We start from the raw sequence: 288,358 nt of genomic DNA on the forward strand, positions 1-288,358 counted from the left end.
CCCTGATCCTCTCCTTCAATGTTTGCTTCCCTCTCCCTTGTGACCTTCCCTCCCAATCTCTAGATTTACTGACTTCCTTTGAGAACTTTACAATGCAAACATGACTACTTCTCAGGTAATGCATTGGACTTCATGCCATACTTGATTTTCTAACCTTGGGATCTTGAAAAACAATGCCAAGAGGCCAATGCTTGATACCCATGCTTGCCATTGACCCATTTGATAAGTACATACCTTTTGCTGGCACGTCGTTATCACTTTGCTGGTCAGTGTTGTTCCAACACTGAGAGGGGTGGATTGCAGTAGCAGGGTTTTGAAGAACATAACTCCATCATGTTGAAGGAAGAGGAAATGGGGAACAAACCCCACCCCCACACTGTGACACAGCCAAAAGAGATTTTCACATCTAAGTACTTTCAATATCCTGAATATCCCTACATTCAGAAATCTGCATAAGCTATAACAAAACAGCTTAAAAAACAATATTTATTGTGTTCAATTTAACAGTTCCATAAAATTTCTTGATATTTCTTAAAATTTTGAACACGTAACACAGTTGTGGATAGTCAGAGAATTTTCCCCAGGGCTGAAGTGGTTGCCACAAGAGGACGCAGGTTTAAGCTGCTGGGGAGTAGGTACAGAGGAGATGTCAGGGGTAAGTTTTTTACTCAGAGAGTGGTGAGTGCATGGAATGGGCTGCCGGCAACGGTGGTGGAGGCGGATGCAATAAGGTCATTTAAGAGACTTTTGGATAGGTACGTGGAGCTGAGAAAAATAGAGGGCTATGGGTAAGACTAGTAATTTCTAAGGTAGGGACATGTTCAGCACAACTTAGTGGGCCGAAGGGCCTGTATGTGCTTGTAGGTTTTCTATGTTCCTATGTTTCTAATTAACAATAATTAAAACATTTAATTCTTCTCCATTAAATGAATAGATTTGATGTTCTTGCACCAGCTTCAGCAGGCAAATTCCCCAGCGCCCAACCTCGAGGAGTTCCATGTCAGAGACCAAAGGGGAAATTGGTGACAAAAAGCAGCCAGAAATGTTGGGGCTTCTACATCTGTGTAGATACCCCAAGCTTGGTGACATTTTCCTGCAGGTTCCTTCCCAGGTGATGGAAATGACATAACAAAAAGGGGAAAAAAAGCATGTACTACCGTGGCAGATAGTTCAGTGAATCAACAAATATTGTGTACAAAAAGTGACATACCTTCTATAGATACAAGGCTGGTTAGAAGCCAGCCAATGATGTGTATGATTCTTCAGGCTCCAAATGAATTGGTTACATATGGCTTGTCACTGAGTTCATGTGATTATGCCATTTGATTTTCTGCCACCCTAAGAAGTTACATAAATTCAAAATTTGTGGTCTTCAGAGAAACACCAGCATTTGCCACGGACTTTAAAGATGTCTTCAATCACTATGGCGAGAACTTCTCTTTTTCCATTGTCCACTGTTGTTGGATTTCAAACCAAGGGGATGCAGGCATCAAGCAGCCTTTAAAGCTGCAAGCAATGGAGAAACCAGGCCTGTATCGTTTTAAGGGTGAGTGATCACTGTAATAGGCTGTGTTCACAACTCTCTGCAATTTCAATGAGTCTTATATGTTCTATGTTCTATAATGTTAGGTAAGGATTTTGTCTGATAGAGATTGTTGTAAGGTGAGTGATAGAGGCTCATTGAAATTGCAGAGAATTGTGAACACAGCCTATTACTTCAGCCAAACCAGCCTCCCCTCCACTGACACCGTCTACACTTAAGATGTGTCACTACATCCTCAAGTATTGAGCATTACTTCAACCAGCAAACTGACATCTCGCAGCTTCCATACGCCACAGCTATGATAGCATGGTGATCACATCAACCCGACACTTTGTAAGGTCATTAGTAATGCACTTCCCATTCTCTTATTGGAGAAGTTTGCGCACCATCAACAGCAGCGGTCTGTCTGAGTGAGAGGTGATGCAAGAGAGCTGGCCACTATTGGAAATGATGACACAAAGGTACATGGCTGGTCAAAGCAGAGATCAGCATGAACAATGGCCTCCTTGTGCCACCTTCTAATAGACCATTTTCTTTACATCCCATAATTAACTAGATACAACTCAAGGAAACTTCCCACAATCCTAACTATCTACTAATGACCCTACCTCATTATTCCTCTTTTGCACTATAATTTTTTGGTAACTTACAGTAATTTTTATGTCTTGCACTGTACAGCTGCCACAAAACAACACATTTCACGACATCTGTCAGTGATAATAAACCTGATTCCGATTCTGCTTCCCCTTCTTCACAAGAAAACACCTCAACCAAGCCCAGCTGCTGGCCGCTAAGAGAGCTAAGGGGAAGCCATTCTATGACAGTTGCAGAAATCAGCTCAGATACTGGTATTGCAGATGCAGTAGATGCAGCTTAGCTGCAGGATCGTTAAGTGGAAAGTCACTGGGGATGAATGGCATATTGCCACAGTATATGAAATGAACTGAATTGGAATTGAATTGGTCTATTATTGTCACTTGTACTGAGGTATAGTGAAAAACTTGTCTTGCATACCGTTCGTACAGATCAATTCATTACACAGTGCATTGAGGTAGTACAGGGTAAAACAATAACAGAGTGCAGAATAAAGTGTAACAGTTACAGAGGAAGTGCAGTCCAGGTAGACAGTAAGGTACAAGGTCATAATGAGGTAGATTGTGAGGTTAAGAGTCCATCTTATCATACTAGGGAACTGTTATGCCATTCGTCCAGAGTGTGAGGTCTCACACTGGTCCAATTCTTCAGATGAAGGTTTCAATGTGGCACCTTAGAAATGACACGTGATGCACAGACTTGCCTGAAAGTCTGCATTGACTTTTGTAAGGCACAAGCAATCCACCTAAAGGACTTTGCAAGTTGCCTGGAGCCCAGAGCCTCAACTTTAAATGTGTAAATGGTGTCCGGATCCATTTCATGGACCCAACCAACGTGTGCCACCTCATAACTGGTATCTCAGCTTTCCCTGCAGCCCAGGGAGAATACACCTTAACCCATAAGACCATAAGACATTGAAGCAGAATTAGGCCATTCGGCCCATCGAGTCTGCTCTGCCATTTGATCATGGCTGATTTATCTACCCCACTCAGCCCCATTTTCCTGCCTTCTCCCGTAACCTTTGGTGCCCTTACTAATCAAGAACCTATCAACCTCAGCTTTAAATTCACCCAATGACTTGGCCTCCACAGCCATCTGTGGCAATGAATTCCACAGATTCACCACCCTCTGGCTAAAGAAATTCCTCCTCGTCTTTGTTCTAAAGGGACGTCCTTCTATTCTGAGGCTGTGCCCTCTGGTCCTGGACTCTCCCGCTACTGGAAACATCCTCTCCACATCCACTCTATCCAGGCCTTTCAATATTCGGTAGGTTTCAATGAGATCCCCCCTCATCCTTCTAAACTCCAGTGAGTACAGGCCCAGAGCCATCAAACACTCCTCGTACGTTAACCCTTTCATTCCCGGGATCATTCTTGTAAACCTCCTCTGGACCCGCTCCAAAGCCAGCACATCTTTCCTTCACAAAACTGCTCACAATACTCCAAATGTGATCTGTCCAATGCCTTATAAAGACTCAGCATTACATCCTTGCTTTTATATTCGAGTCCTCTCAAAATGAATGCCAACACTGGCCACAAAGCCATCAATTCCGTCATCCAGATCATTAACATAGAACATGAAAAGTAGTGGACCCAACACTGACCTCTGCGGAACACCACTCATCACCGGCAGCCAAGCAGAAAAGGCCCCCTTTATTCCCACTCTTTGCCTTCTGCCAGTCAGCCAATCTTCTATCCATGCTCGTACCTTTCCTGTAATACCACGGGCTTCTGTCTTGTTTAGCAGCCTCATGTGCGGCACCTTGTCGTAGGCCTTCTGAAAATCCAAGTAAACAACATCCACTGACTCTCCTTTGTCTATCCTGCCTGTTACTTCCTCAAAGAATTCCAACAGATTTGTCAGGCATGATTTCCCCTGAAGGAAACCATGCTAACTTTGGCCTATTTTATCATGAGCTTCCAAGTACCCCGAAACCTCATCCTTAATAATGGACTCTAACATCTTACCAACCACTGAAATCAGACTAACCGGCCTATAATATCCTGTCTTTTGCCTCCTTCCCTTCTTAAAGAGTGGAGGGACCTTTGTAATTTGCCAGTCCTCCAGAACCATTCCTGACTCTAGTGATTCTTGAAAGATCACTACCAAGGCCTCCACAATCTCTTCAGCTACCTCTTTCAGAACCATGGAGTGTAGTCCATCCGGTCCAGGTGACTTATCTACCTTCAGACCTTTCAGTTTCCCAAGCACCTTCTCCTTAGTAATAACGACTGCACTCACTTCTGCCCATTGACTCTCTCAAATTTCTGACATGTTGCTGGTGTCTTCCACAGTGAAGACTGATGGAAAATACTTATTCAGTTCACCTGCCATTTCCTTGGTAGTAATGTTGCCATTACTATCTCTCCTACATCATTTCCAGTGGTCCAATGGCCACTTATGCCTCTCTTTTTCTTACTATTTATATATCTGAAAAACTTTTGGTATCCTCGTTATATTATTGGCTAGCTTACCTTCATATTTCATCTTTTCTCCCCTTATTGCTTTCTCAGTTGCCTTCTGTTGTTTTTTTAAAAACTTCCCAATCCTCTAGTTTCCCACTAATTTTGCAATATTGTATGCCCTCTCTTTTGCTCTTTTGCTGTATTTGACTTCCCTTGTCAGCCACATCCAGGTAGTAATGAGGAACAAAGGAATGGCGGACAAACTGAGTAAGTATTTTGCATCAGTCTCACACCAGCTGCCACTGACTAGTGGTGTTCTGCAGGGGTCGATGTTGGGTCCACTACTTATCACTTAATGATCTGGATGATGGAATTGATGGTTTTGTGGCCAAGTTTGCGGATGATACAAAGATAGGTGGAGGGACAGGTAGTGTTGAGGAAGCAGGGAGTCTGCAGAAGGACTTGGACAGGTTGGGAGAGTGGGCAAAGAAATGACAGATGGAATACAGCGTAGGGAAGAGTACGGTCATGCACTTTGGTAGAAGGAATAAAGGGAAAGGCCGCTTTCTAAATGGGGAATGAATTCAGAAGTCAGAGGTGCAAAGGGACTTGGGAGTCCTTGTGCAGGATTCCCGAAAGTTTAACTTGCAGGTTGAGTTGTTAGTAAGGAAGGCAAGTGCAATGTTAGCATTCATTTTGAGAGGACTAGAATATAAAAGCAAGGATGTAATGCTGAGGCTTTATAAAGCGTTGGTCAGACCACATTTGGAGTATTGTGAGCAGTTTTGGGCCCCATATCTAAGGAAGGATGTGCTGGCATTGGAGAGGGTCCAGAGGAGGTTTACAAGAATGATACCGGGAATGAAAGTGTTAACATATGAGGAGTGTTTGATGGTTCTGGGCCTGTACTCGCTGGATTTTAGAAGGAAGAGGGGGAATCTCATTGAAACCTACCGAATATTGGAAGGCCTGGACAGAGTGGACATGGAGAGGATGTTTCCAGTAGCGGGAGAGTCCAGGACCAGAGGGCAGAGCCTCAGAATAAAGGGACGTCCCTTTAGAATACAGATGAGAAGGAATTTCTTTAGCCAGAGGGTGGTGAATCTGTGGAATTCATTGCCACAGACGGCTGTGGAGGACAAGTCATTGGGTATATTTAAATGGAGGTTGATAGGTTCTTGATTAATAAAGGTGTACAGGGAGAAGGCAGGAGAGTGGGGTTGAGAGGGGAAGATAAATCAGCCATGATCGAATGGCAGAGAAGCCTTGATGGGCCGAATGGCCTAATTCTGCTCCGGTGTTTTATGTTCTTATGGTTATGGTCTCCAGCATCATTTTCCAGTGGTCCAATGTCCACTCTTGCCTCTCTTTTACTCTTTATTTATCTGAAAAAACTTTTGGTATCCTTTTATATTATCGGCTAGCTTACTTTCATCTTTTCTCCCCTTGTTGCTTTTTTAGTTGCCTTCTGTTGGTTTTTAAAAGTTTCCCAATCCTCTAGCTTCCCACTAATTTTTGCAATGTTTTTGCTATTTTGCTATTATGCTGTCTTTGACTTCCCTTGTCAGCCACTGTTGCCTCATCCTCCCTTTAGAATGCTTCTTCTTCTTTGGGATGAACTGATCCTGTGTCTTCCGAATTACTCCCAGAAAGTCCTGCCATTGCTGGTCTACCATCATTCCTGCTAGGGTCCTCTTCCTATCAACTTTGGCCAGCTCCTCTCTCATGCCTCTGTAGTTACCTTTACTCATCTGTAACACCGGTACATCCAGTTTTAGCTTCTCCCTTTCAAACTGCAGGGTGAATTCTATCATATTATGATCACTGTCTCCTAAGGGATCCTTTACCTTAATCCTAATCAAATCTGGTTCATTCCACAACACCAAACCCATGAGTGATGGACTGCAAGCCTTGATGCCTGTTATGAAATCTCAACCTACAGTCGTGCAAAGCTGGTGATGCGACAATCTGTCCTCCAACAAACTACTAGGGATTCTTCACAGGGAAACCTGCAGGAGTAGCTCCACAAAGTAAGAAGCCATGTACTTTCATCAGCCTCACAGCAACCATGACCTGATCACTCCATCAGTTGCCTTGCTGCTACCAAACAGACATCCAACCAAAATGGCGCTTTCATGTCCTCCGATATATCTTCCCTGGCTTCTTGTCCTGCTCTCTGAGTCCTCTCGTCCTTTGTCATTTCATGTTGAGGCTCTGGAGCTATGATCGCCAAATCTCCCTTATCAAGGTTGATCATGAGCAACCTCAACATTAGCTTAAGTGTTGCCAATTCCTTAAAACGTTTCCAGATAATAAACAACAGCACCTCTCCATTTAGCACATAATTCCAATTCAATCACCAACAAAACTGCAAATCCAATGATATATTAAAACAGATTTTTTGTAATAATTTCTATTTTGCAATGACATCCCTTTAAGTAGTACAGACGGGCGTTAAGTTCTTCTGCACTGCTGAATGCAACACTTTCCGTTAGCGGTTGACACATGACACATAGTTGGATGATTGTCCTCCAATTTGCCAGGTGGCATCAAATCGACATTGGTTGAGGATTGACGCTACCAACTGTCTACTCAGATGCAAACATAACCGCAAAACTCAGTTTGCGAAGTAGAATAAGCCATGCTACAATTATGCACTCATGATTTGCAAATGAATTATGAGTTAATTGGCACCCATTGGTGCTAAAAGCTGTGTGGCCAAACTTTGCACCTATTGCCTTTTCAGGAATGTTCAGCATCTATTGCCTGAAAATGTTACCTGTGTTGTTCCTCAACTAATTGTTGCCTCATGAGAAGTAAAATTTATATTGCTGTCACCTCACTATGTTTGGTGAAATGTTTTTCTTCTTGGGCCAATTCGGAGTTAGACATAGCAGAATGTCACAGGCTATTTAAGTGATTAGAAACAGGCCAATTTATTTGGAACTGCCCCAATCTAATGAGGCTGACTTTGCTGTAGGCTTGGGAATCCATTCTTGACACTGCAAAGGTATCTGAAATTGGTAACCTCCATTCACGATGGCCACCTTATTCAACATGCCTAGCACTGCTGTTTCCGAATGTTGTTAAACCATCTGAAACATTACTAGAAAGTGAAAAAAAATCTCATAATTACTGTGACACAAGTCATTCCACTTGGATCATGTTCTAAATGCTAAGAAAATGGATTGATAAATTGAAGTGTTTTGAACCAACACTTTCAAAGGAAATACTGCATTTATTTCCTTCACTTCGTAACATGGAAGTTACTAACAACTTGTATTTTGCCAGCAACTTCGGAATGAGTTTTCACCAGAGCATATTGCAGAAGTCTTCATCAAATATACTCAGTATACATGAAGTATTTCTTGTAATAATGTCATTTGACATGTGATAAAGGTTGCAGATATATTTGCATGTCTGTTTAAAATGTAGCGAGCAGGAATATAAATTAATGATTTTTCACTAACCACAAGTTGACGTCATCTATCTGTGGGCATAGGCTACATTTTTCCATTTGATGCTATTTCGTTTAACAATACAAATGAGCTAAACTTAAGGGGTTAAACGTACTTATACAATCCCTTGGCATTACATTAATGACACTGCAACTCGATTTGTATGAAGTTACAGAGCAATTGAGTTAAAAATCATGCAGGGGTTGGCAGCAAGTAACAGACAAATACATGTAGCATGTAAAACCCAGCTTCTAATATTTTCTTTCAATCCAGTGCCAAGGATACCTTAACCTACTTAATACTAGAACACAAAGCAGAATTGATTAAAGCAAGAGACACAGTTTCCTGGCTTTCCTAGAATATTCTTAGTAAAATATGCTAAGATGTTTATTATCATAAATAGTGGAGATATTCTAAAATAAGCTGCAACAGTTGGGAATGTATGAATTTACTGTACATTCATGCTTTCACAACAAATGAAGAATCAATTAATTTTCAGTAATAATTATAATCAAGCTATTTAGCTTACATTGCTGTGGCTAGAAGTTCAAAAGATATAACGTAACCCTTGATAATGCCGAGAGCTCTTAATTTCTATGGTTATTGTGTCAAACACAGATTGACACATTGATCCTAAAATTATATTGGGCTGGCATATTACATGAAATACATTAATTTGCTTCGTTCACCAGCTTTGATAATATAGTGAAGACAAGAATTTCAAAGCAGCACATTAACATATACTTGCTAATAACTCATGATAAAAAGAAATCAAGATAAGTATAGTTCCTTTTGTACATGCCATGCAGGTTCTGAAAATAATAATCCACAAAGATGCATGGGATTTTATGAAAAATATGGTTCATGTAACATGTTTAAATCATGGGTTCTCAACAATGCTCTTACTCTTTGTTTGGGATCTAAATGATTCAAAGCATTTATGTTCCCTTGAAAATTGCTTTAGCAGTTCTGAAGCTTGATCATGAAACCAGGTACAATATAGTGAGAAGGAAAATGCTTGATTGTATACGAAAGAATGGTAGATCCTGAACTAAAAGATAAATCTGGATTTCTTCCATTTTCTTGGATTTTTTTGTCATTTTTATAATAGAATTTATTATAAATAAGTAATAGAGAAAGCAGTGTCTTAATCTGCATTTTATTTCACTCATTAAACTAGAATTGGCAAGAATATAGCAATATAAAATGTGTTACAATTGCAACCTCATAGTAAGTGAAGGCAACATATTTTTAAAAAGATTTATTCAAAAATAAATGAGATTAGCCCCCAAAAATATACACCATATATTATTAAACTACATTGTGTAAAGATAGTGGCAATGGAATTTTGCTTGTATTAATGGTATTACTAAGAGCTACGGAAGACAGAGGATTAAGTTTTAATCACATAGGGCACAATTTTCAGCACATAAACATAAGGTGTGGCACCGTTAACTGGCAGAATTGTGCAGTAATGTCAGTTATTTCCTGAAGGAAGGGAACATGTGAGAATTTAGATTATTTTGTCTAGCAGCTGCTGCCTGTACTGCAAAACTAGCACAGCAGCCGATGACAAGGGCATATGGAACTTGACACCTCTGTTGGCATTGATCCAGAAGTACAGAATTTTTTTCAAGCAAACAGCAATATCCAAAGGTATGTGTTTTATATGTTATGCATATTGTATATTCCTAATAGAACATTATTATAACACAAGCAAACTAGTTATTTAGTAATGACTTACACCTAAGACAATCTATATTTGAGTAAGTATAATACATCCAAAAAATAAATTAAAAATATAGATGATAAGCTATTCAGTATAACAGTAGAATCTGAAGATTAAACCTCAAAATCCACAATTATGAGCTTTGCAAGACAAAAATTTGAAATGCGCAAGATACAATTGTGTCATTTAGCACCTATTTTCATGTAAACAAAGGACTTTGTTAATCATAGGAGTTTTTTCCCCTACTTGTTATCAAAGATATGACCAACCTTTCTCGTATATTTCATTATTGCCATATATGTGGTCATACTCTATGTTACAGGGGTTGAAGCAAAATATCATTTGTTGATACTTGACTGATGCATCAAAATAGAGGGCTTTATAAATGTTACATACCTTTGTATTTTTTGGGCACATGCACGGGGTAAAGCTGTAAGAAAGTATTGGAATTAGTTAAAGATAGTGAAACCATATTAGTTCGAAGTTATCAAGCATATATTGGCAATAATTTTAACAGAGAAATGGATTTTTTGTATGCAGCTGAAGATGAGGACAGTGATCTGAGTCAATATATATTTTGGTTGAAGTGGAATTAGATCCAGAGATAACAGGTCAAGGTCATTTTGCAAAGATAGTTGTCTGTTAATAGTAATATGTTCACATGTGTTCAGTGCTATTTACAATGGGCACAGATCCATGATCCTAGCCCTTCACTGGCTTTGCAGTCTCAGCACCAAAATGTTTAGTACATACATTTTTCTTTTAATTTTCTCATAGGAATTCCTCTTTTTAACCATCCATTTTTAAAGGTGAATTATACAGAAGTAGATTTTCACTCAGCTTGCATTGTCCTCACAGCTGTTCTTTATGCGTAAGTCTGGATGTTGAAATTGATATGAGATCATCATACCTAAGTGCATGGTTACACTCATCTGATTACGTGCACATGCACGTCTACCAAGTCTTACTGCTGAATGGTGAAACAATAAAAACTACCACCAACTTGTTAATCCAAGTCTGCAGACGTTGATTTTAGCAACATTTCCATAATCTGAGCTGAGGTTTCCCAACTGAACATGGAGAAATACTAACTACTAATAGCTTTTCCTCTTACAACTTTGTATGGTGAACTTAACCGATGAAAGATGGAAGTCTGTAATGAAAAGAAAAGGTGGAATATTTGGAGAAATGACATAAGCTATGAAGAAAAATTGTGCAATGAAGAAGATGTCATGGAAAAGAAGAAAGCATGAACCAAACACATGAATCGTACGGTGAAGCTAACTCTGACACATAAGACATAAGATTGTGAAAAAAAGTTGGATTTCCTGCACCCTTGGTGGTAATGACAATTGAAAACTAACAGTATGAAATAATTGGATTATTAGGCTAAAATGAAAATTTATGAGTACAGTGACAACCTCCTGTGAAGAGGCATGATAACTGTGCATCCTTTACGTTACAAAATAAAACTACGTAGGACTTGTCTTCGAAAAAAAGGGATCAATTAAATAGACTGAGTAAAGCATGAATGCAATTTCAGCCTCCTTTGTTGTTATATGGATTGAAACCAAAGCTAAAAGGTAGTTCACTAAATGGTTCAAACAGATTTCAAGTATGTGATTAAGGCATAGTTTACTTTATCATTAATGCCATCTTCAAGATACATTACTTGGCATTTTTAACCCAAGTTTATTCACATTTTTATCCAAATATAGTAACCACTGTTGCTTAGCACCATGCAAAACAAGCTCCTGGAAACCTGGCATTTCAAAGTTGCAGTAAAAATGATTTAAACTCTTTTACATATTGTTATTGAACTAAAACAAATTGTTTTGAACTATTTTGGAAGCTGCTGCATTATACTCTTTAGTTAGAAAAAAGAGCTTGGGGTAATATATCACCTTATTGCATCCTCATGATTTCCCAAAATGCTACATAACCAGTGACTTTACATTGATATGAATCCATGGTTGTCTTGTAAACAAATGCAACTCCCTATCTGGATGCAATAAAATCAATGAACTGTTAAAACATGAAATCCTTTGCTGCCTCTGGATAAAGGGGAAATGTTGGCCAAGAGAAATCACTTCTCCAAATACATTCTCTCTTCTCCCCTTTTCCATCGGGCAGAAGATACAAAAGCCTGAAAGCACGTACCATCAGGCTCAAGGACAGCTTCTATACCGCTGTTGTAAGACTATTGAATGGTTCCCTAGTACAATAACCTGGACTCTTGACCTCATAATCTACCTTGTTATAACTTTGCATCTTATTGTCTGCCTGCACTGCACTTTCTCTGTAATTGTGACACTTTATTCTGCATTCTGCAATTGTTTTCCCTTGTACCACCTCAATGCACTTTTGTAATGAATTGGTCTGTATGAATAGTATACAAGACAAGATTTTTACTGTACCTCAGTACAAGTGACAATAATAAACAAATAATAATCATAATTACTATTGTTATATAAACAGTTTATTTATCAACTTGTACCTGAATTGGCAGTTTTTCATTTAATATACCATCCAGAACATAAACACCCCCAAAGTGCAGCACTCATTTAGTAGCAGCCTACAGTAAGTGTTCAAAACATAATACAGATTGAACCAATAAGTTTTAACTCAGAAGTGATACTATTGTAAAATGAGCCCAGGTGACACCTTTGTGATGTTGGTTATAGTGACAAATTGATGGAATCATTGGATGATACAGAAGGTCTAGAAGCTGTTCTGCCTGTTGTGCTGGCACCATTTCTGTGGTAAAATGATTATTGTTCCAATTCCATGCTCTTTACCCACTATTTCACATAATGCACCCCTCTTCATATTTTTACTACATTTTCAAGTTTTGTCCCAGGTACAACCTTTGAAATTATGTCCTGTACAGCAAATAATAACAGATCACTAAAAATATAATGAAGAAAGCAGTGTTCTTAGTTTCAGTGTGAGGAACAATTGTTCATAATTACTTAAAACAGAAACTCCTTTAGCCAATTTTGCATCTATACTGAAAGCAACTGTCCCTTTAATCCCATTACTTTAAGATAAGATAAGATATTTATTTATTAGTCACATGTACATTGAAAGACAATGTGTCTTTTTATGTTACTCAGAGTGTTCTGGGGGCAGCCCACAAGTGTCACCACTCTTCCAGCACCAACATAGTGTGCCCACAACTTCCTAACTTGCACGTCTTTGGAATGTGGGAGGAAACCGGAGCACCTGGAGGAAACCCACCCAGACCCACGGGGAGAACGTACAAGTAAAAAAAGGTCTTTTGAGAGTCAATTGATGTAGCAGCTGCCAAACCATTGTCAGCAACCATTTCTGTTGCTACATCAAAGATTTCAATCAAGTTAGTTAAGAATAATTTACCTTTAATAAATCCATGCTGATTTTAATTTATTAGCCCACACTTGTCCAAATGCATATTGTCTGTGAAAGTTTCCCCATTAAAATGTTAAGACGGCAGGCCTGTATCTAGGGTTTATTTCTCAACATTTTTTTTAAACAGTTTGAGTCCTTCAGTGCTCAATCATTACCCCACAACCAAGGAAGATTGGGATACTTCAGTGGAAGTGTGGACAATTTTAACCCTTGCTACCTTCACTCAACTTGGATGGATCCTATATGGAGCCATGGACAAGTAAGCTCACAAGAGTTTTCCATTTTCCATTCTTTTTAAGTTCTTAATTGTAAAAAATAATAAACATATTTTATATATTAAACATTCAAAATTTGAATGATATTGGAAAGAGATTTTTTATTCCATATTCTGCTTCAATAAATTTGAAGGTAAATAGATACTTTACAATTTTTATGGGAAAGTAATAGAACCATTTGAGCAGAAAATGGAGAAAGATGGATTGAAAGTATTCACTTTTGGTCACTTCAATTTCTTTGTCCTTATACCTTCTTTTCTCCTTATCTTGGACTAAAACAAGATACATATTCATTCCTAATACTTTGCTTATGTTGATCTCTGTTTGAATATCAGGGAGCATACCTAATTTTCACTAGCCTATGCCGATACAATCAACCGGCCTGTATTGCTTGCACTCAGATAGGCAACGTCACAAGTGTTGGATAATATCTAGGTGACAAGAGTGAGTAAGGAGCAGCAACTGAGGAAGATTCTACCTCTAACAACCTGCATCTATAATTAAGGATAGAGTGACTGAGCACCTTGAAAGTTTTCAGCTGATAGCCAGTATGGATTTCTAAAGGGCAGGTCATGCCTGATGAACCAAATGTGTTTTTTGAAAAGGTGACAAAAAAATGGAATGTCAGGGGAATGTCTTTGAATGTTATTTATAAAAGCTACATAATTGTGCCACATAGATCCAATTTCTTTTCAGTCCAAGGGTGACAATTTGTTTCCAATTTTGATCACGCACACATTTTTAGCATGACTCCTGGTAGTTGGAAAAACTGGTTGGCGTGGTAGCACACTAACATTTGCTTTGTGCGTGTGCACACACTGGAGGTATTCAAATAGTCTGTCGTGTGAAACCTGTGCAGGCGCTTAACTGGTATGGCTGTGAGTGTATGTTAGCCTAGCTATTAAAACATAGAACATAGAACAGTACAGCACAGAACAGGCCCTTCAGCCCACAATGTTGTGCTGACATAGCTAATCCCTCCTACCTACAGAATGCACATATCCCTCTATTTTCCTCTCATTCATGTGCCCATCCAAGCCCCTCTTAAAAGCCCCCAATGAATTTGCCACCACCACCCTATCAGGCAATGCATTCCAGACATCTAACACTCTCTGAGTAAAAAACATACCCCTCACATCTCTTCTGAAACCTACCCCCCTCACCTTAAATGCATTCCCTCTGGTATTGGATCGCTCAATAATGACAAAAAGATATTGCTTGTCCACCCTATCTATGCCCCTCATAATTTTATACACTTCCAACAGATCACCCCTCAGCCTCCACCACTCCAGAGAAGAGCCCAAGTTTGTCCAGGCTCTCCTGATAGCACATGCCCTCTAATCCAGGCAGCATCCTGGTAAACCTCCTCTGCACCCTCTCTAAAGCCTCGACATCCTTCCTGTAGTGAGGTGACCAGAAATGCACGCAATACTCTAAATGCAGCCTATCCAGAGTTCTATAGAGATAAATCATAACTTCTTGACTCCTCTACTCAATACCTCGATTAGTAAAAACAGGCATTCCATAAGCCTCTTTAACCACCCTGTCTACCTGTGTAGCCATTTTCAATGAGCCCTGGACTTGCACCCCAAGGTCTCTCTGCTCTTCAACACTGTTTATTCTGCAGTAAAGGATTCAGCTTTTAACAGCACAAAGCCTTTCCATGAGATCGGAGTGTGATATAACATTCTCCATTTGCCTGAATGAGATGCAAGAGGATTCAAGAAGCTCGGCACCATCTACGACATCACCGGGCACCCCCATCCACCATCACCTGTCTTCCCTCTCTCCAAATCCAATGTACAATGGCTACCATCTACAAAATGCAAACGGTAAGATATCTTTATTAGTCATATGTACATGGATAATGCTATTACAGCACCAGTGACCTGGGTTCAATTCCGGCCACTATCTGTAAGGAGTTTGTATGTTCTCCCCGTGTCTGCATGGGTTTCCTCCGGGTGCTCCGGTTTCCTCCCACATTCCAAAGACATACGGGTTAGGAAGTTGTGGGCATGTTATGTTGGCGCCAGAAGCGTGGCGACGCTTGCGGGCTGCCCCCAGAACACTCTGCGCAAAAGATGCATTTCACTGTGTGTTTCGATGTACATGTGACTAATAAAGATATCTTATCTTAAAAAAATTCACCTTTTACGTAGAGTGTTCTAGGGGCAGCCCGCAAGTGTCGCCACGCTTCCAGCGTCAACATAGCATGCCCACAACTCCAAAGCTGTACGTTTTAGGAACAAGCCAGCAAGGCTCCTTTGACAGCACATGGAAAATCCACAATTTTACAACACAGAAGGGAAGCAATGTCATGGGGACACTCCTGCCTGCTCAGCTCCAAGTCACATACCTTTGTCACGGTAATACATTTGTACGTTTCCCTTTTCACAGCATCAAAATCCTGCACAGCTCCCTAACTAACAAGGCAGTGGGCATAACCTCATCACAAGAACTGCACAGACTCACGAAGGCAGGTCCCAGCCACCTTCTCACATCCCATGAGTGAATTAAAAAATTCCTCTTTCCGCTACAGCTCTCATGTTGTCACTTGACCTTTCCATTTTTCCATCCTGTCACACTGAGATGTCTCTCCCTTCTTAACCACTTTCTCTGCATCTTAAAATCTATTTATCTCTAACATTTCCAGTTTCAGTGTAAGGTTCTTGAATTAAATGACCACTCCGTACAAACGCACATTGCTTTGGCTATTCCGGAGACCTGGAAATAGCAGCACAAGCAGAGGACTTTGCCCAGACTGAGCACAGTATAACAGCTGCACCAGCCAAGCTGACTGACTTCCAAGCTGCTATCAGCTTCAACCAAACCCAAACAAATCAGACATTAGCCTCCTCCACTTGCACAACAGAGAAGCACTAAATATGAACCAGAACAGCATCTATTTCACTCACAGCACAAACTCACTTTACCTTGGAAAAAAAAACTCAGGCCTTCTCATCTCCAAGAGCTACATTGAGAAGATGAGATAAACGTGTGTCCAAGACAATGACATTTGGTAGCTTGCAAATTTAAAGTGGAAGTCACATTCAGCCAAGATTAGAAGTTAATTAAAACTCTTAATATTAGTTAAACTAAAGGAAAAACTTTTCCTGGTCAACGATCCCAATCAGATGAAAGGGGCTCAGCTGCATGGCTGATGTAAAACTAAGGAGTGTTTCACATGTAGCGTTTCACCCGATGTTACTCCAGTGCCAAGTACATTTGCATTGTATACCCACACTAAGCCAGTGTTGCGTACCAGAAGGATTTATTCAAGCAGCTTTGAGTCCAATGGACCAGCTTTGGACTGCATCCTTTACCATGAGTGACAGAAGCCTGGGCAGACTGCCTGTTGAGCAATATTGAGGTCCCTGTCAGTGTGATGGTAGTGGGATTACAAATCCTGTCCTGCTTAAAGAGGACCACCAATGGCAGACGTGGAGGACATCTTCAAGAGGTGGTGCCTCAGGAAGGTGGCATCCATCACTAAGGACCCTCACATCCCCTCTTCTCGTTACTACCATCGGGGAGGAGGTACAGGAGCCTGAAGACCCACACTCAACGATTCAGGAACAGCTTCTTCCCCTCCGCCATCAGATTTCTGAATGGTCCATGAACCCATGAACACTACCTGGTTATTCCTTTTTTTAGCACTCATGATTTATTTTTGTAATTTATAGATATTTCTGCCTTGCACTACACTGCTGCTGCAAAACAACAAATTTCATGTCACATCAGTGAAAACAAACCTGATTCTGATTCTGACTGCCAATCTCCTGCAATCCTAATAATCTGTTCGAGCTGAGATTCTTAGGGTGTGATGTTAGCCTCAAAGTTCCTTTCAACCCCAGTATAACAACCATGATATCCACAATTTTAAATGCTAGAAGCTGCATTACTTACCTTCTAGCTGGCTGCTGCCTGTACAGAGGAGTTCAGCTAGGAGTGATGTATGAAGTTTGGGACCACATATGTTGAAATGAAACACTTCTTTACAGTAAAATATTGGCTCTGGGCCCTGTGCAAAGCTCTGTGCAAGGTAGGAGGTAGACTTCTTCATGCTATGTGACATTTCATGCAGATTTCATACTCGTCTGTCAATGTCTCAAGCATGACCATTCATCTGTAGGCTGCAACATCAAAATCCTCCGGGTGAGATCGCCTTTGCAGGTTTGCTTCTTCTGGGAGCTGGCACATGAGTTATCCTTCCTTCATGCCCTAGCTGTAGAACACTCATGCCTAGTTATTCACCACATGCACAGATGCCACTCCTAACTTATCCTTTACTGTAAACATAATGCCAGTATCTGAGCTGGTGGCTGTATGTCAGATCGAAGAATGGAGTCCAAAATTCTTTGCTCTTTTGATGGCCAGCAGCCAGGTGCTGACTAGGTGTGAGTTATGAAGTCAGAGAGTCATAGAAAGACAGAGCCCGGAAACAGGCCCTTCGGCCCATCGAGTCCGCACCAACAATCAACCATCCATTTACACTAATCCTACATTAATCCCATGTTTTAATTTTCCCCATATTCCCAACTCTCCCCAGATTCTACCCACCTACACACTCAGAGCAATTTACAGATATACAGTGGTCAATTAACCTACCAACCAGCATGACTTTCGGTAGTGGGAGGAGACCAGAGCAGATGGAGGAAACCCATCGAGTCACAGGGAGAACGTGCAAACTCTGTACAGTCAGCACTCGAGGTCCAGACTGAACCTGTGTCTCTGGTGCTGTGAGGCAGTAGCTCTGTAAGCTGCGCCTCTGTGCCACCTACCCCTTGGCTATCCGATCAAGAAAGGCACAGGGTTGTGGTGATAGGATGGGGTAAGAGACAAATGGATGGTTGCATCTTCTGCGTCTTGTAAATCTGAAGATTATGTGAGTCAACAAGGGAGGTAAACAGGCAAGTTGAGTATGAGTACACCAATGACTTCAATGACTCCTTTACCACCACCATGACCTCTTATCCATTAGTCTCCAGCATTCCCTCCTCTGAGATATTGAGCCAATAGGGTCAGACATTCTCCAGTCTATTGGTGATGATTGTACATTACATTGTCCTGCAAGTGAGTGGACAGTGTGTCAGTGAGTATCTGGGTGTGATGTCTGGAAGGATAGAACATAGAACAGTACAGCACTGGACAGGCCATTCGGCCCACAATGTTGTGCTGATCTTGATGCCAATTTATACTGAATGTCCTCCTGTTCATCATCCACATCCCTCCATTTTCTTCATATTCATCTGTGTATGTAAAAGCACCTTAAGCTCCGTCAAGCTTCCTGCTTCCACTACTATCCCTGGTAACCTAATCCAAGTACCCACCACTCTCTGCTTAAAAAACCTGCCCCTCACGTCGCCTTTAAACTTCCCCCTTCTGATGTTAAAGGCACGTCTCTGGTGTCTGACATTTCTACCCTGGGGAAAATATTCCAACTGTCTACCCATATAGTTATGTGGGAGCACGGTAGAGCACATGGGAATTAACCAGTGGTCTTGGCTAATAGCAATTATTGTTAAGTGAATGTGCAGAAGATCTTTATTTGTCACATGTACATCGAAACACACAATGAAATGCATCTTTTTGTGTGGAGTATTCTGGGGGCAGCCTGCAAGTGTCACCACGTTTCCGGTGCCAACATAGCATGCCCACAACTTTCTAACCCGAATGTCTTTGGAATGTGGGAGGAAACTGGAGCACCCGGAGGAAACCTACGCAGACACGGGGAGAACGTACAAACTCCTTACTGACAGGAGCGGGAAATGAACCCGGGTCGCTGGCACTGCAATAGCATTACGGTAACCGCTACACTACCATGCCTGCTTGGGTCAGTTTGTCAGGCTAGTGATGCAACTGCAGAGAAATAGAACTTGTTGATGACGTCAATGATCACACCTGATGTTCTTGAACATTTTGTAGCAGCATTGTATCGATGTTCCACATGCTTCATTCTCAGTGTTGACTTCGGGCTTGGTCACCACCTACAGCCACTTTACTATTGACCTGAGTAGGTTCCTTCTATCCTTCATGTCTTCTCCACCTCATCCACCAAGGCATCAAGAAAATCAGGTTCCCATTCACTGATATATTCTGACATGGCTTCCAACAAACTTCTCAGATTTTGCAATAATTTCCTCCGATGGAATGAGGCAATGAGAACCATCCCTTTAAGAAAAGGAATGATGGTGTAAAACTGTCAGCTAGCCTCAACTGCTGCAAACACTCACAAAATTGTGCCACATGGATACATACTGACACAACAAACAGTCTGTTTAGCGATAACTGCATACTAAAATCACGGTCATTTGATCAGAGTAGGCAACCTGCTTCAGGTTAATTATCTGCAGGTTAATTACAAATTCCAATCCCAGCAGACATTTTCTAACACTAACAAATATCTTAATTGTCAATTTCCAAAAGTCATTTGCTGCAGTTAAGCAAGGTTAAAGCTTCTGGTAATTTAGTATTGGCCCAACTGAGAAAGTACATGGAGAGGAGCAAGGTAATGATCATGGGCATATACATGAAGGAATATGATGTGACTGGAAATATCCTTTGAGATCCATGTTAAGAGCACACCTATTCGCTGTATTTCTCGACAACTTAGATGAGGAGATGGAACACCAGATATTGAAGATCAGTTTCATTGTAAGCAGTGCAGGCAGAAGATCAAATTATGAAATTGATGCAATAAGCAAATAGGAAAACCCCTAGTGAATGAATTTCAAAGTAGTTAAGTATGAAGTCATCTAAATTTGGACTTTAAACGTACAGACATAGTGGACAGTTATAAATGATAGAAGTCTAAAGATATTTAAGATAAGATAACATTTCTTTATTAGTCACATGTACATCGAAACACACAGTGAAATGCATCTTTTGCGTAGAGTGTTCTGGGGGCAGCCTGCAAGTGTCGCCACGCTTCCGGCGCCAACACAGCATGCCCACAACTTCCTAACCTGTACGTCTTTGGAATGTGGGAGGAAACCAGAGCACCCGGAGGAAACCTACGCAGACAGAGGGAGAATGTACAAACTCCTTACAGACAGTGACCGGATTTGAACCCGGGTCACTGGTGCTGTAAAGAGTTACGCTAACTGCTACACTACCGTGCCTGCCCTTAAGGGGTTTATATGAATAAATAATTCAGCTTATTGGAAGAGCACTAGAAAGCAGGAACTTGTGGGCTGCTGATGCTCAATCCAACCTGTGCTTCACGTTTGTCCACCTCATGATCCTTACAGCCACGCTACTCTTTCGCAATCCTGCAGGAAAAGGTCAAATTCCAGCCATGATATCACAGCCATCCGATGAAGGGGCAGGAGTGCGTTCATTAGCAGTGGCTTGGTCTCAGGTGGTGGATCCTGAGACTTTCCCACGAGATCACACTGAGAACTTTTAAACAGTCTTTGCTATCAAATCCCTTTTCAACTCTTTCTAAATGTCTCTGATAACAAGAGATATTTGAAAACAACAGAAATAGGTTTTAAATAATTAAGTAAATTAACATGTATTTATTAATAAGGATGTGGAAGCTTTAGAGAGGGTGCAGAGGAGATTTACCAGGATGCTGCCTGGATTGGAGAGCATGTCTTATGAGGATAGGTTGAGCAAGCTAGGGCTTTTCTCTTTGGAGAGAAGGGGGATGAGAGGTGACTTGATAGAGGTCTACAAGGTGATAAGAGGTATAGATCAAGTGGACAGTCAGAGACTTTTTCCCAGGGTGAAAATGGCGAACACAAGGGGCATAATTTTAAGGTGACTGGACAAAGGTATAAGGGTGATGTCAGGGGTAAGTTTTTTACAGAGAGAGTGGTGGATGCGTGGAACGTGCTGCCGGCAGAGGTTGTGGGGGCAGATACATTAGGGACATTTAAGAGTCTCTTAGATAGCAACGAATGATAGAGAAATGGAGGGTTATGTGGGAGGGAAGGGTTAGATAGATCTTAGAGCAGGATAAAATGTCGGCACAACATTGTGGGCTGAAGGGCCTGTACTGTGCTGTAATGTTCTGTAATTAATAAATTATTTAATACAAGTTTAACTGTTATAAATTAATTAAAAATCTTAATATCATTTAAACTAAAGGAAAAACTATCGAGCTACTTATTATATTTACCTTTTTCTGGTCGGCAACCCCATTCAAATGAAAGGGGCTCAGCTACATGGCTGATATAAAGCTAATGAGCTGGGTGTGCAGTGTCTCCAGCCCCTTAGCTGAGCATGATTGAGCTCTGCTCCTGGAGCCGGTGCTGAAGTGAGAGGAGAGATGTGCCAGAATTCAGGAAAAGGCTGACCTTTGACCTATGTTGGCCAGCCTTTCTCTAACGTATCACAGGCCGAACACAAGCATAATCTAAACCATTGCCTATGGGACTGGAATAAAAATGATTAGGGGTATGCTGCAGCTGTACAAACAGGTTGGATCACCTGGTCAGAAGCAGATATTGGGCTTAAAGGAAATACATTGTATAGTTGACAGAATGACCTCCAGACTTCAAGAGTTAAACTGCAAAGAGAGCTTTCACAAATTAGGTTTGTATTCCTGGAATTTAGCAGTTTGAGAGGTGATTCACTCAAAATGTTCAAGATATACAGGAGAGCTGATAAGATAATTGGAGAGAAGCTTTCCACTTAATAGAAAGTTTGGACTAGGGACATTCTCTGAAAATTCTCCGAAAAAGATTCCCTGAAAAACGTTTAGTACTTTGAAATACTACGAAATATAAAGGTCAACAAATGTTTGGAACCGTCTTCCACAAATGGCAATTGATACCAAGTCAATTATTCTGAAATTAATAGATTTTTGTTAACTGAAGGTATTGAGGGAAATGGTGTAAAGGTCGGTTTCTGGAGCTGGGTCATTGATCAATCATTATCACATCCAATGGAGTGGCAGGCTCAAGTGGCGAAATAGCCTGCTCCCATTCCTTTATTCCTATGTTGTTGCTAGATTGGATTCAGTATAACTGGTGAGAAATCTAGATGAAAAAATCTCAATGACTTGTGAGAAATCTTGATTGGGGTCTTTTGAATTCAATGAAGCTTTACAGCAAACCTCTCCACTCTTCCCCAGTTCTGAGGAAGGGTCCCTGATCCGAAACATGTTTTCTTTCCACAGATGCAGCTTGACCGGCAGAGTTGTTCCAGCTTTTCTGTTTTTGAATCCTGATTCCAGCATCTGTGGTTTTATTTGCTTTCCTACCCTGATGATAGGTTCTGCAGCAAGACTGAACAAGGAAGTGAAGTTGAAAAGGAGAAATATTACCTGAGGTGGGAAAAATTACTGAGAATGAACAGACCATGCCTTGATACATGCCTTTAATGGCGGATCTGTACAAACTGAAAGGCTCTTTCTAGTTCTTGCATTCTTATGTTTTTAATCTGATGATGAATCATGAATGTTCTGATCACTCGCTTGATACCAAATTAAGACTATAATCAACTCTACTGAAGCAGATATTTGAACTCAGCTGTAACACAGAACTTTACCATTTTTATAGCGAGATTACAGCCTGGTTGGTGAACACAGATTAGCATTGAAATTGATTTGACCTTAAGGACTACAGTAAAAAAAATAGGCTAATTGAGTAAAAACAACTGAGCAAATGGTCATTGGTGTTGAAAGTGAAAAAAAACTGTGATTCTGGAGTATTTCTTGTTTACACAGCAGCTTGACTCTGGGCAGCAGGTCATATCCAGGGAAACTGGAGCTGTTTGAAATATCACACAGAGCCCGCAAATGTAGGAATGTGCTTTGTGCTGCCAGGAGTGCCCCACATGTTCTGGATCAGCCAGCGTTCGTGAGGCCTTGATGAATTTCATACATTTCTGAGCATGGTGTTTGGCCCAAGACTGGCGCTGTGAAAAGGGAACAGAACAAGCAGAGTCTACATATTTCACTCCTAGCTCATACAACCACTGTGCAGAATCTAACCGAAACATACTGCAATTTTAAGCACTTGCAAAAATTAAATTAAATCTTGGACATAAGGTCCAGTCTGAATACATTTTTTAACAGTTTTGGTCCTGATATACTTTTCCATATATATATATATATATATATATATATATATATATATATACACACACACACACATGATTTCATCACACTGATCATTTTTTATATGTAGTAACACCAAAGTGGTTACACAATCCTTGCCAACATATTCTCTTTCACCTGACATTCTGGCCTTGTCCACAAATCTGCAAAGGATGTCTTCTACACCACTTAAAACACAATTAATTAACTAACAATTGAATATGTCAGTTATATTGACTGCAGGAAAGGGGGCGGTGTACATGCACCTGTCTACATCAACGGTGCTGAGGTCGAGAGGGTTGAGAGCTTCAAGTTCCTGGGAGTGAACATCACCAATAACCTGTCCTGGTCCAACCACCTAGACACCACAGCCAAGAAAGCTCACTAGCGCCTATACTTCCTCAGGAGGCTAAAGAAATTTGGCATGTCCCCTTTGACACTCACCAATTTTTATCAATGCACCATAGAAAGCATCCTATCTGGATGCATCACGGCTTGGTATGGCAACTGCTCTGCTCAGGACTGCAAGAAACTGCAGAGAGTTGTGGACACAGCCCAGCACATCATGGAAACCAGCCTCCCCTCCAAGGACTCTGTCTCTGTCTCTCACTGTCTTGGTGAAGCAGCCAGCATAATCAAAGACCCCACCCACCCGGGTCATTCTCTCTTCTCTCCTCTCCCATCAGGCAGAAGGTACAGGAGCCTGAGGGCACATACCACCAGGCTCAAGGACAGCTTCTATCCCATGGTGATAAGACTATTGAACGGTTTCCTTATACAATGAGATGGACTGTTGACCTCACAATCTACCTTGTTTGACCTTGCACCTTATTGTCTACATGCATTGCACTTCCGTGTAGCTGTGACACTTTACTCTGTATTCTGTTACTGTTTTTATCCTGTACTACCTCAATGCACTCTGTACTAACTCAATGTATCTGCACAGTGTAATAACTTGACCTGTACAATCGGTATGCAAGACAAGTTTTTCAATGTACCTCGGTACAGTGACAATAATAAACCGATACCAATACCAATTATAATAACTGATGTGAAGTGGCTTCAACTTAATATAAATAAAACCAGTGTACATCACAATTCAGATATAAAGTTATCGATTAGTTAGCTGATGGTCTGACACTAACAGTCTTACAGCCAGCTCTAACTGAAAGTAGTGTGAAGTAATACCTAAACAGCAGGTAAAGTAACTTTAACTTAAATACTTTGTCTTTTTAAGTGAGACAATGAGCAACTGAGACAATGAGCCATTTTGTCAACGTGAACTGTAACTTATAGTGTGCACACTTCTATTGATATATGTGTTCTTCATCATGGTCAGAGAGGGTCAACAGTAAAACTCATGTATATGGGGCCCTCACTAAATGGACTGGTAATAAAAGGTACTATATTGGTATGCATAGTAAATTAATACTGCAGGTAAATAGTAAGCATCATTCAAAGGTTAAATTACTCATTCAGGAAGAGATATGTCCTTGAAAGCTGAGGGGAAAAAAGTCTCAATTAGCAGAGCTTCTGACCACAATTTTTCAATCCTCTTTGGATGTAAAAATCACACCGGAGGAGTGGGTGATTACAAGTGCTGTAAACATCTTCAAATACAGAAGACAGATAAACCTTGAACTGCAGGCCAGCTGGTACAATGTCAGTGGTGGAATAACTCAAAGAGAGCATGATCAAGGGCAACAATGAATGCTGATTTAGGCAAGCATGAGTTAAAAAGAGGTAGCCAGCTCATTTGATAATGACAGATCAATTCTGACTGAGTTAGAGGAGAGATAAGGATTGATGAAGTAATTGGGAGGGCATTGATATTAGTATGATTGATGTGATATATATGGATTTTCAAAATGAATTTGACAAAGTATTGCAGAACATATTTAAAAACAGAAGCACTTGGGATTAAAGAGGTGGTAGTTACTTGGATAAGAGGCAGAGAGCAGTGATGTACTTGACTACGTGGTAGGAGACATAGAGTAGTGATGAATGGATACTTTCCCAACTTTAGACATTTAGGCAGTGGGATCCCCAATTTTGGATCACTACTTTTCTGGTTGTAGATGCATGACTGTAACTTGGATATGGGAAATGTCATTTTGAAAACTGGGAATGATACAAACTTTGGCAACATGAAAAACAGCAACCAGAAAATGGAATGACTTCAAAGAGATCTGGCACATATATGACAGATGCAATTTAAAATGTATAATTGGTCTATCAAGTCTGTGCCAGTTGAAAAATAGACAATCAACCTTACCGTCACCTTCTATCACTTGGCCTGAAGCCCTACAGAGAAGGGTTTTTTGTCTCTGCCGTTGAAGTGAGATCCAGATCGTTCAACCCCCCCCCCCCCCCAAATATATAGGGGTTTTTTTGGCCATCTCTCCTCTAACCTTTCTACCAATGATTTTACGTCTATGGCCAACTGTTTTTTTATCCTACTGTAAAGGGAAATAGGTCCTTCCTCTTTACTCTATCTAGGCCCATCATAATTTTATGCACCTCAATTTTTTCCCCTCACCCTCTTCTGTTCCAAGGAAAACAATCGCAGCCCATTCAACCTTGCCTTAAAGCTAACATTTTCCAGACCTATCAACGTTCTCACCAATTTCCTCTCCAGCACAATCACAATCCTGCAATGTGGTGCTCAGAAGTTTACACACAGTGGTCTAACCAGTGTTTTATGCAGTAATGTTTTATTGTGCTTCAGAAAAATGCATTCTATAAACATTTTTAACATCTAATTAATCTGTCTTGCCATTTTAAAGCAAGTATGAATGTACAGGACAAGATCTGGTTCTTCTGTACCCCTCAGTATCCTCTTGTTTATTGTGCCTTACCTCGTCTTGCGGCACCTTACATAATCTCACACTAGGGACATAGAACATAGAACAGTACAGCACAGGAACAGGCCCTTCGGCCCCATGCCAAACTAATTAATCTAGTAATTAAATGCCTAATTAAACTAATCCCTTCTGCCTACACAATGTCCATACCCCTCCATTCCCTGCACATTTGTGTGCCTGTCTAAGACCCTCTTAATCGCCTCTACCATATATGCCTCCACCACCACCCCTGGCAGCGCACTCCAGGAACTTCTCTGGATTGAATTCTATTTACACCTATTCTGTCCATAAATCAGACCACCCCTATCTTCCTGTAGTTTCCTTGTCATTGTAGGTGGAGCAGAGTCCATGGTCAGAGCAGCCGTTATCTTATTGAATAACAGAGCAGGTTCAACAGGCCAGATGGCCGACTCTTGCTCCTGTTTCTTGTTATCAACTGAATAAACAATGTATGTACCATCTGCATTTCCTCTATGTTTAAATCCAGGTTATTAATATATAATGTAAAAGGGGAGCACAGAGCCCTGTAGAACTCCACTAGTGACAGACTTCCAAACACAGACGCACACATCAACCATTATCCTTTTGTTTCCAGGCACTAAGCCAACTTAGGATCAAATTTGCTGATTTCCCTTTTGTGTCTTTTTCTTTTTTTTGGTTAAGTCGAAATCCACATAGACCACACCAAACACACTGCCCTCATCACCCCTCCATGTTACCTCCTCAACACATTTCAACAAAGTTAGTCAAATATGACCTTTCCTTAACAACTCTGTGCTGACTGCCCTTGATTTAGATGTGCCTTTCTAAAGGAAGATTTAACCTATCACGCTGAATTGATTCCAATAATTTCCCATAACTGAAGTTAAGCGAACAAACCTGCGATTACTCATTTTATCCCTTCCAGGTCAATGTTAGTAGACCTCCAATGGTCAGGCACTATTTCTGTAGCCAGGGAGAATTAAGAAGTGATTGTCAGAGCTTTCACAATTTCCCTCTTTTAGCAGTCTGAGATACAAATTCTGGTGAATTATCAATTTTCAAAGATACTAAACACCTTAATAATTCATTCCTTATTATGTGCATTCTTTCAAATATTTCACCCTCTTTCATGACATGTGGGCATTGCTCTTGTCTTTTGTGAATGCAGCTCAAAGTATTTGTTAAGAATCTACCCACATCCTCTGCCCCAACATTCAGATTCCACTTCTGAAATCTAATAGACCCTATTATTTCCTATGTTATCCTTCCCTCTTTAAATATTTCTGAAACCTCTTTGGATTTTCTTTGATTTTACTTGCCGGTATTTTCTCATGCCCTCTCTTTGTTTTCCTAATTTCCTTCTTAATTCTACCCTGACACTTCTTGTACTGTTCCAGGATTTCTACAATACGTAAGCTTTTGGTGTCTTAAGTCGGCTCACCTCATGAGCCTTGTCATCTGGAGGCTCAGAATCAGGTGGAAGCTTACTGCTCTGAACCAGTAACTTGGCTTCTCGCTCCACAGATGCTGCTTGACCTGCTGAGTATCTGCAGCATTTTCTGTTTTTTTAATTTGAGGTTTCTGTATCTGCAGCTTTATGCTTTTTGGATCTGAATCGATGTTGCGCTGGTTTAAACCCTCCCCAGAACGAGCAAAATTGTCTTCTTGCAGTGCAATAAGTGATTGGATTAAATGATCCATATTGGGAAGAACAATATGGAGAAACTGTTCACCCCAAGTGATAGTATTTTATTTAAGCCAGAATCTACCAGAATGGTAGATAAATATTTGGAAGATCAGAGAATTTCGAGCAATGGAAACAGGCACAGGAGAGAGCTGAAGCTTAGGGCAATTCAGCAATGATCATATTGAAAGGCAAAGCAGGAGTGAAGGACCAAGTGGTTCATACCTGTACCTATTTTCTAATGTTGTTGTTCTCTTTTGATACAAACCTTTGTATCAATAAGGTCAAGTTGATAAGATGAATAAGAAAATGAATGATATACCTTACCTTAACAATAGAAATATATAAACATAAGATCATAAAAAATATTACAAATTACTGGTTAGGGCTGTATAATTCAAGGCCACACAATTGAGAAGAGTGTTCATTATTTGGAGGGATATCAGGATGATACCAAAAATAAGGGGAGATCACATGGAGAAATAAGGGAAGCCGTGATTATTCACATTACAGAAGAGGCCTGTTCATAATTATGAGGGCTTTTAACAGAAGAGGTACAGAATCAGAATCATGTTTATTATCACTGACATATGTGGTGAAATTTGTTGTTTTGCGGCAGCAGGACAGTGCAAGACATAAAAATTACCATAAGTTACAAACATAAATAAATAGTGCAGAAGAGGAATAATGAGGTAGTGTTCATGGGTTCATGGACCATTCAGAAATCTGATGGCTGAAGGGAAGAAGCTGTTCCTGAAATGTTGAGTGTGGGTCTTCAGGCTCCTGTACCTCCTCCCTGATGGTAGTAATGTGAAGAGGTAGTAATGTGATGGAAGTAATGTGAACCCTCTGCAGCCTCTATCGATCCTGCGCATTGGAGCCTCCATACCAGGCTGTGATGCAACCAGTCAGAATGATCTCCACTGTACGTCCATAGAAATTTGCAAGAGTCTTTAGTGACATACCAAATCTTCTCAAACTCCTAATCAAGTAGAGATGTTGTCGTGCCTTCTTCATGATTCCATCAATGTGTTGGGCCCCAAGAGAGATCCTCTGAGATGTTGACACCTAGGAACTTGAAGCTGCTCACCCTTTCCACCACTGACCCCTCAATGAAGACTGGTGTGTGTTCTCCTGACCTGCCCTTCCTGAAGTATTATAACTATCCTCTCTGTTTAGTGTATCAGTAATCAATGATCCTAGATTGCAACCACTGGCTAAAAAAAGAGGGGAAAAAAGGGAGGGATTTATTTGCACAGAATATTTGAAATACAGTGCTAGAATGATACTAACTTGAAATTTTCAACAGACAATAGGATATGAAGAGCACTGATTTGCAGAGCTAGAGGGAGAAAATGGTTGTGGTCCTACATTAGTATAGCTGCAAAAAGTTGGCACAGGGACAAGAGGACACATGATCTACTCCAGTGTGGAGTTTGTATGATTCTAGTATATTTAACATGACTGGTAAGAATTTGCTCACAATGTTTATAAACATAGATCACTTCTGTATGCAACAAAATAAGAAGTAAAAATAAATTAGTTCAGATATGGTCAAGGCAGGAAGGGATATCAATCAAATTCAGTTACTGTCACATAGATCATCAAAGATGCTCCTGAAAATAATCAGTGTCAAAAAGAACAAAGACTTTATTTATAAAGCTTGTCAGCTCATTTCCACATTAAATTATTCGACATTACAATTGTTTTACATGGAATTGAGAAATTAGTCCTCTTATAGCTGTGTCAATTACCTGAATTTCAAGTTAATGTTTTTTTTATTTAATGGAAAATGTGTTAATAAATTATCAGTGAGTATTGCTGTCTAATTTGTTTGGGGATGTGTTATAAATAAAGGCATTTTTCTTTTTGTCACTGATTATCTTCAGAAGCATTTTTTATGATCTGTGTGATGGTTGCTATATTTGTTTAGTACCCCATCGTACCTTGATCTGATTTTCTTTAACATTTTAGTTTGCTGCCTGCAGAATGATCTATCTGGTTTGATAAGTGTTATGGATAGATTTTTGCCAGCTGCAAAGACAGTTCAGCAAACTAGTGGTTAATGCACAATATGGCAATGGGTAGTTGAAAAAACAGATGACAGCCTTCAGTGAACTGTGAGGAAATAAAGTACACAACATGTGATAGAGTCATGACCCTATGTTATTGCACATTTCTGGGCTGAACAGATATGGCTTGTCAGGTAATCTGTCATGCAGTGCAGTACTGAACAGCAATACAAGTCAGCTCAGACAGATTTGAAAATTGCACAAATAGTAGGGTGGAAAGGTATAATTGAAAATGGCAAAAAAACTAAACGGAAGACAGCTGAAATTGCTGCAGTGCCTTATTAAATGCACTGGACTTGGAGACATGGCCTCAGTGTGTTAAATGGTTACAGTCAGTGACTTCACACCAGAAGAAACCAATTAGAATGTCTTTGGGAACTGCATGCAAGATATTAAATCATACATACAGCTGCAAACAAGTTTTGACATCAGTCAAGAGGAAAATTTCAAATCAGTTAACAACACATGATTTGACAATAGCTCGAGTAGTATATCTTATCTGGTTGATTTCAAGGTGAAATAAAATTTCAGTTTTTTTCTGATTTTGCAACTTTTTACTTCTGATGCCAGAATAATGATCGTTGTGTTTGATGGTATTTGCAGTACACAAAAATTAGAAGTGTTACATGTTCTTAAAATTAACATGTAAATTTATCTTCCTTTCTACTGAGTACATGATGACCATGTGATTTCTATTGTAATCTGCAATGTCACTTGTGAAAAATCAATGCACAGTTATCACTTTAAAAGTGAGAGGTGTTCTGTGGCTTTCATATCATTAAAAATGTAATCGAGCCACAGAGAAAATGTCCCATAAGGATTTCATTACCGGACATCCCCATGGCAAATGCATGTAAAAGCCTCCAGACTCACTTCCAGCAAGTGTTAGCTGTGGCAAACCCATTTTTTGAAGACTAAGTGATATCGAGGAGGCTCAATGAATGACCTTGAATTTGCTGAGGCAAAGCCAATTGTTGCTAATAGACCAAAAGATATTCCCTCTGATGTTCAGCTATTGATTATCTATCACTGAGACATATAGGTCCAAGCTTTCCATACTGCAGACTGCTATCGGTGACATGATGCAATAAGAATAGCTACTAGCAACAATATGCTTGAAGTTACTGTGGTAAGTAAAAATCATTAAACCTTAAACTTGTTGAGTTAAGTAGGGTTAAAGATCAAGAAAACCCTCCCAAGGAGACCTGAGCTGATGATTTTGAAATGGCTGAGTTAAAGTAATGCCTGAATGTAACAAAATATCTGAGACAATTAGATAATTTGTCATCATCCAATAGGTTGTGGGAATTCCTCTTAGACCTGGCTAAAATATTTGCTTGACAATCATCATATTCACGCACTCTTGCTGTTGATGTTAGCTTCTTCCTGATTTGTGGCACCCTATTTTGTGTGGTGCCAACACCTAAATATGACAGAGCATAAACTTGTACAGAGATCAAAAGTCAGCCAAATGTCTAAGCTTTGGCTCCTCAACTTCCTGTGCACTGCTGAGCTTGCTCAGGTGTTATAAAACAATCATATCTCTTATTCTGAAGTACATTCTTTGTGTTATTTATTACAGATATATTAATCAAAGGTAGTTTGGACCTGCTGAGAATTCTCTTTCGTTTAAGATTTCCAACAACTTCTGTGTTCTGCGTTTTGATGATCCAGCATGCTGTTCCTTACTTCCTTTCTCTCTACCCACCCTCATTCATCTCCTTCAACTTACACCTTTCCAGACAGATTGGCTATGATTAACTAGATGATACCAGAAGCAATTGTGTCAACTGTACAACCTTGGTCACCACCCTATCACAGACATTCCCTTTGCTCTGTTATTCGCTTCTTTTACCACCCTGCCCCTCAGAAGTAAATAACAGAATAAACTGGCTTGATTTCCTGCTCTTCCACAGATGGATGGTCCTGGGCTATTTAGGGTTCCCCACAGATGCTGCTTGACCTGCTGAGTATCTCCAGTATTTTCTGATTTTATCTTAAATTTCCAGCTTAGTTTTAGTTTTAGTTTAGATCATTTATTGTTGATTTCCTATACTTGAAGGCAAATCACTTTTTAAAAACATCCTCATTGCAAAGCTCCTATAAACATAATTTAGTGGTAAAACCATGAATAAAATCATGAATAAATCACGAGCCAGTGAGGCTAGAAATAGGAGGATCATGCAGCTAAATACGTGGCTAAGGAATTGGTGCAGGAGGGAGGGCTTCATGTTTCTAGACAATTGGGCTTTGTTCCAGGGAAGGTGGGACCTGTTCCGACGGGACAGTTTGCACCTGAACTGGAGGGGGAACTGACATTCCTTGCTAGTGCTGCTCCGGGGGGTTTAAACTAGATTTGCAGGGGGAGGGGAACCAGAGTGTTAGAGCAGATAGTGATGTGGAGGAGGAAAAAGGTCTTGCAAGGGCTGCAGGTATCGACAGAAATCAAAGGTTTGTACATGATAGAAATGTTCTCAAGTGCATCTATGTCAATGCAAGAAGTATTGTAGGTAAAATAGATGAGTTTAGGGCGTGGATTGGCACATGGGATTACGACATTATTGCTATTAGTGAGACTTGGATGCAGGAGGGGCAGGACTGGCAGCTTAATGTCCCGGGGTTCCATTGTTTCAGACGTGATAGAGGGGGAGGGATGAAAGGGGGAGGAGTGGCGTTACTAGTCAGGGAAAATATCACAGCTGTGCGTAGACAGGACATTCGGAGGGCTCGTCTACCGAGGCCATATGGGTGGAGCTGAGGAACAGGAAAGGTGTGGCCCCCCAATAGTCAGAAATAATTGGAGGAACAAATCTGTAGTGAGATAGCAGACCGATGTAAGAAACAGAAAGTTGTAATAGTAAGGGATTTTAACTTTCCACGTATTGACTGGGACTCCCACACTGCGAAAGGGCTGGGTGGCTTGGAATTTGTCAAATGTGTTCAGGAAAGTTTTCTAAATCAATATATAGAGGTACCAACGAGAGAAAATGCAATACTTGATCTCCTATTAGGGAACCAGGTAGGTCAGGTGACAGAAGTATGTGTAGGTGAGCATTTTGTGTCCAGTGACCATATGTCATTAGTTTCAAGTTAATTATGGATAAGGACAGGTCTGGTCCTTGGGTTGAGGTTCTAAATTGGAGAAAGGCCAATTTTGTGGAAATGAGAAAGGATCTAGGAAGAGTGGCTTGGGATAAGTTGTTTTCTGGCAAGGATGTACTCAGTAAGTGGAAGGCCTTCAAAGGTGAAATTTTGAGAGTGCAGAGTTTGCATGTTCCTGCCAGGATTAAAGGCAAAGTTAACAAGCATAATGAACCTTGGTTTTCGAGGGATATTGGCGATCTGGTTAAGAAAAAGAGAGAGGTGTATAACGGGTATAGGCAACTAGGAACAAATGAGGTACTTGAAGAGTATAGAAAAAGTAAGAAAATACTAAAAAAGGAAATTAATAAGACAAAAAGGAGACATGAGGTTGCTTTGGCAGATAATGTGAAGGTAAACCCAAAGGGTTTCTACAAGTATATGAAGAGTAAAAGGATAGTAAGGGACAAAATTGGTCCCCTAGAAGATCAGAGTGGTCATCTATGTGTGGAGCCTCAGGAGATGGAGGAGATCTTAAACAGTTTTTTTGCATCAGTATTTACTCAGGAAACTGGCATAGTGGATATGGAAGGAAGGGAAACAGGCAATAGTGTCATGGAACATATAGAAATTAAAGAGGAGGAGGTGCTTGCTGCTTTACAGCGAATAAAGGTAGATAAATCCCCTGGGCCTGATAAGATATTTCCTCGGACATTGAGAGAAACTAGTATAGAAATTGCAGGGGCCCTGGCAGATATATTTAAAATGTCCTTAGCCATGGGTGCAGTGCCGGAGGGCTGGAGGGTAGCTCATGTAGTTTCGTTGTTTAAAAAAGGATCCAAAAGTAATCCAGGTAATTACAGGCCAGTGAGCCTGACATCAGTAGTGGGTAAATTATTGGAAGGTGTTCTGAGAGATTGGATATACAAGTATTTGTATAGCCAAGGGCTGATTAAGGATAGTCAGCATGGCTTTGTGCATGGTAGATCGTGCTTAACGAATCTTGTAGAGTTTTTTGAGGAGGTTACCAAGAAAGTAGATGAAGGAAAGGCTGTGGATGTTATCTACATGGACTTTAGTAAGGCCTTTGACAAGGTCCCGCATGGACGGTTAGTTCAGAAGGTTCAGTCAATGGGCATCCATGGAAAGGTTGTAAACTGGATTCGAAATTGGCTGTGTGGGGGAAGACAGAGAGTGGTAGTGGATGATTGTTTCTCAGACTGGAGGCCTGTGACTAGTGGTGTGCCTCAGGGATCTGTGCTGGGGCCATTGTTGTTTGTTGTCTATATCAATGATCTGGATGATAATGTGGTAAATTGGATCAGCAAGTTTGCTGATGATACTAAGATTGGAGGCGTAGTGGACAGGGAGGAAAGCTTTCAAAGCTTGCAGAGGCATCTGAACCAACTGGAAGAATGGGCCAGAAAATGGCAGATGGAATTTAATGCAGACAAGTGTGAGGTGTTGCATTTTGGAAGGACAAATCAAGGTAGGACATACACAGTAAATGGTAGGGCACTGAGGAGTGCAGAGGAACAAAGGGATCTGGGAGTTCAGATACATAATTCCCTGAAAGTGGCATCGCAGGTAGACAGGGTTGTAAAGAAGGCTTTTGGTATCCTAGTATTCATAAATCAAAGTATTGAGTATAGGAGTTGAGACGTTATGGTGAGGTTGTAAGACATTGGTGAGGCCAAATTTGGAGTATTGTGTGCAGTTCTGGTCACCTGACTATAGGAAGGATATTTGTAAGATTGAAAGAGTGAAGAGGAGATTTACTAGAATGTTGCTGGTCTCAGAGTTGAGTTACAGGGAAAGATTGAACAGGTTAGGACTTTATTCCTTGGAGCACAGAAGAATGAGGGGAGATTTGATAGAAGTTTACAAAATTATGAGGGGTATAGACAGAGTTAATGCGAGTAGGCTCTTTCCACCTAGATTAGGAGAGATAAGTACGAGAGGACATGGCTTTAGGATGAAAGGGGAAAAATTTAGGGGGAACATTAGGGGGAACTTCTTCATTCAAAGAGTGGTGGGAACGTGGAACGGGCTGCCATCTGATGTGGTAAATGCAGGCTCACTCTTAAGTTTTAAGAATAAATTGGATAGATACATGGACGGGAGAGGTCTAGAGGGTTATGGACTGGGTGCAGGTAAATGGGACTAGCAGAATACCATTTCGGCACAGACTAGAAGGCCGAATAGCCTGTTTTCTGTGCTGTAGTGTTCTATGGTTCTATGGTTCTATGTAACATCATCGCCTACCCTGACACAATTCGCAGAGATTCCCCTTGAATTACAGTTCTATTGGTCTTATAAAGTTATATTTAGTGATCACCGGCTTTCCTTTATTTCAATGCCTGCTTAGTGTTTCCTAAAAATGATTATTCATCGGAAATTGAAAAAATACCAAAAGGATGGCTTTTGATCAATACGCAAAAATAGACCACATGGATAATAACTTTATGGAATAGGCTCTCACTAGATCTGAGCAGAACTATGTTATTTATGGTCTGTCCACTTTAGTAGCAGATAAGATAATACTCAAAAGTTCATAGAAGAGCATAATGAGTCAAGAAATTTGAAAACTTAATCACCTTCTAACCTCAATTTTAACATATTATCCGTGGATTATCAAACCGTAATTATGACCAAAGTTCCTTTCTAATAAATTAAACCAGGCCTGTGTTTGCATTACAAGAGTAAAATGTATTATGTTGCCCATGGATTAAAATTAAAGTAGCTGTTTCCCATTCTGTTATCCCTTCTGTGCACTTCTCTCTATTTTTATTTGTTTGACACTTTTGTCTGTTTCTTTTCATGTGTAATCTTTTGATCTCATTGTAGGATTCATTTCTGATTTTGTTGTTCTCACTATTCTTCAGTCTTTTTGTAAATGTCACTTTCTGCTCCTTCATTAGTAAATTTCACAGAGGATTTTACATTTGTTTTCTTTTTGCCTTGGTCAATTTCAATGTGTGGAGGTAAAATTGGCTCACTTGTGCCTATTTTTTGGGGTATCATCGATATTCCTGGCTCAGTAGGGTCAATGGGTTCCAAAATGGCAATTGCAATGTGTACAACCAGATGTCATGGTAATGCACATTAATCTTCCAGCAGAAGTATACAAAGTAGGCAGACCACAACCTTACAAACTGATTTGACAACAGCACTGCCATTTTGTTAACCTTGCATAGTGCAACACAATATTAATCAACATGAATGTTCCCTGCCTTGTCTCCCATCTTCATAACGTTACTTAGCAGATTATCAGCTATTTACAGGTCACTTTACAGGAGCTAAGCTTCTAATATATGAATGTGATGCATATGGATTTTTGGCAGGGTGTTTTAACAAAGATCCCCCATATTTAGAGTATGCAGAATTAGGGATAATATACTAATACAAACTGAGAATTGGTTATCAGACACAAAGCAAAGAGTAGGAATAAATTCTTCTCAGTTTGGCAGGCAGTGACTAATGGAGTGTCACAGGGATCAGTGTTTGGGTCCTAGCTATTCACAATTTAAAGTCATCAATTCAGCTAAGGGAGCAAAATGACATATTTCCAAGTTTGCTAATGATATATAACTCTATGGGATTTTAAGTATGGAGGAGGATGTAAAGATGCTTCAGGGGCATGTGGACAAACTGAGTGCACAAGAACATGGCAGCTGGAATAGTGCAAAGTTATTCACTTTGATACACTAACCAGTATTTGTTCAGTAGTGAGAAATAGGGTAATGTTGATGTCCAAAGGGACAAAGAACTCCTTGTACACAAGTACTGAAAGCCAATATGCTGGGGAGCAAATGATTATGAAGGGAAATGAGTATGTTTGTCTTTATTACAAGTGGATTTGAGTACTGGAATGAGAGAGTCTTCCTGCATTTATGTAGGGCCTTGGGGAAACAGCACTTTGGAGCACTTTGCAAAGGTTTGGTCTCCTGACTGTGGTATCTAGGAATAACAGTAAATCTTAGAATAAAGGACAGGCCATTTAAGATTGAAATGAAGAGCAATTTTTTGATTCAGAAAGTGGTGAATCCTTGGAATTTTCTACGCCAGAGGGCTGTGAAACTTCTGTCATTGAGTTAATTTAAAATAGAGAATGATAGATTTCTGGATATTAAGAAAATCAAGGGATAAATAGCAATACTGCAGGAAAATAGTATTGAGGTAGAAGATCAGGCACAAACTTAATGAATGGCAAAGCAATCTCAGAGGTACAAATGGCCTACTCTTGCTCTGTTTTTTATGTTTTTATGTTAATATTAATCTCTCTGTGGAAGGAAATTGGTTCTTCCAGTTTACCCAATATCCTCCTCAGTATTTCACAAGCCTATGCTTCGTAAGGATGTCATCAATGAAACTTGCCACTGGCTGCAGCAACAACTACATCCTCAGGGCCAGGCAAAGACTGCATTGCCCATTACAGTAAAGGCGACCATGGGAATGCAGTCTTATGCATCTGGCTCCTTTTAGGCTGGTGCTAGAAATATTAACATCTCACAGTTTGTCTTCCATTGTTGCAAAAGGTTCCTATGGTCTCTGAGTAATAATTTAAATTGTTTTTGTCAGAAAATCAGTTACAGCAAGCATGTGGGCTTCAAAGAATTCTGACTGCCATAGGATGCAGTGAGCAACTGACTGTATGTACATAGCTTTGTATGTGCCTTAAATCCATTCTGCCCACATACTTGAACTGAAAGGGATTTCACTTGCTCAGCATGCTCTTGTTGTGTGATCATGAGCTGCCTCTATGCTATCCTTTAAATGAGAAACAGAGCGACTCTAAGTCTTCATCTTCATATCTGATAAAGCTGCAGTTTTGGGTACATGGAAAGAAACAGGGACAAAGTAAAGTTGTAATGATGTCGGAAGAGAAAGTAAGAAGTGCAAGGTTATACCTTGTGCGTATTTAAATTCAGAAGAGATGAGGAAGACTTGGGATGTGACCAATGTGGATGAGCTATGTGGATAATGTCATAATCAGGGGATTTAGTCTTCGCAGCAGTGACAGCCTCAGCAATGCTTCTTCCCATGATGGGCCACTTCCACTTACATTGGGAAATGCCGACACTTCCCTCAGCTCATGCTGCTTTGGGTCTTCAGCCAATTTCTCTTGCAAAGGACAGGGAAGTGTGTTAGTGAAAATTGTCCAATATATTTGGGTTATAGGATTGAAGAGATGTGTAATGTACAGGATAGGTGAGATGGGTATAAGAGATCAAGTAAAGCTTATAAATGCCTGCGGAATATTACAGTAAAACTCCCATAATCTGGCAGCCTTTGGATTTTGGTAGTGTCGGACTTAAAAAGATTTTCCAGATTATTGGATATTACTCCTTTTAATACAATAACACTCTTTCAGCTTATGTTTTTTAGAGGTTACACAACTTTCCAATGAAGCGGGTGAGTTTAAAAGGGCTACAGGAAACAAAACCTAGTGCAGTTAAAAGGAGCAATTGGAGCAGGAAACTAAAGAGCTGATTGTTGACTTCAGGAAGAGGAAGGAGGCGAACGTGCACCAGTCTACATTGGAGGATCGGCGGTTGAAAGAGTCCACAACTTTACATTCCTGGGCGTTGACATATCAGATGACCTGTCTGGGCCCAGCACATAACTGTAGATGCAATCACAAGGAAGGTCCACCAGCATCTGTACTTTCTTAGGAGGATAAGGAGGTTCAGTTTGTCATCGAACACTCTAACAACACTTATACAGATGTACTGTTGAAAGTAGCCTGACTGGTTGCATCACGGTCTGGTACGCAATTCAAAATGCACAGGAATGTAAGAAGCTGCAGAAAATAGTGGACTCAGCCCAATACATCACGGGCAATATTCCTCCCCACCATCAATGGTATTTACAGGAGGCACTGCCTCAAGAAGGCAAAATCCATCACCAAAGATCCCCACCATCCAGGCCATGCCATCTTCTAGCAGCTACCATCGGGCAGGAGGTACAGAAGCTTGAAGTCCCACACCACTAGGTTCAAGAACAGCTACTTTCTTCAACCATTCGGTTCTTGAACCAACCGACACAACCCTAATCACTACAGTTTAGCAACACTATGACCACTTTGATCACTTTGCACTAAAATAGAATTTGTGTCTTTTTTTGTTCTAATTGTGTTCTTTCTTGAAAAAGCTCCATATAATTTATGTTTTTCTTGTGAATGCTGTTTATATGATGCTATGTGCCTGTGATGCTGCTGCAAGTAAGATTTTCTTTGCATCTGTGCATTCATGTAATTATGCATACAACAAGTAACTCGACTTTCGACCATAACTATAAGACCATAAGACATAGGAACAGAATTAGGCCATTTGGCCCATCGAGTCTTTCCACCATTCGATCGTGACTGATTTATCTTTCCCTCTCAACTCCATTCTCATGCCTTCTCCTTGTAACCTTTGATGCCCCTTACTAATCATGAACCTTTCAACCTCCACTTTAAATATACCCAATGACTTGGCCTCCACAGCCACCTGTAGAAATGAATTCCACAGATTCACCACCCTCTGGCTAAGAAATTCCTCCTCATCTCTATTCTAAAGGGACGTCCTTCTGTTCTGAGGCTGTGCCCTCTGGTCCTAGACCTCACCACTACTGGAAACATCCTCTCCAAGGTCCACTCTATCCAGGCCTTTGACTTTGAGGATGGAGTTTAGACCAATGGGTTTAAAAGGAGAATTTAAATAGGTCCTGGTGAGTTTAAAAGAACATTGAAATAGGGCCCAGGTGGATAGAGGGAATGTTGGAAACAGAAAGAGGTGAGCCAGATGAAAAATCGTTGGGATTTCCAAACAATGGAGAGTGAATGGCTGGAGTTTTAGTGTATTTATTTTGTTATGGTATGTGGGTTTTGCTGGCAAAATTAGCATTTATTACTTATCCATAATTATCCTTCAGAATGTTGTGGTGAGACATTTTCTTGGAACATTGCAGTCCTTCTGGTGAGGGTGGACCAAAGTATTGAGTTCCGTGATTCATGAGTCTCCAAAAAGAAGGAGCCATTGAGGCAAATGGTGTGAGTGCATTTCAGGGGAAACTAGAAGGAGAAGGGATTAAGGGTTATGTTGATTGAATTGGATGGGGAAGTACACAATTTGTATCATACTAATTTGATTAATTGCTTAATTGAGTCATATTACTTGCTCAGAACTTGTTGAATAATTCAGATTGAAATATCGCTTTGTTATAATGCCAGCTAACATATAGCTAACTTTTGTTTTGAAAAATATATCAGTTTTTTCTTTTACTGAATTGACAGTTAATTAATTATCTGCAAAGGTCCATCAGGTAAGATATTTATAATAATGAGTAAGAAAAACATTTTTTTCATGTACATGTACCCAAGTTCATTGTTATTATTGTACAGCAAAAACAGCAGAAGTCCCAATATCAACCCTTGTGGGACTTCATTGCATATTTCCCATCAGTCTGGAAAAACACCTGCTCGCTACAAGTCTCTACTTTCTATTCCCATGAGCCGATTTTGATCAGCTGTGGAAATTTACCCGTTTCCCCCCCCCCCCCCCATGGTATTTTGTTCATTCCAAACCTGAACTAACTTGAAGATTTCCATTTGTTTATTTACTGTCGGTCATGCAATCAATTGTCTTAAATCCACTTGAGGCAGATCACTTTTCAATTCATTGAAATTTGCTCTTTTTTTCAGATGAGATTTTTTACTTTAAATTGGTTCTTATTTGTTTCTCAAACTTATTATAAATAATGTGATGTGTCTCCCAGATTTGGTGCCATGTGCTTCATTTCACTGCCCTGAACATAGCTAGCAATACCTTATATCAAGTGAAGCTCATTGAATTTCTACAGATCTCTCCTGCCTCAGAACTATTTCTAAAATTCCTCAAACCCAAATCACTCCTTCTTCCACTTTTTCTCCAATCACGTATAAACTGACTCTTATTCTACCGTTTGTACACTTATGCTCAGTGGGACATGGTACTGGCAGTAATAATTTTTGTTACTTTAAGTTCTTAATCTTAATAAGTTTAAGTTCTCTTCATTTAAAGTCCCAATTATACCGGACAGACAGTTTATTTGGTTTATTAATGCTGAATAAAATATTATAATACTTTGTAGATGTCAGATATATTAACTCAAGAAAGTCAATCATAGTTCAGCAAGTTAATTATAGTACTCAACCAATAAGTAATGAAGGGACTTTAAAGATATTATTATTCAGGTCCAAAACTGTTATTATATCCTTAGTCATAGAAATTCAAGGCACAGAATGAAGTTAGTTAAAATGGCTTAGTATCTTCTTTTTAAATGAGAACTTTATAAGCCTGAGAGATTGAGACCATAAGACCATAAGACAAAGGAGCAGAAGTCGGCCATTTGGCCCATGGAGTCTGCTCCGCCATTCTATCATGAGCTGATCCATTCTCCCATTTAGTCCCACTTCCCCGCCTTCTCACCATAACCTTTGATGCCCTGGCTACTCAGATACCTATCGATCTCTGCCTTAAATACACCCAATGACTTTGCCTCCACAGCCGCCCGTGGCAACAAATTCCACAGATTCACCACTCTCTGGCTAAAGAAATTTCTCCGCATCTCTGTTCTAAGAAATTTGCCCATTTGACCTGTAAAATTGCCTAAATGATCTTGAAATCCGTTGTTTGCCAACAATCATAAAGTAATTAACTAACATCAAATTCTCAAATTATTTTTGGCGTAGAAACTCTGCAAATTGCCCTGAAATATATATTCTTAAGGAATTACCTTTTTTTTTCCCGAAGTTTCCCACAGCTCTTTTGCCTATTGTTGAATGTAAAATCTTGCATGAAGCAGCGCACTCAGGCCGTACATTAAAATATCATTAGTTTTCTTCAAGAAAAGTTTTGTGGACTTGATCAGCTTCTAGTGCTAAACTTTTAAAACTAGTGCAAAAATTGTGGAAATTTAAGTAGGATTGGATGTAATTTGTACAAGTAAATGTGCAATCTTCTTTGCTGGTTGTGGTAATTTTTGGGCAAGTTGTGAATTAAATGGCATAATCCTCAAAAAAACTCCAGTTTTCAAAGACTTCTATTTAAAAAAATTCCTTGGATATTCATCATGTTGCCAGTGTTTTGTTTATTGTCTATCCTGGTTGTTCTGAAATGGTACTGATATGTCTTCTCCTTGAAATACTACAGTCCATGTGATTATGGTACTTGCTTAATGGTGATAGGAAGGAAGTACTAGTAAAATTGATCCGGTGCTATAAATCAGGATGGTGAGCAGTTGGGAGCAGAAGTTGGTATTTTCATGGCATTGCTGTCTTGTCCTTCATGATGGTAAAAAGCACAGGGTAAGGAAGTGCTGTCATTGTAACCATGGTTAGTTACTGTAGTGCATCCTGTAGATTGCACATAGTTCAGTATGCTGCTCTGGTGATGGAAAGGGTTGATACTGAGCTGGCAGTAGGGGTGTCAGTCAAGCCAACTATCTTGTCTTTAATGGGTGTGCTTTGTAATCTATAATTGTCAGAGTTTGGGCCATTTGAAATTCACGTATTTGGCTGTAAAAAAACAAAAGTAGACTTCTTGCGGCAGAATTCCCACCACAGACTTAGGAGAATCACAGGTGAAAGTATCTATTTAACAGGAAAATAAATTCAATAAGTTGAGCACTGATGTTTCACCAGTAAAATTTAAAATATACTTCAAAATTGTCATCTATAAAAGGCTTTCAGTTGTTGCAAAAGTTTGCTAAGCCATTCATGAAGGCTATATGCAGTTCACTTCCTCTTAAACTGCAAGATATTAATAAAGATCAGGCCTATCTGGTTGTCTTATACTAAATAAACACAAGGTCTCTTGTTCATGATGCAGAGAAGCAGCGTAATCAAAGGCCTGCTTTGCTCTTCGTTACTTCCTGAAAAATAATCTCAATTTCTTCTCCAAAATTATTGAATAAAAGCTGTCACTTGTTCAATATGCAGCCTCAGATTTCTGAAAAAGGACTAATAGAGCATTATAATGAGAGATACTTACTTTGTTGCCATGGTAACTTGGTGAAACATATTTGGTCCATGTTTTAGCTGACAGTGGTGGTCCTCTGGAACTCGACGCTTAGCGACTGGCTGTTTACATACAAGAGGAATGGGAAGGTTGTAGACTTTTGCATGTGTAAAACCATATAAAAAGCTTTTGGTTCCACAAACAATGAAAGCCAATCAATGAAATCAACAAGGTAACTAACCCCCTCATGGTGTAGTTCTCATACCTTTAATACATGAGACATTTAGGTCTCCAGTTAGTTATAATTAATGCAACCTGGTACTTACTTGGCCTTGATTACACTATGCAAATATCTGAATATTAGCAGCAAGTTATAAATAAATGTACTGCTTTTTATTATCGAGAGCCAGACCCCCACTGCTTTAACAATCTCTCTTAACACCTGATCAAACCACTATAAAGATCACTTTGTTAATTTCTTCATAGTAAACTTTCATAAATTGCAACCTATAATTGCCTGCAGCCTAGTGCATTCTCAGCTTGGTTCTTCCAACTTTCATTCTGTTGGAATATTGGAACATACTAATTTAAAAAGCTCATAATGTCTACAAATTGATCTAGGATATTCATCCTCATCTCCTTAGTATTCTATGTTACACATGTCCTTCCACTCTTCTGACGCTGATTTCCTTTGCAGCATCATCTGGAGTAATTGCTTAGAAACAGTCTCATTATTATCTCTTAAGATCTTTCCTGGCCTTTAGTCACCATCTCAACCATTCATTCCTCAATATCTTATTAATTAGATCGTTATTATAACCTCTAGAAGTGTGTTAGTACACATTATTTTAACTGAGTGTGACGTAAAAGTGAAAATTATTGTTGCTAAAATTAGGTCAATTGGATGAATGAAGAATTGGCTAGGTCAAACATTCTATCCACCATAACATAATATTGAAACTGAATACTCACACGTAATTTGATGCAGTTGGTCATTTATATCCGAAAGACTTTTCACAGATCTACAATTGATGGTTTTAATTTCACCAACATTAGAAAATATGGAAGAAAAAATGCTACATAGCACATTCAGTGCAATCCGTCTAGAATGAATTAATTTCCACTATATGGATTATGTTGCCTTAGGGAAAATGAATAAATGCAGGTGAAACTTTCAAGAAGATAAGGCTATATACATTTTTTAGGTAATAGTGAAATTACTGGATATTAATCTAACATTAAATCTAATTTTTTTACCATAGCATTTTTAAAGACATTCATGCTTATCTTTTTAGTTTTCAATTCCATGATCAATCAGACATTCATTGACCAGTCTTCATTGAGAGGTCAGCAGTGGAAAGGGTGAGCAGCTTCAAGTTGCTGGGTGTCAACATCTCAGAGGATCTATCTTGGGCCCAACACATTGATGCAATCACGAAGAAGGCAGGCCAGTGGCTCTAGCTCATTAGGAGTTTGAGGAGATATGGTCTATCAACAAAGACTCTTGCAAATTTCTACAAATGTACAGTGGAGATTATTCTGACTGGTTGCATCACCGCCTGGTATGGAGGCTCCAATGCACAGGATCGAAAGAGGCTGCAGAGGGTTATAGACTCAGTCAGCTCCATCATAAACACAACTCTCCCCAGCACCAAGGACATTTGGAGATGCCTTAAGAAGCCAGCATCCATCATTAAGGACCCTCACCACCTGGGACATGCCCTCTTCTCATTACTATCATCAGGGAGGAGGTACAGGAGCCTGAAGACTCATACTCAATGTTTCAGGAACAGCTTCTTCCCCTCAGCCAACAGATTTCTGAATGGTCCATGTACCCATGAACAGTACCTCGTTATTCCTCTTTTGCACTATTTAGTTTTGTAACTTATAGTAATTTTTATGTCTTTATGTCTTGCACTGTACTGCTGCCACAAAACAACAGATTTCATGACATATGTCACTGATAATAAACCTGATTCTGATGTTTTTCTGAAGGCAGCAACTTCTTTCAGCAGAAGTATTATTTTCCATTCCATAAAAATTCTTAAAATCCCTAGCTTTATGCGCGGCTCACCAGTTGCTTATCTGTGCCTCTATGATCACAACTGAAATTAAGCAACATCCAATCTTATCCATTCTTCTTGAAGAAAGACACTCTTCTAAACCCTCCCATCGGGCAGAACATACAAAAGCCTGATAGGACGTACCGCCAGGTTCAAGGACAGCTTCTATCCTGCTGTTATAAGACTACTGAATGGTCCCCTAGTATGATAAGATGGACTCTTGACCTCACAATCTACCTCATTATGACCTTGCACCTCATTGTCTGCCTTTCTGTAACACTTTATTCTGCATTGCGTTTTTTTTACCTTGTACTATCTCAATGCATTATTGTAATGAACTGATCCGTACAAATGGAATGCAAGACAAGTTTTTCACTGGACCTTGGTGCATGTGACAATAATAAACCAATTTACCAATTTATCTAGTTAGAACTTTTCATGACCTCTTGATATTCCAGAGTACTTCACATACGTCACAGTTAATTATGTATGTATTGGCACTGTTTGCAATGTAGGACATCTTCTGTACTTTAAAATATTGAGTTATTCATCTTCTCAATCTTCTCCCTCTAAAGAAAGACAATTAACATTTGGTTAGTCTGCCATTGCATCTTGTTTAAATAACTGAATATTTTATGTTGTAGTTCACTGAATACCTTCCTGTGCCTACATTTTTGAAAGTAGTGTAGCATGAAATGCAAAGCCTAACCAATCTGTATTCAGCAGCAATGTAAGAATTTAAATAAAATTTATCAAACCATTTCAGGATTTATCCTAGTATTTGATCTCTTGGTGCTAACAGTTTTGCTTTAAGTGGTTGTTTTTCTTGCTTGGCATTCGGTGCTTTGCCAGCGATTGATTTCAATGTGTCAGTACCCTGGCTTCTTAGCTAAGAGCATGGGATTCCTGTAGAAATCAAGTTCAGACTTGGAACACTTGGTGCAACATATAATTTAAATGGATGGTCATCTGACAAAGGGCCAGTCAACAATCTTGGGAGGACTTCCTCATAATTTTCCCCCATTCTCACTTTTCCAACGGTGGGGGGGATTAGAGCAGGGTATGTACTCTCTGCAGACCATGTACTCAGCATGCCCAAACTCAAGGAGCTGTGTCATTTTCATGGCCCAGTTACATCCTCATTCTGCTCTCACTACTATTTGAGATGGGTCTTAAGCTTAGAGACATTCACAGATGAGAACTTCAGATCTGTTGGAAAAGGTTACCCAGAAGACATTCCAGGTGCATTTATTATTTGGGAGATATAAAGAAATTATTCCTTTTCAAAAGGATTATTGCTTTAGATGTTTCAGTCTGACTGTGCTCAAGGGTAATTCTGACAACAGTGTCCTTCGTGCCCCTACAACAGCATCTTTGGTGGCCTTGCTGATAAAGGTAGTTATGGCCATGGAAGGAAGACCATGGATACTCATGACTCCTGATTCATCTCCAGGCAGGTTATCATACATTAAGCCTGCCTCCTTCCAGAAGCCCCAGAAATGCTTCATCATAACTTAGTTCAACATAAAATGTTAATACTACCAGAGTTAGTGACAAAATAATATTTTACCAAAGGTAATTGGTCACATCCAATAATATTCATTTTAGGTTTTTTTCAATGTGTTGACAACCAAGGGTCTGCCAATTTTTGTGACTGAGAATAAAACACAAAGCAAGAAGCTAGGCTTTTACAAAAACAGCATTGTTTACACATTTAAAGTACAAAGGAGACATTGTTGGAGAAAGAGTCTTCAAAATAATTCCACTGTTATTGCTGAAACTTCCGAATGGTAAAGGCAGTGATGAGGTCATTGTGTTTGCACTGGCTTGCCACGAGTACCTCAGGACTGGTAATGGCCACAGTACTTGCCAGGATATTGATGTGAAGTTTACAACAGCATAATTTTAAAATCTGAACCACAGTATGGTCATAGCATTTCCACAGATTATGCGGTTTAATTATAATATCGCATAAAAATGGGATTGTCTACTAACAGACTGGTTCCCAGTGAACACAATATTGAAACAAAAATCTCTTCTTGACTCATGGGTTACTAATACTATCGTCAGTGGAACGAAGACATAGGTGCTACAGTGTCTTTAAACACAGACAGATTCACAAACAGAAACACATGAATAACCTGGATCAAAGTTCCATTTGGTGTGCCCTGGCTTGAGCGGTGAAAACACGACATGATAATTCGCAATATCAGCCATTCATTAGGTGTGAAAACAGTTTGCTGTTACATGTTCCAGGTAACCTTACTTGCTCTCATTTATAAAGGATGCATGTTGTATGGTTAACGATGCAATATTATTGCAGCATTAAAATAAAATATGCAGTGGTGATTTGGAAATACAAATCATTCACAAGTGTAAATACATGGGAAAATCTAAACATGCATCTTTTTCACTTTCTTTCTTATCACGAGTAAAACATTTATCTTTAGTACGTAAAACAGTAAAATTAGATGTGACTTTCGAATTGACATCATAAATAGTATACATTGACATCATGCAAATTTCATGTTTTTGGTACATTTGTATTGTAGTTGAATGTACAGCTTGTCACCTACTTCTTTATAAAATACAATACGAAATCCATGCAGTTCAAACTTTAAAATGCTACTAAACTTACAGTAATGATGATATATTACAATATTTTATTTGATTCTATTTCTACTTGGTTCATGTTGAAGTTATAATTCTGATCCTGGTGTTGAAGAAATGCAGTGTGGATTTTATTTAATTTGAGGCAACAGTTAATAGTCAAAAGACAAAACTTTCTGGTTTTAAAAAAATGGAATATTGTGACAGAAAGGCTTTTTTGTGCAACTAATCCAACTTAGTAAGCAATGTTACTTTCTGTCAACCTACAGATTTGTAATGTATTAGCTACTAAATATAGTCTGCTGCTGCAAGACAGAATAATTTTCAGTTAAAAGTAAAACATTACTTTCTGGCATATGTAAGTAATTTAATTGGCAAAAAAAAAGATTTTTGGATAAGACTTCTGATTTCATTTTTCCATCTGACCCCTGTTCATGCTTACTTGGGCATTAATCCTATTTCTCTTGCCAGAATTGACAAAGGTCTGACTGTTAGTGATACCTTTCAGGGCTAAATTTACCCCAGAGTGACAGAGGCAGGTGGACACAGGGCAACCAGCTACTTGTGCAAAGCATCATGCTACTATAGGTCAACATCGAGAGGGGAAAAAGACGCTGTCTTCAGAGTTGAAACAGATCGAAGCAAGCTCATCCCGAAGAGGGGGGGTTTCTCTTCAAAGCCAGCTGGTCTGGCTTTATCTTTAGGATTTTTTCTTTACCTGCACCGTTTGATCAACCGACCCTGCAGCAGGTGCTGCAGAGCATAGAAAGGGAAGAAAGGCATTGGTGAGTTTTTGAAATTAAAAGTAACAAAAGTGTGATGTTTACGCCCAATTACAGTGTTTATGTGTGCAGTATAACTTTACCTAAGCAGAAAGAAAACTGTAATTGCTACACTTATTCTAATAATTGAACTATTACCAACTTTATGTTTAAAGAAATGCAGCACATGAATAATTGTATTATCGCAAAGTACTAGCTCTTAAACGCTGACGGTGTTGTCTATTGCCATACATGGTGAACAAAGGAGAGTTTGAAATTACAGTTAAAAATACTCCTCAGTAAAACAAGGGAATACAGCATACAGGATAAAATGGGGAATATATATGTTGCTTTAATTCAATGAAATTACATTCATTTGCTAGTTCCATGTAAAATCTTCTTGGAAAAATCAACTTCTATATTGTATGAACCATTATTGGTAATTCTGATTTCTTTTGAGGCATCTGGGTAAATGTCTGTTTAGTAATATTGGTAATGTTGGTAAAGATAAAGGTAGAATTTTACTGTTTATTAAGCCACTTTGATAAAGTATTTGATAAATGTTGATGCTTTATAAAATCAAGATGTATAACACTTGCTGCCACAGATCTTCATCACTTTGTTAACCTGTATCTAAAAGACAAATATTTAATAATATAAATTTCCATTATTGATATTGCAAACATTTAAATTACTCATGTTTCTATCAAATATAATTTTTGCATATGCAAACTTTTTACTTAATAGCTAAACCAGTTATAACAGATACAAAAGAGTAGGTATGCCAAGACATTGATATTAATCTGTTCTGAGTAAATGTAGCAGCTGGTTATAGTGTGCAGATGGTTTAGGCTGTACATTCAAAACTTAATTTATCAAATTACCTTTCTCATTCATTGCTACATAAGAATAATTTTAATAGATTAAATGGAAAAAGTTAAGATATCACTAGTGACAGACTTAAATCAATCGGATTTCCAAAATTCCAAAAACTGGCTGACATAATCTTGACTTTGACATACATAATTTACAGCTGTCCTCTAGGTCATGCTTCTAATGTAGACTGCAGCAACACCCGACTCTGTAGAATTACTGCAAATAAGAAATGGATACTTCATTGAGTTATTTTGCAACCTTGGCTGTTGACTACTGCTATAATTGAAAATTAACGGAAATGTGGTAAGAAAATAAAATTCAAACATAATATTCTAACCTTGATGAGTGTTAAACTCCAAAACCTTCCTTCAAACATAGCCTTTAACATTGCTTTAAAGGTCACTATCTAAGTGGGATAAATAAAGTCCGACAATATGGTGCGTGAGATTGAGACCCCCTTTCAAAAAAAACCTATAGATTTATAGTGGCTTGGATACTTCTCTCCCTTTGTCAATCTGCAACTGTAAATTCACATGAACAATTATCAGCAAACAACTTTGCAAACCTATTTGACTTCTCACACATATATACATTTTCTTTACATGATTACACAATTCAAAATTATCAAATTATAAAATAATGCTGTTTTTCATTTGAGTTTGCTCATGTACCAGAATGGACTACAGGATTGATTCAGGAAGTCTGATTATTTTAATTCTAAAGAAGGTTGGATTTGCTAAATACAATTCCCAAAACATGGTGAAAATCCCTAATATCTAATTAATAAACAATGGATCCAATTTCATTGGCGAAAATCAGTGACCTTGTATATGAGAGGCCAGGCTATTTTGTCCAAATGGAAAAAGGGTGCACTAGTGGAGGACATACCCCAAAATTGTGGTAAAGCTTTCTGAATGTTGTGCAATCTAAATATACTTAATTTACTTAGTCACAGTGGTGGTCGGTATGGTGCATTTGCCAGGGCTCCTGAGGTTTATTTTGTTCAATGGGTGCAAATGCCTGTGCCCATTAATCTCCGTAAGTTTGGTTATGCTTGTGGGCCATTCTATTTTCTTTCATTTCTCCAAGTTTTTGGTCTGCCTTCACCGGCCCTTCTTAATTTGCATCGAAGTCCAGTAGCTTGTCCATTCGATGCACACCAAGACAGGGTCGGTATGTTGTTAGGATGCATGAAAGGTTGTTTATCTATTATATAATAGATAAACGTTACAAAAATAGCAACTATAAAACTATGTATCGTTTCCTTAGGTAAGTTGTTTCATGCCACAGCACTGTTTACAGACAATCCCCTCCCCCCCTTAGTTAATTTCAAGCAAATGTAAAATAAACTCTTACTTGTCCGACAAAAGCTTATTAGCGATAAGAAATGTTTACCGGCTCTAAAAGGCACGTGGGAGAATTGTTTCCCACGCGCTTTTCACATACGTATAATTTAAATGCTGCCATAACCACCCCAATTTAGATACCTACTACTGTATGAAATTGAGGTGCTCAGCATTAGGGAGGGAAATTATCTGCTTTCTTGCCATCCAGGCAAAGATTTTATTTATCGTATTTAAACAAAACTTATGAGCTCATTGCCCATGACCATTTCACCTTGCGTGCTGTGGAAAGGCATTTCATCTATAACAAAATGAATGTGTAAATCGGTTGCATAAAGAGACTGAAAGCAATAATATTTTACAGTACAGTATTTAAAGTGGGTTATCAGATATGATTGATGGCTTTACGCGGGGATCTGTTACCCTATGATCCTCCAGTAAATTGAAGGGAAATGTATTTACTAATAAATGCTTTTAAAATTAACATTACTGCGCAATACCATTCTTTTACAAAGAAAATGTCTAAGAAACTATACCTTAGCAAAGTCATGCACGTCAACGTCTAATTAAAATAGTAAAGCCCATTCAAACAAGCCGGGTGAGTGAGTACACCAGATTTCCACAATTTTATCATTAGTGTTTAATCCAACGACTGGAGGTTTTTTAAAATTGATTTGACCAACAGGAATAATAATCTGGGGGGTCATTGAAATACAAAAACAGAATTTTAATCTTTTCCTATGCCAGCGTCTTTTGGCCGGCACAGCTCTTTTGGAGGGTCTGCTTGCATAAGTTTTTATTGCTGCACAGATATTAAAACTAACAGTTTGTTGCGATTGATTACCGATGACGTGCGGAATGAAATCGCTGCTAATGCCACAACACATTGCAGCGGCGGCCGCCGCTCCTTCCCCTTGCACAACTTCGGGTGATTGACAGGTCCGCGCCGGGGGCTGACAGCTTCAGCCGTGACGTCAACGGAGCGGAGGGAGACTGAATCCGGGCACTGGATTGAAGGGGGGGGGGGGGGGGGTTGAAATTATGCAAACATTAAAAGAACAGTTACCGCGCCGTGCAAAAAGTTTATCCGGTGCAAGTGGGCGAGAAGCGCTTGTAGCTAATATTTTTTAGACTCCATTCCATGCATGCAGAAACCAGCAGACATGTTGCAAGCAGCTCTCCAGCCCCCCCCCTCAAAAGAAGTCAGTTTATATTCAAACCTTTGCAAATGCAAACCACCTGAATTGAGTCTGTAAAGGAACAAAAGCAAAACCCCACAGTTGTTTGGTGACGGTGGCAGATCCCACTCGCCCGGCCCCGGGTTGCCTCACGCAAGCCCGGGAGTGAGTGAGTGAGAGAGAGAGAGAGAGAAACGAGTGCGCGGAGGGTTACCCGCTCCCCTGGGGTGGGGTGGGCGTTTGAGACGGAAACGGGCTTGCGTGAGTGAGTGATGCGGCCGGCGGCGGCGTGTGTGTGTGTGTGTGTGTGTGTGTGTATATATCCGCGCGCGCGCGCGGGCCCGCTCTCCCTCCCGCCTCCCGCGGGCGCGCGCGCTCCCCCGCCCCCGCCTGACGGTGACGTCGAGGGCGGGCTGGACGGAGGCGGGAGCGAGCGAGCGAGCGAGCGCGCGCCCGGCGCGGGCCCCGCCTCCCGCTCGCCGGCGCTGCCGCTCCGCTAAATATAGAAGCAGCTACACACAGACAGGGAGCCTGACTAACCGAGCGGGGCTTTCTCTCTCCTCTCTCTCTCTAACTCACTGCGAAATGGCTCTATCTATAGCCCTCAGCGTGTCCGTCCTTTAAAGTGCTGCATCTTTTTCTTCAGGGAGAAACAATTTAATGTATTACAAATCTCAGTCCTCACAGTCGATTTGCCTTCATCTCCCTGGTCAGTAAAAATAGAAACTTATTCGCTGCAAAAAAAAGAGACACAGTTCAGTTTTTAATGACTAGACTACCTCAGTAATTGTTTAATGCTTCAAGCAAATTACGGCCTGTGGATATAACTGTGGTTTAAATTGTTTTTTTTCCCCCCCCCTTTCCTCCTCCTCCTCCTCCCCCCCCTTTTTAAAAACTTGCGTTGTGCTCACCCGAGGAGGGAATTAAATGTTAATACTCTCTTGTTATTGTTTCAGCCGTGGTTTTGTTTAATCTTTAATGTTCACATGGCCCGTGAACGTGTTGTTGTGGTGCTGAGTGATGACGAGCTGATGTGTTGGTAACATGGTCGATTCTCTGCTCTCCCCTCCGTCCAGGGTGGCGACCAAGTTGGAGCTGTTCAAGTAACTTTAATTCGTTTTTCAAGAAGGGGGGAAAACTGAGGCTTGAGGACGCAGCATCGTCGAGGTTTGTACGGTAAGTGAGTTTTTTTTCTGCTTCTCTTTCTCCCCCTCCCTCCCTCCCCCCCTCCCTCCCCAAATTCTGTACGTTTACTTTTCTGAGGTTGTGTTTTGACATGTGTGTTCTGTGTGAAAGTGCAGAGAGCACTTGGTGACCGAAACGGGGATTGTGTGCAATGTAAAGGGATAATTCACGCTAAGGTTGGGGTGGGTGGGTGGGTGGGTGGGGGGGGGGGGGGGAAGAGTCATTGTTCATTTTTGTTTTAATTTACCGCCTTTATTACTCAGTGCTCTCAGTAATATTTGCAGCAGTGGGATTTCTGTTGGTCGTTTGCAGGGTCCCTGCTAAAACCATTTGAAATAGCACGGGAGATGAAACCTAACATCGTGCATTTAATCATTTAATACTTTTGGCATTGGTAACAGCGGTTACCTTTCACTGAGTAACGACGTTGCATTGGTAGTCATTTGCATCATATCTGACTTTAAATTCCCATCGTTAGTCGTTTAATAGTTTATAGCAATGTGTCAGTGACAGTTCACTTTGGAAGTGAATACCCGATGCTGTGCATACTCTCTCCGCAATCACGGAGTGACTTTTATCCTGTACTTCATCTTATTGCAAAGAGTCATGTTACTTGAATTAGGCTGGATCTGTGGCGAAGGTTGTTTATTTGCGATTTCCTCAACTTTACCAGTCTTTATCTGTAGTGATTTGCACTTCCTGCAGTCCAGGGAAGTTGACGCTGTCCGGGAAAAAGCTGCTTGTTTTAATTTCCAAGTAGCTCTTCGGAATGGCATTCCTGTTGTAAAATGGGCCGTCAGTGCTGGCGCGGTAGGAAATGCTCTGATAGTGGAATGTGCATCGCTGATTTCCAAGTCATACTGCTGCGCAATGTACTGAACCAGTGTCTTGCATCTCACCAACTCGTCATCACGGGGAACCCAAATTTAATTTTTAAACTTTATTTTCAATTTTTAGATTCCTATGTTAACCCCACACCCCTGCCTCTCCATTCATCCCTTGTTTTCCAACTTTCATTCAGATCTGAGTTGTTCTGTAATGCCATCTTTCCATCCATTCAGTTAATCGATGCATTCTTTTATTTGAGATCAAGCCCCATATTTTACACAAATACTATTCCTTTTTATACTTAGTTTCTCTTTAATTCTAAGTGTTTAGAAAATGAACTATATGGATATAGGCACACTTTTTGGTGAACTCAAAGTAGACTGCGTGACAAGTACATGGAAGGATTGGGGTAGAACCAGAAGTGTATTTTACTGGGATAAAATTCGAGTTGTGTTGAATTTGGCAACATTTCCCATCATTTAGTAAGACATTAAAATATAGAAATGCTCCGTTAACAAGATGAATGTCATCCACGTACGGTAGAAGGGGGGTCAGTTTTTGCCGGGGAGTAGATTATGTATCAGACTAATGGCTGGAATAGGTTGCGTTGTTGCTAAACTGCGGTCAGAGAAGGCCATGCTCGACGTTACGTTATCTAAACAAAATATGACAGATCTCGTAATAAGGATATGGAAGCGTTGAATACATATTGTGCTGTATAAATCAAAGTTGCAGTGTGCTATATCAAGTTGAGAAGTGCAAACAAGTTGTTTATCCTGTGGGGGCAATCAATAGTGGCTAATCTGGCGTTAGAGGAGAGTTAATGTTTTCTGTACTGGCTGGTGGTAGAGAGCGTTTTTGGAAAATGCTGAAGACTTGATCCCGCCCCTTTACAAACTGATAATCCATAAAACTGGTTTGGGATTGAGGGAGAATACCGGTCGTGTTATCTCTCCCTCGCTGCAGTTTAGTCGTTTAACAAAATATCTGGTGATTTTTATTGTTCAGATGTTCACCAGTGGAATCCATCGATAAATGTTCGATCAAATAAATGCAAGCATCTTTGAGGCCAGCAGGTTACTCGGGTCGAAAACAGGCACACGGTTGTAGTCAAGTATCAGTCAAATGCACACTTTCCGTTTGGAGAAGACTTGTTTCTCAGAGGAGATTCGAAAGTGAGTGAAATCCAACCATCAGATAGGATACATTTAAATTTCTGGAATACTTTATGGTTGCCACTTGTGATGGATGTAAGCGCCGCCGCCCCACTTTCTTGACAGGTATTGCACACTACTGCAACCAGCTGTCAATATTCCGTTTATTTTCTGTGTTTAGGCATTGTTGAGGTTGCGATGTTTGTAAGATGAAACCTGTTACTTTGTGATGTCTGATGTGTGGTGTTGTTGATTACATCCTGATGCCTTGACCTTGGGGTGTGTGCTCCGTGTTCCTATTTGAAATTGACTCTCTTTGCAGCACAAACACATGGTATTTCGTCTTTTAAGAAGTGTAAGGTATTGCCCCTAGTGATATATATTTAAATTAACTTTTTTTCAACCCTTAACCCTGATAAGAGAATTAATCAGGAAGTGTGTGTTTGTAGGTAGTCTTGAAATATCCTCCGCACATCATTGATAGAGTGAAACGTGGAAGGTCTTTCAAAATGATAGCTGAGCTGTATGTTAATATAGAGCTGATAAGATTTGTTAGAGGACAGATTATTTGTGCAAAGCCAACATTTTGCAAGTACGTATAATTTGACTGGATGAAGCGTGCATTTTATCAGTTCAAATTTGAAGGAAGATTCCTTGGTGCTGATTTTGGTTTAGAAGTTACTTGTATTTCCTGGTATCTCTGTATGAGTTCACAGGTAGGAAGGAGCATCGGTATGCCAACCTGGGAAATGACTACCACGGTTCCCTTTTGCTGGCAATGCTGTCAGATATACTACAGTATGGGGAAGGCATTTGTAGAGTACAATAAACGCAATTTATAAGGGCTTGGCAAAGATATCTTCAAGAATATCTGCCTTTAGATTCATGATACTCCTTTTTAAACATTTTTGGAAGTACTTATTTTGAGTTAAAACTTCTTGCTATTTACTTTCAGATATTTCTGTAAAATAGATGTTTAAAACAGTAACACTTTTATCATTCCAACTATTTATTTTGCACCAATTAGATGTTGTTTGACTCCCTCCTCTCTTTCTTGCTCTTTCCTGCATCTGCACAAGAAAAAAATACTGATGGGTTGACAGTAACGGTGGAATTTGCAAGGTTGCAGAAGAGCCATGCTTGGTTTTAAGAAATGAAATGGAGGTCTTTCAAGACCAAACAAAAATAAGTAGCACACTTCTTCAGCATACAAATGTTGTATGTTATTGGAATTTGTTTTATCAAGAAAATGAATAACCATACAAAATCGGTATGCAAATAGAGATGACCTTTAGATATTAGTACCAGGTTGCATTGTGGACTTTGATACAATATAACATGCAAAGGTATTTTTGTTTTCTCTATGGGAATACTGTGGTGCCAGGTTATGTTAAAATAGTTATTACTTTGACCAGAATCTGTAATAAAAAGTTAAAGCAGACAAGGAAGCCTATATTTTTCACTATTTTTAAGTGGCAGTTTGAGGTATGATACTAATGCTCTTGTACATTTTTTGGTCATTTGAAAGTAATTATGGAGAAATCATGACTTGGGATAGCCCAGCGAACATGATGTAGCATTACATATTGTAAGATACTATTTCCAAGTTGGACATCTAATTATCATTTAAAACTGTTTGATGTTTGTCGGGTAGTTCAGAAAAGAATGTCTAAATCAGATTATAATTTCATAATATCCCATTTTAAAATTTAAATAAACAATTCACCATGGACAATTTAAAGGTTATGTAGTGTTGCATGCTTCATAATTATGCATTGAGCATGAGCTGCTAGATTTAATATTGCAGGAATTATAGCTGCATTACTGATTTTTGTTGAATCAGATTAGATAGTAATCTGAATAATTGCTTATTGCTTCTGTAGGATTAAGTCCTAATCTGCTCTGGCCTAAGGCAAACTTGTAGCATGTGGATATCTGATTAGAGATATACTCATTAGTACATTAATCTTAAAGTCACATAGGCATTTGGACAGTGTAGGGCAAGCTCTCAGTGTGGCCTGTCATCTTCAAGAAATCAGACAGGCTTTCACAGACAATTGATGAAAAACCAGCACTGACAACAAGAGTCTTGTGTATCATACAAAGGAAGGATTAGGCGGTTCACATGTCATCCTGATAGGCTAGAGACCAGAGCTGATTGCTGGGGCATGGCAAGGCACACTCCAGTTTCAATTGATTATCATATGAGGAGACAATATCCCTGCCAGTTGTCCTACTTAAACTGTAATCTAAAACTGCTAAAATCAAATCTCTGCAGTGCCCCCTTTAGTTTATTCCACCTCTTTCTCCGAATTTAGTGATTAATTATCAAGCTAATCATTACATCGTTTTCTCAAGTCATTATTAGTCCTCAGTCTTAATTATTCAAAATCATGAAAAATGAAATTGATATGATGTCAGTGCTGGATACACAATACCGTATAAGATTGTACAAAATCTTGCAAGTGTGTTTATATATTTAAATTTTCTGCAATATTGAGACGTGCTAAGCATGGTTAAAAATATACTTTGATTTGAAATCAAGTTTGAGTTTTTTATGTCAAAGAATGCCAAATGTAATTCGATTAAAGATTTAAGACAGAAACATTATACATGTAGTATAATTCAAGCATCATTTAGAGGAATTCTTTGAAAACGGAATAATGCTGTTTCATTCTGAGTTGAGAGAGCTTTTAAAAAAAAGTATTTTAAACAATAAAACCACACACTGGCTTAAGCAGCTCCTCTATTTGTGCTTGGGGACAAATTTTAATAGTGCAATAAATCAAAATTACTGCAAGAAACATGGCAAAAAAACTCAGTTTAGAAGAACTGGATATTCTGTGAATATACTGTGCATTTAAGTTGTGATAGTTTTTAAATAAATCTTTTAAAAAATTATTTACAACTCCGTGTATAAATTGTGAAACTGTTCCATAGATATGGAATTTTACGCAGTACATTTTAAAATACTCGTGTTTGTTATAACTTGTTCACTTTATAAACAAGACATGTAAAGCTCTCTTAGATTACAATTTATTTTTATTTAAGGTTTTGTTGTGTGGAATTTCTATGTGCCATTTTGCCAGTTGAAATCAAATCTTGGTATTTAGAAAATTATTGCTTGTTGGAGTAGGATATCTAAAGTAGTTTTAGTTTCATGTAAAATCCTCATCAGGGTTTATATAGACAGACAATTCTTGCATAGACCTTTGTGAAAGCTACAATCAACCAGGGATACTTTTTTTCTTAATTTGGTCTTTTCAGTAGTTTATTGCTGAGAATTGATCTGCAGCATTTAATGTAGAGAGGAAAACAAATGATCAATATAACATCAAAGTCACATTTTTATTGGCCTATCATGAACATGTTAATCATAATATTTTACTGATATTTACATGTTTTTTTTCTCGTGTGATGTATAGCATTCCTTTATACAGGTACATTTTAACTTACTTTTTGGCTATACTTTGGATTTTTTTTTGTTCTATTCTTGACTATTCTGGGAGTATTTTTGGGGGGGGGAGTGAAGTCTGGTAATAATCTGATCTTTGCTTTTAGTTTTACTATGTTATTTATAATGTTAATTATTTTAAATTTATTGTATATTGAACTCTGCTTTTAAAAACATTTTTCCAGTATTGAATAAATAGGACGTGTTTGTGACAAGGACAAAAATTTCTGTGATTTCTACACTTGATGGCTGAGCCTCTTAAGGTGAATTACTAGTGTATCTTTCATAAGCTTCCTTTTCTCTTTCCCTTGGGCCTTGTTGAGCATGTCATATTCAGGTGATAGTTGGCAGGAATATATCACCAAGTCTATTAACCCATGGTTGATATTGAAAATAATGCACACAGGCAAGTTTGTCTGAAAACCCAATGTACAAAACTGGCATAATGATCATGGGCATATTTCTGTAGATTTAAAAAATTAAAATAAATTGTACATGCTCTGATTTTTGTGTAACCTCAGTTCAGTGGTGACACATTCATTTGTGAATTGATGGTTAGGAATCCAAGTCCCATGCCAGGATTTGGACATTAAAAACTAGGATAGTGCCTCAATGCAACATTGTGAGGGAGTGCTATACTGTTGGAGGTCGTATCTGCCAGAAGATATGTTAAAGTTCTGGATGCTCTTCAGAAAGTAAAGATCCTGTGGCACTTGTTTGAAGAGCAACTGGCAATTCTCCAAGTGTTCTGCCACTTCCCTATGAACACCATTTGCTATTTTTGGTTCCCATCAAATGGAACTTGATTGCCATGTTTGCCTATCCAACAGAAATGACTATATTTCATAAGATGTACGTTGATTGTGAAAGTAGTTTGGGATGTCCCACCAAGTGAAAGGAAGGATTTTATTGTAGGTTTTCTGTTTCTTCAAGAAAAAAAATTGTGAAGCAAATTTATAGCACTTTTGTTGCTGCTGTGGTTTGGGTACCAGATGGCTAGTTGATAAGATGTCATTGCACTTACAACCAATGATTTTTGATTTTCCTAAAGAGTTTTGCAACATCCTGAGAGTATGAAAAGCTATTACACAAATATGCAAACAACAACAGACTGGGGGTGGGGGGTGAGGAACTCCAGTCCATAACCTTCACACTTAAAATAATTATCACAGCTATTGATAGCTCAGCTAGTTTATCCAAAAAGTAGCAAACCTACTTGGATTTGGTGGTCCAAGATTTGATCCATGCTCTGTGCTGAGTTAGCTGATTTAATCTAGGACAGCAGTTGGAGCACTGAAATTGATCTTGTTCATGGTCTTGGATTAGACAGAATAAAATAAATCGGGATTCTGGTTTTATCAGCATCCAGTCGCACCTGGTAGAAATGTACCTGTGTGGTTGTTAGGTGAGGACATATAAATTACGTTTTGGTTAAAGGACAATACCAAGGGAAAGTAGAATACTACTTTTTTATTCCAATAATTTGACAATTATTACATAATACCAAAGGAATTCATTAAAATGCCCACTGTTGTAGTAATATCTGGAACCATTGTTAGTGCTATGGAAGGACACTAAATATTTCAAACATTGTCATGTGACGTGTATGATATACTGTGACTTTTGTTTGGTGTACTGCAGAGTAGTGTCTAGTTTAGTAACTATTAGTAAAGTTCAAAGTCAATTATTTTTACTTTTAATAAGAAATTATCAGTTAATTTAGTTGTGAGTTATGTGTAAACAAAACTATTTTGACAAATCTGCTTTTGAACTGTTTTTACTTAGATTTAAATGTTAAGATTTACTTTGGAAAATACTAGTTATGTTTGTAATTAAATGGTAGATGTGCAAGTTCAGAATTTTCTTTAAATTTGCATTATAAACCATGCCTTCAGCATTTGATTACAGTTTATTACCTTGCATTGTTTAGACTAAATAACTGGTGTGCATATTATTCCAGTTCATGTTAGATTTAAGGAGTATCATAGTTAAAAGTTTAACCTCACAATGTATAGGTGTGTTTTGGTTTATTTTCTATACTAAATTTTATTGCCATAATGTAGTATTGTACTGTGTACTGATAGAATTTGGAAGTGAGGTCTCATTCCAGACATTAATATTGCTAAACATTGAGCAGAAAATGCATTGCAGACCACATTCTGTAAATGGTATAACAACAGTGTTGAAGCAAACTGTTCCATGGAATCTCACCTGTCCCAATTTTAACAAGTTAAAGTCTTTAATCTTGGAACTGTTACCTAATTCATAGGTATTATACAATGTGCTAGAACTTATAAATTGAGTTGGAGTTCAATATTTAATTTTGTAGATTCCTAATCAACTCAAGGCTATTGAACATCAATAACATAAGTAAAAACCTGGCTCTATTCCAGGTCAAGTTTTTTTTACCTTGGTATTGGATTACATTTATGATAGCCAATTGTACCATTTTAAGAGTCGGTCAGTCCTGAGAATACCTACACTTGACTTTGGCTCTGCTAAATATGCCAAATTTAGATTAGCTCAGCCTTCTAATTTGAGCTGCTTCTTGGATATTAGTTCACATAACTTGACTGTAGTTTTTCAGAGCCAAAAATGCCAGTGCTGTCATCATCCTTTCCTTGTTCTGTTAAGTTTGTAATGACAACGGAAATTTTGATTTCATTGTTTTCCTTCATCTACTGTCTTTTCCATTTATGGCCAAGAGGGCAGGCATGTGACCCAGTCATAAGTCTTTGCCAATTCACCACTTAAACTGGCTGGTAAGAAATATGGGAATGGAATTTGGCAGCTGGCCTCATTCTCTCCCTGTGGAAAAGTCCAGCCTGGGAAAGATTGGAATTTTATCATGTGTAAACTGATGTCTCGATTTGAATGTGTTATCGTTGTGCCTTGCATTAATAACATAATTAAAAGACAAATGATGGCATTGTGGTTATGGTTGTGGACAAATAACGTGGAAGTTTTGGAAGCTGAGCATATTGTTAAATTGATAGAGCACCAGGTTATTGGAAATCAAACCTTTGGAGATTGCTAGATTGTCATAAAAATCCAGTTAATTCATTAATGAGCAGATAATTTGCCACCCATACCCTTTCCAGGTCTGGTGTACACATGAGTTTTTTAATATTCATTTTCAGGGCCTGGGCATTGCTGGGAAATCGAACATTTTTTGCTCAACCCTAATTGCCCTTGAGAACATGATGGTCAGGTGCCACAGTGAACTGCTGTTGTCTTTCTGGCAAGGGTATTCCCATATTGCTGTTGGGCAGGGTATTCATGGATTTAGACCCAATGATAATGAAAGACTGGTAATCAATAGGTGTTTCACAATGCTGTGCAGGCATCGAATCTACCTTTCCGGATGGAATAAATGAGAAAAAGGAACCATCCATAGTTAACTAAGGAAAGCAAGGAAAATACCAAGTCAGAGGTTGGAGCGTACAAAGTAGCAAAGGTTGGCGGTACAAGCAGTGGAACAAAGCTGATAAGGGAGAAAATTGATAGAAAACAGGCAAGTAATATCAAAACTAACTTCAAAATCTTGTGTGATTATATAAAGAGGGCAATGGTAGCTGAGGTAAGCGTAGATCTCTAGAGAGTGAGATGGGGGAATTAACAATGGAAGCAAATAAATGGCAGTTAATTTAAACCAGAACTTTACATCAGTCTACACAATGAATGACTCTTCAAATTGTATCATTTTCAGAGTTTGTCATTCTGAGAATACCTACACTTACTGAAGTGTGAAGTTGTGCACTTCAGTAAGAGGATTCAAAAGGCTGGCTATTATCTAAAACATAACAAATTACCAAGTTTCAAACAGCATGGAAGAACTTGTTTAAAAAAAAATCCCTGTAAGGGACAAGGCATTGGAAAAACTAATGGGACTAAAGGTAGACAAGTCGCCAGGACCGATGGCCTGCACTCGAGTTTTAAAAGAAGTGGTTGCAGAGATGGTGGAGCCATTGGTTGAAGGTTTTCAAAACTCACTGAGTTTGGGGTGTGTACCAGTAGATTGGAAAACCTCAAATACAATTACCTTGTTCAAGAAGAGAGAGAGAGAAAATGCAGGAAACTATAGGCCAGTTAGCTTAATATCTCTTGGCAAAGTGCTAGCGTTTCTAAATGACTATTTTCTTTGATTATAGAAGCTTAATGTAATCAAACCATGCCACTGTGTTTTTCTGAAAGATAAATCATGTTTGACAAATTTGAGATCTATTTTTGATAAGCTTGCAAGATGTAAATTTACTGGAGATGTAACAAGCAGAGTCAATAGAAGGGAACCTGTAGATGTAGTGTGTTTGGATTTCCAGAAGGCATTTGGCAAGCTAATGAGCAATTTATGACACACAACATTGGGGGAAGTTTTAGCATGATTATCAGATAGAAAGAGATTTGGATTAAATGGGTGTTTTTCAGGCTTGAAAGATGTAACTAGTGGAATGCCCCAAGGATGAGCTCTTGGCCCTTAATCATTTACTACTAGCTTGGCCAGTGTGTAATGTATCCAAGTAAGTAGATGAGAGAGAATATTGCAGTGAGGATGTTTGGCATCTGCAACGAGATATACATCAGTTGAGTGAATCAGCAAAAGCTTGGTATATGGGGTATAGTGTGGGGGAAAATCATGCACTTTGGTAAGAGGATTCAAAAGGATGGCTATTATCTAAATGGAGTGTGTTTGCAAATGAGTGACGTACAGAAGGATCTAGGCATTCTTGCACATGAATCACAAAATGTTAGCAGGCAGGTGTAGCAAGTAGTTAGGAAGGCAAATGGCACATTGGCTTTTATTGCAAGGGAGGTGAAGTTTAGAAATAGAGAAGTATTGTTACAATTCTACAGAGTGTTGGAGAGGCTGCGCCTAGAATACTGTGAACGGTTTTTAACCCCTTAAAGAAATGATATGTGGCATTGGACGCAGCCCAGAAGAGATTCACTAGGCTAACTCCTGGGATGACAGGATTGTCCTATAATGAATGGCTGGATCTGTATTCTTTGGTAGTTAAAGGAATGCATGTAATCTTATTGAAACAAATAAGATGCAGAAGGGCTTGACAGGGTAGGTGTTTCCAGTGGGAGAGTATTGAATGATGGAACATAGAGCCACAAGATAAAGGGGCGGTCATTTAAAACTGAAGTGCTTAACAATTTCTTGTAGAGGGAGGTGAATCTCTGAAATTCTTTACCAGAGCATTGTGGAGACTAGATTGGAAGTATTTAAAGAGGAGGTAAATACATTTTTTGAAAGATTGGGGAATTGATGGTTAATTGAACTGGTACAGAAGAAGAGATGAGGCCTGGGGCAGAGTAACCATGCCTGGTAATGGTGGGGCAGGCTTGAGAGGTCAGTTGGCCTACTCCTGCACCTATTTTCTTGTGTAAGTCAGGGTGGTGTGTGATGGGAAGGGAAGCTGCAGGTCATGGTGTTCCCAGGCACCTTCTGCCCTTGGTATTAGAGGCCTTGGGTTTGGGAACTGCTGTTAGAGAAGTCTGATTGTGTAACTGCACTGCATTTAATCTCGTGATAGACTTTGAAGTGGTCCATAGCTAAAGTTATTTAAGAATACTTATCACTATACTTCTGAGCAACTAAGAAATGTTGACAATAGGGAATAAAATATATGGGTGTTTTAAATGCTACCATATTGTAATCTAAAATACTGAGATTATTGTTCATTTCTCTCAGAAATCTCAAATGAGAACACTCTCAAACTACGGTTTGAATATGTATAATTACATGTGAACAACAAGTTGATAGATGACTTGTGATTCTTAAGAAAAGAAATGATGTGGTTCAATTGAAAATCCTCAATGAATAAAAGTATACTATATAGAGCTGGTAAGATCTGTAGCTTTATAAAACAGAATCAAATATCATCAGTGCCAGATAGCATAGTACTATTTATTCTTATTGGGTTTTCAATTGCTTTCTCCATTGAAATGTATGTACATAGATTAGACAGTGTATACAGTGCTGAAAAAGACTGTTCAATATAACCAATTGAGCCTTCTCCAATCATTCCTCTTTTAAATCTGTCAGCATTTCTTCCTCATGTTTCCATCTTGTTTTTTTTTGCTTCAACCACTCCTTGTTCTACATTTTCACCACCCTTTGGGTAAAGGGGTTTGTACTGAATCCCCAGGATGGATTTCCAGGCAACCTTTTTTTTAATTGATGGCCTCTAGACGTGTACTTCTCCACAAGTAGTAATGTTTTCTTTGCCTATGCAACATCAAAACGCTTCATAATTTTAATAACCCCTGTTAGGTCACCCTGCAGCCTTTTTTTTGTGCAAAATGAATAACAAGTCACATGCATGAAGTTATAATACAGTTTGCACAGCCAGTGTTTCAGATAGCAGCATGAGTGGTGATTAGAAATTTGGATCATTTATAATCAATTGAAGAACAAGTATACAAGAATATATATAGGGCTGGATTATGCTGATCCTGGCCCACTGGCAGGATTTGGTGCCTGCCCTCCCAGGCATGGTTTTTCCAGATGTGGAGGGCTGTTCTAGCTGATCCTCCATACCTGAGAGCCATCACACAAAGTGGTGAATAGGCCTTGCATGAAGTACCACTGGCTCCAACCCTGTAACACCCCGACAACTTTGCCTCTGTTAAAAGGTTTTAAACAGACATTTAAAAATTACTTGAACAGATTTTGATTCATTGTGCATTTAAATAAGTAATTTGATTAAAGACATCTTAAGTATTGTTTATTCACTTTTCAGGATCTGGGCATTGTTGGCAATGCCAGCATGTATTGCCTATTCCTGTTTGCCCTTGTAGAGGTGGTGATGAGCCACTGCCTTGAACAGCTGAAGTCTTTCAGGAGAAGTTAGCCCCATGCTGCAGTTGGATAGATGTTCCAGGATCTAAAACCAGAGAGGAAGAAGGATCAGTGATATATTTTCAAACCAGAATGGTGGGTGACCTGCAGGTGGTGGTTCCCTGACCCTGGTCATAAGTTGTTGTTGAAGTAGCCTCTAAGTACATGCATTTTGTAGGTTATGCACACTGCAGCCACTTTGTACTGGTGGTGGAGGGAATGAATATTGAGAGTGGTTGATGGTGTGTCAATCAAATGGATTTGCTTGGTCCTGACTAGTGTCAATACCAACAAATAAATAAATAACGCTATAACAAAATAAGATAATGTAAACCCTTAATCTCTGCTATTTATTGCACAGGGTCAGTGACCCGATTCAAATGATTATTCATGTGCTGCACAGCTTTTCAAATGGGATGAGAGTCAGGATGCAGAGTGCATCTGACCCCTCTTCTAAGCATGTCAATGTAATGCCATAGCATGCAATACTGAATCCAGTAGTGGAACAGGAAGTTTGACATCATGGTAGCTTGTGTCCAACTTGCCTTGGACTTCTGTATTTGATTGAGCAAGTGCAGATGACTGAGAAGTGTTGGTCTAAACGCATTACAGCCGGCAGTTCGCAGCACTGTGGAACTGATGGCTATTGGTCAGCTCGATCTGGCTCATTATCTGTGTGTTTTCAATTTTTTTAAGAACTTGTGTTGACAAAAATGATCTAACTTTCTCATTGGTGAGATAAGCCTGATGATGCTTTTTAAAAAAAAGTACACAAGATTATTGATCTAGGCAAGTAGCATGATGACTAATAATTGTACTGGGCATACCTGCATTGTGTTATATGTTTAGTTACATTATATTTGTCTTGTATATGTCTTTAGTAAAATTTATATGTTTATAAAGTAAAATGCACAATAAGGAATCACTTTTTAAAAAATAATGATTAACTTGTGTTAATTGGCCACTTGATCTACTAACCTAAATTTTTGTATGATATCTGTACTTTCTGTGTGGTACCATCTGGGCTGTAGATATTTCACTCCTTGTTTTGAACAGTATTACTGCACAATTCTAATTTTGTTCCATGCTACAAAGCCACCTTTTTAGGAAAAGGATAAATGTTATTTGGTCAATTTTGAAATATGGATGTTGTTAGCAAAGCTAGAATTTATTGCCTGTTGCTAATTGCTCTTGAGAATATAAGCACAGAATGCTGTTAGGTGGAGTTTCTGGATTTACTCTATTGTAGTGAATGAATATATGTCCAAATGGTGGGAAAAAAACTTACAGATGCTGCAAATCTGAAATAAAAACAGAAAATACTGGAAACACTCAGCTGGTCAGCCAGCATCTATGGGAAGAGAAACAACTAGCATTTCAGGTCGGAGACCCTTCATCAGAATTGATATATTTTCAAATCGGTATGGTGTGCTTGGAATGAAATCTTCAGATCGTGCTACTCCCATGTTGGAGTGGATGAATGTTCAGGGGGCCAATCAACTGGGCTGTTTCATCTGAATTGGTGTTGAGCTACTTGAGTGTTAGACCTGCACTTGTTCAGGCAAGTGAAGAATATGCCATACTACTGACTTCTCTCTTGTAGATTTTGGAAAGGCTTTGGTGTATTTATGTTGCTGATTCAGAGGAGTTTCTCCAGTGTTATGCCCCTGAACTGTGATGGTGGAGGACTTGGCTCTGGTAATGCTATTGAACATCAACGATGGGTGGTTGGACTCTCGTGGAGATGAGTATTGCCTGGCACTTTCACAACATGAATGTTATTCACAACTTATTAGTATGTGCTTGAGTATAATTAAGTCTTTATTTTAGTTTTTGCATGTTCTAATGACACAGGAGGAGGTCATTCACCCCATTGAATCTACACAGGCTCTCAGAGCATTTCTAATTTCCTCTATTTTGGGCATCTGAGAGTGTAGGTTATCCACTCCCCTCCCCGAATTTTCCTACTATCCATCTACACTACGGACAGTATAGTGCAGCCAATTAATCGATCAGCATATCCTTGGGATGTGGGAGAAAATCAAAGCCCTCGTGTGAAGCCCACATAGTCACAAGAAGAACATACAAACTCTGTACAGTCTGCACTCAAGGTCAGGATTGAAGCTTGGTCAAAGGAGCTTTGTGGTAGCTGCAATACCAGGTATGCCACTGGTTGAAATGGATGGGCTATATGAATGGGCAAACATCAGGAAAATGTATTATGAAGTGGGAACATTTGAAATTGCCCATTTTGGTAGAAGTGAAGCCTATTATCTAAATAGCAAGAGAATGCAAAGCTCTGAGATGCAGAGGGATCCAGCTATCCTGATGTGTGGTTTGCAAAAGACTGGTATGCATATATAGCAAGCAATTAGGAAAACTAACTCATTGTTATTATTTATTGCAAGGAAAATTGAATAAAACAAAGTGGGGAAATCTGATAGGAGTGAACATCTGGAATACTGTGTACAGTATTAATCTCTTTATTTAAGGAACAATGAGGAAATTGGAAGCAGCTCGGGAGGTTTAATGGGCTGGTACCTAGAATAGGCAGGTTGTCTGAGAAAAGGCTGGACAGGCTAAGCTGGTTTCTACTGGAGTTCAGAAGTGTGAGAGGATTGATTGAAACAGATGATCCTGGGAGGGTTTAACAGGTGGATGTGGAGAGGATGTCCTCTGGTGGGAGTATCTACAACTAGGGTTCACTTAAAAATAAGAGGGATGAGGCAAAATATTTTGAGGGTCATGAGTCATTGTAACTCTTTTCCTCAGAACAGTAGATGTGGAAGTTTTGAATGTTTTTAAGGCAAAAACAGATTTTTGATAAAGGGATGAGCGTTTGCTACAGATAGGTGGGAATGTGGACTTGATGTTACAATCAGAAGAGCCGTGATCTTATTAAAAGGTGGAGTAGGCATAAGGTGTCAAGTGTCCTACTGGTCCTAACTTGTATGTTTATATATTGGTTTACTATCTACCTAAGTCTTGCTAATTACCCAGCTTGCTTGTGCTACCAAGCTACTTTTGCAGATGTACAATGTAGTTCTCCACCCAGAGTAATTTTGACATTTTCTATATTTCAAAAATGCCAAATGATGTCACAGCAAGCAGAGATAGATGTTTGGCTAAAATGCCCCAAACTTGTAAGACAAAGGTTTATTTGTTGTTAAGTGCCTTCTTTTTGTTTGTATAAAATATATTGACCAATCTTTGAAGACTGAACATTATGCATAATGTTCATGAGTTAAAGCATCATAATCTACTTACTGAATACATTCATAGAACAATTAGTTGAGAAGGAATCTCCCCATCAATCTATTTTCACCTAGAATAAGATCTAATTTATTTTTACTGTAGCTAGAAGTGAACAAATGATCTTCTACAGATCTGAAACATTTCTGAATGATGAAGTTGCTTCTTCCATATCAATAATGATGTAACATTTTAATTTCTGCTAATGGAACTCAAGAATCCAAGAAAATAGGAGCAGGACTAGACCACTTAGCCCCTCAAGTAGCCTCACTACTTAATATGATCATGGCTGATCTGCCCCAGCCTTATCTCCTTTTCTGTGCCAGTTCCACATAGCCTACAATACCAAGTTTTTTTTTAAAAATGTATTTACTTCCTCTTTAAGCACCTCCAGTGTTCTAGCTTCCACAGCACTCTGGGGTAGAGAAAATATCCAGTGTGACAAAGGCTGAGCACATTGATTCACTTAGTTTCGGGTATACCCTGATTTAATGCCAGACTCGCCTCAATGCTAATTTCTGATTTGTTATCAGCATATTTATTGCATACATAGTCTAGCAGTACTGATACAGTTGGAGAATCCAGTAATCATACTTTATCTACAGCTTACACTGTCAACACGGTGTTGACATTTAACCAATCCTTCAGGGAAGTACATTTCCCCAATGCACTTGGGTAGTTGATGCTTCTTATTAATATGAGGATCTTTGGTTTCCTAGGATCAGTGATTTAAGTCATAATAATCCTTTATAATAGCTTGAGTTTAAGTCGGCTTTAAAACTTATGATTGATGTGAAGTTGCAAAGCTATGGTTCTTTCCAAAGTGTTTAGCAAGATTGACTTTCAGCACTAATGAGTACATTTTCTGTCATATATAATGATGGAGCTTTTTCAAGAGATTAACCCTTTCGGGAAATTGGAAACAGTTGAAATGTCCCACCTTCAATTAACAGAATAGTGTTACGGATGAGTTCCTGGAGTTTTAGCAGCCATCTTGTTATTGTAAATGATTCATCAAAGGCTTTTTTTGTACTAAATGTGAGCAACTTATTCACCTTGTATTTTGAATAAGCTTGTTACAAAAATTAATTTGATGACATCTTATTTGTTTCAAATATAAAAACATTGATCCATATTTTCCTGTGCAACCCACCAGTCAAGTTTTGGCTGATGTTATTAGGCCAGAAGAAACCCCATCAAGGAACTGCTCTGTCGTCTATCAAAGTTGTGAAGGTCTTAGTTCGCACTTCTGAACTTAAAAGCTATTATAAAACAGTATCTGCTTATAATACAGAAAGAAACCAATCAGTCCCAGCAGAGCAATCTTATCCCACCTGTCCTTATTTTGCTGTAATCCTACAGCCAAATCTTTCTCATGAATCCATCAACTCCACTTTGCTGCTTATCAACACTAATCTACAGTAGTCAAATCTATTACCATGTTTTGGGATGTGGAAGAAAACCAGAGCACCTGGCAGAAATCCATGCAGTCAAGAGGAGAATGTACAAGTGCCCCATGGGGTCCTGGAGCTGTGAATAATTATTTGCAATTCTAATAACATTTTAAATTGTATAGAAAATATATACATATTATTCCTTGTAGATTTAAGACCATTAAAATTACTGGACTTGGTAGGTAGTGGATCTAGTCCCTGGTTTAACCTGTGCAAGATCCATGAGCAGATCTGCCTGTATAAATGCTGGGCAATCTCGAAGTTTGTTCTCCAGCAGCAGGATTCCATGTGGGATCTAGCACGAGAAAGACTAAATAGATTTGCTATCTGAAAGGATTATTTGGGAATTCTTCATTCTTTTACGCTTATGCTGAAGTTCTGATCTTGCTTATATGTATGCAGGTAAATGCTGACAGTTCACGACAAAACTGACAATTGTTACTAGTAAGAGTTAGTCCACTATAAATGTTTCGTACACTGAAAGAATCTTTAATAAATGATTTGATCCTAAACTTAGAATACATTCTTCTAGATTTTAAAATAATTATTAATGACCTTTTTATGTCAACTTTTCAAGGTCAGTGGAAAATATGTGTGGACTGGTTTGTAGCATAAGTTATGTTACAGGATGAAACCAGAAAATGCTGGAAATGCTCAGCAGGTCAGGCTGCACCCGTGGGAAGAAAAGCAAGCTTGGCGTTTTGGGTCGAAGACCCTCCATTAGAACTTGTTACAGAAGTCTGTCTTGTGAATCTGCTTACTTAGAACTCATCAATAAATTTATTCATGCCATATTTAAAGCAAAACACAAACTGAATTATCAGCCAACAATATCCTTCACACTAAAACAACCATTTGTGAAACCAGTTCATTGATATAAATTAGTAATAAAACTATAATAATAAGATGCTTTCACGTTTTAGTTAGATTTTTTAACCTTCCAGTTAAATATCACTGATTGGAATTTTGAATGCCATTTGTTAAAAATGAGAAAATAAAACACATCGGCTCCTGTTAAAGAGTTTCCATAAGAACTGTGGAAATACTGGCTAGGTTTTTCAGAGAAAGCATGATTACACACATCTCATCAAATGTTGTGGAAAGTGACATCACTGCACTGAATGTCTCCATGTAAGGCAAATCCTGACTTCCTGATTAGGTTTTCGGGCATAGTAAAGCAACCATCAGAGTTAGTATTTATTAAAGAATGAGTGGTAAAATAAAGCAAGTTAGAAATGGCTGTCAATAGTTTTGACTCCTATTATTCAAAGAGCTCACGTTAGAATAAGTTACTTCGGTTTTATCTTACCTAGTTTTCTGTGTGTGTGTTTTTTTTGAGAAGTCTTTTCATAATGAAATGGAAATGTTAAGTTCTGGCAATCATCTTTAGAGATTTACCCTGTAGAGTTTGTTTTGCACACAGTAAATTGATTTAAAATAAAGACAAATATATCTTACAGCATTTTGTCAGTGGAGACTTTTGAGGCTTGGTTCTAACCTGAAAAGGTGTTCTGTATATCATCTTAAACAAGGAATGTTCTATGTAATGATGTTAAGCTTGGGATATTGGTTCTCCTAAGTACTTCTGATCAATATCATCACTTGTACAGGATCATGGAATAAAGCTACCAGTATATTAACAAGCAATTTCTTTTCTTTATTTTTTTAATTCACTTGTCAGTAATTTTCAAAATCTAATTACCTTTAGTTTCAAAGAGAAATTTAAGTTAATACTATAAATTAAATTAGATTGACTTCTGAGCTGTTTTCCATCAGTTATCCTTTATTGGTTTCAATTTATTTCAATGCAAACCACAAGGGTAATACATTCATGATATCATAATAAATTTAGAGATGTCAACAGAATCTCTCTGGGTTCCATATATGCTCATCTCTATTTTGTTCTGGAATATAGCCTGGTTGTTCTTTCGCTATTATTGTCATAAACTATTTCAATGAAATCGTTACACAGAATTGTTTCACGGTGTTTAAAAACAAAAATACAGTAGATATTGTAATTCTTGTTTTGAAGTTAGATTAAACATCATAATCCATAGTAAGGCAGCAAATGTATTGTGTATAACCTGCCATATGATAAAATAAAATGAATGGTGGATAGCTGTAAAAACAAAAATGGCTCTACTCAATTTTGCTTTAATTCGTACGACTCACTTCCTATAAAAATAGAAAAACATGCTTCACTTTCTCAGTGCTTTGAAAATCATTGATCCAATCTCTTAACAATACTTGCTACATGTAGTTTTGTCAGTAAAATTATTCTACTTAACACATCAAAACTTGTCGTGCATTTGGCCTTGGGTCAAAGAATATCTGTATCTTGTTAAAATTAGTATTTGTGTTTAAGAGTCAAAGCAAGCTCTCAGGATCATTGACAGCAATGCTTAAAGCTCTGATTCTTTTTTTTTCCTCTCATTCAAAATAATTTTAATTATTTCTGATGTTAAAACAGTTCACTGTAATTTTTTTTTAGCTTTGTGAAACCATGGCAATAAAACAACTCATCTTGAAGTAAGAAATTGTATTAGCTGTGCTAGTGTGGTTTTGATGTGAATTTGGTCAGTTTTATAGATTTCTTTGAAACTTGTAAACCAAACAGTTGTACATGTGATGTAATAAGGCATTAGAACCAAATGCATTTTCATAAATTCATGCAACATTATCAGTCGATTAAAAGTTGCATAATAGAGGTAGGTTTGAACATGCCAAGGAATTTCTGCTAAAAGTTAAATTTAATAAATATTAACTTTTAGGATGTTAGTAAGATATTAAAATTGTACATATGGAATTCTGTAAGATGGTTTTAGTCCTAATAAAGAACCATTGATATATTAAATATATGAAATGTCTATTGTTCTGAATTTTGTCGTGTAGTCAAGAAATTGGTTGCAGAATTCAATGTTTCTTGTATAATTGCAACATATCAATAGACAGAAAAATAAATTCAACTAAAATGTTTGCATTTTTCTTTGTATAAGACCTGCTCAGCCTAGGAAGGCAAGAAAATATTTCCATTGTCATCTGGCTATTTCCCAGCAGATGTATGCAGTGTGTCGTGCTGTCACTAACAGGACTTATTTTGTGAATAGAATGTGTCAGAAACGGCTGTTCTGTTTGCTCTTTGATGCTTTTAAAAGTGATGACTGGACTTGAGTATGAAGTGGCCTACTTTCAGTAACTTCAGTAATTGTTAACACTTAAAGATCATTTTTCCTTCTCTCCATAACTTGACAAGCAATGCATAAATTTTTCGTTCAAGGAAGTTGAATGCTCAAGGCTGTCATGTTTGCTGTGCCCACCCAACTATTTGCTCTCCCTCCTCTAATCAATGCTAGACAATTCAACTGCCCACTTTATTGTACTTGTGCTTGGGACTTAAAATGTTTAACTATTTTTGATCCATCCAATCTGTTCAACTTTCCTACCCTTAATCTTTATTTTCTGAACAAGACTCAAATGTGTTTGCTTCTCTAAATTCTGGAACAAGCTCAGAAGGTTCCCTCTTTAATCTCTTTAGTGTGTTTCTGCCCTACTTCATTACAATTAACTAGACCAAATTCACAAATTGTCATTGCCTGAGCCTGTGATACATTTTCCTTTCTTGCTCTTGTCAGTCTCCTTCTGCCTTTGAATGTGCCATTCTTCTTGTATTATCTTTCTTCCTTGTTCCTTTTTTTGAGGGGAGGGTGGTGAGGGCATTCATCGTGCAGGCTCCATTCCAAAGTGCAAAGGCAGCTATTTTATCTCGCATAAGAGATTCTATTGCTCAGAATCTCTCGGTGATTTACAAAGATATACCTTTTTGGTTCTTCTCTTTGCTGATCTATGTGGTGCACCTTGGTTATTTGGTCTGCAGACATGAGGTCCCTTTTTATGTTAATGACACTGTAATCTTTAATTCTTCACCACTTCCCTTGTCTCCAATAATTATCTCTGTGCTTTTGGACAGCTTGTGTCCAAATGAGTGGCAACTTAATGGCAAATGAGTCAGATTCCCTCCAGATGAACATCGGGGGGGGGGGAAAAATCAAAACTCTAGCAACTTACTGGATCATCCAAATCTAAATTTTTTTTAAATTTTATTTACAGCATGGTAACAGGCCCTTCTGGCCCAACGAGTCCGTGCCGGCCATTCTTTTTAAACCCAAATTAACCTACCTGTACGTCTTTGGAGTGTGGGAGGAAACCAGAGCTCCTGGAGGAAACCCACACAGACACGGGAGAATGTACAAACTCCTTACAGCGATGGGAATCGAACCTCGATCGCCGGCGCTGTAATAGCATCGTGTTGACTGCTACACTACCGTGCCGTAAATCTACAAAACCTTTTCAGCTTAGAAATGAGCTTGAATCCAACAGCCTATCCATCTATAACGTCACTTTTAACATGGATGTTAAAAAAAAATGCTGGCCTTGCCAGTGATGTCTATATCCCATAAATAAGTGATGCAGAAGAATGAAAACTGATAAATTGTGAAGTCAATGCACGAGCAATGTTGACTTGAACCAGCCACTTAGAGTCATAGAGCAATGCAGCATGGATACAGGCCCTTCGGCCCAACAAGTCCATGCTGACCAGATTCCCACCCAGCTGGTCCCAATTTCCTGCGTTTGGCCCATATCTCTCTAAGCTCTGCCTCTTCATGTGCCCATCCAAGTGCTTCTTAAATTATACTATTGTACCTGCCTCAATTACTTCCTCTTGCAGCTTGTTCCACATACTCACCACCCTCTGTGTGGAAAAAGTTAACCCTCTGGTCTCTTTTAAATCTTTCCCCTCTCACCCTAAATCTATGCCTCGTAATTTTGGACTCCCCTACTCTGGGGGGGGGGGGGGGGTTGGAAAAGGACCTCTTACCATCTTATCTAGGCTCCTCATAATTTTAAATATTTTTGTAAGGTCATCCCTCATTCTCCTGTATTCCAAGGAAATAAAGAGCTGGCTTGGCCAACCTCTCCCTATAACTCGGGTCCTCTAGTCCTGGCAACATCCTCGTAAATCTTCTCTGCACTCTTTTTCCTATTAACCACATATTTCCTACAGCAGCAGGAATGATCCCCCTTTGCACCCCACCACTCTTTCTTCCCCCTCACCACCACCACAAACTGTACTGTTTGCAAGGAATTATCTATTCATAAGAAAACTTGTTTCTATCTGTAAACCTGATCATGCAAACTGAAATCAATAGTGATATATTGGTGAAATAAAGTCTTTTGTTTCCTAAGGTTCAATCAAACCGTATTGCTCCCAGACATAATGATGAACATTCCTGTTGATGTTCAGAGTAAGAGATTGAATAAGTAGAGGAGCTACAGAGCAGAAAAGCTTGTTAAAGGAGAGGAAGAGGGAAAGGCTCAGGAAACTCTGTTCACAGAAGATTTTATGGCAGCAGTTTTCACATGTGCAATGCCTGAGGTCAATTTTTTTTCTGAGGAACTGCTGATTGAGCATGTGACAAATTACAACCATGGACCCTGGCCAGAACCACATTTTTGGTGGCTACAAAAGTCATTGTGGGCATTAATTTCCATGCCTCTTGATCTTTCCAGACTGATTTGGGGAATATTTGTAAGTATTCCAGTTTGCAGCAGATCCACATATTATGGAGATGCTCTTTATGATGCTCATCAATTATGTTGGGTCTGGTGCATGAGAAAGTGAGAGATGATGTTTGCACCATTCAACTTGTAGGATGAAGAGTAACTGGGTAGTACTCTCACTTTCAGTCTTCTCTGAACTATAGGCAGCAATTACTCTTCCAGGGGATGAACCATTAAGCTGATTGTGAAACATGCTAATTTACTGCTTATGGTATGTGTTTTGTAGCATCTTCTGCAAGTGCAAGGGGTAAGTGTGTCAGCAGGTGCTGTGTAACATGTTTTTGTGAGTTCCCTTTCAGGGCTGAATGCCTGGTCATGTGAGATGTGTATATGAGGGTTGAAGTAGTGTTAAGTTTATGAGAATATGAAATTGCAAGCCCTGTTGGTGTGTTCTATTTAGTTGATGGCTAAGATTAGGTGCATTGGGTAGGATTTGACGTGGTGAGTCAGTTATTTGGAGATGCTTTTCGAAGACTCATTCATTGACTTTGACTGTGTATAAGGTGTCGTTGATATTTTTTTTGCTAACCTTTTGAGTTCCTGCGCTTGTCTCTGTTCATTCATGGTGCTCACCAAGCTCCAAATAACTGGAGAAGTTCTTCCACCATTGATTCCAGCCTTTCAGCAGCTTTCCTTCCTGGGGTGCAAGGTGGCTTTCATCACCAGCCAGCCTGTACTGGTGCTAATTTCTCAAGAAATTAAGCATTATGGCTAAATGAGTATGGTTAGTCTTTTCTGATTACTGATATTATGTTAATGAGCCTGCAGCACAAATTCTGTGCATGTCTTGCATCAAACCACATTAGCATAGTTTGGACAGAAGGAGATATTTTGCAGTGCTATCCATTTGGCTCTTTTTGACACTTTTCTTTCTCCACTTTTGCAACCTTTCCAAAGCCCAGCTCTTTCACCAGTTTTTCAGTCACTTTCCAATTCTGTTGTAACTCTTTTGTTTCTTTATCGATCTGGTATTTTTTTTTCTTCCTCCACCTTGTGCACAACACTTTAGAACCATCTTCAATGCCAACAGAAGCAATAAAGCTGTTGAAATATAAAAATGGAGCAAGACTAACAATGGTGTTACTTTGAGAAAATAATTGCTCTTTGTGGATTGGTCAATAAGAATGACTGAATAAAGAGAATGTAGGGAAGTTACTTTCAGGAGCTTTCCCCTCTTTGGTGAGATTGAGAGCTTTCCTACCCAAGACTTTTTAGTTGACTTCATGGTAGAAATTAAGTAGTAACTGATGAAATCAAGTTGATTGCAGTCTAGTTTTTACATCTGTGACCACTTGATATAATAGTTATGTGCTTAACTGCCAATTTCTCTTAATTTCAACCTGGTCAAAATTCAGCTGATTAAGACTACTTGACTGTTTCTATTGTTAGCTTGCTCTGAGCACTGTAAACTTGAAACTGTTTAAAACTCTGCAGTCCATTGCTGACTTGTGTCTTGAAGAAATTCCTGTGAAGGAGCCATACTCATTTATAAATAGCTTTTATTTCAAAGGGTTCAAATTAAAGCTGTAATCACAATTTTGGTTTACATTTTGAGCATGGTATTTGGATCTGTACCTAGCCATCTCCCAGTCATGAAGAAAAAATGCTCACTGTTGTAAAATAAAAGTTTGATTCTGTCAACTATATCATTGAAACATTTTTGGAAATGTGGAAAATGCTCAGTCAGCTCTTGTGAAACTAGTTGTTTTATTCAAATTGCACCATTATCAATTTGGAGGTGAAGGATTTTATCTCAGGTTTAAAAAAAAAGTAAAATGGCTAACTTAAATTCTGTACAAAATTTGGAACATTTTAAGAAAAAAAAGTGTAGGCTTTTATAAAGTTAGTTTAATATTAAAAGCCTGCTTATCAGAAGCATTTGGTCAGGTGTTTGGGCATATCTAGTAATACTGGAGACATGTGAGTTATTAATTTTGTGTTGATGATATTAAAGAAGTCTTATCGCTAGCTATAAACCTTAGTGGTTCTACTTCAGTGTTCGGCAACAGCTGTCCTTGAAAAAGGTTTGTCCTTGAAGTGGTTGTCAAAAGAACAATACCATAAAACAGCCAGAAAAAAATTAGAATACATTCGACATTGCAACATATGCTGCAATTTTATGAAATACGATCAATGTTCTTTAAGTTACTAGCTTTACTAAGTTATATAAAAATAATTTCATGTTGCAATAAGTTCTGCATACTTGTTCAAGCAGCATATTTTCAACAAGGAAAAATTTGATTGAAACTTCAAAACATTTTTATCCGTCGATTGCACGTTCTTTATGTATCATGGCAAATTTGCATCAAATGTATTCAAAGATCACATGAATTGTACTCCTGGCAGAGTAAATGGAAGATACCATAGTACGTTAATGTTCCAATTTTATTTTGAATGTATTTACACTGCAGCCATCTGATACCAACTGTGCATTCATGCATGGAACACTGTTTCCATCTCCTAAATTTTTAATGCCTGGAGTGCATGGTGGGTGTGTCTGTTTTGAGAACACATGAAGCAATTTGGTGTAAGTTTATAAAAATTCCCAGGTGGCTGTTGAGCACATGAGTTGTATTCCATGCTTTGTGAAACTCCAGAGCTGCAAGACAGCCTCAGCCTCAGATTGGGACCATGCTTGAGAGTTTTATTGTTTCATTTTCTGTAATCAGAAAGTGGATAATACAGAAGTAGCAATATAATTGTGCCCTTAATATAAGCCTTGAAAAAAGAACATTGATTCATGATCACTGTATGACGCTATAGCCAAAGTAAATAGGTTATTTTCATGGGACAATCCATAAGAAAACAAAGCATACAATTTTGTCCTTGAACAAGACTATAGTTAAGCCCCAGTTGGATTACAGTGTTTACTTTTCCTCTCCTTACGTGGTGTAGAATATTAAGGCTTTATAAAGGGTGCAGAGCAGGACCATAAGATAAGAAAGAACTCAGTCCAAAGCAGCTTAGTTCCCCAGAGAGGCTCAGAGAACTGGGTTTGTACACTTCTGGAAAAAGTGTAGCCAAATGATCTCAATTAGGTTTATAAAAGTTTGTACTGGGTTCACATGGACCACTTATTTTAACTAGATGGATTAGGGAAAATCAGAATTCATGGTTAAAGATGCAGAATGGAAGAAATTAATTGTACTTTCAGCCAAAACGGTCTTTTCCCAGAGAGTAGAATGTCCTTTTAGCTTAAGGAGTTGGTGCTGATTGAAAAGGAGTTGGAATAGTTTCTATCTGGGGCAGAAATTGGCACTTACGAGCAGCAACCCTTTAATATGAATGAAGATTAATGTTGTCATCAGGACTAATTTTGATTGTATAAAGGAGAGGATTTTTTTCTATAAATAATGTGGGTGCTGTTGGGTTTGCATGCCAGCAGGTGGGAAGTGTGTGAAAATTATGATCATAACCGTATAGGTGGGCTGAATGAACAGTAGGCTTTTTATTTGGTTTGACTGGCCATGTAACCAAAGTTACTCTCAAGAAATATTGGATATAATTAATCTGTTAACCTGTATAACACTGAACCAGAATGAACTGGAAGTTACACTGCACAGCCCTTGTTTTTAGGCAAGAACCTTTTTCTGTACGTGCTTTTGTTAATTTTCTCAAACTTGGAGCAGCCAAACAAGCAATCCTCGTAGTCTTTTGAGGGTTTCCACCAAAAAATTATTAAAAAGTGCTTTTAATTTGGAAAGTGGTGCCTTTTCTAGTTTGTGTTGAAATTGTGCATGTCTGCAGCCACTAATGAACAGCACTCCCTCCCCTGCCATGTCATTATCTCCCCAGCCATTAATGTACTAAATGTGAGGCAGTTCTAATAGATTGACATTCCTCATTTTTGGACCACTGTGCTGCATCCTAGGGTCCAAATAGCACCCATTAAGTTCTGAAGGCATGTCTAATCATATTCTCATGACGTGAAGGACAGTTCCTCCCGGCCTTGCACAACAGCTTCAGTAAGCAGTCATGTCATTGGGTGCACTTTGGTTTTTAGATCAGTAGGAAATATATAGGAAACATACTGTGCCATTTGGTTCTGGTTGTTTATGTTTAAGTATCACTTAACTATAAACTTTTGTGTTAATCCAAAACTCACTTCAATAAAATTGTTTTCTTTAAATACCTTTTAGTAACAGGGTCATGCAAATGTTCATATCCTGTATTCTCTTGTGGTTCTGCATTTTTTTTATATGTCTGCCATTATAGTTTTCTGTGTACTTTCTGTGGGCAGACATGGTCAGTGAAATTGTAACATACCACATATCAGTGCATGGTTTGTTAGCAATGATACACTACAATAGCAACGTTTAAGAGGCATTTAGACAAGCACATGAACAGGCAGGAAAGGGAAGGATATAGAGCTGTGCAGGCAGATGGGATTAGTTTAAACTGGTATCATAGTCAGCATGGACATCGTGGGCCGAAGGGCCTGTTCCTGTGCTATACTGTTCTGTTCTAAGGAACCATTAGCAAAATTAGATGGCTTCCCTCGGTTTAATTTTGCTCTTCGAGCATAGAAGTAATTGTAAGAACATCAATACTTCAGTGACAAACTTGCTAATACTTTGGGCTAAATCCTATCAATAGAAGGTTCTGAGATGTTAACAGAATTTTCCTTCTATAATAGCAATTTTTTTCTGAACATTCCGCTGTCTTGCAGATTCTAATAGTTCTCAATTACCTTGCATCAATAAGGCCCTCACGTAATGCTGTAGATTAATGCAATAAAGGGGGCTATTCAACCTATCATGTCTGCATCATCTGTGTTACAGCCATCCAAAACTAATCTTGTTATCCTTTTCAAGTGCTGATCTAATTTCCCCAAGACACAATGCATTCTGCCTCATTGACTTCTTGAGCACTTAATCTCAAAGAAAAAGACAGTTTTTAAAATAATGATCCCTATCTCTTCCTTTTTCTTGAGCCCCTCTGTAACTTAATAACCCTTAAATATCCCCCATAGCTTTCCCTTTCTTGATATCATCCAAGTTGAATTAAATACAGAAAATACAAGAAAAACACAGCAGGTAGGGCAGCATCTGTAGGAAGAGAGAGAGTTAACATTTTGGGTTGAAGATCATTTATCAGAACTCCTGATGAAGGGTCTTTGGCCTGAAGGATTAACTTTCTCTCTCCATGGGTGCTATCTAACCACCTGAATGTTTTCAGCATTTTCTGTTTCGCAATTTTTAAATTACTCAAATCTGAATTTTACAATTTTCAGCTATTCTATTGATTTATTGGATTTCTAACCCAAAGTGAATATTTATTCAATTTAAGCAGCAATGGGAAAATTATATATTCCTTCAGGACAGAAAATCCACATACAATATTTAGGATGGGTCTTTTGATGAATTAGCTTAATCATTTCAAAAGTAACAGTCAGCTGTGAATTTGGAATTTTGATGCAAGTTGTAAGTTACTACTGTACTGGCAAATTGTCAAATATGGGATTCTTTTTCCTTGGTCTATAGCATGAATCCAATTCCTTTTGAAATGGTACAATAAACATTTATAAATTAATCATTTGAACATTTGTTCTTTTTTTAAAGAAAAGCATTTGCTTCATTTTTTTTGATGTCCCAATATAGTTCACACATAGATTACACACCCACTGGCTTTGCAATATTGATCTTTGTTGTCCACTCTGTACTGGTATACAGAGTTCAGCAGGTGTCACCTCTTTGTTGCAGTTTCTTCAGATGGAGGAAGAAGTAATAGCAGTTGACTGATGAGAAGGCAATTATCCTATAGAGTGAGTAATAGTTGACGTATTTGTAATTAGTAATTCTTGAATATAACAAAAAATGTAATACTTGAGGTCTCCTTAGAGGACAGTTGAGGTTATGTAAGATGTAAATTAGTACTGCGTAGGTCATTCCAGCTGCAGGAGGACTCTGGGTTTGAAAAGTGGAATTGTGCTTAATCAGGAATTGGATTGATGCTGAAAGGCCTTTTCAATCTGATTTTAAATAGCTGATGATAGAGCAAATGGTATGTTGATGTCTATTGCAAGATAGTTTGAGTACATGAGTAGAGACATCCTGCTCCAATTATATAGGTAAGATTGGTAAGACCACTTCTGAAATATTATGTACAAGTCTTGTGTCCCTACTTAAAGGATATATGTATGATAAAGTGCAGCAAAATTCCATCAAATTGATTCCTAGAATGACAGATTTGTGGAATAAGGAGAGATTAAGCAAACTGGGCCTGTACTCTTGAGTTTAGAAGAATGAGAGTTAACTTCTATTGAAGTGTACAGAATTGTTACAGGGTTTCACACTGTCAATCCAGAGATGATGCTTCTCCTGGCTGGTGTCTAGAATTTGACTCTGTCTCAGAATAAAGGTTCAACTCTTCAGAACAAGGGTAGGATGAAAATTCTCCACACAGAGGATACCAAATCTTTGGAATTCTGCACCCAAGGTTGGAGGCTCAGTGGCTGGGTATATGCAAAATGGGATTAAGTGATTAAGAGAGACTGCAGAAAAGTGGCACTGTGGTGAAAGATCAGCCATGATCTTACTGAAAGGTGTAGGAGTTGCAAGGCTCCAAACAGTCTACTATCACTTCTGCTTCTTATGTTCTTCAGTTCCTTAAGTTACTTTCACAAATGAACCTCATTTTAATTGCATTCTGCCATTAATTCACACTGCTAATGTGTATCTAATATGATAGTTTAATACAAGATGTGATCACATAATGTTCCTGTTATCAAAAATGCCATGCAATTGATTCTAAAAATCTGGTTCGGTACATTGGCCACCCAACAACGGTAGGAAAAAGGTCAAAACCATTTTCATTGTTGGGCATTGTTCGAATGTCAGCAGGAGCTGACAGGCAGCTCATCGAGATTTGGAAGGAGGAGGGAGAAATCCAGTGTTTAAACTGAAGGTACTGATAGATATTTATTAGTCACATGTACATCGAAGCACAGTGAAATGCATCCTTTGCATAGTGAGTTCTGGGGGCAGCCCGCAAGTGTCACCACGCTTCCGGTGCCAACATGGCATGCTCACAACTTCCTAACCCGTACGTCTTTGGAATGTGGGAGGAAACCGGAGCACCCGGAAGAAACCCATGCAGACGTGGGGAGAACGTACAAACTCCTTACAGATAGTGGCCAGAATTGAACCCGGGTCACTGACGCTGTAATAGAGTTTACGCTAACTGCTACACTACCTAGAAAGGGGAAAGAAAGCATTCAGGGCCATGTATGGTTTGTCTTTGGGCCAAAAGATTTTTGTAGGGCTAGGAGGAGCTTCTATTAACCATGAGAAAAAAAACTTGTAAACCTACCTGCCATGTTTTGGGTATCCCCTCTAATGTTTGTTTACAAAATTCCAGTTAGACGATTTTTAACACTTGCCGCTCATGATTAGATTGTGTTTGGTGCATATTCTGCATATTGTTTCCCTAAAAATTCCATGGGATTTCAACAACTGAGTTATGATCCCAATTAAATTTTTCAGGAGACCTCTGTTTTGGGCATGTGTACTGGCTCTCGAGCAACACCTGGCTGAAGAATATGATTGTGAAGAGATGTCATTTGTGCGCTGTCCCATATTTTGAGTGTGAATGAGCAAGTGGGAGACTTCAGAAGTGTATTTAAAAAGAGATTAGCATATTCCATAAATTAAAGACTTGTATCCTCTTTATCCATCAAACATTACAGTGATAATCAGAATCAGGTTTATTATCACTAACGTATGTCATGAAATTTGTTGTTTTGTGGCAGCAGTACAGTGCAAGACAAAATTTACTATGTTACAAAATAAATAGTGTAAAAGAAGAATGACGAGGTAGTGTTCATGGATCATTCAGAAATCTGATGGCGGAGGGGAAGAAGCTGTTCCTGAATCATTGATTGTGGGTCTTCAGGCTCCTGTACCTCCTCCCTGATGGTAGTAGCATGAAGAGGGCATGTCCCAGATGGTGAGGGTCCTGAATGATGCCACCTTGAGGCACCACCTCTTGAAGATGTTCTTGATGGTGGGGAGGGTTGTGCCCGTGATGGAGCTGGCTGAGTCAACAATCCTCTGCAACCTCTTTTGACCCTGCGCATTGGAGCCTCCATACCAGGCTGTGATGCAGCCAGTCAGAATGCTCTATTACCACAGAGGGATATTGGTGTAATCTCTGCTGAAAATCATTTTTTTAATTGAAAAATGAACCAGCATTCACATAGCACTTGCATAAAGTTCATGAATTTCCAAAGTGTGCAATATCTAATTAAGTGCTTTAAAAATGAAACCACTATTGTGATTTAGGAAATGTGATGTATTGAACTAAACCTAGCTCTGTATACATTAATTTTGCAGACATTAGGGCTACATTTGGAAGAAATTTCAGTTGGAGTGTCTGAACCAATGTATCATACGATGTTAATTTGGATATTTCAGTGATTATTTACATCTATTCTAGTTGACATGATATAATTCATTTAAACACAGTTGGGAGTATCTAGTAAGATGGTTTGAAGAGAGATTTAACTCCTGGAGTCAGAATAAACAGAAGTGGGAGAGAACCTCGTGTTTGGGGCAGTGAAATCTAACAAAATTTCCAGAAATAAAAGTATTGGTGTGTGCTGGGCATTCCAATGGCTAACCTAAATGGGAAAATTGGGGGCGGGGTGGGCGGCATGGAAGGTGTGGGGGCAAGTATCTGATACTCTCAGACGTGTATCCTTTTTGGTCTGTGCTGTTGTGGGCAGTGGTGTACAAGATGTGCCATAAATGTTCTTCAAGATAGATAAACTGTTTCCTTGATTTGTTGTGAATTGCCATTTAACCAACTGTCCATCAATGCCTCCAATGAAGAGACTAGATAAATGCCTATTGAGATAGAGGCACAAGGCCCAGAGTGGATCAATGTACTTACAGAATAAAAATAATATTTGTAAATTACCTTGGTCTAAAGTACAGTAACTACTTTCTATTTACATGAACTGGATAAAGTCAACTTCAGACTTTTCTATAAGTAGTTTGTGCATAATCGCAATGCTTTGGATTTTATAACAAGATGACAATTTTGGTTTGATTATGCGGTGGATTTATTTTGAAAGTATGTATGTATTAACGATCTCATTTGGAAAAATCATGAGCAGTAGCATTTTATGGTCATAATGTTTTTACAAAGGATCTTTTGTGGCACTGGTGACGTACTGGCGTATGCACCCGTTGACGGCAGTATATTGTAAATCTGATCAATTTATTAAAGATTTACTTCTTGTGGTCCTTGTGCCTGTAAGAGCAAATTGTAGCAAATAAAAGATCACAAAGTAATCTGAGATTTCTTTTAAACTGTAAAGGTTTTGATTTTTAACAGCTGTGTTAGGTCTTTAACCATATATTATCTTTTAGAGCCGTTTCCGAGCACATGTTAATTGGCTCCTTTCTGTGACAAATTATGAACACTTACTTTGATGAGGTTCTACTGTGATCGTGTTGGAGTCAAGTAAAAAGACTTTCCAGCCCCTGCTGGTTCCCCAAATCGCTACCAACAGCTGCACATCAATATAGTGCTGAGTAATGACAGGATTTGGGCTGATTTGATTTATGTACAGATTTTCTGCAGGATATTTCCAGCCTTTTAGTGTCAGGGTCGTATATTTCTTTTTTGTCATTTATGCAAATTTTGGTTCATTTCTGGCACAAGTCTCGTAGTCCGTGTGTAAAATGAAACAATTGTTCTGTATTTCCCTACCAGACTGTCACTTAATCGAGTTAGTCAGAATAGTTGGAGAATGTGAATTATTTTATCGTTATTTATTATCTCTCATGGGAATTGATGAACTCTTCTGAATAGTTTAATTTAATGTTTTGGTAATTTTTCCCTTCTTTTTGTGGTATCTATGACAATTCCCTGTAGCATTGTTAGTGCTGAACACTGAAATGACTGATGGACTTGAGATCAGGAGGAATTGCTGTGGTTCTGCTGGGAGACGGGTTTCGAAATTCACATCGTACTTCAACAGTTTTTTTTCCCCTAATCAGACCAGAATGATTCAATGTTGCTGGGTTTCAAAGGTATTGTACCACTGGCATACATCGTGGTGTACATTATTTCTGCTTCCAAGTTTGGTTTGGAATCTAGTGGATAATAAACCAAATGGAAAACAAATTGGAAATTGCATTCAGATGTTTTAACAGAGGAAAACTATTAATTCAGAACTTGTGGTAGCAGTAATGGCGAGGCTTGCAGTACTCATGTTTATTAAGGAGTAAATTAGATGGCAATTCTTGACTTCTGCATTGATGCAGTAAAACATGGAAATTGGGAAGCTGCTGCCCATCTCCTTAACAAGCTTTGGTACACCAGTATTGTGCTTGAAATTCAAATGCATGAAGGGTGCAAACTTGCTAAACTTGTGTACAGGTATTGACTAAACATGCCAGAAATAGTTAGGACCTCATTTCAAATGGAAGTGATTAGTTTTAATGGTATAGTGGGGAGATTGTATTCACTTTGGGCTGATGGATGATAAGGCAACCACTGGCTGTTTTCTTCCTATGTGTCAGCATATTCATAAGTTCCAGTTCTGTGCATTGCAGTGTGGAAATGCTGAATGCAGCGGATGTTCTTGGTTGCCGCATCTGAACATTTTCTCTGCTACTGGACTCTACTGAGTCCAGAGGGCAGGTGTGACTCTATCTACCCAGGTTAAAGGGCTGATTTTACTCTATATCCCATCACTGGGCTTTATGCCAGCCATAGGTGATATACCTAGCACAGTCTCATACATTTGAATGGAGCCACTTGGCTTCAGTAACTTCTCAATTTTTAAATTTCTCTTTTCATAATATTTTTAATTTAGAATGGTTGCATGCATTTTGCCAACTTTCAATTTTTTTTTAAAATTTAAGATATTAGAAACATCAAGAGATGTTTGAAAGAGTTTGGCAAATCAAGTTGTCAGAAAGCAGTCAAGATGGTTAGAGGCAGGGCCGAAAGTTCTACCATCTGAAGCCTGGTCATCATTTGTGGCCTCCAAGGTGTTCAGTGCCACATGGCAGCAAATCACAAGTGGGACTGACTAGGATTAGCGCTGGATGTGTACACTGGCCGAAGGCCATCTCACGTACGATCCAGGCCAGGAAGTCTTAACTATTATCCAATAATATTCCTAACTTTGAAAATTTACTTTAATGGATATGGAGGAGCTTTCTGTAAAATTTTAGTTATTGTTAGAAATTGAAAATAAATTCTCTTTTTCTTGTATGTTATCTTGACTTTTTTGGTCAAAGTTTTGTTTCTCTGAGGAGTGGATTTGAAAGATTATGATCAACTTCATGATTTAAACTCACTTCCAGAATATTGCATTATAATCCACTCCATTGCTGGAAGTGTTGCCCTTTTGAATGTCTGGTTAAACCCAAGCCTTGTCTACCTGATGACTAAAGTGGAAGCAAGAAGGCCCATAGCAGTATTTTGAAGAGCAAAGGGGATTTCTTTTGGCCAATATTCCTCCTTCAACCATACCACAAAGTCCAGATCATTCATCTCATTTATTATTTGGGGTATCTTGCTGCCTGCATAAATGTAAATATTCCTGAGAAGCAGTGCATTGAAGGGTTATTGGTTTGGCATGCTATGAGATTAAAGATATAAAAAGAATGCAAGCTCATGCTTTATTTGTACTAAACTGAAAATGGAAGAAACTTCAGAAATGGGGTGTATCGTTATACCACAGCTTGTGAAACTTGTAGCCTGGTAGCACGTGCATACATTCGGAAAGTATGCAAAGCAATTAGTTATAGACGTCAGTCTTTGTGCAGCTTTGATTTAATGCTATGTTGATGCAGCTATCGCTGTGAATTAATCATATGTACCAAACATGATATTCAGCAAAAATAAGTACCACTACTACTTAATGCTGTCCAAGAGGATGCTCAAGAGCATGTGGTTTTGTTGATTTAGTTAGGGGTTGATAACTTGGACGAAACCACACTGCAGGATATTTTCGGAGAAGTTAAAACCTAAGTCCACAACTCTCTGCAGTTTCTCTCAGTCACCAAAGGAGCATTTGCCGTACCAAGCTGTGATATCTGGATATGATGCTTTCTGTAGAGCATCGATTTTAAAAATTGGTGAGGGTCAAAAGGGGCATGGCAAATTCCTTTAGCCTCCTGAGGAAGTAGAGGCACTGGTGAGCTTTATTGGCCGTGGCATCTATGTGGTTAGACCAGGACAGGCTGTTGGTGATGTTCACTCCCAGGAACTTGATGCTCTCAACCCTCTCAACCTCGCCTTATTGTCCACCTGCACTGCACTTTCTCTGTAACTGTAACACTTTATTCTGCATTCTGTTATTGTTTTACCTTATACTACCTCAATGCACTGTTGTAATGAAATGATCTGTATGGATGGTACGCAAGACAAGTTTTTCACTGTACCTCGATACATGTGACAATAATAAACAAATTTGCCAATTTAAAGTTGTTGAGTTAGAGTGCTTAATGAAATGGGTCCTTTGGGCAGCCTGTTGAGCCTCCTGTGATGGGAGGAAAGAAGGGAGGAAGTATTTAAAGCAACGCCAAGTGGGCAGAAGAGGTTAGGGGGAGAAGGATACGAGAAGGGCTGTATGAAACCTTGTAATACTTGGGTCTGCACACGTGGGAATGAAACAACCACTTCCATGCTGGAAAGAATGAGCTGTAGGCTTTGCCTCAGGTCCTTTATAAGGGAGGAACTGGACTCTAATGTCATTGACATTTAATCAGGCATTCAAGCAGACCAGCCACGGCCCCAAGCAATTCTGAATGTCCACTAACCTTTGTCTGTCGTCTGGCCAGATGAAATCTTCACCTGAGTCATCTGCAGCAAGAAGTAGTCTCCTGAGCTAGTCTTATCTCTGTTTTATCTGTGACCAGTGTATAAAATGGCTATCCATTTGAGGATCCTGAAATTTTAGTACTGAGCTAATGGCTATGTATGAGGGTTCTGGTAATGCAGTGTACTCTTCACTGAGTTCTTGGCAGATAGAAAGAAGGAAGGCCTAAGGGCATGGCATGGTGAGGGAAGGCAGCAAGTAAAGAGTGTGCACTTATCCAATTTAGAAGATGCAGATGGAATGAGATTATCGGATGATGGATGTGGGATATGAAAAGGTAAATTAGTATCATGCAATGTGCCTGGCTGATGTGCCTTTCATGGGTTAGGAAGTCGTGGGCATGCTGTGTTGGCGTCAGAAGCATGGCGACACTTACAGGCTGCTCCCAGAACATTCTACACAAGATGCATTTTACTGTGTGTTTCGATGTACATGTGACTAAAAGATATCTTATAAATGGCAGGCAGTACACACGAACGGTGAGATGTGAGGCTTGGAGTAGTTGTCAGAATGTGAGAGTGTGATCGAATACATAGAAATTGGATTTCAAACTTTTTCTGGTGCAGTCAGGTCATCCACAAAAATACCCCCATTTTTAACAAAGATGCTTTTAAAAATCACTAGTACTTTGCACTGATAATTTTGCACTAAAATAGGATCTGCCCAGTTTAGCACAGATGCAGGTACTTGTCTGTGTACTCATCCCAGAGGGCATCTGCTCTTAAAGCCACACTGCCCATCATAGCCAGGCAGCAGCAATGCACATGGTAGCTGCCAGGTGATAGGAGAAAGGCCACCAGAATCCGGTGTTGGGACGAAGGTTAGAATGTAGAGTAGAACGGAACAGTCCAGCACAGTATGGGCCCTTTGGCCCATGATGTTGTCCTGACCTATATAAACCTACTTCATGATCAATCTAACCCTTCCTTCCTACACAGTCCATAACCCTCCATTTTTCTTGCATCCATGTGCCTATCTAAGAGTCTTTTAAATGTCCCTAGTGTTTACCACCACCCCTGGCAGTGCATTTATATAACTACCTCTACCTCTGACATCTCCCCTAAACTTTCCTCCACTCACCTTTAAGCTGATATCCTCTGGTACTGGCCATTGGTGCACTGGTTATATAAAGAAATTTTGCCACAATACTCCATTAGTTATTGACTGCTACCCCAATAAATGAACCACTTATCTTGATTCTATTTGCTGTTGGTAACCCAACCTCCTTTCCATGCTGATAAATTAAATTACCCCAAACGCATTCACTCATACCTGGTGCAGTAACTTTTCATGTAGTACCTTATTTACCTTTTACAACATGGGTGGCCACATATCCAGCTGCTTCCCTTTTTTTGATTCTTTTGTCACTTACCTAAACAAGGTGTAATTTACAGCACCCATTTAAGCTGCCATCAGGGTTAGGGAGATGTTCATGTGTAGAACATACAAACCCTGCATAAATGGAGGTCAAGATTTAGCCTGTATCTCAAGAACTGCGAGGCTGCTGTGCTGACTACACTAGAAAGCCTTGTACACTGCATCAGCTTGTTTGCCTTTTAATCATTCTCTGTGGCATCCTTTAAGAACTTGCATAAATGTTCCCTTGCACAAAAACTTTTTGACTTTCCTTGATCTCATATGATTTTTAAATGCCCTGCGATTACCTCCTTAAAACAAGACTTCAGTATTTTCCCAACAGTAGATGTTAGACTAACTGCAAGCTTCCTGAGCACTTAGATTAGCTTCCACCAGTGCTTATAAGCAATGAGGTACAGAGATGCCTTCACATCGTGCTTACAAGCCTCATGGATGCTAGTTATTCATGAAATTGCACCCTGTGAATTTGCACTAATGCAATTAACAGCATGGTTGATGATGGCTGAATGCTGCAGTTGGGAAGGGAATAAGAACTTTGTGCTTGTCTTGCATTCGGTTAATTGGGCACAGGTTAATGGTGCATTCCAATTTCAGCAGATGTTTTCCTGCACTTCTACTTTCTCCTATATTCTTCTAAACCTTTTGTGAAAGTTGTTGGGTTTCTAATGTATCAGATACATCAGAAAAGCAGTTTCCTAGTTACTAAAATATAACACATTGCATAAACATGGGCCTGAGCATTCTGCTATGCCTCAAGAGGTAAAGTAGGTCTATGCTAGTTCCTCTCCAAACCCCACAACCAAATTCTATGCAACAGAATACACAATGGAGGGGATTGTGAAGGGGAGGGATTTACGGTAAATTAAGTGGGATTGAGGTAGTGGGTTTTGTGGGGGAGGGTGTGGGGTAAGATCAAATGATGGAGCAGCATCAGAAGATAGAGCATTAGAGAATGGTGCAGCATTGGGGAAGGGATGTTTGTGATTGTAAGTGCTGGGGATAGGGTGGTTGTGGCTGGGAGTGAGAGACAATAGGGCCTAAAAAGACACAGGCCGCATGGGTGGAAATGAGGTGTGAGACAAAGCACCTTGGAAGATACTTAAAGAAATCCTACTTGCAATACATCTGACTCCTCCCAACCGTGGCAATGAACAGGGTAAAGTTGGTTCCCTCAATCAGTCCCAAAAGACCCCTAAACTCACTGGTTAGCACTTTCCTGCAATGGCTTATTGGGCCTTGTATGCACTAAAGAAATTTGTTTAAATGACATTAAAACTTACTACGTAAGTGTCCCCAAAGAAATTTCTGGGAGCATTAGATAAAACCATGGTGCTGCATGAAAAAAAAAATAACTTGTTGAGTATTAAGTCAAATATATTGTTTCTTTTTTCTCTTAGTTTAGGTTTAAGAGTATTACATTAGCTTCTGACATAAGAGTTTGAACCCACGCCTTTCTATGCTAACTCATGAGTACAGTTGCTGGCACTCTATGCCATACGGGGGGACCGTTGCACTCTAGGGCATGCTGCATTTTAAAGTGAGATATCCAAGCAGTTTCCTGTTTGTCTGAACACATGGTCCCATGGTACTATTCAAAGAAAAGAACCTAGTTCCTGGCTAACATTTATTCCTGACAGCACTAAAACAGATAATCTGCTCATTAATCTGATTGTTAATTGTGGCATTTTGCTGAGTGCAAATTGGCAATATTTGCTTATTTTACAATTCTGACTACGTTTCACAGATTTCTTATAGTAAAGTTCATTTATGTTGAATCAACATGTTGAAAGTAAAGAAATAACCAGCTATTAATGAAACAACATTTTAATACCTAATCTCTGTAACATTTTGTGTTTTTCTTGGTGTTTCCAGTAGCCAATGTCTTTCTGCCTTTGCATGTAACATATCACCCAACACTAAAATGTCATTCTGTATTGCAGTTTTAAACCATTGGTAGTTTATTTTATTAAGATTTTTATAAATTGCAGAGATTTATTCTCTGTGAATCATCAGGGTTTCATCTGCAGAGATTTTCCCTGTTTTGGTTCATGTGGTTGAATCAATCTTCTTTGTTAAAACAAATTCTTCACAGATTATGGGTTGCAACTTTTTGTTATGGTGCAAAATCCTGGCTTTAAATTTATTTTGAAATACGAGGATCTCTTGCTTCCCTGTATATAAGTGTCTGTTACCTTGTTGAAATTAGTTTCCTAAGCCCTTCGCTTTTGCATGTGAGCCATCTTATTGGGCAATAAACACATATATTGTACATGGTTAGAAAAGCAATAGCAATTAGACGTCTTCAATTCCATCATTGTACCTGGATCAATACACCATTGGGACTGAATTCCAATAAAAATGAGTCTTGCCAGTAATATACTAATAAGCATAGTTCATTGTAATGAAGATTACCTGAACTTAACTGTTGTGATGCACTTTGAGGTGCTCTGAGGACAATGCTAAAGATGCTACAAATATTTATTAATCTCTTGTATGAAGAAACCTGAGTGAAAAAATTATTTCAGTATATTCTGAGACATCTGACATCCATGGGGAATGGGGGAGGGGGTTTGGGCCAATTGCATGAGAATTGCTTAAAAAATCATTACTGTACATCACACACTAGTATTCCAAGCTTAAAACTTTAAATTACCAGACTTTAATGTCATCACCTTGCCCTTTTTTAATAATGTTTTACACTGGAATTGTATACTTTAAGGCTAATCAGTATCAATGAAGAATTCCATAAAAATAAATCAAATGAATGACTGTACTCACCATCATATTAAGTATCAAAGTGTTGCTGCTAATCAGCCGGCAACTACACTGCCCTTGTATATAAACATAAATTTACTAAAAATGACTTTTCAGACTTATTTTGCATAATACTTGAAATAAAATTCACTGAGCTTATTTTCATTAAAAAAAACAAATTTTGCTGGTCACAAGAGAATTCCAGATACATAAATACTGGATAAGCAAGAGTTTATTGCAGTTGCTTTGCATGCACCAAAGTTTGGCTGCTATGGTTTTGGTAAAATGGTAATGAAAACAGAAGAATCTGACTGAAAAAGAGGAACATTTAGAAAGAAAAAGTAAAATGTAAAATTCTATATTGACAGAACTAATTAGAAGGATGAGTAATGTTTAAAAACTCAAATGCTCTTTTATTTGAACACTATTGGCAAGCAACTTGCCACAGTCCTCCCAAATGTTACTTTGAGCCATGTATTATTCTCAAATAACCATTATTTGTACTTACTTGGGAAATTTTAATGTAAAACATTTTTTTGAAATAAATTTGGAACTTGCACATGGTTTGATTTATAATTTACTCACATTGATTTTATATTTTATCTGAAAAATCCATTGAGTTCAGTTTCTTTATATCACCTTGGCTTAACTTGCCATTCATGTGTGCTGCTTTTGACCAATATTGCAGCATGCAAAAGATGCATATTGGCAAGGTTTATTATTTTTTTTCCTCACCTCAAAAGTGTCAGGATTAGTATTTGTACCATCCATATTTAAAACATACTCATGAAGTAGCATATATTTTACTACTAAATAGAACACAACTATTTAAAATATGGATTCATTTGATGAATATAATATCAGTAGCAAAACATTTGAATGTTGTTGGCATCCACAATTTGTACAATTTCTTGCTCACAAAAATAATTTCAGGAGGTGTCTAAGATAATGATCTCTGAAACAGTGAGTCAGATCTTTCTTTTCAGCACTTAAGTAGGCAGAGCCTTCTGCCTCAGGTAACTGCTGGCTCTGTGACACTTGCACAATGTGGTAGACTCCTACAGGGCATTGCAAACTTCCTCATTTCCCAGCTCATGAGGGATAAGAAGGAATGGCTATAATAAGTATGGTTGGATTAATCCATCTGTCAATTAATTTGATTTAAATGTGTTTAATTTTTCTGTGTGTACAAGTGTTATTAGTGATTTCAATAAAAGAATTTTTTTAAAAATTATTTTTATCATTAAGAGTGACTGAGCACTTTTGAATGTTTGTGAATGTAAAGGAACTGCTGGGAGGGAGCAGATCTTTCCAACGAAGACTATACACTGGGTCAAGCTGTAGAAAATGAAGTGACCTGAGGGCCCAGAGATGGGTGAGATGGATAACTTGCCAATCAACAGAAGATTTGGTCCAATGTGTTTCAGGTTCCATATTTATCAATCTTTTGGAATGTATGTATCTTTGATTAGCATCTACATTCATCCTCAGAGCTGCAGGTGGTGCTGTCCAGAAACCTAACCAAAGTTGTATTTTATGTTAGGCCTTGTCAAAATTGGCATTATCTTTCTCTTCTCTAATACTACTTAACTCCTGCTTTCAGAATGGCTATGAAATCTGTTGATATTCTATGCTGTGTGTGCAATGTCATGTGATGGATAAGCTTAAATTTCCTTTAGGTCAATATTTGCGAAACATAGCTATTCAATTTGATTCATAATCATTCTATCTAATTCATACTGCCCTTTCCAGATGGTATCCAGTGCAGAATGTTCTGCTTGACTTTGAGCTGGGCTTATTATAATTATATAAATTTGGTCAGTTAGTAAACAAAATGATTTTTTTTGCCTTGTGGAATATTGACCCTGTGTTGCTACCCTGACATTGAAATCTTAATTCGTATTTCCACCACCTCAATATTTGGGATTTTGAATGCTGTCACAAGCCTCCCTCTTGTATTGATTTCAGTTGACAATGAACACATTGCTATCCAATACTGTATGTCAAATGACCATACTCCTTGCCAATTTCCACTCACCCATTCCTCTATTTTCTCACTAATCTTACTATACCTTGAGGAATATTCTCCAGTCATTTGTCCAAGTTTACATATTCTGTTGCTCTGTTCATTGTTTAAAGTTCATTCATTGATTCCTTTGCTCCTCTGTCAGAGCCAGGAGTTTTAGTAAATACAAGATATCTTCAAATCTTTCTCTCAACCATAGTCCTCATGCCTATTGAGTTGTATGAACATTTAGAATCATTATTTTTGAGCAAATACTATATTTTTCCAATTAGATTGAGTTTACAATACAATTTCTACAGGGAAACTTTTATTGTCATTGAATTAGCACCAAAAAGTTGTATCCATTAAGGAATGGAACAGAGCTGACAATGGTGTCTATTTATCAGATATTAGTTAGCACTGTTCTGGCCTTTGAGATGTAGAGTATCTTATGTCAGTTTGCATCCTATTGGTACTGACCAATCTAGGACCAAACTTTAAGTTAGCTCAGGGTTCATAGCAAGGACTTCTGACAAGCAGGTGAAGGAGTAAGTACTACCTGCACCATCTGCCCAAAATTTAAAATATTCCTCCAGCAGCAGGTAGGTCACGCATCCAATTTAAACTAAATTTGCCATATAATCATGGCATTATCTGCTAAGTTTGTGCTACCCAGAACAACTCGAGTAGAATTTTACTTGATATACTTTTTTTCAAGGTAATTGCTGATTTGAAGCTTCAATGTATCAAGAGTGGTTATCAAAATTAGTGGCTGCAACATAAGGTTAACACACTTAACCAATTTTAAAGCCACATGGTTGATATGGCCTAGAAAGCTCACTGGCACCTCTACTTCCTCAGAAGGGTAAAGACTTTCAGCATCTCCCCGATGACCCTTGCCAACTTTTTACGGATGCACCATAGAAAGCATCCTATCCAGATGAATCACAGCTTAATATGGCAACTGCTGTGCCCAAGACTGCAAGAAACTGCAGAGGTGGACACAGCTCAGTCCATCACGAAAACCAGCCTCCCCTCCATGGATTCTGTCTATACTTTCCACTGCCTTGGGAAAGCAGCCAACGCACTCAAGGACCCCTGTCATTCTCTCTTCCATGGGGCAGAGGATACAAAAGCTTGAGAACATTTACCACCAGGCTCAAGGACAGTTTCTACCCTGCTGTTAGAAGACTTTGAACGGACCTCTTGTACGATAAAGATGAACTCTTGATCTCTCACTCTGCCTCATCATGGCCCTTGTGTTTTATTTGTCTATCTGCACTGTACTTTCTCTGTAACTATAAACACTATATTCTGCATTCTGTTTTTTTTTACCTTTTGTACTACCTCAATATACTTGTGTGTGGAATTATCTGTCTGGATAACTGCACCACTGTGCCATACTCCCTTTTCTTACATTGAATGTACAGAAAGTCCTCATAGGTGGGGACTTCAATGTGATGCTGACAACATACATTTCGGTTATAAGTATCATTGAACTTGTATGCCTTCACATTCATTGCATCATAAAAATACAAGTTGCCTTTCGTACTGAAAAATAAATTAATTTTGCCATATGTGCTTATCTATTTAGAAAAGTTTTGTAAGCCGTTTACTGTGTTAACGTTAATACAATGCAGAATATGGATACCATTGTAAAGATGAACCATATTACAGAACAAATTGTATTAAATTATTTGTAAACTGCTGCACCCTGTAAGTACTGATGCAGTTTGGCTGAAAACTTAATGCAATCAATCCAAAATTGTATTAAAGTGACTCAGGGTATCAACATTGCATTTGATGAACCAATATTTGCTGGAGGCATTTTCAAGCTCGTTCTGATTGATGTGCCTTGGGCTGAAGTAACCTGATTTGTTTTGCGGTATTTTCAACCATTGTATTTAGCATTTCTATTAATGGTACAAGCTTACCTTTTGGGGGAAAAAAATATTCTGAAAGTGCCATAGCTGAGTTTTTTTTTGTATTCTTCAAGCTACAGAGGACAATTTGACTTTACAGGCAGGTGTTGGGAGTTCAGAGTAAAGAGAGCCAGATGCGAACGGGAATTGCTGCACTCTCAAGAGGCTGCTTTTAATTCATCTGTGCCCCTGGGTTAGTACCAGCTCACTGTGTTCTAAATCCTGGGGCGACTTGCCTGACTTGCAATTCTATCTCATTTGAAAGCATGGGAAAATTCTTCTATAACTTATCATTCAACCTATGTGAGAAAATCAGAGCAGAAATTTATGATATAAAAGATAGTTTTATACTTTCTATCCACCTGCCCCTACTCACTATTTTCCTTAGTCATTCAAGGTAGCATTGTCATAACACTCCCAAAAATGCACCCCTCAATTTTCACAACATGCCTCCTTAAACTCTTCATTGTTTGTTAATACTTCAGACTTGCTTTTGGTGTAACATTGGGGAAAAGAACACAGATTGTGCACTGTGAATCAAACCATATAGATTTAAAACTAATTATTACAGCAGTATAAATAAGTATTTTCTAATCAATCAGAGGAGTTTAGATAATCATTTAGTAAAATATTTCTGAAATTTATTTTTAAACTATATCAGAATTGTGTATTACCTTGGTCCTTTAAGTTATATATATTTGTCCCATAAGATTTCAGTTGCAAGGCATTATAGAGACATAGGACTGGATTCTCTGGAGAGCAGTCATTTTATGGTCTATTTTGTAATTGTAACTGATGGTAATAGTGACTGTCAGACAAACATTTTTCCTGATAATGCCCACTTTAATGGCATGGAACTGACAAATAGAAAAATGTGGTTAATTTATAACGTCTAAAGACACTTGCAGTTTATTCATTAGTCCTTTTATTTAATGCACATTTTTTTGCATGGACTGAGAAGATCAGCCATGATTGCATCAAATTGCAGAACAGGCTTGAGGGGCCATGGTTTTTCCCAACCCTATCCCTGTATCTTGGATCATTGGTGAGGTGGTATCCTGCCTATTGATTTAACAAGGATAGACTAAAAGTTGCATCATTTAGAATGAGTGCAGAACTGAGTGATGACAAAAAGAAAAAATGTGGATCACAATAACTTTTCTAATTGCTCGGACCACTAGATTGGAAAGAGCAGCCTGATCCAAGAAGAAGAGAATTCAGTACCCATTGCAATCACTGTGAAGAACATAATCCCAAGATGTATCATCTAAAACAAAATGGGGAACACCTTGAAAACCATTGATAAAAAATTAATTATTTTAATTGTTCCCTGGAGGACAGTGTGGGCTGGGTGTTGGAGGGGGAGGTTGGGTTGCAGTGGGGTGGAATTGCAGCTACTCAACCAACATCTAAACCTGTGTTTAAAAGTAATCAAAGACACTTTTGTATCCATAGCCAAAAAAATCATGAGCACGGCAAATCAGACATGCTGACCTCTGCAGGGACCAAAGTTGTAATTTCAAAGCTAGAAGTCCTATGAAATAGCTGAATGTAAAGGTTGAATAAATAAGCAACAGTTTGGCAGTTTCACTTGTGGTCTATGGGTTGATTGTATTCCCCAGCATTTTAAGATCTGACAGCATGCATAAAGCATCTATTGTGTTATTCTGGAATAAGATGGTATGCAGAAAATAACTGATAGTTCTGTAGTTGGAGTTTGGATTCAAGCCTTGCTGCAGAACTGGAGTACATAGCCATAGGTTGATATTCCAGTGAAGTACTCAGGAAATGATATATTGTCAGATGTTATTTTACTGATAATGATGTCTGTCTGCTATTTGGTTCAGATGAATGTTAAGGATTCTAAGGTATTGTTCAGAAATCAGGGATTTCTCCCAGCATTCTGGCCAATTTTCCCTTGTCAACCAGCATAACCGACACAATTTAACTATTTAAGTATCTTATTTGCAGTTTGACTGCTGCAACTGCCTCTACAACTTCAGTTGCACTTGGAATGCTTCTCAATGAGTGAATGACATTCAAAGACATCCTGAGAGCATGTTATTTAATTTGTGAGTTATTTCCCTGTCTTTTTTATAAAGGAAGTTGGTATTTGATTTTGGCAGCGATTTAGGCAGAATGCAGAATAAAATTGTTTGGTGGTAATGCAAGCAAGTTGACAATGTGTTTTACTTGGCAGATTAGGTGACATTGTGTGTTTGAGTAAATTATGCCACAGAGACTATAAAAGTAAGGTAGCTGACCAATAAACTAAAAGGTGATACTTCAGTGGATTTTGTGCCCTGTAAACCTTGTGGCTTAATTGGGGCCAGTTGGGAACATTTAATAATTGCTGTCAGAAGATGAAATTTAATTCGCATTTTCACAGAACTGCTGCAGGGTAGAGTTAAACGAATTGTCATCTGAGGTTTAAAAATGAACCAGGGTTTAATTAGGCTGATTAGGATGCTGGAAAAGTGGGATGAGGTAATCAGATATTTAACTTACCATGCAGAGGTTATGATGTAAAGTAGGATAACGCCCTCCTTGTAAATGCCTTTTTGGGGAATGTTGAACAAAACAGTTGAAGCCTTGCATAACTAATTTAAAAAATAAAACTTCATGTGTGTAAGGCAACTATACACGTGAATAATATAAAAGTATAAATGTTCATCAAAAGTCAAATTAACATTATTTTGTTCACAGAAATGTTATCTGCTTCAGTATCAAATGTCCAACACTACATATATTCTTTGTTTTTAATTAGTTCAATCAGTACATTTGTGTCAGCAATTTATCTGTTTTACTCTTCATGAATTTTCATAAGGTATTTTATTTTACTGCCCAGCTCCTACCAAGAGTGTAAGCTCCTACTGCTGATGTAACACGACATCAATCCCAGAAAATACATATGGAGTAGCATAGTTTTTTTAAAAAACTGAAAAGATGGGACCACAGTGGTCTATCAGGTGGAATCACTGACACAGAAAGAGGAAAGTTTAAAATTAGTAACAGTAACTGAGACTAAAATTGAGAGGGAGAATTACTAACTAGACTGCCGAGAACTGCTGGCAATGGGTTACAACAGGAGACGCAATGGACCGCAAATGCTGGAATCTGGAGCAATGTCTGATGCAGGGTTTCAACTCGACATGTTGACAATTTCTTTCCTCCCACAGATGCTGCATGACCTGCTGAGTTCCTCCAGCAGATTGCAGTTACAACAGGATGTAGATATGATTCTGGTGCCTGTGGAATAGCCAAAAGGAACAATAGGAACTGTGTAGAAGATTACAATAATGCTGCCCAAATGTAGCCAATAGACAGGAACAAGGGTGTGAATTAGTGTCAATGTAAGTACATATATTAACTAGGTGTGGGAGTATGGGTCCTGGTGGTCAGTGATGGCACATATTCTGGTTGATTGTATACCCAATGTATGACTAGCATTTGTGAAAGAGGTTCTGTGTGAAAGGAAGAAGTGAGGCCCTAAAGAGAATTAACTTTGAAATGGAGCTTTGTGTTGCCAGGAGAGAAGATAACAAGCATAGTAGCAATTAAGCATAGGGTAACCTGATGAATTAGTAGTAGTGGGAGTCCAGTAGTAAGGGGAGTCTAGGACCAGAGGGCACAGCCTCAGAATAGAAGGACATCCCCTTTAGGACAGAGATGAGGAATTTCTTCAGTCAGGGGATGGTGAATCTGTGGAATTCATTGCCACAGAACAGCTGTGGAGGCCAAGTCATTGGGTGTATTTAAAGCCGAGGTTGATAGGTTCTTGATTAGCAAGGGCATCAAAGGTTACAGGGAGAAGGCAGGAGAATGGCATTGAGAGGGAAAAATAAATCAGCCATGATTGAATGGCAGAGCAGACTTGATGGGTCAAATGGCCTAATTCTGCTCCTATGTCTTATGGTCTTCTGGAATTGGGAAGACCTGGTCATCTTCTCTGGTTCTGTCCTCCATCAACTTAAAATCATGTACAACTCTATTGCCTGTTTTCCCACTTGATTACCCCAGTGTAACCCACAATGTGATTGCTTGATATATGGTTTAGATCTAGTGAAGACAACCCCCAATTTTAAAATTGTCACCTTTTTATAAAACCTGTGCATGGTCTTGGCCCTTCATGCCTCTAATCTGTGGTCTTACAACCCTCAAGGCTATCATTTGTTCTCCAGTTGCCGAGGTCCAAAGCTCGAGATCTCTCTGTCCTCCTTGCAATCTCTCTTTCCTCATTTTAATATGGTGCTTAATAATTACATTTTTATCAAACTTTTTGTGACCTGCCTCATTTTCTTGTATGGTTTGCAGTCAAATCTTTCATGTTCCCGTGAAGTGCTTTGGAAAGTATTACTACTAAAAAATGCTTTGTATAAATAGAAATTTATATCAACTTGCAAGCAAAGTGGGAAGGACCTAGCACAGGGTAAGATAATGGGTAGCAAGAGTCTTGCATATGAGATGGCTGGCCAGAATATTATTGTAATGGTTGGGCTTGCAGTAAGGCATGAATAAGAGCTTCGGTGGCATAGTGGCTGAGCCACAGTTGCAAATGAGTGATGTTAAAAGGATTGAAGTAGGTATTCTTCATGATTGGCAGTTTTCTTGAAGCTATGTTTTTGATCAGATTGGATGCCGAGGCTGCTGATAGTATCCCTCAGACTGGGATAAGTGGCAAGAAATTTAGAATGGAATTGATGGCAATGCTTTGTATTTTGTGGCAATGTTTGAAGACAGTAGATTTGCTTTTTTTCTCCCCCCTAATTTAATTGGTGGAAATTGTGGCTCAGTCAAAACTAGATAATCAAATAAGTTATCCAACATTGCAAAGGCATGAAAGGTGATGGGGGGGCTTGAGCTGGATTTCATCAGTGAATGTGGTATTACTAACTATCACCTCTCTGCTGAATGTTTCTAAAGAGCAGGATGCTGAAGAGAAATGGGTCAGGCCTAGATTTTGGTAGAGGTTCAGTGGTGCATGTGTTGAAAAGCAAGCCATTGGTAAAAATCCTGTGGCTGCAATGCTATTGCTAAGTGTGGAACAAAGTGTAGAAATACCATTTGGTTCATCACTGAGAAAAGGTATTGAAGCAAGGTGATGTTGGTATTTCAAAAGTGGCAGAAAGTAGGGTAGGTTCCTTGCCATGATCATACTGCAGGTATTCAGTGATTTTTGTTAGGGCCTTTTTGGTCCTTTTACACCATAGGAAAGCCAATTGAATAGATTATAAACTAAGAATTATTAAAGAAATGGACATTGAGTTAAGAGATAACAATAGACTTATTTAGGAGAGGGCAAGGAAATTGGAGATGAGATGGTAGTTTTAAAACCTGAGGGTATTACATGACAGATGATCTAGTATTGAAATGCAGCTGAACAGTGCCTGAGGAAATTGAACTATCTGAAATAATGCCTAGCATCCAGTCTTGGGCTGGCGGGATTTGGGGTGTGTCATTCTGTCCATGGATTGACAACACTTTGAGGGATATCTTTAGGGTTTATTCTTTGTTGGGTGATGAAGTACTTCATCTGGAAACTGAGATCACCCATTCTTCAGGAAAGGGTGGGCCAGGCTCTTCAGAGGTTTGGCTGAATGGAGAATCTCTTGCTTGGTGGTGTCTATCAGCTCCCCAAGGTTTTGGAGGTGAAAATGGAACATGCAAGAGCAAAATAAGTTAAGGAGATGGTTAATAGTGGTAGAAAGAAGCCATATTATCATTTCATTTATCTACTAACTGACCAAGGAATTGGTGCAACTTGCCAATTGACTTCAATTGAATTTGTGACAACTGAGAGTAGAATCAGAATTTGATCTCTCCAAATGTCTCTTACTCAGGTAGCTGGCAAATCTCCCAAAATGGCATTTGGTTAGACAGAGTTTCTGCTAATGCATTATCCACATAATAGTGAATTTTACTTCATTAGAAATAATTGGCAAATATTTTTGATGTTCTACTTCCATTTGTTTTATCAAATCACAACCATCAATAAATGAGGACAGCTTCTATTTTTCGATGACCAACTATTCCTATGAGATTTGAACAGCAAAATAAAAATACTTCATTGATATTTAATAATATTTTCATTTCATATTGGTATTTTTTAGGGGAAGCTTTGATGTAGTCAGCGGTGAAGTGTTGCTAACCCAGAAGCCATCTGCATTTGTAGGTTACAACTGAGAGTCAGTAATCAGAAAGCCATTTTTGTGGTTTGCTGTGTGGCGGAATATAATTAAGTAAATCTCACAAGTAACCTCCTTGCTGTTAACACATCTCCAAGGTGAAAACATCAATAGGCATGAGTCTTACAATAGCTGTAAAATACCTGATGGAGGTTGAACTCATGAGGGCATATTAAAGTAGTCACTACTATGCAGAAAGCCAACATAAAGTACTTTTTCCACCAATTGCTTCCAATTCTAGATGCATATTGTATTTGCAGTCAGTCAGCATGTGATGTGCCTCATGATTTCCAATCACTAAGATGTTGATACAGTAATATAAAGGGCAAGCTATTTTGAAATAGTATGGAGTCAGTTGTCACTTTGAATACAAAGGGTAATATAATTTCTGATTTGTACTTTGCATTTGTGCTTCATAAGTGATTATGGACCATAGCTGTGTTTTCATTCAGCTATTGTATACAATAAGAAATTCCAGATCATCCTAAAATGTGCATTAATAATCATAGCAATGGCACACCAATGACCATTCTGGTCATGGGTCTGCCACAGCAAATGATCCTAGTGCCTGAACAACTAATCACAAACAACCAGAACTGAGGTCAGATGGAAATGGGCCCAATTAGAATAGAGTTGGTGAGTGGATGGGGTGGGGGGAAGAGACAAATGTAAAGGAGCTGTGATCCATTTAGTAGCTGGGTTTATCAGTTGTTAGAGGTGGCATTGTAGAGTTGGAGGAACTGCAGCACCTAGTAGAGTTGCTACTTCCTGTAACTAGGGTTCAATTCCGATCTTGAGCGCTGTCTGTGCGGAGTTTGCTTATTTCTTCTTGTGACTGCTTGGGTTTCCCAGGATGCTCTGGTTTCCTCCTACATCCCATTGACATGCAGATTAATTAGCTGCCATAAATTGCCCCAGTGTGCGGTTGAGTAGTAGAATCTAGGATGGTGTGATGGAATGTGGAGAGAAGAGGTTTCAGTGAAAGTCAATGTGTGCATGAGATTGCTCTGCAAGCCTGCATAGGCCTTTTATGTTGTAATGAAATGGGTGGCACTTGGCTCTATGATTTGGTGGGATTGGAGATCAAGGCCTCTTTGAAGATGAATGGTGAATTGTCTGTTTGATTGGAGGGTTGTGGGATTAGATCAGAGGATTACTTAATCCCCACCAGCACTCACCTATTGGTTAAGGCCTGGGATGATTGGGATATGGAGTATTGGAACTGTCCTAAGGTGGAGACTGTTGGCATATTGGAAGATTTGGGAAGAGGGAAGGAGAGGAAGTAGTAGTTTGGCTAAGAAGTAGAAAGGTAATTGTGGAATTTGCCTTGCTCTGACACTGTGCTCTGCTGTGAAGTTCTACTCGTCCTACTGTGATCCGGAAATTTCATCAAACATTCAAACACAATTCCTGATGGTTAGAATTCTAGAGTGGTGCAAAACAACCTGGAATATTTGTTAATCATATTTGACTCTTTTGTGAATACATTCTCAGGCATATGGTATTAAAGTGAACATTGTTTAATAATCTTATTTCTGGGCTACTATGTATTGAATGGCAATAAAGACCTGTACTAATTGTATGTTTCATTTAGTATGTTCCTTGATAGGAGTTATCAAAATATTTACAAAACAGCAGCAGACAAGAATGCTGTTCTCTGGCACTTGTACCAGTAAAACAATATTGACATTACTTTTGTATGAAATAAAAAGGTTATTTGCATAATATCCAACAAATTTAACAGTACATACCCGGGGGGCAGGGTGGGGAGGGATGCAGAAGGTTATCTCCTGTTGAAATATTTTAACCTAAAGGAACATAACTACACAGATAAAACTTAACAGCTACATAAACAAAGCATACAGCTGTTAAGCATCAATTGATATCATTTCATACAGAGCATTCTCTTAATAAACCACCTTTTTTATATTTTATGTTTAAATGATTGTGGTTGAAGATCTTGCATTATTAAATAATTGCTATAAAGTGATATTTTAAAGATTAAAATTTGAACCTGACAGTTTGTTTGAAAAGAAAATGTCTTTTTTTTGTCCTTGGGGGGGTAAAAAAGCTCTGTGCGTGGCAACATTGAACACAATTTTCAGCTGCTACTATCACTATGTCAGATTGATATGCATCCCTTCTGCCCTGCTTTTTGAAGCTTGCAGCTGTCAGCACATAGCGAAGTAACAGTAGAAGAGCCATCCAGAGAAGGTTATGAAAATGATACTCTTTCCATTGCCCTAATCAGAAAATAATGGGGATAATTTTGAATAGTGTTGGGCTGCTTGGCAAAACTTGAGATTATGGAGCTATCACTGAGCTGAGACCCAAAGCTAATTCGCTACTGGGCCCTTGATCTCAATTAAACTAGTGAGCTGTTAGGTTCTTCCACTGGCCCTGGACACTAAATGTCAACATTTACAAAAAGGCATGCGTGCACTTCAGGGCTTCCCCACAATATTAAAATTTCAGTTACCATTGAACACTTAAAGAACAAACCTGGTATCAGCAAGCTTCTGTAACAATCTGTTTTTCTATGTCTGAGCTGTTATTTTATAAGTCTGTATTGTTATAGTTATCTTGGAAACTAGTAGAGCACATCATTATCTGAAGTTAATTAAAAATAAAATGATTACTGTTCCTCTAGAGTAATAAAAGTTCTTATACCCTTGCTCAAAAATGAGGCAGTATTTTTCCATGGAACAAAATAGTGTTGAACTTGTATGGTTATGATAATCTAGGGTTAAATATTGAGTTTGGAAAAGGAGGTTTGTTTAGAGATTCTTTTGGACTCAGTGTTACATGTTTTTGGTTAGAACAAATGAAATGCATCATATGTCATTAACTTGAGATATTATGCAACAGTAAGATACTGATGTTACTAATGAATATCTGATATTTGCAGATGAAAATATCAAATTAAGTATTTTGTAGCATTATATTTGCTTAACTGTTTGTAAAATAGATTATTCTGTTTTACTTTAAGCTTTAATTGAAAATAAACTTTTGTGTGTATGCAAGTGCTAAATTTGCACTTTTAACATATTTACAGTACTAAAAATGATTCAGTTTTTGGGACTTGCCATGGTCTTCTACAAACACACATTGCACAATTTCATTGAGTTTTAATAAAAGTGAATTGTTAAACTTTTTTATAGTTTGAGTTCTCATAAAATGTTCATATGGTAAGCTACAGAGTGGCCATAGAACAACTTAGAAAACTAATATTGAACTTTAATAAAGTTTGTGAGGGAAGAAAAACTGTGTAATAATGGGCCTGACTTTGCTACAGAACACCCAACAATATCTGCTGGTATTTAGATTGCCCCCTGCAGCATTCAGTTCAAGTAATTTTTGCCCACATTTGCTGAAGATGCAATTTGATAATGGTCAATAACAGGGGAACAGGAGATCCCAGCCTAAGTGTATAGGCAGCTAACCTGGGATCTCTTTAACCAATGCAATACAAAGTTTGGGAAATCAACAGAAGTTGAATGAGTTTTGAAGGGGGTGAATTGATTCACCTGGATCATCTTAAAAGCTGGTAGTATTGTTGAAACATCCAGGTTCTAATGAAGGACCCCTCATGGAATCCAGTGGGAATGTGTAGGCAATAGGCTGGAAAATCTACTCGCTGACCAATAGGCCCATTAAAATTAATGGAGTATATCAGCTGGAGAGCACAATGTAGTAAAGTTTTTTAAATTAGTTTTTTAGTTGTATTTAGTTATTCCTTGGCATTATAAGTGTTTTAATTTATTTTATAATTATTTGAAATATTTATATTTAAGTTTTTGAATGTTGTTGGATGTTTGCAGACATGGAGTCTGTGTTGAAGGGCTTAACTAGTTGTCACACATTTTTTGGGCAGGGCTTGTCAGTTTCAATTGGGGGAAAAGCCCTGTGTAGGTCTGGAACTCACTAACTAACCAAGAGCTGGCCACACAGCAGAAGATTATGTCCAATGATCCAATTCAAGTAATTGCTGGATCCAAGGGCAAATATCTGACAGGCATGGGCACTTCGTCTGACAGCAGAAGATTTGGGCCAATGTCAAATTGGAGAAATAAACAGGAGGACCATGAGATTAGAATAATAGAAGGAAATAACAAAGAAAAGCAGTGCGAGAAAAGCCTTTATAACATATTTAAAATCTCCCACAAAAATTTCAGAACCTGAAGGAATGAGCTTCCACATTTGTAATAGTTAATTTTTGATTCAATTTGTTTGTTTGACAATCATTAATGAAAATTTTCTGTTTGACAGTCTTACACTGCTAATTATTAGACCAGTCTGTGATGTGCTTAGTTTGTACATACTTCATTAGTGGAGCAGTTCCATTATATTCAGTACATATAATGGTAGAGAAAACAAATTCATCTATCAGAATGCCAGCACTGAAGCAGCCCAAATCAGATAGCAAGTTTTGGATATTCACATATGATTTTAAATCTACTCGCTTGAAGTTGTTGTTCCTTTAACTGTGATCAAAAGTTACAATCCTGAATGATTCTTTTATTCACATTTTAACTTCAGCATACTGGTTAGAGTTTGAGTAGCAAATATTTGAACCCAACATGAAACAACTCTCAAATACATCCACTTCCTGATTCATATGTAACTTAAGCTAGATTGGCTACATCTCCGAGCATCAAGCATCTTAATGAATCATGTATACAAGTTCATTCATGTGGTCCAAGGCAAATAGACCTGGGATTGCATAAAGCCATTAGCAAGGCATATAATTTCAGCCTTGGTAAGTGGGTAACCTTTTTCCTTTGACAAATGGCATAGCTGGATATTTCTACAACAAGATCTTCAATTTCTGCCTTCTCATTTACCAAGAAACTATTATTCTATGTGATTTATTAGAGGGGTAATAAACTCAAGGATACTTTGGGAAACATTTTAGATAGGATATCTTTATTAGTTGCATGTACATCAAAATACACAGTGGAATGTATCTTCTGCGTAGAGTGTTCTGGGGGCAGCCCGTAAGTGTCACCACGCTTCTGGCACCAACATAGCACGCCCACAACTTCCTAACCTGTACGTCTTTGGAATGTGGGAGGAAACCGGAGCACCCAAAGGAGATCCAAGCAGTCACGTGGACAACGTACAAACTCCTTACAGACAGCGGCCGGAATTTAATCCGGGTCGCTGGTGCTGTAATGGTGTTACGCTAACTGCTACACTACTGTGCCTATCCCATATTTATTCTATAATTTGTAAGTGTGCATATTGACTTTGATTTGCAACAGTGGTGTCCAATAGATTATTTGCCACATTAATACAGTAATAATTTATATTGCTCTTATAAATGACTTCAATATATTGGAATATATAAATCTGTAAGGAAAAGAAAATCACTACGTGAATAAGGTACCACATACCACAAAACTTGTTTTTGCATTTCACTATTTTCATGTTTATTAAAATGCAAAAAAATTTAATTGTACAAAATAAGATGAATCTAGTATACTGATTAAATGCAATGGGTTTCATGTTATAAGTTATAATTTACAAAGTATGATTAGCTTTATTCAGGCTGAATGCAGTTTGCACTGTTTATGTAGGCACATGATGATTCAACTATTCAAAGAAACAAAAACATCTACATAGCATGATTCTATGAAAGCACTTTTCAGCACATCATGACTTCTCAGAGTACTTCACAAACAATTATGTAAGGAAATGTGGTAGCTAATTAGCCTACAGAGAGATGCTGCAAACAAAAATAAGATAAATGACCATATGATGTAGTTTGGATAAGGATCGGTAATATTCTAGATTTACCTGGAGTACAAACATCAATTTAATGCTTCATTAGAAAGATGGAACATGATGGTGCATTACTCCCTTGGTATGACACTGAAGGGTCAATATAGATTATGTACTTCAACCTTTAAAGGTTTAGTTTAACCTTGCATTCCGAATCTCCATGACAGTGCCACTAGTCAGCTGAGTTGATACCTAATGTAAACAAAATATTGAAAACTGAAGTATGCCCCTGGTACTTCATTGTCACAAATGAAAAATAAAATGATTATAAACCAATATCATCATCTTTCTCTCCATTTCTGGAAACTCACTGAAAAGCTGACATATTCTCCAGATAGTTAATAATAGGATTGACATTTTATCAAATCTAAGACTTTAAATCTCAATTATGTCCCCCACGATAGCACAGCTTGCATGCTAATCTATCTCCTAATTACTGTTGGCCTTGTTTATAATAGCAGCAGGTACCCAAAGAGAAAAATTCAGTGCCGTATAAGTAAGATATTACTTCCATTCCCTTGTCTGATTTTTGATTGGTTCCCATATGGAAAAAATATTTGCCTATCTAGCCTTGACCAAACAGAATACTAGATTGCCAACTGTAATGCCCCTCCTGGTTTTCATCAGCAGGATATTTTTAATCTAGATGTTGATGCATTAGAAAATCGAAGCAAGTTATTGGGTTTTCAAAGTGCCCTTTATCTACACATCCTTGCATATGAGAAAGATGCTACTGGAAACAGTTTACCCTAAGAGATTTAATATCTTCAGGGATGTGCTGTTTTTCCTTTATAGAAACTAAGTTAATATATTGAATATTCCTGAAATGAAAAATAATGCAGTTGCAATGTCATGTTTAGCTGTGGTAGTGCAAATCCATTTCTTATGTATTCTACTTTGCTCAAAAATGAACCATTTAAAGAGACTATTTGCATTTTACTATGCTATTGATGATTCACAAAGCTACTAATTCCTAAACACTTGAATTCTTTGAAATGTTTCAGAGGCTTAAACCCTGAAATTGAGCTACAAGGCTATACACTAATTTTTAGGTTAAGCACATCAGTCCATTTTTAGCATGATTCTTGCTAACAGGCAAATCATTCATTGCAGTAGTAAGTGTGTCGCTTGCACCTGGTGCAATTGGGCTATTGATGTTGATGCTTGTGCAATAACTGAATTGGGATGTAACAGTGCTTAAGGAAACTCCTCTTCAATATCAGGGCCAATCAGCCCTCCCAAAATAATGGATACACTGACTTTCTGTGCCTCTGGTTCTTTTTAGGGATGTGTTGAAAATATGCATCTGCATAATGGAGGCTGGTGGCCACTCAAGGGGAATCATTTAATCTCCTCCTTTGGTAGAGAATTAGTAAGCATGGCACTTTGCCAGGGTAGAAGGATTTTCAGCAGTGCCACTGATACTTGTCTGACCATACCCAGGTGGCATCAAGGGTTCCACAACAAAACTTTGAGTAGTTTTATAATCCTTTGGGATAGCACTCACTCAGTGCTCTTCACTAAATATGTTATGGATGCTCATCAGTCAAAAACCAGTGATCAGAATGCAGCCATTACACATTAATAATGTTGTGCCCATTTTGTTTTTAGTCACTAAATTAGAAACAATGGAGTTCTGTTGTTACTCTTAATGTCATTGCGCAAATAATTAGCTTCAATAAGCGATGCTCCTGCTGATTGAACTACTCAGGAGTGTGTGCAGTATAGTGTGAATCAGAATCAGGTTTATTATCACTGACTTATAATGCAAAATTTGTTATTTTGTGGAATCAGTACAGTGTGAAGACATAAAATTACTACAAATTACAAAATAAATAGTGCAAATAAAAAGGAATAATGAGGTAGTGTTCATGGGTTCATAGATCGTTCAGAAGTGTGATGGCAGAGGGGAAGAAGCTGTGGAGCAAGTGTCCCACCTAATAGTGTTCTTTAGCAACCTCTCTGTGTTTCCAGAGATTTACAGATAATATTACTAGGGAGTAATTTAAATGGAAACAGTCTTCTAATAGCGAAGACATCCATGGCCCCACCATGCAGCACCTGGACAAGATTAAGAAATTTGCTAATAAATGGAGAGTTGTGTTCAACCCTGGAAAAGGACATATGTGACCATCTTCAATAAGGAAAGGTAACCACTCTTCCTCCCTTGACATCCCCACCATCAGCACGTTGGGGTGACAGTTGACTCAGCTTAACTGCAGTAGCAGCACGATTACAGTTTCTGTAAGAAGAGATTAGAGGAGATCAAAACTGTTCAAAATACTTCATGTGCAATATTACCAAGGGTCTTTGTAATTGTAGTAATTTACCTTCCTAATCTGCATCCACATATTGGCTTTCAGTGACTTGTGTACAAGGACACCCAAGTTCCTTTTGAGCATAATTTTTGCGCAAGATTATTGCCGATTTTAAAAAAAACACTTGTGAGCCAAAGTGTATATTATATTGCATTTGCTATGTTCTTGCCCATTAACTCAGCTTCTCTATATCACCTTGAAGCCTCTGTATGTTCTCCTCTATTCTCACAACCCTGCCTGTTTTGTATCACGCTATTGGGAATTGGAAAGTCTTGCCCTTTGTTCCGTGACCCCTCTCTGCTTCCATTGATCCAGGTTCCATCAAGGACTTTTTGGCATCCTGGACTGCTCAATGATGAGAAACTACTGGCTGAATGAGACCCTTGGAGAGGGTGGTTATGGCCTAACCTTGGTCTTTGGGTGGGGTGCTCTAGAGAACAGTACTGTTGTCCTGTAACTAGGTCTTACACAGTGACAGCTGATTAGCTAACTGAAACTTGCATGAAGCAACTATGAGGCCTTCACAGCAAAGTGAAGACATTAGTCCTCAATCAGTGTTGGATGGTCTTGATTATAAGCAACCCGAATGCCTGGTTTGAATCTGTATTCATTGCATAGCAAGTTGTCATGTAGTATTCTGCTAGACAGTGCAGCAGTTGTTGGGTCCCATGTCACATATACCAGCCCTTGCACAATAACTTCTGTACACTTGTCTTTTTCAGCAGCTTGAGGTGGACTGATGGGTCAGATGCTGCAAGAAATGTCTGATTATAATGGCATCAACTGTAGTTGTGATCCCATGACTGGCCATTGTCTCTGAGAGATAAGGTACACAGACTGTTGAGAGCAGAATAAACTTCAGATGTTTCCTTGGGCCTCAGATACTCTGGACCGCCACTGACTCATGAGAAAGTGCTGCATGTTGAATTAATGAAGGCCAAAAAGGTACCACCATTTTTAATGGATCTTCCTGGATGCAATTTTAATAAATCTAGCTTTGTATTTGCCACTGGTCCTTCAGCCAGGAGTACAATACAGAGGAAGCTGTAGAGATAATGTGAGATAGGCAAAAGCTAAGGTAATTAATGTTATGTAATAACTCTTAAGTCATTTACCAAGTCTTTGACTTAGTAAGTTCAAAATTGGAACCTCTCCCCCAAAGTTAGATTATGATCTTGTTTCCTCTATGCTTCTGTAACTGTGATTTTTTTTTGCCTATAAATTAACTCAAAGTAAGATGAAATGAATGGGTGAAAGCAGAGTGCACAGAATTAGACAGGTGTTCCTCTCTCAGAATGCTCTGATGTGTGCCTTTACTTCTAAGCCAAGATAGCACTGGTATCACTGTTCAGTGAGCTATGAGAAAAGATGGTTCACTGAGGTTGCTCTCCTGAAGGCCACAGCTGATGCCAGATGTTTATCTTCTGAACCATTTCATGCAGATAAACCTGCAGTTTATTGAAAAAAAATCAAACAGAGGATCCTATGGCATTAAGGGAGTTAACCTGAATTTCTGTTTGATCAACTTGAGTGTGTCTACTCAGGAGATCCAATATGACAAGTGCATACTCAGAAAAACATGTTTTTTTTGTAATGTCTCTGTAAAGTTGACATCATCAGCATGAAAGCTACATGGAGTTTCAAGACTGAATTTCTAGTCAATGATAGATAAAATTTGAGAAATTCAATGTGTATTGTTAATGAAAATAATCATGGGTGCATACTTGAAACCTGATTATTCAGTTCTCATTATTTTGGATTTTCTACTTGTACAAGGTTGAGTTATGATAATATGAACAGTATATTTACACTAGATATAACTGATATAGTAAAGTATGACCTGCTATAAATAAGTTTGTAATATTCCTTTGTGCTGTACCCTCTGTTACCCATTTTGGAATGAAAATAAGTTTGAAGGTTGTTAAAAGATACAGACTGTGCAAAACTAATATTGTGTTGGCAGTACAAATATTAAGATATTGGTTTAAAGGTCAAATAGATAACAGTAATTAGCTGTATATCACTGATCTTTAATGTAAGGAGAAAAATAGTAAAACTCAACATTAAAGTTGCTCAAATACATGATTATGTCAAAAAATATTACCCCGATGTTAAGCAATCCAAGGAAATTTCTGGTAACCTGGTTACATTAAAATGGCAATTTGTTCGTGCCAGAATGATTTGAGTTGCAAATTGGCATCAAAGTATGAATTTGCAAGCATGCATCCAACATGGGCTGAATGAGGCATCATGTTTTGTAAGCATGTGGGTAAGCTGCTAGAAAGGATTCTAAGAGATAGGATCTATGATCATTTAGAGAATCATGGACTGATTAGGAACAGCCAGCATGGATTTGTGAAGGGAAGATCTTGCCTCACTAGCCTGATAGGGTCCTTTGAGAAGGTGACCAGGAAGATTGATGAGGGTAGTGCAGTAGATGTGGTCTACATGGATTTTAGTAAGGCGTTTGACAAGGTTCCGCATGGTAGGCTTCTTCAGAAAGTCAGAGGCCAAGGTATCCAGGGAGGCTTGGCCATGTGGATTCAGAATTGGCTTGCCTGTAGAAAGCAGAGGGTTGTGGTGGAGGGAGTGCATTCGGATTGGAGGGCTGTGACTAGTGGTGTCCCATAGGGATCGGTTCTGGGACCTCTACTTTTTGTGATATTAATGACTTAGATGAGGGGGTGGAAGGGTGGGTTAGCAAGTTTGCAGATGACACAAAGATTGGTGGTGTTGTGGATAGTGTGGAGGGCTGTCGATGCTTATAGAGGGATATTGATAGGATGCAGAGCTGGGCTGACAAGTGGCAGATGGAGTTCACTCCAGAGAAGTGTGAGGTGGTACACTTTGGAAGGACAAACTCCAAGGCAGAATACAAGGTAAATGCCAGGATTCTGGGCAGTGTGGAGGAGCAGGGGGATCTGGGGGTTCATATCTACAGATCACCGGAAGTTGCCACGCAGGTGGATAGGGTAGTTAAGAAAGCTTATGGGATGTTAGCTTTCATAAGTCATGGGATAGAGTTTAAGTGCTGCGTAGTAATGATGCAGCTTTACAAAACTCTGGTTAGGCCACACTTAGAGTACTGTGTCCAGTTCTGGTCGCCTCATTATAGGAAGGATGTGGTGGAGGCGTTGGAAAGGGTGCAGAGGAGATTTACCAGGATGCTGTTTGGATTAGAGAGTATGGATTATGAGGAGAGACTAAAGGAGCTAGGGTCCTACTCATTGGAGAGGAGGAGGATGAGGGGAGACATGATAGAGGTATACAAAATATTAAGAGGAATAGATAGAGTGGACAGCCAGCGCCTCTTTCCCAGGGCACCATTGCTTAATACAAGAGGGCATAGCTTTAAGGTAATGGGTGGAAAGCTCAAGGGAGACGTCAGAGGAAGGTTTTTCACCCAGAGAGTAGTTGGTGCATGGAATGTGCTGCCTGGGGTGGTGGTGGAGGCTGATACATTGGACAAGTTCAAGAGATTGTTAGATAAGCATATGGAGGAATTTAAAATAGAGGGATATGTGGGAGGATGGGGTTAGATAGTCTTAGGAGTGGTTTGAAGGTCGGCACAACGTGGAGGGCCGGAGGGCCTGTATTGTGCTGTATTGTTCTATGTTTTGTGAGCATCATCGAGTGATAGGAGTGCCATTTGTTTGTTTATCCCCCAAGGATTTTGATAGCAAATTTACAGCCTAGGACCATGTTAATGGACTACAATCAAAATAAAATGAAATATGAATTATCATGTATCTGTTAGCACTGCATGACACATTTCAGAATAGCAAACCCAATATTAAATAGAACTTTACAGTATGGATTATGTGTCAAAAAAGATTTTGCTTTATGGAACAATGCCTGTCAAAATTCACTTGAATCTATTAGATGCTTTAATATTTTTTAAAGTTACTCCTAGAACAAAGCAAGTAAATGATCCAAACTGCAAATTGGTGTTTTCCAGTCAAAGTTATCTAGGTGTGCTACACATGAGCTTTTTTTTTTAACTACTGTCACAATTATTCAAAAATACTTGAGAGACTACAGGAAAGTTGTTCTATTTTGTACAAGCTTACTAAATGGGTGACTGGAAATGGCCAGTAATTTTGATGTAGGATTTTATATTTCTTCATTTTCTGAATATGGTGATGCATACTGAGTATGCCTCTGAATGCAGCAGCATTTCTATTAAGTTGGCCGTTTTGTTTTCATGGATGGACTCCAGTAGTGATTATATTCAACAAACTTTGCAATTATGCAAGATATTCTTGTGGATCCAGTTTTTGGTTGACATTTGCCGCACAAAATTCTGTTTCTATTGCACATGTTTTTTGGGTGCCACTGATGCCTTGTTGATTCCAAAATGGCATATGAAGCACACACATACTTTTGTGGTGCAAACCATGCCATATGTACACAGGCTAGGCAGACCAAGATATCAATCAGCAAACACTGTTAATTTGATGGCAGTGTTAACGTTTTGGAACTGAACGCTCCAACTAAAGCCTCCTATGGATCATACAATTAAGCGTGCCTCCAGCAACAGGAAGGGCCTTTTCAGGTTCATTGCTAAATGTCCATAACTACAGTTATAATGGTGTTTCAAGCTTTTTAAAATTTATTAAAGGCTGAAGTTTATAGAGAGCATTGAGCCCAGCAGTAAAGGGTTTTGGCCTGACCTCAACCATTTTACATAAATTAGTTGTTCCCAGATGTGAGTGAATTAGTAGATATTCCCTTTAGAATGTAGCATGGCAGGGCAAATGAATGGAAGTCATGCAAAGCAGTGCTTGAAAAGGGAGAAGGGAAGAAACGTATCTTATTTGGCCATATCTGCACAGGATAATTGGGAAGCAATGCTCCAATCTGAATTTCAGTGAGGAAACAGCATGCAAGATATCTGTACCTCAGTAAGGATACCCCTTCTGAAATCTACTACTTGCTGCTGTTGCAGTCTCAGACTTTGGTGAGGGTCTCATTGCCAGTGGATGTCAAGGTGGCTGTGATCTTTTACTTTTCTTCATGTTGATCCCTTCCAGACTAGACCTGGGACTGTTTGCGACACCTCTGTTTGCCACCCACTCTTGCATAAAAGAGCTGAATGATGCTCTTTATTCCAAAATGCCTGACTGCATTTAAATGCATCAATATGGCATAGAAGAAGACCATTTGCCCAGTGAGTTCACACTGACTCCTTGTTGACGAATCTAGTCTGTTATATTCCCAAGGTCTATCCCTGTAATCCTGCAAGTTTATTTGTCTTGAGTTCCCATCTAATTTTTCTTGTGAAATCGCCCTCAAAGGCAGTGAATTTCAGATTGCTCACTGCACATAAAAAGTCCCCTCTTTATCTTTTGCCCCAAACCTTGAATCTTTGCCCCCTAATTCCTGAGTGTCAGCTAACGAGCAAAGCTTTCCTTTGTCATAACTTTAACACCTCCATCAAATCTGTCTGCAACATCCATTACTCCAAGGAAATCAATCCCAGATTCTACAAATTTGTAGCTATAATCCCTCATCTGAAAACCCATTCTAGTATGTCTTTTCTCCTGCTTTTCACAATCTCCCTAAAGTGTGGCGATCATAGCTGTATGCAATACTTAAGATATGGTCTAACCAATGCTTTATAAAGGGTCGATGTTAGCTTTCCTTCATTTTTACTAAAAACCTCTAATGTAAAGCCCTAGATTCCATTTACCTTGCTAACTATTCTCTCAAAGGCCTGGAACTTCCAGAAGTCAATGCATGTGTCCCTGTATTCCTGCACGTGCTTTAGAAATGTAGCATTGAGTCGAAATTGCCTTTCCCTGTTCCTAGTGCCAAAGTGCATTATCTTGCACCACTATCTACTAAATTTTTAGTTGTCTCTGTTCTGCTTTACTGTCCTGTTGCAAATAATTTGTATCAACATCAGAGTTTGCTGCAACTGTAAGTTTGACGTCACAGGCAAATTTTGAAATTTTACTCTGTATTCCAAGTAATTTATACGTATTTATACATCAACAGTTGTTCGAGCACTAATCCTTGGGAATCAGTACTGTCTCCTATCCTCCAATCTATAAACAACCATTTCCACAGCTCATTGATTTTGGATTATCTATCCAAGCTGTCAGCGGGCCTCAATTTTGTTAATAGTCTTTTTTTTCTGTGGTGTGTTGTCTAATACTTTCTCAAAATCCACATGTCAAATGTTTCTTGACTTCATTTTAAAAAAAATCATTTGGGTTAATCAGACGCAATCTACCTCTTACAAATCTCCCTAGTTCATATTTCTTTAAGTTTCTGGGTTTTTTTTCTCTGATCTGATTCCTTCCTGCCTGAAAGAAGCAGGTGGAATATACATGTGGTTTCATGATGATTACAGACTTCCCCATGTAGAAGCACATCACTAAAGACATGCACATCACTTTGCAGGTGCAGCATGCCTGGTCTGTTTGCTAGTGATTTCACTCCCCTCAATGTCAGTCAGCTGGTGTGCAACTCTAGAGAGAAATTCTTGTATTGGTTTATTATTGTCACTTGTACTGAGGTACAATGAAAAGCTAGTCTTACAAACCGATCGTACAGGTCAATTCATTACACAGTGCAGTTATATTGAGTTAGTACAGAGTGCATTGATGCAGTACAGGTAAAAACAATAACAGAGTAAAGTGTCACAGCTACAGAGAAGGTGCAGTGCAATAATGTGCGGGGTCACAACAAGGTAGATCGTGAGGTCAGAGTCCATCTCATTGTACAAGGGAACTGTTCAATAGTCTTATCACAGTGGGGTAGAAGCTGTCCTTAAGTCTGGTGGTATGTGCTTTCAGGCTCCTGTATCTTCTACCTGATGGAAGAGGAGAGAAGAGAGAATGTCCCAGGTGGTTGAGGTCTTTGATTATGCTGGTCACTTCACCAAGACAGTGAGAGGTATAGACAGAGTCCAAGGTGGGGAGGCTGGTGTCCGCAATGTGCTGGGCTGTGTCTACAACTCTCTGCAGTTTCTTGCGGTCCTTTCAGAGAAACAGGCCCTTTGGTCAGCCACCCACTTACACTAATACTACATTGTTTCCTTTTCTTTAGTTTATTCTGCCAACATTCTCATCAGCTCCCCTTCCTCACCCCCCCCCCCCACCCCAACCTGATTCTATCACTCACCTGTGCACTAGGAGTGATTTACAATGGCCAATTTAACCCACCAACTGGCCCTTCTTTGGAATGCAGGATGAAACTCACACTGTCATGGAGAGAATGTGCAATCTCCACACAGACAGCACTGAGGTTAGGATTGAACCTGGGTCACTGGCGCTGCGAGGCAGTGGCTGTACTAGCTGCACCATGATACATTCGCTCTTTGGCAGGTGATATACAATCGGCATTTGAACCACCATGAATAATCCATATTGGCTGCTGGGTAAGAAGGGCTAGCTACTTCGTGTTTGACTCATGAACCCAATGGCCAAACCATGTGTTCATGGCAACACACCTTTCATGAAAGCTGTGGTGTTACATAAGATATGATAACTGGCATGTTTTGAAATAATGCTGCCACTGCTTGGACTGCTGTATAAATGCCTGCTATATTGCAGAGGGAATGTGAGTCTCTCATATTGGTCTACCTTACGCAACATGATCTTGCCATAATGAGGATATAATCTTTGATAACCAACAAGCAGTTGAGGATGAGAACATGGTGCAAAAGTGAGATGAGAAAGGGATGTGGTAACCTAAACAGCTCCTTTTTGTTCAGGATGTCCACAAGTAACTAATCTATTTTTTTTGTTTGTAAATAGAGTTCCAGTTTACCCTTTCACCAATGGTCCCACCCTTGATTGCTTCTTCTGATTTATCTCTGGTTCTGACCACTGCAGTTTCTCTTTGCTTATAATGGGAAAAGAAGACCAAAACAAAATCAATACTACAGGCCAAATTTTATAAATCAGAATGTGCCATATCTACACAGAAACATTAACTGATCAGTCTTGAGGATCTCCTTAGTTCTCGTCTTCTATATGCCTTCCACTGCTCTCCTGCTCCTACTTAATCTAAACTCTGTGACTATAGCATGGATTAAAGAAAAAAAAAACTGATTTCCAGTGGTCAAGATTACAAATAATCTTTGAGCTTTGGGCTGTGCCATTTTGTTGGGGTGCAAGTGTCTGGGATTGGCTTATGGGCAAGAGCAAAGCTACTGGCATAGTAGTGAGGATGGAAGTGCAAATGCCCTTGGTGTGAGAGGGCATCAGTGTTGTACGCCATGAATCCACTGCCTCATGGTGGCACCTCTGGAATCAATATTTCAACATTGTTATCAACTGCTATAATGGCAGCAGTTTGAGTTGACATGACAACAAACTAAGTTTGAATAAGAGCAACCAGATTTTGGAAGGCACTTGTCTAGTCTTGCATTGCAGCATACACTCCAGATGTTTCTGTCCGATTTACTCACTGTTTTCTCAGTACAAGTTTTCAGTAATTTATGAAAGCAAGTTGTACGTCCTGGAATAAATTCTGTCGGGAGGAGAAAAGTTTTTGTTGGGGTTCAGCTGAGAATTAGTCATGCTTTTGTTTAATTCACTGTTCTGTGATGATATTTAAATCCATTGTTTGCTGGTAGCACTTACATTGCAATGTGATCAGAAAACTAGCATGTCGTTAGGCCCTTGGACATGCATTTTCTTAGTGTTTGAAATTAAACGGATTAAATTGCATTTAACAACTATGTTTTATAAAGTGGAAATTCTAATAAATTACAGCTATGTATGTATGATTCAATATTATGTTAATCAGAACTAATATTTTAATATTGGACAGATGGTGCTGCCTTGTGTAAATGATCAAATGGCTGGAAGGTTGATTTTTTTTTATTCCATTGTTGTCTTTTTAAATTTAAATTGTAATGAGGGAAATAATACAATAGGATTTATTTGGATCATTATTCCATTGCTAATCTTTGCACTGGAAAGAAGTTGGAGTAATCTTTTGAGGGTTTTTTTTGTTGTGTGTGTGCTTTGGAGCTTTAGTCATTTACTCTCCACATGGATGATCAGAAAGCCAGTTTGGAGTGCTGTAGTAAAACAGAATCAGACAGCTTGTGCAATGAGAAGGAAGTGGAGAGTTTTGGTTCCCATTTTGCACTTCTGGAACAGTTTAAGGAAGGAAGCACCTTTACACCTTTTATTGTTCGTGGTTGCTGACATCATATCCTTCCTCGACCACTTTCTGCGTATTTCCTGCCATTCTGATAGTCCTTTGCAATGCTATGGGGCTGAGAGAGATGGAGAGAGTGGGTGAGGGGTTGAGGTTGTGAACAAGAGAAACCTGCACCAGCTGTCCGTAGGACCTTCTTCCTAACTTGCAGTCAAATCACTCGTTCTCTATCATGCTGTCCCTGCCAAATCAGATAAAAGATACTAAACCCATGAAAACTAAGTTCCTTTTTTCCTCAGCTACAATACCAAATTTTAATTCCATGCTTTTGGCTGTCAAGCTCTCAGCAGAGACTCACTTTTTTTCTAATCACAACATAGAAAGTTAACCCCTTCTCCAGTGAAAAACAGTTGAAAAGGTTTTTTTAAAAAAAATCTAAAAACGTCAGAAATGGCACTTTTCTAGTTGTTTATACATGTACTTAAAGTAAATGTGACCTTGTTCAGTGTAGAAACCTTGGTTTGTATACTGTAATGTTAAAGGAAATTGTGTATGTAAATGATTCACAAATCACTTGGGTCAAAAGGTACATGAACTTTGGTCAAGGAATCAATACTTTGATTATTGTGGCATGGTTTTATTCTATGGTCGGCTTATACACTCTTTTCTGATACAGAGAGTGCACTGTGCCACGTCAGTAACTTAAGTAGAAGGTCTCACCAGGTCAATATTGTGACAGACTTCTTTTGAAGACATGCACAGGATCTGGAATCTGATGTTTCAATACTTACCAAATATCATTTTAAATTCTTTCAAAGATATATTACTCCCCAAATAAAAACCTTTTTGTCTGGAAGTTATTTGAAGCACAGTGATGGAATAAGCTTATTACACTCTAAATGTGGCATTGCACACAGTGTTACAGAGCTTACAGCCTTGCCTCATGCATGCTTTTGTCTTAATAGAGCAAACTTGAGGCATAACTAAATAATATACTGACTGTTTATGCTGCAAGAATTGTTTTATAGTCATAAGGTAATATTAAATGTGTCATGTCAATGCCATCTGTTGGCTGCTGCTGCAGTTTCAATATAGAATTGTTCCAATAAATGCAGAAGAGAACATTTTCATGGCATTGTATTGATTTGATTTCTTATCATACAATTGTAATCTACAAAGTAAACAAACCTTTTACGTGTGTTTGGGTAATTGTTATTGTATCTATTAATTTGGCAATAAGGAGAAGCTGTTTTGAAACCACAATGAAGATAATCTCAGTGAGAAAGCTGTTATGGCTCCCAAAAATGTAATGTTTCAATGGGATCACTTCTCTTTTTTTCTTAACTCTGCAGAATATAAGCTTATACTACTTAGTTTCCTTATAGAAAACCCTCAGACTAGGAGTCTGATTAGTGTTTTTTCTGTTTTATCTCTGCTAAGTATAACCTGTTTCAAGTCTCTACACTACTTCATCTGTGTTTTCACCAACTACATATGTAACTGTAGCAAGATTCTTTTATTCCAATCCCCTAGCATTAAAGAGTAATATATATATTATGGCATATTCAATTGCATATTTATTTTTGGTATTATGCAATCAGATTTGGTTATTTTATCTGGAGCTAAATGTGCTCACATTTTTGCACAAGTTCCCCCACACCATCTTCAGTGTAGATATCCAGTACCTATGCTTCCTCCCCTATTTCTCTCACCCATTTTTCACTTGTCATTCAGCTTGTTTTCTGCATATATTTTATTTATATATGACCTTGTATTTGTACTTGATTTATCATCTTCTCACCTACTTAATTACCTCTTCATATCTTTTGCAATATCATTACATCTTCTCACAGCTCACTCTCCCATCTTACCTTGTATCACTACCAGTCTTTGATATGGTTGGTAAGTTTAGCTGAATCATTGATGATGATGTCAGGGAAGTAATTTAGCCATAGTTATTTTCAGTCATCACTGCACTGGTTAAAATATGCCAATCTGAAGATGGCCCATTTGTTACTTCTGGATATTTTTTTTTGATAAACCATCTTCATTCTGATTTCATGATTGAATTGAATTTTGGGATCTAGTGCAAGCACAGGAATTCTTGAAGTTTGGAGACACAAGAGATTCTGTAGATGCTGGAAATCTGGAGCAATACACACAAAATACTGGAGGAACTCAGCAGGTTAGGCAGCACCTATGGAGGGAAATGACAGTTGACATTTCAACAACCCAAAATGTCAACTGTTTATTTCCAGCATTTTGTGCTTAATTCTTGAAGTTCTACAGTTCGATCTCTTACCTAGGGGTATCTGCCTGTAATTCCTTGACTAGGTTACACTTGATGCAGGGAGACATTGGAGATTGCAAATGCTGGAATCTGGAGTAAGAACCAAGATGTTGGGAGGAACTCAGCGGGTCAGGATGCATCTGTGGAGGGGAATGGACGGTTGACGTTTCGGGTTGAGGCCCTTCATCTGGATTGTCTCAACCTGAAACATCAACTGTCCATTTCCCTCCCACAGATGCTGCTTGACCCACTGAGTTCCTCCCGAATCTTGTTTGTTATATTTGATACATGATCAGCAAACCCATTTATTTAAATGGAGAGGACTAGCTGTGAGTGAGAAGGGCAAGTGGATCTTAACTTTTTTTTATGTAATTGAGTTTAGTATAGTTCATTATATTTAATTGTTTTTGTATATTTTGGTATTTTTAAATGTTTTAATTTTTTAACAATGTAATTGTATTTTCATGCTTTTGTATGTGGGTGGTGCTGGTAAGCCCAGTTTTTAAGACCCATCTTTTACTGCACTTCAAAAGGTGGTGATACACCTCTAAATTTGAATTGCTGCAGAGATTCCAATTCAGTTACTCCAAGGGTGCTGTTGAGCAGGACTTCCAAGATTCAGACCAGTGACAATGAAACACTGGCAATGTATTCCAAAGTATGTTTTATTATTAATAGTATTTTTGAATGTTTCTGAATCTCTGATACTTTGACAGTCAGTGGGCATGGGCCAGGACAGAACCAGCTGTCAAACCAACTCGGTAGGCAGAGCTGCTTGCTTACAATTGGAAATGGCTTGCAAGGCCCTCGGTTTCCTCGAAGAGGTTTGCTACGGGGACCACTCTGGGAAAGTTAGGGTAGGGCAGCCGCAATGAGCTGGTCCATAAAAGATTTTGCTTATCACTGAATCTTGTGCTAATGTTCTGCACCTGAAAATCAAGCAAATACCCAAGTGTAATTTTAAAAAAAATGAGGAGAAGGAAATTATAGGAAGATGGAGCAAATATCTTCCTCATCTATAATTATCATGCAATATAGCGAAAGTGTAGATTGCTTTGTCATGGAGCTAGCCATCATATTCTGTTGCTATTTGCTTAAAAATTCCAGACGTTTCAGTTAAATGACAGCAAAATTAATGAGACATCGTTATTAAAGAACATTTCCTGTGTTTTCTCCATCTTTTTTCCTTTCCCCACGCTGCCATTCTGCAACTTAAAACAGGCTTGTTTTCTCACTTCCAATTCTGATAAAAGGACATCATTCTGGAACATTAACTCTGTTTCTCTCACACAGATGCTGTCTGACCTGCTGAGAATTTTCAGCATTTTCTGTTTTTATTGCAGTGTTAACTGGACAGCTATGGAAAGGCTCCAAATGTAAGCCAAATTCACTCAGAAAAGTTAAGTTCAGGTGATGTTATTGGAATGCGCAAGCCTAGTGTTGGGTCCAATGATAAAATCTGACAGTGTCAAGAATTCTGCCTAGAGGAGGCTTACTAAAGACCAATTTATTTACAAAAAAATGTTTTGGGTTTCTTGACTTTTATTTTTCCAGTCCCAATTCTTGGCACCCATAAATCCTTTCTTACCTAGTAATGAAGCCATATGTTATGAGGTCTGCAAGTTAAAATCAGGCTACAAGTGTTCTATCAGAGTACAAAAATGTTGTGTGCTATAAAATGCATATTTAGGTTCCTATTCTACTAGTAATGTTCATATTTTAAACAATCTAAATGAATCTCAAATTCCATCAGATGCAATAATAGCAGTTATGCGAGGATCATACCTGTCAGTATTCTTGAATGCTTACTCCATTAGAATTTGCTAGGTCAGTGAGAGGACATCTAATTAATAGAGAGCACGAGAGATCAAACATTACTCAGACATATCCTGTTTCTCTCTCTACCTCGAGCAACTAGAATATCCATTGCCTCGGTCCAAATCATTCCCATCCCCACCACCCTTGCCCTGTCCCTTCCCAAAAAAATCCTGATCTTTGTTCTATTTTAGTGCAGGATAATAGATAAATGTGCTTCTTTAAAATAAAACAGTCACATATGCTACTTCCCTGGTGTAGGTTCCATGATGTTTCTCTTTACTGGATACAGCTGACTCTAGTGATATCCTCCTGCTCCTGAACTTCCACCCATTTTCAATTTCTTTTGGAAGTTCTATCCCTTAGAGGTAATTTGAAGTCTATTGGAAATAAATTGGTTTATTATTGTCACATGCACTGAGGTACAGTGGAAAAACTTGTCCTGAATACCGTTCATACAGATCAATTCATTACAGCAGTGCATTTAAGTATGAACCCTGAATAATCTTGACCCCGATAAATATTGATGGTAATTCAAGACTTTATTTTAGTACAAATTAATGTTTGTTTTTTGCTATTTGCAGGGACTGATGCAAGAATTTGTGAACTGAATGAAGTGAAGAGCGAGAAGAAGGACTGGTATTGAGAAAACGGAAGTGAGTTGAAGTCAGAGGTACAGGATTTAAAGAGAGGAGAGAAGCAAGACAATAAGGATGGGGAGAAAAAAGATTCAGATCACACGGATCATGGATGAACGAAACAGACAGGTGAGCACCAGCTACAAAGAAAGTTTCTGTTACAGTAATTATTATACTGAGTCTATTATGTTCCCATTTCATGGCAGAGGAAAACTAATTGTATACTTTGTGTTAATTTTATGCAGAAGAATCATTACATTTTCATTCATAATTAACAATAATTAATGACTGATGCAAACAGTTTCCTAACTGTAATAATATGTTAATTGAATCTAAAAAATAAATTTATCTCAAGTGGATTGACATTATAGTTGCCAATACATACAGTATGACATAAGTGTGCCACTGAAGCAATTACTGGAATCATTGCTTTTGAGGAACATGGGTACCTCTCAATTTGTGAAATGTGTTCATAAGTATACATCTTAACTATTTTTCCATGCAGAAAAAGGAATCTTTTTTTTATATAATCTCTGAAACAAAATCACTTCTAAATAGAACTATAAGCAGTGATTTATGGTGGGGGAAAAAAAAGAAAGTTCTCAATAAATTAAACAGAGCAGAGCTGTTCAATTTTCAGACAACATTCCTTGTATTCCATTGAAAATGGTTAGATTAAATTACATTTACCATGCTGTAATTGCTATTTGGGTGTCACGATAGATCAGAAAAAGAAGACAATCAAGCTACTCTCCAAGCAGACTTCTACATTTTATTTTTTTTCTCTCCATTTATTCATTGATTGGCTTAATCTCTGTGATACTATAATGCTTGTGTCTGTATGCCTCATAATATGGCATTGAAAGAAATCAATTATGCACCAATTTCATTTCTATGTGCTCAATGATTCACTCCATTGGATTAATAAAACAACACTTTGTATTGGGATTGAACAGCTCTGAGGGAAAAATTATGTTTTACGAACAAACCAACTGAGGATTTATGATGGATACATTCAATGTTTTTCCCTGAAGACTGGTTATTGCTTGAAGCCAAGTCAGAAAGCAATAATGCTGCCATTATCCAGCTACTTCTTTGCTTTCTTCAAATACTTCACAGTTGAAAACTGAAATTAAGGTCTTTAATACTAGTTTATAAATCATTACTTCACTTCCAGCCAATTGAATGTGTCAACTAGGAACTCATAAATTTATTAAAAAAAATATAGAATCATTATTTACTTATTTAGACAATTCCCTCACTCCCTGTTATAGTAATGTTCATTACATAACTTAGAATTTATGCATGAATGTGGTTTGCTACTTCAGTTATCAGCATAGAAAAGGAGTTGATAAAATACATTTTTGTCAACACCAAATTCTTTATGGGATAGCAAAACTTGGAAATTTTTTTATTTTAACAGAATTAATCAAACACATTTGGATGTTCTTAGCTCTGCATTGATGGTGTTGCCTCAACTGTCTCTCACTTAGATTATATTGAACAGTTTCATTATAGTTTTAGGATATTATGGTTAAAAACATAGTTGCTCTAATGCAAATAATCTTTTCCTAAACAACTAACAAATTCATAAACCAAATCGGTTCAGGGAATGGGTAGTTTAACCTAGATTTAAGTCCAACCCAATACTTTGGGATGAAAGTCCTTTCTGTCTACTGGTTATAAGGATCATCTGTAAAATGAGTTTGTTTAACCTTGGAACACCCTATTGAACCAGAATGAATATTTTCTTTTCTCTGTGATCTATCCGTATGGTCTCATAGCCCATAACACAAAATTGTCTTTAATTCAGTATTAATTGGCAATCTGTGTCAAAAAGTCATATAAATAATTAATGCAGAACTTCATCTTGCTGAAATATTCAGTCATTCAGTCATTTTCTGAAAGTGAGATGGAGGGATATTGTGGGGGCACAGTTTTAAAAAAAAGATTTATATAATATCATACTGCAACTTTCACATACCTGGGTATAAATTTTTGATGTGGTATTTTCATCCATTTCCATTAAATTGAAAGCTTTTGATATGCGTAGTGGGAAATTCTTAAAGATGTGCAGTCATCTTAAAGATTAAAGAAACAATTTACTCCAAGTTAAAGTGTAGAGAAAGGATACTTATTTATTTATCAAGTTACTGCCCTCCTCCATACTTGGAATTTCTTGGGAATCTGAATAGGTGTAAGTATTTATGTCTCCAAAAAGGCTGATGGTTGGACCTTGTGGGTCTAAAGGAGATCCTGGAGCTACCTAGAAATAGATACAGACTATATCTAAGTTTTCTTTTTGGCTCTCCACAATTTTATATCTTACTCTGGTGTTTCCTAATTGCTGTCTCCAAGCTTGCAACTTAATTTCTATTGCCAGCCATTCCCCTCATTCCTGTTACAGGACCAGCAACTAATGTTTGTGTGACTGGGTCTGAGAAACAACACAATGGCAAAAAAAAACACGATAGCCTGTTCAAGTGATGTAGCTTAGGTAACTGTTGGCCAAGATACTGAGAAAACTCCCTGCTCTTCTTGACACGTGATTATAAAATAGTTTAATTTTTCCATCACAACTTCTGTAAAATTCCAGGATTTCTCTCAAATTTTCAGTCACAATTTACCTTTGAATTTCAATCATTCACTTCTGTGTAATTTTGATTTAGTTGATCTTGCCTCTTGCCATTGAAGCAAAGTAACTTTTTCTGACCATGACTTCATGGGGGCTGACACTTTAATGTGATACTGACACATTGCATGTAGTTCGATGTCCTGTTTGTTGAATGCAACATTTTATATTGATTCTTGTGGTTCAAGTGGATGTTATTTGAGAAAAAGCAGCAAGTTCTCCCTGTATTCTGGACAACATTCCTCTTTTAAAGTAATACCACCCAAAGAATCTCATTTACCATTTGTGAAATATTGCTTTATGCAGATAACTTACTTCCATTTTTGCCCATATGATGGTAGTGACTGTATTTCAAAACAAATTTAACATCAGAGGTTTTGGAATACCCTGATGATATAATAAGGATACTATACTATTATTAACGTTTAGGCTGGAAAACTATATTTTAGAAATAGAGTAGAATTTCAATCATTACCACTATTATCTAAGAATTTTAGGGGAATTAAGAGAAACCAGTGGGGTGCACGTTCCAGCAGTTCCAGTTGCTTCTGTCCACTTCTGTTTTGCTTCTGGCTGGTGAGGTCAGAAAATGTTGGAACAGCTAATCTACAGATGGTCCTACTTTTGGTAGTACTGGTTTTAAAATAAATAGATGTGCAGGTGCTATCACTGCACCTTCTGCTGATCTTACCTCTGGTACACGGTACCTGAATTTTCATTTTAGAAATAGTTGGGCAAGTCTGGTACAAGAAGCCTAATAAGGATACCAAATGGGGTGGGATGCAGAAACATTAAGCTACCATCTAGAAGACGCTCCACACAGGAATTTCACAAGAGGTGAGCTAGTAGACAGGCTTCCCATTTATAATCCACATATCATTTGCTTCCTATCCATCCAGCAATGAAGACAACACTTATTTATGCAGATAATGTAATTTTTCTACAAATGTGCATATTTTCATATTGTTAAAACCACTTTGATGTTAACAATGTATATGGGCATAAGTATCATGTGTAGCAGTATTTAGCATGTCCTCATATTATTTAGTGCGTTAGTATTGTTTAAATGTGAATACATACTAAATAAAGCTGGCTATGTTTTCTTTGTGAAAGGAGCCTGCTGATTATGACAAAAAAATTCATATCAGTGGAATGGGCAGACTTTCAGAGCAACCTGCAGTAATGTACTATAAACAATGTAGATTGAGATCATGTGCAGAAAAGTATCTTTTAGAACCACATCAGGTTTAGAGATGAAAGGTGAAAAAAACACATTGCCATGGTTGAAGAACAGACCTACATTGTTGGAATGAAGTAGATGATCAAGATCTGATGAATAAGAATAACAAAATTATTGAATCAGATTTCAGTTATCAACATTGAAAGGCGTAAGGAGTAGGTAAATTGAGTAAATAGATGGAAATTCTTAAAAGGTATTGAGTTGTGACCGATGAATTAGTGACAAAATGCAAAAAATGACAGCCACACAAGTGTTTCATTATTTATAAAAGAGGACAATATTAGGGAAGAGGTTAAATACTGAATTGATTAACCTTGGAAGATAAATGAAAGTATCAGATAATTTAAAGGATAATCAAGTGATAGAATCTGATTTGGGGGGGGATCTTTTTTTGCAGAGCCTTGGAAAACACATTTGAAATAAAATATCACATACCCTTGTATGCAACCCTTAAAGGGAGTAACATATCCTTTAGAAGGATTGTAAGGCAGCCTTTGAGGGTCATCTGATATAAACAGGATGAACAAAGCACAAGGGCTGAATTCCCAAGGCATTTCCTCCGGGCTCCTGCCACAACTGCTGCAGGAGTCCAATAAGGTAAATGTTTTAAAAAGTTTGAAGTCAGATATGCTGAGTTCAGACCTCAACTTGGGATGCCTGCTTGGTGTTAGAAGGAGGGCCATAGCATTTAATGCATTGCTAATGATAGCTAGAGGCTGGAATTCCTAGCAACAAGGGGCAGGTGGACTGTGATACCTTATAGAAGCATGAGGACTTGCTGGCCAATTAAAAATAAATATCTTCACAGACCCTCTAAACTCTAGAGATGATTAAAGTTGACTTTGATCATCTCTATTGCCATGTGCATAAGTACATGTATGCACAGGTGCAATGACAAACTTATTTGCAGCAGCATCACAGGCACATAGCATCAGATAAGCAGCATTCACAAGAAAAGCATAAATTATACACAATTTTTACAAGAAAGAACACAATTAGAATAAAAAAAGTTCAGTGCAAAGTGATCTAAGTGGTCATAGTGTTGCTAAACTGTAGTGATTAGGGTTGTACCAGTCAGTTCAAGAACTGAATGAATGAAAGGAAGTAGCTGTTCTTGAACCCAACAGTGTGGGACTTCAAGCTTTTGTATCTTCTGACCGATGGTAGCAGCGATAAGATGGCATGGCCCGGATGGTGGGGATGCTATTACTGTTGTGTTTGCAGCCCACACATTTTCAGGGCTAAGTACTTTAACTTCCATTGTAACCATGAGATTACACCCTTGAAGTCACTTCTTTAGTATCTTTTTATTTAAACTACACAATGTTTCAATTTTTTTTGTCAGGATGTTTTGCTGCTTTGTCAATATATACTAGAGTGGTTCATGAACTTGATGCCAGGTGATGCAAGATTCAAAGTCCATTGTCCTTCCACCACAATCTCACCATAACTCTGCAGATGTAGGAGACTTAGAAGCTATATTTCTTGAAAATTTGCCTCTATCTATTCCAGATCTTCCAGCAGCCATTGAATAATATTTGTAGGACTTTAGTCAGGTTTAGATCCCTTAGCTATTAATAATATTTTTTTCATATTTTTAAAGAAATAACCCTTGTCACTTAATTTTAAGTGACACACTATGTATTCTTTCTAGCATCCTAACAAGCCTAGAAAGTCTGTGTATGGCATTATTTTTCCTTAGCTATGCAAATAAAAGTCTGCATTTCCCAGAGTGCAATGTGGTGACACGGCTTTCCAGATTGAATCATGCCAAACTTCGAATGGGATCCAAATATTCCTTGCCACTTATCAGGACAACCTGAATATTGTCCAGGCTTCCACTGCATTTTGTGGCTTCTCTGGATCTACCCCTGACTGTATGGACAGTTACCACTAGCATTCAAAGTTGGAAATTTCACCTGAACCTGGAAAATTGCAAAAGTATTGTGTGCATAATATGGCACTTACACGAGTATGAACCTTAGTTCCCAATGAACTTTTATCCATATAGTATTTAGTGATTGCTATATTATTGCTGATAATTATATTTAATGACTTGTAGTTGGTACTGAGAAATATCAACCTGCACTGGAAATAGGATTTCATTGGAATCAAATACAAATTGTTTCTTAATAAATAGCACAAAGAAAGAAAGATCCAGTCAATGGAGGCTGATCGTCTCAATCCCAAGACATTGGTGCAGTAATTCTTCAGGGACCAGGACTCAGAATCCTAGGCACAAGCATCTCTAACTGCTTCATCAATCACTTTCCTTTTACAATAGGTTCAAAAGTGGGGAGTTCACAGCATTCAATTTTATTCCCAACTCCCCAGATAATGAAGCAGTTTTTATCCCCCCCCCCCCCCCCCCCCACATGCAGTAAGACTTGGACAATATTTAAGCCTGTACTGATGACTGGCAAGTAATGTTTGTCACCCTTCAAATATTAGCATGATTTAACCTATAACTTACACTGTCCTGTGGGAAACATTGATTTTCATATAGCATTGTTTTTCTAAAACTAATACATATGATAGAACTTCCAGGTGTGTCTGTGCAATTTTTTGTTTTTCTTTCCAACTCCAACCTTGTGTTACCTCTATTTATCTCAAAGGTTTTTCTTTCTTTCTGACTTATTTCTATACATTATCTATGTTTGTTATCATCTAATGAAAGGCACAAATGTGTCAGTCTTCAGTATTAATTGCAGTGAGTTGGGAAATACAATTTGCGGAAAGATAGATGGCATGGTAGAACAAGGTGATAGATATTTGGGTTTAGTTTCACAAAACATTTAAAAGCAGTGTCTAAATATGATAAGGTCATAGAAGTAAATTGAATGGCTGGTTTTATAACACGTGCAATGCAATATTAAAGCTGAGATGTAATGCTGCTCTCCCGAGTCCTTTTACTAAAGTGACTGTACTCTGTGATGATGAACTCCCTAGCTCACAAGCACATTGGCTTCTATGGTGAAGAACAACTATTTGAAAATGTGTAGGTACTTTCATACTGAGAAAATTGAGGTGTACTTTGATAGAAATCTTATTTTTTTAAAGTATTGATCAGAATGTCAACAGCGGTAGAAGGTTTGAGATTGTAGAATGTGCTGTCAGTATCAGCTGAGACTGTGTCCACATTTAAGGAGATATTAAGTGGTTAAGGGCAAATTGAGCAAATTTTGGAGCACACCAGGTCATGACATTAGAATGGCTGCTCATGTGAAGGATAAATGCGAAGATTTTAATTGGTTGAGCAGAATGGCCTATCATGATTTCTATAACATTGTCTCTTCAAGATCCTCCAAATCAATTGAAAGAATGTGAACCAACGTTGGTGTCCTCTCCCAGGCCAAAAGCTCCACCACTGAAGTCCTAATTAAACTTGGTCCACTCTGTTGGGCAAGAGATTACCTAAAACAGATTGACAGAGAAAAGATTCACAAATTCACCTTAGGGGAAAAAATGCAATATTCCCACTGTCTCCTAAGAATCTCTGGCCCATGCCTGCTCAAAGTGGAGAAAGGGCATCTGGGATGGTGCTGAAAGCCTCGAGTTCATGTGTTGGGAATGCATAGAAGCCCAGTGTAAATAGCAGCAGGATAGCTCCATCTTTCAAACACCACACCCTCCTGTCATGAGTGTCAGCTCCTCCTCTGGTGGCGGTAGAGTCTGCAAGTTTCTTTCCTCTTTCAATCACTTAACAACCCAGGAAAACAGTGGAAAAAGTTATCCTCAATCTTGAGGGACCACCTAAGAAGCAGGAAGTATAATTTACTCTGTAGAATTTACGGCAGAATTAGTAAGTAGAATTAATAAGTAGACTTTACTCTGTTAATCTGAGGTATTTCAAGTACTTGCTTCCTATTTTCTATCTGATATTTTCTTGTATTTATCTCTTTCTCTTTTTAATTGTTTTCTGTATCTGTTACTCTCCCTCTGTTCTGATATAAATTTCCATGAAGCTCCACTGCTGCAAGTCCCTTTGCATAACGTGGTTATGTAATGAAGTTAGAATTAGTACAGAAACTGTTCTAAGGAAATTGTCCATTTACCTCTTATCCTCTTGTGGTTCCTAATTTTTTCTTCAGTTACTTTAATGATTTGTGCCAATATTATTTGTTTTCCTTCACTAATATCTAATTGCTGTAATTCCTGAAATGATGCCTCATGATGGTAAAGTAAAGCTATGTGCTTGCAGCTGTGAGAGGGACATGAGTACAAAACACCTAGATTATAGTATTCAAAAGGTAGGAAGGCACAAATCATCCTTCATGCAAGCTTTTGGGCCATCAACTGTCATTTGGGTCAGATTACAGAGATGAGTTTGCATTTGGTCTGTACTGCATAGATAAAGGAAATTAGTTCATGGACAAATTTGTGTTTCTGAATGTTCTGCTTATTTTATGCATTATGGTCTGGATAATTTCAGAATTGAATATTCAAAACTTACTGCCTTTGCCCCCTTCTGAAGAGGAATGATTATTTGCATGGTGACAACCTCTGAGGGCCAACTAGAGCATCCATTAAATACCTCATCATGTCTTCTGCCAGCAACCAAAGTGCTACTGCTGGTATTTAAATTAGTGATCCCCTTCCCCCTTTCCCTATCTTTACTACAGATAACTTTGGCATGACCCAGAGTGGATGTCAGGGGTACAGTGGTTTCTCCAACTTCACTGTATTTGCAGCAGCAGAATGGATTCAAAGATTTTTCTCTACAAAGGCTAAATCAGTGTGAAACAAAAAAGAAGTCCTATGTTCCTGGCAAACTTTACAATCGTGATGTTCATTTTTGAAACTTAGGAATTTAGAGAAACAGAAAGATCATTGTGGTCCATCTGTCCAGTCCCAAAGTTCAACAAAAAAATCATGCTGTACTCTGTTTCACATATCCCTGACTTTCATGATGGATGGTTTCCGCCATTCAGAGTCATGCTAAAATGGTTAATTCACAATTATGATTGTTTATCTGTATTCATAGAAACGTTGAAAATATTTAATAAGAACTCTGTCATGTAAAATGGAAAACTCTTGATCATATTCATTGTTTGTTGTTTGGAGATGTTGGATTGCTTGAGGTGGCCAGATTAAAACTGGCATTAAAGTTGTAGGCAGGCATGAACGCTTATATGCTAATACAAGACACGGCATTTTCTGAGCTTTGGTACTTACTGATGTTTTTATGTAGGAATTCACCAACTCCATCTACTGGTACACAATGGCTCTGCGTGAAATAATGACTTGTTTGATAGTTAATTTACACTGCGGACAAAAGAAGGATTTTGCAGAAGGTGATGAATTACTTATTCTACAAGGATACATATTGTCTTGCATCACGCATACAGTGTGATTTATCCATTCCATTCTTATACCAACATTTTTATTTACTATGTCTCAAATATACAATGTGTATATAACCATGTAAATTTTTGGATCATGCTAGCCAGTGGGATAGATTTAAATATGCACCCAGTGTTTCATGTACATAAATTAATAATACCAAAGTTCAATTTATGATTCCATAAACTTCAACAGTTTATCCTCTTTAACAGTATTTTATGGAATTCTATTGTTGACAAAAGTACGCAGGTCTAGTTGCCTGCTTGACACCATTTTTATTTCTTTGGCTGAGTTTGTTATACTTCTAAAATAATTACCTTTTTATCTTCACATCCTGTTTTGTTTCTTTTCTTAATCATATTGTGCTTTTCTAGTACATATCAGATCTGAAAACTATTTTATGTGAAAAATGATATTTATTTACTTGTGGAGAAAGGTTCTGTAAAAGAAAGTTACAAGCAACAAAAGGATTTGAAGAGAACTTGCAACCATTGTGTCTAAGCTGATTCAGTTATCAAAAGCTTATGTTCTAAGCTGATGACCTTAAGGTATAGAATATTGGTCAGCTGTCTACAACAAGACTACTATCACCTTTTGCAATAGAAAAAGCTGAAATATAAGATTAGTACGTGTGAAACCAAAATGTGTTTGTGATTGATCTAAATTTAAATTGAGATCAGCCCTGCTTACTGTATGATGTGGCAGCCAAGCCCTGCTAAATAGTTTCTCTGTACAGGAGCAAAATTAGAGGTATTAGGGGACTAGGAGACAATGTAAGTCAGTAAAAGCAGGCTAAAAGTGGAGTGGATTTACAATTTTAAGAATAGTGCTCAAAGGTTGGCTGATCTAAAGTTTACTGACATGGGAATCTGACCAAGAGTGTTAGATTAGCAAAATCTGGAGATGACAAAAGCATGAATGTGGGTTAGAACAACTGATGTATTGAGGCAGGTGCAGAGATATTAGGTAAATGAAAATAATCAGTTTTTGCGATGAAGTGATACTCTCTCAGAAACTCAGTACAGGGATGAATAGAAAACCACAATTGTTAATTTACCATGTTTACCATATTTATTGCTTAAAATATTTGAGGAGTGTTATAGTTCTGGAGAAGTAGGCCCGGTAATTTGTAACATAGTACAGCCAAATTTATTGATAGACTACTGGATAGTGCAAATGGTTGAACTTGGTTAAATTAAAACAATGTGATATGCAGAGTGAATGGTTCAAGAAAGAGAAAATTACAGCTTTGCTGGGGGCCAAGTTATCAAATATTGAGGTAAAGCCATGATTGTGTAATTCTGATTCTGAATTGATAGCTGAACAAGTGTTGTGATAATGGATGAGGCAGATAAGGGTTCCAAAGTGATGTTTTGGAGAAATAATTTCTTGGAGATGAATGTAGAAAAAAATTTAATGTTGAAAAGCAGTACTGCGTTGAGACTAGTAAAGGATAGAAGGAAGTAATTGAAGACTCACTTATCAGTGAAAGATGTCCTGATTATTGTGAGGTCTTGGGAGAAGCCTGGTTGAAGAGTGGCTACAAGTTGAGGTAACAGAATTTATATGGATGGAATTGTTGAGGAAGTACTCGAGAATAAGAGTGCATTTTTTTCTTGAAGTAAGTGGAGACAAGAACCAAGTATAAATTAACACTATTCAGCAAAATAATACAGTTGTAATGTTTCTTCACTTTAAAGCTAATTTTTGACAGTGTCCCAATAAAGAGAGGAATACCTAAAAGTGATTTTGGAACATTTTGATATAAGACAAGTGGGAGCCCAGTATCTATGTAAAAGAAAACATCTTGGTTAATGAGTTTACCTGACTTTTTTTTATCAGTACCATCTTAACTACTTGTGTGAAACAGCAAACTCTCGTAGATATAGGTTTGTGGGACTTGATACACGAATGGATACAGTTAGGCGTACTAAGTGTAATAGGACCCAAGGTCCATAAGGAGCCCAGTTGAGTTGCTTTGAAATTTGCATTGCAAAGCTCCTCCATATTCTACCAGTTATATTTGTTTGATATACCTGTGTATTGTTTGCCTAATGTCGTGGCAGTGCTCTGAATATAAATTGTGTTGTGATTTCTTCTGCTTAATTGTACCCCCTACAAGTTGATCACAGAAGATCATTGATTCTATTCTTATGGTTCCAAAAATACTTTGAAAGATAGCATTGAAGTACATGAAATTCTCCAAAAATGATTCAGGCAACCAGAAGACAAATTCAGGAGTGATATCTAAAAAGTCTTAGTGATTATAACTGAAGAGTTAAACAGAAACTCATGTTACTATATTTTGTTTCACTGAATATGTCACATTCCCATAAGTGATTCAATTGACTTAGGAGGATAAAAGAACCAATATTCTAACAGACAGTGGCTTCACCCATACAGCCATAAAACACAAAGAATAGGAAGAAAAAAAGAACCGATAGTAAGGGCAAAACTGCAAATTTACAGTAATCGCCAGAACCTAATATCCTCCTCGGGGAAAATTGGTTATCCTATGGTAGTACTCCAAATTTAATTGGATCAGAATCAAACTGATCATAACTTTATTTTAAGATATTCTACTGTCCTTCTATGAATGTTTTGAATTGCTCTCATCCCTACGCACTCAATGTGGGTTAACTCTGCTCAACTTTCCACTGCTTGAAATTTTTGAAGTTGCATGCTGAAGATGGCAGCAGGAAAGAATAGAATGTCATGTGTTAGACTGCTACCACCTCACTTACCAACCTTAACCACTCTTCCTCCTGTCTCCTCCAGGACAAATGCTGTCTGCTCCTTCACCATCTAACACATGCAAATAATGCCTTGATCCCTTGTAATTCCCATGTGATCTGCCCAAGTTACTGCTGCTTGAAAATGGAATAAAAATAGAAAATGTTGTAATTACCCTGAAGGTTACTCAGCAATTGTGGAGAGAAAAGACGGAAATAATGTTTCAGATCGATGACCATTTATCAGTTTTTGTTTTTGGCCCTTCCCAGCTGATTTAACAGGACATTGCAAAACATTGTTGCACCTACATTTTAGTTGATCCCTCACATTCTCTCTAGGCAGCAAAATGGGGATATTTGTGGCTTTGCTCAGACTTCTAGTTTCCCATGGTATAGGTGCCGGTAACTGGAGTTATGTCACTTTGGGGAATATCACAGGACATGCATCGTAACTGTAAAGATTTCCACTACCTTCCATAGTGGTGTCATCCTTACCCAATGAATCATGATGGGTCACTTTCTTCACTTCTCCCACATCTGGGGAATACAGAAAGCACTAATGATGGATTCAGTCTGCATGTCACCCACATTTGAGCCACTGTGTCAACCTAAGGGTGGTTTCTGGACACACAAACTTTCTTACCACTTGGCTCAAAAATCTGACTCGCACGCCAAGTAGATAAAATATTATAACAAATGCATGCTGCTTCTTCCAAGCAACCTGATAGACTATTGGCATGTTCAAGCAGTGCTTTCCCTGAACCCTTATGCAGAAAATTTGCTTTATACAGCAGAATGGGTCTTAAAATTAATGTTGTATTCCTGTATGCATCATAACCTCACAATCAGCTCGCCACAGTTCTTGTTAAGAGCTTGAAGCAGGAGAAAGATAGGGAGAGAGACGCATATTGGGAAGAGGAAAGAAGGCAATGTAGAGAGCCCCTTTCTAGCCACACAGTCATGGTTGAATTTCTAGCACTGTGCAACCTACAAGATGTTGCTCTGAAACTTTGAGTAATGATAAATTTGGGACATACAACTGTTAGATTACAGTCTGAATTGATAAATTGCTGAGTTACAGATATTATCTCAGTATCTCCCTCATTAACACTCTAAAATAGTTTAAATTATTGATTATTTCAAGTATCAGCAAAGGTACTTTGTGAAGCAGTTTACAGATGCCAGCCAGCATCCTTAGTTGGTTGTTTGTGCCAATAGCCTCCTTCTGAAACTTTCTGTTCCCAAAGACCATTTTAATGCAGTCAGTTAGTCCCAAGAAACAATCCTTAAAAGGGTTGTGGTATTAAAGGAAAAATTATTGTCAATGGACTGATATGACAAATGGCACATGTTATAGTTATATAGTACCTTGAACAGTGTGTATCTGGTGGTTCATGGTATATAAAGATGCATTCACTGTTCTTGATCATGTATTGAACTTCTGGCACTTCATCCAGGTCCTTGTGCCTGCGCTCCTTGTACTTGCCTTTACATCCATCACCTCTGTGCTATTTTGGCATGTAGTTTCCAGGCAACAGGCAGTTAAATCACATCTCTTCTGCTCTCCTGTCATTGACTAAGAGCTTCAGTGCCTTGTAGGAAAATTTGAGGTGCTCTATACTCACCCGTGTTCTGCAATCAATTGCAGCAAGCTGCGAAAATCTCCAAAATAACTTCCATCACCTGCATGCAGCCATGATAGCAAGCTAGTTTGAATTGGCTCTAGCCACTCATTAGATTTCCTCAGCACATCACATGGGACCCAGTCAACAATGCTGCACACGCTGAAATCATAATAATGAGCATATGACACAAATTTTGTTCCAGCCTACACATGACCGACAGACTGAAAGTTAATTGTGTACCTAAACCTAATGCTCATTTACCAGCACTTTCCAAATTATCTGTTGTATCTGTGCTGGAAAATTTTCCTGTACTTATTTGATGGGCATTTGAACATGAGTTCCATTTCAGTTTAGATAAATACTTGAAAGTTGCATTACTTGACCTGCCTCCAACTGCACTGCCCTGTCATATATTGATAGTTCATTGATCCAGAATTTCCTGCTAGCATCATGAGAGAACAAAATCATCACTGACCTATATGTTAAATGCAGTTATTTGTGGATCCATCCGTATCAACTCCCTCACTGAAGCCATTTGATCCTCACTGGCGAAGCCCTGATGACATCTGCAGGGCATTGTACAGGTAAGTGCCATCCATGAAGAAGTTGGAAAAGACTTAGATAGCTGTCAAAGCCAGACATAAGTTAATTCGCTGGAAGAATAAGTGAATCAGTGCCCTCTTCCAGACCAACATCCCCAGCATTGAGCCCCTTTTCACATTTAGTCAGCTACGTTGGGCAGACCAGGTCAGTTGCATGCCCAACATCAGACTCCCAAGAAAGATGCTATATTTTGAGCTCTGTTAAGGAAGGTGATTAATAGGCAGGCAGAGGAAAAAACTGAAGGATATGCTCAAAACCTCCTTGAAGAGTTGCCACATTCTCATTATCTCCTTGAAATCTCTAGCTAACGACTGATGAAATTAGAGAAGGAGCATTTAGGATGATAATGAGAACCTCCAGTGCATGTATTAGTATACAGAAACCTTGTGTAAATGACAGAAAGAATACATCACCTCAAATCACCAACCCAATTGACCCAGTTGTGGAAGATTCTGTGGTTCCCATTATTAACTTCTTCACCACTTCAGAACTCACAAACCTGAATGGAAGCAGGTCATCCTCAACTGAAGAAACAGCCTAAGAAGAAGACCTGCTGTTTCGCCAACTGACAAGCCTGTCAATGACCATGAACATTTCTAAAGATCCTCCAAGACTGATAAAGAGTTGCAGCAGCCACCCACTTCCTCCTGTACCCATCCTCCTTGACCTCCTCTCTCAAACCTATCTGTGCATTTGCTGGTTTCCCAATAACCTACCTGTTAGACCAAGGAATTGATTGTAGACTTGAAGGGAAAGTTGGGGGAACACACACCAGTCTTCATTGAGGGGTCAGTGGTGGAAAAGTGAGCAGCTTCAAGTTCCTGGACACCAACATCTCTGAGGATCTATCTTGGGCCCAACACATTGATGCAATCACGAAGAAGGCATACCAGCAGTTCTACATGATCACATACAGGAAGGATGTGGAGGCCATAGAAAGGGTGCAGAGGAGATTTACAAGGATGCTGCCTGGATTGCAGGGCATGCCAAATGGAAGCAGGTAGAGGGAACTCGGCCTTTTCTCCTTGGAGCGACGGAGGATGAGGGGGGACCTGATAGAGGTTTATAAGATGATGAGAGGCATTGATCGGGTAGATAGTCAGAGGCTTTTCCCCAGGGCTGAAATGGTGGCCACAAGAAGACACAGGTTTAAGGTGCTGGGGAGTAGGTGCAGAGGAGATGTCGGGTAAGTTTTTTACTCAGAGTGGTGAGTGTGTGGAATGGGCTGCCGGCAACGGTGGTGGAGGCGGATGCAATAGGGTCTTTTAAGAGTCTGTTGGATAGGTACATGGAGCTGAGAAAAATAGAGGGCTACGGGTAAGCCTAGTAATTTCTGAGGTAGGGACATGTTCGGCACAGCTTTGTGGGCCGAAAGGCCTGAATTGTGCTGTAGGTTTTCTATGTTCTATTAGGAGTTTGAGAAGATCTGGTATGTCACCAAAGACTCTTGCGAATTTCTACAGATGTACAGTGGAGAGCATTCTGACTGGTTGCATCACTGCCTAGTATGGAGGCTCTAATGTGCAGGATTGAAAGAGGCTGCAGAGGGTTGTAGACTCTGCCAGCTCCATCACAGGCACAACCCCCCCCCACCGTCCATTGAGGACATCTTCGTGAGGTGGTGCCTCAAGAAGGCAGCATCCATCATTGAGGACCCTCACCATCCAGGACATGCCCTCTTCACATTACTACAATTGGGGAGGAGGTACAAGAGCCTGAAGACCCACACTCAACGTTTCAGGAACAGCTTTTTCTCCTCCGCCATCAGATTTCTGAATGGTCCATGAATACTACCTCATTATTCGTCTTTTGCACTTTATTTATTTTTGTAATTTATAGTAATTTTTTTGTCTTGCACTGTACTACTGCTGTAAAACAATAAATTTCACAACATCTGTCAGTGATAGTAAACCTGATTCTGATTCTGATTTACTTTGGCCCTCTGAATTCTCTGTTTCAATGCAGCTGGTATTATGAAATGATGGAATGGTGGATAATTCAGGATACTGTTTTGGCCTGGGGCTTCCTGAGTTAGAATTAAAATGCAACATTGTTATTTGAAATTGAAAGCTATTGATTAATATATTTGATTTACAGTGCAATACATTTAAAATGCAATTATCAGCAATATTCTGCTCAAGTTTTATCCTTGACAGACAAGATATTAAGTTTATTAAATAAAATTGTAATGCTGAAGTCTGTTTTCAGACCCAATTGGACAATAACAAAATATTTAATATGCTATGCAAAACGGTTTAGTTTCAGAAAATAGTTATGCAAATTACAAATTACTGTTGACCATAATGTGTTGCTTATGATTGTATTTTAAATTAGCTAACTCCTTTGTCAGATGAACATTTTAAGCTCTCATCCTCAAAAATACATTTCAGGTGAATCCAAAAGCTTTAAGCAGTTTTTCACCCTTTAGGATAAAAGACTTGGTCAGAATATTGCTAACTGCAATAATAGTTTCAAAAAAAAGACACTAAAACTGAACCAAAAATAAATAGTGTTTGGTCTTCTACTTTTTAGTATAAAATATTGATATTTGCATATTGTCATGTGATTATTTATCATTACTAAAAAACTTGGTCAAGTTTTTTGCAACTGAAACAAGTGATAAGCTAATGGAGGTTGAGGGGGAAGTACCCATTCGGAAATGACCAGTTACAGGAAGACCTAGAGGGGTTCTGCTGATCCCCGATACCTTGTGCTGCTGGTTTCAGAACTAAATTCGGCTCTATCTATATCTATTTATATCTGAGCACAATTTCTGCTCAAAAGGAATCAACGGCTGTCTCAATGATAGCTGTTTAATCAGCAGCCTCATGTTCTTTGTGTACGTTGATAGATCAGTTTAAACTTAGCTACACAACTAATTAGGCCCTCTGAATACTTTATCTCTTTGCCTGTTTTCTAACTCTCAAATTCTATACTGTAGTCAGAATCTGTATTTAACAACTTAGAACATTAGGGAACAACAACTCACCAATGATTTATTTAGTGGCCAAACATTTACCATTTTATCCTTGTTTTTTTTAAATCCCTTCATAAACTCGCTACCTTTTGCAATTCCTCTAGCCTTACAATCTGTGAGTTACCTGTGCTGCTTCATCTCCAGAATTCTGTAACTCTACTGCATTTAATCTTCCCAATAATAATGTTTCTTCAGCAGCCTAGTCCTTAAGCTCTGACATTCCTTCTTTACGTGTCCCTTCCCCTCCAACTCCATACTCCTCTAAGGGTGAACGTAAAACCCATTCCTGTTGCACTAACATGACCTTGTATCATTTGATGACACATTTTGTGTCCTAATGCATCTGTGAAGCACTTGGGACATGATACAAATACAAGTTCTTATTTATTTCTCAGGATGCAGGTGTGCCTGGCAACACCAGCATTAATTGACCATCCACAAGTGTCCATGAAAAGGTGGTAGTAAGCCATCTCCTTGATTATTTAAAATCCTTGGGGTTAAGGTACACCTGCAAGATTTTTGAATAGGGAAATAGAAGAGTTAGACCCAATGACACTGTTGTGCCACTGTCCACTTTTAAATGTGATGGATGGATAGGATAGGGAATGGCATGGAGAGTCTAGTAATTGGTTTGCTTAGTTCAGTTGTCTCCACAATGCCAGCACATTGCTTAAATATGCATTTAATGATGGTTACTTGCATGCTTGATTCCTACCAATCCCAAGGTATGTATGGGCTGCAAGACTTATTGATTAGGTTTCTATCCTTAATGGATCTTTGTTCCCAGATTTTTCCTTTGTATATTAGATGATTAAGTTACTGTATCTGACAAGATTAGTTTGAATAACTGAAAATAGCGCAAGAGGCAAAAGATCTTGTTTTCTTGGTTCTCCCTGGTTTTTATTTCCTTTTACATAGTGGTTCACCTGTCGTATCTCAAGATTATATTTGAGCTTTTCTCTGTTTCTAAATGTTCATGTTTCATAGCTGAAAAATGTCTATTGTAAAATATGTGATACCTACATCAACGTACCACACTTGAAATACTCTGAACAGGGAATCATCCTTCTACTCAGTATTATTGAAAATTTCAGTTTTTTTTCTTTGTAATACCTTTTGGATGAAAACTCTAAATACTTTTCCTGATATATATGCACACTGGATTGTTTCACAATTGTGGATGCTGCTATAGGTTTCCTTAAAGTCCAGGACCCTGAAATGTCATCTGCTCTTTGTTCTTTATAGTGGACAATAAGGGTGGAGGATTTTGAAGCTATATTCAGTGTAAGGTGATACATATTTCAACAACCAAGAAGTTTTAAGAAGACTTAAAAGATCAAAATATAGGTGCAGTAGAGTACATGAGCATTATCTTAAAATATTCATGTAAGATGACTCAGTTGCTTTATTCTTTATATTACTTTTCCTCCAGTAAGTTTCCTGCAATATAATTACAAAATAAGATTCAGCAATTATTTCCCCAATTTAGAAAATGGAATAAATGCAACAGAAATGAATTTAAAAAGCTTGAGGGTGCATCATTATCAGTCTTTTGGAATAACACTTTCAAACACGTTGACCACAGAAACATGTCTCACGTACATTTAATGGGGTGCTAAATCTGTTAACATCCAAAGTGGGCTCAGATGTTACCATGAGCAATTGATGTCAACTTTGTGCTGCCTGCTCATCATAATTCAGCATGCAGCCAATACAAATACAATTGATTGACTGGATGTCTTAGCTAGGAATAATATTGTGAATAGCGAGAACATCAATTAAACCTAACCTATGAAGCTTAAAGTTAGCCAGTAACTTTTAAAGAAGTGGATTATTCAACAATTGTTTGAAGGAATTCTGCAAGTTAATTTAACCTTGGAAACAGAAAAGTACAGCATGAGACAGCACAAACTCCAGAGTTTTTTGCCCTGGCCACCTTTGTGTTGGAAGTGGAAAACAGAAGAGATGCCTTGTATCTACAGGGAGCCAGGAAGCCTTTCAGACACTTGCCATTCAAGCACTGAATATCCGTATATATTACAGAAGTTCAGCAACTGCTCATGAGCATTAATGGTGAACAAATGCATTTTCAAATGCTCTAATCCTGAGATCTGCATCACAAGACACAGATATTACAAGTTCATCATATCTCCTTCACTCCCCTATCAGCAGTCTCCCATTAATCATAGCACACATTTAACATTCATGTATCGTATCTCACCCTTGCATACTTAGCATTGTTGCAAGCCTCAAACCTTTACTTAATGGCTTGCACTGTCAACTCTTCAACCATGATAGCCAGATCTCCCACACAATCCACATGACTCCTAGACACACATCTGTCTTTCATGACCAGATGACACACAACCAGAGGTAACGGGAGTCAGATGGAAGGAGACAGAATGGGTAGCACTATTATTATATACATGGTAGTGGTTTCATTGGGCTAGCCTGTGCAGATGCCATCAAATTTGTTATCAACAGATCCTCTTATTTCACCTCCTTATCCCTTAATCTTTTCAGACTTGTAAGGTATGGGTGATATAGGTGAGGACTTTTGATTTTATTCCCCTCCATGGAGCACAAGTTCCATTGTCTTCTAACATATTATCTTTCCAGATACCTAAAAAAAAAACACTGTCTGGTTAAGCAGAGGAGATAAAAAGATAGTGATGAGATGTACCATCCCTCCACTTCCTCACAACTCCGATACTGATATTACACCTAATTTAGAAGACAGCATTAAGGCAGGATCTCCATGTGGTGAAACACCAAGATAATGCCTAGAGCTTGGGCAGGAGCATGGATAGCATAAAGGCTAATTTGGCATTGGACCAATTGGGTTACTGAAATTCTGATCCAGGAGATGTAGATGGGGACTTTGAAGCAGGCTACACAAGAAAGAAAACAGTTGTGCTCAGTACCATGCTTGAATTCAATGGCAATAACCATGAAGAATCCCAGCACCAACTTGATAAAGGGGTTCTTACAAAAATTGGAGCTCATGCTTTCCAGGATGGAAGCAGTGCTTTGCACACTTTGGCCATCAGATATCATTATTAAACTTCAGATTACCGTCCCAAGCTTCCATTACAGCACAGACAACAACCAAGATTGCTCCAGTGATGCAATACTTTTGGTGCCCTCCAATTAACACTGTAAAGTTCCAATAATCGGCTTTCTGATTGTTCAGAAATCCTCATGGTTTGGCATCCGATTCAGCAGGTGCTAATCCCCACTAATTCACTGGGGCTCCAGTTGCATCTCCCTCCAATACACTGGGATCCCATTTCCTTTTAATACATCGGGGCCCCAGTTTCCAGTCTCCCTTTGTAATGTCTGGGCCCCAGTTCTGGTGCTCCCTTTAAACTCACCAGGACCCCGGTTTGTGCACTGTCAATTGGGAAGCATACAGTTTGCGTGTCTCCGGGTTCTACTAAATATCAGGATGAATAGTGAACACCCACCTTCCCGGAGTACTGCACACCCACCTGTTTTAGATATTGAAGAATTGAGTAGACAGTAGTTCTTTTCTGAGCAAAGATTAATTGCATCCATTGTATGATATCTAATATGAAAATTATTCTTAAAGCATTTAAGTAAAAATCCAGATGATTTCATGAAATATTTACATTTCAAAAACATTATAACTGCTTGAATTTGTTTGAGAGCTACCCTTTTCCCATATTTAATGGAGCTGTTTACTCTTTAATTTAAACAGTAGTTTTCAGGTGTATGGGGTAGAAATTGCATTTGGATTTTTATTTATATCGAGCAGACCACTGAATGACAGAAAAGTCACTTGGAAATGTTGCATGGCAGAGTATGTAGAATAAAGCCACATTAAATGCGTTCTTATTTAACATTATAGGTACAAATACCTTGACTCTTATTCCGTCATTCAGTGAGACTATGTTTGATCTGTACCTCGGCTTTATCCACCATCCTTTATTCTGTAACCTTTCAAACATTTTATTAACAGTTCTGAAATTTTCAGTGAGCTTGCCTCAGCCGTTTTTGTGGGGAAGTTTTGTTGTACTCCATTATCCTTTGCAGTTTTGCTCTCTGACATCACCCCTAAACAACCTAGCTCTCATTTTAAGCATTTGGCACCTTGTTCTGCACTCTATTGACAGAAGACATAGTTTCTGTTTATCATTGTAACAGAACCCTTGTTTGCATTTAAAGAATGCAAAAGATGATGTTTAACATATGAGCAGAGAGGAAGAAAATTGCAAGTTTTGGAAATTAAAAGGAAAAATTTAGTGAATCAGGTAAGATCAGTAGAAACACGGGAGAGTGCAGGTGCTGGAAATCTGGAGCAACACACAAACTGCTGGAGGAACTCAGCAGGTCAGGCAGCATTTATGGAGGGAAATGGATTGTCGACATTTAGGGTCAAGACCCTTCATCAAGACTGGAGGATCAGTAGAAAAATTGGGTCGATACTAGGCAAGCAAAGTTAAAGTAGAAATTGAGATTTCTCAATTCTTCTTTTAGCCTGCTTGACTTCACATTTTGATGCCTATCTGAAACCAGCGAAGTCCTTTATAAATATGTGGATTGACCCGTGATGCTGACATGAGGGTTTCATAAATCATTTAACTTGAGTGCAACACCTAACATTTGATTCTGGTGACATTTTCTACTATATTGTTAATAAGACTAGCACTGTTCTCCAAGGCAAAAATTGTTTAATAATGCTTAAAGCACCAAATCATTATTATAGGATTGCATGTTTCTCCTGTACTCATAGGCACATTTAAGCAGGACCTCTCTACAATCTCTGCACTCATGACTGTGTGGCTAAGCACAGCTCAAACACCATCTATAAATTCACGATGCCACCACTGTTGTTGCTAGAATCTCAGATGGCAAGGAGGAGGCTTACAAGAGTGAGATAAATCAGCTGGTTGAGTGGTGTCGCAACAACAACCTCACACTCAACATCAGCAAGACCTAAGAACTGATTATGGACTTCAGGAAGGGGAAGTCGGGAGAACACATGCCAGTCCTCGTTGAGAGGTCAGTGGTGGAAAGGGTGAGCAGCTTCAAGTTCCTGGGTGTCAACATCTATCCTGGACCCAATCATGAAGAAGGCACACCAGCAGCTCTACTTAGGAGTTTGAGGAGATTTGGTATGTCGCCAAAGGTTCTTAAAATTTCTATAGATTTACAGTGGAGAGCATTCTGACTAGTTGCATCATAGCCTGGAATGGAGCCTCCAGAGCACAGGATCGCAAGAGGCTGCAGAGGGTTGTAGACTCATCCAGCTCCATCACGGCCACAACCCTCCTCACCATCGAGGACGTCTTCAAGAGGAGATGCCTCAAGAAGGCAGCATCCATCATTAAGGACCCTCACCATCTGAGACATGCCCTCATTACTACGATCAGGGAGGAGGTACAGGAGCCTGAAAACCCAAACTCAATGACTCAGGGACAACTTCTTCTCCTCTGCCATCAGATTTCTGAATGATCCATGAGCACTACCTCATTATTCCTTGTTTTTTTTTTGTGCTGTTTATTTATTTTGTAACTTATAGTAATTTTTGTGTCTTGCATTGTACTGCTGCCACAAAACAACAAATTTCATGACAATACGTCAGTGATAATAATTCTGATTCTGAACCTTTTGACACATATTGGGATCCCAGTTACCACACCCCAGCTGGTTTTAGCCAGATGGCCCTCAAAAATCTGTGGCCAGAAATGCCAGAAGAGCTGTGAAGGCAGAAAGATTTAAATTTTGGTACCACTACTTTTGTCAAATGTTTTTCTTACTCATTTCTGATATGAAGAACATGGAATCGCTTTTTTTTTGCTGGACCTCTTCAGGAGTGTCTCCATGAGATGCTTCTCTGAAGGGAAGGGTTGGCAGAGTTCCTGAAGTAGGAGCAGAACAGGAGCAAAACGTCTGCAGAATAGTGTGTGCAGGAAGAAACTTGCTTGAAAGGGCTGTCATGAGAGAAAGTCACCAAGCAGGTGTCTGGAAGGATATGTGCGCTCACTATGAATACCTGCCGTCGCTATGTTTAAGAGACATTTAGACAAGCATTTGAATGGGCAAGGCATAGAGGATATGGACCTAATGTAGGCAAATGGGATTGGTGCAGATGGGCAACAACATCAACATGGACATGATGGGCTGTAGGGCCCATTTCTGTGTTGTCCAACTCTGGCTCTCAGACTCAATGAATCTCCATGCTGGCACTTTTAGGAGCCCTGCCAAGTGTGGCTTTCAAGGGTGAAAGCAAAATTCCCATTTATAGAAAGTGGGAGGTTCCCCACCTTTTCAGTTTAAACATTCTGGATCCCAGCATTGTAGTCGTTAACAGCAAAGTGCCATATATGGCTTACGTCAGCCAAGTCAGCCTACAAGGTTTCTGAGAGTGAAGGTGCCCCTGATGCTGAAGTTGAGTTTGTGAGCAATGCTGGTTACCTCGTGGAACGGCTGGCTGCATGAATTTTATTTCTACAGGAGGTGTTGAATAGAGGGTGCCTCTGTGGGTTGGGGTTCTTGAGCTTGTTTTGCTACTGTAGGGTTTACCTGTGATCTTGAAAACCCACGTACCAGCTCATATAGATGGCTGTACTACCCTCACCAGAAAATGTCAGCAAGTAGGCACAGATGAATTTCTAGGCTCTTGTTCTCTAAAATGTTTCATAAAATATTAAAGTCTCGAAACTGGATCGATTAGCTCCTGTATTTTGTTGGCAAATTGTGCATAAATGCAACTTAATCTGGGTTAGATCTCAGGAGGGATCATTTCCAGATGAAATCAAGCCTATCAGGAAACCGGACCAGGCACTTGCTTGTCTGATGTTTTTCTGGCATCAGACGCTCGCCTATTGACATCAGTCGTCATGCACTGCACATTTCTTCCCCTACCAACAAAAACGAGCTTTCACAGCACAGGTTTCACCATACAACTTGGGGTACATTGTGCTACTTTATTGCATTTATGGCTGTTTATAGGCCCCCTCTGCTGACAACAGGAGACTTGGGTGAGCAGATTTAGCAGATCAAATACCTTCCAAAGTTCACAGGGTGTGCTCAGGCTAACAGGGAGAGCTTTGTCTGGCAGTTAACTGTTTTTATACCCATTTCAGTCGATGCCTCGGAGGCAACACCATTGGCAACAATCCATTACTGGAGGTGTTGGTATTGACAGTGACTGGTCACCGAAGCTTGTGAGCCTTTGTATAGGAAGTAAAGATGGTCATGAGTAAAAAGCCTGTTCCCACAGAGTCTTCAGAAGTGCCAGACCTTACCTTGAACACTATATTGAACAATCACTTTGCAGGCTCAGTTTTCACAGGTTATTGTAACTCAGGTATTTGAAATGCTGTTGGAAGACTTTTGGCATGGACTGTTCTCTCCATGCAGTTCAAGGTTACCTTGACTCTGAATTTTTTTTGCTGTTGAGTCTTCCCCTATTGCACATAGCAGATCTTTACAATGTCTCACAATTTGCCACTCGTGGCAACATCTGAGAGGTCATGCAGAGATGTGTGAATGTAATTTGATTTCAATGATGACGATGTGGCACTGGAATTTGCCGATGGTGCTAGTTTTCTATGTGTGCAGGCAGCCATTGACTTCACTCACGTGGTCATAAAAGTCCCCCTTTATAACCCAGACCTTCACCAGGAAGATTTCCACTCCCTCAATGTTCAAGGAAGCAGGTGTCTCAGCATGGAGTCTCCCTTCTGGCATTTATATCACTGGTGAGAATGCTAACCTTATTTTGCTATATGTACAGGCTTTTTACCCCTCTCTTTAAGGTATCTATTGAGTGTGTTGCTGCTGAATGGTGTCCATGGGAGTGTGCCTTTAAAGGCTGATGCCCTTCTCGGGTTACTGCAGTAATGTCGGAAGCTGTGTTCACTTGAGCCTAGTCTTATCAGGAACTGTATAGATTCCATTTTAGCATTTTATTCTGGGTGTAAACCATCTTAATGTCCTTTCTAATGGAGTTTTAGCCAGCTTCATGATTTTCTATGTGGGGGATCTGTTTGAGTTTTACCCAAGGATAGCTTTGGGACACCAAAACACAACATGTAACAACATAAGTATATAGCTCCGACTAGAAAGTAGCAGAATACATTTACTCCTAATGCTGTAACTCCTATTGGGAAGCCCTAAGGGAGTGTAAGAGGTGGGAAGCAGAACTGAAGCTATTGTATAGGGAAGAAGTTATACCCTTCCTGTTATGACAGGAAATACAGACAAATGTGCTTCCTGACCATTTGCTGAGGAGGGAATGAGGTCTTCTTTGACCTTTAGCCAAGGTACAACTTGTCTTTTGTTGCCTCAGTAAACATGTTTTTCCCTAATGATTCCTAAAGTATACCTGTCAATATTATATCTTAAAGAAAGAAATGGGCAAGTTCTGTGTTCAGTTCATGCTAGGTGGTCTGGAACACTTCTTGAGTAAACATAATAAATAATACTTGGTGGTGTATCTTGGCTACCAGTTTCACTGTAGTTCTGCCATGAGTGAAAACCAGTAATATCTACGTTTGAGTAAGAAAACAGTATGCATACAAAAACAAAATCTACTGAGATTACCTCTTGAGAATCTTGTGCTTATTTTCTTATAGATTGAAGTTGTAGAGTGGGAAGTCATGGTATTCACATACTGAACTTAGTAGTCGACCTGCTGCTTGATGAGCATTTGCCTACTTGTTCTGAGGCAAAGAATTTGTTCTATAGTTGTGGGGTACTGTTTGCCTAGCTACCTCCTTGACCTTCAATGTATCAGTCATACTCTATTAATAAGCACAAGTCAAAGTATGGCAGGGGTATATGAAAAAATAGAATTGAATATTCACAAGGTCTTAAACACTTGGTTTTGAAAAGTCCAGGTTAATTACTTTAAGAAAAATTAAGCAAAAAAATGTTGGCTATCAATCTAGTTTGTTTAGATAGAGATAAATACTGTGTGTTACACAAGTAGTAATTGTCAGACTTAAAACCATTCTACCACAAATCAGTTGGAGATGGAACTCAAGACTGACTTTGTGCATTTATAAATGAAAATATAGTCAATAATCTTATTTTGCACATTTAATAGGAAATATAAAACGGGAAAAATCAGTAGTCCTCAAATTCTGTGTGTGGCCCACTTATCACTTCCTACTGCTCCAACCAATAATGATACATATTGATTCTTCACCTCAGCATAATGCAACTAAAGATGTTAATCAGTTTTTTGTTTATTTGGAAGGATAAAGTTTACAATTGTGCTCCATGCTATTTTTGACTTTTAAAGCGATTGTGAAATTAAGATTTTGCAAATTCAACAACATGTTTTACTGAAGTTTAAGCGCTTTTGGTTCTAATATACTGCCATTTTCTCTTAAATGCTCTTGGAAGTTAAACCACCATGTTTTCAGAACCATCTTGCAGCTCACTTCTTATGTTACCCTCCTAATCTTCTTCTTTTGATATCCATTCTTCAGTGCCCATGTTCCTTATTCTTCTGAAAAGTGTATTCAGACAATTTTGTTAATACAATTGAATAAATGCAGATTGTATTATGCTTCATGTCTGGATTTAAATGAACATCCCATGACTACTGCATAAGTATACAGTATGCTGTGTGTTTTTACAATAGAATGTGTTTGAGATTTTCCAGGGAACACTCAGCTTCTAATCACTATGATAAGAAAATAAATTATTAGGCCACAAATGAATGCACTTCTGTGCATTCATGGGTATACAGACAGGAAAAGCTGTCTGTTTTTCTACTGTGTTCATCTCTGTGCCACACAGTATCCCTCAGCTGAAAGGGTAGGCAGGCAGCCTGCTTCCAGTCTATTGTCAATGTTAGTGCGGAATAAGTTGCAAGGAAGTGTGAGAAAATGGTCTGCATTGATTTGGTTTCTGATGGTTTTTTTTGCCCTTTTATCTCCCAGTAGGTAAATGCTTTTCTTTAGTTCCACAAATCTCTCTCCCAGTGCTCAGGGTGAAATTGGGGTTTTAGTGTGGTCAATCAAAAAGGATAAAGTTGCCTAAAGACCTATTCTTTATATATAAAAAAAGGATGTGATCTTAGAATAAGAATTTTGTACTTGTGGAATTGTGGAACATTCATGACCATTATCTGAGTTCTAGTTGTAAAGATAATTTTTCACAGAAATGCATTTTTTTTTACAATGTAAGTCGAACAAATTGTTGATTTATGCATTATTTAAATGTTGAAAATTCAATAATTATTTAGATGGTGCTATTCCAGTATGTATAGTTTACTGCAAATACATATATACTTGATTTAGCAATGACTTGTGGTTTTAAGAAAACCTGAAACTGCTTAATCAGTTTTTCTTTTAGTTTAATGCGGAATAGTATAACAGAAACAAAAATGTGAATTGTAAATAGTTCCTATGTGAAATGTTCCAATTTGATTAAATAGAAAGTTTATAAAGTTATATAATTTATTGCCTCAGAGTTAGGAGCAAATTGTTCTTTTTCAATATTATTCTAGAATACTAATTCTGCTTTTCTCTCAAGCAGATCTTATGCAGCACCTCGCAGCTTGCTTTCCTTCTCAGCTTGAGAGAGCAAGCTTTTAGAGACATTGATTGAAAATACAAAATAATGCTGCTTCAGTCATCACCAGTTTGGATGTATTTTTGTTGGCCCTCTATTCCCAATAAACTTTTCCCTATCTGCAAATTACTTCACATAGCCACCTATTTGTAACTACCTGAATTTGGTTATTGGAACAGCTAAATAGCTTGTGACAGGAAGATGGAATCTAGTCAGCAACTGGACAAAATAAATTGATCGTAGTACACTGATGAGTTTATTAAGTATTTGTAGAGTCATTGTTGTTTTCTCAAAAATAGATAAAAAAAATATCCAAACCTTACAGGGTGAAATAATACAATACAGTAGAAAATGTTTCAATGCTTAGACCTTTTTAAACGGCACATAAAAATTTAGAATCAGCAATGATCCCTATCTTAAATTGCCATAGCTTAAATTAGACTCTCTTCTGCAATTTTTTTTGTGGAAGGATATCAATGCTGGCAGGATGCCTTACTAGCAATTTCCAAATTTACATTCTTGGAATGAACTGGGAAGTGATGCAGAATTTAAAAAAAACAGAATCTTGCATTGCTGTAACAATGCCTACAAAGCTCAGCTAAAAAAATTTCACAAAATTTGAAGTGCTAAATTTAAAATCTAAAGTCATCTATTTTAAGGAGTGAAATACATCTTTGTTGATAGTGCACAAGAGTGAATTGGCAGCCAGTTTTACAGTCTACCTGTTTTTCATTTATATTGGTCAGGCATTTTCAGATATTACTACAGGAGTTTCACGAGGACATGTCTGTCTTCTTGTTCTTCAGCCGTGACCTTCCCTTCACCATAAGAACAGGGTTACATCTATTTCATTGACAATTCCAATTGCTTAAGTCCATTTACAACTCCCATGATAATGTAGGCCTTTGACATCAGTACAAGTCTGATATGTAAAATCCAGCTGTCCAAAAACTGGATATTTCTGGAAGTTCAGCTGGCTGCAGGCTCTCCAGCTTTGCTGCTTAGTTTACAATGGTTTGCTGGTTCAGCTCCAATGTTCTTGAGGGGAGCCAAACAGGCCCAAAGCACCAAACTCCCTTTGGAAGTGGATAATAGGAAGAATGTTTGGTAAGGAGAAAGAAAACTTTTACTTGAACATTATCCAAAATCCAGGAAAGTTCAAAGTCCTGCGTGTTCTCAGTTCTGAGGATTTTGGATATCGGACCCATTTTCAAATTTGGGCAGACAAGTGGCAGACAACATTCATGCAGTATTAGTGCTCAGTAGTGGCCATCTTGAGCAAGAAAGCCCCACATTTTCACCATTTACAAGATTTCTTCAGCAGTTCCTCAGGATCAAGGGTGATTTGCTTCCACACTAATTTCGTGGGTTCTGGGTGCAATCTGAGAACATCGCCCTCTTCCTCAGATAGGGCAGGAAGTTTCTCGAATAGTGTGCTCTGTATGCTGCCTATGCAGGCTTTCTGGATTCTTTATGTATAGACTCCAGATTCTCTGTTCCATTGCAAATGCTGCTTTTCCACTTTATGTAGTCATAGCCCATGGATTCGTATGAGTCAGTGAGAATGTTGCATTATTTTTCAAGTAGGCTTTGAGGACATCCTAGAATCTTCTGTCCACCTGGTAACCACTTCCCATGAGCTTGGAATAGAGTCTGTTTACATTTTAAAGACTGGGATATGTCTTCTTCATTCTCCTGAATGTTTGTGTTATAATAATATTAAAGAAAGTAAATTCTATCTTGGATAAAGTAGTTTGCTTGATTGGCCTCAATCCTACTATCCACTCCTCTATTACCAGCACATTGCCGCATCTACTTGTTCCATTACAGCAGCTGATCAAAGCTATATTCAGTTGCTTTATGGTCTCTACCACTAATAATGATCAAGAGAAGAAATACCAAGAGAAACCTTCACTTCCAAATTACCTTCCAACTTGCATAGCATCATTTGGATGATTCTTCATTATCTAGATTTGATTCTTGAAATCTCTGAGAGCATCTCACATAGGCTGCTTGTAGTTCAAGAAAAGTATTGCAACTAATGCATTCTAGGTACTTAGCATTCTCTGAGTGAAGAAGGTCCTCCTTCAGATCCCCTCTAAATCTCTTCCCCCTTAACCTAAACCTATGTCCTCCAGTTTTATCTACATCTGATGTGGGGAAAAGTTTCCTGCAGTCATACCTTATCTATATCCTGCATAACTTTATATACCTTAATCATGTCCCCTTTTAACCTCCTCTGCTCCAAGGAAAACTGACCCAGCTTCACCAGTCTCTCCTCCTAACTGAACTGCTTCATCCCAGCCAACATCCTAATAAATATCCTCTGCACCCTCTTCATTATTATCACATCCTTCCTAAACCTCAGTGACCAGAACTGCATTCAGTACTCAAATGAGGTCTGACCAAGGTTTTGTAAAGTTGGAGCATAACCTCTCTGCTTCTGTATTCAGTTCCCTGACTAATAAAGGCCAATACCCCATATGCCTTCCTAATCACATTATCTACCTGTATTGCCACCTTCAAGGATCTATGGACTTGTATTCCATAGTCCCTCTGTTCCTCAGTACTCAACAAGACCGTACCATTCATGGTGTATGCCTTGGCCTCAGAAGTGCTCCCAAAATACATCACCTCACATCTGTTCAGATTAAACTCTCTCTGCAATTTTTCAACCCATTTCACCAACGCATCAAGATCTCTGTGCAGAATAAGACTACACTATCAACAACTCTGCCAATCTTTGTATCATCTGTGAACTCACTGATCATGCCTCCCATATCTACACTCACATATTTTGCAAATAACAAGGGTCCCAGCACTGATCCTTGTGGGACACCATGACTCACAAGCATCCAATCATAAAAACAACTCTCAACCATCACCCTCTGTCTCCTATTGCCAAGCCAATTTTACCAAGTCAACTTCATTATGGCATTACAATGACATTGATAAGTAAATGAAAAAGACCTATGGATTTTGTCTGAATAAGAAATCAAAGAGAGAGATGCAATTATATTTTCTTTGAGCATTTAAAAATTATGTTGTTTATTTATAATGAATAGTATGTAATATATCCTGGGTTGAGACAAGTTTGTATTTTAAAGTAGCAGCAATCTAAAAGCATACACTCAAAACTTAGTTAATATTCTTATGTCATCTTTTTGTTATGTGGGCAGCCTAGATTCTGTGATAAGAAATGTGACTGTAAGATTTAGCTTGTATTAGTTAAAGTGACAAGATTTTTAAAAAAAGTACATCTGGGTTAAATGTGGCCATACAATAAGGAAATGTGTAATCAGTGGTTGCATGGATTTAACTCTTGGAAAGAAAAGTAATATGCATTTCTATTTGATATGTGCCTAAGTTCTAACATGATTATATAGGTATTGCAACACAGGTTGTTTGTCCAATTAGTCCACACATCTCTCTAGTCCAATCCAGTCAGCCCTGCAAGTTTATTTCCCTCGAGGAGATCTGACTTCTTCTAGAAATCAGTAATCATCTCCTCTTCCACCACCCATATAGGCAATGTGTTACAGGTCACTATATTTTTAAACAAAAAGTTGCGTCCTTCCATACCTCTTATTCAAACCCATAAACTTCTGTCACCTTGTCCTTGCACTGTCAGTAAATGAGAACAGTTCTTTGTCAACCTTATGTAAACTTGTCATAATCTTATCCATCTCTTTCGAATTTCCCCTCAGCCTCCTTTGCATCAAGACAAACGATTTCAGCTTCTCCAGTTTAACATCATAGCTGAAATCCCTTATCCCGAGAACTATTCTAGTAAATATCCTCTGCCTGGATTTGAGCTAGATTTTTCTTTCTACTTAACGTGAATGCTCCTTTTGATCATATAAAAATCGTAATATCTGATGCCGTTTTCTCCACAATGCATCTCCATTGCCTAACTTACAAAGTACCCTGGGTGACTTCTCTGTATGGTGGAGTTGCCAGATTTCCTGTATTCTTCCCCCTGCCCCCACCTGCCATAAAATTTGATCAACTTTCAGGTTTGGCAAGTAACATTTGCGCCTCAGAAGTCCCAACTCCCATGGATGTAAAAATACAGTAATGTCACCAAATCCTTCATTGACAGCCTGGGGATAACCATTGACTGAAAACTTAACTGGACCTGCCACATAAATACTGTGGCTACTAAAGCAGGCCAGAGGATGTGAATTCTGCAATAAGTAAGACCACATCCTTAGTATCAAAAGTAGTTCCACGCTCTAGAAGACATAAAGAATTATCAGCAATTTATGACACAGAAGGAGGCTATTTGGCCTATTATGTCTGTACTGGTTGAGAAAGAACCTGATCTGCTACCACCTTCTAGTCCTATGTCCAGTCCCCCACTGGTCATGATTCTTATGGAACATATCCAGGCAGTTTGCCTACACTACCATTTTAAGCAGTAAATTCCAGATGATTTACCACCCTTAGGAGATTAGATTGGACAAGAAAATATCTTACTAATTACTTTAAAACTATGAACCATGGTATTTGATACCACTGCTAATGGAAACAGATTCTTCCTATTTACTCTATCTATGCCCTTATAATTTTACACACATCAGTTAAGTCCCCTGTCAGTGTCCTCTTACCCCAGCCTATGCAATCTTCTCTCATAGCTAAACTTGAGAAGTGCAATCAAATACTCTCAACTTGCTGATCTAGTTCAGCTCCAGCAATCTCAAGAAGCTCAATATCATCCAGGACAACACAACCCATTCACCACCACATTAATTCTCTTCACCACCAGCATGCTACTGCCGCTCCATTGTATAGTAGCCACACATGCTGCTCACCAAAATTTCTTTGACAGAACCTGCCAAGTCACTCGCAAGGACTACAATTGCATAGGAAGATATTCCCCTGCAGCTTCCCCTCCAAGTCCCATACTATTCTGATCTGGAAATTTATCTTCTTTGCTTAATCATCCTGGAACTCCCTATTGAACAACACTTTGGGAATATCTTCACAACATGAACTGCAGTAGCTTAAGAAGGCAATCCACTACCAGTTGAGGCTGGACTTTTAAATTTGGTTTTATGTACAACACCCAAATTACATGCATGAGCAATAATAAAAAAATAAGAAGTTATTGATTTCATATTCTCAAGATGATATGGAGCTGCTAGCTAATGCAGAGCTGAACATGCAAGTAACATTGCAGATGGGCAGCGATGTACGTCCACATGGTGTAGAGCCATGAAACCTGTACTTGGTGCAACTAAATGGTATTCATTCTCATTTCAAATGCCATCTCATCAAAAGTTGGGGTTGAGCTTAGATAGGAGTCCTCCCTAAGATCTGTAGTTTAAAAGTAATGATGTTAAATCTCAAAGAAAGCACACTAGCAGTACTTTTTTTGCCGGCAAAATTGTCAAGAAAATCCATGTGAAAATCCAAAGCCCAGATTTTCAAACTGCCTGCAAGTTGCAAAAACATAAGTGTTTCTTGGTCATTGTCCACATAGTGTGATCACAAGCCCTTGGGTAGAATATGAAAATCAAAAAAAACTGCTGATGTTGGAAACATGAAATAAAAACAGAAAATGCTGGAAACGCTCAGCAGGTTAGGCAGCATCTGTGGAAAGAGAAACAGAATTTAAAGGTGTCAAGTCAAAGACCTGTCAGATGAAGAGCAAGGTTAACTCTGTTTCTCTTTCCACAGATGCTGCCAGACCAGCATTTTCTGTTTTTATTCTTGGGTGGTGTAGGTAGGACAAGGAAAGCGTTAATGTTTATTATTTTATATTTTAGCTTCAGATTAAAAGGATAACATACGTCACATCTGCAACATGGTGTGAATAAATCTATGTGCATAATCAGCAGATAATTTCCCTCGAACCTATCAAAGATTGCCATGTACGACTAATATAGCATTAAATAAATGTCCACTTGAAGAATAAAAGAGGTTAAAGTCTTGCCATTTTCAGTGATGCACTGAGTTGGGAACTTATCTGGCAATGCAATGATTAAATATCAGGCAGCCTGAAATTCCACAGTAACTGCATTTTTGCATGTATGTTGAGATGCTCTCACTCAGCACTTCCAGCACCTACCCTACCAAAGTCTGTGAGATCAAGACCCCTTTCCTTACATGAAAAAATGTTCATCCTCAACACTAAAGAAACTGTTTGAGCGAAGTTTTCATGTTCTTTCCATGTTCACATAGTTTCCTCTGAGGTGCTCTGGTTTCATTCCACATCCCTAGCAGGTTAACTGGCTACTGTAAATTATCCCTAGGAGTAGGTTAATAGCAGAACGAATCAAAGTGGAGCTGATGGCCAATGCAAGAAGGAAAAAATTTGCAGGATTGAGGAAAATACAGGAGACGAGGAATGGGACAAATGGGATTGTTTGTTGGGATATGACACGACCTGATGGGCTAAATGGCTTCAATATGTAATGTTTTAATATAAGAAGATAAGATATAAAGATGCTTCTTGGACGTACCTACGTTTGGAGGCTGTACATTGTGGTGCCAGTTGCTAAATTAAGAGAACACCAGGCCCCCCTCTAAACCATTGTAAAACTCACTTGTGTCATTCATCAGGCTGGTATGCCAGGCCTAACTCACCGTACCTGACATCGCACAGCACTGCCCTCTGACAATCAAGTTTTATGGAATGATCTTAGAAAATGTGGACCACTTTTCATTTCTGAGGAGCCATTTCTGCAAAAGCAGACACCGATGATAAAAGTCGTCATCACTTTCAGCACAGGACCACAGCCTTTAACCATTTGGAGAGATGGGTGTTTTGGGATCAGGTTCACCAAGCAACAATGATTCCCATTCTCCTTTGTACCTCTGAGGTTTGGACTACGTATAGCCGACACCTTAAGGCACTGGAAGAATATTAGCATGCTGTCTTCTCAACATCCTGCAAATTGAGTGGCAGGTTAAGTAAACTAACATCAGTATCCTCTCACAGGCCAATAACCCCAACACTGAGGCCCTGATTATAACCATTTGGTTCGTTGATCAGATCACATCATTCACATGCCTAACACCAGACTCGGAAGACAGATATTCTGCGATGAGCTTTGTGCAGGAGGAGATTACTAGGTGGACAGAAGAAATACTTGAAGGATGTTCTTAAAGTCTCCTTGAGAAAATGCAGCATACTCACTGACTCCCTGGCTACTAAAAGTGGAGAAGGAACATGTGGGATGGCGCTGGGAACCTAGGACTGAGAATACCTTGAAACCAATGAGTGCAACACAATGAGTGCACCACCTCACAATCTGCTCATCCAACTGACTGGTTGAGCACCTCCTTACCCATCTGTAGAAGAGTCTTCTAGTCTCACATTTTCCTCATTACCCACATCAGAAGCCACAAAACTGGAGTCCAAGCAAGTCATCCTCTTCACAAGTGATTGCCTGAAAAAAAAAATCAGGCAAAAATTATCTTCTAAGTATTTTCTAGACAAGGGATCTGGGGCCTAGAAAATTGAATTGCATCATCTAGAACAGGGGGTGATTAACTCTGCCAGAAAGTGTAAGCCTAAATCCTTCTTGATATTGGCTCTCTGCATTTGGCATTTCATGGGAGTCCTAAAAAGATTGAGTCAGTCAGTGAGGCAATAATGATCTTCGCTGTCGAAAATTTGAACCATTCTCTGGAGTTATCCCACCCAAATTTCAAGCAGGAGCTTGAGAATAAAATCAAGGTTGAAATGTGGAGATGTGGTTGATTCTTCACTGCCCTCCGAAATGCCTAGTGAGTTATGCAATTCAAGGGGAATTTGGGATAACTGCTGGCCTTGGATATCCACTTCCTGTGGATGAATAAATAAAAACATGCAAGGATGTTTGCATGTCCTGGAGGCCAGGTTTATTCAACTTTGAGAGCAGAAAATATATACATCAAATGTTTTCCCCAGAGGTAAAATGGGTTAGAGTTTACAAAAGACTAACTTGCGTGTTAACTCAATGGGCCAAATAGCCTTTACTTATTCCTCACTTTCATGTTTTTACCATTGGAGTCAGTCAATGATACTGATTTGAGTGGCTAAAATCAGTCAGTTCTGCACGCTTTGTAATTAATCTTCCTTCCCTCCTTAGAAGTGGTCCAGCATATTATTATTAATTATGGTCACTTGTTTCAGTTCATTATTTACTTCATTAGTACAGTGAGACTTTGTGATCTGAGAGTTTATCTTAACTCATTATCTCACCACATGCCTCAAATGCAAAGGCAGTTATCACAGGCGTTTCAGTTTGCCTGCATCTTCTCATCACCTAACATCATTGTGGACCAATTAAAGTGTGATTTGATAGCTTGTTCTGCTGATTAGCTTGCTCTTCAGCAAAAGAAAATGCATGTAGCAGAAAAAAGCAGGCTGAAGTTAATTTCTGTCAATTAGAGGAAGGCTTAGAACTATTACCATGTTGTTTTTCTGCTGAGTTTTAACTTTATAAGGACATCAGCATTTAAAGTTCTGATATATTTATCCTGTTATTTGAATTGACAAAAGATTTTTATGCAAGCAAAAAATGAACTTATTTAAATGAGAGTGAACATTTTTTCAATGGAAAACCTGTAACTAAGTTCTTTATGTGCTGATCCATTTTTAGGAACAAAGATTAAAGCATAATGTTAACTAATACAAACTGTAAACGACTGTGTTTGCACAAGCTATTTCTGTGACTTCTGTCCACCATGCATAATAACTCAGGTACATTATACGCTCTCTGTCTGCTGGCTAAATAGAATTTATTTTCCATTTATTATCCCCTCCCATAATTGGACCCAAAATTTTAAAATAGATCAAAATTAACCCTTTATTTCCAAAAAAGCTTATTTTTATTTTGTGAAGCTTAACTTTTTTACTGACTTCTTAATAGAAGGTCAAATACTCCTGTTAAAAATTAACAAAAAAATACAAAATAATATGATGGTAGGAAATTACAGATCTTATTGAAGTTGACAAATAACTCATTTAAAATACAGTCTAATCCTAGAATCTGCATCTTTAATACTACTACTTTCTCAGGAGCCAAAAGGGATGATCAGTGAATACCAGCAAAGCCCATATCCTGAAAAATGAATTTAAAAAGTGACCAGAACACATTTAAATGGCTGCTGATTCAATAAATAACCAGCTTGTTCTCACTTAGTATGTTTTACTCCTAAAAGAGTTATAGAAATAATTATTTTGAATCTTGGTCGTGGATCTTGTCACGATAACCCTTTGTGTAAATGCAAAATTATAGACAGGACTCTGTTTGTTCAAAACAAATGCATCCAACATTATGTTCAATCTTTTGCCCATTAATTGACTAGTTCTTTCCAAAATTGAGTTATAGTAGTATGTAATAGTTGTAGCTTTCTGAAAAGCCCAGTTAACATTTTGAAAATGATGACAACTTCAGCATATGTATTGTCAGACTATATAATATGCTTTTTTGTTTTTTTCAGGTGACATTTACAAAGCGGAAGTTTGGGTTAATGAAGAAGGCTTATGAGTTAAGTGTTCTATGCGACTGTGAGATTGCTCTGATCATCTTTAACAGCACAAATAAACTGTTCCAGTATGCCAGCACCGACATGGACAAAGTACTGCTGAAATACACAGAATACAATGAACCGCATGAGAGTCGAACAAATTCAGATATTGTTGAGGTAGGATTTGATCTGACAAATACACTCATCATTTGTATTCAAAATTATATTACGGTGTCAGCTGTGGTTCTGTTGTGTCACTCGAAGCTCTGGGTCAGAGTTGTAAATTCAAGTCCCACTTCTGAATCTCATTGCAAAAGTGTAGGCTAACATATCAATGTAGTACTGAGGAAATGCTGCATTCTTGAAGGAGCCACTTGCTGGATGAGACATAGCGCAAGCGGCCCTTTTGTGTTCTTGGATAGATGTAAAAATCCCAAGTTCAAAAATGGGAAGAGGAGCTGTCTTCATTTATTGCTTAATCAACATAATAAATTATCTGAAGAACGCTGTGCACAAATTGGCTGCCATGTCCTTCATTACAAGAGTGACTATGTTTTAGAACAACCTTATCATCTGCAAAGCTCTTTTGGAGGATCTGTGGCAGTGAAAGGAGTAATGCAAGTATTTCTTTACCTTTTTAAGATACTAAAGGTGGCAAGATGCAACAAAATTGTATTTCTTGAACCTGGCAAATTGATTAGAACAATAGACATTTATTCCATTCACCTACAAGACAGAGTAATTAAATATGCAGCCCTTCACTGTTATTTAAAACTCTTTTAATAAACTTTGTAACTTACTCAGTTAATACACATATGTTATATTCAATTGCATCATGTACTCAGAGTGGACTGTTATTTTTGCTATTTCATATTATCATTATCAGATTAGTTGGGATTCATTTAAATTATGATGTCTTGATATCACTGTGCATAAAGCAATAGCATTAATTTTCAAATGTGAGATGTAGTTGTAACGTATGCCCCACCAAGGAACAAAAATTGAAGTATGACTCAAATATTCATTAGACTTGTTCTAGTTTGCTCATTTGAACTGGAATCAACAGAAGATTTGATTCCTTGTGATTTGTAGTTTAATTCTTAAGTCACCAGTTCTTGGCATCTACAGACTACCTAGATCACACATCAACCCCTTCTAATGCAACCTTTTTTTGTATGTTGGTAAAATGGAAGCTACTATTTTGCTGAAGGTGGAATGTTAATATACCTTTGTTTTGATTATGGAATATTAATAATCTTCAGTGTTTTCAAACTCCGCTCAAGCTATTGAGAGCTGAAGGCAGAGGTTAGATGAGATGTTGCAGGTTATGGGGAACACGTAATGCTTTACTATTTTTGATTCGGGTTTCTCATGAGGAAAATATTTTGCTGATTTTTGAAATGCTTCTTAACATATTGATTTAATATTATAAACATAATATTGGCTTTTGTGAACTAAGAATTGCATTCAGATTCTGACAGAGAAAGAAATTAGAATATGGATAACACCCTTCAAAGCTGATTTGAGAAACTGCCCCACCAGTAATGTTACCCTGCTCCTGTGGTTCTCAATCTACAGAGTGGATCATGTAGCCCAATCAGCACCATATTACTGTTCATGTGGCAGTCTGTAAAAACAATTGTATAAATGGAAATGAGGTAGTGTGGGGAGCCCATATAACTAATTGGGAGCTGCAATTGTGACCAATGGCAAATTGTGAGAGAATCACTGTCTTTTTCCTTCAGTCAGATGTTGATTAACCTCTTGATGAAATACAAAATTTTGGGGTTATTTTAGTTTCCACAACTCTACTTATGCTAGAAGGTGCACTGTGACACTATTGTTGTGAATAAATAAAGCTGAACAGAGTGCTTGCTAAAATTACTCACATAGGTGACAAAGGAAGTTTCAATAATGAAGAGCAAAACTCAACTTTTGCTTTATTTTTGGCTGTTAGGAAAAGATATTTATTTGTTTACCCAATCTGAGTTCAGTTTTCTTATAAAACAGGCAACTTCACAGCCAAAGACAGCATGGTTTCATGCCTGGAGGAAATAGCTCTGCAGTGTGCGTGGGTGTTGAAAGCGGGTCTTTACATTAACTGATGCTCTGTGTAATTAGCATGTCTTTGCTTGATAATTATTGGTGTGTCTGCAATGGTGCATAACCCCAAAAAGCTCTTCAGACATGTTTAGACAGGTTGAAAAAGTTTGTACTCTGGGGAACCTACCAATCATTAAAATGCCATGTAATATTATCTGAAACTCTTGCCACAATAAAATATATAAATGTGATAAATACATTGGATTGTTAAAGTCCACGCTTAAAATCAGATAGCTGCAATATGTTTGCTTATGCATGCGGGCTGCTGGGCACAGAGAAGTGGCCTAATCATCATCCAAGTAATGTGGCTGTTACAATATTCCAGCACAAATACAGTTTGGCAAATGACACTGCACTGAAGTTCAGATTAGATTACTTGCTTGTCATTTGAATGAAGCTTGAGCCCATTACTTTCTAACTTGGGTCAATTTTCATTCACTGACACTATTTCTTTTCGTGAAACACCCCTGGAATTGCCTTTAATAACAAAGAAAATATACTTTAGGACAGGACTGGACGCAATAAAAAATGTGGCCAAATATTGGTTCTGTGAAAGATTTTAAAAGGAAAGGTTAGTTTAGAAGGAAATTCCAGAGACTGGATCTTTGGTGGCTTTGATTTTTGTACAAAGACCAAATAATTCACAAAAACCTACATTCAGAGAGATATGCCAGGAAACTTTATATGGATGCAGTAGCAGTGGGACATCAATGGCCACTTCGATGACTGATTCATTGCTGAAAAATTAAATTGCACTCAAGGTGCAATGTTCCATGTGCAACTGAGCAGGCTTGCACATAGGCATCACTGAAAATGTGCTGCCTAATTCTTTCAGTGACCATGTTGAGGATAGCCAGTGACCACAAGGTTAATTGGGCCTGTATAGTGGACAGGGATGGGGCATGGGTGAGACTTAGTGCAGCCTGGCACTTGGATGTTAATGGTTTTGGAGGAGGTAGGGTGGGGTGGGCAAGCATGGAGGAACCAATTGGATAGATTGGTGTTTGAATGGTGCTTGTAGGTGAGAGAAGGAGGGGTTCACCCACGGTTTAAGTGGTGATGGCAAGAGGTGGGATGGGAGGGGAGGATGATGGGGATGAGCCATCAGTTGAATAGTTATGGCGAGGGGTGAGGAGACTGGGCCCTTGATTTGATTGGTGATGATGGGTGCAGGGTTAGGGGAAAGTGTTGAAATTAAACCAGCAGTTTGAATGGTGGGGGTGAGAGGGATCAGTAGGGCAGAAAATCCAGAGATCGGGGCTTAGGGCTTGGGCAAATTCGGAGTTAGCAGACAGGAGGTAGTGGGGTCAAGGCCTCGGACTTGGGCAATTGCAGGACTGGCGATGTTGTCGGGACGATGCTGGGTATTAGTGCTGTATGAGAAGGGACTGTTCAAGATAAACTTAATTTACCTGGCAGGTTTCCTATTTCAATAACAAAAACACTTGGGATCCCCTAGAATATTCCAAAAGGAGCATTTTAAATTTGGTATATGGAAGAGTGGGGTCCTACAAGGACAATGATTATCATGCACAACCTAATGCAGCACACTTGCAACAAAGTTTGGAGCATATTGTAAAGAATGGAGTAAGAATAATCAGGAAGAAGAGCACTGGGGTGCAAATGTACAAATTAGGAGCAGGAGCTTTTTACTTGGTTCCTAGAGCCTGCTCTTCGAGCTGTCTTCAGGTGATGAGAGCTAATGTGAAAGTTTCAGCAGTGCTAGTACTGAGGTAGGGGTGTGACAAGTATTGTAACTGTGGAAGTGAGCTATTTTTATGACAGAATCTGAAACTGAGTTCAGTGAAACTAAGGATCCAAACCTTTTAGTTGAGCCAAAAACAGTGACAATAAAAGATAGAATTAAAGGCAATTTATACTGAGGACTGGAGATGATGCTTTAGTCATACCAATTATGAGTTGATAACAAATCAAATGGTTTACAAATTGTTATAATTTTTCATTAAATTCTTTAAAATAATTAGAGGTTATTCAAAATATTCTGTTTTTTAAACCTTTTAAGAATCTAAATCGACATTAATTACTTTTGAAGACAAATAGGAGAAAGGCAATCTCAAAACTATTTTTCACATCAATTGCCAGGCCTATGTGCACTGAAGCACAGTTACATTTTGTATTCACACATGTTAGTATACACAGTTTTGTATGTTTCCAAATTATTTGTAAAAACTGGGCAATAAGAAGAATATTGAAGATTATTCCATTCTCAATGCTGTTGCTTTTGACTTCTTGAACAAAAGTCCAATTTGAAAACAGTCTTTTTAATTGAAAATAATAGCTTTAGAAATCTAATTTTGCAGTATTACTATTTCCAACAATAAAAAAGGAACAACTTATAACAGAACCAAAAATTCCCGTATTTGCTAATGTGCCAAGTTGTCACCCTGGGGCTTGTGCAGAAAATATCTTTTTGAAATATTGCCCAAAGAAAGCTATATAATAGTTGTACAACTACAGAAATGTGTCAGTGAATGGACAGAAATGAAACAACTCCACAATGATTAACATTCTTACAAATTCACATTTTTAAATGAAACCTACAGTCAGGATGTGGAGGTGTATTACTTGGGTAGATTTTTACCACACCATTTTACGGAAGCTAGTCTTTGAGGCTTGGAGCAGATAAAGCATTCATAGAATGTGCTGCCCATCCACTCGCTCACCATGAATAGAGGTGCACGTAGTTTACCTTATCTCATCCCACTGCGCAATTCACTGAGTGCTAAGACTATTAAAATATTACTTTGATCTTCATGTAAGCTAACATGTCGGTACAGTGCATGTAAGATTTTGCCTTGATAGCACACTTAGTTACTCTGTGTTATTAAAATAAATTATCATCTGAACAGGCAGAATTAAAGGTTATGGACTACCTGTAAAAAGGAAGAGGTTAGTAGATAGGACCATAACGTGCCACATTCAAAACGTCAGTCCTGCCGGTTAGCCATGACAGATGCTTCATTTTAAAGTATGGAAAATTTTTAAACTTGTTTATTGTTGCTATATTGCCAGTTGGCATGGATTGTTTAAAACTTTTCCAAAAAGTTAATGGTGGTATCTACAAGCAAAAGTAGTAATGTGGTTTCATGTTCTAATTTTAAAATAATTTACATCTTGCAATTACTATTTTCTTTTGCCATTAGATGCCATCTGAAAACCTGTATCTTGCAGTACTTCAATGTGTTATGCAGAATTGTGTGCGCAAATGCCTGCAAAGTCTCCTTAGAATCTTTGAATATTGGACAAAATGGCATTACTCCCATGTGCTTTTTGATTACAAAAAAAGCATTAACATCAATGAAGCTCTTGTTTAGGGTTGGTGGTTTAGGGTGTTATTTAGGATCAGAATGTACAGTACTTCCTGTTATTTATGACTGAATGTAAAAACCACCATTTATGAGGAACATGATCTTTTTTTTCAAAATTTAGCCTTCCCCCACTGCACCCCCAGCTATTTAGCTATGTGGCATTGGAACATTGTACTGCATACAGTCCACTGGTTTGTGTAGAACTGTTGCTTGCATATTTAATTATATTTATATATTCGGCAACCATGAATTGAAAATGATCAGTAAAGTCATTTTAAAGGAGGAATTTAGCAAGACTAATTGTCCTTTTAAAAAAAAGTTCCATTTTAGAGAAGTATAACCTATGATCTTGTGGATATAAGGATAAATTTCTTAAGTACAATAGGTCAAGCATTATAGAGCATTGTGGTGACACTGGTTGCTCACACATGATGTGCCACATGAACAGTATTTTAGAATCCACAGGAAAACAAAAATCCCATCATCCTGATTGATTTAGCCCACATAATCCCTGTCAGAGCTGCCTGTCCAGCAGTTTGTCTTGCATCATGCTCCAATTGGATCACCTGGTAAGAATTTCTGAATGAGATGAAAGAAAGCCCTGTTAATTATTTTCAAAGGTCAAAATGCTAATGATTTGCTGCTGGGGCAATATACTCCTTAATGCCTTTTAAAAATGTGGCCTTTTCCCTGAAAGTTTCTGTTTCTTATAAAAGATACAGAATTACAGAGTTGCTTGAATATGTCTTTGTCTTTCAAAAATTCAAGTACTTGCAAATCCTTCAAAGCAGCTATTCTCATATTGGAATTGCTCACTTTTTAAAATGTATTAGAAGATGGACTGCTGTATAAAGAAAATGAATGTCAAATGTGAAATGTTGGGCAGTTATAAACAGTTAAAAAAAAGAATATTAAAAAAAGGAAATTTTACCCCTGTCATGTTTTAACTAAATTTTCATAGACTGGAGAAGTAATTAAAATTTTAGAATCAAGTTTTCAATATTCTTAAAAATAAATGTGGCAGATTAGATTCAGGAAGTTTCATGCATGTGTTTCAAGAAGGTGACGATGAATCTGAACTACATACTGGTTTGACCACAGTTGAACTATTGTGTGGAATTTCAGTTACCTGTATTGAACCTAAGTGAAAAGTAAACTCTGGAATGATTTGGATGATAGCAGGAATTGCCTTGTAATGTGAACCTTGTAAATGAAAATGTTATTCTCCAGAGCAGAAAGTTAAGGGAGATTTAATACAATTGTTCAATGTATTGAAGTGCTTTGAGTGAATGATAGTGAAAATGATTGTGAATAGTTCAGCAGTAAATAATAAATGTGGTACTGATAATAAAGACATATAAAGGGTTAGTGGGAGAAGTTCATTCATGCAGACACTTACTAGAATATGGACTATTACAGCAAATGGATGTTTAGCTGAGCTAATCTCACCGTAAGTGTTGGAGAAAACATATTATGTATTAGAGGTTGAGGACAAAGCAAAGATTTGAAATTGTGTTCAAAGGCTTCATTGTGGAGCCAATACTATTATTCACGTAATAAATCAAATGGCCTCCTTTACTGTGGAGATTTCTGTGGTTCTGTAATTTGTTACATGAATATGGAATGCTTTACTAACAAGTTTTTTTTTGAAGCAGTGATCACAGTAGTATATAAAAGGAAATTGGATAATATTTTAAAAAGTGAAAAATTTAAAACTATAAGGAAAAGAGCAGGGAAGTCAGATTAAATAATTCTATTAAGAGATTAACAAAGCAAAAGCACAAAGAGCCAAACTGATTCTTTCTGTGTTAAAATTTCTGTAACATATCTGTATATTAATCAATATGAGAATGGAGATGGTAAATGTGAAAATACGTAAATTGTCAAATCTGGCTAATGCTATCTATTAACAGTCATTGTATTAACAGACAAATGAATTACATTTATTTGTACAGTATTTGTATTAGTAAACAGTTGGGCTAGACCTGCAAATATTGAAAACAAAATAATTTAAACTAAAACTTTTGAACTTTTTGAACAGTATTGATATGCTATAAAATACCACTTTTAGCAGAGTGCTGGAGCCATCTAGTGCATGGTAGCTAAATGTTGGTCACTTAGAGTAAAATACATAAATCACATGATATTTTATCGTAAGTTCATCATTTTATAAGATCTACAATATATGTGATCTCAGTATTGTAGACTATAAATGACAGTAAAGCAAACTTTGCAGATTTTGGAAGGAAAAGCTGATAATGCTCAAAATGCTCAGCAGGTCATGCAGCAAAGAGGGAGAGAAACAGTTAACCTTTTTGGTTGATGTCCTGTTATCAGAACTAGGAAAATGTAGAAATCAAACATGTTTTAGGTTCCAGAGAAGAGGAGGGCTGGAAAAGGCAAAGCAAACATGAGAAACAGAAAGCATTGAGGATGAACAAGGTGCAAGTGATAATTCTGCTTTAGACAGAGAATTGCAAAGGATCCTTATAGAGTAGACTATTCGCAATACAGATATCTTTGTAAATGTTGGTGCTGCATACATTCATCATGTTCAAAGATGATATTGTTTGCTGTATTTTAAATGGTAATGAATTAAAGAAGATTATGTACTGAATCAGCTTTTGTGCAACTAAGGAGGTTGATCCCAAGTCATTAGTTAGGTACATCATGGTTACTGCTCTAAGAGCTTTGGGCGATTTGTTTTTAGCAGTAGTCTTTCATCTTTTGTTTTATTTTTCAATGCTAGGGATTAGAGTTTAAGACCTTGCACAGTTGAACTTCACAGTTCGAAGAAACTTTGTAATTAAACAGTGGCATCATATTTTTCTGCATTTAGATAGGCACAAGGTAGGCATCCCTCAAGTATACACTACAAAAATGTTAACACAAATGAAAGTTATAATGAAAAAAAATCTTCCCACATCAGAAACCAAGTGTGTAAGAACATTCTAAAAAGCTCATAATTATATCTTGCATCCTGGTGTTTTCTGCATTTCCGAAGTAGAGTCAGCTCTTTGTTTTCTAGTTGCAATTTCACACAGTAAAAGCTTGTCGTTTTCAGTATTTTTGGCCAGCCTGCCAGAGGGCAAGTTTATTTTTAAATCACTGAACTCTGAATGGTCTTTATTTTTCTAAGATTGGAAACAGATGAAGTGCCTGAAGTTAAAAGATCGTAGGCTTGTTTCAAATTATGAGAATGGGAGTTCTCCCCTTTTGTGTTTTTATTCTTTAGTGCAGAAATGCCTCATAACCGGTAGTATCCTAAAAATAGGATCTGGTGCAGCTAAAAATAGTGAGCTCTGTGCCTTGCCAAGGAGAATGGAAAGGAATGGGCGTGGACTAGCAGTTTCTCTGATCCTACTCTATTCATTCAATGATTCCTCTGAGAACATAGGCAATGATAAAGTGTCCTTGAAATAAACCACAGTCTCCAACACCACTCTTCAGACTTCTGGGTGCCAACAAGTCTTCTAGCCCAAGGATACGATTTTTTTCTTTCTTTCATTTAACAGAGCTGCAGTGAAAGACAGATTTTAGCTTCAGAAAGGGCAATAGATAAAACAAATACTGTATAGTTCTTGCACACGAGATTTATGTTCAGCTTAACAAAGTCAAATAAAAAATTGTACTCTGTGCATTTGAATAGCTGTTTTCCATTGTGCCGCACAGTACATACATAGGCATAAACCACAATTCCTGCAAAACAAATACTATAAAATATGCTTTAATCAAGCTTATCATTAATGATTAGGCCTTGGAACAGATAGAGATAATTGAGAATGCAACATCATTGCTTTGTAAATTCGTACTTCACCCTCACGCTGCCACTGACGCAATAGCATTGCTCTTGGTATTTTAAGCAATGAAAACATTGTTCATTTGCTTATTCCCAGTTCTTTCTTGCTTCTGTTATTGATATAACTAGCCTGTTTTTTCTTATTTATTCATTAATTTTTGAAAAGCAAGGTATTACAGAGAAGCCTTTATCATCTAACAAGTGTAAGGCACTTGAAGATGTGGGCTTTTATACACCAGGAATTATTTTAGCACTTGGCTTTTCCTTTTGTGAGAATAATTTCAGGGCTGATGAAATCACATAATGTACATTTTTTCTCACGACGATACCTTAATATTTTTTACATAGAGAGAGGTACTGAACAAATGGATGTCTTACATTTTTACTATTCATGTCAAGGAGTCTATTTATCAGAAGGAAATTAACTGTTCACTTATAATACAAAAGAAATATCCAGCCATTATGGTGGTGTTTTTATATCATACATTTTTTTTCTTTTTGTCCAGGCTGCTAATATTTATTGTGATATCAAATTAAAATGAATCTTATGACTCATATCAAAATAGAATAGAAAGTAACTTGATAGGGAGGGGTTAATTAAATGTAATTGCATACCATGACTTCTTAACAATGCAATAGAAATTCATCCTTGTCACTTGTGCTAAATGTGTGATCTGGTACCACTGCACTTTATTTCCAAAGATTTCAATTTCAGAGGCAGACAACAAAGCAAATCTATTGTTATATCATGAGTTTAGCGCAAATGTCTAGGGGCAAGTTTGGACCGCTGTATTTTTAAGTTCCATAGTTTGAATAAGAATTGTTTTCAGTAAATTTACAACTTTTCCTCTTGGTAATCTTAATTCTTTTCAAAGAAATACAGAACAGACAGAAAAGGAATTGTGAGGAAAAACAGATGTTTAACCCAAACTGTACCAGTGACCCTTGTGTTATGGCCATTCGTGTTTTAGAAATTTGCCCTTACAGAATTCACAAGTCATTACCCAGAAATTTGAGACGCAGATTAAAATTAATTCTCACAGAACTTGCGTGGGGGGATAAAAAGTAAATAAATCAACACCTTTTTCTTCAACTTGTGTTTCTTTACATGTGTGCAGATGACGCAGCATTGAGTTACAGATAATTGTGATATGGACCATTTCCTCGGATACAAACCTCACCCACCCCCCACCCTCGTAATGTGGGGGTTGTCTGTATGGTTATTAGTGATAGTGGTACCTGTTATGAATAACCTCTCTCTATGTCATGTACTTCCCCCTGCTGGAAGAAAATGAGCAAAGTCTTAGAAAGTTGGCAGTCAAAACTGGATAAAAAAACAAAAAAATACTGCATATGCTGGAAATTCTTAAGGCAAAAACAGAAAATGCTAGAAATACTCAACTGGTCAGACAGCAACTGTGGAGAACAAAACAGTTAATGTTTCAGGTCAGTGACTATAAAAGGTTAGTGACCTAAAATGGTCACCCTCTCTTTCTCTGTCCACAGGTGCTGCCTAGACTGCTGAGCATTTCCAGCATCTTCTGCTTTATTTTGAGTAAAGGTATAAGTAGTGCAGAACATTTCTGTTAAATGCATCAGGAATATAGAAATACATATTTAGAAAAAGCAAGCTGAATTCATAATTCAGCCCTGCTGCTAAATAACCAAGTAAACAGTGGACAGTGTTAGAAGAGGAATATGCGGAGCACGCCTTATGAAAGCAGGTTGAGGGAACTCGGCCTTTTCTCCTTGGAGCAATGGAGGATGAGGGGGGACCTGATAGAGGTATATAAGATGATGAGAGGAATTGATCGGGTAGATAGTCAGAGGCTTTTCCCCAGGGCTGAAATGGTGGCCACAAGAGGACATAGGTTTAAGGTGCTGGGGAGTAGGTATAGAGGAGATGTCAAGGGTAAGTTTTTTACTCAGAGACTGGTGAGTGCATGGTATGGGTTGCCGGCAACGGTGGTGGAGGCGGATATGATAGGGTCTTTTAAAAGACTGTTGGATAGATACATGGAGCTGAGAAAAATAGAGGGCTATGGGTAAGCCTAGTAATTTCGAGGGTAGGGACATGTTTGGAACAGCGTTGTGGGCTGAAGGGCCTGAATTGTGCTGTAGTTTTTCTATGTCTTCTATGTTTATAAATTTGTAGGAGGTGGATTACAGCCAAAAAATTACTATAAACCTCTAAACATTTTAGGTTAAATATGGAATGGATTACGAAACGTGTGTACAGCTGAACATTTATTTATCTATGTATCAATATGTGAATAATCAATTATACCTGCAGATTGTGCAGTTGGGTGTGTAAGTGACATTGTAATTTTGAGGGACAAATGTGTAAATATGCTTGTCTTTTGTTGCAGATCCTTCCCGTAGAACATTTATGATAGGATTTAAGTGACAGAGCCAATAACTGATGTGAAACATCATGGAGAGAACAGCTGCCCTTCTGTCTGTGTGCCTGTGCTCCACTAGTCTCTTTCCAAAGCCATCTTAAAGTATTTGTTCCTCTTGCTTTTGCCCCCTGCTGCTCTTTGTAATGGAATAGACCTCAAGCAATTTCTTTATCCCACACACTAGATTTTATTGTGCCAGCATGGTGTATTTGTAACTATTGAGGAATGCATTCCAATATTGTTTCCTTTTGTCATGAGACCTGCATGTGATATATTTCATATCTGCAAAAAAATGAGTTGTTGGTTTCTGTGAGGCAATTTTGATATTTTACTGTAAATTTGTTTGTATTGCAAAGTTTCTGTTTTGCAGCTGATGATCTTTAGAATAAGGGGGATGTTATTTGTTCTTTCCTCTTTTGTTTCATCTTTCTGCCCATGCTCATCATTTTCACTTTACTCCTTGCACATGTTAATACCTCTCTTCAAACAGGCAGTGTAATCAAAATATCTACAGCAGGAAATGTCTAGGAAGGTGAGGGATAGTGGTGGAGGAAACATCGGCTGGATTTTTGCTTGTGTTTACAGTCCGTTCTTTTGAACAATCTTCTTCACAGTTATTGTCAGCACCAATAGTCATCGAGTACATATATAAAAAAATGTCTATTCGCAGAAGGTAGTAGATAGTTTCATAAATGTCATTGACTATTCAAGGAAAACTGGAGAAACAAAAGCTGGGAACTTCTCTGTGGCTTTCGCACAAAGATGGTAATCCTTTGGAGAAAAACCACTTATCCTTTACAGATACCTTCCCCCCCTTCCCCATCTCCTCCTTACCCTGAGGATTTTATGAACCATTGGCTCCCAGGTGATAGATAAATATCTGTTCTGCAAAGCTATCTGTTAAGTGGTTTACAGCTTACCCGGTAGTTCACTAAGTAGCAATACTGAACATTGGATGTGCATATCTATAAGTTCAATCTTTAGTCTATGCTAAAATAGCTGAAAATCAAAAAAAAACTGCAGATTCTGGAAATCCGAAATAAAAATGGAAAATGCTGGAAACAACAGGTCAGGCCCTATACCCTTTATAATTTATGTTATTTTAGGGCGATGGTAGGTCCTATATTTTTCAATTAGCTTGTATCATGGTTATAAGTAATGGGTGGATCCCATGTGGAAGATTTGCATCAGAAGGGAAACCACATTTGACTGCTGCTATGTTCTTCAACACAGTGAATTAAAAATGGAATAGGAAGAGATGGAAGGAAGCAGAGGGTTATGGTGAATGGTTGTTTCTCAGACTGGAGGCCTGTGACTGGTGGTGTGCCACAGGGATCAGTGATATTCTTTATTTATATAAACAATTTGGGTGAGACTGTACAAGGCATGGTTAGTAAGTTTGTGGATGATACTAAAACAGAATGGTATTGTAAAAATTTAGAAAGTTAACAAAAATTACAGGGGGATCTTGATCAGCTCGGTAAGTGGACTGAGGATTGGCAAATGGCTTTCAATCCAGATAAGTGTGAGGTGTTGCATTTTAGGAAGTCAAACCAGGGTAGGACTTGTACAGTGAATGGTTGGGTCCTGGGGAGCGTTGTAGAACAGAGGGACCTAGGAGTACAGGTGCATAGTGTGCCTTCTTCACCAGCCTGTAAGGTAGACAGACTGGTGAAGAAGGCATTTGGCATGCTGGCCTTCATCAGTCAGGGCACTGAGTATAAGAATTGGGACAGTATGTTGCAGTTGTATGAGACGTTCGTGAGGCTGCACTTGGACTATTGTATACAGTTTTGGTCACCCTCTATTAAGTTGGAAAGCGTGCAGAGAAGATTTACGAGAATGTTGCCAGGACTCGAGGGCCTAAATTATAGGAAAAGGTTGGGCGGGCTAGGACTTTATTCCTTGGAATGTAGGAAACTAAGGGGTGACCTTATAGAGGTGTATAAAATCATGAGGTGCATAGATCGGGATAAAGCACACAGTCTTTTTCCCAGGGAAAGGGAACTAAAAACTAAAGGGCATAGGTTTAAGGTGAGAGGGGAAAGATTTAAAAGGGACCTGAGGGGCAACTTCACATAAAGGGGGTGCGTACATGGAACGAGCTGCCAGAGAAAGTAGTTGAGGCAGGTACAATAATGACATTTAAAATATATTTGAATAAGTACGTGGATAGGAAAGGTTTAGAGGGATATGGGCCAAACGCGGGCAAATGGGACTAGCTTAGGTGGGCGTCTTGGAACTTTGCAGCCTAACAGCATGAACATTGAATTCTCCCACTTTAAGTAATCCCCACAACCCCCCCACCCCCAACCATGCCTCTTCTTTTCTTCCCTTTTCTAGCCTATCTCTCTTTTTTTCTATCCCCCCTTTTTTCTTCACCTTTGACCCATCCCCTAGTGGATCTGCTCTCCCCTCCTCCCCCACACCTGCCTATCACTACCTCTTACCTGCATCTACCTATCTCCACCTTCTTCCCACCCCACCTCCCCTCTTTTGTCCACCTATCACTGCTCTGCTTTTCCCTCCTATATATCGGGCTTCCCCTTTTCCTGTCTTCAGTCCTGAAGAAAGGTTCTGACCCAAAACGTTGACCGCCTGCTTTTCTCCATGAATGCTGCCTGGCCTGCTGAGTTCCTCCAGCAGCATCGTGTTTTTCATCTAGATTCCAGCATCTACAGTCCTTTGTTTCTCTATCTTAGGTGGGCACATTGGTCGGCATGGATGAGTTGGCACGAAGAGCCTGTTTCCATTCTGTATTACTCTATGACTACTATAACCTACAAGCTTGAAACCAATATCACAGAAGCCAATTCTTAACTGTTACTGTATTGCACATATGTTTGAGTTGTTCTATGGCTTAGGAGTGTTAAGATTTTTTTTTTCTTTTCTCTCATCTGGTTCTAATATTTCTTTTGTTTCTGATACAATAGGTTTTTGAAAATGAGTCTAAGGTAATCTGTGTAGTACAACAGCAGTTTCAGAAAAATGATCTGAAACTTTTGCAGTATGCACCATTAACACCTGTACTATAAAGGGTTGTTTGTGGTCAGCAGAATAGAATGATGTAATGTTACCATTTAAAGGGTTAGCAGGTTGTAGACTGCTAATCTGGATGCTCTTTAACAGAATGCTTGCTTGAAATATTTGCCATGAAAGGGCAGGCTTGGCTTCAAGTGGGATCAAATGAGCCAGATGCACATTTCGGGCCAAACATGCAAGCAATATGTACGATTACATATCTTGAGCTGAAAGTTACAGATGATGTGGATATGTAGAACAACATGCCTGCGCTTAGTTTGGCACAGGGCATTAGGCTGATAAGTGGAGCCATGTGGGAAAAATGTAACACTATTGTTCAGTGCTCAGAGAAGAAGAATGAGAAGGAGCAAAATTCCCCATGTTTATGCCAACACATCAAAAAAGTTTTTTTTTTACGTTGTTCTTTTTTCATTTTTTCTTTTGAAAAGGCAAAATTTTACAGTACTTTATCCAGTTTTTAATCAGATACAATTACATGAGCATTGCTGTGTTTGGATAAAGTTAGAGAAGTGTGATGGTATACTAGAATAATGTGGGCTATTAGATTAGTTAACCTTATTGTAGAAAATGCAGGGAAAAGTGCATAAATTTGTGAAAGAACTATACTTTCTTTTCCCTGAAATCGGCACAATGCACATAGAGAGACATGTAATTGTTTTCTTCTTTGTAACTGTTCATTTGGCAGGGAGGGAAAGTCAACGTGCAGATTACCTCATGGGGCTAAAATACTCTGCAGTATGGTCATGTTCTACTTTGAGATCCTTTGAGTCCTGATAAAACAAAAATTGAGCACCTCAAGGGAAAATTTACCCATGATTTGCATTTAACCCCTGACTAATGTCGTCATAGACGTTTTCAGTATGGGATACAAATAACCCACCGAGCAAATTTCCTGATCTGTAATGTAAACATGCTTACTGTAACTGTCCTAGTGCTTGATGGTATCTGTATAGTTGTTTCATGTCAGCATACAGTCACCATGAGTGAATCTGGATCAGTAAATGCATTGTTGCCTTCTTATCAGATGATTTCCGATGTCTGAATACTATGTTCGCATCTAGCAAGATATCCTTGACTGATAAGTTCAGAGCACCATCCACTTTAGTCAGTTCTGTTGGTAGAAAGTTGTGAGTTAGGCTGATGCCATGTTTACATATAAAGAGACTCTCTCATGGAAACAGCCAGAAAACTGGAAGAAAAGGACTACTTCATACTCCGTGAACACAGAGTAACTCAAATAATTGTTCCAGTGGGCCACAGAAAATAATTTGAAATATGATGCCTTGTTTTCTGTAATTCTATAGGCTATGATTTATCTCTTCATTTGTTATGCTTGGGGATTTCAGTAAGTCTTCCATCAGATATAATATGTTCTATATCTGGAATTTTAAGACATGCCTTAAGATACTTTGACATAAGTGGATGTAAATGGCTTCAAACTGTATTGAATGATTAGTATAACTGAGATAATGATCACTGATTTTGAATATTCTAAAAAAGGTCTTTATAGAGCAGAAAAGTAGACAGAGCTTTATGTTTTTTGTTGATGTGACATTATGTTCGTGGTGATGTGACATTAAATCATGTAGTTAAAATGAATGAGAAACAATTTGCTGAATTTCTTCAATAAAAATCCACTTCTAAAATGAAGTTCTACAAATTTTGCTTTAATGATATGATCAACATAGAATTATATAGGATAGAAACAGGCCCTTCAGCCCACTGAGTCCATGCCAACCACTGAGCACCCATTTAAGCTGATCCTTCAAAATCTCATTCTCCCCCTCGTGCACACACTAGGAGCAATTTACAGTGGCCAATTAACCTATCAACCCACACATCTTTGGGATGCAGGAGGAAACCGGAGCACCCAGAGGAAACCCACGTGGTTACATGGAGAACATGCACATGCCAGACAGACAGCACCCAATGTCAGGATTGAATCCGGGTATCTGGCGCTGTGAGGCAGCGGCTCTATCAGCGACACCACTGTGAAGCCTAGTGTATAAACTTGCACGTGTGGGGGTGGGGTATGAATTTCATTTCTTTATAACTTTACCCATCCACGTGGTTGGCCCCATTTTCATAAACTAGAGGGTGTTTTTCTTCCCCCAAGTAGCATGAAGCAGCTATCCTGAACAATAATGTAAATTTATTTCAATTATTGCTAATTAACGATGTATGCTTGTGTGTGAAATAACTTTTGAATAAACAGTATGAAACAATTTTCTAAAAAAAGACGGGTAGTATAATTCTCGGTGAGCAGATTGATTTTACAATAAATAAAAGTCATAATCGGCAAAGAAAATCCCCTTTTCTGTGTTTGGGTATTTTAGTTTTTGGATATTTTGGGTATTTTTGGTGGTGTATGTAGGTGTACCAGTGCACAATGCTGTTGAATGATGTGATGTAGCCTTGCACCTGCAATTTCCCCTCATGGAAAAGATTTGTCTTAGCTGTGTCATTATGACTGAATTGCCCAGCACACACCAAGTACTTCCTCACAGGGTAGAAAGGGAGATCATGGGCTGCCGGATACGGTGGTGGAGGCGGATACGATAGGGTCTTTCAAGAGACTGTTAGATAGGTATATGGAGCTGAGTAAAATAGAGGGCTATGGGTAAGCCTAGTAATTTCTAGGGTAGGGACATGTTCGGCACAGCTTTGTGGGCCGAAGGGCCTGAATTGTGCTGTAGTTTTTCTATGTTTCTATTATTCAAGATGAACATTGGTAAAGGGTGAGCTGCTGATTAGCTATCACTTGGATTGGGCACTGGTATGTCAAAAAAATTGTATTTTTATCCCTTTCCTTAATACCACTTTACAAGCTTGTGTAGAAGTCCAAGTAAGGTTTGTGTTCTGTTTGCACACTGTACCTGGTATCACACTGTAGTACACAGTTTTTTGGTTCACATAAAGATATTAAAAGGCATTATATAGTCATTAATGCTTTGTTTATTCATTCCCACAAAATATTGCTGCACAGTCTTTTATTTAAACTCTGGTTTTACATTTGAACCACTATGTGTTCTGCATAATGCATGTATGGTTTGTAAAAGTCTTGTTGCAGGTTATTGATAAAGCCACAGAAGAAGAAACTATAGTAATGTTACTGAATTCAGTGCCACTTGATTTGGGAATTGGAAATCCAATGAGATTCTGGACCAAATTAGTTATTAAACAAAACCTTGGGGAATGACAGTGGATCTATGCTGAATTGATAGCACTTAACACTACCTCCCTCCACCATAAGTGTCACCAAATTCAGGATTAATGGACAAACTCATAAGTCCTGAACTTGCTGGCTAGCATCCACCAGTGGCTTCCTGGTTATACTCCGATAATAGACTCTATATGCAGTCTAGCAATGGAGCAGTCCTTCCTGAATTCCCCAGCAATTACTCTGGCGAATCTGCCACTAAACCTATGCCAGGTTACATGGTCCAGGAATAACATGCCATCTATTTGAATAGAAAGGAATGGCTGTGCAAGAGATGGCTGAGGATAAGTTAACTTGCATTTCAATTATTATTTACATTACTATTTTTAATGACTGGAAGGTTTGGAAGCATTCAAGTCCATGATAGCTTTGATAATTGACAGAGCCTTGGGATTTGGCCTTGTTGACTATCAATGTTGTATTTTACTGTTTCATAGCAAAGGTTTGCTGTTTCACTAAAGCAGCCAGCATAATCAAAGAACCGACCCACCCCGGACATTCTCTCTTCTCCCCCCTCCCATCGGGCAAAAGATACAAAAGCCTGAAAGCACATACCACCAGGCTCAAAGACAGCTTCTATCACGCTGTTATAAGACTATTGAATGATCCCCTAATACGATAAGATGGACACTTGACCTCTCAATCTACCTTGTTGTGACCTTGCACCTTATTATCTATCTGCACTGCACTTTCTCTGTAACTGTAACACTTTACTGTAACTGTAACTCTGCACTCTGTTATTGTTTTACCTTGTACTACCTTGACGCACTGTTCAAAAGAATTGATCTGTATGAACGTATGCAAGACAAGTTTTTCACTGTACCTCGGTACAAGTGACAATAATAAACCAATTTACCTGCATGTGTGGTGCCATTATGTTGTGCAAGACCCTGCCGCCGTGCAGGGTTTCCCATTCAGGATCGGAACTTTACTGACTTGTGAGTTGACACCAGATGATTGTTAGAAAGTACAAACTTTTTCCATGTATCCCTGGCTTTCTGCTAGCAGCAGCATGTTCTGGCCCAATAACTTCTGGTTTAAAAAAAATCAAGTGGTGGCATGAAGAAATTTTGCCATGGATTTTCCCAAGGTTTCAAAGTCAGTTGGCTGAAACTTGCTAACTTATGGACTGAACTTAAGAATTCAGTATTGTTTCACCAAGTTACAAGGGATAAACCACTATTTTACTTTTATCTCGAGGCTTTTAACTGAATAAAATCAGATTATTCTGGTAATGGTCGGCAGACCAAGCAGCATATGTGGGGAAACACTCCAATAACCTGAGTGAACGGTCACTCTGTTATGCTGATTATTTTCAATGTTTTCTGTTATCATTTCGGGTTTATAGTATTTTTTTTATCAGCTGAATATCTTGCACTCCTTTTGTTTTTAGGTATTGAATCATTTTGTTTCACTTTTTGCATTTTATATACTGAGAAGCATGCTAGATGTACTAATTTCTGTCATTCAGCTGACCTGGATACAGAATGAAAGGCAATGAAACTGATCTTTAAGGCACTGAATTGCTTTTTATTACAAATTTATATTTGCATTAGGATGGAGAATATTATTTCTGGTTTTAAATAAAGCATAGTTTCCTTTAAGCAAAATATGTAACTGTACAGTGTGATGACCTACATTGTTTTAATTCAGTACAATTTATATCCCAGCAGGGCTCCTTAATTTTAATATGATTTGCCTTTACATGTTATCAGATGATTGTGGAAATGATATCAATTTTGATGTCAGGATATCAGTCCAAATATTTGTATCCTTTAGATAAATTTATTTTTATCCCTGACCAAAGTTGTTTATTTTACTTAAAAGAATATTTGGATTACAAGGCCAGGCAAAGAGCAATATCAAGTAATAGGAATATGTAGCATATTTCAAGCTATCTCTATTGACCTGCTTTGGTGCTTCAGATTGATATTAATAATTCTATCATATTGTTTGAAGAGCAAAATTCTCTAAGTGTTCTGCCAGTATTTCCTTCTTAAACACCAAAAATAGAACAGCTGCTTTCATTGCCGCTGTGGAATCTTGATATGTGCAAAATGGCTACTGTACTGACTTTTTAAGTAACTACACTTCAAAATAGTTCATTGTATATGAAGTGCTTTGGGATATTTCTAAATAATATGATATGGTGTAAAACAAATACGTGTCTTGTTTTTAAATAGCCCGGTCTTAATGCAGGTTCTTTCCAGAAGGCAGATTACATGCAAACTCAATTGATGATGTTGGGCCTCTGAGAGTGTGCTATTTCTGTTCATAAGTTAAATAATTGAATCTTGTGTTCCTATTATAAATAGAAAATACTATATAATTTCATGAATTCCACTAATTCCAATCTCTAATTTAATTTAGAAAAAGAATGGAAAAATATGTTTAGAATGCTTTATGGTGAAGATTTTGTATTTTGAGAACTGCATTGTCATTGCCGTGTTTAAGCTTGATCAGTAGGAAAGAAAAAAGCAGAAAAATTTAGCATGTTACCAGAAGTGAAGCAAGGGATCACAACATATTTTCTAGGCTAGGGAAATGTGGTTTTGACAATGTTTAAATGACGAAGCTAGAGACCAGGTTCTTTGGCGGTTAACAGTGAATGTTATTGGAGACATCACAGACAGAGAGCCATCTATGGCTATGTAGCTGTATGGTCAGCTCTGATTGGCTGTTGTCGAGTCATCTTCACCAGACAACAGGTGCAAATTTGCTGACAGGTGTGGATATCTTGGATAAGTAAAATTGCTGATGGTTAATGATGTAGCCACGTGTTAGCTTATAAAATGCTGAGCTCTGGCAGAACACAAAGCCAACTTGCATGCTTTCAGATCACTTGATGCTGGAGCTGGCCTTCCCCCATGGCCCTGAATGAATTCCTGGGTGACAGAGTCCAAGCTCTTACGAAAACCTGTGAAAATGGTATCTGTGTGCTTTAGGAGTGTCTGAGAAATGTAATCCTGCCAGTTGGGAGATGGTACAACAATTCTGAGCTTATGTCTGGAAGGCATTTACTGGAAATTTACAGGCTTCAGTCAAGTTGTCTCAGTCTTATTGACTGCTGCAATTTTTGTTTATTGGGAGATGTATGAGGATAGTTTTCGCAACGACGTGGTCCATAATTGTATTTCATTGGTAAAAGCCACCCCATCTGCCGACAAAGAAAAATAAAAAGCGAGTGCTCTGTTATTTGGAAACTTAAACTAAGTAGCAGAATAAGGAATTGTGACTCTGCAACTGCTTTTTGAAGTTAAGGTGGTTTTATTTATTGATCTAATACAGATTCTATCATTACAAGTGACGCACAAGAACTAAATTGTATATATTTGGTCTGCATTTAGAGGAAGTATGTTAACAGCTAATATCGTGATTTACATACATTTGTAAAAGTTATTTGATAGATTAATTTTAAACTCTTTAATTTCTCTTTCATAAATAAAACTACAAATTATTAGCAATTTTCCATTAACATTTTTATTTCTTAAGGAAGTTACTGATGTGACTTTTGCACCTGTCAACAAGGAATATTACTGGACAGCTGGCACTGTCAGTAGAGGGGACACTGGCTGTCAGCTGCACGAATCCTGGCAAACAAGATAAAGGGAAGCTGACAAATTCAATGTTCAGCCATCAGGTGGCAAGAACCAAGAATTACTACTATTATTGTTCTATGATTACATTTATGCCAGTATTAAGTTGCTCATTTTCTATTTACTATCTATGCACATGTAAAAAGATGACAAGTTTGACATGATAAAAATAATAGCAGCAAAATTCTGAGATTTATGATCAGAATGCGAGTATCTTCTATGTACCTCATTGTAGCCTTCATCACTGACCCTGCTGGAATTTGCAGCCGGTAGGAGGGCTCCTTATTTGTCTAAGCCAGTTGGGTTCAAGTCGCACTTTGTGCACATCTCCACCACCTGCTATTCCATGACCTTCCTGACTTTGCTAAACTCTGGCATATACTTGCACGTTGGAGAGAAAGGAAAGATGCGGTTGTGTGGGGGATAGCTACGTCCTCTTCCCTCAACCCAATTAACTGGAGCCCTGAACAAGGCAATTGGTCTGACAAACTTTTAAAACAATATAGCCTCGTAATTTGATCAATGAACACACAACCAGATAAAAAGTTATCCAGTGCAAATTGCACTAAAAATCGTTTGCTGCTAGAATCACGTTTGACATGAAATTAGACCAGGGACATCCATATATTATTTATAATAGAGTGTATAATGTTTTTGTAGTGTCAAATGGGCATCTAATGGCCTTGCAACCTTTCAGTGCCCATTTTTTCCTTTACCCAACATAAATTAGAGCTCAAAGGTATAACTTGCAATCATCATGGAATATCTCAGCACAGCTAGGACCACAACACTGTTGCCTTGATCTTTAAGGGATGCTCTGCTGACATCATGAGATCTGACATAGCACCTTCAGAAGTTACACAAGGTTGCTCAAACACCTTGTAAACTAACAGGTTATGTCTTCTCTATCCTTTAGCTGCTGACATATGCATTTATTGGGTGCTTTATGTAATGTCACAACTGGTGAAGTTGCATGCACAACCCTTCTAACCGATGCATGGAAGGGTCTGCAGCAGTGGCAGCAGCTGCCACATCTTTAGTGTCACTTATCTCTGCACAACAAAGGATAGGATATGCTGTAAATGGGGATGCATTGCAGCAGTACTTTGTGTTCAGATTTCCTTACAACAACAAAAATCAAATGAAAGTAAAATCTAAAATTGTAACATTTGGATCATGCACCTTCAATTTCTGGTGCTTTTCTTGTTGTACTACATAATACATGGGTTTAGATGTCCCAGCACTAAATCACAGTACCTCCTTTGTGGCTGTGGATCTACATCAGCTTTGTCCTGACAGCATTTAGTTCATGATCCTTCTCCAAGTCCTCCAAGGAATAATGGATATGTGGGCTGCGGGGGAAAAACTCTCTTTGGTGATGCCATGGCAGAGGTGGTAATGAGAGTATCAGATTGCACTTGCCCTTGTCATGGTTTGTGGTTCAGTTGCCCTGTGCCCATTAGGTGGTCTTTTTCATCAGGAATTTTAGACGGAACATTTGCAAGAGGCTTCCTCTCTTTTAGGGTGGCCTCCATCCTATCCCTTCTCTTTGCCTAAATGGTGATAGAGTCATAGAGTTATACAGCATGGAAACAGGCCTTTGGCCCAACTTATCCATGCCTACCAAGGTGTCTTCCTAAGGTTGTCCCATATGCCTGCATTTGGCCCATATCCCTCTAAAGCCTTCCTATCCATGTACCTATGATGATAAAAAACATTGAATAGATTTTAATTCATAATCCCTTTGAAGGCTTGACCTCCATAAGAGGTGGTGCAGGGATGGAATGTTGCTGTATCTGCAGGTTAACTTCTAATAATGAGGTGAGTACAGATAGTTTGGATGGAATATTTCAATTTGGGTGTGTGTGTGTGTGGTGGTTGCACATCTCTGACTGAGTGTCGGCATGATGGAGCAGTATTTAAGTACATAAGAAATAAAAGTGGGACATTTAGCCCTTTGTGCCTGCTCTACCAGTCAATACCACTTACCTGCACAAACCCCATAACCTTTGTTTTCCTTAACTTCCAAAAATCTATTGATCTCTGACTTGAATAAACTCAGCAGCTGAACCACTGAGATAGAAAATTCCAAAGATTAACCATCCTCTGGACGAAGAAATTTCTTCTCATTTCAGTCTTGAATCAGTCACCCCTTATTTTGAGGCCAGGCCCCCAGGTTCATGACACACCAACACCATTCTTTCCTTTACCCCTTCAAGCCACACGAGATTTTTGTATGTTTATTCTAAACTCAAGAGAACATAGGGCCTGTCTAATTAAACTACCCCTCATGGAACACCCCCCCGCCTATCAATTAGTGAATTTCATTGCACACCCTTTATTGAAATTATAAACTTCCTTAGATAGTAAAACAAGACCTGTTTCACCAGGGCTTTATTATATGAAAGTCACACATCTTTATTCTTGTACTCAAATTTGTGGCCATAAAGTATGTACCATTTGCCTTACTAGTTGTTGCTGTATCTGCAGGTTAACTTCTAATAATTAATGTACAAAGGGCATCCAGGTCCTTTGAACAGTCCTTCCCCATTTCTGTTCATCTCAAGCTCACCATGACATAGCTGGTAAAATCATGAAATTTCACATGTCGTTGCTTCCTATTCAGGGATTCTCGTTCCTGTCCAGTGCTGTCCCAACTACTGCCTGCCAGACTCTTCTGAAGGAAGCCCTAGTGGGTGTCTTCCATCTCCTCAATCCCACCCTAAATAAGCAAACAGCACTAAATTAAATGGTGGTTAAGCACAGCAGCAAAGCTAAAATCTGATTTCTATACCTTTCAAAGTTCCAGTAATTTTAATATCTTTCTTTGTGTGTCTCTAGGATGTATGATGTGTGTATTCTGTATATGTGTGAATGGCCACGTATGTGTGGATGGAAAGTGCTTGTATCTGCTGTGAAATCTGTACAGAATTCCATTTCGTTCAGCTTGATTGTTGTTGCCTGGTTTGCACCTCTTGTTGATTAAACCACAGAAGCAACAACTGATTGTGCAGGAGTAGACGTGAGATATTTGCCACATCCCAGTGGCCACGCATCTTTTTTCATTGTGTAAACCAAATTTCGTGCAACCTATACCTATATCTGTACTTGCCGCTTCAGTGCTGGCTTAATTGGGAAATCTTCACATGTTATTATCTATCTTGGGTTTGTTAGTAGCCATTTTGGAACATTTTCATTTGCAGTCTGCTTATATGTTCTGTTTGAATCTGCAATACAATTTGGGGTAGCAATTGTTAGTTATTTTACACCTCCAATTGTTACATGCTCTATTAAAAAGAATAATCAATCTGCAGAATGTTGTCAATGTAACAAGGTTTCTACAAAACTCACCAAATTTCTATTGCATATATTACAATATACAAACATTCTAGTGTCATTGACTTAGCAGTGTTGCTTGACAGAATACTGACTCCTCTCTTTCACCTTTTATCCAGAGTTGAGTAATAATTGCTAGAACTACAGTGTACTTAGGTAGTAGGAACAGGATATTTCAATTACAGAAATAATTATTCGGTAGAGTCATTCACTGCAATCAAATGAATATTTGTCTAGACGTAACATTCCTCTTGTTGACTCACATGGAAATGGAAGATCAACGTCAGAGGCACCACAGTCAACCACGGTAACCACATGGGAGAAAGCATAAAAGGGCTCATCAAATTTTGGACCCAAAGTTTACAGGGACCAACATTCATGTCTATATTTCTCTAAAGATTAATGTTTATGCTAAGACCTCAAATATATCTTATATTGTCATACATGTGGCTAGAGTATACTCAAATTCATTTCAAGGTCACAATCTCAACTTCTTAGCTTCAGGATCATTCCAACCAGCTGCCACTGATCCAGTCAGCCTACACTGAAGAAGAGGTTATCAGATGGAGAGAGGAAATGATTCAAGGATATTTACTGTTGTATTCTCACTGAATCATGTGACAGTTGAAAATGGAGAAGGAGCATTCAATGTAGTATTAAGAACCTTGAGTCAATTTGCTGGTAAGTCCAGTGTTAACGGTGGAAGGACCGCACCACTTCCCTTAACACCTAGCCATTTGGCCTACGAAGGAACGCCTGCCAGAACTGTCATGGAGTCTGTAGGTCCCTCATGGGTCAAATCAGTCACCTCAAAACCCCATCAAACCCGAGTGGAAGAAAGATATCCTTGACCCAAGAGACTCCCTATGAAAAAGAAGAGAACACCACATGCCATAGTTTGCTGCTTACAGTTATATTAGGAAGGTTACCACAGCTCTACGTTCAAGGAGCAAATGCTTCATCATCCTTTCCTCCAGCATAAAGGATGAAACAAATGGAGCAGGAGGATTTGTTAAGAGTCATTGTCCCACCAGCTACTCAAGGTCTCTTTTAGTAACTCTTAAGGCAGATACGTAGTGGTTAATGTGACGCTGTTACAGCGCCAGCGATCCGGGTTCAATTCCGGCCGCTGTCTGTAAGGAGTTGTACATTTTCCCCATGTCTGCGTGGGTTTCCTCCGGGTGCTCTGGTTTCCTCCCACATTCCAAAGACGTACGGGTTAGGAGGTTGTGGGCATGCTATGTTGGCGCCAGAAGCGTGGTGACACTTGTGGGCTGCCCCCAGAACACTTTACACAAAGATGGATTTCACTGTGTGTTTCGATGTACATGTGACTAATAAAGATATTTTATCTCTATCTTCCTCCCCTCTCCTAACTTCTGCAAATATTCTTCATATGATAGCATTCTATAAGTTGTGACAGTGGTACTTATGTTATATGTGAGTTCCTTTAAGGGATGGCCATTGAGATCTCAGCTACATGGTTAAGTGCTGGCAATTATGCCATATTACACTACAAATTCATTTGCATCCTCTGAACCAGGGAAATGGTTACACATTTAAACATGACACCGCTGTTTTATGCAAGCCACATTAGAATATCATGATACTGGTACCTCACTAGCCCCACAATGTAATTTGGCACACCTGAAAAGGGTAGACAAGGAATTGATAGGTGTGTGTCTTGTCCATATTTAGATTTGGAATTTGTGTTTGTAATATCATTGAAGCCACAGTGTTCACTATTTTAACTATTGACATAAGCACATATTCACTAAAGTGCAGAAATCTGGACATTGTTGCCAGTATTACCCTGCTCCTCCACAGAATGTGCGTTGACACTTCCAAAAAATCAGTCATTGAACATTCAATAGTTCAAAGCTGTGGTGGAAAATATGGGGGATGTAAATCATGGATGAGAGTTACGGATGAGAGAGGACCAGAGATGAGGAGAGAGAAAGTTGGACCTTTATTCATGATGGGAATGGGACTTCAAGGATCAGGACCTCAGGGATCAAACTGAAAAATTGGTGGTCAGGGGCAAGATTAGCAGGGAAATGAGTATGAGTGAGGGGTAAGTAAAAATCTTAAAGGGAACCTGCTGATAGACAACCCTTGTACCAGACTTGTCCATTGACCAAGTAAGTCTGAACTCCTGTAAGTAGCACAGAACAAGCCCTTGCCTTTGTCTATACAAACTGGTCCTCTTGTGCATGGAGAACCTTGAAAAAATTTGGTGATGATGACCCATGCAGAGTTTAGCGAATGGGTTTATGATTGAATTTATTTTGTATCACATAAGTTGTTGCACTGCAGAAGAGAACTTTGAGGCATGCGATAGAGATTGCTTTATTTTTTGAACATGACTTTTCCACTTCTAAATCAACTGCATATGCATAACACCATCTTTTTTTTTGCTTTCTATAACATAATTACAATCTTTTATTTTAATTCCTATTGTACCATCTGTGAAAGTTCTTTAGCTTTGTTGGCTGTTGAGTCTACTGGATAATTTCATTGTTTCTGAATGCCATCGATCCCTTGTAGATGACGTCAAACTGAAAGTTATGTTGGAATAATACAAGTTGATGCTGCACAGCTCACTAAATCTTTGTGAACAGTGTGCTGCATCATCAATGACACTAACCACAAATTATGAGCCATTGAACTGGTTTGTTGTAAACCTCTGGGGTTGCAACAGAACTTGTAAATCACCATCAAAAATATACCTAGAGTTTTGCCCACTACATTTTTTATTTTTGAAACAGAGGAACAGTAACATACTTTCTTTTACTTTTTCTATAACCAATTATATCATTATTTCTAGAAAATAATTTTTGGAGCCAACGATATGGGGGAAGAAGTGTTCACTTTTAAAGCTTAAATTTATATTTTAGCACCCAATTGCTGTTATGTAACCTTGAGACAGAAAAATACTGTTTCAATTATATGCATTGTTTAGTTGTTAAAAATAGTGCTACATTATTCCAGTAGAAAAAAGTGTAATCATCCAAAGATTGGCATTTGGATGAAATTCATATGCACCATTTTTAAGATAGTCGCTTTAGTTTGACTTTTTTCACTTTGTATTTAGTTACCTTATTTGATCTTAATTGGACTGTAAAATATATCAAAGTCCCTCAGAGTTTAAAGATCCTTTATTCCGCTGTGCCCCTTGTAATCAGTGCAGAGGTTTGAACTTTACAAATTATGTATTTCAGACATTGAGAAAGAAGGGACTAAATGGGTGTGACAGCCCAGACCCAGACGCAGACGATTCAGTGGGTCACAGCCCTGAGTCTGATGAGAAGTGCAGAAAAATAAATGAAGATATTGATCTAATGATCAGCAGGCAAAGATTGTGTGTAAGTACAAGGGCCCTCCTTTATTTTTACTTTTGATATTTCTCTGAATCTGGCAGGCATTGAACAAGAAAGAAAACAAAGGCTGTGACAGCCCTGATCCTGACTCCTCTTATGCGCTCACCCCACGCACTGAAGAAAAATACAAAAAAATTAATGAAGAGTTTGATAATATGATCAGGAATCATAAAATACCTGTAAGTACCGTGAGTTAGATGGCTGCTCTGCTAATGACTGCTGCAGTAATCTACCCTATCAGTGCAGGTTTCTTGCATATAAATTACATTTCAATCTATCATTATGCAGAGTACAAACAAAATAGGATAATAACTAATATTGGCCCCTTAAAGCAGTAATACTCTCATTAAAATAGTTTTTACATACCCTTTCACCTGCTTATTCAAGTAATTGGGTGTCATTTAGAATATTTGAGTTGTAAGAATCTAAAATTAATAATAAAATGACCAGCAAAATCTACAAACACGAAGTTTATTTGTAAAACACTTGAACTTCAATGCACAACTATGAATGAAAGCCAGAATAAATAAGATCTTAAATAAAACCACAAAGGAAGTGATATATGTGGAATCATATATTCTGTATCTAAATTAGAATATTCTGATCCATAGATACACTCTGTCTTCCTAAGTAGAGTCAACGTGTTTCAGTAACATTTTCTTATGTTTTATTGGACAGAATATTTAAGTGAAAAAAAGTTATTGACACTTTTTTCATTCACTTTCCAAAAAAATATTGAAGTACATCCATCCAAGACATACTGTCTCTTTATACATACTAATAACAATCCACTTTTCATAAAGCAATGTTCTTTAATAATGTAAAGAAGACAGCAATTTTTTGGAATAATTTAAATTTGTTGGAAGTAATTTCTGAAGTAGTTAAATTTCATCATTCTATTGTGAAATCTGACTGAGTCACGTGCACATATATTGTAACTGTAGGAATGACTCATGACTAATTAATGTTCCCCCTCTCAAAAATGGACAATTCACATTTCAGTTATTTTCTTTACCTCAGTTTAATTTAGAGTATTACTTGGAGTATTTGGAGACTAGAGGTGATGGTGAGCTCCCTCTGCAGTGCTCTGGCAATTTGCCAGACTTACACTTTCTGATGCCGTTTTCGTCAGTGTGGTTCTTTAACTCTCCCATGCTATGTCCTCATAGCCTACATTAATGATATTGACAAAATCAGGTTGTGTGTGGCAGATTTCAGTGCAATTTCATACTGTGCTGCCATTCATCCAAGTACAGCATGACACCATTTCATAGAATGCTTTATATCCTTCAGAGTGAGATTTTTTTTCAAATTTCTAACCTAAATTTAAACTCAGGTGCTCTTGATAAAAGAACTCAAAAGACATCCATTTTCATTTCCAATAACAGTTTTTTTTTGAGAAAATCTATTTTCACACGGTGCATTTCCCCATTGTTACTCCCCACCCAGTTGGTCATTATTATTGTGCAAATGAGAAAATTGTAGGGACTACAGGTACCAACCAGAAGAGTATTCTTTCCATTTAATCACATGCATTTATTTACTGAACATTTGTCTGGTTAGTAGCACAAAATAATTGCTTCACACAGCAACTTTGTGACTTGCACAAAGCCACAAATGTACAGATAACATGCCTACAATACCATAACGGGAGCAAGGAATTTCATTGTATCCTGGGGTATATGACAAATAAACTAAACTAGTAACTGATAGTTATAAACTTGCAGCCTTAAAAAAATAATTTCATTAAAATAAATGTCTTTACTTATTGAACGAATTGATTTGATTTTTTTTAATATTTAAAGTAATGCAAACATTATCTCAAAATGAAAAATTTGTCATAAAAATGAAACCTGATACCTGTACTCAAAGGGTTAAAGCTAACTGCTTGCTGTGTAGAGAGTCATTCTGCATGAAATCCTGTTGATGAAATTCAAACACATTGTGTGCTGGGGTGATTTAACAGGATTACAAAAATTGCTTTGCGTCCCGTCAAGAACATTTTATTTTCCTGCCTTAACACTAAGCTATTTCATTGACAACTAAACCAAAACCTCAACACACATAGCCATTCATATGCCTAGCCAGAAAACTGAGAGAAATAACATAACTTCTGCATGTGCATATTGTTGCATGAATGAAGAGCTTACCATGGTGGCCACCTTATAATGCCATGTGGTCTGCTAAATTGGGTTTCATATTTTCTTTATTTTTTAATCTATAGTTATGATTGTGATGATGAGTAAACAGTTTTTCTTCTTAACACAGCAATAATATTGCAATGGTCAGTCTAAAGATTTATTTTTGTTTTTACTTTTGCTCTTAAATGCAATATGAGGTATGGAATATGGGCAAATGTTTCTGATGTGATTTAGAAAAAGTGATTTGGAATGATATTATAAAATGTATATTACTGCCTCCAGCTTCAGCTTGACGGTTCAACTTGTGGTCAGTGTGGTTAAAAGAGCAGAGCGTCCAGATCCCACTACTGAATGCAGTCATTTCAAACAGGAAGGATGGCACCATCAAAATGACAGCCTGCTAAAGCCCACACAAACATGGTGCAGTATCACCATTTCAAATCGCCTTCCTCAGTAGACCACAAAATAAGGATGGGTAGGGCTGTACTGAGCAAAATTGAAATGGTGGAGGGTTGACATAGATACAAATGAAAATAAAAACTTATTGAAGACCTGACTTAACCGTGGGTACCCTGAATGGTCTTGAGGAACAGCTTGTAATCCAGAAGCTCCCATCAGCAAAACCCACAGACATAGCAAAAAGGACATTCAGTAACATTTGGAACAACTCTAGTAAAATGACGTGTAACAGAAGTTCCACAACATATTCATGTGGAAAGGGATAGAGGTAGTGTTTAATCATTCGTAAGCTATAAATATTTTTATATTAATAATAAAAGATTAGTATTATTACATTTAAAGAACAGAGTACTTAAGTTGATAACCAGTTAATCAGAGAAAAGGAAAGCTGATAAATTACCTGGAAAGATAAACAATAGACCTGATAACAAGTCAAAACCATAGAGTTAACCTAGGATAGCAGACAGAAGTGTGTGAGAGGGAATATCCTATTTAGCAATGTCCTACTACACCCCATCCACAGCAGTTTCCCCATTGTTTTGAACAGCTAACAGCAAGGAGAATTGGAAAGAAGTATGCTGTTGCTAATGCTGTTCTAAGCTCTAAAACAATTAGGGCATCTCTTGTCATCACTTAATGTGTAGCTTTTCTTCTCTCCCTGTGAAATGGAACGTTTTCTGTTCAGTATTCACAAAGAAATATTAAGTGACTATTTTGATAGTCTTCCAACTAACTGAGACATTGCACCATCAAAGAAAGAATGACTTCCATTTATAAAGCACCTTTCACAACTTCAGGATTTCTCAAAGTGCTTTACAGTCAATGAATTACCTTTGAAGTGTACTCACTATTGTATTAAAGGAAATGCAAGAGCCAATTTGTGCACAGCAGATCCAGTAATTCAGTGATCCAAAACCAAAATACTGCAGAGGCGGGATATCTGAAACAAACAAAAAAAATTGCTAGAGAGACGTAGCAGCCAGGCAGTGCCTGTGGAGAAGGAACCAGGGTTAACATTTTCAGGTCCAGTAACACTGTCTCTGTCACCAGAGATGCTGCTTGACTTGCTGTGTACTTTCACATTTCCTGTTTTTATATAAGCTTTAAAAATATTGTTTGAAAGATTAAATAATTGGCCAAGGCACCAGGAATAACTTTCCTGCCCTTCTCTGGAACATCATTTTGCATCTGGAAGAGCAGACAGGCTGAAGGTTTAATGTCTCGTGTGAAGGATGGTACCTCCAACAATACAGCACTCCCTCAGCAGTGCAATGGAATATCATGCTAGGCTTTTGTGTTCATGTCTCTGGAACATACAGTATATTGAAACCACAACCTTAAAGATCAGAACAAGAGTGTTACCCACTGAGTCACACCAGTCACTGACTTTGAGGAATTTTCATACCACTTTTTCTGTCTGACCTTCCTTACCTTTTGATTATGAAAAGTAACCTTACTCCTCATTTATTAGTGCCTCTAGTGAAAGTGAATTGACTGAATTAGACTCCCTGCAGAATATTGCAGCATCAGGAAACTGACTAATCCTCTTATGCTTTTGAATTATTATTACTTTATTCAACCTGTTACTCTTCATTATGGGTTTTCTATGCTCAGGAGATGCCTCTCAGTTCACGTGTGGTGTTATATTTCATAATGTCACACAATATTTTTGTTTCTCATCAGGTCAAGTTCATTTTAATGTTAAGCCTGTATGACCTGTTGTTTGAGATTAACTGTGACTTCTGCAAAAATGCATTTCTTATTTCAACCTTAAATAAGGTTATTAATAAAATGGGAGATGCGCGTTTATGAATTTGTTCTCTGTTGCATAACTAGCTGTTGTTCTTCCTCTGGTGGTGTGGTATTAATGGAGCCTCATAACATTAAAGTTATTAAATCTTATAATGCAGTCAATGGCCATTTCCAATAAGAGACAACCTAACCTAGGATAGAGTGGCATTAGTATCACCAAGTCCCTCACCTTCAACATCTGGGCAGTGTCACCTTTGATCAGAAACTCAACTGAACCAGCCACATAAATACTGTGGCTACAAGAGTAGGGCAGAGGCTGGGTATCCTCTGGTGAGGATGAGTAACTCTCTTCCTGACACACCAAAGACACAAGTCATGAGTATGATGGCATAGACACCACTTGCCTGGATAAGTGCAGTTCCACCATCACTAAGCAAACTCAATACCATCCAAGGTAAGCAGCCCATATGAATGGCATTCATCACCACCCTAAATATTCATTCCCTCCACCATTGACTGACACACTGTGGCTGCTGCAGTTTCTATCTACAAAATAGACACAGTTGGTAAGTGAGGCTATTCTGACAGCTCCTCCTAAATCCACAGGCTATTATCACCAAGAGACCTAATGGAATCAGACACATGAGAGCCCCATCACCTGCAGATTCTCCTCCATGTCACACAGTGTCCTAACTTGAAAATACATCATTGATACTTCATAATCACAAGGCCTAAATCCTGGAATTCATACTCAATCGTGTTGTTCTGAGCAGTTCTGCCCACCACGCTTTTGGAAAGATATGTTTGCATTTGAGAGGATGCAGAGGAAGTTGACGAGAATGCTGTCTGGTGTGGAACACTTCATTTGTGAGGAGAGACTGGATGTACTGGCTTGGTTTTCTTTGGAGTGAGGGAGGATGTGATTTGGGTATACAAAATTATGAGGAGAATAGATAGGTGGATAGTTAAAAAAAAATTTCCCCGTAAACATTGGTATATGAAATAAGTGGGCATAGTTTTAAGATCAAGGGCAGGAGGTTTAGCTGAGATCTGAGGAAGAATATTTTCACCCAGTGGGTAGTTGGAATCTGGAACCCGCTGGGAGGGTGTTGGAGACAGACATTCTCAGGACACATTTAAGTGGTATCTAGAAGAGCAATTGAATCAAATGCTGGCAAACGGGATTAGTATAGATAGGTACTCTATGTACCCATGGATGTGTACATAGAGTCACATGGAGTCAGCATGGATGTGGTGGCCTGAGGACCTGGTTCTCTGCTGTTTGACTGACTTTGTAATAGCATTGTGGGATAACCTTCACCATTTCAAGAAGGTGACTCCTCACCACCTTCAAGGGCAATCAGGATTGGGCAGTAAATGCCAGACAATGCCTAAATCATGGAAAACAACTAACTTAAAAACAAAATGCATTATCCAGGAATTGGTGAAATAATAGTAGGAATAAAATAATGCACTGGTGTTTCAAATTTTTCCACTGTAAATCAGGCAAAAAAATTACATGAAAGCAATTTAGAATTATAATGCAATAAAAATTATAAGCGAATGTTTAAATTTGTGCAAGAGTAGTGCTGTTAAGTTTGATGATTGCCTCTTCTTTTCAAATGCTCCACTTTTTGTAAAGAGAATTTTAGACCTATTAGGAATCACTGTATGCTAATTATTTAAGTACTAAAGAAGTGAGGCCCATTACTATGTTCCATTATTGTCAGTACACACAAATAAAGGCTGTGCTATTATCCTATTTCAAGTTATTTTCAGATTTTTTTAGATAACTAATTTGTATATTACAGACATCAATTGTTTCTACTTGTCAGTGGTAATAAAAAATACGTCGTCTATGCTTTGGAGTGGATTCAATAACACCAATATTGACAAAAATGAACTAGGATTGTCGTGCATAGCTTGAAGCCAAAAATCCCATATAGGGCAACAATCTGAAAGCTGCTTAGCTTGCCCATAGTAGGGGAAAGTGTGTGTGGGCATCAAACTGACAGCAGTTATTTAGTTTGCAATGATAGCTACAATGCCTCTTATTGAGCTGTGGACAACCATTTTGTGGGAATTCTCTGCTCTCCCAGGGACAGTAATGAACTTCAGTGTGAAGCTGAATGTGTCAACGATGCCCTCACTATAAGGGAGATGGCAGCTGTAAATTAAAGAACAGGTCTTACTAACGCGAAAACTCCAAAGCTCCCACACTGCAGTGCAGGGAAAATATCAAGGCGAGACAGACCTGCAGCTCAAATCTACAACATCACTAGCAACAATGACTTGCACTGATGTAGCACTTGTTAATTATATACAACTTGAAGTTCCTGGCAGCTTGCTCTGACACTCAAGCATATAGTAGACTGTGACATATGCTTTCAGGTTTGCTTTGTTGATCATATCCAGAATTCTATTTTGGGATGAGTTCATTTCCTAAAGGAGGTGCAACCTTGTGCTATTTTTATGCTTCCTGACCATCTGCCCTGATGGTGGCAAGGAATATCAGAATGATACCTTGCTGCTGCACTGGTTTTAGGGCTGCAGAGGGTGATCTGCGTGCTGTAGTAGACAAAAGGATTCAAAGTGTTTAAGATCTTCAAACTACTTTTGGGAAACCAGCTCTATAGTCCCCACAATCATGGAGCCATACAGCACGGAAATGGGCGCTTGCCATCAACCATCAAGCAGCCCTTTGCAGTAATTCCATTTTCTATCCTCCCCACATTCCTGTCAACTGTCAGGAAAGTAAAAAAATAACTGCTGAAACTGGGTGAAGTGCACCCATTAGGTAATGTCATCCTGGCAGTCCCATTTCCCCTCACGTTAGCTTTACAGGGATGTCGAATGCAAGAGCCATCCTCTATCGGTATTTTGTATCACCTAGAAAAAGGAGCAGATACCTCAAAAAATGAGGTTTAGTTTGAGGTCCCAGAGTCCACTACCCAACCATTGTATTTTCTTGAGGAATTCTCCTAGCCCCAGGACTCTCAGCAGTGGCATGAATGCAGCAACTTAGTACAAGTATTAAAGTAGTGCCTAAGACCACCTGATGCTGCCATCCAGATATGTTGCTACCAAACTTTATTATTACCTCCATGTTCCCTCTCCTCTATCTATAACAAGATCCCCCACCATCGCCACAGCCTCCCACTTTCACGACCCCAGTCAAATATATTGGACAATATCTTGGGTGAAGGAAGATTTCAGAGAAAACAAAATAGAAAAAAAATCTCATCGAACTCCGAAGGCAAACAGATAAGCTCCAAAGATTGCTGTATCTGATGTCAAGTGTGTGTAATACTTATCTACCTTCATAAGTTACATTAAGAATGTTTAATAATGCAGAATTTTCTTTGCAAAGTTCCTTCCAGTTGTCTAAATTGCTCTATTTAGTTTGACTTATTTAACATTATTGAATAATTTTGAAAGCATCTTCGGATCAGTTTGTGTAATATATTTTCATTAATCGTTACCTTTTGTTGAGATAAAAGCAATATCCAAACAATTGAGAATTGTTAAAGTGAAACTGCAATAGGGAAAAAAAGTAACTGATATTTTAAACATAGAAACCATTACAAACTAATCCAGTCTTATTTGCGACATTGATTATTCCTCCCCCGCTCTATTTTTTCCTGTTCTTTTCTGTTGCATAGGCTGTTCCTCCACCTAACTTTGAGATGCCGGTTTCCATCCCAGTGTCCAACCAAAACAGCCTGGTTTACAGCAGCCCAGGCAGCTCACTGGGTAACCACAACCTAATGCCACTGGGTCATCCTTCTCTGCAGAGGAACAGCATGTCTCCTGGAGTGACACAACGGCCACCAAGCGCTGGAAACGCAGGTAAAATTCACCGACTTTCATGCTAAGTAATTGCCCAGTAAAACAAGGTCAGTATTGTTTTTATTACGAGCATCTGGTATATTGCTTGTATTTGGCACATTAAGGGTGTAGTTTACATTCCTTATTGAACACAGAAAAGAATTGTGTACCCTTGATTATAAAGAGAAGCAGAAACAATTTACTGAGACCAAAGTGTGCTATATTTGTAGTCTTTCATTGGCAAGTTTTGGAAGGTTTCATTTGCTGAAAAACCCCAGTGAAAGGCCAAGGCTCACAACTCAGAACACTGCCAAGGTTACAAAGAATGAAGAGGAGATAAATTGTGAAACAAAAATAAGAAAGAACACTGTAAACACTCAGGAATAAGTGCATGTTACAGCTTGCACCTTTCATGAAAACTGGAAAATATCGCAAAAGATTAAAATTTCAAAGGGAACAGTACAGGAAAAAGGGGAGGATTGGTCGGGGGGAGGGGGGAATCACCCATAAGAAAACGCTCCTTAAGATGCTTAAATGAAAAACAGATGATAACAAGCAATGATATAGGCACAAGGCAGTTGAAGACAGAATGAGACAAATCAAAGAAACAAAAGGAGTGTGTAAAAGAACATGTATATAGTGAGAGAAACAAGAAAAAGAGATGGCTTAAAGCACTGACAAATGTTAGAGACTCTAGTGGTCCAGAAATCTTGTAGAAGAAGCAAGGGTTCAGAGCCACTCTGACAACAGTGTTCCATCAGAGGAAGTTTTCCTCACAGAGTGATTCCTTCCTCATAGGAGCTAATTGCTGCTTCCCTCTAGGCCTGGGAAAGTAAGGTTCTGTTCATTTAACAGATGTGTTATGATTCACTCAGTCACATAACACAATACTACTCATTTTTGATGCAGAGGTTGTGTTGATTATCAATGGAAGGTAAATTGAGAGGGATGTAAAATAGGCAGCAAAACTAATTATTGAGTTTTGACTCAGATGGAATGTTTCATGTAGCCATCAGAGTTTGCTTTGTTTCATGAAATTATTGTACTTCAGCCATAGAAGAAAATCTGTCTTTTTCTTGTCAGGAGAAACAGTGGCATTGAGTAAACTGTTAGTACTCAAAAACAGTTATTGGAAAACCTTATGCTGCTCAGAGAGGCAAGCCATTGTTCAGTTTATCATCCTTCACGTGCTTGTTATTGATCAGTGGGCACAGACTTTGCTGCCCTCTAGTGCTCTCATTGTTTTCAATAGGAATATTTATTTTACTCTTGAAAAATAAATAGATGAGATGCAAGGCATTAACACCCCCTGAGGAATTAAAAATACTGTCGTCTTTGACACTGAAGTATGAAACTCTGGCCTTTGGTTTTGCTAATACAGAAATTGTTAAATTTTTCATGAAAATACACAAGACTTGTAGAATTTCAAATGAATTCTCATAGCTCTCTCAAAGGCTTTAGAAGAATGTCAGTCGTTGCAAATGACAAAAATGTCACGAGGTTAACAAATACATGTTACTGGCCACATATGTGGAAAAAGCGTGATACATATATTTGACAGGATTATTCATACCTTGCACATCAAAAAATAACAAATTACCTCATATCAGACGAAGATTTCCTCAGTGTTTTGTAAAAGCATAAACCCCTTTTAATTGGAGCAGACTGTTGCTCACAATACACAAAGGAAATCTTCCCCATGTTGATTGTGGTTTTATATTATGTGTTTTTCTAATCATGAGTTTTAGCTTGGGTCTGCTGTAAAATGTTTTCCTGTTATTGTTCGTAATCAGACCCTATGCTTTCAATTTTAGGTGGCCTCTTGGGTGGGGACCTCGCAACAACTGGTGCAGGCACCAGTGCAGGTACGTCAGCCGTTAAATTGTGTGATGCTAGAATTTTTGTTTTATTCATTCATGATATATGTCATTTATTGCCCATTCCTAATTGTCCTTGAACAATGGAGGCAGTTAAAGGTAAACTACATCGATGGATCTCGAGTCACATATGAGCACACTGGGGAGGGAGGGCAGATTTCCTTCGCTTAATGAGAATTAGTCGACAGACGGATTCTTGCGACATTCTGGTAGCTTCAAGATCACCATTATTGAGACTAGCCTTTTTTTTAAATGTATTTAAATTCCTCAGCTGTGGTAGTAAGACATGGTTGCTAATACGGTAACTTAAACAGTTCCCAAGCCCATGCTTCGGATTACTGATATGTTTGCGACACAGTAGCATATATCAGAATAGAAACACACAGCACCACAAGGTAGTAGCTTGGTTAAAACTCAACTCTGTTAAGTAACTGATCTCATTCCATGCTGATGGAAGCAATTGAATAATTTATTTTCCAGTGCTGTCAGTTGCCATTGATTTCTAATGAGACACGTTCTCTTTAACTAAAGAAAAAATGACTTTTGATGAAACACTCTGGGGAAAAAATCCCTACATCCCTACAAAAATCCCTACAGGAAAGGAGGGAGGCAGAGTTCAGGACATTACAGTTTAGAATCATAATCAGGTTTATTACCACTGACATATGTCGTGAAATTTGTTGTTTTGAGGCAGCAGTACAGTGCAAGACATAAAAATTATTATAAATTACAAAATAAATAGTGCAAAAGAGGAATAATGAGGTAGTGTTCATGGGTTCATGGACTGTTCAGAAATCTGATGGCGGAGGGGAAGAAACTGTTCCTAAAGTATTGAGTTTAACATAGGCAGAAGTTGGTTAAACATCTGTCATTGGGAATATGCTGGAATCCATTAATAGCAGCACATTTAGAAAAATCATAAGGCAATAAAACAGTGTCAGTGTGGCTTTCTGAATGGAAAATAGTGTTTGATGAATTTTTTTGTGTTCATTGAGGATATAATAAACAGGGTGGATGAAGGGAGACCAGCAGATCTGTTTTTCACTTTGCAGAAGACATTCAATAAGATGTCATGTAAAGGATGACAGCACAAAATAGATGCATGGGGTTGGGGTTAGTACATTGGCATGGAGAGAGAATTGGCTAACTAACAGAAAACAGAGTTGAGACAAAGATGACAACCAGTAACTATTGTAGTGCCACAAATTGGGGCCCAACTATTTGTAATCTATATTATTGACTTAGTTGAAGGGACCAGGAATATTGTCGCTCGATTTGCTGATGATACCAACACGGGAGTTCACAAGTTGTGAGGAGGATGCAAAGAGCCTGGGCAAGAGAAATAGGTTAAATGAGTAGGCAAGATGTTGGCAGCTGCAGTATAATGTGAGAAAATATGAGATTATCCACTTTGGAAGGAAGAATGAAAAAGCAAATTATTATTTAAATATAGTACAACATTTTCTAGTATAAAGAGATCTGGGGTTCCTAGTACATGAAACACGAAGGGTTAACATGCAAGCACAGCTTGTAAATAGAAATGCTGATGGAATATTGGCCTTCATTACAAAGTATATGAAGTACAAAAATGGGTAGGTTTTGATTCATCTTTACAGGAAGCTGGTGAGACAATTCCCAGAGATGGAGCAGTTTTGGTCTCCATATTTGCAGAAGAATATACTTGCACTGGAGGCAGTGCAGAGAAGGTTCACTAAATTGATTTGTGGAACACAGGGTTAATGTATGAAGAGAGGTTGAATGAGGCATTGAAATCTGGAAGAATGAGAGATCATCTTATTGACATAAAAGGTTCTGTGGAGGATTAACAAGGTAGATGTTAAGAAAATGTCTCCTCTAGTGGAGAAACTAGATCTAGAGAGTATTGATCAGAAAAGGGGTCCCCCACTTAAGACAGAAACAAGTAGGTTGTGACTCTCAATTCCAGAGAGATTTTGGATCCATGGATGTGAGGAAAGAGCCAGAAAGTGCTTTTAAAGCCAAGATTGAATCAGGAATCATATTAACTGAATGGTAGAGCCAGACTCTAGGTGCCAGTTGGTTTATTCTGTTTCTATATTCTCCTAAGCCTACGTTAGTTTGTATGTTTTATCCAATATATTGATGAATCAGGAACTTTGGAAAAACAGCTGTTCCTAACCTGCTTGCACATACTTACTTCAACTTGTCCAGAACAGCAGGCCAAAGTGTGTGATTTAGATATTTGCCTTTGAGGTTAGATGTGACGTGTATTAGGATAACAAAAGGGAAAAAGATCTTGAGGGTATAAAAGTACAGGATAAATGTCCTCAGTAAAATATAGGATTGATGAGAGTGAATCTGTGGTTTTCCATAAAGAAAAGCTGCTGTAAGTTCACATTCTTGGGCCGTACTTGCTGTAAGTCTGTAAATATGGGTGGTGTTTTCTTGCCTTTACAAAAGAAGTTCATATGTATTGTCTACCTCTGTGCAACATGGATTATAAAAAGCCATAGAAATGAATTGTGAACATCAGCCAATAAAAACAATAGGTTAATAAGAGTGTGTTTTGTTAACAAATATTGGCTTAAAAAGCGTGTTGCATTTTTAGCTCATTTTGCATTTATTGGTTGGAAACGATGAAGGCTATGTCAACCTTAGTCATTTGGCAATGCTTTTGCATTGAAGAGATTAACAATGCAACAAGGTGCAGATAAACTCTTGTTTTGTGCCACCACAAACCACCATATGAAATAATAAAACAAAATTACTTTATCTTTGGGTATAAATTGCAATAAGACACAAATAAAAAGTTATCTAAAATAACTCATATAGTCCAGCAAAAAGTTGATATTTAATGTGGTGTTCTCATGAAATGTTATTATGTTTCTTAATTGTAAAATAATATCTTCTTATAAAATATGGTCTTGACTATACCTTGAATATTCGTTCAATGGTTTAAAATCACATTTATAGCCTGAAGTATCAAGGACACGCTCACAGGGTGTGTGTGCTGGGGAGGGGGGTGGGGCATGGGTGTTGGGGGAGGTGGGGGGAGTTCATCACGGGTCTTAAGTGTCTGCCATGATGTCATGTTGAGAGAATGTAAGTATTTGAACTAGTTTTAAATCCACTGGTTTCCAGTAAGAGAGATGAAAAGTCTTCTTTGTTCTTCATTTGTTTTTCAAAACAGAAGACTCTTTGTGGTTGTTATTACTTAGCTTTAAAATTCCATAACGAGTAAAGTCACATGAAATGATCTTTTGAGCAACATATTTTGCCTCTGTTAAAGGCATTTTTGAAACATTACTTTCTCCAGTTAACAAAAAATCCACATTAGTATTTTGTTGTTAATGCCTGCTGTATGCTGGCAGTCTGCATTGATGGAACCATTTCCTTTGGCAGAGCACAGCCTTGGAAAGTATGCTCTTTTCAGTTACTGGCGTCTTTCGTGCTAACTCCGATCCTGATGCATTGATTTTAGAAAAGGAAAATCTTTTCACAGTTCCTGTCAGCTTTCTACTTAGGAAATTGGATAGCATTCTGTTTGTCCTGCTAAAGTAATTAAAAAAGTATTACTTGAAGATAGATATGCTCTTCATGTTCTTTATTATAATGATAGAACACATTATCCAGTTTAAATCTATCCGTAGCAAATAAAGTAAGTAAAAAGTAAAGTTACATATGGCTAAGGAATATTGTACTTTTTACATTGTTTTTATGATGTTGAATTGACAAATAATAACAGAATATACTGGACATAACACATCAGGCAGCATCTGCAGAGAAAATGCATTAACACTTCAGATCAATGACCTTTCTGAAGGACTGGCAAGAAGTTTGTTAACAGGCATGTTTAAACTTGCAGGAGAGGAGGATGAGGGAGCAAAGAGAACGTCTGTGGTAGAGTGGAGATGAGGAGACAATGGGTGACGTAGATTGATGCTGACAGGAGTGTATGCTGAAGGCTTGTTAACGGCAGCTAATCCTTTAGTTGTTAGAGAATAAACAAGTTTTAAAATGCGAAGTAGGTGGACGAAGAGAATCCGTGATAGGGACGCAAGATACTGCCGATAATAATCTGGAGCTAAAAACAAACTGCTGGAGGAACTCAGTAGGTCAGGCAGCATCCGTAGGGGGCTGATCAGAACTGATGCAGGGTCTTGACCCAAAACATCTGCCATCCTACCACCTCCACTGTATTCCTCCAGCAGTTTGTTGTAAGGTTCTTGATAGAATTGAAGATAGGAGAGATTAAATGACAAAAGGGATGATAATGCAAGGCAAAAGAAGGTTGCAATAGGAGAAGTAAGAGAATGTCAGGATATATAAATGTAGAATCTGAAATCTGAGAAAAACTAGGTGTATGCTGAAAAACTGTAAAACTGTGGTGTGCCTGTGTGAAAGGTGAGATGTTGCTTCTTGAACTTCCTTTCAGTTTTGATGGAATGGTGTAGGTGAGGAACAGAGGTCAGAGTGTGAATGAGTCATCAAGCCACTCGACATTTAAATTCGCCCCTCGTTTGACACCATCGAGTAATTTCAAATCAGCTGCAACTCAGATGCTAAGTGAAGATTGTAAAAACAAAAATAGCCACAATTGTTCAAGATTGGGGAGAAGCAAAGGGAGTTATTTAAAGGAGAACAAACTGCAGTAGCATAAAGAAGTAGCTGAGTTCATTAGATTTAAAATTTTATAGCATGGAATTGCAGGCAAACTACTGACAGAGGTAAGGAATAGGTTTGGACTGTAGGAATCAGTAGGAATAATTGGTAAATTGGTTTATTATTGTCACATGTACCGAGGAACAGTGAAAAACTTGTCTTGCATACTGTTCATACAGATCAATTCATTACACAGTGCATTGAGGTAGTACAAGGTAAAACAATAACAGAGTGCAGAATAAAGTGTCACAGCTACAGAGAAAGTGCAGTGCAGGTAGACAATAAGGTGCAAGGTCATAACGAGGTAGATTGTGAGGTCAAGAGTCCTTTTTATCTTACTAGGCAACCGTTCAATGGTCTTACAACAGCGGGATAGAAACTGTCCTCGAGCCTGGAGGTACGTGCTTTCAGGCTTTTGTATCTTCTGCCTGGGGTGGGCGGGGTCTTTGATTATGCTGCCTGCTTTACCGAGGCAGCAAGAAGTCCATGGAGGGGAGGCTGGTTTCCGTGACGTGCTGAGCTGCGCCCACGCATCTCTACAGTTTCTTGCAGTCCCGGACAGAGCAGTTGCCATACCAAGCCGTGATGCATCCAGATAAGATGTTTTCTATGGTGCATCGATAAAAATTGGTGAGGGTCAAAGGGGACATGTCAAATTTCTTTAGCCTTCTGGGAAAGCATTAGCCACTCATGCATAAGAAGTCTTAGGCTAGCGTTTTGAACCTAAATCACACAGGTCCCCTGTAATACAGATACTTACCCAACTTTCCTTTGGATCACCCCTCATCAGACTCATACTTCCCACCCTACCATCTCCAATCAGCCTGAGCCTATGGCTCACATGCTCCCACACTCACCAGGTTACTCTTGTGACCACCCATCCCCACCTCCACTTAGCTGAATGATTTGGCTAAGGTAACCGACTGCACTCATGCCCTCCCCACCAGCAACCATTAATTGTTGTTCCCCTAATTACCAATCGCCCCCACTTCCCCAAGCACGATTGTACTTCCTAACCATCAGTCACACTTGGTCGGCACAGACTCAGTAAGCTGGAGGGCTTGTTTCCGTACTATAAGACACTATGACTTCTAGGCCTACATCTATAATGTAAAAGGGGGAAGCACGCAAAGGAGAGGTCTTGAAAGTGAAAGATTGTTCAATAGTTCAAGATCACAAGTGCACATTTACAGACACCACTAATTTGGGGATATATTTCCTGTCATCCCAGAATAAGGATAACATTAGAAGCTAACTGTTCAGGGGTGGCATGTGAAGCATTTCTAAACAAAATTCTGAGGTAGATGCATTATAGCACATTTGTAAAGCACTTCAGGAGATGCTGAGATTTTATAAGGCACAATGTAATAGCAGGTCTTCTCTCTTTCTTCTTTTCTTTCTCTATCTTTCTCAGTTTCCTGTGCAACACACTTCATTCTACTACTCCTATTCCACCAAACTATAATTGTCCTCTTCTTACAAATGCTCTGACGAGTTAATCAGTTTATACTGTATGTGTTGTTGGTTGTAGAAAGAAGTTGGCCTGAACCATGGATGAACCTTCCAGCTATTTAAGTAGAATGATAGGATATAGACATCTACATGAAATATTGGAACAAGCAGAGAGAGCTTTTATTTAATGTTTCATCTGATAGGCTTGCATTCATGTTCCTTTAAGGATGATTCAAAGCACATTACATACAATGAAGTAATTTTAAAACATAACTATGAACATAATTTGGGAAACTTCCCAGTTTTCAAGAACATGATAATTATTGGACAATCTCTTGTAATGATATTGAATGAGTGATAAACATCGGCTGGGGCACTGGAGAAAAGCCTCCCGGTATTCTTCAGGGTAGTGATTTGGGAAAATCTGCATCCATCTGTCAGAGGAAATTCGATCTCTCTTTAATGTTGCACCAAAAGATATTACTTCCAACAGCGTGACTTTCCCTCGGTACTTTAGATTAATGTGATCTGATTAGTTACTGATTAGATCTGATTGTAAAGAGTAGGTCATGCCCAATGAGACTAATTGATTTTTTTCAATATCTCATGTAATAAACAAGGGGATGTCTTTGGACTAAAAAGAGAAATTTTGGAAATACTCAGCAGGTTAGGCAGCATTTGTAGAAAGAAAAGCGGAGCTGACATTTCAGGCTAAAAATCTTTCATTGGAGCATGAGAATAAAAATTCATGGGAATAAAAGCCAATTATTGATTAGGAAATTGGGCAGTAGAAGTCCAACAGTGGGGATAATGAATGCACTCTCAAATAGGAAGAATGATGTCTGCAAGGAGATCGGCCACTTAAATAATCCATTAGTTAGCTTGTACAAAAGCAAAACATTGCAGTACTAAACATAGAAAAGAAAATGCTGGTAAACTCATTAGGTCGGATGGTATCTGCGGAGAGAGAGATAGAATTAATGTCCCATCAGAACAGGAGAGTTAATGATAAACACATTTTAAGATGTAGATAGGGAAGGGAATGGAGAGGGAGAGGAGAACAAAAGGGAGGCTTTCTGTTGGAGTAGAAAGCATATTATGTGTGTGAACACAAAAGTTTTAAAGTGCAAGGTGAAAGTAGATGATAATGGGACAAGTAACAATCCAAATGTCAGTCTAATGGAGTGTAAATGGAGAAGCAGAATCATTATCTGAAATGACAAAAGGAAAATTCTGTGGATGCTGGAAATCGGAATTAAAAACTGAAAAGGCTTATTTTACATGAAATTTTGAACTCAGCCTTGAATGCAGTAGTGTGTCGAGTGCTTGGTCAGAGTTGCTGTTGCCCAGTCAAATGCTGAATATAAGAGACCAAGGACATAGAAGGCAAACTGGAAGTTGAGTGAAAGTGTATCAAATATGCAGGTTGATTAATGATATAAAAATTGGTGGGAAAGGTAAGTAAGGAGGTTATGAGCATAAAAGTATGAGGAGATATTTGATAGATCAAGTCAATTAACAATTTTAGTTCCAAAGTGAAGTTTTGCCAGCCAGGGTTATTAAAGGAAGTGGAGCCAAGGAGTTAGGATATGGATCTTTCTATATTCAAGCACACAATATCTGAATTTTTGCTTGCATGTTTCCAGCTGAGAAAGCATTGGTAATTTTTTATTACCAAGCACGATGATTCTGGCACAAGCAGATCTTTTATTTGTCATAGCTCTAATGATATGGATTATAGTTTTCTTGGATCTTGAAGTTGTAGGCCCTTATTCATTTAAATTGCAGTTACTCACATCAAATAGCAATGGACCAGCAGTTACCGCAGCCTCAGGGTATAATGGTCAGAGCATTCAGGACTCTAACAGTTTATGAACACCATCTCATTTTGGTTACTTTAATACATTGTTTGGTGCCTAAGTCATATTTTGGGACAAAAATAACATAAAACTTAATCCGTATGAGTTGCTATGTATGAAAGCATATTGTGCATGTGGCAGGGTGGAAACTGTTTTAATAGGAGCTTTGCTTTAGTACCTTTCTGAGTTAACTATCTCACTTTTGAAATTTAGCTGAATAATTGCAGGATGGTTACCTCGGAGAAGGACCCAAAGTAGTAGTTCATCCAAGTTGATGTCATTATCTTGTGACAGCAATGCTGGAGAACTTTAATGTTTTCCATTCACACCCGGATATTAGGTTAATCTCTTTGGTTTTAATTTTACTTATTCTAATTTTAATGAAAAATAAATAATTGGTCATGAATTTTAGGACTATGAAAAGCAGAAATGCTGCAAATGCTGGAAATCTGAAATAAAAACCGAAAATGCTAGAAGCACTCAGCAGGTCAGGCAGAGTGATTTTTTAAAAAAAGTAAAAAGGTAAATTAACTTTTTGTTTAAATCTTTCCTTCGCAGTTCTGATGAAGCATCTCCAACATGAACCATTGCCTCTGTTTCTCTTACTAGAGGTGCTACCTGACCTGCTGAGTGTTTCCAGCACTTTTTGTTTTTATTTGTGCATTTAAATCCAATGCATTTTCTAAAGCTTTTGCTCAGGTGAGCATGGTGATGGGGTTTAGGCTGCAGAATTTGGACAAGGGGATTTAAATCTGATTTAGCTTGAAGGTATCCATAATGTCAACAAGTTTATCTGGTACCAGATTGCCAATTACTGATACATAGAATTGACAGGAAATGATTGCAAACTATTTCTCAATAAAACTGAAATAATGTGATTATATCTGTTCACTTAAATGAAGACAGTAATGGAATGCTATGGTTATTCAAGTTTGCCTGTGTGTTTGTTTCTGGTCCACATTCAAATGTGTATTCCATGTACTAGATCCGAACAGAATTAAGGTTAGGGATGAACATCATCTGAGGCAGGATCAAGGATGACTTTCTTCCACTCTGGTTTTGTGGGTTCTCAGCTGGATGATGAGGCCAATGTGGGAACCACAGACTCTTCTACAGAAGGGGCAGTCGGCGGCTGACAAGGCTGGTGGGTAGGTAGTTTGAGAGGTGGTCTGCTCCTTCTGCATCCTACGGATGGCTTCCCTTTGTTCCTGATGCATGGTCTGGAGATCCTTAGTACCGTCCCGTTTGCTCCTCCTCCACTTTGTGCAGTCATGGTCCAGAGGTTCCCAGGAGTCAGTGGGGATATTGCATTTCTTCAAGGATGCTGTCTGCCTAGTAATCTCCTCGTACCTCTTGTGACAGAATTCAACCTAGTTGTCCAGTGTCCAGTGTCAGGCATGCAAATGATATGACTTGGTCTGTGTAGCTGATACAGTGCATCTAAAGCATCAATGCTGGGACTTCAATTTTTCAATTAATTTTTTTAAGTCAATTTCTTATTTCATTTTAACATTCACTACTCTCTGGGAAAAGCAGTTTCTCCTCATCTGTGTCCTAAATCTATTCCCCCGAATCTTGAGGCTATGTCCCCTAGTTCTAGCCTAGAAATAGTTGCATACACTATCTGCTCCAAGTTTTCTTTTCACTTTTCAGCTGCATAGTGATCATGAAAACACTCTATGCTATCCAATTTCAATGTGATTTTTTTCCTTCGTACCTTACTGGCTTCACATTAAAACCTTTGCCAAACAACCTCTCGGGAGGTGAAAATTAACTTATGTGTGGAGTCTAAGTGCTTTAGATTTAATGGCTGTTGGAGATTTGTAACGATTTATTTCTTTCACTTTCTTTTCTCTTCCAGCTCTTTGATTTCTGTCCTGGAATTGACATTGAATTAAACATTCTCCTACTTTGGTGTGCTCTACAAGGATTCTTTGATCTGATCAGTTTAGATGATATACTCAGTTTCTTGCCCTTTCTACATTGGTCCCAGGTATCCTGCAAATGATGTCTTTCTAAATCTACAAATTCCATTGGAAGATCCCATAGGAACACTGTACATAAATGCAATAAGCAGTTTTCACCTTTTATTTGCAACTGAGTCTAAAATCGAGCACATGGAGTCTCTTTCAATCCCAAACAACATTAATTCCAAGATACTAAGTTGACTCCCAAATTCTGGATCGTCTTTACAAAATTCCTGCAATATCATATTTCGCATGGGTTAGATATGTTTCCCATACCAGCATTTTATTATGTTTTTTGCCATTCAAGTAAATTGCTGTATCTTCTCTCACCTTCACAAGACCTCATTCTAAATTAGAATCAGGAGAATGACTGATCCATTGCCAACAGCACTTAAAAGTGAAAATTATCCCCAAAGTTTCTAAGTTACATCTATAATGTCTTTAAAAATGGTGATTGATCTGAGAATTTCAGATGCCAGGTCTATCACAGGGCTAATTAGTAATAAAATTGAAGCATGTTTTCAGCTTCTTTTGCCCTCCCCATATATCCCAAAGATCGAGTTTGTATCAACATCTCAAACTTACTGAGGTCTGTCGATTTAAATTTCATTTTGTTTCTAATTTGTGATGTAATGTCTATTGAGGTACCAACATGAATGTCTGCAATTTTTGGAACTGCTTACTATTTTGTTAAAATTTTATGGATGAAACTTGGAACCTTGTGGATTTGTTTTGGTGTTGTGGGATTTAGCAGTTTACCTGAGTGAGTCTCACACCAACAGCAGAACAAATTTTGCACAGTCCCAGACCCTCCTACAGAGTAAAGTTTGCACAGTCCCACACCACCAGCAGAGTAATTTCTGACTAATCCCACATATCCTGCAGAGTAAATTCTGCAGGGTCTTACACCACCTACAGGGAACATTCTGCACAATCACACTCCCATCTACAGGGTATCTTCTACACAGCCCACACCACAATGCAATTCTCAGTGAACATCCATTGAAAAAAGAATTGCCAGTAATACAACCATAATTTCGTGATGAGCCCTGTGTGAATTTTTGGTTATTGCCACAGGGTTCTTCAAAATTTATCTTCACAGTTGTAATACTGGTATGAAGCAAAACAGCTTTCTATTAACATTGCAGTTATTGTGTTATTGCATTCTGAGAGCGAAATTAAATGGCTTTCTTATATTTGCTCTCCCAGTGTAAACAGATAAGACAAGAGAGATGAGCAGTTTTTTTTCCAAAAAAAATCTCATGAGTTAGAATGATATTTTCAGCAGGATGTCTTCGCCACTTGTTGCAAGAAGCTACTACTTTATTTGTACAGCAGTTGATAGATTGTTGCAGTGTGTCCCTAGAACTTGGTGTTGCTATCTGCACTAGAAACTTTGGGAAAAATTCAGTAAGGTTTTTTTTCCTTGTTCACTCTATCAAAACCAGTATTATATCTCCCCTTAAACCTCCTTGCTCTAATCCAAGTTTTTGTAATCTTTCTACACAAAGTAATTCTCCCATGCACCTTTAAAAACAGTGGAAACAATATTCCAACTAAGATCTAACCAGTAATTTTTAAAGGGTCTGCCACGATTCATAAAGCCAAAGCTCCTGCATTTATTTAAAAAAAAACACTTGCATCAACTTCTGCCACTCCTAAAGATGTGTATGAAAATCTCCAGGTTTCTCTGTTCCCCTCTTTAAAATTGCATTATTATTACCTGTTTTCTATCTTTAATCATTCTGAATTTTTCATTACTATATGTATTTTGTCATTGTAAGGGCAGGGAACTATCAAACCACTAGATCTTTGGCACTGTCATTCAGGACATCTAGGATACACCCAAGTTTAATATAGCACAAGTCTCTTTCATTCATTTTCCTCCCAACTCATATAGGTTTGTCTGGACTCTTAAGAGTCTCCACTGAGAAGATTAGAAACTCATTGTGTGAGGAATCACCACTCTAAACCCATATTTCATCACACTGGCATGGAAAGACTTAGCCGTTTTGTAAGTAAGCCATACTGCAGTTGGTTCTCTGTGACTAAACACAACTTATTTGTGGTTTGTTTTTCAGATTATTACACGTTTCCAAAATAGCTTCTTGAAGCAAACTATTCATTGTTTTATTGATACCATTTCTCCACCACATTTCAGCCACCTCTTACAAATGTAATCCTAATTGAGTAAAGGACTCTTTGCCAGCATGGAAATATCATTAGACTTTATTACATGATTATCAATTATTCATAACTCACACAAATGAATATTGTAGTTTCTGATGCTACATACATTGTAAGTATAAATATATATTTAATCAAATATCTGAAAGCACTTCACAATGATTTAAAAATAATAAATCTTTACTCTAAAGGCATATATGTTTAATATGGGACCTGTTAAAAAGCATGACTTAACTGAGGCTAACAGTTTTTTATTCTGAGAAATCCCTAATAGTTTCAGAATTTCAATGTCACTGTTCCTTTAGAGGCATCAAATAGTGGTAAAAGGGATTTTCTTGTTAAAATTTTTGTTAACACTGATTTTTTTTTTGTGTGGATATATTAATTTTTACTGAATTAACTTCTTCAGCTAATATAGTTTATATTGAGTTTTTTGTTTCCTTTATGCAAACCACATATTTGTATAGACCACACCCTGTATTTCCTGATTAATATTTTAGGTATAATTTCTCTTTTAATCACCATAAACTTCAAGTCTACTAATTTATGTTTAAGTGAAATTCATGCTTGTAATTTAATGCATTTATAAACATAAGCACTTTTCTTTGGTTTTGGATAAAATCAGTACTCTATACTTTGCTGAAACTGCATTTTAATTAGTAGCTAACTGTACTATACAGGATGACTAACATCTGTGATCTATGCGGAACTAAAAATCTAAGAATGACAGAGTAGTTGAAACTGAATGCATTAAATATTACTTAAAGTTTTGGCTCAATATAGAGATTTTCTTTATATAACCACTAACTTTTGAAGCATGTAACTTTTGCTAAAGCACCACATCAATTTTTCTGCAGTGCCCAAAGTTTTGCTGCCTATCTTGTGTTTGTGACTCTTTTGTTTCAGTTTGGTTTGTACCTCCACAAGTTTTCTTTTCCTGATGGGTTTAATTCCTTACTGGAATAGGATTCCCACTGGTGCCACTTTATCTTGCTATTTCAGGCAACGAGTCATAATCTGTCATATGTGAGGCTTGACAGTCTGTCTTTAGCAAGCTACTCAATCATACATCACAGCCTAGTCTCATGCTGTCACCCAGCGACTGTATTCACTCTGTCTCCAATCATTCTCAAATGTATACAGGTGCACACTTTTGGTGTAGATTGTGATAACGGTCAGTAAGAGGAACCTAAGCTGATTTTTCTTTCCCTTTACTAACTTAGAGACAATAAAGTTAATGAAAGAGCTGTACCTTCGATATTAGTTAACTTGCAGAGTCCGCCGATCAAAACTGATTGCTTCCTATGTTAATTTTGCTCCATTTTCTTTTGGCTGGTCCTCTGAGCTGTTGAGAAACTTGTGTCCCCTTAATTCAGAGAGGAAAAAAACAGGAAAAACAAGAAATACTCAGCATGTCAGGTAGCATGGTGGACAGAGAAAAAAAACTGAATTAATGTTACAGTTCTGAGACAAACTGGAATAGTTAGTGATCTCCAGCTTTCCATAGATTTCCAGCAACCGTGTTGTATTATCTCAGTGTTCCAGCACTTCATGTCCTCCGTTTCTATTCATCTCCCTGTATTTACACCTCCCCCAGACAGGTCGGCTGCACTTAACAAGCCTTCACTGCCCTCTCTCAGCAGGTACCAACACAATCTGTGTCATTCAGTTTTTCTTACCTGTACCCAATCACAACCATTCCTTTTGTTCTCCCATTGCCCACCCTCTCTTCAGCTTAAAGTATGCTTGTTTTCTAACTAGGTTGACCTGAAATGTTAACTTTGTTTCGCTCGAGAGAGGCTGCCTCATCTGTAGATTATTTCCAGCATTTCATTTTTTTATTTCAGATTCCCAACATCTGCGGTGTTTGATTACTGAATTTAATCCAAAATGTATATCTTGCACCTCTGCTTCTGGCAGTTCCGGAAACTTGCTGAAGGAAGGCTTCAGGTTTCAGTCTGTCAGTTTTTTGCTTTAAAAAAATTAAGCTGAGTCAACTGTTTGGCAGTGGTAATGAATGAACTTCATAGCAAGATTCATCTTCAGTCATTCTCTGATTTCACCTCAGAGCTTCTGCTTTTGCAACTTATCTTCAAACCACATTTTCTTGCAAAGTTTTGAAGCTAAGTTACAATACAACCAACCTTCAAGTGTTACAACTACCTAAGACTTTATACTATGCCATATTAAATTGTTATATCAAAAAATAATTTAAAATTTTAAACAGTGGTAATAAACTTTGAAATAAATAGATATTTGTCAACATTGTGTAGAAAATGCAACTAATCAGCTTTGAGCTATATTTGCATAAAAATGTGCTGCTCATCTTGTTATATCTTAGCCGGAAGTATGTCTAGTTTGGACATGTAATTTTTACCCTTTATAGTGGGTAATAAATTCTTGTACTGTGCTCATGAATGCATCATAGATAGTAATTTTCATGAGCAATCATAATTTTAGACTAGCTGAGGAGGAAAATACAAATCTACATGAAAAGCTTTGGAAAACTCTCTGTTCCTTGGCCTAGCCGAATGTTCTGTTTCATGGATTATAATGAGGAGTGGTACCAGCCCTCAAACCAAGTAAAAGGATGCGGTTTGCAGAGTTGGCTGTATGCAAAAAAAATTCTTTGTAATTGACCACATTCATGCATTTTTCATTTATTTTCTTTTAATTTTATGCAGGAATTAAGTTCTTTCCCGATAATGTTATGTTAAGGCTGAAAAGTCTCCAATTAAGTTGCTGAATGCAGAAATGTTAATTTACTAGATTTTGAAGTATTAATAAAAATGTTCCTGAAAGTGTAGAATGAAACTTTGTATGCAAAATCACATTAGTTGGTACCTTTAAAGGTCCCATTAATATATTTTTAGAACAGTGTAATTAAGATATCATTTTGGTAGAAAAATGGTATATAGTTACCATAAGGTGGTTGTGTCAGACCAGATGGATTTCACAGTGCTGTACGATGAGGTTGACTCTTAATTAATTTAATAATGCAACTATCATCCTGATTGAAATGCTGCATGGGCATTTAAGCAGAGACAAGCAGAACTCTATGTAGTTGGGAGAGAAGGTAAAGTAAAGGACTATGTGCCAGTTGACCTTCATTGTATGGTTATGATTTGAAGATGACTGGCTAACTGTTGTACTATGTAATTAATATCTGCTTCACAATTAAAGTCTATGACATTTTTTAAACCATTGTCACTACACATACCAAGCAACTTATGTGTGCCATTTATATGGAGGGCTGCACCACAACTTACAGAAGTATGCTGTGATTGGATGTGTGATACAATGCCTAGCACCAGAACATTCTATATTTTATCAATGCTCAGCATAATTAGGTATCCTATTATATCTCTTCACTCTTAATGACAATTTCATTCACCAACAAAGCTCTTTATCTTTTGTTTTCTCAATTATCTCCAGTATTCACCTTTTCTACTTCTATGGAAACAATCTTAGTTCTCCAAGTCTTTCCTCATACCAATAGCTTCTCCTCATCAAGTTATCCTGATGATTTTTTTCTGCCTTAAAATATTTTCTGTGACTGGGACCTAAGTGTATACACAACACACAGCTTAAACATTGCCTAATACAAATTTATCATTTTATCTGTGAGGTTGTACCCTTTGTCCCTCTTCAAGAAACTCAAATGGTTATTTCCCTTTTCATGACTTAAATTGCATTTTCACTTTCAGGGAATTATGTATTCAAACCTGCAGATCTTTGTTTATTTCACCTTCAGCTGACTTCCAGCAAGTGTATATTCATGCATTTTTTTTTACTATCAACATATTAACAATGAAATTCATCCATTGCCTGCCTATTTGTGATTACATCTGTGTACTTATGATGTTAATTGGACTGTCTTGAGAGTTCTTAGAAAAAGGACCAATGAAGTTCCAAACTGACCAAGTTTGAGTCTTTGGAAAACTTTTGTTGGCTTATGTAAATGTCTCAGGTTTTCACTGAAATATAGAGCAAGTCTCTAATAAACAGATCACTATTGTGGCAGATAATTTGAGATGGTAATTCTTTCTGAGTTAATTGTTATACTCTCTGGTTTTCAACAAATAACTATGAATACAAGTTCATTTTTGTTTTAAAGTTTTGGATGGATTTCTCAGATTTCTATCATGTTTGTCATTGTAGTGAAATGTAGTTGTTGCTTTCACACCTGTTAGGTGTATTTACCAAGCCAGCTAATCTAACAGAGATTATTGATATTACTTCCTTTCAGGGAACTAGCTTTGTGTTGGTAAAGAGGCTACTAGCTTTAAGAAGTTGAGGACCATATAAGGTGTAAAGGTGCAAAGATATTGCTTTACACTGGGAGAAATAATCATTAATGTATCAGTTTTTTCCATTTGAATTTTCTGCATTAATCAGTTCCCTTGTATAGTTGGCAGGAATTCATCCACGTTCCATACTCTGGATGTCATCATTGTTCTTTGTTTAATTATAAATATTCATGTAAAAATATTGAAGAACTTAGTTATACAAAGGTGAATTAATGGGAAGGGAAGATTAATTAACTTGTTTCTGTCTATGGGTAAAACTGGGAATAACTATTCTGATATTACAAATCGTGTTCAGATCCTGATTATGCAGGGAGAATACCATTTGTTCCATTGAAATTAAGAAGTAGCAAAAATTTATGATATGTTTGTGGTTATTAATATTTATGTATATATTTCTTATTTATTCCCAATTAACTATTAGACACTAATGTCTAATTTTTCATTTGATTCTCTTTTGTTGTGTGCTGAATATATGTTCGCTTAGTCTAAATCTTTTCTGCAACAGGAAATGGGTATGGAAATCCTCGCAATTCACCAGGTCTGCTGGTCTCACCTGGAAGCATGAACAAGAACATGCAAACCAAGTCACCCCCTCCTATGAATTTGGGAATGAACAACCGAAAACCTGACCTCAGGGTTCTCATCCCACCAGGTTCAAAGAATATGCCATCTGTGGTAAGTGGGAGCATTTTCCTGTAAAACCACTTTGTCAGCATAAAACAAAAATGCAGCAGGATTTGGGATTACTTTTAAAACTCCTGCAGTATTTCATTGAATTGGGAGAAGTTTGGTGTGTTTTTGCCATCTGTTTTGGGGTGGTGCACGTCTGAAACTCAGGATCAGAATCAGATTTATTGTCACTAATATATGACATGAAATTTGTTGTTTTATGGCAGCAGTACAGTACAAAGACAAAAATCTATAAGTTACAAAAATAAATAAATAGTGCAAAAAAAAAGAATAACGAGGTAGTGTTCATGGGTTCATGTACATGTACCGTTTAGAATTCTGATGCCGGAGGGGAAGAAGCTGTTCCTAAATCGTTGAGTGTGGGTCTTCAGGCTCCTGTACCTCCTCCCCAATGGTAGTAACGAGAAGAGGGCATGTCCTGGGTGGTGAGGGTTCTTAATGATGGATGCTGCCTTCCTGAGGCACCGCCTCTTGAAGATGTCCTCGATGGTGGGGAGGGTTGTGCCCATGATGGAGCTGGCTGAGTCTGTAACCCTCTGCAGTCTCTTGCGATCCTGTGCATTGGAGCCTCCGTACCAGGCTGTGATGCAACCGGTCACAATGCTCTCCACCATACTTCTATAGAAATTTGTAAGAGTGTTTAGTGACATATCAAATCTCTTCAAACTCCTAACGAAGAAGAGCGGCTGGTGTGCCTTCTTCATGATTGCATCGATGTATTGGGCCCAGGATAGAACCTCTGAGATGTTGACACCCAGGAACTTGAAACTCACAGCTTTAAAGACCAGTGGAGACATCCCATATTAAAGTGTATCAGCACTTGGACCATAGCCATAATCTGCAAGACCATGCACCAGGCGCCAGAAAATGGGGTTAGGCTAGACAGCTATTTTTTTCAGCTAGTGTTCTTTCAGAGGTCCGAATAGTTACTTTTGGTGCTGCACATTTATATTTTCCTATAATTCGAGGACTTCTGTAAAGGTCTTTGCTTGTTTTGTTTAAGAGAGGAAAATTGATATCACATTAGTGTTAATGGCTATGTTAAGAACTAATTGCAGTTTGATGATGTATAGTACATCTACTTAAATACAGTAAAAACCTGCTGCATCAATATTTAAATTCCCCTGTTGGAATCTTCCAATAGAATTGAATGTCAAATGCAGATTATAGTGCTTTGCCTACTCAAGAACACGGTTAGTGTTACGACCAGGGGTGAATTTTTAAGCAATGGAGTTCCTGTATTGACCTGACTCTGTCAAGCACCAGGCCCTGTACATATTTTCTAAGATCCAAAAACAGGTCACATATGTAGCTACCTTATACCAGGAATAACAGTATACAAAGAGAGATTTTAAGAGGGGACAGTCAAGATGTGAAATTCTGAAACCTACTAGCAGCTGAGTGATTTTATAGATGGATGTACTTATAGCATAGAGCTGCAAGCAAGTGGTATCCAAGGAGACCTAGTGTTCCCGGTTTACCTATATTCATCTCATCTCTTCCCAAATCAAGACTTTTTTTGAAATTCCAGTCTGAGATCAGCTTTTCCATACACCAGTCTCCTATGAATATGCTCCTATTTTGCACAAAGGTGAAACCTGTTTGTTTTGTAATGTTCAAAATAAATTAAAACTGATTCTGAATGCAGGCAATTATTACTGCAGTCTCAGTAAAGTTCATAGAATAAAGCATTGAAAGCTTGATGTTGTGACATGAAAACTGATGACTCTTATAAAGCAACTCCACAAGTTTATGGGCAGGTCGAGACCAATTGGCAACTTTACAGAACCAAAAATCATGTCAAAATATCCTGCGCCATTGGGAATTGGACATTCTCAGCTTGCTATGAGGGAGCGTCATTGACAGTGAGAAAGCGAGAATAGCTCTCCTACAATACAAAATCATCTTTTATTTCTCAGCTAACAATTATTCATTGCTCTTTTCCAATGCTGTCAGTCTGAGGATGTTGATTTATTACTGGTAAGTGAGAGCTCTGCTGATCTAATCAAATTATTTTGACGAAAAGCAAAACACTGCAGATGTTGGAAATCTGGAATAAGAACAGAAAAAAATTACAAATACACAGCAGATTAAGCAGTATCTATGGAGAGAGGAAAAGAGTTAAGATGTAGAGTCAATGACGTTTCAGGAGAGTTTTACCTAGAGAAATGGGAAAAAAATGTTTCAGCCTGAAATTTCAACAATGCTTCTCACTCCACAGATGGTGCCTGACCTACTGAGTATTTCCATCATTTTGTTTTATCGTGAACTATTTGCACACTGTAATGTATATGGTCTTATGCGTTCCTAGTCTAAAGTGAGGTAACATGCAGAAGGTGCAGAGTACGACAGAAAACAAGGAGCCCCATAAGGTGTGATGATTTTTATTCATTTCTTTGGGAAAGGGACATTAAAGGCCTATCCCTAACGGTCCTTGGGTAGGAGCTTCCACCTTGTACTACTGAAGTCTCACTGCGAGTGGTGTGGGATAGGAGTTCTTGGATTTAGACCCAGGATGAATAAAGAACCATGATATATTTCATAGTAAAAACGATGAGCAACTTCAAGGGGAACCTGTGAGTGGTGGTACTCCCATGCACCTGAAGTCCTTGCCCTTCTAGATGGAGACTTCACAACTTCAGGAGAAGCTGTCAGGATTGCTAGGGCAGGTAACTGCAGTGCATTTTGTAAATAGTGCATTCTGTAGCCACTGTGCACTGGTGATGCAGGGAATGAATGTTTAAGATGGATGGGGTACTAGTCAAGCAAACTGCTTTTCCCTGGAAGGTGTTAAGCTGCTTGAGCGTTGTTAGAACAGCATGCATCCAGGCAAGTGAGGGGTTATTCCGTCACACCTCAGATTTCTACCTTTTAAGATAGTGGAAAGTTTTGGAACGTCAGGAAGAGAGTCGATCATTGCAGGTTAATCATTCTCGCTCTTTCAGCCATAATAATTCCTTGTCTGGTCCGGTTGAGTTTCTGGTCAGTGGGAATGCCCAAGATATTGATGATAGGTATTGGGAATGCTAGCGAATGTCACGGCTCAGTGGTTACAGCGGCACAGTAGTGTAGTGGTTAGCATAACGCTATTACAGCGCCAATGACCCGGGTTCAATTCTGCCGCTGTCTGTAAGGAGTTTGTACGTTCTCCCCGTGTCTGTGTGGGTTTCCTCCGGGTGCTCCGGTTTCCTCCCACATTCCAAAGACGTACAGGTTAGGAGTTGTGGGCATGCTGTGTTGGTGCCGGAAGAGTGGCAACAGTTGCGGGCTGCACCCAGCGCATTCTCAGTAACGCAGAAAGATGCATTTCACCGTGTGTTTCGATGTCCGCATGACTAATAAATAAATACCTTAGCTTATCTTACACTCTCTCTTGTTGAGACTGAGGGGGGAGAAACTTTTCCTATGGCAGAGGTGCCTAAAACCCGAGGTCCTGGGTTTAAGGTAGTGAATAAGAAATTTAGAGGGGAACTGAGGAATGATTATTTTTACCCAGAGCACAACTGCAATCTGGAATGCACTTTCTGAGAAGCTGGTGGAGACAGGTACTCTCACAACATTGAAGAAGTATCTAGATAAACATTCGAATCACCAAGGCTTAGTGGGCTACAGACTAAGTGCTGGTAAATGGGATTAGTATGGATAGATACTTGCTGTATGACTAGTCACAGTAGAACTAGGAGTGTATATAGCTACCTTTCTGTGTATTTAAATGGATATTCTGGAGACCTGACTGGGCAGCTTTCATAAAGCATGCTCAGATTAAAAGAGTAATTTTTATTTCAGCAGTTTGCTGCAGAAGTACCCATTCCATGGGTGCCATTGTCATAAAACCGCTGGCAGCACTCCATGAACAACCTGTCTCGCTGATGCATAGAATTGTACAGGACAGAAATGGGCCCTTTAGCCCGCCATGCCCATGATCAACTGTTGCCACTCTTCCAATCAGATAATCATCTACTTGAATGATAGAGAAATGGGGGGACTATGTGGGAGGGAAAGGTTAGATAGATCTTAGAGCAGGATAAAATGTCGACTCAACATTGTGGGCCGAAGGGCCTGTACTGTGCGGTAATGTTCTATGTTCCACCACTACCATCTGCCTCCTATCACCAGCTACTCCAATGCTATTCCTCTCTGCATAGTGAACGATCTTTTTCCCCTAAATGAGGATGGCCTAAATTTCAGCAGAAATTCCCCTAAATTTCAGCAGTGCAATTAGATCTTGAATCGCAAATACAGAAAAAAATTATACACTTATATGCATTTCCTATTTTGTAATTTTACATATGTGTTTCAAAGGCTCGGTGCAACATTGCATTGTCCCCAATATGCCTACAGTCTGACTACTGGAAGACTGCTGCCTTTCCTTTTGAACACCTGTGTGCTAGATGACCTACCAAAAATTTTCTTCTTTATGGTTAAACATCCAACTGCTGTCCAGGGCCAGCTGAGGAAGCAGTCTTGGATGTGTGGCTTTAGTACGGGTGAGTTTGCTGCCTGCGACATTGTGGTGTTGGTGGCTTGCTGCCTTGGTGATAGGGGAATTGGTGGCTGAACTTGCACACTAGGTAACCTGTCGGAGGACAAGGTGAACAATGATGCAACAATATGCTGGCACTCAGATTGCTCTACCGTTGTTTCAACCTCCAGAGCCACAGTGAGCCAGCTGACAAATGCTAGTCGGGTCCCTGTTGTCTTTTCTCTTCTCAAAGGTATAGCTTTGTGCGCACTCTGAGCAGGAGTGATGAGGATCACGATGAAGAGCACTGTGAGTGCTCGGGCATGGTGAGGTGGCATTTCTGTGCTCTTGCTGAAGAGCGGCAAGTTCCTCAGAGTGGTGACCTTGGGCCAACCATCTTTAGCTGCTTCATCAATGATCTACATTGACTTTATGAAGCAGGGATAATCACTGACTGCACAGAGTTCAGCACCATTCTCAGCTCCTCAAATAATGAAGCAGTTCGCATCCAAATGCACCAAAACCTGGACAATATCCAGGCCAGGGCTGATAGCTGCCAAGTAATATTTGCGCCACACAAGTGCCAGGCAATGATGATATTCAACAAGAGAAAATCCATATATCACTCCCTGACATTCAATGACCTGACCATCACTAAATTCCCCACTGTCAATATCCTGGGGGTTACCATTGACCAGAAACTGAACTGGAGTAGTCATGTACACAATCTGGCTAAAGGAGGTGGTCAGAGATGAGGAATTCTGTGGCGAGTAACTCCCAGTCAAACTCCCCGTCAAACTCCCCAAAGCCTGTCCACCATCTACAAGGCTCAAATCAGGTGTGTGATGGAAAACTCTCCACTGCCCGGATGAGTGCTGCTTCAACAACACTCAAAGCTCCACACCAAACTTGATAGGCATCCCATCCACAACCATTCATTCACTCCACCACCGACGCACGGTAGCAGCAGTTTGAACCATCTACAGAGTGCACTGCAGCAACTCCCCAAGGCACCTTAGACAGCACCTTCCAAGCCATGACCTCTACCAGCTGGAAGGACAAGGGTAGCAACAGTATGGGGAACACCACCACCTCCTGACTTGGAAATATAGCGCCGTTGTTTCACCATTACTGGGTAAACCAGTATACACTGTACAATGGGATTGAGAACCAACAAAGAGCGGAGACTATGGTCTCCTGGCTCTGCACAATGTCTTGCAGGAACTTGGAGGTAGACTTCTCCCACAGTCTATATCATCTCCTGCTTTGGGTGAGGCAGGCTCGACAATATGCGAATTGTCTCCTGCTGTCACGATAACATCACAACTGTGCTCTGCGTCTGAGTCCTATGGGTTACTCCCTCTGGTGAGCCCCTGCTCCGGCTTTCCAGGTTCCCTGTGAATGTTGCCAGGCTGCTGCTGGCTAATGCTTGGTGTAACTCTGTGATGTGCATCCCTTTCAACACCAGTGGTGCTGTGCGGTGTCAGGCACAGTAACAATTACGCCTGTCTCAACAGTGAATCATGTTCGCAATGATGCAGCAGCACAGATGGTATTGAGGACGTGCACTGATGGTTGAATCAAAAGGGATACAGTGGTCACAGTAAAATAATGGTGGTAAACAGACCCAGCAGATTGCTCTTGCTGCAAAGGTGGTTTGGGGCTCATGGCCCCCACGCCCGTGAGGTGCAGCTTGCTGTCCTCCATACAGGTTGGCCACAGCACATGTGAGGATCCACTCCCATCTGGCCCTCCCTTCTGTTCAGATCAGTCTTTCCCTAAATGGAGGAGATGGAGAACATGAGGCAAACCTTTACATTTGGAGGCTTAATCTCTCGCGGGATGTGGGGGGGGGGGGGGGGGGGGGGATGGGATAGGGGTGACAGTGCCAATGGTGAGCTTAGCATAGGGGTTACTGGTGAAGTGGCAGTTGGCGTGAATGTGAATAAATGTCAGAATGAAAAAGCAGTATTTCTGTGAGTCTAGAGTTCATATTCACGTATCCAGTGAGACCATGAATCTTCTTCTAGTTGCTACTTCTAGCCATGCTTTTTGAATGGCAAGTCTGGACCCCTCTCCCTCTTCCTCTGACCTTCCTCCTCCTCACTCTCTCACGTTCTGTCTGTTTGTCTCTCTCTCTCCCCCCCCCTCTCTCCCCCCCTCTCCCCCTCTCTCTCTCTCTCCCCCCCCCCCCTTTTCCCTCTGGGCTGATACTGTTCTCTTACTGCTGCACAGCAAAGTGTTTCCAGCTGCACTGCACTGGGTCAGGTCCCACTTTGGTGCATGATTTTAGGTACAAATCAGCACAACACTGCTAAATCATTTTGGCAAATGTTATGATTTTCTTCAAGAGATGTGATTGGATGTTAGTACACGTAAAGCACAGTGAGAGAGGGTAAACACCAAGTTCTGGGGACCTCTGCTTGAGGTCTGCACTTGAACCCCAGTGTTTCAGTCTGCCTGTTGTCGTTACTGTGTCTCCCTACCACCATGAGTATCCAATCATTTAATGTATTCAGTAACCTCGTAACTTTGGGCAGCTTCGCTTGTGCGTGGTTGTTGAGGCTCACAGTTCCACGTATATGGTTTTCATTAAACTTAAAAGCCAGATTTGGGTGGATTGAAGATGTGGACAAGTATAACCTATCAGAATAGACCCGAGAAACCACTGTGCCAAAAGTTATCCATTTGAACATCATTAAATGCTTTGATCTTTTAGATATCAAGTGAGAAATTATGTGCACATTGTGTGGTTCTCCTGCTAAAGATCTGTGACTCTGAAGTAACACCACCACCACCTATTGGTTTTGCAAATATTGGCACTTACAACCTCTGCTCACAATTAACATTAAAGCTATCGAACCCCTTGAGAACAGTAACAGGAATCCACCATTTTCTTCATAAAAACATAATAGCAGGACATGCTTATTCCAACTGTTTTCCACAGGGTCTTTTTCCTGTCACAATAACAAATCTTTATTGGTTGCTGACCTGGTTACTATAGAAATGCTGATGTAATTGGTTACCTTGGGAACATCTAGTCTCCTGAAGCGTTGTAAGTGATAGGTTTTGAAGAGTTCTTCAAGGCCAATAATGTTAAATTATTCATTTAAAAACAAAGTCTGATTTGTGTTTCAGCTTTCCCTGTTGGTCTAATTAAACCGGTACTGAGACCGTCTGAAAATTATATTTAAATATCATATTTAAACATCACTATTTTGTTTCATTATAGAATCAGAGAATAAATAACTCACAAGCTGCACAGTCATTGGCTACACCAGTGGTTTCCGTAGCAACACCTACTTTGCCTGGGCATGGGATGGGAGGATACCCTTCAGCCATTTCCACCACATACGGTACTGGTAGGTAACTCCCATCGTGTTATAGTTGTTAGCAAAGCGCCACAAATATTCTTTCATGTTTCTGAAATACTTATTTACTGTTGAAATGTAATTCCCATCTGCATCCGCATGCTTTTTGTTGCAGGTCATGAGTTGCACCTGGTACTGCAATGGAAAGCATGTGTTGCTTTGTAAGCATACAATTAACTTGTTGCTTGTTATTTATTAGTGTCTAATGTCCATGCACTTCTGCACATCGTGATTTTTTATAATGATTGTTGCTTCTTAACAAAATGTAATACTCCAGAAAAATGCGGTGCATTTTGACTTCAATGGTGGTTTTATCAGCATCATTCTTGCCCCATCTCATTAGAAGTTCATGTTTATATGTGTCCATATCTGTATGATTATGTTCCTGAGAAATGCTTTGTGTTATTTTACTACACATAGGATTCTATTTAAATTCAGTTTGTTGTTGTGTGTAAATTAATCACACCAGTCTCGCTTGCACAAATTTATACCCAAAAAACCCAACTAATTTTGGATACAATGTAGTTTTTTTTTGCTTTATATATTCAACACAAATCTGGAATGTTTAATGTAAAATATAAAAAGGATGTTGTCTGGTAAGAAGTGTTGCAAATCAATTCTGCAACAATATCAAGTTAAACTTTTCCAAATTGCAAAAGTTTGTTTTGCTTGTTATTTCTATCAACTATTAATACAATAAGAAGACAGTTCAAATCAATTTTCTTAGTGTTATACTTCCAAAACAGTTTACCTTTAATGTACTTTGAATAAATGAAGACATTTCAGTTTAGAAACACAATACAATGGGTTCATTTTAAAAAGCATTTTCCTTTTAGCTATTCATTTTGCCAGAACTTGTTAGCTCATACTAACCAACCATAGTCACCCCACACCCATACTTAAGTAGTCCAGATACAGAGGGCCTATGTTGTTGGTCCATAGGATTCCAGACCATAGCAACATGGCTTGAGTAACCTGTGGGCCTCCAGTGCGTGATGAAGAAGCCCTGCCCCTGAACTGCCTACAGAAGCTTTCACAGGAATCTGTGCCCTGACCAGCTTTAACAGCTGCTAAAGTTATGAGTTTCTTTAAAGAATATTGAAAATGAAATAGTCTTAATTTTTTTTAAGATAAAATTAGATAAAAATGTGCAGAAGTTAAATACATTAACCTGAAACAAAATAATTAACAACCAAGAACATATTTCCCCTTTGCTTTCTTACGCACAACCCTACAACTCTTGTAAAATAGTTAGCAGGATCACAGATCCAGCCCCAGATCTAATCTGACAAGGGATCTAAGGAATCTCAACAAAATGGAGCTCCACCATCTCCACCATCATAAACACCAGAGGCACAGCAAAGTAAGAGATTCCTGGGTCCAAATCTATCAATGTATTGGACAGTTCATGCACTTGGAGAACCCCCAGCTTTTGATTCCATTTACCAGCAAGATTCAGCCCATTAAGTCTTGGACTGACTTCTCCAAAATTAATATTTATTGCCTGCTGAAGAATATTAGTGAAATAAAAAATGGAGATATCTTAATAATATTCTATAAAATATTATTATTATTCTGTGTGTCCCAGGTAAAAGGTTGGTTAGCAAAATCAAAGCCCATGGAATAAAGAAATCAGTGAGAGAATGCAAATAGTCATAGTAAACATTTGTCCTTCAAGACGGTGGATGGTGGTTACTGATGTTTATCAGGGGTCAACATTAGGACCTTTGCTTTCTTTTGACATGTAAAATAGGTAATAGAATTGACTGTGGGTATACAGGGTAGACTTTGGAGGTATGATAAACAGTGAAGTGTATGATGGTGGATCTGCAGTCTCTCTTGTGTCTCCAAGTGTATCATAGTAGAAGCAAACCAACACAGACAAGCTTGCAGAATAGGCAGATGAAGTTTAGTAACAGAAATGTAATATCAAACATTTTGGCAGAAGGAGCAAGTAAAAACAATAGGACAGATCTTGCTGGCTAATGCCAGCACTTTCCAAATGGAGAAGTTTGAGTGAGTGGAACTGCTGACTCAGCCTTTTAAACTGCAGGGAATTCCAGGATTCCATACCACAGTGGTGAAGTGTGAAGTCCAGAATCTGAGATAGTAGTACAAAAAATTATAAGGCAAAGTGGGAAATTACCTCTTTAAATTATAATGCTTTAATGTTAGATGTGTGTAATTAATTTACTTAAAAAAAAATGAATACGTTTTAAAATTATTTTCTTCAATTTTAATAGTATTTAAATGTTGTTTTTAAAAGCTGTTAAAACTCGCACATCTTTTAGAGCAGGCAAAGCTGGGCAAGGGATTGGCCCTGGACTAGATAAGTATAGGTAAATAGAGCAAAACTGTTCTATTAGCAGGCCAGTGAATACAAGTTCAATGTGATGGACAAAAAATTTAGGAAGTATGTGAGAAATTTATTTTTAATGCAGAGTGGTGATGATCGGGAACTTACTTCCTGCAAGTGAGTTGGCCAGGGCTTTCAAAAAGGGAATTGGGTGGGCATAAGGACATAATTTATAGTGGAACAGGATTGAATAGCTTGCTCTACACAAACCAGCAATGGTTTGTGGGGAACACAGGAGAACATGAGCAGGAATAGGCCACCTGGCCCCTCCAGCCTGCCCTGCTATTCCATTTATTCTGGCAGATCTGCCCCAGGCACCAACTCTCCTGTGCCAGTGCCCCATAACTCTCAATTCCTCAATCTTTCAAAAAATGTATCTACCTCCTTTTAAATGCCTCCAGTGATCTAGCCTCCACAACTCTTCATGGTCAAGAATTCAGACCTTTCTTGATATGTAAACAGAGAGCCAGTATAATGTCACCGTTCGAGAAGGACAGGGAGGATGAAATAGGCACAATACAGTATGCTTTAAATTCCTTCACTGAATTCAAATTATTGTTCAAGTCAACTTTATGCCAGATTAACAGTTGATCTGGTTCATTTAAATTGTTTAATTTCAATTGAAGGGAAGTTTTTTTTATTGCTGAAGTAAATGGTGAATTAATAAGCAGGCTTTAGACCAATGGTAACACCTCCTCTGACCAATCTTTTGAAACTTATCATATGTGATCGAATCTGTGAGCATGTAGAAATTCATGGGATAATTAAAAACAGACAACATTAAAGCAACTTATATTAGACAAATGTGAGCAGGACGATTAGATGGGTAAAAGGAAAGTAATGGAGATGTTGTATTTTGGATTTCAGGAGGTATTCTGTGATAATTATAGTTGATTGTTACTGCTGTGATTGGGAAAGGGTTGAAGTGATGTGCCTAAAGATTAGCCCTGAGCTATTTGTGTTCTCTGTGCAAATAATTCTGATTTAGGCAAATAGAGTAAATGTGCTGTTGATATAAAGATGAGGTTTGTTCAAGCAACAATAACAAAACTGACAGTGAAGTTGACAGAATGGACAATACAAATTAGTGTGGAAGACTGAGGTAATTCATTTTGGGAAGAAAATCAAAGAATTGACATGCATTCAATGGAAGGATGCGTAAGCACCTAGTTATAAGAAGCATCTTCAGACACTGGGGCTGTTTTGCCTGGAGCAGAAAATGCTGTTTTTTTTTATTAAATGAAGAATGTGATGGGATAAATAGAAAAAGACTAACACTTCTGGTTCAGGAGTATATGACATACTGTCATCAATTCAAAATTATCACTAACGCAATATAGAGAAAAGTTTCAAAAAATCTTTTACACAGATAATCAGAGTATGGAATATTTTGCCGCAGGGGGTATTGAGCTACAGACCACAACGTCTAATAAATAAAAAAATAAATATTGTCTGAAGCAAAGGAAGATACTGTGGGTCAAGGAAGAAGGCAGTGGAAGTAGCTTTGGATTGCTTCACAGTTGGCTCAGAGGTGATGAAGCAAATGGTCACTTTCTGTCCTCTAAATGTGGCTGGTGTTGAAGATTCCTTTTAGCAATAGTATACTCCCAATAAGTCACACCTTAATATGTTTTCAAATTGAATACTTGGTTCCAGAGGGTCTAACCAGTTCACATTGAAGATGATCAGAAAATCAGAAGTTAATTGTCTTATCAATGATCTGAATGATATTATGAATTTCATCATGTTTAATTGACTTTAATGTTACTTCTTCCTCTAATTCTGGTCCCTGCCAACATCGCAATGAAGAATATTCCCTTAGTAGTGCTGACTTGTCATCTCTCACTGGGTTTAATACTGCCAATGCACTCCATCTGGGCTCAATGACTGGCTGGCAGCAACATCAGCTACAGAATATGCAGCATTCAGCTCTCAGTCAGCTGGGGTAAGTACATTTAACATAAGTTTGAATTAATCTTTTTGCATGATTTATGTATTTAATCTTTTCATTCTCCCAGTGTATTGGATATGTAGATATAACTGTTGCTGCACCGTATTATTCAGGAGCAAAAGTCATAAATCAGTTTTATGCCAATTTGCTTATGCACCTATAATTGCAGTAAAACACTGCAAAATGGTTGTTTTACAAGATCACAATCGTTAAGAGATTTTTATACTTTTTTTTAAGAGCTTGGATATTGTTGTTAGAAAAAGGCAGATAGTGTCAGCAGCAAGCAGAGTGAGGCCATCTGTGATCCCACCACAGTGGGAGTTCCATATTGCTCAAAATCTATTTCCTTAAATCCCATCTATTTCATTGGAAAAAGTGAGTTATCTTCACCTCATTAGAATTGAGTGCCGAGATTATGACTAAAAGAATTGCATTCTAACCATTGAGCCAGAGCATTTGTATTAGTTTTGTATAAGTTTATTTAATATCTTGTGTATAGCTATGCTTGTGGATTATTGCGAGATCCCAGATATTTTTCTGTATATTTAGTTTTTTTGATGCAAAAAACTTGCATGGATAATCACATGCTTTTGACATTAATTCACAGTTAAACTAGAATGTATTAAAGGATTGAGAGGGGCTGAGAATAATTTTGGGGTTTGTGAGTATTACCACATCTTCAAATAACTTCACTCTGGTGTACACATATCTTCAGAGTGACCTTGGACTTTGCAAAACCTTCAATCAAGTTACCTTTCATCATTAGAGGCTAGTGGAAAATTTAAATAGAAACCTTGTTGCCCATATCAGAAAAAAATTGGTGCTGACACCTTGAACTATTTCTGTGCACCAATCAATCTGAATGAGATAAGATTTCTTTATTAGTCACATGTACATCAAAACACAGTGAAATGCATCTTCTGCGTAGAGTGTTCTGGGGGCAGCCCGCAAGTGTCACCACGCTTCCGGCGCCATCATGGCATGCCCACAATTTCCTAACCTGTATGTCTTTCAAATATGGGAGCTCTTAAATTTAAAGTGAGGACACTGGAGAAATATTGGTTATTTTTAACTTGAGTGAATAGCATTATTAATTTTTGACATTCTAAATAAAGTACCTAAGCAATACTTGCTGCAACCAACCTCACTGACAGAACCCTGCAAGCAGTAGCTGCTTTTTATGGGTAGATCACCTCTATAGTTCCCAGCACTTATGAATGCAAGGAGAATTGCATACAAAAGTGAGAAGGTTACACTTCATGTTATATAGGCATTGGTGATATTGGTTTCTGTATACAAGAAAGAATATTAATGATTGACAGCATTTCAGAGAAGGTTTACCAGACTAATGTCTGGAATGGCAAGGGAAAGATTGGACAGGCTGGGTTTGTATCCACAGGAATACAGAAGGAAGAGAAGTGACTTGATTGAAAGATATAAGATTCTCAGTGGAGAGGATGCTGCTTCTGTGGGAGAATCGGATAGTGGGGTCACTGCTTAAAAATAAGGGGTTATCTATTGTGAGACAGATGAGGTGAAATATTTTCTTCCAGAGTCATGAGTCTTAGGAACTCTGCCTCAAAGGGTTGTGAAAGCAAAGTCCTTCAATATTTTTAAAAGCCAAGGTAGATGGATACTTGATAAGAAAGAGAGTGGGTGTTTATTGTAAGTAGACAGGGATGCAAAGTCAAGCCATGATCTGATTAAAAAGGTGGAGCAGATTTGAGGAACCAATTGGCTAATTGTATTCCTAATTTGCATGCTAGTATGCTATTGAAAACATTGGCATGAAAATTGTATTGGGCAAGTTCAGGGTCTTGGAAAATGTTGCTGTCATCAGGCTAAGGTGTTCTTTTGACATTCTTTGACAATATGTTAATTAACTAAAATTGAACCTAATCCAAGGGTAGTAGAGGCCTAAAATGTGTGTGATTCGAACCTGATGTGCGTTATCAGTGTCCAGCAATGAAATCATTTGTGATTTTTAAAACTGTGTATTCAAGTTAAATGAGTGCAAGACCTTTTAATATCATGTAGAAATGGCACAGCAGTGTCTGGCCACCTGGGGGCAGCAAAGTACCTTGATGTGATCTACAAGTGGCTGAAATTTAGTTACAGAAAACAACAAAAAAAGGTGATCTATAATCACAGCCTTTGAAATGGGAAAATATTAAATTCTAGTAATCATTACATGTATATTGTTTTGTTGTGGTTTTATGTATTTGAAGATATATATCAAAGAAGATTTTCTGGAGTGTTGTGATATTTCATATGGTTGGCAATGGAGCAAGTCAGGACCGGAAAACAGGGAATAAAGTAGCCAAGGGCATTCAGATAAAAGTAAAACACTTCAAATATAAATAAAATAAAAATGGTAATTAAAAACAGATCATTTCGGAAATGCTCAGCAGGTCAGACAGCCTCTGTGGAAAGAGAAAGTGTCTTTTTTTATTTTAATCAATAAAATAAATCACTTGGAATGCCTAAATTCTTCAAAGATGTTCCAAAAAAAATGCCAAAAGAGTACAAAGTTTAATGTCTGTGAGATGCCAGAACATAGGGTTGATATGAAAATCCATTTAAGGTATTTCAACATCATCCTCTAATTTGCCTTCTCTCCCCACAAACAATCAGAACCCTCTGCCAGATTTACCTACCTTCCTTCCTTCCTCACCCAATTTGGCCTTGGGTCTGAGTTCGGTGGTGAATGACCAATACCTGACGTCAGGTGTGCAAGCTCCATTTGGAGCTCGCAAGCTGAACGGCCTGTTCAGGTTGACTGGAATTCATGGCGGAATCCCCCCGAGGACCAGCTATTTTCATCAACTACAAGACTCTTCTTGAAACCTGAAGATTATTTTGGAAATGTTTAGCAAATTTGCATGAATGAGCTACTAATAATGAAAGTTAAGTGCCTATGTTTCTGATTATCTGATAAATAAATGTGACACAGATCAATTCAATCAACATTTTCACCTGGGACTGGAAAAATTACCAAATTGTAAAGCAAGGCGGCCATAGTGAGTCTCTTTCAGGACATTACTAAATAAAACAAAACAACAGAAGCAGCCCTATGTCAAAAGGTACTCTTGAACAGTATTCACTGTTGGTCAATAAACATTGGGCTTGCCTGCAACACTTACATCCTGTTATGACAGTAAAATCAGGGTTCACGTCATATAACCACTAACTTAATTGCCACACTCCCATATAATCGTGGGCAAGGTTATAAACATTTTTATCCAACATTATTTATTCCAACATAATGATGAAAAATTCTCCCGTGTGTCTAACAATGTCAGTTAAGATCAATTGTAGTATTTTAACAGTTATCTGTAACAATGCAAATTGTGAATGTAACCACTGCACACAAAATGCTGGAGGAACTCAGCAGGTCAGGCAGCATCTATGGAGGGAAATAAACAATCGACGTTTCGGGTCAACACCCTTATGGTGCATTGCTTCAGATTCTAGCATCTGCAGAATCTCGTGTCAATATAACTACTGCAGTGGGTGGTTATTTGATTTCATAATCAAAGAAACAAAACAATTTTCAATCAGAAATAGTTAAATAGGTTTTGCATCATATTCTCCAATAGGATTTAGCCATATTCTATCTCATTACACTTGACAAATTCTCTCATTAAAACTAGTCATATTTTCACTTTAAAGGTTTTACAGTAGAACTGGGTCAGTGTCTATAAACTTGGTTAGTAGTAGTAATTGCACATCGTACCTACATCAGAAATTCAATTACATTGAAGTTGAACTTAATATCAGACTGAGTTCCCTTAGCTTAGACTTGTACAGTATTTTTGACAACGGTAAATAGCTTCAGTGTTAAAGGCAGGTTCCCATTCTTCATTAGTTGTGGTAAGACTCATGATCCAGGCAGGTAGCTTTCCCAACATCTTTACAGTCCCAGTGGCAGTGGTGGACAAGGCAACAACAACATAAAACAGAAAAAGCTGCAAATACTCAGCAGGCCCGAACAGTGCCTGTACGGAGAGAAACAAATTTAACATTTGAGGTCAAGGACCTTTCATCACAACTGGGAAAAGTTAAAGATGTACAAAAGCAAAAAAAAAAAACTGCAGATGCTGGAAATTGAAATAAAACAGAAAATACACAGCAGGTCAGACAGCAACTGCATGGAGAGAGAGAGAGATTTCCGATTGTTTCAGATTTTGATGAAAGGTCATTGACCTGAAATGTTAAATCTGTTTCTCTCTTGATACATACTACCTGTCCTCCTGAGTAGCTTGAGCACTTTGTTTTTGTTTCATGATATAGATAGAGAATTTGGAGGTAATATAACCTTTGCACTCAGTAGAGATATCATTTATTGTGGGAGAGCAGTGTTGGGCGGTAGTGGTTTCTCCTTCACTGGCCTATATTTTACCCACCACATTATTTGGGAAGGTAGAAATGTAGCTGCAGGAATGCAGCCTTAAGGTATCAGGAATCCAGCCGTCTGTCAGTGCTGTGCAACAACACACTCTAGATTCTGTACTTGTTAGGACCAATGCTGTTGGTACTTCTATTTGAAAAGGACTTCATTCAGACTGCCTTTTAACTTCTGAATCTCCTAACCCTACAAACAAAGATCTATTAAAATTATTTCTTTTATAAATAGCAGAACTAGTTATCATGTCCCTTTTCTACTACAATTTAAAATACTGCATAACACAAAATGTAAAATTCACAAAAAAGCCATGAGCTGTCGCCAAATGAGCAAGGAAAAATTCTCAGTACTAAGAAATGCAGAAACTCTGGATCCCTTTTAAATTGTTTAGCATTAAACAGTGCTTAATATTAGCACTCCCTCTAATTAGGAATTTTCTGTGCTTTCAAAATAACTGAATGTGAAATTATAAACAATATTGAAAATTTATTTTTATCCGTCAAATTTTTAGGAAAGGTAAAAGCAATCTAAAAGTTTTCTATTACCAGCAAAACTGTCAATTTTTAAATAACTTCAAGCCCTTGCCGAATACGTAAGTCTGTGTGGGTGTCTGTGCATGTTTGTGTGTATGCAGGTGGGGGCAATCGCCCACCTCAGTCTGTAACTGGTTTGCTTTCCTTCTACAGAGTTTGTACTAGCACTCACTTATCTCAGAGTTCAAATCTCTCCCTGCCTACTACTCAAAGCCTCAACATCAAGTCAGAACCTGTTTCTCCTCCTAGAGACCGCACCCACACACCCTTGGGATATCCACAGCACTCAAGGCTCGATGCAGGGCGATCTCCAGTGGATAGTCTGAGCAGTTGTAGCAGTTCCTATGATGGAAGTGACCGGGAGGATCACAGGAATGACTTCCACTCCCCCATCGGACTTACAAGACCTTCGCCAGACGAAAGGGAAAGTCCATCTGTCAAGCGGATGAGGCTGTCTGAAGGATGGGCAACATGATAAGAATCTTCAGTAATTTTTTTTTCTTGCAGTGTGTGTGTGTGCTACGTTACAAGGCAGGGGAGGGAGGGGGGAGTCCTACAATTATATGTGCTGTGTGTGAAAAATAAGTCAGGTACTCTGTTTTGTAAAAGTACTTTTAACTTGCCTCAGTGATATAAAGTAACGTAAATTGCTGAGATAACAGCTTTAGCACTTGAGCTGTACAAAGAAAACCCTTGTACAATGTAGATTTAACTGCTAACTCTTTTTCATTGCTGTGCTCCCTTGCAAAATGTATGTTACAATAGATAGTGTCATGTTGCAGGTTCAACGTATTTACATGTAAATAGCAGATTAAAAGGAAACATTTGCCAGTACTGGCAGATCTTTGCTGAAAGAAAAAGAGCAGCTGATGCAACAAAATCAAAAAAAAATATATGTATAGGTGGTTGATAGACCCAGAAATACAGTGACCATTCTCAACAAAACAAATTGGTCCACTGACATCTCTACACGTATTAACGATAAAGGCATATCAGGAGAGTATGGCACTCAATAAAATGGATCAAAGTCATTTAACAGAGAACCATACTTTGCAAAAATGGAATATCGTTAATACGTGGTAAAGTCCAAACTCTGGGTCTGTTTAACATTTTAAGTGGATTTAAAAAAGATGTACATTACATTTTGCTTATATTTTCATATGAAAGCAAGAAAAAAGTTTGCAAAGCATTTGTGGCTTTTTGTAGTTACCTAAGCCAAAATGTTTTTTTCTTTCCTGATAGCTTTGCCGATATTTTAAACAGTCCGAAAATTAATGGAATTGGGCTCTTCATATGGAAGCACTACCCTAAGCCATGAAAAAACTCCACGCTTTGCTAACCAAGATAACTGTTTTCTCTTTGTAGAGTTTTGCTTTTGAATTGTGTATTTCTAATTATAAAATAATATTAAGAAAATCTTTTAAAATCTGTGAAATTAACATGCTTGTGTATAGCTTTCTAATATATATTAATTATGGTCATAGCAAACATTGTTTTGGTTATCTTATTAGTGGGGGGGGGATGTATTTGTGCATATGCACGTTTAATTAACTAAATTCTTAGGTCTCTTCTGCACTCTTTTTGCAGAATCAAAGTTGGCTGTGTTCAGTATAACGAGGTTAACCAGTTGGGAGGATGGATTTAGTATGTATTCTAAATTTTGCTACTACTTAGGAGTTTAAAATGTAGAAAGGAGTGGGGCTGCCTCTCATTTTGGGTACTGGGTTATTTCAGATGAATCTGGGTGTTGAGGGTAATTTTGCCACAATGTATTCAGCTGTTAGCTTGTAACTGTGAGCAATATGCAGAAATTCTTGACCTAGTCTGAAGATTTGGCACGATTACTTTGGTTTATTTGGATTTGTAGCTTTTCTAATCAGAAATTTTTGAATCTGAAGAATAACAATGGATGTTTGTCATGAATAGATTAATTTTTTTTCATAAAATGTATGTTTTTAAAGATTGTAAAAGAAAATATAACTTCTGTCGATCATAGCCCTTGGCCATAACATAATCTCAATTGATTAATATACATGTTTTTATTTTGTTCTGTAACAGGTCCATTTAATGTTAAATATTTGGAAGCTAACTCAAACTTAAAGCTTTCATCCCCGTTAACTTTTGTGTCTTCACATCTTCATTGTAGTGTGCGTGTGTGTGTTATTAAAAAACAATTCTCACTAATGGCTCAGTATATATATGAATGTCAGGCAGCCACATGTTCCTAACAGTATTTTAATTAAGCAACTTTTTAAAAAGTAAATGATCGATTTAATAGTAAATCAAACTAATAGCATAATATCTTGCTAATGGCAGATCCATATCCACAATTTTTAAGAAAGTGAATTGAAAAGCACAACGTCATTCATAATGGGTCGCTCCTTTCTGTACCTACAATCCTCTAATCATTGTTATCCAAGTGTTATAATTTTGCTGTTTGTTTAACCACAGAACTATTTTTGAGTTAGCACATAATTATACAGTACTGTGGTTTTAAGAATTATTGGGGCAGAGCCCCTTATATATTCTCATTTACTTACACAACCTGTTGGCTAACTGATTTAGGCAATGTTCTTTACTGCGAGGCAAAAAAAAATGTCAGTGGCACTTTCTTGGGGGCACTTAAGTTATTTTCTGTTTTATAAAACCCATGAACATCAAAAAGCTTGTTACTATTCTGCGCAGAAGTGAGAGCAAAGTCATTTACAGATACCTTGATGTTTGCAATACATTACTGCTGCCAGTAACTTGAGTTGACATATCAGAGCCAGCAGATGTCATACAGTAAGAGCTGAGATAGTGAAAATATCAGCAAACCAGATCAGCTTTGACAGAATATTCTGCAAAATCCACTATTCTACCTCTAAAGGACAGAAATTTATGATAAGTGGGGTGCCCCAATGTTGCCGAAATATTTTAAACACCCTAGAAAACAGTCATGCCATCAAAATAAACAGAATTCAGAAAAAGTATTATTCAGAAGAAAATCAGCTATATAACTCAATTCAGTATATTTTACTTTTGAAAGTTTATTTTTTAAAGTCTGACAATATATTTATTTATAGTTGGCCATAAGTTTTTTTTAAATAGAAACTTCAAGCAGCAAATGGACTTTAAGCATACACCACCACTTAGTTGTTTCCATTACATATGCTTTGAAGGTCTAGCTCTACTAGAAGTCACTTAACAATTTAAAAAAGTGTTCTTGTAACCACTTTGTTGCTCAAAAAAAGACTATTGCCTAAAAAAAATGAAATACAAGTGCTTCAACTGTTATTGTTTGTGGCATCCACTGTGTATAATGTGGCATTTATCTTTCTGAATCTGGTTTCCTGCCACTATAGAGTTCTGGAAAGACTGATCAAATATTTATTTAGTTTATTTAGTGTGCTTCAAGTGCAGAGTAATGATAAAGGCTTTTGTTAATATTTTAACCAAAGATGTGGAGCAATCCAGTTAGCCACAGTTTTGCAAATATGCTTTTAATTGTTTTCTGTTTTCCTTTGTTCAGGTATATATACTTTCCCTAATCATACCTCAAATTCATCCATACCTCAGAACAGTTTAAAGAGGTCAGTTAATTAGCCATTGAAATACGGTACTGGTGCTCTATATGAAGGAATTTTTATAAACTGTAACCCTGAATTGCTTTAGAAGGACTAATATAATTGACCTGAAACATACTTGGATTGCTCTAGCTGGTTTGCTGTTATTTTTTCCTGAGGATTTGTTTCCATTATACAATAGTAATACAAAATGATTGCGTGTAAATGGGGGAAATGTGGACGTTTGCAGCAAAAATAAAGAGGCTCACAGCGGCATAAGCTGGACTTTGTCGCCACTTGATGACAAGAAGATGTTAATAACTAAGTTAAACTACATCTATGTATCTCAAGGGACTTAATTCAGCTGTCTGTAGTGAAAATTTTTATGGGAAAATTCAAGTTTCTCTCGCTGGAAATAAGGTATAATTTGTATTTTGCAGACAAATCAGTAAAGTTACTGGCTTTCATAGTGACTTGATGTTGTGTGATTCCTTTACCTTTCATGTGCAAATGTGGTTACACTTCAGTTAAAATCTGATCAATTTTTCCTTTGGTTTTTGGTTTAACAAAGAAGAATTAATGAATCACAATGTGAGCTGTAACTTGATAGTCAATTGCTTATTTAATATTTAACTATATTCACAAACACATACAGCATTCAAAGTTTCATTTCTCACAATGGATAAAGCTTGCTTTTCACAAGAAAATTATACATATGAAAAAACGATTTGCCATATTGTTACAAAGCTAAAAGATGTGGAAATCAGATCACGTGCCCAACAAATAACAATGCCTCCACTTGAACAACATCATTCATTTTGAAGCCTCACCTTAGCGATAAGTCCATGTAATTCCAGGTGCATCCCAGGAGGGTCAACTGTGTTTTCCGGAGCACTATGCCGGAGTGGGGGACACAGTTTTAACATTTTCCTATTTTTACCTTCCATTTATTTGATCCATCCACTCAGCCCACGGTCTACTACATGTCCCATCAATCTCCATGCCCTCTGATTCCCCCAATGGAAGCTTTGATCCTGATCACAGACTTCCGCCTCCCCACAGGTCCAGATATTCATCACTGACTCCTGCGATCCGTGTGCCACTATCACCCTCTATGATTGTTTGTTCAACTTACCATCTCTCTTCACTAAGTATTTTATTAAACAGAAGAACTTGCAGAGAGGAAAGAGAGCATTTCTTTTCCACATGTCTATTCTGTGACAGGCAACTAGATTGCACCTCTTCCACATGAATAATGATACAATATGTACTTATGAGCATATGAACTAATTGCAGGAGTAGGCTACGTGGCCCCTGGAGCCCATTCACCACTCAAGATCGTGGCCTCATCTCTACATCCCTTTCACCCCCTTGTAGATCAACAATAAATGCAGAGTAAAACGTCATATGATACAATTCTTAAAAGGGTAATCACCCAGTCTTACACAAGCTGCAATTGTTATGCCCCTTCTTTAATTATGACAAACAAAGATGGGGGAAAAAAGCAAACATCTAATACATCTGTCCAGTCTCTGACGAGATCCTCCAGATACTTGAATTGTGGACTATCCTTCCTCATCCAGCTCCATACCAATTCCTCAAGCCAGAAACCTCCATTGTAACCTCAGTGATCAGGGGTGTGGTGTGTGTTGAGTCCCTTCTGCCACGGCTTCTGTTGGTCATATTTGGGTTTCATCCAATTCACAGCTGGGCCCTTAGCACTAATGTGGAAATAGTTCACCTGTCTGCAGGGTTTAGGATTCACCAGTGTATCGTCAATTTTATCCAAGAATGCACTACATCTTAAAGGTTTACTACATCATAGACCTCAAGACTCTGATGGTTGACAACCTATGAGAGCAATTCCCAGCAACCCCAGCATAGTCTGGTGTACATCCTATGCTTTGGGAGGATGTCACATGTTGGTATTGGTTTATTATTGTCACTTGTACTGAGGGACAGTGAAAAACTTGTCTTGCAAACCGTTCATACAGATCAGTTCATTACGCGGTGCATGGAGTTTGTACAAGGTAAAATAGTACAGAATGCTGAATAAAGTGTCACAGCTACAGAGAAAGTGCAGGTAGACAATAAGGTGCAAGGTCACATTGAGGTAGATTGTGAAATCAAGAGTCCATCTTATCGTATTGGGGACCATTCAATAGTCTTATAAGAACACAAGAGATAGGAGCAGGAGGAGGCCATCTGGCCCGTCGAGCCTGCTCCGCCATTCAATGAGATCATGGCTGATCTGGCCGTGGATTCAGATCCACCTACCTGCCTTTTCCCCCATAACCCTTAATTCCCCTACTATGCAAAAATCTATCTAACTGTGTTTTAAATATATTTAATGAGGCAGAGAATTCCACAGATTCACAACTCTCTGGGAAAAGCAGTTTATTGGATTTGGAATTCCAAGCTGTGCTCCTCCCAACATACAAACAGAAGCTGAAATGGGAGGATCCAGTACAGAAAGTCGTGCAGTGCTGGTCTGAGGAAATAGATGAGCTTCTATGTGACTGCTTTGAGTCAGTAGACTGATCCATGTTCAAAGACTCAGCTGCCAGCCTAGATGAGTATGTCTCCACCATCACAGACCTTATCAGTAAGTGTGTTGAGGACTGTGTTCCAAGGAAGACAATCAGTGTGTTCCCAAACCGGAAGCCATGGATGAACTGGGAGATTCACACCCTACTGAAGTCTAGGGCTGCAGCATTTATATCAGGTGACCCTGACCTTTACAAGAAATCAAGATACAACCTCTGTAAAGCTATCAGAGATGTCAAAAGGCAATATCAGTCCAAAACTGAGTCCCAGACCAGCTGTCAGTTGTGGCAGGGTTTACATGTTATAACAAGCTACAAAACGAAATCGGGAAGCATCACTGACAACAGCGCATCCCTTCCCAATGAGCTTAATGCATTTTATGCGCACTTTGAACAGAAGGAGATTGGTATGTCACCACCCACCCTGACAGTCTCCAATGAACTTGAACCCATGGTCACTGTTGTGGACGTCAGATCAGTCTTCCAGAGAGTGAACCTGCGGAAAGCATCTGGCCCGGATGGTGTCCCTGGCTATGTCCTTAGATCCTGTGCTGATCAGCTGGCGGGGGTGTTTGCAGACATTTTTAACCTCTCCCTGCTTCAATCTGAGGTTCCCACCTGCTTTAAGAAGACCACTATCATCCCAATACCTAAGAAAAATAAGGTAATATGCCTTAATGACTATGGCCCGGTGGCTCTGACGTCCACCATCATGAAGTGCTTTGAGAGGCTGGTCATTGGCACGCATTAAATCCAGCCTCCCAGGAAACCTTGACCCACTGCAATTTGCCTACCATCGAAACAGGTCTACAGCGGATGCCATCTCCCTGGCCCTATACTCATCCCTGGAACATCTAGACAGTAAAGACACCTACGTTAGACTATTGTTTATTGACTACAGCTTCACCTTCAATATTATAATTCCAAGCAAACTCATCACCAAACTCGAAGACCTGGGACTCAAGACCTCCTTCTACAACTGGATCCTTGACTTCCTACCAACAGACCGCAAATCAGTGAGGATAGGCAGCAATACCTCCGGCACAATTATTCTCAACACTGGTGCCCCACAAGGCTGTGTCCTCAGCCCTCTACTCCCTATACACTCATGATGGCGTGGCCAGATTCTGCTCTAACGCCATCTACAAGTTTGCAGATGATACCACTGTAGTGGGCCGTATCTCAAATAGTGATGAGTCAGAGTACAGGAAGGAGATGGAGAGCTTAGTGACATGGTGTCATGGCAACAACCTTTCCCTCAATGTCAGCAAAACAAGAGTTGGTCATTGACTTCAGGAAAGGGAGCAGTTTACATGCACCTGTCTACATCAACGGTGCTGAGGTCGAGAATTTCAAGTTCCTAGAAGTGAACATCACCAATAGCCTGTCCTGGTCCAACCATGTAGACCCCACGGCCAAGAAAGCTCACCAGCACCTCTACTTCCTCAGGAGGCTAAAGAAATTTGGCATGTCCCCTTTGACACTCACCAACGTTTATCAATGCAACATAGAAAGCATCCTATCCGGATGCATCACGGCTTGGTATGGCAACTGCTCTGCCCGGGACTGCAAGAAACTGCAGAGAGTTGTGGACATAGCTCAGGACATCACGGAAACCAGCCTCCCCTCCATGGACTCTGTCAACACTTCTCGCTGCCTCGGTGATAATCAAAGACCCCACCCACTCAGAACATTCTCTCTTTTCCCCTCTCCCATCAGGCAGAAGATAGAAAAGCCTGAAAGCACGTACCACCAGGCTCAAGGACAGCTTCTATCCTGCTGTTATAAGACTATTCTACAGTTCCCTAGTATGGTAAGATGGACTCGTGACCTCACAATCTACCTTGTTATGACCTTGCACCTTATTGTCCATCTACACTGCACTCTGTAGCTGTGACACTTTACTCTGTATTCTGTTATTGTTTTACCCTGTACTACCTCAATGCACTGTGTAACGAATTGATCTGTATGAACGGTATGCAAGACAAGTTTTTCACTGTACCTCGGTACAAGCGACAATAATAAACCAATTCCAGCTCATCTTACCACTCCATGGACTTTCAATCTTCTCTTCATTTTACACTGTTCATAGAAATAATTTTCCAATGTGCATTGCAAATACTTTGCATATCCAGGGCATTTCTTCCACCTCTCCTATCGCTGTCACAACACTCACAGCAAAATAATCTACCTTAGCCATACTTTCTCTGTTCTGCCTTTGCCTTGTACTTCACCACATGTACTTCCCGCCATCCAACATTACTGGTCCAGCTTTAGCTAGCACCCCAGCGTTGTATGGCTGTCTGCACTTTCCTAGGGTGACTATGTTTGATGTGAAAGCCGTTCTTTGAGGTTGGGCTCCCAGACACCACAAAGAATCAGCTCTCTGATGAGCAAGACCAAACACTGAAACTGCAGTTCGCTCTTTTAAAGACAGTATCAAAGGATTTTCCCTGCCACTCAAATAACGGAAAAGAAAAAGCAATGGTCAACTGTTCTCAGCAGATTACAGTGCACTTGTAATTCACCCAATGGACTCTTCAGGGGTAGTTTTGGTGTGGTACAATTCCCTAATATAACAGCATCTCTCATGGCTTGAATAGCTAGCTCAATATACAGTGCAAACTTTTTCTTTCCATTGTGCTCACACGTGTTACTTGCCTGGAAATTCAGCAGTTTGTCTGCCTTTGTTTGTTCCATTGCCTACTATCTCACTTGAATCTCACAACTTGCTGGTTTTCAGTGCACACGTTACCTTAAGTGGAAAGGATCCTGCCTGTCATTCAGTATTTTAATTCAGATATGGTGTCTAACTTTCATAGTTTTATCAACCAACACTTTGGCACCATTTATCAACATCACTCTCTAAGATACTGGAGCATAACTGGTAAATGGGGGGATAATAAAGTACTTGTTTAAACAAAAGAACTTGGAGAGAGGGAGCATTTATTTTCCACATGTCTATTCCAAATAGGAAAACAGGTTCTAGCCCATTCAACACTAACAATACATTAGCTCACACAGTATAATTCTTAAAGGAGTAACAAACAATCTGCTGGAGGTACTCAGTGGGTTGACCAGCATCTGAGGGGGGAAAGGAATTTGATGTTTTGGATCAAATCCCTGCATCGAAGGAGTATGTACCCTATATTACACATGCCACCATACATCACTCTGTTATTGTTGTACCTTGTACTACCTCAATGCACTATTGTAATGAATTGATCTGTACAGACAGTATGCAAGACAAGTTTTTTCACTGTACCTTGGTACATGTGACAATAATAAACCAATTTATTTCTCCATCCTGATACAAATTCAGCCACAGTTTGAGTCCAGCACATTTCAGAAGCTTTACTCAGTGATTTTTGAGTTAAACTTTTTTTTAAAGAGGACCAAAAATATTGAACCATTTTTGATTGTTAAAAAGAGACTCCCCATTGAACTTCATATTGAGTCATCCACAAGCAAGTGGGGGAAAAAAAAGCCAAAGATTTTTCAACAATAATGCAAATTTGCTGAACAGGATGGCTAGTAGTAGTTTAAGTACAAATTTATCAGACGAGCAGGATTATTGAAGCACTTTATTAAAAATGATGAGTATTGCAGCTACAACATATGGATGATTTTCTCATATGTTAACTGGAAAACCGTGCAGCGAAAATGGCCTTGCCACTGATCAACAGGTGCAGATTTTGTGCTTCAGTTTGAATTGAGTCCAATAATTGAAAATAAGATCCATTAGGTAATGATGCATGTTTACTTATGTATTGAGCAAGTACTACATTTCTTTCGTCTAGTTGTCTCTTGAATGGAAACAGAATTTTTTTTAAAATATATTTTACATGAGTCATCTCCTGATTAGAAAATACATGATTAAACTTTAAGGCACAATCCTAAATATCACAGCACATAAAGCTCAATTCGCTGATATAAATCACTGTGGCATAATTTCAGTGCAAAGACTGCTCTATAAAGCTAAACATAATCCAGATTTCTTTCTTTTTTAAAAAAAGAGTTTGGATCTTTTTAAACTTGTCAAGTTTCAATTTATACATATTCTGAAAGCATACTTAGCTGGTGAGGTCAGTTCAATGTTAAGGTGTTAGGTCTGTGGTACAGAGGGAAAGCACATGAAAGAAATGTGACCTGGTACCATCTCCCACACTCCCATATTGCTTCATAGAATCTCAAAACTGGAAGCCGATATCTCTTTTAATCTTACGACCTTCTTACAGCTTTAAGTCTGTTGAAACTCAAAATTCACATCATCTAATCACTACTACGACATTGTCATGTTTTCAGCTTTTTGACCATGTATAGGTGACAGAATATACCTTTACTATTTTAAAAAATAATGAGATATTCAAAGTGATAGACATTACAGAGATAAAATGTAAATATTTGAGTAAGAATGGAATTTGGTGCAGGGTTATTGGAGTGGAATATTATTGCCACTTGTACCGAGGTACAGTGAAAAACTTGTCTTACACACCGTTCGTACAGATCAATTCATTACACAGTACATTGAGGTAGTACAAGGTAAAACAATAACAGAATGCAGAATAAAAGTATAACAGCTACAGAGAAAGTGCAGTGCAGGTAGACAATAAGATGCAAGGCCATAACAAGGTAGATTGTGAGGTCAAGAGTCCATTTTATCGTACTAGGGGACCGTTCAATAGTCTTATCACAGTGGGATAGAAGCTGTCCTTGAGCCCGGTGGTATGTACTTTCAGGCTTTTGTATCTTCTGCCCAATGGGAGAGGTGAGAAGAGAGAACGTCCGGGGTGGGTGGGGTCTTTGACTATGTTGGCTGCTTTACCAAGGCAACGAGAAGTGTAGACAGAGTCCATGGAGGCAAGGCTGGTTTCCGTGATGGCCTGAGCTGTGTCCACAACTCTCTGCAGTTTCTTGCGGTCCCGGGCAGAGCAGTTACCATACCAAACTGTGATGCATCCAAATAGGATGCTTTCTGTGGTGCATCGATAAAAGTTGATGAGGGTTGATGAGGACATGCCAAATTTCTTTAGCCTCCTGAGGAAGTTGAGGCGCTGGTGAGCTTCCTTGGCCATGGCGTCTACAAGGTTGGACCAAGACAGGCTATTGATGATATTCACTCCTAGGAACTTGAAGCTCCAAACCTTCTTGACCTCAGCACCATTGATGTAGACAGGTGCATGTGCACCACCCCCTTTCCTGAAGTTAGCTGAGAACGTGAAGGGTGACAAGTTGTTTCATAAAAAAGCAATGACTACTGTTATGTACCAGCAACAATAGAAACACAATGAGCCATGTTTAAATGTTAGAATCTATTTATTAATTTATTTATTAAAAACACTAGATATTAAACATTGACCCCAAAATAAACTCAAAGTGTGTGTGTGTGTGTGTGTGTGTGTGTGTGTGTGTGTGTGTGTGTGTGTGTGTGTGTGTGTGTGGCAAGTTCCCAAACCCCCAAGTCTAGGAACAATTCTCAAAGTTCAATTCAGCGAGTCATGAAGCAAACCGCTGAGCAAAGGCTTCCGAAAACCATAGTAGAATGTAGAGAGAATATAGAGAGAAGGAGTTTACAAATTCCACAAGTTCCACGACGGAACCCATACGACACCTCAATCACCGAAGATCTCCATTGTTTTGTTCCGAAGTATCTGCCACACTAAGAGCACTCGATACATGGCCGCCCACAGATATACCTGCTTCCCAGTACAGGGTAACGACAAAGTGGACTCCACAGATTGCTTCACAAATATCCATACATGGATTTGTACAGTGACAGTGACAACAATTGTCTGTCACTCGTAGACACAGAGACACCGGCAGTCAGTGTTCCCAACTCTCCCTCTCTTCATTTGTCTGTCTGTGCAATTGCCAGTACACTCCAGTTGTAGTCATTTTTTTTTTCCACACGCCGTAGTCAGATAAAGCCGCACACACAACTACACTACTGTCCAGGTGCCTTAAAGGGACACTCACCAAGTAGCAACCTGGCTCGTAACACATCCCCCATCTTCACCACCACCACCCTATAGTCCACGCACATCTTTGCCATCTCCTAGTACAATATTCATTACCTTGTCTGTATTGAGGAAGCAGGAACAGAAATTCATCCTCAGCCACAAGTGTTAACACGTGGTTTAGGAGCATACGTTTCTTATGTCTCACTTACAACATTCAGTTCTGCTGACATCAAGGACCATTCAGAAAACAAAGTGCAGTTCGCTCTCTCCAATGAGGTCAATGCCAAGAACTGGTAAACCTTGCAGGGCGTAGTCGCAATGTTCCTTCAAAGTTCTCTTAGAAAAGGTCCCTTTCAATCCATCTGACTGATTAAGGAACAAATAAGGATCTAGGATTTTTGGAAACATAATTCCAGTTTGAAAAATGAAACATTTGATGTGCAAGAAATTGATGCTACTCGTGATAATAAAGACAACAGGATGATGCTACTCGTGATAATAAAGACAATAGGATCCCAGGAACATTGAGCTACTTGAGGGGTTTCACCACATTCCGGGTTGGGCTTTTAATGATCGTTTCATCTCAGAAATGTTGGACATCAAAAAAAATAGTAGCAGGGAATCCTACATATTGGAAAAGAGTGCCCTGTGCTCTAGGAATGTATATTTTCAATCTGCTACCAAATGTGAATCCTTTAGGAGAGTAGAATATATATACACCAGACTAAATCCACTGGATCTGGATAGGTATTTTCTTTATTCTTTTGCAAGACGTGGACATCAAGGAGAAGGCCAGCATGTATTGTTCATCGTAAGTGGCTTTGAATTGAGTGGAGTGCCAGCCCCTTTGGTCAAAGGTCAGCCACTCTGCTGGGGTCTGATTTGCACATAAACCTGGTAAGGGTGGCAGATATCCGTTCTGAGAAGACCAAATGGATTTCCACGGCAAGACAGAGACTTTGAGAGACCAGGTTTGCAACTGAAGCTATTTTATTCCCTATTTATTTAGTAATTGAATTTAAACCCACTAGTGGTGAAACTAGCAAGTTCCCCTGTATCACTTGCCCGGGCCTCTGAACAACAGATCTAGCACCCAGATGTTGCCATAACCCAAATCTATGGTTTACCTCCAATTTATGGCTTAACATGCTGGCTGAAACATCAATATTCAGCCCCCTGGTTTTATATACCCTTCAAAATCATTCCTCCTTGAACAATCTTACATTGTAATATCTGTCCACTTTCTTTTCTGGTTCAGCATTCTCCGTTCTATTTAGCGCCAGCGACCCGGGTTCAATTCCGGCCGCTGTCTGTAAGGAGTTTGTACGTTCTCCCCGTGTCTGCGTGGGTTTCCTCCGGGCGCTCCGGTTTCCTCCCACATTCCAAAGATGTACGGGTTAGGAAGTTGTGAGCATGCTATGTTGGCGCCGGAAGCGTGGCGACACTTGCGGGCTGCCCCCAGAACGCTCTACGCAAAAGATGCATTTCACTGTGTTTTGATGTACACGTGACTAATAAAGATCTAAAAAAATATTGTACAAGATGCTTCAAATTAGGATGCAATATGTTTATTTGTGCAGTGGGGGGAGTCAAAGGAAGCAAAAGGCAGCAGTTTCTCAGAACAAAAGAATGACAAATGAGGAGTGAACAACCCACCTATCCCTCTCTGGTCATAGAACTCACTCTTTCTGATTGCTGGCTGACCTCAATCACGACACCAACCACAACACTTCAACGACGATGAGCTTGTCCTTTACCTGTCCTTGATTGCCAATCAAATCCTGCTCCCCCAAATCAGCCTGGCTTTCAGTCCCAGCAACTACAGTCTGATGTCCCAACTTGATCCTTAAGGTTCCAATCCCACCCGTCCACACTGAGTGATACTCTGATTCATCCTTCTCCAGGCCTCTTGCTGCTATGCTGTTCATTAACTTAGACCAGCTACTCAGCACTTTTCCTACTCAGTCCTATGGAACTTAGTGGGGGCAAGCCTTCATAACGCAGCACACCACTAAATTAACCAACTTTCCCAGATGACAAAGGAATTCGAGGCTGACAGATATCAGTTAGGATGCTGGTTAAGTTTAGAGATGGTAAACTGTCGCCAGGGATCGGTAACAAGACCACCAGTATTTCTTCCTAGCAGGAGATGAAGTGATATTGGGCATCCTCCCAGATGTAAATTTTGGAACATCTCTACCACAGTACCAGGGGATCAGACTGTCAGCGTTTAATCCTCTGGAGGTGTCAACTTCTGCAGATAGAACCCTGCCCTTTCACTTAGTATCACCATCATCCAGATATCAAATCAGGGCTCAGGAGCTGCTGTTAGAGCACCCTGTCTTGCCAGAACACTGATACAGACAACCAAGTTTCAAGTGGTGAAGCTCTGCCTCAAACAGACTCAAATTAATTCTTAAGAACGCAAAACACTGAAAGGTTAATTGTGATATCTTAATGCAAAATATCAGTGTTTATTCGATCTCTTACCAATGATAGGTCTTAATTTTGCTCAAATACATTATTTCATATTGGTGGTGACAAAGCAAGAAGAAAGGAGGCAAGAATAACTGGGACCCTGTGAAACATTTGGCAGACCCTTGTACCTTGACTTGTCAATGTCCAAGCTCTATGCAAGAAAGTAACACAAAGGTTTGTCATATGTTATTAAGGCATCCAATAGCAAGGTTAAAGCAAAGGGTTGGTCCCAGTAGTGGGGCGTGGTGGGGAATGGGGCAGTTAGTATTCCTGAGACTAATTCCCTCCTAGCAGGGACACTGCTGCAGACACAGAAGGCTGACCCATGAATAGCCAGCACTTCCATTTCATTTCCCACTCAACATGCTGCGGTGCTTTAGAACATAGAACAGTACAGCACAATACAGGCCCTTCAGCCCACAATGTTGGGTCGACCTTTAAACCTCGCCTCAGACCATCTAACCCCTTCCTCCCACATATCCCTCTATTTTAAATTCCTCCATATGCCTATCTAGTAATGTCTTGAATTTGACCAATGTACCTGCCTTCACCACCACCCCAGGCAGAGCATTCCATGCCCCGAGCACCCTCTGGGTAAAAAAAAAACCTTCCTCTGATATCTCCCTTGAACTTCCCACCCATTACTTTAAAGCCATGCCCTCTTGTATTGAGCATCAGTGCCCTGGGAAAGAGGTGCTGGCTGTCTACTCTATCTATTCCTCTTAATATTTTGTACACCTCTATCATGTCTCCCCTCATCCTCCTTCTCTCCAAAGAGTAACGCCCTAGCTTCCTTAGTCTCTCCTCATGATGCGTACTCTCTAAACCAGGCAGCATCCTGGTAAATCTCCTCTGCATCCTTTCCAACGCTTCCACATCCTTCCTATGAGGTGACCAGAACTGGACACAGTACTCTAAGTACTTTCCTTGAAGAAGAACAGAGGTTAACTGCTGTCATAATAAGGATGCTGATGAAGGGTTGCACCTGAAATATGAATTGGTTTTCTCCTCATTAACCCTTCACAAATGGCCAGCTGCAGAAGATTATTCAATATAATTTCCTTTGGTCTGCAAATTTATATCCAATACCAATTTTACACATTCATTCTGAAAGGAATCTTTTGATTCTCAAATTCATATTTAAAATTCATTTCATGAGTATTAAGGTCCAAAGCGTAGCAAAACTATTTTCTTTAACTTCTTAAGTATATAAACCAATGCAAATAATATGAATTAGTAAATAAATCTCTGCATTTTTTTCCAATAAAAGGAAGCCCCACTAACAAAATACGTTCTATAATTTACTGCCGTACAGGACCTTATTGTCAAATTCTTCAGTAGATGTTAAAATAGGATGTTAAATTAATATCAGGTGTGCTTGTCAACTTAACAACATTATTGGTGTAAATAGATTTATTCTGTCTTGTTAAGATGACTTCTGACAAGCTTTGTATTAATTAATCATTCTAACTTCAATGGAGACACAAGAGACTGCAGACGCTGGAATCTGGAGCAACAAACTATCTGCTGGAGGAACTCAGCGGATCAGGCAGCGTCTGGGGGGAGGAGAAATTAATGATGCAGGGTTTTGACCCGAAACATCGACAGTTTCTTTCCTCCCACAGATGCTGCTCGACCTGCTGAGTTCCTTCAGCAGATTGTTTTTTGTTCTAAATCCAATGTTCTTTACATCGAGCATGCTAACTTCAGAGAACTTCAAAGAGAATTAACTTCTTAAATAAAATTGAATGTTATCTAGCATTTAATATAGAAAAAAATGAATACATTGGAAGCAAGAAATCTGAAATAAAAACAGAAAATGCTGTAAATGTTCAGCAGGGCAGGCAGTGTTTCTGGAGAGAAAAGTATTAATGCCATTGACTTTTCTTCAGAATTCTTAAAATATTGGCTTAGGGATTGCTTGACTATCTTTTAATAGTGTTAAAACAGTGTTGTGTGTCACCCTAATGGTTGCTGCAATGATGGAAATAAGATGGGGCACTGCTTCCAGAATCTGAGAGAGCTGGTCAGGCTGGTGAAGAACAATGCTCGCAAGAGGACACTACAGCCTGGAGGTTGCTTGGGAGTTTCCGTTAGGAGTAAAACTACATGAACATTATCTGTGAATTTCTGCTCTTTGGGAGAGTCTGCAGCGCAGACAAATCCCCATGCTCGTTTCTGTGGACCGAGTGAAAAGTAGGAAAGTCTTCTATCCATGAGCATGGAGTATTGTTGAACTCCCTGGTGTAGTGATAAGCTACAACAGTGATCTGAAATGATCCGAAAGCTTGGCGAGCTGAGAATGGCCTCAACTTCCATAGGCAAAGCATTCCAGGCACATGTATGAGGCAGTATTTGAGGAGGTCGCAGATCTCAGCAAGGATAATGGATGCAATTTGAGTGTTGGCCCTTTAACTGCACAGGTTCAGGAGAAATGAGTAAATAAACACTGTTAATTTCCAACCAGTAGAGCAGAAACCTTGCTGAAGATGAACCTGTTTGTTGTACCACCACTGATGCAATTTGAGGGAGGTTTATACAGGAGGAAAAGGATGCTCATGCACACAAGATTTCCACCAAAACATCAGCAGTTGAATTTCCATCTGGACACAAGAAATGGGTACAAGGTTGTTCCATTCCAGGTCACTTTCAACTGCACTGTGCCTATTGTGGGGGAAGTTGCATTTCTTTGATCTACTGAACATTTCCAGAATTTTCTGTTTTAAGCTTTTACATGGGTTCTAATTTTATTCTTTTATCTAACACAAGTTAAAGTATTATGGAACATGATTAGGGTAATTTTCATACCAAAAATTTGACAGCCAAGAGGTGACTAATTACCAGTCACAGCTAAAGGAAAATTAGTAATAATTACATAGATTAAAGGTTAAACCAAAAAGAAGCGCCCTGCAATACAAATACTCAAAATTACAATACCTGTTTTACTTTATTAGAGCATTGTCTATTGGTACAATCACTTAGGAGAATTTGAATCTTTGAAATTTATTTTTGATTATTTTCCAATTTTATTCAAACTTTAAGTTTGGTTTTCTGAAGGGTGTAATCATCTTTTCAAAGTGTCAGGTGTTATCAGTCACAACATCTTCTCTTCAATGACTTGCAATAGTAGGAGTGGCAGCTATGGTCAGAACAGACCAAAAAACTGGACAGAGCATTTTACACACACACACTTTCTGTCAGCATGCCAGTTCACTGAAATGTTCCCTCTTTATATTTATTTATTTGAAAACTCTCCCCCATTGCCTTCTGAACCAAGCTCAGTTCAATGGTCCAATCATTTGCCAACGTGACTACTTCCTGGCCTACCACATATTCAGGAGGTACAGGAACAGAAGAATCCACCACTAAAATATGGAATGCACAGGTTTTTAGAAACCATACCACAAAGCATCTCACTGCAAGCATTCTCAGATGGAAATGAAGACACATGAGAGACTGCGGATGCTGGAAGTTTGGATCAACACACAAAATCGGACTAATGAAGGATCCTGCTGAAAGGTCTCGACCTGAAAAGTTGACTGTCCACTTCCCTCCACAGATGCTGCCTGACCCGTTGATTTCCTCCAGCATTTTGTGTGTCGATCAATGGAAATGGAGCAACTTCTCAAACTTGACTAACAGATTACAGAGATGAGAGGCAAGCTCAAGAAGGGATTCCAATAAAAGGATGCAGATTTTAAATTTGACATATTGAGAGCCATAGCAAGCGAGAATAGGGATGATACCAGCTAGAATAGACTAAAACAGAGAAGTATAAACTGTGCATGCAAAACACGAGGCCAACCAGGACAGCAGTGGAATAATTGTGAAGGGCTGAGTCTGGAGCATGGATAATTGTTTCTGCAGCAGAGGGGCCGATTGCAGATGCGGTGGTGGGTGATACTGGAAAAGGGGAAAAAGGCAGCTTGAATAACAAATAGAGAATGAGATTTGACATCATCTAGTTCAGCCTGAGACCAGATGAGGGAAAGAAAAATCAATGATCAGGATACATTAGGAAGCAAAGACAGGTTCTTCAGTCTTCCCAAGGTATAAATGAAGCATATTACTTCTCATTCAAAATTGAATATTGGACTGGCAGTCTGACTGCATTGGATGTGCTGAGAGAGGTTAGGTTGGGTATCTTGAAGTATACATGTGAAAACTGATCTATATTTCAGGTCAGGTGACCATGAGTCTACAGGTTGAAGAGAAGGCTGAAGTATAGGGCAGGAGAAGCAGTTGATTGGACAACAAAGTGTGGAACTATGAAGACAAGTTAGCGAGTCAACTATGTGAAAAAGTCACAGCAACACCAGAGCATTAGGTTTACCGATTTAATTGGCGCTGTGGCAGGGAAGGGTTCAGGTGTCTTTGGGGTCTGTCGCATTTTATCTCCTGCCATTTTCTGGTGGGAAGGGTCACCGGTGAATTTGCTCTTCACACCACACTGAGCCAGGCAGACAACGCCAGCAATTCTACCCCGATGCCTTTAAGGTTGTGGGAAAGTACATTAAGCTGGGCAGCGAGCCAGGGACAAAAACTGACCATCGATCTTGCAAGTATTCAGGAAATCAATCCTTCTGTAATTATTTAATCACCAACACAGTTCTTATTCTCATTGCAGCCAGAGTTCCCACAGCACAATTTTGTTTTTAAGATCATAGGAATAAAAGCCTCGAGTCTACAATTAGATCAAAGATGATCCGACCCCCCACTCTATTTACCCATATTCATTTACCCGTTACCAGTAACTTAACTGAGTTCCCTCCTTAATCTGCCTTCTGGCACACTGTGTGGCTTCAAGTCAAAGAATTGGCACTAGTTGTGAGTTTTATGTTTTGATTCCACTGTTCCACTTCCTTATTTTGTCTTGTTCCCTTTTTCTCTTTCCCAGTGGATCCCTGGGTGTCTCTTTAGCTTCCAGGTAACAGACAGGGGAAGATGTTGTTCCCTGGCCTACCCTGAAAATGTTGGGCCATGCCATCTTTTCGTAGCTACCATCAGGCAGGAGGTACAGAAGCCTGAAGTCCCACACCACCAGGTTCAGGAACAGCTACTTCCCTTCAACCATTCGGTTCTTGAACCAACCGGCAAAGCCCTCATCACTACAATTTAGCAACACTATAACCACTTTGCACAAAAATTGACTTTGCTTTTTTTTGTTCTAATTGTGTTTTCTTGTGAAAAAATTTATGTTTAATTTATGTTTTTCTTGTGAATGCTGCTTATCTGATGCTATATGCCTGTGATGCTGCTGCAAGTAAGTTTTTCATTTCACCAGTGCACGTGTACTTGTGCGTGTGACAATAAACTCAACTTTGACCAAGGAGTTTGGTGTCTATGGTTACAGGTAAACATGAGCTTGACATTCTTCTGGCAGTAAGGTGGACCCTGGGATTTCACTCCTGACTGGGAAATTCTAACCGTTTTATGTATACATATAAACAGTAGAAAAGGAACAAGTAAGCAGATTCTTTTAATTTTTTTTTCAAACAAGCAATGAAATTCCTTTGTTTGTCAAATGATTCTGCTTTGTCAGGAAACTATCAACAATCACTACTACTCTGTGGCCTGAAAATGGTCGCTAGGTTAGTTTTTGAATTGGAGAGAGAGGAAGTATGCTCCAGGAACCAAAGCTGTTGCATCCTGGCCGAGATTAATGATGGCATAACTGCAACATTCAGTTTTACATGAACAAAACAGTGGTGTTTTTGTTTTACAGTAAAAAGAATGACTTATAATTAAGCAGTGCCTTTCACAACTTATGATTGTCCCAATAAAACTTAGAGGAACACAAAAAAAATAGTACAAATAACTTTATAGAGAACAAAATATTTTAAAAATGGAGTTACTGTTTGAGACAGAGCACAGTTGTAAAAATTAGCAATGGGAAAGCTAAATATGCACAGCGAGTTCCTCGAAACAGTGGTGGTGTGGTAATGATTAGATTTTACTTGTTATTGATTGGTTAGGACACTGGAGAGAACTTCTCTGCTCTCTTTCAAAATCATGTCATGGTAAGTTTTACATCCATCCAGACACAACACCGGTTTAGTATTATGTCCAAATCATATCACTTACAACATTCCCTCAGTACTGCAACAGCGTGACAGTGGAGAGTTTTGTGAACAAGTCTGGAGTAGAATTTGAGCCCACAACCAGCTGACTCAGGAACAGGGATACCACCCACTGAGAAAAGGTTGGCTTTACTAATGTACAGAATCATGAATAATGTTTACAATGTTGTATGCTCCACAAAATGGCTTGAAGCCAATGTGTGTTTACGTGACATCTGCTTGCACACAAGGATTAAATCATAACAGGAAAAGGTCAGATGAAGAGATGATATGGGAAATTTGTCTTCAGTTGTACTCTCTACAGGAAGATGAACTAACACATGCACATTGAAATTTGGTCCAACTTACTGAATTTCAGAAACTGAAATCAACACACACGTGCTACTACATTAAGCATTTAAACACAGCTACAGAGGAGGAACTTTCATCCCCATGAAGCTTGAAACATTCAGTCCTTTCTATTTTAATTCAAACAAGTTTTAAATCACCCCACCATTATATCAATGTGGACCGCTTATTTCATAATTATTCTTTCTATTGCTGGCTTTTTTGGACATTGGACATTCACATGGTTCCACAGTGTCATAAACCCTGTTATTCTCAATGGTAATTCTACTGGTTAACTGCAAATTTCTATGGATAAGCATTTTGCTAGAACTGGAATAACTTATGGTCATGATAGATTCAAAACCCACTTACAGATATATTTTATATGATTTAAATCATTGTTATAGAGCTTTTATTACAATATGGTTTACAAAAATCTTGCGTGAATAATGAATTGAAGGACAAGCGTACAACAGCATTTAATCACAGTTGGATTTGCTTAAGTACTTGGTTTCCACTTGTACCAAAAGCAGCTAAAATATACTTTGGGGTGTCATTCCATTGCTGACACCAGAGTTCTCCTCCCCCTCCCAAGTGTCGGATCTTACCTTCCTCAAACATTGGTGATGAATTATTTCCTGGCTCAGATGTCAGTTAGGAGTGAGATGAAGAGTAATTTCTTCACTCAGAGGGTGATGAACCTGTGAAATTCTCTATTACAGAAGTCAGTGGAGGCCTAGTCACTGCATATATTTAACAAGGATATTATGTCTTATGAAGGAAGGTTGAGCGAGCTGGGGCTTTTCTCTTTGGAGCGACACAGGATGAGAGGTGACTTGATAGAGGTGTAGAAGATTATGAGGGGCATAGATAGAGTGGATAGCCAGCACCTTTTTCCCAGGGCGGCAATGGCCAATACCAGAGGACATCCGTTTAAGGTGAGTGGAGGAAAGTTTAGGGGAGATGTTATGTGTATATATACACACATATACATACATACATACACACGGAGTAGTGGGTGCCTGGAATGCAGTGCTGGTGGTGGTGGTAGAGGCTAATACAACAGGGAAACTTAAAGGACTCTTAGATAGGCACATGGATGTAAGAAAAATGGAGGGTTATGGGTTGTATAGGAGGGAAGGGTTAGATTGATCGTGGAGCAGGTTTATATAGGTCAGCACAACATTGTGGGTTGAAGGGCCCGTAGTGTACTGTACTGTTGATATGGATAGATTTCAAAGCACAAAAGGCAACAAGTATAGGTAAAGAACAGGAATATGATGGTGAAATGTGTCACGAACCAGCAACAAAAGAAACACACTGAGCATGATTCAGTGTTAAAAAATATTTTATTAATCACTACTTATGATAATATGTAAAATAAAAGTAAAAATGTTAGTATGTTAGAATTCAAAAATGTTAAACCTCGAACGTTAACCCCAAAACTAAACTCGTCGTGTGTGTGTGTGTGAGACAAAGTCCCAAACTCCCAGTTCCGGAATGGTTCTTAAAGTTCAGTTCCGCAAGCCATAAGGTGAAACATGAGCAAGGGCTTCTTCAACAACCAACGTTGTCTGAAGATAAGACGTAGATGTAGAAAAACAGAGAGAGAACACATGCGAAATCCAAATGTTCCACGATGGAACCCAAACGACACTCCAGTGTTTACTCGGTAGTGACTTCCTCACCCCGAAAAGCATCCGAATCATGGTCGTCCACACACAAATACCTGTTTCCTTCTACAGGTCAGCAACAAAGTGAACTCCACCGGATTACTTCCAACTTCCATACATGGGTTTCAGTGGCAAACACAGTTATTGTTTCTCATCCATCGATAGAGAAAACAAGCAGGCTGGTGTCTCTCTCCCTTCTCTCTCTCTCTCTCTCCTTCTTCTTCTGACTTCTCCAACAACGTCATTATGTCCTTTATCTTCTATTGACGTAAGCACGCCCCACACACACACACTCTCTATCTTAAAGGGACTTTCACTGAGTCCGTAACAAATGGAAGATCAGCTTGAATGTAGTGATGTAGGATCTGCCCTTTATATATCTCAAATGACCTTTCCCCCCCCCCCCCCCCTATCGAGTTCAACAAAGACAGGGAGCAATTCAAAGCTTCAAGTCTCCTGGCAGCACTTCACAGAGTGATCGTCTTGTGAAGTGCAGTCTACTCAGATACATTTCCTCTGACAGATGATGGTTCAACTTCCCTTCCCTCTGTCCTTGGTGAGAGGAGCGCAGAGACTTCAGCACAATCCCCAATACCGTGCACCAAGCTTGCTGCTTCTCACCTTCCTCTGTCTAATGAATGATAGCACAGAATAGGAGCATGTCTGGCAGAAAAGCCATTTCAATCCTTTGGAATGTGTCTTAAAGTAACAAGGAACTCTCAGTGGAAAAGTTGAAGATCTTAGCATCAGAAGAGTGAAAGCAGTATACGAGATCATTTCCAGGCTAAATATGAAGATCTGCACATCATCAGTAATCGTCTCAGGCAGGTAATCATCTGCGAACCATAAATCATGTTGACCAAAGGTCCATCTTGGGCATTTTTTTTTATTCCCTCTAAAATCTTGCAACAAGATAAATAATGCACTTCCAGCAAATATGCAACTAGCATTGATTTAATTAGGCTGGAGATATTGTGATCAACTTGTTACTGTTTTATCAGGGTAGTGCAGAAGTCCTGGAAACCAAAGACACAGTGCTCAAAATGCCAGAAATAACTGCTCAAAATAATTATTTATGAAGAATGAAGTAGATGTATATTTCCATTCATCCAGGATGACAAAGAAATATTTGCTACGGTTACTTAAATTACAAGTAAACCTGATCCATCTCCTCATAAACGACAATGATATTTTGTGATTTCACTATTGATATATAGAATTAACATTCATGGAATACGAGGCACTTTATAAAGGTATTCCCAAGATAGAACAGACCCTACTAATTTCACAGGACCCTGATTCGGACACCCAAGTCAACCACACACCTGAATAGGGTTCCCATTCCGAGGCCCTCAACAAATGGTGACACCCACAGCAAAAGTGATCCCTTCAATTTTCCAGGGTAATACAATTACATTTTTACCAGATGTGAAACATGAGAATTACCTTTTCATTTACTTGAAACCAAACATGGTCAAACGCCGAAATCTCAAACAGATTTGATGACTGCAATGGCCAAATTTCCCTTTTGCAATGGTCTTGGAGAGGAAGGTGGTTAAGGAAGTTCTGGCTTCCCTGAAGTTAATTGAACATATTGAGTAGTGTTTCTTCAAATGCACTACCCTTCTACAGATACAAATTGAATAAGTGGATGTTTGGATATTTGCCATGCATTAAAGGAGGATTTAAAAAGAATGTTTATCTTTTCACAGACATGATTTCCTAAAAGCAGCCCAGGTGATTACTGCATTTACTTTTCACACTTCTAGCTCATTTCAGATTCCTGTTGATGACATTACAGACGTGAATCATTCTTCCGCATATCTATTTAGCTGGCCATTACACTGGTCAAGCAAACATTTTACTCATTAAATATCTGTTTCTTATGACATGGAGACAGCAGGAACATCCGTAATTGAGTAATTGTGACTTTTCTTCATGTCCCTCATGCTTTGACTGGGTATGGTACTTGCACAGGCTAAAACCACACTCTGAGATAGGAGAAGGTTCCTCAGTTCTCCCATTAAGAGAATGCAGATAAAAATCCTACAATGATGAATATCCATTCAAACAGAACAGGATAGATTTAGTAGATTTTCCTTGCCAATGTAAAACTTGAATGTTTTGTCACACACACACACACACACACACACACACACGTACATATACTGTACATGCACACACACACACACTTCATTTGTATCAAGGGATTTTATATACATGTAGATTTTATATATATTTTTTTTGTAGAATAAATATTATTTGTGGATTAAGATTTAGGAATGGGGTAGAATTATTTCTGTTGCAACCTGATTTACCTGTAGTATGTATTCAATTACCCACACCAGCACACAACCCCCTTCTAAACAAAGTGATTCCTATCAGCAAGCTTGTTGTACTATTTTTGTGAATGGGGTAATTGGGGTTGCAAGGAGGGGGAGCTTGCATTGGGGAAATGTGTCACAATCAGTAGGTGTGCTGCATTTGAATTTACTGAAAGGTTTCGATAAAGTCTCACACATGGAATTGGGAATAACATACTGACATTAATTGAGAATTTATTATCGAAACCAAAGGGGGTGAATAAACAGATCTTTCCCAGGATGACAGGCTGTGACTACTGGCGTATCGCAGGGATCAGTGCTTGGGCTTTAGCTATTTGTGATCTATAATCAGAGACTGTGTTTAGAAATGTCATATTTCCCAGTTTATGATATTAATCTAGGTGGGATTGAGTAGGGACGAGGCTACAACAAGGCGCAAGGAGAATATAGAAAAGCTGAGCAAGCAGAAATATGGCAGGTGGGATATTATGTGAAAATTCGGGAAGTCATCCACAAGGCAGAAAAAGAAAGTCATTTTTTAAAATGGTGGGAGATTGGGTAGGGTTGATATTCAAAGCGATCCTCGTTTGCAAGTCAGTGGAAGCCAACATGCAGGTGTAACAAGTGATTAGGAAGGCAAATGGTGTGCTGAAATCTAAGGGATTTCAGAAGAAGTAGAGACATCTTGCTGGAATTTATAGGGTCTTCATGAGATCACGCCAGGAATATTCTGTAGAGTCTTGGCTTCCTTCTCTCTCTAATAAAAAAAAGGAAACCAAGACTCCAGTTGAGGGAGTAGAAAGAAGAATCATGAGAAGGATGCCAGAAATGGTGGGTTTACCATCTATGGAGAGGTTGAGTACACCAGCTCTGTAGTATGTAGAGTTTAGAAGGAGGAGGAGTGATCGCATTGAAGATTACAAGATCCTTACGGGCTGTACGGAGGGAGGACGAGGAGTCGAGAAGCAGGAGCAATAATCTCACTAACAGGGCATTTAGGACACCGATGAGGAGAAAGTTCTTCTCTCAGAGGGTGTGCACCTTTAGGATTTTTTTTTTACCCCAGGGGCTGCAGAAGCTCAGTCACTGAGTTTTTTTTTCAAAAACAGAGACCATTATATTTCTGGACATTTAGGGAAACAAGGTAGATGGTGATAGTGCTAGAAAATGGCAGAGAGGTAGAAGGTCAGCTGGAATCTCGGTGAATGGCAGAGCAGGTACAAAAGGCCAGGTGCTCCAACCCTGTTCCCTGTTCTTATATTCTGAACAACTGTTAGCCAACGGCAACAATCAGGCATCTATTTGGTCTAATGTGGGGAGAACAGAAATGAGGAGAAATTTCTTTAGCCAGAGGGTTGTGGATTTATGGATTTCGTTGCCACATACAGCTGTGGAGGCCCGATCATTGGGGATGTTTAACGAGGAGATTGATAGGTATCTAATTAGTCAGGGTATCAAGGGATATGAAGAAAGGGCCGGGAATTGGGGCGAGATGGGAGAATAGTTTAGCCAATGGTGAGGTAGCGGAGCAGACCCGATGGGCCGAATGGCCTACTTCTGCTCCTTTATCTTGTGATCTTGTGAGAAGGAGAACCACACACCATGCTGCATGAATGCAACTGAGCAGATCTCACCCCTCCATCAACACATCTTTACCCACCGCCAGCACCACTTCCATTCCCAAGGACTCTCCAAGACCACGTAGAATATGCACCATCTTTAAAACGATAACAGGTCACCTCTGTGGCTGATCTAAATGCTCTACTGACTCATTAACACGGCCACCTTCTTCAGTTTTTAGCATCGTTGGCCCATGGGAAGATTTAAGCATTGTTGCAGAAACACCAAACACCACTGCCAAAGTATTAAAGGTGATGCAAAGGAATCTGTAAGACCCACAAGACACTGAAAACTGGAACAAGAATCTGACTTAGGGCCTGGGTGTGATTAAAGTGTTCAGCAAGCAAACCAACTGGGCAAAATAACTAAAAGGATAATCTACACTCTCCAAAATGTACGAAAGAGTCAGATGACAACTATTCTACAAGGCAAGTCCCAGAAACCTCTTGAAAATAAATTCTTCAGATGCATCTACTTTTATCAAATGGCTTTTATAGTCACTTTGCTAACTGTTGAGATTGAGTTTTGCTCATCTCCACTTCCCCAGGAATATTTGCCATGTCCTACTTCTGTCGAAGAGTGAAGGTAAAGAATCAGCTCAGTAATCCTGCACTCTCAATAAAGAGCTGAGCCCAAAGGGAGCAAAATCATCTTTCCCCATTCTTGCAATAGTGTTCCATTTAAGCCCAGTTCTGCACTAGATTCAGTAAATTCTTCCAATGAATTGTCCTGTGCACCTGTCTATGCCTGTGTTATTATTTTAAAATATTCCCTTACATTGCTGTAAGTCACGACCAGGTCTTACCTGAGTGAAATATTTAAGTTTCCATTTCTCTGGCTGCTGCTGAGAGTAGGATAACTTCTTAGTGGTCTTAACAAACAAGACATTTTTTCTTGTTTTTCCATTAATGTTTGCTAATTCATTCAAAGTGTAGGAATGGTCAGAGCAGTGCTAAATTCAGAAGGGCGATCTAATAACATTCTGCATCCACAGTGCACCCAGTCCTGATGTTTTCTAATGCTATATGTTTCTGTCACCCTTATTTTTTCTTTACACACACACACACACAATACTCGTTGACTGACAGATGCAATTTAACAGCAGGAAATAAACTGCTGATGTTGGGAATTTCTTTGGAGCTTTGCCTTGCAGTCCCGGATTGAAAAAGAAATATAGTTATAATAAGGGACACTGCCACATCCATTAATATTCGATGAACCCTTCATTCATCCCCACCTCCTGCTATTTCAGTGCTCAGGACTATGATAAAATAAGGTGGAAGCACAGTAAACGTGGTGCTTGCATTTTTAACCTGTTTGCTCTTTCTGAAGGTGCAATGGGCATGACATAAGTCTCCCTTCTTGGTGCTATCCTACAGGTTAGTAACCCTCACCGGATGAAGGTGGTCTGTTTTCTTCTTTATTGACATAGAACATGGCCATTGTTCCTGATGTGACCGACTGGAATGACTGCTTGTTAATATTTAACAGCATGGCATATCCAACCTGCTAATGACAACCAAATTCTCTCTTTTTTTCTGGATCAGAAGTTATGCCATTACTGCAAGGCCAGTCCAGTGAACTTGCAGTCTAGAGCCACCTTTGCCAGTGGTTGACAAGGTCACCACCAGACTCAATTGATCCACCCCTGCTTATAATGTAAAAAGATCAGCTAATGCAGTGCCCTTGTGAAACAAGCAGATGATAATTGCAAGGTTTTCATCTCCTTTCTGATTCAAATAACTGCCCCCCTTTCACCACATGGCTGCATTTCCAAAACTAAAGGGATCACTGATGCCAAAGGTCGGACATTCTTATTTTTCCAATGTCAGTTTCTCTTTCTCATGTATTGATGTTGGTTTATTATTGTCACTTGTACCGAGGTACAGTGAAAAGCTTGTCTTACAAACCTATCGTACAGGTCAATTCATTACACAGTGCAGTTTCATCGAGTCAGTACAGAGTGCATTGATGTAGTACAGGTAAAAACAATAACAGTAAAGTGTCACAGCTACAGAGAAAGTGCAGTGCAATAAGGTGCAAGGTCACAACAAGGTAGATTATGAGGTCAGAGTCCATCTCATTGTACGAGGGAACTGTTCAATAGTCTTATCACAGTGGGGTAGAAGCTGTCCTTAAGTCTGGTGGTACGTGCCCTCAGGCTCCTGTGTCTTCTACCCAATGGAAGAGGAGAGAAGAGAGAATGTCCCGGGTGGGTGGGGTCTTTGATTATCTGGCTGCTTCACCAAGGCAGTGAGAGGTATAGACAGAGTCCAAGGAGGGGAGGTTGGTGTCCATAATGCGCTGGGCTGTGTCCACAACTCTCTACAGTTTCTTGCGGCCCTGGGCAGAACAGTTGCAGTACCAAGCCATGATACATCCAGGTAGGATGCTTTCTATGATGCATCTGTGAAAGTTGGTGAGAGTCAAAGGGGACAAACCAAATTTCTTTAGCCTCCTGAGGAAGTAGAGGCACTGGTGAGCTTTCTTGGCCGTGGCTTCTATGTGATTTGACCAGGACAGGCTGTTGGTGATGTTCACTCCCAGGAACTTGAAGCTCTCATCCCTCTCGACCTCAGCACCATTGATGTAGACAGGTGCATGTACGCCGCCCCCTTTCCTGAAGTTAATGACCAGTTCTTTAGTTTTGTTGACATTGAGGGAAAGGTTGTTGTCATGACACCATTCCACTGAGCTCTCTATCTCCTTCCTGTACTCCGACTCATTGCTGTTTGAGATACGGCCTACAATGGTGGTAACATCTGCAAACTTGTAGATGGAGTTACAGCAGAATCTGGCCACACAGTCATGAGTGTATAGGGAGTAGAGGGCTGAGGACACATCCTTGTGGGGCACCAGTGTTGAGAATAATTGTGCTGGAGGTATTGCTGCCAATCCTCACTGATTGCGGTCTGTTAGAAAGTCAAGGATCCAGTTACAGAGGGAGGTGTTGATACTGCCTCAGTCAATGATACCTTCCCGACTCTATAATTACAACTTCCAGCACACTTTGAGGAGTTCTGCGCTGTCAAAAACACCCAAAATTGAGAAAAATAACAAATGTTACATTGCTGCCTACCCAATATGTCTACAAATATCTTATATTACAAAAAGGTCCATAATGATGTTTGCTCTGTAATATTTAACATGACTCCCAAATGAAAGGAAAATAGAATATTACTGTCCTAAGTTTACAAGAGGCATATTGTTACCCCTTAATACTTGCACAGATGTGAAAGATTTTAAGGCCTCTACTAATGGAGGCAAAACCTGTAATTTGTGTGCCTTTCTCCTGACAGGTCACAGCTCTCTCCTTTAATATCATGCAGCGTTTTTTTTGTAGGTAATCTTGGGGTGCAGGTTGAAGGAACATACAAACGGTGGCATAACTGTGCTAAATCTGCAATCACAACGTGCAGTTAAGGCCCATTCCAATGGCTTCATGTATGTAACCTTAAAAATATGGGAGAACATCTTATCGATCCACTGTATACTGGTTCAACATCATGCAGTAAGAGCGCTCTAGGTATTGTTGGTGTCTGACGGAGTCCTTCACCAGCTGCAGAGCAGGGAATATTGAAGGTGACACAGTGTTCACTTTTAATTCTCCCTCATTGACTTACATGGGGAAGTCAATGAGGGAGAAGCTTGGAGGCAACTGGAGCCTGGTATCCAGTTCCACTTCAGCACTTGCAATCCAACTATTGAACAGCATCTTAAGGTCAGTGTCTCAGCTTCCACTGCAGCTCAAACATTAACCACTGTTGGGTGCTACAGCGGAAACTCAGGCCCTACAAGCTGAGAGCACAGTCATTGTAGTTCAGTACACAAGATTCTGATGCACTCCAGCAACCTGTACTCCAATAGATTGAGATTTAAGGCACCAACATGGGCTAGTGACTGTGGCTCAGTGTTATTTGGGATTAGACCCAGTGGCAAGAAAGAAGTGCAGGTAAATCTCCAAGTCAGGAGGTGAACTCGAAGACAGTGATAGTCCCATGTGCTTGTTGTCCTTGCCCTTCTGATCCCTGGAGATGAAGGATTTGGTGGGTGTACCAAAAAAATTTCTTGGTGAATCATTGCAGAGCATTTTGTAAATGGTATATGCTGCAACCACCAGGAACCAGTGGTGAACATAGGTATTCTGGTGGTCAGTTAAGAGCAAATTAATGTGTTATTTTGTCCTAGAAAATGTCAAATATCTTGACCTTTTATTGAAGCAGCTGCCATCAGGGCAGGTGGACTGTATTGTGTCACAGTCCTGAAATGTTTTGTGCAGACACTGAAAACATTTGAGGATATGATGCATTATGGCTTCAATTCCCTGCAATGTCACTTACTGGGATGGTATGGCTCTCCAAATTGGGTTGACAGTGGCAAGCAGCAAAAAAACAACACAAACAACTAGTTTGCATTTTGAGACTGCTGAGAGAGACATTTGCAACATCAGTGAAGTCCGGATTCTGTTGTCAGGATTTTCAATGTGAACTGATATCAGACAGCTAACACTCATGATGCCTGCTGAATCACTTATTAAAGACTGGAACCTAATCATGGATGGTCGTCATCATGCTGGTGAATCAGTGGGCAAACAGTTCTTTGAAAATATATGGACAGGAAGGGTGGGGAGTTGCATCATTACACCTGCGAGTGGATAGGTACAGTAACTGGTGGATGGTTAAATGTGCTAAAAGTGATAGGCATTGGAACCCCAACTTCTGTTGCCTTCTGTATGTGGGATACAACTCAGGAGAGGCAGGTTGGCAATCTCAATCATGTAACATTGAGATTAGCAGGAGTAATGATCTTGGAGGAACAGCCAGAGCCATCAGCACACAAGATACCTCATTGAGCAGGCCTTCGATTGCTAGAAGTGCAACATGCATAGACAAACGTAGAGGTGCCCTTCGTAAAGCAGCTGCTATCGTCTCCAGAACAGTGGTGGTACGCTGGGCAGTCCACAGCCTAGACAACTAGGAGGCATAGAGGTCAAGTCACACAGCCTCTACGGATCATGAAGAGGTCAGCAGGAGAAAGGAGGCGATGTATGAAGAAAAGTTGATGCAAACAATTCAAGAACTGTTGGGATACCTGGGGTTCTCTCATCGTGGTCAGGTTCTCATGGTGCCCATCAGACATGGAGATACCAAACCTTTGCCCCACCCCTTCCAATCCCAACCTTCTCCACCCCACACAAAGCAGCCCTGAAAACAGCAATGCAAGTGCTGCATGGCCTCCCAATGCTCAGCTTCAATTCATGTCTCACTGTTCCACAGAATTTTAAAGAAGGCTTTTTGCCAGGCAATGCACAAAAATGATCCAGACCAGAAAAATGATGTTACAAAGCAATAATTACAGAAATTGTAACTGCATATTAACACTGTGTAAAACACCAAGATACATTCCCTTGAGCAGCTATTGATTTCTCCTTTTCTTCTTCTTGTGATTCCTATGTGGTACAACAAAGGGAGAGGCAGTCTACTGTCACTCCTCTGATAGCTTGATTGATATCCTCTATGCTTTAGAGTTTGCCAGGTTGGTGCCTTTGACTGCTCAGCTGCACTGGGGAAGCTTCAGCACTGAGAGACAAGGGAGCATGTGGGCCAACAGGTGAAAAATTGAAGTGTTTTGATTCAAATCCTCATTTTCATTTCCCCCTCCCATGGCTCTTATTTGCTCGAGATCAGTGAAGCCCTGAACAACTAAGGCTACTATGCCTTATATCACATTCAATGTAGCATTCAAACCCTCATGAAGGATGTGCATGCACTAACTAAAAGTCTTGCCCGATGTTCCAAGCAGGTGGCCATTTGTTCCCTGGATGACAGCTCCGTGGCAAAGGACTGCCACACAAGCTTGAGCTGAATTCTTTTATTCTTTCTGTAAGCACGAAATGAATTGCTTTATTCTTTCTATGGCTGGCTCACTTGTCAGCATGTCTACTATTATTTAATGCTGTCCCAATAGTATCCCAACTGTAAATGATCAAGGTGTAGCACATGTTCACCCAAGTGGAGCTGGACTCTGACTTTGTAGGCTTTCTACGGCCATCCCCCCTCTCTACCACCGTCTCTGCCCACTGCTGATGGGATTCACCATGATTCATTTTCCTTATAGAGACAAAGTGCAGCACGGTAGACATGACTCCTGTGAAGGAGCAACCTCAGACTGAACGGTCTTCAAGGAAGAAGTCCTCCTTCAGCATGGACCAGTCGATGGGTGAAGGTGAAATGAGGAGATCGAAAACATCAATTAGAACAATCATGGTCAGAATATCTAGAGTTATTGGTTTAGAGTTGAATTGACTGAGTGCTGTCTGCGATCTGGCCAACTATTGTAATTTCTGTTACTATCTGTCTATGAGAACCTCATTAATGGCCACACACTCCTCCATGCTGTTTACCTTCAGAGTCTCCTCCTCTGCAGGTTTAAGAGCTGGGGTCTTGGAGGGCCAACTTCAACCCTATTTGCTCCATGCCCTCTTTTCCTTAAGATGTAGAGACCATTGAATGTACGGATTGAGGTGAACCACTAGGGGTGACCATGAGAGAGAAAACAAATGTGCATAAAGATGAAGTTGAATGTCAGTGAAAATTGAATATTTTGAGGGTGTATATAGGGAGAAATAGTTTACTTACAGGCTAAGATGGCACATGTGTGAAATGCAGGGGTAGACCTACAAGGGCACATTGAGGAGGTTGGAATACAATGGACATCAGAACGTAGCTGACTGCAGCATATACTCCTCATTTTTCCCCCGTTCAGACAAAGTCACTAAATCATTTAAGACAGTGAATCCATGAGCAAGGGACCAGGCTGATGCTGCTCAATTCAGTAACTAATTCCAGACAAGCCATCTCGGTCTCACTAATGGCCTTCTTCCTCCCATCAATGCCCCTTACATCATGTGCTGTGGGATCCAGACAGGGCACCACCCTGGTGTGGTTGCAGTCCATTTCTTTTGCCTCCATCCCCTCTGCTCAGCATCCAACTCCAGGATCTAGCAGACGCCATGCAGAATTAACTGGAGAAGTCAAAACTGAGTCACATACATTGCTATCATAATTAGTTCACAAGTCAATTGATCAAGAGACCCAGACGTAATCTGTTATAGGAGGGACTAAGCTAAAGAATTTCTGACAAAGCTACTGCAGAAAATATCCCTACCTATACTGTCCCCAGGAAATTAAAATTCCTCCCAGTATAATAATTTGGTTTGCTTTTAGTGTCATTTTTGTTTCATCGCCAGGGATCATTGGAAACAAATGGTGAAACTGGCTGAACAAACCTAACCACTTTTCATTTACTTCTGATCTTGCTTTGCTTTGGAAGGTCCATGGAATACATTTGATGGAGGCAGCAATTAGACAACAAATTAGTTGTCCCGTAGCAAAATAACATTTTATAAATTGCAATAAGAACTGTTAATGTAATCTGCATAGCACCATTTCTAGTTGAGCGTTAGACGGAGAAAGAAAGAGTCTCCTGAAAGTTACAGACCATAAGACAAAGGAGCAGAGGATGGCCATTCGGCCCACCTGGTCTGCTCTGCCATTCTATCATGAGCTGATCCATTCTCCCGTTTAGTCCCACTTCCCCGCCTTCTCACCATAACCTTTGATGCCCTGGCTACTCAGATACCTATCAATCTCTGCCTTAAAGACCTTAAGGCCCCAGTGCTATAGCATGAAAGAAAAAAAAAACACAAAACACAAGCATACTTGTAACACGATCTTTGCTAAGGTGGTTTGAAAACCGAATTTATATTCCATTACAGCAAATAGAAAATGAACTGACAATTTCACTAAATTCCCCATGAATGAAATGTTATGACTAACCAAAATTAGGTTTATATCAAGTTGATACATGTTCCATTTATTTTGAGAGAATGAATTCAGGAATATAATTCATGCCTCAACTAAAATCAGCATGAACTGACTTCAGCATGCCCAGGTCCAAGAACACAAACTCATCACCATGTTCAGGTGAAAATACAGACCTCATAGAAGTTGGCAAGGTGGAACAAAATGAACTAGTCTATCCAAGGAACAGCAAAACAGCATGGTGCTGGGGTAATTTATTTGGTGACAAACTTTGGACACAAGTTGGCAATATTTACCCTTTCTCTTAGAGATAGTCCAATGGAGTTGAAAATAACTTGCATCCATTACAGTTAATGGGTTCTGTGGTGGCTGATGAGGACAATGGGAGATCTGTAGATACTGTCACAGATGGGGAAGGTGGCTGCTTGTTTTGATTGTTTTAAACTCTGTCCCGTTTGTGCTTGGTCCAATCAGACAGACTCAAAATGCTCAGTACCTTGCTGGATGCTTCTCCGCCACTTTGACTAATCTTGGACCAGGGATTCTTGTGTTAGGAGTTACATATTGTCAAGGGGGCTTTGAGGACATCCATGCAGTGTTGCCTCTGTCCTCATGGAGATTGCTTGCCACGTCAGAGGTCTAGAATGGTGTATGCTTCAGGTGGCTACTGTCAGGCATGTGGCCCATCCTTGAAGCAGCCAGCATAATCAAAGACCCCAGCCACCCAGGACATTCTCTCCTCTTCCATCGGGTAGAAGATACAGGAGCCTGAGGGCACGTACCACCAGACTTAAGGACAGCTTCTACCCCACTGTGATAAGACTATTGAATGGTTCCCTTATACAATGAGATACACTATGACTTCACGATCTACCTTGGTGTGACCTTGCACCTTATTGCACTGCACTCTCGCGGTAGCTGTGACACTTTACTCTGTACTGTTATTGTCTTTACCTGTACTACGTCAATGGACTCTGTACTAACTCAATGTAACTGCACTGTGTAATGAATGACCTGTACAATTGGTTTGTAAGACAAGCTTTTCACTGTACCTCAGTACAAGTGACAATAATAAACCAATACCATCTATTGGAGCTGGTTGTGTATGATCAGAAGCTGAGAAGGATGATCTGGGAAATGATACATGTTGGTCCACTTGTCATGCCAATGAATTTGGTGGATTTTGTGCAGGCAGTATTGGTGACATCTCCATTGTTTTTGAGGCACCTACTGCAAGTTGTCCATATCTTTGATGTTTACATGAACGTGGAGATCACTACTGCTCAGTGGCCCAAGAGCTTGGTGCTGTGTTTGAGGTTTTGGTCTTTGCTCACTTCATTCCTCAGGTAATGAAAAGCTGTGCTAATGCACTGGGGGCAATGATGAATTTCACCTTCAATGTCTGTCCTCACTGAGAAGTGGCCCACATTGACCAAGGTCTCATTTGATCATCAGTGGATGAGTTATATGTCAGGGACAGGTTGGTGAAAGCCCCACCTTCTTTTATGTTTTGGTGACAGTTTGCAAAGTATGCTCAGAATCATTAGATCCCAAAGTAGTTTAATTTTTAGACAACTTTGGACAACTGGAACACTTAGAATGCAAACTGGCACGTCATCAGCACAGCTTTACAGATGCTGATTCTGTGACAGATACTTAAAGTGATCTTCTCTGAAGCACTACAGTCGTATAAAGATGAAAGTGATCTGCCTAGAACTGTAACAAATTATCATGATTAATCCCTTCAATATTATCTACTAATGCCAGTTCAGAGCACCTTCCCCATCTTCTAAATGAATTGTTATCTGAAATTCGGCAGTTGATGCCAGAGTCATAAACCAAATGAGCTCCTGACTGTCAAAAATGTTACCAAAAATAGAATGACATCTAAGTGTAGCAATGCTGCATATCAACATTTAGTCCTTTGGGGAAGAGAGGTTGCAAGATTCTGATATCCATTTCCAATGGCTCATAAGAATTAGTAAAACTGTTGGCAAAATACCCATTGAGCTTGTTAATTGGAGATGATTGATCTAATTAAATAGGATTACATAGCGATTTCCATGTTTATAATGTCTGTGGACCTGTATTCTATTAATCCAGCTCAAATCAGGTCAACAACATAGACCGTTCTCATGTTGTGACTGCAATGATCCTCGAGATGAAAGGTGAAATGTAGAGGAGGTGACAGTGTGCAGTGACGGGAGTCTTAGGAGAAGCCTGGATCTGAGACAAAAAAGATCTACTGAGCCAAAATTCCCACTGGGAAGAGATAGAAAGCCAGCAGTAGGAAATTGCAACCATGTTTCACAAACTTTGCTGAGATTGTAATTTTCTGTCATGACACATTTAAAACAATGCAAGTTACAAAAGATAAATTCTATGTCAACATGACTAGATACCTGGGGCCCTGTCAAGTTTTACTTTGTTCAAGACACTGAGCTCATGAAACAAACTGAAGATGCTCAGCAGGCCAGGCAGCATCTACGGAAAGAGAACATTTTTGTGTCCAAGACTATTCGTCGGAACACAAGAAACATTAACTTTGATTCTTTCCACAGAAGCTGCCCGACCTGCTGAGTGCTTCCAACATTTTCTTTTTATGCAGATACTGAAAATCTGAAATTTTTGGCTTTTCACTTAATTCCTGCACTATTTTTAAATTTGTGTTGGACTAGCATCGTAGGATGATAATTAACATCAGTACACATTGGAAAATCATGCCTATGGTTAGTGAGCAACTTTAGTCTATTACTTATCAATTTTCCTTTGAATCTTAACATTATATAAATTTCATAAAATTCCTGTTCCAATGCACAATGTCTTCCTTTCCATGATGGTATTTCCACATTTTCCATTGTGTTGCAACACGAATAAAAGCAGAAAATACTCAAATCCTCAGCCACAGGCAACATCCCTCTACGGATGCTGGTTAATCTGCCACATCCAGCATTTTCTGTTCTTGTATCACGTTTTCAGCAGTTGCTGCATTTGGCTTTTATTTGGGGGAATTTTGAAAACATAACCATGAACAGCAGTGAACGAAAATGCATCTCCCTGCACACACACTGCCCAATTCACCCCTGGAAATTTTGCCTATCCTCAAACACAAGAGATGTCAGAAATAATCACACAATATGGCCTGGAAATTACTTGTGAAGAATCCTGCTAGTTTAAGACTATGGCTAGTTTACCAGACGATCTCCACGACTGGGCAGAGTTAAGAGCTGATTAAAAAAAACAGAAAAGGCAAGTTAGAACAAAATTAGATGTAGAGAATAAGGGAAGTGAAATGTTCAATTAAGAAAAGTTAAATTAAATCTTAAATTCACTTCAAGAATTTGACAGATGCTATATTAACTACTATGAGACTCGTAGATATATCTGTTTTGTTAATTGGCAGACAAATTTCACTGGAAACTAATGACAATTGATGTGCACTTCCAACCAATTCTTTAAAAACACACCAGGCTAAAGTGCAAAAAAAAATTATGCCAATTGACCAGCAAGTTACAAAGATTTACAGCTTGTGACTATTTTCTATCTCCTAAACAAGACGTACAGTTTGCACATTACTACAGGTAGATGTTGTTAGCATTTCATCATTGGTCCGCCAAGATTGGACCAATCTGCTCTGCTGAACAGGAGCATCAGAACATCTTCACTGCAGGAATAATCAAGAGTAATAAGTACACAAGAGGGCAAGGAAACCTGGAGAGAAAAATAACAGCTGGGCAATACTGAGAGTCGTATAATCAATGTTTAAAAAAGGGCACCAATTTAGAGAATTTAAACTTGCATAGAAAACTACTGAATATTAAGTTTTTAAATACTGAAGTGTATTGGTTTATTGTCACGTACCAAGGTACAGTGAAAAATTTGTCTTGCATACCATACATACCGATCAATTCATTACACAGTACATTGAGGTAGTACAGGGTAAAACAATAACAGAATACAGAGTAAAGTGTCACAACTACAGAGAAGTGCATAGCAAGTGGACAATAAGATGTGAGGTCCTTTACAGTGACCACAGGTTCAGTTGCATTGGAGGGTGTCAGGGTGGGTGGTGACAATTCACTCCCCTTCTGTTCAAAATACATATAGAATGTGTTAAGCTCATCATGAAGGGATGCGCTGTTGTTAACTATGCTGCAAGACTTTGTTTCATAGCCCGAAATAGCATGTAAACCTTGCCACAACTGTCAGCTGCTCTGGGACTATTTTGAACTGGTATCATCTCTTGGCATTCCTGATAGCTTTACGAAGGTTGTATTTCAATTTCTTGTAAAGATCAGGGTCACCCGACTGGAATGCAGCGGTCCCTGACCTCTAAGGAGCGGATCTCCTGGTTTATCCATGGTTTCCGGTTTGGGACACAGTCCTCCACACACTTGCTGATAAAGTCCATGATGGTGGGGACACACTCATCAAGGCTGGCAGCTGAGTCTTTGAACATGGACCAGTCCACTGACTCAAAGCAGTCACGTAGAAGCTCATCTATTTCCTCAGACCAGCACTGCACAAATCTCTGTACTAGATCCTCCTGTTTGAGTTTGTTTGTATGCAGGGAGGAGCAGCACAGCCTGTTGGTCTGATTTACCAAAGTGAGGGTGAGGGGTGGCTCGAAAGGCATTTTGATGGTTGCATAGCAATGGTCAGGGGTGTTAGGGCCCCTGGTGGGACAGGAGACCTGCTAGTAGTACTTTGGTAACACACTCTTGAGGTTGGCATGGTTGAAGTCACCTGTGATAATGAAGAGGGCCTCAGGGTATCCTGTTTCAAGATTGTTGACCACAGAATATAGTTCATTGAGTGCAGGCTTCATGTCCATCTGGGCTGGGATGTAGACTGCCATCAGGATAGCTGAAGTGAAATCCCGTGGCAGGTAGTATGGTCGACACTGTTTATAATCAAGGTGTACAGACATAAATTTTCACCCTCAACTATTCTTACACCACCTCTAACAAAAGTGAAGGGAAAAGAAAACCAACTTTGAGTGGTTGCTGATTTTTGAAACTTAAATAGTGCTCATATTTTTGTTTGCAGGGTCATGGTGAGTGTTATGAATGAAATAATTCATCCACTACTTACAAGTCAAAATGTACAAGTGTCAGTAAGACAACATATCATAATTTAAGGTCTAAAATTCTATAAATCCTACTTGACAAATTAATGGAAAAAGCATTAAATTGATTTTTATCACATGTACCAACATACAGTGAAAAACTTGTCTTGCACACTGTTCATACAGATCAATTCATTACACAGCACATTGAGGTAGTACAGGGTAAAACAATAACAGAATGCAGAATAAAGTTTTACAGTTACAGAGAAAGTGCAGGGCAGGCAGACAATAAGGTGCGAGGTTATAATGAGGTAGATTGTGAGGTCAAGAGTCCATCTTATCATACAATAGTCTTATAACAGCAGGACAGAAGCTGTTCTTGAGCCTAGTGGTATGTGCTTTCAGGCTTTTGTATCTTCTGCCCAATGGGAAGAGGGGAGAAGGGAGAATGTCCGGGGTGGGTGGGTCTTTCATTATGCTGGCTGCTTTACTGAGGCAGTGAGAAGCTCAACAAAGCAAATGTAACCATTTAGGCTGGTTGCTATTAAGTATATGAAGACCTGATGCCCCTGTGCTATATTTTTTGGAAGACAATATATGAAGAATAGTACATTACTAAAATAGAGACTAATACTGATATTTCTACAATGTGAAAAACAGCAATTAGCACCAAGACATCAATTCCTATCTATTCCTGCCATGGAATCAAATGATTTTCATTAAGTATTTATTCATTATTTTAATGTCAAATGTTATTTGCACTTTAAAAGGTGTTCAAAATGACAACTTTTGTGCAGAATCTGTTAAAGCCCATGGCTTGTCCTTATGTTGTGAAGAGTCATTTGGAAGTTACTGTTTAAGCCAAGAACCTTTAGTGTACATATTCCTCAAGTCAGGAAATAATAAGAACATTATTTTATCCATACCATAATCAGCTTGCACTGGCAGCATGCAGTGGTAGGCATAAACACTGAAAATGCAAGAAGTTCAATAGGATATGTAGTAAGATGCTTTACTCCACTTACCCAACGTGATTAAACTTCACCTTTTCTTCTTATTTTGTGAGGAAGGCTTTTGTCTTCAACTCTTCTCCCTTTGTTGCTGGTTGTGTTTGAGGCCCAGCATAAATGTGACCAAAACATCATTTTTTAAAAAAAAATTAGAAACACTTAACTTTAAGTCTAACTTCCAAAACACTCCCAGATTTCTGCTGCTTCAAAAATGTTTTTGTGCCTGACTCCAAGGACGACTCCAACCAACCTGCAGGTAATTAATGGACTCTCAGTATTGCAGTGCATGGCTTAACTTGATTGTTCAAGACTGCTTTTTTGTGCATGGGCCACATTAGGTGCTAATTGCATACACACGAATCAATTTAAGAAGGGACTCGTCAATTGGGCATTGCAAATGGATTGACATAATATGCTTTAGGGGTGCCATATAATTGGAAGCCTACATCTGAAAGCTGTATTATCAATGGTGTTCACAATAAGGTCCTGATCATACTTGGCAATCCAACTCAATAATTTTCCCTGTTTTGTAATTTCTTAATTAATATTTAGTTACTTGTTTAAAATAAGCTAATGCAGCATATTAGATTTTGATCTTGTCAGCAATTTAGTTTTTAGATAGACACCAGGATGGTTCTACTCAGCTGCATATACACACTCAGTGTGCTGCAATACTAACAATGATATTGGAACAGAAAATGATGTAGTATACATAATTTTGGTCGTGAACAATAGTTATTGCTTTATGGTGTCACCCCTTTGAGGATTGTATCATATGACTAACTGCCTCCTGGACTGTAAAATTGTGCATTGAAAATTCCAGAGGCAATCTGTGTCAAAATCTTGAATAAATGACATGTTGTTTAATATTTTGTATGAGCTCCTCATGTCTATGTGTGTCAGTCTGTACATTTTGCAATTCATTAGAGGTTAGGAACTGATTGAGCATACATACTGCAGGCACGGTAGTGTAGCGGTTAGCATAACACTGTTACCACGCTGGTGACCTGGATTCAATTCTGACCACAGTTTGTAAGGAGTTTGTACGTTCTCCCCGTGTCTGCGTGGGTTTCCTCCGGGTGCTCCGGTTTCCTCCCACATTCCAAAGATGTACAGCTTAGGAAGTGTTATGTACCAGCAACAACAAAAACACAACGAGCCATGTATAAGTGTTAGAATCTATTTATTAATAACTACTTGTAATAATAAGAGAAATAAAAACGTTAGATATTAAACATTGACCCCAAAAATATAAACTAGAAGTGTGTGTGTGGCTAATTCCCAAACCCCAAGTCTAGGAATAGTTCTCAAAATTCAGTTCAGAGGGTCATAAGGTAGAACGATGAGCAAAGGCTTTTGCAAAACCACAGTAGATTGTAGAGAGAATGTAGAGAGAATTTACAAAATCCACATGTTCCTCAATGGAACCCATACGACACCTCAATCACCGATGATCTCCATTGCTTTGTTCCGAAGTATCTGCCAAACCGAGGGCACTCAATACGTGGCCACTCACAGATATACCTGCTTTCCAGTACAGGTTAACGACAAAGTTGACTCCACAGATTGCTCTAAAAATCCATACATGGATTGTATAGTGACAGACACAGCTATTGTTCTTCATCCATAGATGCATAGACTGGCAGTCGGTCTCTCTCTCTCTCTCTCTGACTCTCTGTGCAACAGCCAGTACGCTCCAGATATAGTCTTGCAGTCCTTAGATAACACCACACACATACTACTACACTACTGTCCAGGTGCACAGGGACATTCACCAAGTAGCAACCTGGCTCGTAACAGAAGTTGTGGGCATGCTATGTTGGCGCCAGAAGTGTGGTGACACATGCGGGCTGCCCCCTGAACACTCCACACAAAGATGCATTTCACTGTGTTTTCAATGTACATGTTACTAATAAAGAAATCTTAGCTTACCTTATTTACTTTACAATTGAGACCAATGGTCTCAGAGTAAACAGATTTAAAGGAAACCCTACTGAAGCTGCTTCACCTGAATTGTGGATGCCATACCTCAGTATAAACACTGCAGTTTAGCTTCTACGATTCCTAGTTAAGTAAAGAAAGAGATGAAACTTTATGGGTAAAATTGGAAATGTTACACAAAGTTACTCAACAATTAAAATGTGAATGGAAGCCATAATTGCTGAAGCACCTTGTACTATCACATATGGATGCACTCCAATGTAGTGACATCATTGCATACACATCATGATTTAACAACGTTAGGCAGCTTCACGACATTTAAGCTCAAGAAACAAGATTGAGTATTCCAAAAGACTAACATAAATCATCACTCCAACCCTGGGAAGTTAACTTGTGTGAGTGATTGGTCCACAGTTTCCTTACAGCAGTTTAAATGAGTATAAATACAGTTTCAGTATCACAGACCTGCTTCTCCAATACATCTTGAAGAATGGAATTGTGAATTGGCACATTCTAATGTTAAATAATATCTGCCTGAGAGAAAAATATGTGGGTTTGGATCCTAGCTCAGGGTTATAAATATCAGCAACATGACAGGTGGTGAAGTCTTGTCAGTTGTGATGCCTTTCTTTTAACCAGGCAATTCAACAGTCTTGTAGGTAACGTGATTCTAAAACTGATGGTGGTAATTGTCTTATTCATGCTTGAGCCAATTTCTATCTACATTGCATTTTTATATATACATAATATATACAGTATATATGTTGCTAGGTCTATACGATGCTTTAGGATTTATCATTTCAATCCCAACTGGACCATCTCTTGTTTTGGGACTGTAACCCTTGGTTCTAGACTTCTTAGCCAGGGAAGCATCCTCTTCACATCTGCCCTTTATGAATTTTGTATATTTCAGTGGTTGCCTTTCATTTTTCTAAACTGTACAAAATAGAGCCCTTATCCTTTCCTCATGACAGACCCACCATCCCAGGCATCAGTTTGGTGAATCTTTGCTGTACTTCTTCGAGCTAGTTTATCCTTTTTTAGGTAAGGAGATTAAAATTATATGCAATACTCTAGGATATGATCTCACCAGGCACCCTATAATTCTGGTAAGACATCTTTACTCTTGGACTTAAATCCTCCCACGGTGAAGGCCAACATACTATTTGCCTTTTAATTGCTTGCTACACTTGCATGTTGGCTTTCAGGGACTTGCGTAGAAGGACACCCAGATCCCTTTGAACAACATTTCCCAATTTCTTAGCATTCATAAATATTCAGCGTTTCTGTTTCTCCTGCTGAAGTGGATAGCCTCACGTTTTTATGTGTTGAATTCCATTTACCATGCTTTCCTGACTTACGCTACCTATGTAAATTCCCTTGCAGCCTCTTTGCATCCTTATCACCACTCATGTTCCCACTATTTTGTGTCACCAGGAAACTTGGAAATGTTACGTTTGGTTGCCTCAGCCTAATTGTCGGTACACACTTTGAATAGTTGGGCCCAAGTATAACCCCCTGTGGTATCCCACTATGAACAGCCCACCTGCCTGAGTGGGACCCATTTATTCCAACTCTTTTTTTGTTAACTAATTCTCAATGCACATTAGTAGGTTACCCCAAATCCATGTGCTCTAACTTTCTCCTTGTGTGAGAGCTTATTGAAAACCTGAAAATTCAGTGCACTTGTTCCGTTCCATCAACTCTATAGATATGTCTTCAAAGAATTCCAATAGATTAGAAATTCCCTTTCATGAATCCATTCTGAGTTTGCTCAATCATATTACTATCTTCTAAGTGTTTTGCTATCATATTCTTTATTACAGATTCTAGCATTTTCCCTATTAACATCGTGGAGCTATCAAGTTGATAGTTCACTGCTTTCTTTCTCTCTCCTTTTTGATGTGGGTGTGGTTAAGGGGCATTTCAACTCTAATGTAATGGAAGCCACCAATGAAGACAATTGACACGTGCTTCTGAAAGACAGTGGCACCATCAGAACAGGTGTGAAAAGGAACTGGTAGGACTGGATGAGTGCTCAGTGAGTAAGTATCATTAAGATAGAAGTGTAAGGGAGTGGGTTTAAAGCAGATATTAGCTGATTGTCCCTATCCAGAAATGAAGAGATGTTGGAAATCAGAAATAGACCAAATGATGGTGAGGGTAGGGCGGAAATTGGCAGCAATGCTGATGACATTTTCCAGTTCAGGATAAGATGAGGAAAGGAAACAAATACAAGTATGGATGAGAAAAAGGGAGAGGGAAGGGGCCTGAGTAGAAGGAGAACAGACATAGTCCAGGCATTCCATAGTGGTGGTCAATGTTAGAACGGTTAGTAGTTATGATCAGAAATTCAATGCCAGCCCTCCTGTGATGTGACAATTCTATGATTTAATGTACGCTCTAATTCGAAGGAATTGAATGGAATCGGAGGAGAACTATTATTTTCTTATTACATATAAGGAGGCCATTTGGCCCATCAAGTCTATGCTAGTTCTCAGAACAATCCCATCAATCTCATTCCCCCCACCTATTTCCCTGTAACCTGTTCTCCCTCATAAGCCCTCAACCCCACCTGATTATCCTTTTGTCCACTTACACTAGGGGTAACTTACAGATACAAATTAACCTACCAAACAGCACGTCTTTGAGACATGGGACGAAACCAGAGCCCCCAGGGGAGACTCACAATATCACAGGGAGAATGTGAAAAGTCCAATGAGATAGCACCAGAGTTGGGATTAAACTCATGTCGCTGGAACTGTGGGGCAACATCACTACTTACAACAACACCGTACTGCCCCTGAGATGGCAGATCTGTCATATGAGTGGGGACGAGACCTCTATTTTGAGATTTTAGGAAAATAAGAGGTGATTTCACTGAAACATACAACATATAAATGTGAGGAGATGTTTGCCCTGGCTAATAAGTTTTCAGTGTGATACAATAAGTTCAATCAGGTGGCATGAGGTTGACTCCATTCAGTGAAGAATTTTAGGACCCTCAGTGGGTGCAGATTTGAAGGCATCAGACATCCTTTCTACTGTTGCTTTCTGGCCTGCTGAGTGTTTCTGCCATTTTCTGTTTTTATTTATTTTTCTTATCTTACAGTTCCTTGTGCTTTGACTGAGACCAAACCCATGCAGGACTTCTGATAGATTCTTCCCCGAAATGTTTGAATTGTTCAGTAGGATTTAACCTATTATTTTCTCTGCTATGCCTCTGTAATTTCTGCTGTCAGTTTAGATATCTTTATCTTTAAATTAGTTGTCGTATTACGAGCTCAAGCCAACCACACAAAATACACCTACTCCCTGCAATGTCAGATTAAGCAAAAAAAAATAGCCAGCTTTATGATTGTTACCACTCTGATCTTTTTTTGATGCAGCAATGGTTGCTTAAGAAGTTTCATTTGCAATCGACATGTGGCCACTATCCGAAACCAACTGCCTTTTCTAAGAAATAACAGGTGTGAACAAATCACGTCTAACAATATTGTAGCATTTATCTGTTGAGGAACTGTAGCTGTGTTAGGATAGGAAATTTCACACCCATGAGGAAAAATATATTTTTCAGGAAAATATACCGCGCCAGTGGTTGTGGCTTCATAACGATAAAGTGCTTGGATACCTTTGAAATGCAAATCATTTGCCTGTTGAGTTTTGGTGGCTGTCCTAATTTAGCATTAAAAGCAATAAGCACATAATCCTACACAAAATAGATAAATATATTACTTGTTATTCCTTTAACCATTGTTAGAACTAGTTGGAAATCCCCAGGTCTTCTTGGAGATCCTGAGTTAGGTCAGACATTCAGGAGCATTGATAAAATCACAAAGCATTGATGAAAGCTGAGGAGCTGTGGTTATGGTATCTGCCCAAGGTTTTCTTATCTATTTCATGGATGGGGCTCGATCTGCCCTGCCATGTAAGCAGATTAAATTTTGCCATCACACAATGTTTTGCTGTCAAGATGATCATGACCTGTAAGTTCATCCTGGAAGTATGGATTGGATAAGAGGGGGTCATGGTGTGCCTGAGCAACAAGTGTAGATGGCAAGCCACTCAGAAGGTTCCTATCCACTTTCACTCTTTGAAAGAGTTCAGTAAATCAATTAAGCTTTTACCACAATCTAATGTTTTATAGCAGGCACGGTAGTGTAGCAGTTAGAGTAATGCTGTTATAGCGCCAGTGACCAGGGTTCAATTCCAGCCACTGCCTGTAAGGAGTTTGTACATTCTCCCCGTGTGTCTGCGTGGGTTTCCTCCGGGTGCTCTGGTTTCCTCCCACATTCCAAAGACGTACGGGTTAGGAAGTTGTGGGTATGCTATGTTGGCGCTGGAAGCGTGGTGACATTTGCGGGCTGCCCCCAGAACACCCTATGCAAAAGATGTATTTCACTGTGTGTTTCAATGTACCTGTGACTAATAAAGATATCTTATCTTATTTGTATACTCTCAAATTGTTACTTCCTGATAATTTGAGTGATAGGGCTGGCACGTGGAGTTAAATGGCTTATTTCTGCTTTGTGATGGATAGTCTGCATATTTGCATAACTTTCAAAGTTGCGATCCATGTTACCTTTTTAAACCAGAAGTTGTGCTTTGTATCACCAAGAGATCATGACTAAAATATATAGAATAGGCTAAAGCTAATGTAATTATGCGATAGAAAACAACCAATCACAATAGAAAATGTTAGGGCTTATCCATTACAGTGATAATACTGTACTAGATCTCATTTGTGGGTAACTAGCTGCTCTGGCATGGAAAATTAACTTAAAAAAGCATGGAATTCCTTGCAATTTTAATTACACTTTTTACTGTTTTCAGGCAATTTTTAAACTCTTCTTGTCCTTTCATCTGTTCCCTTCTCGTCCTGGATCCATCTGTGTCTGTCTCTCCTTATTCTACTTTCTGTATATGTTTTTACATTGAATGACATGTTCTGGCAGCTGCAGATTCAAACTCTGTTCCTGTCATTAACAATTCCTCAATTTGATTAGTAAAGGAGATACCCAATTACTTGCTGCATTCACACTACTCCCAGAACCCCGAAGATTCTGCCACTATATTTTGGCTGTCTAATTTGCAATGAGCTTCAGTGCAAAATTCCACTGAAAGGTTATTCACCTCTGCAAAATCCAGTCTAACATACCTGGTTTCAGAAACACAGGAGGGAGCTACCATGCAGGAAAAGATGGAAAATGAAAAGTGGATCAGCCCTTGGAATTATGCAATCACAGAAATGTGGTTGAGAGAAGGGCAGGACTGGCAGCTTAATTTTCCAGGATATGGAAGCTTCTGACATGACAGAGGAGGATGCAACAAAAGAGAAGGAGGCACAGCACATGGAGAGGATATCCTGGAGGGATCGCCAAGGAGGCCACAGGGATTTAGGAATAAGAGAGGTGCAATTGCATATTGTTATGGGGGTTTAACTTTCTCAATATTGACTGAAATAGGATGTCACCAGGGCAGTGAATCCACTAAGTGCTGCTTGTCAAGGGGTGTGGGAAGCATTTTCAATATATACAGATGCAATATGTAATTTTAGTTCTTGGAGTTTGGATGGGGTGGAATTTGTTAAGTGCATCCTAAAAACTTTTTTGAGACCAGCTGGTGGAAATGTTGGTAGGGGAACATTTTGGGAACAGTGGTCATAATTCTGCAAATTTTAAGGTAGTCATGGAAAGGGATAAGGTTGGTCCTCAAGTTAAGGTCTTAAACAGGGGGAAGACTGATTTCAATGGTGTGAGAGAAAACCTTGCAAAAGTAGATTGGGAGCAGATGCTTGCGGGTTAAAGAACAGCTGATAAGTGGGAGTCTTTTAAAGGCCAACATGTTCCAGTAAGGGTGAAAGGCAAAGATGGCAAGATTTGGGAACCTTGCATGATGGCAAAGGATATTGAAGGTTTGATCAGGAAAAAGAAAGGAACATATAGCAGTGTTACGGATTAAGTTACTATTTGGTGAATGTCCCTTTAAGACATAGTACAGTAGTGTGTGTGTGTGTGTGTGTGTGTGTGTGTGCGTGTGTGTGTGTGTGTGTGTGTGTGTGTGTGTTTGTGTGTGTGTGTGGTGTCATTACGACAACAGAAGATAACAATGTGCTGACGTTTGGTGCTCGGGCAGTCAGTCAGAAAAGGCACAAGGAGAGAGAGCAAGAGAGACACCTGCCTGCTGGTCTCTGTATCGATGGACAAAAAACAATAACTGTGTCTGTCACTACAATCCACGTATGGATTTCTGGAACAAAGCAGTGGAGTCCACTTTGTCGTTAACCTGTAGAAGGAACAGGTATTTCTGTGGACGGCCACGTCTCAAATGCCTTTTGGGGTGGCAGATACTTCGGAACAAAGCAGTGGAGATCATCAATGACTGAGGTGTCGTATGGGTTCCATTGTGGAACATTTGGATTTCGTAACTTCTCTCTATTCTCCCTCTACATTTTCTCTTCAGTCAATGGTGGTTTTGCAAAAGCCTTTGCTCACTTTTCACCTTATGGCTTGCTGAACTGAACTTTGAGAACAATTCCTGGACTTGGATTTTGGGAATTTGCCACACACACACTTTGAGTTTAGTTTTGGTGTTAATGGTTAATATCTAACATTTTTACTTCTATTTTTCTTATTATCATAAGTATTTATTAATAAAATAGTTTCTAACACTTATACATGACTCGGTGTGTTTCATTTGTTTGCTGGTACATAACAGCAGGTATAGACAACTGGGATCAGGGTCTCTAGGGGAATATAGAATGCGTAGGAGAGAACTTAAGAAAGAAGTTGGGGGGTAGATATTCTTGGCAAGTAAGAATGAGTGGAATCTAAGACATCCTATTAAAATATCAGGAGAAAGAGGGTGGCCAGGGGAAAGAGTGGATCCCATTACGGACCCAAGGGGTAATCTATATGTGGGGCCAGGTGATGTGGGCGAGGTCTAAACAAATGCTTCCCGTCTGCATTCACCAAGGAGAAGGACATGGAAAATAGTGAGTTCAGGGAGGGGTACGTGGATAATCTGGAGCAGGTTAGTATTAAGAAGAAGGAGATATTGGAGGTCATGGGACACATAAGGGCTGATAATTGCCCAGAGCCAGATGAGATCAATCCCAGGCTACTATGGGAAGCAAAGGAGGAGATAGCTGGAGACCTAATGGAGATTTTTGCATCATTGTTAGTCACAAGTAAGGTTCTAGGAGACTGGAGGGTAGCTAATGTTCTTCTGTTATTTAAGAAGGGCAGCAGGGATAAGCCTAGTAACTACAGGCCAGCGAGGCTTACATCAGCGATAGGGAAATTTTTGGAGAAAATACAAAGGGGGAGGAATGATGTAGGAGTGATCAAGGATAATCAGCATGGGTTTGTGCCGGGAAAATCCAGTGGCACTCATTCCATTGACTATTTTAATGAAATAACTTAAAAGATGGATGAAAGAAAGGGTGGTTAATGTTATCTGTATGGACTTTAATAAAACATTTGACAAGTTCCCACACAGTAGGCTGGCCCAGAAGCTGATGGCACATGTGATCCAGGACAAGCTGGCTAAATGGATCTAAAATTGAGTTGGTGATAGGATTCAGAGGTGAGGGATGCTTTTCTGACTGGAAGTCTGTGACCAATGGCGTACCACAGGGATCGGTGCTGGGACCCTTGTTGTTTGTGATATTTATTAATGACTCAGATGTGAATGTAGGAGATATAATTAATAAGTTTGCAGATGACATGAAGATAAGTTATCTTTATTAGTCACATGTACATTGAAACACACAGTGAAATGCATCTTTTGTGTAGAGTGTTCTGGGAGCAGCCCGCAAGTGTCGCCACGCTTCCGGCGCCAATATAGCAAACTTCCTAACCTGTACGTCTTTGGAATGTGGGAGGAAACCGGAGCACCCAGAGGAAACCCACGCAGACACGGGGAGAACGTACAAACTCCTTACAGACAGTGGCCAGAATTGAACCCCGATCGCTAACGCTGTAATAGCGTTACGCTAACCGCTACACTACCATGCCTGAAAGTTGTTGATGTTGTGAAGAGTGAGCAAGGTTGTCTGATGATCCAGCAGGATATGTATCAGACAGAAAGTTGGGCAGAGTGTTGGCAGATGGAATTTAATCTTGACAAGCGTTATGTGATGCATTTTGGGAAATCAAGTAGGGTTAGGACATATACGGTAAATAGTAGATGCAGGGAAGATTAATCAGGATGTTACCTTAAAACTTTCAAAAACTTTATTTATACAACACGGTAACAGGCCCTTCCTGCCCAACGAGCCTGCGCTGCCCAATTACACTCATGTTAACCTACTAACCCATACGTCTTTGGAACATGGGAGGAAACCGGAGCACCCAGAGGAAACCCACGCAGACATGGGGAGAATATATAAAGTCCTTACAGACAGCGACCGGAATTGAACCCTGATCGTTGGCGTTGTAATAGCGTTACGCTAACCGCTACACTACCGTGCCTTGATTGGAAGACTTTAATTATGGGGAGAGATTGGATAGGCTGGGTCTGTTTTCCCTGGAGCAAAAGACTCTGAAGGGTGACCTGAGAGAAGTGTATAAACTTACAGGAGGCATAGATAGGGTGGATTGTCAGACTTTTTTTCCCATAGCAGAGGCACCAAAGACAAGGAAGGCAAAGGGTTAAGGTGAGAGGAAGGAGCTTTAAAGAGGGTTTGAAGGGAATGCTTTACACACAGAGTGGAACGTGCTGCCAGAGGAGGCAGTGGAGTCAGATACAATCACTGCATGTAAGAGACATTTGAATAGGCATTTTAAAATAGGCAAAACTTAGAAAGTACGGACCTAATGAAGACAAGTGAGATTAGTGTTTATGGGCAAAACAATCGGCACGGGTGTGAAAGGCCAAAGGTCCCTTTTCTGTGCTGTGACTCTGTGACATCAATTTAATTATTTTCACAACCTCAGAACCTTCCAATAATGTGTCTTTTGAAGTTTAATGGTTGAAGAGTAAAATGCAACACCCAAATTGTGCACAGGTAAAACCCATACTCAGCAATGTGACAATGGCCAGCTCATACACATTGACATTCCTTGGATTAACACCTCCTGGGTTGCACGGTAGTGTAGTGGTTAGCATAATGCTATTACAGCGCCAGCGACCCGGGTTCAATTCCGGCCGCTACCTGTAAGGAGTTTGTATGTTCTCCCCGTGCCTGCGTGGGTTTCCTCCAGGTGCTCTGGTTTCCACCCACATTCCAAAGACGTACAGGATAGGAAGTTGCGGGCATGCTATGTTGGCGCCGAAAGCCTGGCGACACTTGTGGGCTGCCCCCAGAACACTCTACCCAAAAGATGCATTTCACTGTGTGTTTTGATGTACATGTAACTAATAAAGAAATCTAATCTAATTTTAGAAGGGAGACCCCAGCAGGACAACACTGTTACAGCTTGGACTTGGAATTCAGCCCTATATTCCTCACTCAAATTTGTTGAGTGGACCCAACTCTCTGACTCAGCCAGGAATGTTTCCACTGAACTATGACTGGCATCACTCCAAGACCATGCTTCAATCTACACTCCCCCAAATTCTGGAAATGGTATATCTTCTTGTACTCTATGGGGTGTATTAAAGTTTTATACACCCTCGTTTGCCCTTTAGCTTTTGTTATTTCCGGGTTTTATTTCTTTAATTTCTCGTTTGTTCTACATACTTGCTGGTAAGCATTGGAATAAGGTCCAATTCTCGGAAATTCAGAGGCACATGCACAAAATGGAGACATTCCCCAAAACTTTGCGAGAACGTCAAGCTGCTTGAACGATATCATCGTCGAAAACTATATCACAGCCGATATTAATTTCGTGTCCAACAACAGCAAACTTAATATAAATATTTCATACAATCCACTTAAAATTCACTATTTGATTTTCGATTCGCGTATTGCATTTGACACTCGCGCTTTCTATTCGTTTTTTGGTGATTAACTGTAATAGTCCACTGACTAATATCCTTCCTTTAACACCTACCGGGACCTAAGCAGTTTGTGTTAGGATTTGTATAAGTATTTCTCAGATATTCCTGGGTCATGCCAATGATCGAAAAATTCCTTTGTACTATTTTCAATGGCAACTAAAGTTGATGGGCATCTCTTTGAAATTAAGTTTTAATTCGCTTTTCAATTGTATGCATTTACTTTTAACCATTTCCCCAACCTAGATTTATTATGCTGTGGTGTTCTTTCCCTATATACGCAAAGTGAATCATTAAAACAAGCGGAGAAGATATAACTCTTTTATTTAAATAAATTCAGGTTATGTAAAACTACTTTTGGAATTCAAATATATGTCTTTATTAAATGTTTTTCGCTCGATGTCAGAGTTCGTTAAGTTAGTCAAGCTGTTACATTAGTTCTTGGATAAAGTGATCACCAAACCGTCTCGTCCTTTCCCTAGCCTGCCGCTAGAGATCGCTGAGTAAACAAACTGTACTTAGTACGTATCACTTCGGTCTGTTGCTCCAATGTACCAACAGAACCCACCGCCAAAAAAAAAATGAATGTTGCTTTATCCCTTTCAATAATAACGGGTTGTAATGACACCGAAGAAAGTAAGAATTCATTCGAGCACTTGAAGAATATCTTTCACTGTGACAGAAGGATTGTGTTTACATTGGAGACTTATTTCTCCCGTTCACACTGGGGTACAAAAGGTAAATTCAATACTTTAAGTACAGATTTGGCTTATTTTAACCCGCCAGTTCCACCTTCTCATTTCTGGTGCCAAAGTTAGCCAAACTATGAAAGTGGGGCACTTCAAACCTTAGTGCACTGTTTTTTGGTTTTTATTCTAAGACCATTCATGCTATGCCTAAGTGTCCGACTGTGAAAAATAACATGAATCCAGTCAAAATAAATGCCGCCACAGCCCCGAGCGTCAGATTTACCTTTACTTTTGTCAACAGAAGTGTCAAGACTGTTCAGTGAATTGATAAATTGCTGTGTAAAGTGGGCATTCTTCGAAGCTTTCCTCGTTTTATTTTTGTTTGATAAAGTTGGAAAAGCTGGCGTTGAAAATATATATTACACAGTTTTACTTCTATCCATCTTTTCGAATTTATGTTACAAAAGCCGTTCTGAGTTCAATGGAAACATGACACCCTACCCTTTGGAATGTTCCCGGTTACACTTTATTCTGTATAGAAAGCACCTGACAGAAAGAACCTCAGTTCTGCTCCGAGACATCAGAGTCAATGTGTCTCTCCAAACAGCTTGTGTAAATGTCATTTCTCGATAAGATCAATCACTATAAATCATTAGTAATTACGGAAAGTATTTGCAATACGAGCGATTGTATTTCAGAAATGGTTATTAAATCTCAATGTTCTAAAGCATACGGATTGCGAAAATAGGGTTGTCAATAATTAGCATCTAGTCGGCTGTGAACTTAGTGCTTACGTACAAACTTTCTGCTTAATTCTCACGTGATGCATTTATAATCCAAACTGTACATATTCTACAATGCAGTTTTATTTTACCTCCCGTCTTTATAGCACATGAAAAACAACATACAATTCCTTTCATCTGTAT

At 38.8% G+C, this 288,358-nt stretch overlaps 1 protein-coding gene and 1 long non-coding RNA gene across 15 annotated transcripts; one reads left to right on the forward strand and one right to left on the reverse strand.

Annotated features, from left to right (window-relative positions):
- Positions 1 to 46,871: 46,871 nt before the first annotated feature.
- mef2cb (myocyte enhancer factor 2cb) lies at positions 46,872 to 238,424 on the forward strand. 13 transcript variants are annotated; one of them, XM_052020240.1, is made up of 12 exons: positions 46,872 to 48,566; positions 53,016 to 53,115; positions 124,731 to 124,913; positions 161,932 to 162,135; positions 190,007 to 190,150; positions 198,180 to 198,366; positions 200,160 to 200,210; positions 217,144 to 217,313; positions 219,285 to 219,308; positions 225,023 to 225,152; positions 229,327 to 229,462; positions 234,560 to 238,424. In XM_052020240.1, the coding sequence occupies exons 3-12, from the start codon at positions 124,860 to 124,862 to the stop codon at positions 234,879 to 234,881; spliced, it is 1,422 nt and encodes a 473-aa protein (XP_051876200.1). In that variant the 5' UTR covers positions 46,872 to 48,566; positions 53,016 to 53,115; positions 124,731 to 124,859; the 3' UTR covers positions 234,882 to 238,424. The 13 variants fall into 13 exon arrangements, with proteins under 13 accessions (XP_051876200.1, XP_051876203.1, XP_051876205.1 ...); XM_052020242.1 differs by lacking the exons at positions 46,872 to 48,566; positions 190,007 to 190,150 and adding exons at positions 52,439 to 52,648; positions 190,207 to 190,344; XM_052020252.1 differs by lacking the exons at positions 46,872 to 48,566; positions 219,285 to 219,308 and adding exons at positions 52,440 to 52,648; positions 190,207 to 190,344.
- LOC127572716 (uncharacterized) lies at positions 48,557 to 52,101 on the reverse strand. Of its 2 annotated transcripts, none has more exons than XR_007956662.1 (4): positions 52,001 to 52,101; positions 51,606 to 51,767; positions 49,565 to 49,634; positions 48,557 to 49,175 (listed from the first exon to the last, which is right to left on the reverse strand). It is a non-coding gene; the product is annotated as an uncharacterized LOC127572716 (long non-coding RNA). The 2 variants fall into 2 exon arrangements; XR_007956661.1 differs by having other exon boundaries at positions 51,982 to 52,097.
- Positions 238,425 to 288,358: the final 49,934 nt, after the last annotated feature.

This window comes from Pristis pectinata, chromosome 7 (assembly GCF_009764475.1).
Source record: "Pristis pectinata isolate sPriPec2 chromosome 7, sPriPec2.1.pri, whole genome shotgun sequence".
NCBI lineage: Eukaryota > Metazoa > Chordata > Chondrichthyes > Rhinopristiformes > Pristidae > Pristis > Pristis pectinata.

What these genes read in the sequence shown, in the direction of transcription:
- mef2cb (XM_052020252.1), top strand. Translation starts at nt 124,860, where the DNA reads ATGGGGAGAAAAAAGATTCAGATCACACGGATCATGGATGAACGAAAC. An exon ending in TGGATGAACGAAACAGACAG is followed by an intron (nt 124,914 to 161,931) that starts GTGAGCACCAGC and finishes TGTTTTTTTCAG; the next exon opens with GTGACATTTACAAAGCGGAA. An exon ending in TTCCACCACATACGGTACTG is followed by an intron (nt 225,153 to 229,326) that starts GTAGGTAACTCC and finishes ATCGCAATGAAG; the next exon opens with AATATTCCCTTAGTAGTGCT.